We start from the raw sequence: 288,358 nt of genomic DNA, 5'->3' as shown, positions 1-288,358 counted from the left end.
ATGGATGCACATGAACACCTGACAGAGAGGTGTATGAAGGATTGGATGCACACTAATTCCGACAGAGAGCTGTAGGAGGGAATGGTTGTACTTTAACACCCAACAGCACAGTGTAGGAAGGAATGGATGCACACTAACACCCGACAGAGAGGTGTAGGAAGGGACAGATGCACACTAACACCCGACAGAGAGGTGTAGGAAGGGACGGATGCACACTAACACCCGACAGAGAGGTGTAGGAAGGAATGGATGCACACTAACACCCGACAGAGAGGTGTAGGAAGGAATGGATGTACATTAACACCCGAGACAACAGTGTAGGAAGGAATGGATGCACACTAACACCCAACAGAGAGGTGTAGTAAGGGACGGATGCACACTAACACCCAACAGAGAGGTGTAGTAAGGGACGGATGCACACTAACACGTGACAGAGAGGTGTAGGAAGCGATGGATGCACACTAACACCCGACAGAGAGGTATAGGAAGGGACGGATGCACACTAACACCTGACAGAGAGGTGCAGGAAGGGACGGATGCACCCTAACACCAAAAAGAGAGGTGTAGGAATGAATGGATGCGCACTAACACCTGACAGAGAGGTGTAGGAAGGGACGGGTGCACAGTAACACCTGACAGAGAGGTGTAGGAATGGATGGATGCACACTAACACCTGACAGAGAGGTGTAAGAAGGGACGGATGCACACTAACATCTGACAGAGAGGTGTAGGAAGGGACGGATGCACACTAACATCTGACAGAGAGGTGTAGGAAGGGACGGATGCACACTAACACCCGACAGAACAGGGTAAAAAGAAATAGATGCACATTAACACCCGACAGAACAGGGTAGAAATGAATGGATGCACACTAACACCTGACAGAGAGGTGTAGGAATGAACGGATGCACACTAACACGTGACAGAGAGGTGTAGGAAGCGATGGATGCACACTAACACCCGACAGAGAGAGGTATAGGAAAGGACGGATGCACACTAACACCTGACAGAGAGGTGCAGGAAGGGACGGATGCACCCTAACACCAAAAAGAGAGGTGTAGGAATGAATGGATGCACACTAACACCTGACAGAGAAGTGTAGGAAGCGATGGATGCACAATAACACCTGACAGAGAGGTGTAGGAAGGGACGGATGCACCCTATCACTTAAAGGAGAGGTGTAGGAATGAATTGATGCGCACCAACACGTGAAAGAGAGGTGTAGTAAGGGACGGATGCACACTAACACCTGACAGAGAGGGGTAGGAATGAACGGATGCACACTAACACCCGACAGAGAGGTGTAGGAAGGGACGGATGCACAGTAACACCGAAAAGAGAGGTGTATGAAGGAATGGATGCACACAAACACCAAAAAGAGAGATGTAGAAAGGAATCGATGCACACTAACACCCGACAGAGAGGTGTAGGAAGGGATGGATGCACACTAACACCTGACAGAGAGGTGTAGAAAGGGACCGATGCACACTAAGACTGAAAAGAAAGGTGTAGGAAGGAATGGATGCACACTAACACCTGACAGAGAGGTGTAGGAAGTGACAGATGCACACTAACACCTGACAGAGAGGTGTAGGAAGGAATGGATGCACCGTACAGAGAGGTGTATGAAGGAAGGATGCACACTAACACCTGACAGAGAGGTGTAGGAAGGAATGGATGCACCATACAGAGAGGTGTATGAAGGAAGGATGCACAGTAACACCATAAAGAGAGGTGTAGGAAGGGACGGATGCCCAGTAACACAGAAAAGAGAGATGTAGAAAGGAATGGATGCACACTAACACCCGACAGAGAGGTGTAGGAAGGAATGAATGCACACCAACACGTGACAGAGAGGTGTAGTAAGGGACGGATGCACACTAACACCTGACAGAGAGGGGTAGGAATGAACGGATGCACACTAACACGTGACAGAGAGGTGTAGGAAGCGATGGATGCACACTAACACCCGACAAAGAGGTATAGGAAGGGACGGATGCACCCTAACACCAAAAAGAGAGGTGTAGGAATGAATGGATGCGCACTAACACCTGACAGAGAGGTGTAGGAAGCGATGGATGCACACTAACACCTGACAGAGAGGTGTAGGAAGGGACGGATGCACCCTAACACCGAAAGGAGACGTGTAGGAATGAATTGATGCACACTAACACCTGACAGAAAGGTGTAGGAAGGGACGGATGCACACTAACACCTGACAGAGAGGTGTGGGAAGGGATGGATGCCCACTAACTCGTGACAGAGAGGTGTAGGAAGGAATGGATGCACCGTACAGAGAGGTGTATGAAGGAAGGATGCACAGTAACACCATAAAGAGAGGTGTAGGAAGGGACGGATGCCCAGTAACACAGAAAAGAGAGATGTAGAAAGGAATGGATGCACACAACCATGAAAAGAGAGGTGTAGGAAGGGACGGATGCACACTAACACCCGACAGAGAGGTGTAGGAAGGAATGACTGCACACCAGCACCTGACAGAGAGGTGTAGTAAGGGACGGATGCACACTAACACCTGACAGAGAGGGGTAGGAATGAACGGATGCACACTAACACGTGACAGAGAGGTGTAGGAAGCGATGGATGCACACTAACAGCCGACAAAGAGGTATAGGAAGGGACGGATGCACACTAACACCTGACAGAGAGGTGTAGGAAGTGACGGATGCACACTAACACCCGACAACGAGGTATAGGAAGGGACGGATGCACACTAACACCTGACAGAGAGTTGCAGGAAGGGACGGATGCACCCTAACACCAAAAAGAGAGGTGTAGGAATGAATGGATGCGCACTAACACCTGACAGAGAGGTGTAGGAAGCGATGGATGCGCACTAACACCTGACAGAGAGGTGTAGGAAGGGACGGATGCACACTAACACCTGACAGAGAGGTGTGGGAAGGGATGGATGCCCACTAACACGTGACAGAGAGGTGTAGGAAGGGACGGATGCCCACTAACACCTGACAGAGAGGAGTAGGAAGTGATGGATGCACACTAACACCTGACAGTGAGGTGTAGGAAGGGACGGATGCACAGTAACACCGAAAAGAGAGGTGTATGAAGGAATGGATGCACACAAACACCAAAAAGAGAGATGTAGAAAGGAATGGATGCACACTAACACCTGACAGAGAGGTGTAGGAAGGGATGGATGCACACTAAGACTGAAAAGAGAGGTGTAGGAAGGAATGGATGCACACTAACACCCGACAGAGAGGTGTAGGAAGTGACAGATGCACACTAACACCCGACAGAGAGGTGTAGGAAGGAATGGATGCACTGTACAGAGAGGTGTATGAAGGAAGGATGCACACTAACACCTGACAACACCTGACAGAGAGGTGTAGGAAGCAATGGATGCACCGTACAGAGAGGTGTAGGAAGGGACGGATGCACACTAACACCTGACAGAGAGGTGTAGGAAGGGACGGATGCACAGTAACACCATAAAGAGAGGTGTAGGAATGACGGATGCCCAGTAACACCGAAAAGAGAGGTGTATGAAGGAATGGATGCACACTAACACCAAAAAGAGAGATGTAGAAAGGAATGGATGCACACTAACACCCGACAGAGAGGTGTAGGAAGGAATGGATGCACACCAACACCTGACAGAGAGGTGTAGGAAGGGACGGATGCCCACTAACACCTGACAGAGAGGTGTAGGAAGAGACGGATGCCCACTAACACCTGACAGAGAGGTGTAGGAAGGGACGGATGCCCACTAACACCTGACAGAGAGGTGTAGGAAGGGACAGATGCCCACTAACACCTGACAGAGAGGTGTAAGAAGGGACGGATGCACACTAACACCCGACAGAGAGGTGTAGGAAGGGACGGATGCACACTAACACCCGACAGAGAGGTGTAGGAAGGAATGACTGCAAACCAGCACCTGACAGAGAGGTGTAGGAAGGGACAGATGCACACCAACACCCGACAGAGAGGTTTAGGAAGGGACGGATGCACAGTAACACTGAAAAGAGAGGTGTAGGAAGGAATTGATGCACACCAACACCTGACAGAAAGGTGTAGGAAGGGACGGATGCACACTAACACCTGACAGAGAGGTGTGGGAAGGGATGGATGCCCACTAACACCTGACAGAGAGGAGTAGGAAGGAATGGATGCACCGTACAGAGAGGTGTATGAAGGAAGGATGCACAGTAACACCATAAAGAGAGGTGTAGGAAGGGACGGATGCACACTAACACCCGACAGAGAGGTGTAGGAAGGAATGACTGCAAACCAGCACCTGACAGAGAGGTGTAGTAAGGGACGGATGCACACTAACACCTGACAGAGAGGGGTAGGAATGAACGGATGCACACTAACACGTGACAGAGAGGTGTAGGAAGCGATGGATGCACACTAACAGCCGACAAAGAGGTATAGGAAGGGACGGATGCACACTAACACCTGACAGAGAGGTGTAGGAAGTGACGGATGCACACTAACACCCGACAACGAGGTATAGGAAGGGACGGATGCACACTAACACCTGACAGAGAGTTGCAGGAAGGGACGGATGCACCCTAACACTAAAAAGAGAGGTGTAGGAATGAATGGATTCGCACTAACACCTGACAGAGAGGTGTAGGAAGTGACAGATGCACACTAACACCCGACAGAGAGGTGTAGGAAGGAATGGATGCACTGTACAGAGAGGTGTATGAAGGAAGGATGCACACTAACACCCGACAGAGAGGTGTAGAAAGGAATGGATGCACACTAACACCCGACAGCTAGGTGTAGGAAGGAATGGATGCACACCAACACCTGACAGAGAGGTGTAGGAAGGGACGGATGCACACTAACACCTGACAGAGAGGTGTAGGAAGGGACGGATGCACAGTAACACCATAAAGAGAGGTGTAGGAAGGGACGGATGCCCAGTAACACCGAAAAGAGAGGTGTATGAAGGAATGGATGCACACTAACACCAAAAAGAGAGATGTAGAAAGGAATGGATGCACACTAACACCCGACAGAGAGGTGTAGGAAGGAATGGATGCACACCAACACCTGACAGAGAGGTGTAGGAAGGGACGGATGCCCACTAACACCTGACAGAGAGGTGTAGGAAGAGACGGATGCCCACTAACACCTGACAGAGAGGTGTAGGAAGGGACGGATGCCCACTAACACCTGACAGAGAGGTGTAGGAAGGGACAGATGCCCACTAACACCTGACAGAGAGGTGTAAGAAGGGACGGATGCACACTAACACCCGACAGAGAGGTGTAGGAAGGGACAGATGCACACTAACACCCGACAGAGAGGTGTAGGAAGGAATGGATGCACACTAACACCTGACAGAGAGGTGTAGGAAGGGACAGATGCACACCAACACCCGACAGAGAGGTTTAGGAAGGGACGGATGCACAGTAACACTGAAAAGAGAGGTGTAGGAAGGAATTGATGCACACCAACACCTGACAGAAAGGTGTAGGAAGGGACGGATGCACACTAACACCTGACAGAGAGGTGTAGGAAGGAATGGATGCACCGTACAGAGAGGTGTATGAAGGAAGGATGCACAGTAACACCATAAAGAGAGGTGTAGGAAGGGACGGATGCCCAGTAACACAGAAAAGAGAGATGTAGAAAGGAATGGATGCACACTAACACCCGACAGAGAGGTGTAGGAAGGAATGACTGCACACCAGCACCTGACAGAGAGGTGTAGTAAGGGACGGATGCACACTAACACCTGACAGAGAGGGGTAGGAATGAACGGATGCACACTAACACGTGACAGAGAGGTGTAGGAAGCGATGGATGCACACTAACACCCGACAAAGAGGTATAGGAAGGGACGGATGCACACTAACACCTGGCAGAGAGGTGTAGGAAGTGACGGATGCACACTAACACCCGACAAAGAGGTATAGGAAGGGACGGATGCACACTAACACCTGACAGAGAGTTGCAGGAAGGGACGGATGCACCCTAACACCAAAAAGAGAGGTGTAGGAATGAATGGATGCGCACTAACACCTGACAGAGAGGTGTAGGAAGCGATGGATGCACACTAACACCTGACAGAGAGGTGTAGGAAGGGACGGATGCACCCTAACACCGAAAGGAGACGTGTAGGAATGAATTGATGCGCACTAACACCTGACAGAAAGGTGTAGGAAGGGACGGATGCACACTAACACCTGACAGAGAGGTGTGGGAAGGGATGGATGCCCACTAACACGTGACAGAGAGGTGTAGGAAGGGACGGATGCCCACTAACACCTGACAGAGAGGAGTAGGAAGCGATGGATGCACACTAACACCTGACAGTGAGGTGTAGGAAGGGACGGATGCCCAGTAACACCGAAAAGAGAGGTGTATGAAGGAATGGATGCACACAAACACCAAAAAGAGGGATGTAGAAAGGAATGGATGCACACTAACACCTGACAGAGAGGTGTAGGAAGTGATGGATGCACACTAAGACTGAAAAGAGAGGTGTAGGAAGGAATGGATGCACACTAACACCCGACAGAGAGGTGTAGGAAGTAATGCATGCACCGTACAGAGAGGTGTATGAAGGAAGGATGCACACTAACACCTGACAGAGAGGTGTAGGAAGGGACGGATGCACAGTAACACCATAAAGAGAGGTGTAGGAAGGGACGGATGCCCAGTAACACCGAAAAGAGAGGTGTATGAAGGAATGGATGCACACTAACACCAAAAAGAGAGATGTAGAAAGGAATGGATGCACACTAACACCCGACAGAGAGGTGTAGGAAGGAATGGATGCACACCAACACCTGACAGAGAGGTGTAGGAAGGGACGGATGCCCACTAACACCTGACAGAGAGGTGTAGGAAGGGACGGATGCCCACTAACACCTGACAGAGAGGTGTAGGAAGGGACGGATGCCCACTAACACCTGACAGAGAGGTGTAGGAAGGGACAGATGCCCACTAACACCTGACAGAGAGGTGTAAGAAGGGACGGATGCACACTAACACCCGACAGAGAGGTGTAGGAAGGGACAGATGCACACTAACACCCGACAGAGAGGTGTAGGAAGGAATGGATGCACACTAACACCTGACAGAGAGGTGTAGGAAGGGACAGATGCACACCAACACCCGACAGAGAGGTGTAGGAAGGGACGGAAGCCCACTAACACCTGACAGAGAGGTGTAGGAAGGGACGGATGCCCACTAACACCCAAAAGAGAGGAGTAGGAAGGGACGGATGCACAGTAACACTGAAAAGAGAGGTGTAGGATGGAATTGATGCACACCAATACCTGACAGAGAGGTGTAGGAAGGGACAGATGCCCACTAACACCTGACAGGTGGGTTTAGGAAGGGACGGATGCCCACTAACACCTGACAGAGAGGTGTAGGAAGGGACGGATGCCCAGTAACACCTGACAGAGAGGTGTAGGAAGGGACGGATGCACACTAACACCTGACAGAGCGGTGTAGGAAGGAATTGATGCATACCATCCATTCCTATTATACATAGGCTAGCTATTCAGTGTACTTTAGAACCCACGGAGATTGAGGATTGCGAAACAGGCTTTTTTTCCATCATAGTGCCTTCTAATTGCTGTAGAAAAGGGTGCCTGATTTATCGGCCTCCAGGGCCCATACGCGTTTTGCGTCCAGCCTGATTGAGCAAATAATACAACCCGCCTTACGTTATGGCAAATTGTTATTGTTGGGGGATTTGAATCTGCATTTTGAGGATCTGTCTAATAATGGCGCACGGGAGGTCTGCCAGGCACTGACTGACCTAAAATTGACACTCAAATGAGATCTCCCTACTCACCAACTTGACCATTTATTGGACCCGATCTTTGCCAACTGGGGTGCTTTACAAATTGAACCCCCAGTCCCTGTCCCGTGGTCTGACCATTTTGTGGTCCCCTTTAGGATCATGTTGCCCCAGTCTGATGTACTGTCACAATCGGGCTCCATGAAACCTCTGAGGAAATGGGCCAAGTTTTCTACGCCTAGTTTTAATGTGGCCCTACAAAAGGGTGGGCCACCTGGGGGTACAGATATTAATTCTGCATGTGATGCACTTGATAAACGTATCCTGGAGGCACTGGATAGCACGGCGTCTTGGTCCTCGAGAACGTCGGGTAGGCAGCTTAAAACCGCAGCTTGTTTCAGCCATGAACTCAGAATTGCTAAATCAGCCTGTAAGCGCCTCGAAAGAGCTTAGAGGAGGAACTTCGATGAGCCCAGGAAAATTGAATATAATTCTAGTCTAAAAAAATATCAGGCTCTGATCAGGAAAGCGCAGGCCACCTACTATAGTGACAGGATTGAGACAGCTGAGAACTCTTCGAAAGAACTTTTTACTATCTTCAAAGAGATCTCGTCACTAGTAAGAGTGACAGCCCCTGATATTAGCTCCGCTGAGTCTTGTAATAGGATAGCGGATTACTTCATGGAGAAGGTGGAAAAGATCTATTCCACTTTTCCTGATTCAGCACGACATGGATGTGCGGATCGCAAGGGGATATCCAGGACATCAGAGGCGGAACGCCTCTATGAATTTATAGTCCCCAGGGGGACATACTTAAAGACGTAGCCCTTAGCATTAAGTTGGGCTCACCTAGAGATCCGGCCTCCCCTAAGATCTTAAGAGAGAGTCTAGCTGTATTAGAGCCTTATGTTAGACCCCTTCTTGAGCTTTTGTTCTCCTCTGGAATGGTCCCTAAAATATGGAAAGAGGCTATCATCATCCCCCTAAAAAATAAACCGAACATTAGCATGAACCAGCTTGAAAATCTTCGCCCCATTTCTCTGCTGCCTTACTTTGCTAAATTAGCAGAGAAGGTGGTTAACATCCAATTGACGGCTCACATTAATCACCATGATCGACTTCACCCTACTCAATCAGGTTTCCGTGCCACTTATTCTACCAAATCGGCACTGCTTTTAGCTACTGAAACCATCCGTAGACATGTAGATGCGGGACAGACGGTTGCTCTAGTCCTTCTTGATCTCAGTGCCGCATTTGACACTGTTGCCCATCATACGCTACTTCAGCGCCTAAGGGAAGGAGGCATGGCTGGTAGGGCGATGGAATGGTTAGGGTCCTTTCTACATGACTGCAGCTTTCAGGTGTTGCAGAAACCCTTCCACTCCAAAAGCGTTAAGCTGGAACAAGGGGTCCCTCAGGGCTCCATACTTAGCCCCACACTCTTTAATCTCTACATTACCCCCCTGGCAAAGATTGTAGGGAAGTTCGGTGTCAGTTTGGTGTCATACGCTGACGACACAAAACTGGTGGTGACACTAACTCAAGACTCTGAGGAGGCAGCTATTAATTTCTCAACGTGTCTTCAAGAACTGGCGTCATGGATGGCTGATAATTGCCTTAAGCTTAATGGCAATAAAACAGAGGTTCTAGTAATAGGTAAAGCTCCCTCCATCTGGTCATCTGCATGGTGGCCTCAGACGTTGGGTCCAACCCCATCCCCCAATGATCAGGTAAAAAACCTGGGGATGTGGCTGGATACCAAACTATCTTTTGAAACTCATACCAAGCGGGTGACGGGAAACTGTTTTGGGGTCCTGCGTAGTCTCCGGAAGACCTTAGATGTTCTCCCTATGTCAGCAAGGAAAATGATTGTCCACGATCTCGTAACATCACGTTTCGACTACGGGAATGTTCTTTATCTAGGAGTAAATATTAAATGTGTTCAGAGACTCCAGTGCATCCAGAATGCTGCAGCGCGTCTCGTTCTAATGCTCCCGAGGAGAGCCTCATCCAATAAGGCCCTGGCTTCCCTTAATTGGCTCCCAGTGAGGGAACAAGTTCATTTTAAAGCCATGTGTATTAGCCACCGCATTTTGCAGAAGAAGGGGCCCTCCTATCTGCATGACCTTCTTACCCCTCACGTTCCCATCTGCTGTTTGAGATCTAGTGGGACGGGTCAGGTCAGCATTTCGACCATCAGGAGAGCTAGGATGGGCGGTCGTTCCTTTCGCTTTTTAGCGGCCACACACCGGAATTAACTCCCGATAGGACTCCGGCTAGAATCCTCAGAGATTATTTTCCTGAGATAGCTCAAGACGTGGCTTTTTCCATCTGGAAAGCCTCCTATTAGACCCTTTACTGCTTTACCTCTCTGCCTGGAACTGGTTCTTGTCGCAGCGCGGGACACACTAGCTAGTGTAGCCATGTGCTTTATAAGCTTGTTTATTATTATTACCAACACCTGACAGAGAGGTGTAGGAAGGGACGGATGCACACTAACACCCGACAGAGAGGTGTAGGAAGCGACGAATGCACACTAACACCCGACAGAGAGGTGTAGGAAGGGATGGATGCACACTAACACCCGACAGAGAGGTGTAGGAAGGAATGGATGCACACCAACACCTGACAGAGAGGTGTAGGAAGAGATGGATGCACACTAACACATGACAGAGAGGTGTAGGAAGGTATGGATGCACAGTAACACCTGACAGAGAGGTATGGAAGGGACGGATGCACACTAACACCTGACAGAGAGGTGTACGAAGGGACGGATGCACACTAACACCTAACAGAGAGGTGTAGGAAGGAATGGATGCACACTAACACAATACAGAGAGGTGTAGGAAGGAACGGATGCACACCAACACCTGACAGAGAGGTGTAGGAAGGAACGGATGCACATTAACACCATACAGAGAGGAGTAGGAAGGAATGGATGCACACCAACACCCGACAGAGAGGTGTAGGAAGGAAGGGATGCACACCAACACCCAACAGAGAGGTGTAGGAAGGAACGGATGCACACTAACACCTGACAGAGAGGTGTAGGAAGGGACGGTTGCACACTAACACCCGACAGAGAGGTCTAGGAAGGGACGGATGCACACTAACACCCGACAGTTAGGTGTAGGAAGGGACGGATGCACACTAACACCTGACAGAGAGGTGTAGGAAGGAATGGATGCACACAACCATGAAAAGAGAGGTGTAGGAAGGGACGGATGCACACCAACGCTGAAAAGAGAGTTGTAGGAAGGGACGGATGCATACTAACACCCGACAGAGAGGTGTAGGAAGGTACTGATGCACATTAACACTTGACAGAGAGGTGTAGTAAGGGACGGATGCACAGTAACACCTGACAGAGAGGTATGGAAGGGACGGATGCACACTAACACCTGACAGAGAGGTGTACGAAGGGACGGATGCACACTAACACCTAACAGAGAGGTGTAGGAAGGAATGGATGCACACTAACACAGTACAGAGAGGTGTAGGAAGGAACGGATGCACACCAACACCTGACAGAGAGGTGTAGGAAGGAACGGATGCACACTAACACCATACAGAGAGGTGTAGGTAGGAACGGATGCACACTAACACCTGACAGAGAGGTGTAGGAAGGGATGGATGCACACCAACACCTGACAGAGAGGTGTAGGAAGGAATGGATGCACACCAACACCTGACAGAGAGGTGTAGGAAGGGATGGATGCACACCAACACCAGACAGAGAGGTGTAGGAAGGGATGGATGCACATTAACACCATACAGAGAGGTGTAGGAAGGAATGGATGCACACCAACACCTGACAGAGAGGTGTAGGAAGGGACGGATGCACACTAACACCTGACAGAAAGGTGTAGGAAGGGACGGATGCACACTAACACTGAAAAGAGAGGTGTAGGAAGGAATGGATGAACACCAACACCTCACAGAGAGGTGTAGGAAGGGACGGATGCACACTAACACCCGACAGAGAGGTGTAGGAAGTGACGGATGCACACTAACACCTGACAGAGAGGTGTAGGAAGGGACGGATACACACTAACACCCGACAGAGAGGTGTAGGAAGTGACGGATGCACACTACCACCCGACAGAGAGGTGTAGGAAGGAATGGATGCACACCAACACCTGACAGAGAGGTGTAGGAAGGGACGGATGCACACTAACACCGTACAGAGAGGTGTAGGAAGGAATGGATGCACACCAACACCTGACAGAGAGGTGTAGGAAGGAATGGATGCACACTAACACCATACAGAGAGGAGTGGGAAGGAATGGTTGCACACCAACACCCAACAGAGAGGTGTAAGAAGGAACGGATGCACATTAACACCTGACAGAGAGGTGTAGGAAGGGACGGTTGCACACTAACACCCGACAGAGAGGTCTAGGAAGGGACGGATGCACACTAACACCCGACAGTTAGGTGTAGGAAGGGACGGATGCACACTAACACCTGACAGAGAGGTGTAGGAAGGAATGGATGCACACAACCATGAAAAGAGAGGTGTAGGAAGGGACGGATGCACACCAACGCTGAAAAGAGAGTTGTAGGAAGGGACGGATGCATACTAACACCCGACAGAGAGGTGTAGGAAGGTACTGATGCACATTAACACTTGACAGAGAGGTGTAGTAAGGGACGGGTGCACAGTAACACCTGACAGAGAGGTGTAGGAAGGGACGGATGCACACTAACACCTGACAGAGAGATGTAGAAAGGAATGGATACACACTAACACCAGACAGAGAGGTGTAGGAAGGGATGGATGCACACTAACACCCAACAGAGAGGTGTAGGAAGGTACTGATGCACATTAACACCTGACAGAGAGGTGTAGTAAGGGACGGATGCACAGTAAGACCTTACAGAGAGGTGTACGAAGGGACAGATGCACACCAACACCCGACAGAGATGTGTAGGAAGGGACGGATACACACTAACACCCGACAGAGAGGTGTAGTAAGGGACGGATGCACAGTAACACCCAACAGAGTGGTGTAAGAAGGGACGGATGCACACTAACACCCGACAAAGAGGTGTAGGAAGGGACGGATGCACACTAACACCTGACAGAGAGATATAGAAAGGAATGGATGCACATTAACACTGAAAAGAGAGGTGTAGGAAGGAATGGATGCACACTAATACCTGACAGAGAGGTGCAGGGAGGAATGGATGCACACTAACACCCGAAAGAGAGGTGTAGGAAGGGACGGATGCAACTTAACCTCCGACAGAGAGGTGTAGGAAGGGATGGATGCACACTAACACCTGACAGAGAGGTGTAGGAAGGGACCGATGCACACTAACACCTGACAGAGAGGTGTAGGAAGGGACGGATGCACACTAACACCCGACAGAGAGGTGTAGGAAGGAACGGATGCACACTAACACCTGACAGAGAGGTGAAGGAAGGGACAGATGCACACTAACACCTGACAGAGAGGTGTAGTAAGGGACGGATGCACAGTAACACCTGACAGAGAGGTGTAGGAAGGGACGGATGCACAGTAACACCCGACAGAGAGTTGTAGGAAGGGACGGATGCCCACTAACACCTGACAGAGAGGTGTAGGGAGGAATGGATGCACACTAACACCTGACAGAGAGGTGTAGGAAGGGACGGATGCACACTAACACCTGACATAGAGGTGTAGGAAGGGACGGATGCACACTAACACCCGCCAGAGAGGTGTAGGAAGGGACTGTTGCACATTAACACCTGACAGAAAGGTGTAGGAAGGAACGGATGCATACTAACTCCTGACAAAGAGGTGTAGGAAGTGACGGATGCACACTAACACCTGACAGAGAGGTGTAAGAAGGGACGGATACACACTAACACCCGACAGAGAGGTGTAGGAAGTGGCGGATGCACACTAACACCCGACAGAGAGGTGTAGGAAGGAATGGATGTACACCAACACCTGACAGAGAGGTGTAAGAAGGGACGGATGCACACTAACACCATACAGAGAGATGTAGGAAGGAATGGATGCACACTAACACCTGACAGAGAGGTGTAGGAGGGAACGGATGCACACTAACACCTGACAGAGAGGTGTAGGAAGGAACGGATGCACACTAACACCTGACAGAGAGATGTAGGAAGCGATGGATGTACACAATCAGGAAAAGAGAAGTGTAGGAAGGGACGAATGCACACTAACACCTGACAGAGAGGTGTAGGAAGGGACGGATGCACACTATCACCCGACGGAGAGGTGTAGGAAAGAATGGATGCACACTATCACCCGACAGAGAGGTGTAGGGAGGAATGGATGCACACTATCACCCGACAGAGAGGTGTTGGGAGGAATGGATGGCAGGAAATACCCCATCAGTTAAGCACAAAGCGAGCAAAGCAGTGGGAGACGGAATGAAGGGCTGGTGAAGACGGGTGGTTGGGGGTGTAGACACATTAGCGGAGGCTCGTTAAGTGGAGCCTAATTGCCAGCACTTCCCATTGGGGTAGACAGCTGGAACCACAACACTGACTGCTTCCTCCTCCACAGAATGACGAGGAGACAGAGGACTCTAATGCTCAGTGTGGAGAACTGACGACACAGGATTCAGTCCTGCGGTGGATCTTTACCTGCCTGTCTCATAAACCGCGGTGTGTCTCTTCATGCACGAGCCTCAGTACTGATGTGTTTCTTTCTGTATCTCACAGGCCTGGCTGCATCTCTTTCTATGTGTATCACCGTTCTGTGTCTTTGTGTCTCACAGTCCTGTGTCTGTCTCTATGTGTCTCACAGTCCTGTGTCTGTTTCTATGTGTCTCACAATCCTGTCTCTTTCTATGCATTTTTCAGTCCTGTGTCTCACAATCCTGACAGAGTCTCTTTCTATATGACTCACCGTCCTGTGTCTCTTTCTACATGTGTCACAGTCATGTGTCTGTTTCTATATGTCTCACAGTCCTGTCTCTTTCTATGCATCTTCCAGTCCCATGTCTCTTTTTATATGTCACACAGGCCTTTGTCTCGATGTGGATCACTGTTCTCCTTTTATGTGTCTCACAGTCCTATGTCTCTTTCAATCATTATGTGTCTCAATGTCCTGTGTCTCTTTCTGTGTCTCATAGTAGAGTGTCTCCTTCTACATTGCTCACCATCTTGTGTCTCTTTCTACATGTCTCACAGTCCTGTCTCTCTTTCTTTGTGTATCACTGCCCTCCTTCAATGTGTCTGACAGTTCAGTGTCTCCTTCCATGTGTCTCACAGTTCTTTGTCTTTTTCTTTGTGTCTCATAGTCATGTGTCTGTTTCTATGTGTCTCGTCATCCTTGTCTCTTTTCTATGTGTCTCCCAGTTCTGTGTCTCTTTCTATGTGTCTCACAGTCCTGTGCCTATTTGTATGTGTCCAGCGCATATGGATGTTACCCACCTAGGCAGTGAGGAACCCACCAAATGGGGCTTGCCCTGCCTAAGAGATCGATTTGACCCATGAAAACTCTGGGGATATTGCTGATTCTCTTGAGGGCCTCAGGGCCCTGTGCACGTCTTCACTGTCAAGTCCATGTGGAAGTGGTGTTGCCCGCCTACACTGATTTGGATGAGGCGCTGACACGCTGTTCCGGAACATGGGCTGGTCTGCCAATGAAGCTCATGGTGTGGGCACTGATCCAGATGCTGTTTCAGATACATGTCCTGTCTGAAGTGCAGGCTGGAGAATGCACCATAGTACCTATGGCATTTTGGATAGGTGCCCAGCCTGCCATTGTGGGCCGATGAACGTATACCTGCATGCCCTGTGTTCTAACCTCCGGGTTGGGTCTGCCAGTGCAGGCCTGTGTCTCCATGTTAGCATCTATGGTGCTAGCGGCAAGGTGCCCAGCCTTCCGTTGCTAATTGGGGGTGCGCTAAAGCACCCATTTCTAGAGAGTCCGAACAGGGTGGTGTGCGAGCTCCTGCACCAAAGGCGCTAGGGTGACGGGTAAGCCCTGTGGCCAGACTGTCCTTGGCACGTGAAAGTGCATGCACCCTTCCTATCAGTGTTGAGGAGTGGTGCTGATTCCATGTTCTGAAACACGGGCTGATTTGTCATTGCAGACTGATGGGTGTGCACTGATATATATTGTGAGTAAACTCATGGGCAGAGTCCCATTGTAGGCCCTGTGAGTAGGCACCCGCACTTATGGTGCCTACGATTGCGGGTGCTGCCTGCCAACGTAGGCTTGGACGTGTGCACAGACACAAGTATTAGTTAAACCTGTGTCCAGTCTGCTGTGCAGACTCGGACAGGCGCACTTACACCACTGGTGCTGGGAACTATGTGTCTCTCCTGCCATCGCAGGTCAGTGTGCGCCATAGTGCATGTGTGCCCAGGTAGTGATGAATACCTCTGTGTGTTTTCACTACCTATGAGGTCTGCTCTTCCCATAGGTTATTATGTGGAAGTGGTCGACATTACTTCGGACTGCCATAGTGGATTGCAGTAGAGCAGCCTCATGGTGTTTCAAATCAATGGAGTCGCAGTGCCAACCCCTTTCAATTGGGAAAGGGGGTTTCAGCATGACTCACTTAGAAATGCAACATATAGAATATGGAAATTTCTCTTCTCCAAGAATCTTGGGACCATGGTGTCTGGCTCCAGTGGACATCAGGGGTCAGAGGAGCGCATCTGTGCATTCCCCAGTCGACAGTCATACGCCATGGGACCTCAAGGGAACAATAGGATAGATTGAAGAAAGAGGTTGTGACACTTAATCTCTAGGGGCCAGATCATGACACCACTAACTATTAAGATCTACATTCCTTGGCCCCATGGCAGACAGGCCTTCAATTTAGGGGAGACATCTGTGGATCAAAGGGAAAACCCCTAAAGCACCCAAACTTCAAAGAGACACACAACAGAATAACTACAGGTGCGATCCTTCAGCAAAGGGTGACATATGCGTGTGGGGACATGGGACCAGATATCCCAGACTGGGTGGTGCACAGTGCCAGAGGTGTCTGTTGTGCACATCGAGGATAGCTGTCCAAATCGAGGCTGGCCTGTGCCGAGGACCTGCTGAAGTGTGGCATCCTGAGGTGTGCTCTCCAAGGGCCGACTGTGTGCCTCCTATTCTCTTGGAGATCTCAGGCACATCAAAAATCTCCCACAATGGACCCACACCATCTGCCTGTGACATCAGGAAAGCAATGCCTCCTCAAGTGCCCACCTTGGCTACTGAATCTTAACTGGTAATGTGGTGTGAGCTTTAAGTCTAGGGGATGACTCCACTCACAGAGTTTGCAGAGTTTTCCACACTCTGCGATATGCAGAGCTCGCGCTCGCGTTCATCAACATTCATCAACGTCAAGTTGGCGAGCACAAGCAAGGAAAATCCACGTTCCGGTGAGTTTTTTCCTCGTTCGCGATTGTCAACATCAAGTTGGCGAGCGCGAGTGTGCAAAATCAATCTCCAGACGAGATTTCTCAATGCGGGCTGTCAGATTTCTCATTGCGAGTGGTCGCGTATGCTCACATTGAGAAACTGTCCGTGTTGAGAAAGCTGCAGCTCGAGTAAAAAATCTACTGCAGCAGCAGAAAGGAAGCAGTGCCCACTTACGCTGTGCATGGTGCCTTTCCCGATGATTGCACAGTGCAGACAAGCACCTGGCACTGAAAATCACCACAAACAACATTTATCTATCGCAGTCCACTGCTTGCAGAGCTCTGCGTAGCGGGGCAGAATTTTTTTCACACTTCGCATAGTTCCGCATCCACGAACTCCGCCCAGGCTTAGTGAGCATGGAACTAAGACTTGTGTCTGGATACCGGATTGTCCAGTATGGATCCCCAGAAAGCGTACCAACTTCAAAGACAGCTGGTTCCTGTACTGCTAGGACCCCGGCAATCATAAGGATATAGTTGGAGGTGAGCGGATTTGCCGGTTGCGGGACCCAACGTGGCCCGTTTCATCAATTGTGCTACATCTCTCTCGTGTGACACGCCGACTGTATGCTCGTTGCATGCAGTGTCCGATTCACAGGGTGCGACCCTCAGAGGTGGGGGTGTCTCCAGAGTAGTGCCTCATTCTCCCTCATGTGTCTCTGCTGAACTTCCACCTTTGTGTGTGACCATACTGGTCGGTGACGCTGTATCATCGTGTGCTGGATGTGGTGCTCCCTTTCCAAGGATCTACGGAATTGCATCTCTTTTCTGTGTCTGACCGGAATTGTACGGTGCAGTCCATCTCAACGTGCACTGGTCATTGTGTCTCATTTCCAGAGAGGCACAGAATGTGCAACTCATCGTGTTTGAAACCTGAAATGCTTGATGCAACTCATCCCAATGTGCTCCAAGTACTCTGCTCGGATTGCCTGGGCACGACCTGGATCATCGTTTACTGATTGGGGCACCTCATCCTATTGAGAAGTGCCCCTGTGTTACTCCTCATTCATCGGTTGTTCCCTTGTTGACCCTCATCACAGCAGACCAACTGCCCTGTCCTCCCGCAGACGTCTTGGCGCCAGGTAGTAGTGAGAGAGATTGACTGGATTCAAAAAACGCTTCTGAGAAAGTTCGGAAGCGGGTAGACTGCGTGACTTGGGGGGGGGGGTGTGGCTTGACACCAAATAAGATGGCCACTCGCTAGGGAGGCTACTCAGCGGCTCGGTGGGAGTGGCAGCTTTTCCAGTGGACCTACGCTGCGTTACTGCTCCTAAATGGAATCCTCCGTGTCATGAAGGATTCTGGAAGCCTTTTATTTTATTTCTACATTGCGGGTGAGCGTCTTTACCCCTCAGAAGTGGCGGGAGTGTTTCCCTCACAGGACTCGTGCCCGCCATTTTGATTTTCTCTAGAAACGGCCCGCAACTTGTTGACAACAGAAACGGGAGCATTTATGACAGATTGCAACACTTGAGCATATTTTAAAGTCCAATACTCCTTTTTGTTAATGGGCAAAATGTATGTATATGTGGAAGACAATTGAGCTTGGAAAGGTTTATTTTTAATACCAGATGTTTTCACTCAGTCAACCTTCCATTGCCTTGAACATTCACAGAGTTGTGGTGATTGATTGATTGTAGAAGGATTTTTTACAACAGTAAATCTCTGGTTTCGTTTTAAAGAAAAGCGGAGACTAGTATTAACCATTTGGAAAGTACCAATTTGTTGCTGACAATGCACTTTTTCCTCTCATGGATTTTGACACTTGCCATTATGTTTAAATAGGGTCTCATTTCAAGCAGGAATGGACTAAAACTAAGTTGAGTTTCATAATAACTTAAGATTATTGCCTAGTTTTTTGGTCCCTAAAGGAATCCTTGCTGTTATTTCAACTACGGTTCTCTTTGGCTGCTATGACACGAGCTCTTGCCCTGAAGCTTCATTTTTACATCATATTTTGCACGTTATCTTGCTATTTTCAATGTTTCCAACACTCACTCATCATTTTATGGGGAGAACGAAATCTCGTGTTACTGGTTCTTCAATACCATTCTCATCTTTGGCAGACCATAATCCTTATTCTGCTCTTTCAACAAATATGAAGAACTCTGAGAGTAATTAATCACTATCCAAGAAGGAAACATTGGTAGATTTATCTAATATTCCGCTACCCCACAACAAGCTTACTTCTAAATTGACCACTTCAACTATATTATCCTCTGGAAAATGCAACAAAAAGGATCCTCCTTCACCTACTGCATCTCCTCCACCAAACACTCTGGAAGTGCTTCTTGAAGAAATACGAACCCTTCAACCCTACAAGGAGGAAACGAATATAAGGCTCCCAGCTTTGGAAGACAATTTGTCTACTATGGAGACTAGGGTTATGTAGATTGAACAGCAAGTAGACTCTGTTCAGGTGGTGGTGAACCAAGTTCCTTCAATGAAATCCGAAATTGCGCTGCTCAAAAAACACGTGGAAAATTTGAAAACCCACAACAGGTGTAAAAATGTGCGCATTTATGGTCTGGCAGAAGGCTTGGAAGGCTCGGACACCATTTAATTCTCCAAATCTTTCCTTCCACAAGCTTTTGGTATACCTAACTCCCCTGTTTTAAAAATTCAAAGAGCACATCATTTAGGTCGTATTCCAACCATGGCAGCCTCTTCAGCCAAACCTCGAGGAGTTATTATTTACTTCTTGGAATACACAGATTTATTGAAGATCTTGCAAGCAGCTAAACTCAAAGGCCGTATTTCATGGCAAGGCTCTAATCTCTTCTTTACACAAGATTATGCCAATGAAACAGCAGATCAAAGAAAGAAATTCCTAGATAAGAGACCAGCACTCCGTTCTCTCAATGCCAGATTTGGTCTCTTTCATCTCTGTCTTTTCAAAGTGACATACATATAGGATTAGAACTATGAATTATGAAGATCCTGCTTTATTACAACGGTTCTTGGAGCAGTGCAGAAAAGATGATATGGATGTGTCCAGACATTCTACTGTTTAATCTTATGCTGGTATTGGTCTAATATGCTCTGTTGTTCAGATTATGTTGTTTTGTTCGCGTTTAGTTAAGCTTCTCAAATTTCCCTGTTATATTTACCTGTTATGTTTTTCTCTTTTATTAGGTGCGGTATTTCCTTCATGCATATTTTTTTCTTATACCTGGTCTGCTTGGATTATGTCCTCCCTCCCCGGTCCACCCTGAGTTACCTGGTTAGTTGGGCCATTTTCCTCATATGGCTTCACTACCCTCATCTTGTTCATGTCTTTTGTAGTCGGTTATTATGTTTTGTGAATCTATGGTATATGTTTTTTGTTTGTTGTACTTGTTTCTTCTTCTCCCCACTCTACTTATGTTTTTTCAGTCACCTTTCTTCCTTCGCAAATGATTTTTCCTTTCCCTCTTCTTTCTTTACACCTTCTCCTCCTTCCCTGCCTTTACCTATTTTTCTTACTTTCTTCTTTTTTGCATAACCACACATTTCCTCCTCTATGCTATTCATCTTTGCTGGTTTGATATGGCAAATTTTGTGCTGAACATTATTACGTATATCATACTGTTAACCTCTTCCATGCTCATGACGTCTCCAGTCCGTCATGAGTCACGATGGGCGTGTGCGGACGACGGCCGCGAGACATCATGACTACGCCCGCGATTGGAATGTCAGCACTGCGGCAGCGCTCTGGCGGAATTTGCGCCGCAGCGAAGAGGTTAAGTTTTAGTTGTTTTAGTTATTATTACATGCATTGTATGTCTCATCGATTAATGTAGATGGCTTTAAAAGTTGTTTCGTGGAACGTTACGCTTTTGGGTTCTCCTATAAAACGTCAACGGCTATTTTCTAATTTATCTAATTTAAAGTGTGATATAGCTTTCTTATAAGAAATGTATGTTTTAGAAAAAGAAATCGCTAAGCTTAAATGACAATGGATTGGCCATGTTTTTGCCTCACTGGGTATGGGTAATCGTAATGGTGTAGGCATTTTATGTCATAAACGTCTTGACTTACAAATTCTTTCACAAGATACCAACGATGTGGGAAGATGGGTTTCTGTTTCACTGTTATTGAATAATATCCCTTTGACTCTTTTTAATCTGTACGAACCTACTGCCCCAGATGCTGCTTTTTGTCCTACAATATTTTCTACATTGATGATTACCTGTTAGTTGGTGGGGAGTGTAATTTGGTTATGGACCATATTATTGACCGTAATTCCCAATCTAAATTAATTTCCTCTCCTGTGCACTCTCAATTCACATCTACTATTCAACAGAGATCTGTGGTGAATGCTTGGCAATCATGCAATCCTACACTTCGAGAATACTCTTTCTTCTCTCCAGTACACTCTTCACAATCTCACCTAGATAATCTACTCACTTCAAAACCCCTCACACAACATATCACTCATTCAGATATTGGTTCAATATTGATTTACGATCATGTCCCTGTTACTTTAGATCTAGATCTTCTCCTCCTATTCAGGGTACACGCAGATGGAGATTCAGCAACTCCCTCCTCCTAGACTCCAAGTTTACTCAACAATTTGAATCTTTTATCACCACTTTTTTTCTTGAGAATGAAACTACATGCATGTCTCCCCAGATTATCTGGGATGCCTTTAAAGCAGCCCCCAGAGACTTTATTATTTCCTTTGTGTCCCAACAAAAGAAATCTCCTTTACCCACTTTGCAATCACTTATGGCAAGCATTAAACAATTAGAATATTCTTTTTTCCATACAAATTCTAAATCCTGCTTGGACGAGCTAATTCAAGCTAAATTCGATTTCAACAAAATATTTACTGAATATGCTAACTCATTTTTGCTCAGATCCTCAGCCAAATATTACTGGGGCAAAACAAAGCTGGGAAATTTTTAGCCAATTATCTTAAAGTTAAAAAGAATGCACCAAAATGAGTTCAATCCTTCCTTCTAACATTCACTTAGTTTACAGAAATGAGGATATCCCATCAGAATTCACTCAATTTTTTCAAACGTTTACACTCTTGACTCCCCTGTACCTCAGGATGATATACTTCAATACTTATCCTCTATTAATCCTCCTTCCTCTTCTGATCTAGATTTTTTAGTGTTAAAAGATGATATCCGACAATTAGATATCCTTTCTGGTATTTGATCTATTAAACGTGGTAAAGCTCCAGGACCTGATGGCTTCACGATTGAATTCTATTTTTATTTTTCTCATACTCTTATTCCTAAGTTACATCAATTAATTCACTTCTTTATTTCTTCCAAAAAGTTCAGTGACTCTTTTCAAGAAGCTTTGTTATGCCTTCTTCCTAAGGAAGGTAAAGATCATACTCTTTGTAAAAATGACGAGCCCATTTCTCTGATCAATTTGGATTATACAATTTTTGGAAAAATTCTAGCTTTACAGTTAGAGAAAATTTTACCCATGCTAATTGGACGTGTACAATGTGGTTTTATTAAAGGTAGACATCTTTCAGACCACACTAGAAGTTTCTTTAATGTCCTTACTAAAGCCAAATTGTGTAAAGATTCTTTAGCGGCTATCTCTTTGGATTCTGAGAAAGCTTTCAATAGAGTCGGTTGGCCATTTATTTTTTCCACTTTGTCCTGGTTTGGCTTTGGTCACAAGTTTATAAATTATGTTTTTTTACTTTACTCTTCTCCTGTTTCTTCCAAGTCAAGTCAAGTCAAAAAGCTTTTATTCGGTTAGTATAAATACAACCATATAAGCTGAACACACATAATAATATACAATAAAAATGTATGACATATATTTGACCTAATACAAACTAATGACAGATCACTGAACCGGGACCAGTATCTCGCACGGAGTGATAAAGTACCATACATAAATACACATCAGTAAAATAAAATAAAATCCGACAGATGTCGCTAATAAGTAAATAGATGTTGCAAGGTAAACTTAGAATCAAACGGAATTATAAACTCCACTTGCTAATAAAGTAATATGTGTGTAGTACAAAATTTAGGCATACATATTTACATTAGTATATTGTTACTCAGGAACAAGAATTCCGTAATTTAGGAATCATTCCATGCCAAAAATAAAGTGGCGTATGCCTAAGTATAAAATCCATGACATGATAGAAGACACCCCCATGCCATAGTAAAACTAATGCACTAGTTCAAACGTAACAGGATAACCTTACACTAGTTATTACAACTATGTGTAAGATAGCATGTGAAAACATAAGGCTATCTAGAGCACCACCATATAATCATAGTAACTTATACACATCTACATGATAGCCATTATAGAACGCATTTCTCATAATCATAAAATTATGGATTTCCTGGCAGCTCTACACTTCAAAATAAAAGATGCAACATAGAAGCAGACATCTGGGCTTTGAAGTGAACATAATAAGTTCATAGCGTCTGCTGTTAAACGGATATTATATTTTAAAAGGATAGGTTTCAAATAAAACTTCCTTAAGAAAACGTAAAACTTGCAGAATAGCAGGAAATGGCAACAGCTTTGTTTAGAGACGTTATCACATGGGCAGTTTGAATTGGAACCTGCCCCTATTACAGGGAAGGATACTAGATGATGTACAATGCCTAGTCTTAAACGTACTAAAACAAATCGGTGCGATTTATTAGTCACATCCACCAAGTACGACTGAAGCCCACTCTTAAGACTAAGCTGCCTATAAAATACAGAAGTTTTTTGGGTCCGAAGTTGTTGACTTCTTTCTTCCATCTTATACAATATAAAGGTGTCTTTAATTTCCTTCTTTGAAAGAGGTATTATATACTCCGAATGAATATTAATTCCAAACAAAGTATTATACCAAGAAATAATGTAATTTAACCACGGAATACGATGACATAGATCTAACTTAAGGCAGTCTTTAATTACAGACTGTGTGAACGCAGTTTCCTTTTTATGCCATATTGCACGCCATAGTAATAGGGGGCGTACTGCAGCCAAATCAGAAATATATTTGAGGCCAGTTTCCTGGTGAATCAAGTCTGTGGAAGCTGCAGCCGGGACACATAGCAGTCGTTTAAGGAAACTGTTTTCATTTATCTGGAGTTGGGCAGTAGAGGAATAACCCCATAATCCAGCTCCATATAGAGCTGAAGAGACACATCTCGCATTATATATGGTGACCATGTCCTTTATTCTATGGTCCCCTATTTTCGTTGCAAAACAAAAAATACCATTAGAATTCCTATTTACTTTATGTCCAATATTTACTTGCTCGTTAGTCCATTTGCCGTTGCCATCAAAATTAATACCTAAATAGCAGAATGTCTTAACAGCTTGGATCTTTGAACCTTCTAGGAAAAAGGAACATGGTGACTTCAATTTTTTACCGCAAGTCATTGTGAAAGTCTTAGATTTATTAATCAGCAATTTCCTGCCGTTTATAAAATGAGTAAAAGCGTCGATGAGACGTTGTAGTCCCAAAGGGGTGCGGGAAATTAGGACAGCGTCGTCCGCGTATAACAATACTGAAACGACCATATTGTCAATTTTGGGGGCATCGGCTGGGATGTTGTTTAACATAGATGCAATTTGATTAATAAAAAGAGAGAATAAAAAGGGTGCCATAACACATCCTTGCCTTATGCCTCTACGCACAGTAAAGAAGGGAGTTCGCTCGCCAGTGGGCCCGTAGCGTACACTGCAAGAAAGTTTTTCGTATAACCTTGCTAGAAAAAATACAATCTCCTCCGGTGCTCCAAGGTCGAGCAGTACTGACCAAAGGAGCGAGTGGTCCACTAAATCAAATGCGCTGCTCAAGTCAGCGAAGCATAAAAACAAATTACCTCCTTTCACTGTAGTATATTTATTGATAAGCAAATCCAAATTAAGGCATTGCTCGATAGTCCCAATGCCTTTCCTGAACCCGTATTGAACTGGGGTCAGTACATTTGAATCTGCAGCCCAATCTTCCAGTCTTTTTAAAAGTACCCTACTTAGTACTTTAATTGAAGAATCTAACAATGAAATAGGACGGTAATTACATGCTTCAGATCGTGATCCCTTCTTATGTAGAGGGACAATCAATGATTCAGCCCATGATTTTGGAAAATTCCCCTCAGATGCAGCATTAAAAATTCTTGTCAGGATTGGTGCCCAGAGATCTATTTCGTCTTTATATAAATCAATCGGGACACCATCCGGGCCTGGTGCCTTGCCCCCTTTACTGTTTACCATCCCTTCTCGCACCTCATCGACGTCAATCATTAATGGCATAAGTGGCCAAATGGAATCATTTGATAAAAACTGATCTAAGAAAACCTTATCTGGATTAAAAATATTAGAAAAATGTTCTATCCACTCCGTGCAATTAACATGGGACGTCAGCTCAGGGATATGATCATCCTTTAAAAAGGGACTGTTCATAATTTCCCAAAATAATTTTACATTTCCAGTGTCACTTGCGAAGCCTAGCTTATCCCAAGCATCTGATCTCATCGCCTTTTTATGGGCAAGGACAGCTTGTTTATAGGCATATCGCAATTTGCGGACTAAGATTTGGTCACGAGGCTTGGACCTTAGAACTGACTTTAGGTTAGTTAATATCTCCGTACATTCGGAGTTGAACCACTTCTTACCGACGTGTTTTGGACCTTTGGATTTCCGAGTTAATATATCACTTACCACCCTATTAATATTAGAGAATTCCATACATAATTTACCAGGGGTAACCTCATCCCTTAGACAGTAATTAATACTGTCTCTACAGCTACTAACCACAGCCGATTGGATCTTATATGGGTCTACACCATCCCATTTAATTCTCATACCATTCGGCCTGATAGGGAGGATATCTGTAATTGTATAATCCTTATTAATCAGTTTGTTACCCCATGCCAACAGGTCTGTGGAAATACTGTTGTGGTCACTAACCACCTGTTCGGTTATCCAAAGGTCCACATATGGACTATTCCTAGTTAGTAAGATGTGATCAATATTACTATTTACTTCTCGACCAGTGAATGATGGACATTTGATATGGCCCTTTCTCTCGGTGCAGTCCAATAGCTCAAGGTCAAGTTTGGCCATTAGAGCATTAAGGGTCATGACGTAATCACAGTGTGGGAAATGTAACATATCATCCTTGGTCCCTACGATGGTTGAGTAAGACTTCATATAACCACAAGAGTTAATAAATGTGGTGGGACAAGCTTGGATATTAAAATCACCCACACAACAACAGTCAGCTTAAGTGAAATATTTAATACCTTGTCCAACTCTTTTTCCAGTGAAACTAAACAGGCTCCCCTGTCCCTGCGAAAATTATTATTGTAAAAATTAATTAATACCAAATCCTTTCCAACAGGGAATGATAGGCGCAGAACTTGACTATGGGTGTCAATGGAAGAATAAGAAATCATTTTACATCCAATCAATTTAGTTGAGATGAGCAACAATAATCCACCCTTGGCTCTACCCATTAAGGAGGGTATCGCATTAACACAATATGAGGTGTAACCTTCCACAGCAACAATCTGTGCTCCATGTTTCTTGGAAGCAAATTATGTCACTTCCGCGGTTAATGAAATCTAGCCAAAAGGGAGTACCTAATTTATTTCCAAGACCTGCGATGTTCCAGGTTGTTAATGAATACCCTTCTTGAATCTTGGCGATTTTGTCATAATGCCTATTTGTAGGTACTTCTATATTCGTGATAGGCTCTCTGGGTATGCTAGCTGTTAAGATGTCAGGCACGCTAGAGTCATTTATAACCGGTAACCCGTTCATCATAGTAAGATCCTGACGGTTAATAATGACTTCACTTTGCCTTATGATTATGTTAGGGTTCACCGTAATCCCCTTATCAATATTTCCCGCTATATTACCTAATAAAGTTCCATGTCAATCATTATCCTCCATTTGTGTCAGACATTGAAACCTGTTATAAAGTGGTAAGGGGGAAAACACAGAGCTAGCAGCTGGCTCCATAGGCAGCCACTTGTTCCAAGCGAGGAACCCTATGACCAGAAACTGAGTTATTAAACGCAGGGAATTTGTAGAAATAGGCAAGTGGCAAGAGGGTAGTATTGTATTCCCAACTGGAAGGCGGGGGGGCTCTAGATAAAACTTTATGAACCCAAAATGGTGATCCAAAATTAATTATAACGCAGTCCCCTTCAAAACCTTTAGATGTAGGACCTATCCAACCCACTCTTTGAGTAAGCAAGATCTTGTCTGCATCTAAGATTGAAAACCCACAATTTTTACTTAACCAATAAAGGGTTTTATTTTTAAGAGAGGCATTTGTTTCAAGTTGCCCTTTCCGTAATCTGGGGACATTACACAAAACTGCGACATATGCTCCACATTCAGGTGGCAAATTCATAACAGAAGGAACATTATTGCTTGTAAAATCTTCAGGTTGACGTGTGCCCCTTAAATGATCTGTCGTTGGGCCTCCTTGCTTCTCGGTGCCTTCCATAGGGATGGCAACTTTTTCCGATGAAGCTATACCATTCCCTTCATGGCTTCCCCCAACAGTTAAATTACTACTGTTATTATTGGTGCTATGAGGTGAAGTACTTGGAGCTAAATGGTGTATAACTGGACCACTTGATTTGTCCTTAGCACCCACAGTCATATGTGAATCAGATCTAGATGCAGCTTTATTTAGAGTGGGTTCCGTTTGCGGGGCAACTAGTAAAGATTGGGTAGTCTTAATTAAGTGGGGAATTTGTGTTATATGTTGTTCAATAGAATCCATCCGTACTTCTAAGTCACAAATTTTCTCCAAAATAGGCCCTATGTGTGTCGATAATAAAATTTCCATTTTCTCCCAAAAGCCATCCTTACCAACCACATGTACGGTATCATCACACTGAGCATCAGGAACATTTGACTGAACTACAGGTAATTCCCCCTTACGACCAAAAAGGTTACCTGCCTTTTTATAATAATTCCTACAGGTTTTACCCCTATGTTTATATACAGACTGATCTTTCTCGATATGCTTTAACTTGCTTTTGGCCTTTTGCCCTCTGGTTCTGACCGGTGAAATAACAACATGAGTCGTGGCCAACTGTGGAACATTAGGCGGCAGATTAGTAATATTACCATCTAAATCAATAATGTCATTGGGTGGTTGAAATTCTGTGCTTGAGTCCTGTCCCAGAAGAACAGGTGTGGTCGAAAGTCTGCTTACCCTGGGCGACAAATCAGATTGTACAATATGAGTCACTGTTGAAGGCTCAGAGATTTTATGAGGGCCTGGTAATCCAATATAGGAGGTCAACAACATGGAATCGCAAGAATTAGCCATAGTAGTAGATGAATCAACCGGCAGTACAGGAAGGGCACAGCCAATAGGGAGTGAGAGGCGTCTTTCTGTGTTCTCTATTGCTGATGCAACAACCCCGATGGTTTTCTGAAGCATGCGGTCTATGGCTGTTAGACTTGGGAGTGGAGTATTAGTAGATGTATTCTGTCTAGTATTAGGCCGAGTGGGTCCACTAATAGGCACAGTTTTCCCCATCCTCCTAGTAAACTCGGAGGTCACAAACACAATCGCAACTAGTTAATTTCCACACAGTCTTACCTATGATGCAAGTCCATAGATTCGGAAGACCATAAGGGGTGGCCCAGCCCAGCCTCTCCCTGCCCCGGACGGCCACAGACGGTCCCGCCCTTGTCCCGGGCTTCTCCCGGCGCAACCCGCGCGCGGTCCCGCGTCGCGGGAGCGGCGGCGGTACTTTAAGCGCCTCCTGGCGCGCAGCTGTAGATCAGGTGGTGTGTGCCCACTAGACCTCCTGGGACATGTAGTCCTGTCTCCCCACTGCGGCCGTGAAAGTTGGAAATGCGCCGGCGGGAGACCAGGACCACTTCAGGGCGCAGGGCAGCAGGAACAACCAGCAGGGTCCAAGGTCCACGGGTCCTCAAAGGCAAGTGAAGACGAGTTGCCCAACAAGCAAATTACAAAAAAGAAACCCGCTCTGCCGGAGCGGCGGCGGTACTTTAAGCGCCTCCTGGCGCTCAGCTGTAGATCAGGTGGTGTGTGCCCGCTAGACCTCCTGGGACATGTAGTCCTGTCTCCCCACTGCGGCCGTGAAAGTAGGAAATGCGGCGGCGGGAGACCAGGACCACTTCAGGGCGCAGGGCAGCAGGAACAACCAGCAGGGTCCAAGGTCCACGGGTCCTCAAAGGCAAGTGAAGACGAGTTGCCCAACAAGCAAATTACAAAAAAGAAACCTGTTTCTTCCATTTTAGCTACTGGTCTTATCTCCTCTTCCTTTTCTTGATATCGTGGGGTAAGGCAGGGTTGTCCTCTTTCTCCTCTTCTCTTTATATTAGCTCTTGAACCATTCCTAATTAAGATCCGTTCAAATTCTCAGATTACTGGTTTTAAATATGGCTCCAATCAATTAAAACTCTCTGTTTATGCAGATGATATTTTGCTCTTTCTATTACAACTACAGACCTCTCTACCAGCTTTCTTATTGGAAGTACAATCTTTAGTCTCTGTGTCTGGTTATAAACTAAATGGCGACAAATTTGAAATCCTCCCATTAAACAAACTATGTTTTTCCGTGGATTACATTTTCATTGGACCTTGGATAAAATCAAGTACTTGGGTTTATGGTTCAAATCTTCCATTAAAGAATCCATGTTACCAAGTTTAACCCCTTGTGTGCCACGCCCTTTCCCCGCCCTGTGCCGGCCGTTGCATTAGCGGGCGGGGTTCATGACGAGCTGGACTCGTCATGGGCACAGCGCAACCGCGGCCCATGACGAGTCCAGCTCGTCATGGGCACACAAGGGGTTAAGGGAACTACAGACATTATTGAAAAATACCTTGTCCAGGTGGAATCCCATGTTTTTATCTTTGTGCGGCTGTCTTGAAACAATCAAAATGATGTTGGTACCTATAGTACTTTTTTATATCTTTAATCTTCCCATAAACATTCATTTTTGTATTTTTATTTATTTGTTCAGCTTGAAAATAGTACAGTAGCACATACCATATGAGTTTATCATGGAAATCGATATATATTTACATTTCATATATAACACAAAACATAATAGAATAGGAAGAAAAAAGAAAAAAAGACATACAGGTGGGACACAGCGAACCCTTATGTCTCAGTAAGGCAAATACAATATGCCTTTAGCAAAACTTATTATTACCCTTCAACTGTTCAACCATTGTGTAAATGGAGCCCATATTTGTACCCCGCTTTCCCGTCTCCTTCTACCCCACCTCATGAACACAGATGATTCCAGAATATGGAGAGCTAAAATCCTTGCTCTCCAGTTCACAAAAGTGGGAGGGGTAGGACTAATCCATTCCGATGTAATACATAATCGTATTATAGACATAGCAATAAAAATTAGGGCTGCAATATGACTCGCTCTAACTGACATAGTATCAGTCTCACAGCCCAATATTACTAATTCCGGAGAAAGAGCCACAGGGATTTTAAGACTTATGTTAATGAATGTTTGAACGTCTTGAAGGAACTGATCCAGTTTGGAACACTTAAAAAACATGTGAACATCATTAACTGCTACTAAGCCACATCTCGGGCAACTATGACCACCCCTACCTCCCCTTTTAGATATTTTGGCTGGAGTATAGTAAAGATCATATAGGGCCATGTAACTTAGCGTAGGCTCCCTGAGATAACTCTAATGCATGCGTAATATCCATACCCGCCTTGCCTAACTTAGTTTCCCATTTAGTATTGTGAAGCGATAGATCATCAGGGAGACCTGACACTAAATTTTGATAGAGCGGCCCAATTCGTGAGTTCTTCAGAATCAAATCCATGAGTGTTTTCTTAACAAACAAGGTAGGAATGTTATGCAAAAGTTTAACTAAATGACTTCGGACCTGTAAATATTGAAAAAATTCATGCATGTCCAAGGTGAACTTATTTTTTAAAAAGAGAAAAGTAGCCATACTTTCGTCATGTGCTAGATCCCCCAGGGCAGTGATGCCATGCAGCCTCCACCGAATTGTGATTTGATCTTGAAAAATGGAGGGTAGCAGTCTAGCTGCTGACAGGGGGGTGTAAAAGTTAATACTAGGAATAGACCATCTACGCCGTACCTTCCTCCAAACTGAGTGCATTGACATGATAATGTTAAATTTAGTTTTTTTATAGTAGCTAGGTTCAAGGACTGACACTAATATCCCCTTGGCATCCTCTCCTAAAGCTATCTCATAAATAGAAGGTGCACAACATGGTGGAAGTATTGCTCTGTCCCAAAAGAGTGGGACAGCAACATGTTGGAGTAAGGCTGTCCAGCTGTATAGCAGCAAATTGGGAACAGACCACCCACCCCTATCCAGTGGTAGCTGCATCCATTTCGCTGCCCTACGGGGCTGACGGTAGCCCCATAAGCACCTACTACAACATCTCTCTGCACGGGCAATACTTGATTGAGCAAATTCTGACGGAATGGTCCTAAATAAATAAAGAAATTTCGGCAATATCAAGATCTTTAACACATTCCTTCTTCCAAACAAAGATAGATGTAAATTGTCTAATCTTCGTAAGGTAGAGCTGACTGAATCTATGATGGGTAAGATATTCATATCTGGTAGCCTATCAACCGCAGCTGTAATTTGTATCCCTAGGTACAATGCACTTTGAACCACTGGTGCGTCAGAGGGGCCCATAGCAGTAGATTGAACCACCTGAGTTTTCTGAGCATTAAGTTTATAACCCGAGCAGTGGCCATACTGTTCAGCTAAGTTTTTCATTGCTGAAAATGAGGTTGACACATCACTAGTTAACACTATAATATCATCGGCATATGCCAGGACTTTAAATTCAAATGTATTGATCCTAACCGGGAGTATATTCAGGGAGAGCTCAAGGTAGCACAAAAGCAGATCTATGTACAAAGCGAATAGCAGGGGCGAGCAGGGACAACCCTGCCTGGTGCCCCTGCTAATTTCGAAAGGTCTTGAGACCAAGCCTGCTATGGTTGCACGAGGTGTAATATACAGTGACTGCAGGGCATGAACAAAATTTAAACAAAACCCCTTCAAATGCAGAACTTTCCACAGGAACCCCCAGGCAACCCTGTCAAACGCCTTTTCGGCGTCTAACAGGATTGCACCAAAGGGGGATCCCGTGACTTGAGCCCAATCCAGCAGCGCTATAACACGGCGGACATGATCCGCCATGTCCCTGCCAGGAATAAATCCATGTTGACGGATAGAAACTAATGGAGATATCACTGACGCTAACCTTGTAGCCAAAATCTTTCCAAAAATCTTATTATCGGTGTTGATCAGTGATATCGGGTGAAATGAGGCAGGGTCCAGCTCCGGCTTGTCCTGCTTCTTAAAAAGAATGATAGTTGTATAGTGCCAGGAGTCTGGAATACGGCCTGATTGCGCATCTCTAAGGATTGTTAAAAAATCCTCCCGTATCTCAGACCGAAATATAGTATAGAACTCCAAAGGAATAGAGTCCGGACCAGCCGCCTTGCCCTTGGCCAATGAATTCAGTGCCAGCTCCACCTCCTCCCATTCTATAGGAGCCGCCAAGATAGTATTCTGCTGATCTGCTACTTTTGAGGCATTAAGATCATTTACAAAGGTACCGAACTCATAGTCTATATTAAGGTCCTTAGCTTCCTCCGTGTATAGAGAGCCATCAAACTCTGAAAAGACCGTCAGGACTCCTTCAGGAGTGTCATGAATGTGACCCTGAGTGTCCAGAATCTTAACAATACGGTTGGCCAGGGCTCGCTGCTGGAGTCGTTTAGCTAGAACCCTGCCAGATTGTTCGCCAAACTCGAACATCATCAGGCGGTACTGAAGATATTTAGCTGCCAGGTCCTGTCCAAAAAACTCAAGCAGGGAAGCACTTAGACGCGCAACCTGGATTTGACTATGAGTTAAATCACGGCCCTCCCTAATTGTGTCAGTGAGCAGAACCTCTGCGCGACGTAATGCGTCAACCCGCGCCTTAGTCTGCTCTTGGATTTGCTTCTGGCGAAAAAATGAAAAGCTCTTTGTTTCGCCGCGAATTGCTGCCTTGAGTGTATCCCAAATGATGTTACTAGGAGCTGATCCTCTATTGATGTTCAAAAATTCGGATACCCAGGGCCTCATATGATCTAGATAAAGCTGTTCTGATAAAAGCTTTCTCTCGCAGGTTCATGATCTAGGAGGCTTCATATTACAATTTAAAGTGAAACCAATAACCAGCGGATTATGATCGGATATGATACGGGGTGGAATCGAGATTGATGAGGTATCTGCGAACTGGTCGGACAAAAAAACATAATCCAAGCGTACCATTTTTTTGTGGGGAACTGAAAAGTATGTATAGCCATCTAAGTGCTTAAAATGATGAAACCAAAGATCGGTCATTGAACGTTCCTGAACCAGCGCTTGTAGCGCCCTAAATACTCTGGGCTTCTTGCCCACATATGTTTGCCCTCCTATAAGATTAAAGTCAGCCGAAAGATTAATATTAAAATCGCCACAAAGGCAGATGGGATGGGGCCGTAAAGCTAATTCAACATTTAAATAGTGTAGGACTGCAGGGTCATCCACATTTGAACTATATACAGTGCAAATAGTCAATGATCTACCATTAATCAAAAGCTCGGAGATAACCCACCGCCCCCCATTATCTTGACAAGTTCTAACACAGGATCCCATCCCCCGCCTTGCCAAAATTGCCACCCCTCTTATCATTGAGGACTGTCGGGAACACCCTATTAGGGAAAATCCAGGGATTTTTAAATAATCTCGGTTGTTCCAGGGCACATGGGTTTCCTGCAAGCATAATACCTCTAAATGTAAAGCCTGAACAACACTTGAGAATAAGGCTCTCTTCTTCCCATTATTAAGACCACAAACATTCCATGATGCAATATACGAATTTTACCCAACGCCATTAAGTCTTTTAAAAATCAAATAAAAGACTGTGATAATGAAAACAATACCATGATAAAAACTTTTCAACTTTTCAATTTTTTTTTTCTGAATGCACCCTTAACCCACCCCCACCCCAACCTCCCCCCCACAAACCCACCCACCCCACAACACCCCCCTCACACCCCCACCCACCATCCTAGGCCAAAGGACCGAAGTCCCAGTGATGGAAGTGCTGGTATAAGCCAAACCACCCTCCCCCCTGAATCGCTGCTAACTTAAGGGTATGATGGAGGACATGCCCCGGGAGATAACAGAAACGAAACCTTAACACAATATACTCATAAAATATCATCCCCACAATTGAGCATTATCCCCACTAATAATCCTACAAAAAAGGGGAAGCTAGAGACTTAAATCCAAACAAGTTCGGCTTGCTAAATTGCTAAATTGAATCCAGAAAGGTCTAAGCCAGAATTTCAGACTCGAAAATGTTTGTCTGGCCTTGATAAGTAACTTTAAGTTTGGCAGGGAAGAGTAAGAAGACCTGTGCGCCTTTAGACTGGAAAGGGGCAATAAGCTGACAGAGCTGCCACCTCCGTTCAACCGTAGCTGGACAAAAGTCTGGCCTAACAAAAAACTGACAACTCTTCCCCGACCTTTGCCTATCAGGTCTGGCTAGATCATAAATCCTTTCTCTGGCTAAAAAATTATGTAGGCAGATTAAGATAGCACAGGGTCTATTAACTGTTTGGCCCGGACGATGTTTAGGCTTAAAGGGAAAGCGGTGGGAACGTTGGGTTTCCAACTGCCAGTCCCATTCCTTGACCTCTGGAAATGCTTCAGTGAATAGATCGGCCACAAACTGCCGGGTATCCGATCCCTCCATGCCCTCGGGAACCCCCAGAATTCTTAAATTATTTCTTCGGGCCCGATTTTCCATGTCCACAAGCTTCCATTGAATATCCTCCCGCTGAGATTGAATTGCATCTATAGTGGATTTTTGAGTCACTAAATCATCCTCCAAAGAAGATATCCGAGTCTCAGCTTCAGTGACCCTAGATGCAATATCTGTACAAGTCTTAATTACTCTTCGCAATTAATTTTGAACCCTACAGCATGCCCCCTGTGCACGGGCACTTTCCTGTCGGGTCTCCTCGCGGTGTGCCATTATTGTTTGATATATTATTGCCAGTGTCATTCCGCCAGTAGGGGAGCCTGTCTTAGGGTCAAGATCATTAGCAGCTGAATCTTTAAATTTGCCTTGCGGTCCAGACTGTGCAGAAAATGAATAATCCCAGGCTAGGGAGCCATTATTCGTACCAGAATCTTGGGGCACCTTACGAACTGTAGGAGGGCCATTCAGGATATCAATAGGGTTCAAAGCATCGTTAGTTCGCCAATCGCCCACCTCACTGCCATCGTCGTCAGACCAATCCTTATCTAACCCATCGTCATCCACAGAAGATCCCATGTGATCAGATAACGAATAAAAATTATCTCCATCAATGTCACCATCCGTGTTTAACAAAGCAGAAGGTAAAGGAACATGCAATAGATCTGTGGAAGGGAGATGGACTGCTGCTGATTGTGTACTGAGCGGTAAGTCTAAGGAGACTACATCTCCCAGCATTCCACTAGATTGCACACCCGGATGCAAAGAAAATTCTGTGGATTGAACAATCCCCGGCATACTCTCCACGGGCAGCCCCACCTCCGATTGTACCATTGAACTTGTGAAAGTGCCCCCATCGATACTTTTAGGCAAAGCTGCAAAAGAAGCTGTTGTAGAAGCCGCATTTGCCTTACCGGTGGTAGAGACTGTGATAGCCGTGTGAGGAGCGGGAAGAAGGCAAGAGGATCCCCCGACAGCAGGGCTCTGCAAACTTTTGTTGGTTACACTCGCCCGAGGTTTAAACATTGCAGGCACCGGAACCGAAGCTGGCTTGGATACTTTGCCAGCCGTGTTGTATGGCTGGCTCCTTTTCGGGATCTCTGCTGATGGCGGTGACCTTTGAGCTGCCGAGGACGCCGATGCCGAGGTCAGGGTTGCGGCTTTCGCTGCGGCCTGGGGCAGATTCTTTGTTTGGCTTTTCGGAGGCATCGCAGCACCACTAAGGCGGAAGCAACACTGATATCGCTGGAAGCACTGGACGCAGCGGTGTACAAACAGCAGAGTCGTGCTAAAAAGATCCGATGCAGTAAGCTACGGCGATAACAGCAAAACCTCCAGAGCATCTCCCTTCCGTGGTATTATATAGTCAGCATTGGTGCTGGCCGCCATCTTGCCAGGTCCCATAAACATTCCTAAATCACATTTTAAAACAATTTATTATATTCTATGGAAATGTTTATGGAATAATAAGAAGACCTGTATGTCTTTACACAAACTTAAAAGACCAAAACAATTAGGCAGTGTCAATTTCCCCGATTTTCAAGGCTACCACTCCGTGTTCTCTCTTAAACAAACTTCTCTACTATTTCAAGAGGACAACGAGGATTCGCCATTACCATTATGGACTACTATTAAAAAACAATTTCTTCAACCTTTCTCCTTCCAAGAATTTTTATCCTTTACTCATGATCCTTTGTCTCTTTCTCTTCCCATTTTTAATTATAGTTGCAGAATTGTTCAACTTTACTTACTAATCACCTTCCTCCTAAAGATCGTTTTTTGCAGTCTTCATTATGGTACAATAAACATCTGAAAATTAATTATAGAACTATTTTTTGGAAGGATTGGCATATTAAAGGGCTTCACTGGATATATCAACTCTACTAAGATGATGCAGGTATATCTTTTGCAGTTGCTCAAGCACACTTTTTTATACCTACCTCATGTGCGTCTAAATATACATCCTTAATTTCGCGGATTCAGTCAACGTACAACAGTTTAGCACTCAGTACTTCTTCGTCATTTTCGCCACCTACTATCCTTTCTATCTTATCTCTTTCTCCATCCGCGTCTCAAGTTTATAAACGTTTATCCTCTTCTCCAGTTACTCGAGATAAAACAGAGGTGGAAATCTTATGGGAGACTGATCTCCAATTGTCTCCCTCTATACTTACCTGGAAAAAGGTCTGGATTAAAATTAGGAAATCCTCCAGGGCAGCTTATACTACCCAAACTTTATTTTATATTTTTAACAGACTTTTACTGACTCCTGTTTCATTACATAAAATAAATCATACTCTCTCTCCCTCTTGCGGCCCTGTAATACATCCCCAGCTGACTTGCAGCACGTTATTTATTTGCCCCATGTTCATGAATTCTGGAAACTAGTTTGGAGACAAATCAATATCTTTCATACACAAATCCCCTTCACTTTTGTTAATATATTTCTAGGTAGTGTGTCTTCCGATTGGAAATCACACCCAAACAATTTTCATATTATAGACCTACTCCTTGCGGTTGCTTTTCAACAAATCACTAGGGCATGGAAGAACACCGCCAATATCTCTTATCAAGCTTGGTGGCATGGGGTTTACACAGGTTAGATAGAGCATATGTTCATCCCATCTCCCTTGCTATAAAACAAGAACACCTATGTCACCTATTACTCATTTTCTAGATATGTCCCCGAATATAACGCAAACCCATAATCCCCGAGTTGAAGAAGTTCCTAAACCTCCATGATTTCATTTTAGTTGTTTATTTATCTATCTTTTTTCATTCATAATTATATAAGTGGTTATGTTCAAATTAATATCTTGTAAATGCCATTTTCCTCCCTCCTCCCTTCCCCTTTTTCTCCTTCCCTCCCTTCCCATATTACCTAACAGATTATACAGTTATGATTGTATTACCTATTTCTGTATTTATTGAGATGTTTAATATGATATCAATAAATTTCCTTTTCAACTTAAAAAATCTTTTACATATTTCCACCTGCTTCCCAAGGACCCAAACAGTGTGATTTCAGCCACGTGAGGCCTAGTGCCCGGAAGGCGGGGTTGGTTATCTTCCACCCAGGGGTACAGGACAAATGGGGTGGACCAGAGGGCGGAGGGAGGCTTGGGCCACGGAGTCTGCAGAGGGTGAAACCTTGACCTCCCGGGGGTACCATTGGCACTGCAGTAGGGTGCTGAGTACGTATGTCTGTGTAAGAGTGTGCTGTATGGACTGGCTGATACCGATTACACCGGGTAGTGGTGTGGAGTGAGCGTGTGTGTGTGGGAGTGCTAATCTGTGGACCGCCTGTGTTTCACAACACTGTGCTGCATTACATGTTGATTATTGACAAAAGCCCAATACCATTTGACATTGAGTTTTCCCATGTGGCTTCGGCTCACTGTGTTGCTAAAAACTTTTCTTTTTTTGTGTATGTGTATAGTTTTTATATTGTGCACTGAATGAGGGTGCTCTCTCTCTCAATTGGGGGGAGGGAGGAAAGATTAGGAATTGTCCACAGTGTGCATAACAGTGATATCATGACAATACGAGTGGGCCTAGTACTGCTAGTGATATTTCCAAATGTGTTCTATACCCAAAAGTATATGATGGTTGTGTCATAATGATTGAATACATGTGTTGAATATAAATGATTTTTACAGAAATCCTCTGTGAAGTCTCTTTTGCGACGCTCAGTGTATTTATTGTCCGTGACTGCTGTGCCTTTTCTGTACACATTGCCTCTGTAGTGAGCCTGACTACCCAGTGCCAAGCCACCAGGGGTGAGCACAGGTTATACAGCGAGTAAAATTACCTGCTGTTGACAGGAGCGGTAGGCCTGCCTGGCTGGGGGCATCCCTTCAGCCAACCAGACTCTGCTGGTTCCACATCTGGACTGTCTCTGCACTCCAATGATGACCTTGTCTTTTTCTGTAAGACACTGTACATAATGGCAGTCATGCACACCTGTACTGTGCCTGCCTCCCACATACCTGGACTGTGCCTGCCTCCCACACACCTTGACTGGCTCTGAACTCCAATAATGACCTTGTCTTTACCTGTAACACACTGTACATAAAGGTAGCTGTGCACACCTGTTCTGTGCCTGCCTCCCACATACCTGTTCTGTGCCTGCCTCCCACATACCTGGGCTGTGCCTGCCTCCCACACACCTGAACTGCACCTGCCTCCCACACACCTGGACTGTCCCTGCACTCCTCTGATGACCATGGGTTTACCTGTAACACACTGTACATAAAGGTAGCCGTGCACACCTGTTCTGTGCCTGCCTCCCACATACCTGGGCTGTGCCTGCCTCCCACACACCTGAACTGCACCTGCCTCCCACACACCTGGACTGTCCCTGCACTCCTCTAACAACTATTGCTTTACCTGTAAGTTAATTACCAACAGTGTAAGGAAGTCAAACGTCCCACAATTGTATTGGTCACGTGGCACCCCCAGACCTGGACTGCATCCAGGGTTCCCAGCTCCTGAACTGTACCTGGAACCCTGCCCTCCACCTGCAAGCCTAGTACACAGACTGCTTCCACACCTGGACTGTACTTAGGGCACACACACCGGCACTTACCTGGGGCCACGTCTACATACGGGGACAACATAACCGGAGTCCAACCTCCACCCCCAGGACTGTTCCCAGAACCACCCAAAGTAGTCCTATATTGAGCGCCCTGTACCTGAAACCCTCATACCTGGTCTGTACAAAGAACATTTCCTCGCCTGATCTGTAGTTGAGCCCACTACACCGGGGCTGAACATTAAGTGCCGTTGACTAGTGCCCACGCATGGGCGATGTTTTTGAGCCCCCAGCCCATACCCGTACCCGAAGATTTCCCGCCACCTCACTGCTCCCGGAGCACCGCATCAACTAGACTCACTGTCACTGTACTCAGGCCAGACTTGCGTAACTGGACTGTACACACTACGCAGGGCAGACTTGCGTAACTGGACTGTACACACTACGCAGGGCAGTCTTGCGTAACTGGACTGTGGTTCAGTCAGCCCCACAGCAGGGCTCTCTGCCCATACAGCCCGACCAAGAATGAACTCAAAAGCCAATGCTTGGACTGTTCCTAGAGATCCCCACATGTGGAATGTATCTGGAGACATCACTGCCACCCACTGACTACATCTGAAGCCCCCAACATTTGGACTCTATTCCAAGCACCCCAACATGTGACTACATTTTTCGCGCTCTGCCATACCTCTGCTACAGTCCCAATATAGGCTGTGTCAAAAGCCCAGACCCTGGACTGCACCTGGTCCTCACAGCTGGACTGTACCTGCTCCCATACACACCTGGAACTTGTCTGCCCCCCACATATATACTGGCGGTACCTGCACCCCACACCCCTGCACTGTGCCTGTCTCCCACACACCTGGACTGTACCTGCCCCGTACCCACCCACATGGACTACACCTGCCCCACACATACACCTGAACTGAATCTGCCCCAACACACACCTGGACTGTACCTGCCCCCCAGACACAGCTGTGTTGTACCTGCCCTTAGTTCAAACACAACTAGACAGTACCTGCCCCACAAACACACCTGGATGACATCTGCCCTCATGCACAACTGGACTGTAACTACCAACACACACTTGTACTGTACCTGATCTCCCGCACTAATCTGGACTGCACCTGCCCCCACACACACCTGGACTGTCCTTGCATCTAGACCCCACACACCCAGACCTCACACACTTAAACTATACATGCCCTAATACTTACACCTAAACTGTAACTACCCCCACACATACACCTGACTGTTCCTGCCCCAGGCACACCTGGAATTTACCTGCCTCCTACACATACACCTGTACTGCACCTGCTCCCACACACCTAGACTATACATGCCCTAATACTTACACCTAAACTGTAACTACCCCCACACATACACCTGCTTGTTCCTGCCCCATGCACACCTCGACCTGACCTGCCTCCTACACATGCACCTGGACTGCACCTGTCACCCACACACATCTGGACAGTACATGTCCCACACATACACCTGGACTCCACCTGCCCCCACACACACCTGGACAGTACATGTCCTACACATACACTCAAACTGCCCCGTAAACACACCTACATGGCACCTGCCCACACACACATCTGAATGGCACCCCTCCCCCACACACACCTGAACTGTACCTGTTCCCAAACAAACCTGGATGGCATCTGCCCACACACACACACCAGGACTGCACCTGCCCCCACACATACACCAGGAGCACACCTGCCCCCACACACCTGGAGCACACCTGTCCCACACACCTGGACAGTACATTTCCCCACACATCCACCTGAACTATCCCTACCCCCACACACACGTAGACCATACCTGCCCTCCACATGTGGGTTATATCTGAGGTTCAACAGTATTGGGTCACACAGGAACCCCACAACTGGGCTGTGCTGGGAGCCCATTTTCATATCTGCACTCAAAGCGCCCACACCTGAACTGGCTCGTGTCTGGAAAAGCAGCACACATAGACTATACCTAGAACACTGTACCTGGAGACCCCTCACTTATGCGTTGCACCTAGAGCACCCCCACTCCAACACTGCACCTTGAGAACACCCACCCCTGTCTAGTACCTAGAGCACCCCCACTCCAGGGCTGTACCCAGAAAGCCCCCACTACTGGGCTGTACCCAGAAAGGCCCCACTCTTGGGCAGTAACTGCCCTCCACACTCAAGTACTATATCTAGAACACCTACCGCCCAGCACTTTACCTGGAGACCCCCAATCCTGGACTGCACCAGAGGACTCCCACTCCAGAGTTGCACCTAGAGACCACCAATCCCGGACTGCACCTGAAGAACTGCCACTCCAGAACTGCACCTAGAGACACCCAATCCTGGACAGCTCCTAGAGACCCCCAATCCTGGACTGCACCAGAGAACTCCCAGTCCAGAGCTGCACCTAGAGACCACCAATCCTGGACTGCACCTGAAGAACTCCCACTCCAGAGCTGCACCTAGAGACCACCAATCCTGGACTGCACCAGAAGAACTCTCACTCCAGAATTGCACCTAGAGACCCCCAATCCTGGACTGCACCAGAGAACTCCCACTCCAGAACTGCACCTAGAAACCCAAATCCTGGACTGTACCTGAAGAACTGCCACTCCAGAACTGCACCTAGAGACGCCTAATCCTGGGCTGCACCAGAAGAACTCCCACTCCAGACCTGCACCTAGAGACCCCCAATCCTGGACTGCACCAGAAGAACTCCCACTCCAGAACTGCACCTAGTGACCACCAATCCCGGACTGCACCTGAAGAACTGCCACTCCAGAACTGCACCTAGAGACACCCAATCCTGGACAGCTCCTAGAGACCCCCAATCCTGGACTGCACCAGAGAACTCCCAGTTCAGAGCTGCACCTAGAGACCACCAATCCTGGACTGCACCTGAAGAACTCCCACTCCAGAGCTGCACCTAGAGACCACCAATCCTGGACTGCACCAGAAGAACTCTCACTCCAGAATTGCACCTAGAGACCCCCAATCCTGGACTGCACCAGAGAACTCTCACTCCAGAACTGCACCTAGAAACCCAAATCCTGGACTGTTGGACAGGCCACACAGAGGGCTGGCTCCCCCCCCGCACGACAGGGCCCGAGCTCCGGCCCACCCAGCATACCCCCGTGACAAGCCCCTGTACTCCGTCTCCCGACGGACCCTCTGCCCTCGGACCCCTACTCATCACGGGGTCCAGCCCCACCGGCTTCCCCGGCCAGGTCAAGCCGCCATCTCGGGCCCTGCACCACGCGGCCGCGTGGCCTCACCTCGACCCTAACCCCGGGCCTGGCCGGCCCCGACATCCCGGCACCACCATCCACCCAGGAGGTGAGCGGACCACTTGGCAGGTCAATGGGAGAACGAAGCGTCAAGAGCTCTTCCCCCGCCAGGTGCCGATCGCCTCCAGCAGCCCCCAGGCGCTGGCTCCACCCCCTGCTGGGTGTCTGGACACCTTCATCCCGGACCCTCCGACCTCCAAGTGCGAGGGTCCGGACATCAAAGGGCACCAGCCCTATAACTAAGACAGCTCCGGAGCAGGAAGGCAGTTGTATCCTGGAGTCGAGAGACACCGAGTGAACTCAACCCTGACGGTCTACTGGCGCTGCCGTAGCCCGCTCTTGTGAACCATCGTCCTGCCTGCTGGCGCTGCCGCGGCCTTCTGCAACCTTCATCTTCCTGGGACCTGCTGGCGCTGCCGCGGCCCGTTGTACCGACCATCCTCACCGGGACCTGCTGGCGCTGCCGCGGCCCTCTGCAACCTTCATCTTCCTGGGACCTGCTGGCGCTGCCGCGGCCCGTTGTAACGACCATCCTCCCCGGGACCTGCTGGCGCTGCCGCGGCCCTCTGCAGCCTTCATCTTCCTGGGACCTGCTGGCGCTGCCGCGGCCCGTTGTATCGACCATCCGCACCGGGACCTGCTGGCGCTGCCGCGGCCCATACCACCTAACCACCAAGCTCGAGGATTGTGAGCTCATCACCATCTCATCCGAATTACCTGATTGGTAAATAGACTGTCCCGCTACCCCCTTCCCTACCTTACGAGACTCTAATCGAGGGGACCCCTGAGTCCAGACCTCCTTGTACCCTTTTACCGTACCTTAAATAAGTGTCGATAAAGATCACTGAACCTTATCCGTGTGTGATATCTGTCTGTGGGGGGGAAGTTACTTGTCTGTACGATCGCTGGAGACGGCTCTCCCCGGAGACCTCTCCTCCTGACCCCGGCCGACCCTCCCGGTCCGTCTACCTTTTCTAACATTGGTGGCCAGCGGCGCGATCCGAATCAACGCGTAATCGTACAGAGAGTAGCTCACCCCACGACAAAGCACGATGTCGACCAAAGATAGCAGCTCCACCGAGAAGTTCCAAATGGAGAAACTAGAGGAGTACAACCACCGCGAACTGAGACAATTTTGCATAGAACTTGGCATTGCTACCACTGGCCTGAGTACCAAGGATGACCTAAAGCACGCCCTTGAGTCGTGGACAGAAACGGGGGTCGCAAGACCCTCCGACCAAAACAGCGTCACACCAGAGGGGAACGCCACGACTCCCGAGGAACGGGGAACGGGCCGATCACCGGAGGAGATACGAGAAAGAGACAGAGTCAGACTGCACGAATTAGAGATGGCACGACTCAAGATGGATGGGGAGCTCAAGTTAGCTGAACAGAAACTCAACCTCGAGCAGATGCGGATTCGAGAGGAGCGAGAAGAAAAACAGAGACAGAGAGAGCTGGAAGAGAAAAAGATAACGCTCGAGCACGAGCGCCAATTGGCAGAGATAGAACTGCGCAAACAGCATAAGGACTTGGGGGTGCCTGAAAGACCACACACCCCGGGACCAACTGAGAAAAAAGTTCACATCCCCAAGGATGTGGTCCGCGAGTATGTCCGAGAAGACGACATACAACAATGGTTTAAGGCCTATGAGTTCGCAATGACCTCCCACCGGATCGACCGGAGTGATTGGGGAGCCGGACTTTGGGGGAGATTTATCAACGAGGGTCGCGATGCCCTGCTGCAGCTCCCCGATCACCAAATGTCGTCCTACGACCACATGAAGGCTGCCCTCCTCACCCGCTACGGCCTCACGCCCGAGATGTACCGCCAGAGGTTCAGGGATTGCACCCGGATCCCAGGTACCACTTGGGTGGAATACGTGAACTATTTCAGCCGGGCCTTCGAGGGTTGGATCAAGGGAAGTCAGGTCACCACCTACGAACAGCTCTTCAACCTCATGGTATGGGAACACCTGTCAAACAACTGCTTCGTCGAGCTCCGGCAGCATCTACTCGACAGTAAGCTGACTGACCCCCGGCAGCTCGCCGCCGAAGCTGACCGGTGGGAGAGCACCCGAGTGGGCCGGAAAGGGCCACACGACCAGAACAGAAGCAACCAAGGCCAGCACCGTCCTCGGGGAGGAGGAGGAGGCCAGGGGCGGGGGAGAGACGCCTTGCCAGCAACAACCGTGGCCAGCACCCCGCCGCCGACCGGCCGGGGCAACCCCCCGTTGCGGCCTGGGTACCGAGCCAACGTCACGTGCCACAGATGCCAGCGACTAGGCCACTACGCCAACGATCCGAACTGCCCGCTGAACCAAACGCCCAAACCCCGCCAGGTAGCTGCCGCTGCCCTGGGGGAGGAGCAGTCGTTGGAGGGTCCCGAGGAGTGTGAGCCGGACCAGCAAGGGTGGGAACCGGCCGCCATGGTCCTGGCATGCTTAGGGGGAAGAGACATGGTTCCGCGGGCTCCCCTACCCGCCAACACCAGGAAATACGGTCAGTGGGTGACCATTAATGGACAGAGAGCTGAGGCCTTGCGCGACACCGGCGCCAGCGTGACGGCCGTCCGCTGTCACCTGGTGAAGCCCGAGCAGATCTTGCCGAACATTCTCTGCCCCGTCCGCTCGGCAGATAACTCTGAAAGCATGTGCAAGATGGCCTGCGTCCCGTTTGAATGGGGAGGGGTCTCCGGCCTACTGAAAGTGACGGTCCGGGACGATGCCCCCGTGGACTGCCTCCTGGGGAATGACCTCGAGAGTTCCCCGTGGGCCACCGTCGAGAGAAGAGAGCACTTGGGGATGCTGGGCCTCCCGGACTGGGCCTGCATAACCACCCGATCCATGGCCGGCCGGGCCGCCCCCCGATCAGAAGAAACCGAATGGCCGGCACCTCCGCCCCCGGTTGCCCCCGTAGAGGACAACGGCGAGGCCGACCTCCCAGACCCGGCCCCCGAAGAAAACGCGCAACCCCAGGACCTTCCGGATCTGGCTCAGTGGCGGCAAGAAGGGGGGCCCACCCAAGAACAGTTCCGCCAGGAGCAAAAGACCTGTCCCTCCCTCGAGGGGCTTCGCCAACAAGCCAGCACCCAAGCCGCCGGGGACACCACCGGAACCCACTGGGTCTACTGGGATAACGACCTGCTCTACAGCGAGCAAAGAATCGCCGAGCTGGGGGCCAGTCGAGTTCTGGTGGTACCGCTCCGCTTCCGAGACTTTCTACTCAACCTAGCCCACGATGTCCCCCTGGCTGGGCACCTGGGCCAAGATAAAACGTACAGTCGACTGGTGACCCACTTTTTCTGGCCAAAAATGAGGAATGACGTCCTGAACCACTGCCGATCGTGCCCCACATGCCAAGCAAGCGGGAAGAGTGGCCGGAAGCTTAAGGCTCCTCTACAACCCTTCCCGGTGGTCACCACCCCGTTCGAGAGGGTGGGGATAGACATTGTGGGGCCGCTGGACCCTCGCACGGCACAAGGACACAGGTTCATCTTGGTACTAGTGGACCATGCCACCCGCTATCCCGAGGCGGTGCCCCTACGGACCGTGACCGCTCCAGTGGTTGGCCGGGCCCTGATGGGGATCTTCTCCCGGGTAGGCTTCCCCCGAGAAGTCGTCAGCGACCGAGGTACGAACTTCATATCGAAGTACATGAAGTCCCTCTGGCAACAATGCGGGGTCACATACAGATTCACGACCCCCTATCACCCCCAAGGAAACGGACTAGTGGAGCGGTTCAACCGCACTCTCAAAGGGATGATTGGGGGATTGGAAGAGCCTCTCCGTCGCCAGTGGGATGTACTGCTCCCGTGCCTCCTCTTCGCCTACCGAGAAGTACCCCAGAAGTCCCTCGGCTTTAGCCCCTTTGAACTCCTATACGGACACCCTGTGCGAGGGCCCCTCAGCCTCGTGAAGGAGGGCTGGGAGTTGGCCCCCCTAACGACCCCTCCAGACGTCTTCAAATACCTCCTGGCCCTACGAAACCAGACCCGGCGCTTCAGGGAGATGGCCAAGGCGAACCTCGAGGCCAGTCAGGAGGACATGAAAAGGTGGTATGATCACAATGCCTCCTCCGTTGAGTTCGAGCCTGGGCAGCAAGTATGGGTGATGTCCCCCACCGAACCATGTGCCCTGCAAGACAAGTGGACGGGGCCCTTCAAAGTGGTCGAGCGTAAAAGCCCCGTCACTTACCTCATCGACATGGGGTCCACCCGGAACCCCCTGCGGGTCCTCCACACCAACCGGCTCAAACCACACTTTGTGCGCTCAGAACTAAGCCTCCTGATGGCGACCGACAGTGGTACAGAAGAAGACTCCGAGCCCCTCCCGGATCTCTTAAAGACTCAGGAGAAGGACGGCTCCGTGGATGGGGTCCGGCTCTCCGACGCCCTCACTTCGGAGCAACGCCAGGACTGCCGGGACCTCCTGCTGCAGTTCGCTGCCCTGTTCTCACTCACCCCCGGGGTCACCCCTTGGTGTTTGCACGACGTAGACACCGGGGACAGTCCCCCTGTCCGGCACCGGGCCTACCGCGTACCAGATCGGGTACGGACCTGCATACAGGAGGAAGTGGCCAAGATGCTCACGATCGGGGTCATCGAGCCCTCGGACAGTCCCTGGGCCAGTCCGGTTGTATTAGTTCCCAAGGCCGCTGCCCCCGGCACCGCCCCTGAACTGAGATTCTGCGTCGACTACCGGGGCTTGAACGCTGTCACCCGGACCGACGCTCATCCCATCCCCCGAGCAGACGAGCTGATCGACCGGCTGGGGGCCGCCCGCTACCTTAGTATCTTCGACCTGACGGCGGGCTACTGGCAGATCGGCCTCACACCCAGGGCTCAGGAACGGTCAGCCTTCTCCACCCCCGATGGCCACTATCAATTTAAGGTCATGCCCTTTGGCATGAAGAATGCCCCCGCCACATTCCAACGTCTTGTGAACCAGGTCTTGGCAGGGCTCGAAGAATTCAGCGCTGCCTACCTGGACGATATCGCTGTATACAGCCGCCACTGGTCCGACCACCTCCGTCACCTCCAAGAGGTCCTCCAAGCCCTCCAGCGGGCCGGCCTCACCATTAAAGCCGGCAAGTGCCAAATTGGCCAAGGGTCTGTGACCTACCTGGGGCACCAAGTGGGAAGCGGGCTGGTGGCCCCACTACAACTTAAGATTGCTGCCATCCAGTCCTGGCAGCCCCCCGTCACCCAGACCGAGGTCCGAGCCTTCTTAGGGCTCACCGGCTACTACCGGCGGTTCGTGAAGGACTACGGCAGCATCGTGGGGCCCCTCACGGGACTCACATCCAAGAATCAACCGAAGCGGGTCCACTGGACTCCTGATTGTCAAGCGGCCTTCGAAGAGCTGAAGGCCGCCCTGTGCACCGCCCCGGTGCTCCAGGCCCCCGATTACAGTCGGGAATTTGTAGTACAGACCGACGCCTCCGACCACGGCATCGGGGCCGTCCTCTCTCAGCTGAACCCCGAAGGTCATGACCAGCCGGTGGCCTTCATCAGTCGACGTCTCCTGGCCCGAGAACAGCGTTGGAGCACAATCGAGAGGGAGGCATTTGCAGTAGTGTGGGCCCTCAAAAAGCTCCGGCCCTATCTCTTCGGTACCCACTTCCGGGTACAAACCGACCATCGACCCCTGCAATGGCTGATGCAGATGCGGGGGGAGAACCCAAAACTCTTGCGCTGGTCCATTTCCCTGCAGGGAATGGACTTCACTGTGGAGCACCGGCCAGGCCAAGACCACGCCAACGCGGACGGCCTGTCCCGCTTTTTCCGCCTCGACGAAGAGAGTCCCCAAGGAGATGGGTGACTCTCCCCGCCTTCAGCTGGGGGGGACGCATGTTGGACAGGCCACACAGAGGGCTGGCTCCCCCCCCGCACGACAGGGCCCGAGCTCCGGCCCACCCAGCATACCCCCGTGACAAGCCCCTGTACTCCGTCTCCCGACGGACCCTCTGCCCTCGGACCCCTACTCATCACGGGGTCCAGCCCCACCGGCTTCCCCGGCCAGGTCAAGCCGCCATCTCGGGCCCTGCACCACGCGGCCGCGTGGCCTCACCTCGACCCTAACCCCGGGCCTGGCCGGCCCCGACATCCCGGCACCACCATCCACCCAGGAGGTGAGCGGACCACTTGGCAGGTCAATGGGAGAACGAAGCGTCAAGAGCTCTTCCCCCGCCAGGTGCCGATCGCCTCCAGCAGCCCCCAGGCGCTGGCTCCACCCCCTGCTGGGTGTCTGGACACCTTCATCCCGGACCCTCCGACCTCCAAGTGCGAGGGTCCGGACATCAAAGGGCACCAGCCCTATAACTAAGACAGCTCCGGAGCAGGAAGGCAGTTGTATCCTGGAGTCGAGAGACACCGAGTGAACTCAACCCTGACGGTCTACTGGCGCTGCCGTAGCCCGCTCTTGTGAACCATCGTCCTGCCTGCTGGCGCTGCCGCGGCCTTCTGCAACCTTCATCTTCCTGGGACCTGCTGGCGCTGCCGCGGCCCGTTGTACCGACCATCCTCACCGGGACCTGCTGGCGCTGCCGCGGCCCTCTGCAACCTTCATCTTCCTGGGACCTGCTGGCGCTGCCGCGGCCCGTTGTAACGACCATCCTCCCCGGGACCTGCTGGCGCTGCCGCGGCCCTCTGCAGCCTTCATCTTCCTGGGACCTGCTGGCGCTGCCGCGGCCCGTTGTATCGACCATCCGCACCGGGACCTGCTGGCGCTGCCGCGGCCCATACCACCTAACCACCAAGCTCGAGGATTGTGAGCTCATCACCATCTCATCCGAATTACCTGATTGGTAAATAGACTGTCCCGCTACCCCCTTCCCTACCTTACGAGACTCTAATCGAGGGGACCCCTGAGTCCAGACCTCCTTGTACCCTTTTACCGTACCTTAAATAAGTGTCGATAAAGATCACTGAACCTTATCCGTGTGTGATATCTGTCTGTGGGGGGGAAGTTACTTGTCTGTACGATCGCTGGAGACGGCTCTCCCCGGAGACCTCTCCTCCTGACCCCGGCCGACCCTCCCGGTCCGTCTACCTTTTCTAACATGGACTGTACCTGAAGAACTGCCACTCCAGAACTGCACCTAGAGACGCCTAATCCTGGGCTGTACCAGAAGAACTCCCACTCCAGACCTGCACCTAGAGACCCCCAATCCTGGACTGCACCAGAAGAACTCCCACTCCAGAACTGCACCTAGAGACCCTCAATCCTGGACTGCACCTGACGAACTCCCACTGCAGAACCGCACCTAGAGACCCCCAATCCTGGACTGCACCGGAAGACCTCCCACTCCAGACCTGCCCCTAGAGACCCCCAATCCTGGACAGCTCCTAGAGAACCCCAATCCTGGACTGCACCAGAGAACTCCCAGTCCAGAGCTTCACCAAGAGACCACCAATCCTGGACTGCACCTGAAGAACTCCCACTCCAGAGCTGCACCTAGAGACCACCAATCCTGGACTGCAACCGAAGAACTCCCACTCCAGAATTGCACCTAGAGACCCCCAATCCTGGACTGCACCAGAGAACTCCCACTCCAGAACTGCACCTCGAAACCCCAAATCCTGGACTGTACCTGAAGAACTGCCACTCCAGAACTGCACCTAGAGACCCTTAATCCTGGTCTGCACCAGAAGAACTCCCACTCCAGACCTGCACCTAGAGACCTCCAATCCTGGACAGCACCAGACAACGCCCACTCCAGAGCTGCACCTAGAGACCCTCAATCCTGGACTGCACCTGAAAAACTCTCACTGCAGAACCGCACCTAGAGACCCCCAATCCTGGACTGCACCGGAAGAACTCCCACTCCAGACCTGCCCCTAGAGACCCCCAATCCTGGACTACACCAGAAGAACTCCCACTCCAGAACTGCACCTAGAGACTCCCCCAATCCTGGACTGCACCAGAAGAATTCCCACTCCCGAACTGAAACTAGAGACCCCCAATCCTGGACTGCATCAGAAGAACTCCCAATCCAGAAATGCACCTAGAGAGCACCAATCCCAGACCGCACCAGAGAACTCCCACTCCAGAACTGCACCGAGACCCCCCAATCCTGGTGTGCATCTGAAGAACTCCCACTCCAGAACTCCACCTAGAGACCCCCAATCCTGGACTGCACCTGAAGAACTCCCACTTCAGAAATGCACCTAGAGAGCACCAATCCCAGACCGCACCAGAGAACTCCCACTCCAGAACTGCACCGAGACCCCCAATCCTGGTGTGCATCTGGAGAACCCCCACTCCAGAACAGCACCGAGAGCCCACCCAATCCTTGACTGCACCTGAATAACTCCCACTCCAGAACTGCACCTAAAGACCCTCAATCCTGGACTGCACCAGAAGAACTCCCACTCCAGAAATGCACAGAGACCCCCCAATCCTGGTGTGCATCTGAAGAACTCCCACTCCAGAACTGCACCTAGAGACCCCCAATCCTGGACTGCACCTGAAGTACTCCCACTCCAGAATAGCACCTAGAGCCCACCCAATCCTGGACTGCACCTGAAGAACTCCCACTCCAGAACAGCACCTAGAGCCCCCCCAATCCTGGACTGCACCTGAATAACTCCCACTCCAGATCTACACCTAGACACCCAGTCCTGGACTGCACCTGAAGAACTCCCACTCCAGAACTGCAGATAGAGACCATCCAATTCTGGACTGCGCCAGAAGATCTCCCTATCAAGAATTGCACCTAGAGGGTCCCAATTCTGGACTGCACCAGAAGAACTCCCACTCCAGAATTGCACTTTGAGACCCACAATACTAGACTGCACCTGAAGAACTCTCACTCAGGACCTGCACCTAGAGACCCCAAATTCTACACTGCACCAGAAGAACATCCACTCCAGAACTGCACCTAGAGACCCCCAATCCCAGACCGCACCAGAGAACTCCCACTCCAGAACTGCACCGAGACCCCCCAATCCTGGTGTGCATCTGAAGAACTCCCACTCCAGAACTCCACCTAGAGACCCCCAATCCTGGACTGCGCCTGAAGAACTCCCATTCCAGAAATGCACCTAGAGACCCCCCAATCCTGGACTACACCAGAAGAACTCCAACTCCAGAGCTGCACCTAGAGATCCCCAAAGCTGGACTGCACCAGAAGAACTCCCAGTCCAGAAATGCACAGAGACCCCCAATCCTGGTGTGCATCTGAAGAACCCCCACTCCAGAACAGCACCGAGAGCCCACCCAATCCTTGACTGCACCTGAATAACTCCCACTCCAGAACTGCACCTAAAGACCCCCAATCCTGGACTGCACCAGAAGAACTCCCACTCCAGAAATGCACAGACACTCCCCAATCCTGGTGTGCATCTGAAGAACTCCCTCCAGAACTACACCTAAAGACCCCCAATCCTGGACTTCAAGAGAAGAACTCCCACTCCAGAAATGCACAGAGACCCCCCAATCCTGGTGTGCATCTGAAGAACTCCCACTCCAGAACTGCACCTAGAGACCCCCAATCCTGGACTGCACCTGAAGTACTCTCACTCCAGAATAGCACCTAGAGCCCACCCAATCCTGGACTGCACCTGAAGAACTCCCACTCCAGAACAGCACCTAGAGCCCCCCCAATCCTGGACTGCACCTGAATAACTCCCACTCCAGATCAACACCAAGACACCCAGTCCTGGACTGCACCTGAAAAACTCCCACTCCAGAACTGCAGATAGAGACCATCCAATTCTGGACTGCGCCAGAAGATCTCCCTCTCAAGAATTGCACCTAGAGGGTCCCAATCCTGGACTGCACCAGAAGAACTCCCACTCCAGAATTGCACTTTGAGACCCACAATCCTAGACTGCACCTGAAGAACTCCCACTCCGGACCTGCACCTAGAGACCCCAAATTCTGCACTGCACCAGAAGAACATCCACTCCAGAACTGCACCTAGAGGCCCCAATCCTGGACTGCACCAGAAGAACTCCCTCTCCGGAACTGCACCTAGAGACCCCCAAAGCTGGACTGCACCAGAAGAACTCCCACTCCAGAACTGCACCTAGAGAACATCAAACCCCGGACTGCAGCAGAAGAACTCCCACTCCAGAACTGCACCAAGAGGCCCCCAATCCTGTACTGCACCAGAAGAACTCCTACTCCAAGACTGAACCTAGGGACCGCCCAATCCTGGACTGCACCTGAAGAACTTCCACTCCAGAACTGCACCTAGAGACCCCCAATCCTGGACTACACAAGAAGAATTCCCACTCCAGAGCTGCACCCAGACACCCCCAATCCTGGACTGCACCAGAAGAACTCCCACTCCAGAACTGCACCTAGAGACTCACCAATCCTGGACGGCAGCAGAAGAACTCCCATTTCAGAGCTGCACCTGGAGACCCCCAATCCTGGAAAGCACTTAGAGACGCCCAACCCTGGACTGCACCTGAAGAACTCCCACTCCAGAACAGCACCTAGAGACCCCCAATGCTGGGCTGCACCAGAAGAACTCCCACTGCAGAACTGCACCTAAAGGCTCCCCCAATCCTGGATTGCACCTAAACAACTCCCACTCCAGAACTGCATCTTGAGTCCCCCAATCCGGGACTGTACCTGAGACACCCCCATCCAGGATTGTACATGGAGTATCCACACTCCAGCACTGTAGCTGAAGAACCCCTACTCCTGCCTTGTATCTAGAACATCCCCAGTGCTTATTTTGTCCAATAATAAGTGCCAGCGCCCTTGGCATGAGTCCACTGCAGCTTTCACCACTCATTGCCCCTGCCAATGCTGTCAATGATAGCATCAACACAACTACTAAACATCACACTCCTACAACTGTGACAGTTCAGACTGTTCCAGGCCCCCAAAGCTAGAAGAAGGGCTAGGATGGCAATTATGAATCATTTCAATGAGCATTAAATTAATAAGCATCAGTTGCTCTAGTGCAGATCTTTGAACTAGACAAACAGCACCACCCCGTGGCTCACTGTATAAGTGCCGGTGTTGAAAATTAAGTGCCAGTGCCGAGCACCGGAAACCACCGGCTCAGATTAAGCGCTGAACACCCCTCCTCCGTGACTGCACATGGAGAGGCGCCACTCCTGGTCTCAATTCTTTACTATACCTTGAACCCTTCCACTCCGACACTGTACCTGGAGAATGCCCAGCCCCGTAGTGCACCTAGAGCACCCCCACTCCAGCACTGCATGTGGAGAACCCCACCTCCTGTCTATTACCTAGACCACTGCTGAACCCCGCTCCTGGACTGTACTAGAGTACCGCCCAATCCAGGACTGTACCCCGAGAACCCCCGCTTAGGACTGTACCTTAAGGACCCTCACTCCAGGACTGTACCTCGAGAACCCCCTCTTAGGATTGTACCTGCTGGACCCCACTCCAGGACTGTAACTGCCCTCTACACCTCTGCATTATATATAGAACACTTCTCCAAATACTGCACCAGCAGTGCCCACACTCCTAAACACCCCCACTCTAGAGGTGCACCTATAGAACCCTCATTCCTGGACTGTACGTAGAGCACCCTCACTCGAGGTCTGTACCTGCTGAACCCCCACCCCTGCACTGTATATAGAACACTTCTCCAAGTACTGAACCAGCAGTACCCACACTCCTGAACACCCCCACTTTAAAGCTGCACCTATAGAACCTTCATTACTGGACTTTACCTAGAGCACCCTCACTCCAGGTCTGTACCTGCTGAACCCCTACTCCCATACCATACCTAGAACACCTCGACCCCGGTTGTGTACTTGGAGAAACCACACTGCTTGACTATAGGTAGAGCACCCCCACTCCTGGACTATGCGTACAGACAGCACTGTCCTGGCCGGTACCTACAGCACCCCAACATCTCACCATTACTCCCAAAGAAACCACTTTTCAAGTCCTTCATCTTGACTTCAGGTTTGTAAAATCTCCGGAACCCCAGTGATGTGTGTTGGGGGTGTTGGCGGTCCACAGACCGCCAGGTCAGTGGAGGTGACATGTTGAAATACTGCCTCCTACCAAACATAGGGTCTGCCCGTCAACACTAGAAGTTTAAGTGAGTACGTCATCATTTAGAACTCCCCAGCGCCAACACAACCCGCCTGACCACCACCATGTACCACCACCAATACCACTAGAACCATCTCCAGTTCCACCAACAATAACATCAAGACCACCTCCACCACATAATCAAAAGCACACTAATCACCACTATCACTCCACTGTCACCATCACTTCTACCTTCAAAATAACCTCTACACTGATTACAAAATCAACACCACCAATAACACAATTACCACAGTCACCATCTACACCTCCACCATCATTTACCAGCAACATGTCTCCCTCCAGCGCCAGTCACCACTGCTTCCACCAACACCACCACCTCTACCTCTACCACTACCAATTCAGCAACACCTCTAATTAACCACTAATCACTATTACCAAACCAACCACATTAAACACCAGCCCCACTACCAGCAATGCATAACCAATGCCATAACTTTCAGTCACCTTACCAGCACCACTGATGTCACAATCAGCAATGCCATCATCATATCATATTGCCATGCATAACAACCACCATTACCATTACCACTACCAGCACCAACACTGCCATCAATCATCATCCCACCAACACACCACCATGATCATGAGCTCTGCCATCAAATTCACCACCCTCCATACATCACCACTGACACCACCAATACCACTACTATACTACGACTGTCCATCACCAGCACTGGACAGCCCCAAAAATAGCATCAGCAAATGAACAGTCATAGAATAACTGAAGAAAGCTGCCACACATTGCTGGGCAATTTGGAGGACTTTCATAGATTCCACCACTGCAGGTCCCAAATATTGACACTCTCTAACCCCCTCTTTAGATGTCACCAAGACACTCTGATATGGGATAATAAACTGCCCGTCCCTACAGATATGTCTGCTTCTCTCTCCCTCCAACCATGCCAGCTCAGGACCACATAAATACACAAAATCTCGCATCGGACAACCCAGTGCAGCAACCAGCTACGTAGACTAGATCATGTGAAAAACCATCAAGAGACCTGCAGAGAGCTGTTCAAAGCTACCAGCATACTGAAAAATATAAAACTGTGCGTATGTCTCTCACACGTATTAATTCAATACACTGCTACACTGTGTCCCATAAGATGATAACCGCACCTCTGTGGACATCACGCATGACATGGAAACACTTTCCACATAGAATCAAAACAAAGACAACATCCTTCCAGCCACATTTCAATCAATACCACCAACACTTCACCATAATCCTGAGCCCTGCCACCAAATCCACCACCCTCCTTACATCATCATTGCCACCATCAATACCAACACCACTGGGCCAACACCACCATCAATCACCACCGTCACCTACATCACCACAAACAGTCACCAGCAGCACCACCTCCCTCACCGACCACTAATCTACTTAACATCACGGCCACTGTTCGACCCCAACACAACTTGCACCACTGTGGGGACCAACACCACCTTTGCCACCACTGTGCATGCCGCCACCCTCCCCGCTGACACCACCCGCATCACTATCATCACCAACACCACCTTCAAAGAACACCAACACCCCAGAAACCACCACCATCACCCAATACACACCCCACAAATCACTACCACCAACTAGTACATGCCCCAAACAGTACTATTCAACTATCCAAAAACTGCCTACCTGGTGGCGTCTTCACATCCTCACTCCACCGGTCCCAGGAGCTGAGTCCAGCTAGGGATACCACCGGGGCGCCACTGTGGGTGAACCTCAAGCACAGACCAGGCCTCCTGTGAACCCCGAACCTTCACCACGGACCAGACCGGCTCCAAAGACAAGTCACCTTTATGGATCAAAGCTCCTCCGCGCACCAGTCCTCGCTGCCCCGGAGCTGCTTGAGGAACAGAACCTGGGACTGAACCTGCTTCGTTGACCGGTCCCCCTCACGAAGTGACCTCCTCAAGAGACCAGACCTCCTTGCAACCGGTCCGCCTCACGAAGTGACCTCCTCAGGTGGCCGGACCTCCTCACGATCGGTCCGCCTCACAACCTGACCTCCTCAGGGAACTGTATCTTCTCTGTGGAGCGGGCCTCTTGGCACAGTGGACTCACAGACGCCCTCCACCGCCCAGCCCCACCGCACAGACTGGACTCCCTTGATGACCTGGAGCTTCTCTGTGAACCAGATCCCCCCGCAGACCAGACGTCTTCTATTCTGGGCTGAAAGGACCACCAGGAGTGCAAACAAACTCTGGAGGTCTCTGTGTGCAGCAGCCCACTTTCAAAGGCAAACGAGACCACCTCCACAGGCGGGAGGGGCCACAGAGTTGAGACCACCTCCACAGGCAGGATGGATCACAGGGGTGGGACCACCTCCACAGGCGGAATGGACCACAGAGTTGAGACCACCTCTACAGGCGGGATGGGCCACAGAGTTGAGACCACCTCCACAGGTGGGATGGATCACAGGGGTGGGACCACCTCCACAGGCGAGATGGATCACAGGGGTGGAACCACCTCCACAGGCTTGATGGGCAACAGAGTTGAGACCACCTCCACAGGCGGGATGGATCACAGAGTTGAGACCACCTCCACAGGTGGAATGGACCACAGAGTTGAGACCACCTCCACAGGCGGGATGGATCACAGGGGTGGAACCACCTCCACAGGCGGGATGGGCAACAGAGTTGAGACCACCTCCAAGTCCACAGGCGGGATGGATCACAGGGGTGGAACCACCTCCACAGGCGGGATGGATCACAGGGGTGGAACCACCTCCACAGGCGGAATGGACCACAGAGTTGAGACCACCTCCACAGGCAGGATGGACCACAGGGGTGGACACCTGCGGGGAGCCGGATCGACACCAGGGAACCAAGTCTGCTCACACTAGACTCCTCTGAACCAGACCTTCTGGTCCATTTCCGAACTGGACCTCTCCTGGACCGCTGCAGGCTACTACAGAACCGATTCTCTTGCGGACCGGACCCTCTTCCGAACTGGACCACTTCGGAACCGGGCGTCCTCCGAACTTGACAAGCCACGGATCGGACCAGACTGCTACCGCACAGGAAGTCCTCCTAACTGAACGATTCCAGACCCGTCCACGCGGAACCAGACCTTCTCCGAGAAGGACGCTACTGGAATGGACCCGGAGAGCAGCTCTGATGGAGCGCGTTCTACCCCAGCGAGTCTCTCTCGCGGTCTGTCTGTCACCCTGAAGAGTCCCTTCCGACAGTCACTCCCCTCCAGCGTCTCGGCTCCTCTGCCGCCTCTCCTCCTCCTCTGGCATCCCTCCCTCCTCTTACACGTCTCCTCCTCTCCCCCTCCCGCTCATCCCCGTCTCCTTCTCGTCTCCGTCCTAATCCGCCCACAGCAGCCTGCGCTTTTAATGCACGGCTCTCTAATCTGCTTTATTGTGAGCGCCTAATAAGTGAGAAGAGGAGGGCGGGGCGCGGGGTGAAGGCGCCCCCCCCCGGCCCCCGGACTGACGGTTCTTCTCTCCGACAGGCGGAGCCGAGCCCTCTCTGTACGAGAGGCCGTGGGCTCGGTGCTCCTCGGGGCTGCTGGGCGTTCGGGGCGGTTCTGGTTCTGTTCCCCTGTTCCGAGTCCCACCACCCTCAAGCCTTGTGTCCGATGACCTTAGCATGAAGTTGCTTCTCTCCCTGCAGTTCTGAGTCTCTCAACCCTCGTCGCTACATTGGCGCTCACTCTTCTAGTCTCCACTTTCAACTCCCTCTGTCCTGAGGCACTCAGTTACAACTCCCTCTGTCCTGAGGCACTCAGTTACACGTCCCTCTGTCCTAAGGCTCTCAGTTACACGTCCCTCTGTCCTGAGGCCCTCCGTTACAACTCCCTCTGTCCTGAGGCACTCAGTTACAACTCCCTCTGTCCTGAGGCACTCAGTTACACGTCCCTCTGTCCTGAGGCCCTCCGTTACAACTCCCTCTGTCCTGAGGCTCTCAGTTACAACTCCCTCTGTCCTGAGGCACTCAGTTACACGTCCCTCTGTCCTGAGGCCCTCAGTTACAACTCCCTCTGTCCTGAGGCACTCAGTTACACGTCCCTCTGTCCTGAGGCCCTCAGTTACAACTCCCTCTGTCCTGAGGCACTCAGTTACACGTCCCTCTGTTCTGAGGCACTCAGTTACACGTCCCTCTGTCCTGAGCCCATCAGTTACAACTCCCTCTGTCCCGAGGCACTCAGTTACACGTCCCTCTGTCCTGAGGCCCTCAGTTACCACTCCCTCTGTCCTGAGGCACTCAGTTACAAGTCCCTCTGTCCTGAGGCCCTCAGTTACAAGCCCCTCTGTCCCTAGCACACAGCACCACCGTTCTGAGTCTCTCGGTCCCATCTATGTCCCTCAGTTTTAAATCCCTCTCTTTTGAACCCCTTAGGTCCGGGTCCCTCTGTTCTAAGCCCTGAGTTCGAGGTCCCTCTGTCTGTTCTAAGTCCTCACTCCCAGCTCCCTCTCTGCGAAGCTCTCATTTCCAGGTCCATTAGTTCCAAGCCCTGAGTTCCAGGTCCCTCTCTGCGAAGCTCCTTACGTCCAGGCCCTTCCGTTCTAGGCCCTGAGTTCCAGGTCCCTCTCTGCGAAGCTCTCCCTCACAGGCCCCTCTGTTCTATGCCCTGAGTTCCAGGTCCCTCTCTGCGAAGCTCTCACTCACAGGTCTCTCAGTTTCAAGCCCTGAGTTCCAGGTCTCTCTCTGCGAAGCTCCTTACGTCCAGGCCCTTCCGTTCTAGGCCCTGAGTTCCAGGTCCCTCTCTGCGAAGCTCCTTACGTCCAGGCCCTTCCGTTCTAGGCCCTGAGTTCCAGGTCCCTCTCTGCGAAGCTCTCCCTCACAGGCCCCTCTGTTATAAGCCCTGAGTTCCAAGTCCCTATCTGCGAAGCCCCTCGCTTTTAGGTCCCACAGTTCTAAGCCCTGAGCTCCAAGTCCCTCTGTTCTAGGCCCCTAGATCCCAGACCCTTTGTTCTGATTCTATGGGTTCCATCTGTGACCCGCAGCTCCAGGTCCCTCTCTTCAGAGTCCCTGAGCTCCAAATCCCTCTCTTCAAGGTCCCTGAGCTCCAGGTCCCTCTCTTCAGAGTCCCTGAGCTCCAGGTCCCTCTCTTCAGAGTCCCTGAGCTCCAGGTCCGTCTCTTCAGGGTCCCTGAGCTCCAGGTCCCTCTCTTCAGAGTCCCTGAGCTCCAGGTCCCTCTCTTCAAAGTCCCTGAGCTCCAGGTCCCTCTCTTCAGAGTCCCTGAGCTCCAGGTCCCTCTCTTCAAAGTCCCTGAGCTCCAGGTCCCTCTCTTCAAAGTCCCTGAGCTCCAGGTCCCTCTCTTCAGAGTCCCTGAGCTCCAGGTCCCTCTCTTCAGAGTCCCTGAGCTCCAGGTCCCTGTCTTCATAGTCCCTGAGCTCCAGGTCCGTCTCTTCAAAGTCCCTGAGCTCCAGGTCCCTCTCTTCAAACTCCCTGAGCTCCAGGTCCCTCTCTTCAAAGTCCCTCTCTTTAGAGTCCCTGAGCTCCAGGTCCGTCTCTTCAGAGTCCCTGAGCTCCAGGTCACTCTCTTCAGAGTCCCTGAGCTCCAGGTCCGTCTCTTCAAAGTCCCTGAGCTCCGGGTCCCTCTCTTCAGAGTCCCTGAGCTCAAGGTCTCTCTCTTCAAAGTCCCTGAGCTCCAGGTCCCTCTCTTCAAAGTCCCTGAGCTCCAGGTCCCTCTCTTCAGAGTCCCTGAGCTCCAGGTCCCTCTCTTCAAAGTCCCTGAGCTCCAGGTCCCTCTCTTCAGAGTCCGTGAGCTCCAGGTCCCTCTCTTCAGAGTCCCTGAGCTCCAGGTCCCTCTCTTCAGAGTCCCTGAGCTCCAGGTCCATCTCTTCAAAGTCCCTGAGCTCCAGGTCCCTCTCTTCAGAGTCCCTGAGCTCCAGGTCCCACTTTTCAAAGTCCCTGAGCTCCAGGTCCCTCTCTTCAGAGTCCCTGAGCTCCAGGTCCCTCTCATCAGAGTCCCTGAGCTCCAGGTCCCTCTCTACAGAGTCCCCGAGCTCCAGGTCCATCTCTTCAGAGTCCCCGAGCTCCAGGTCCGTCTCTTCAAAGTCCCTGAGCTCCAGGTCCCTCTCTTCAGAGTCCCTGAGCTCCAGGTCCCTCTCTTCAGAGTCCCCGAGCTCCAGGTCCCTCTCTTCAGAGTCCCCGAGCTCCAGGTCCCTCTCTTCAGAGTCCCCGAGCTCCAGGTCCCTCTCTTCAGAGTCCCCGAGCTCCAGGTCCCTCTCTTCAGAGTCCCCAAGCTCCAGGTCCGTCTCTTCAGAGTCCCGAGCTCCAGGTCCCTCTCTTCAGAGTCCCTGAGCTCCAGGTCCCTCTCTTCAGAGTCCCTGAGCTCCAGGTCTCTCTCTTTAGAGTCCCTGAGCTCCAGGTCCCTCTCTTCAGAGTCGCTGAGCTCCATGTCCCTCTCTTCAGAGTCCCTGAGCTCCAGGTCCCTCTCTTCGGAGTCCCTGAGCTCCAGGTCCGTCTCTTCAGAGTCCCTGAGCTCCAGGTCCCTCTCTTCAGAGTCCCTGAGCTCCAGGTCCCTCTCTTCAAAGTCCCTGAGCTCCAGGTCCCTCTCTTCAAAGTCCCTGAGCTCCAGGTCCCTCTATTCAGAGTCCCTGAGCTCCAGGTCCGTCTCTTCAGAGTCCCTGAGCTCCAGGTCCCTCTCTTCAGAGTCCCTGAGCTCCAGGTCCCTCTCTTCAGAGTCCCTGAGCCCCAGGTCCCTCTCTTCACAGTCCCTGAGCTCCAGGTCCCTCTCTTCAGAGTCCCTGAGCTCCAGGTCCATCTCTTCAAAGTCCCTGAGCTCCAGGTCCCTCTCTTCAGTGTCTCTGAGTTCCAGGTCCCTCTCTTCAACGTCCCTGAACTCCAGGTCCCTCTCTTCAGAGTCCCTGACCTCCAGGTCCGTCTCTTCAAAGTCCCTGAGCTCCAGGTCCCTCTCTTCAAAGTCCCTGAGCTCCAGGTCCCTCTCTTCAGAGTCCCTGAGCTCCAGGTTCCTCTCTTCGGAGTCCCTGAGCTCCAGGTCCCTCTCTTCAGAGTCCCTGAGCTCCAGGTCCCTCTCTTCAGAGTCCCTGAGCTCCAGGTCCGTCTCTTCAAAGTCCCTGAGCTCCAGGTCCCTCAGCTCCAGGTCCCTCTCTTCAAAGTCCCTGAGCTCCAGGTCCCTCTCTTCGGGGTGCCCTGAGCTCCAGGTCCCTCTCTTCAGAGTCCCTGAGGTCCAGGTCCCTCTCTTCAGAGTCCCTGAGCTCCAGGTCCGTCTCTTCAAAGTCCCTGAGCTCCAGGTCCCTCAGCTCCAGGTCCCTCTCTTCAAAGTCCCTGAGCTCCAGGTCCCTCTCTTCTGAGTCCCTGAGCTCCAGGTCCATCTCTTCAGAGTCCCTGAGCTCCAGGTCCGTCTCTTCAAAGTCCATGAGCTCCAGGTCCTTCTCTTCAGAGTCCCTGAGCTCCAGGTCCCTCTCATCAGAGTCCCTGAGCTCCAGGTCCCTCTCTTCAGAGTCCCCGAGCTCCAGGTCCGTCTCTTCAGAGTCCCCGAGCTTCAGGTCCGTCTCTTCAAAGTCCCTGAGCTCCAGGTCCCTCTCTTCAGAGTCCCTGAGCTCCAGGTCCCTCTCTTCAGAGTCCCCGAGCTCCAGGTCCCTCTCTTCAGAGTCCCCGAGCTCCAGGTCCCTCTCTTCGGAGTCCCCGAGCTCCAGGTCCCTCTCTTCAGAGTCCCCAAGCTCCAGGTCCGTCTCTTCAGAGTCCCCGAGCTCCAGGTCCCTCTCTTCAGAGTCCCCGAGCTCCAGGTCCCTCTCTTCAGAGTCCCTGAGCTCCAGGTCCCTCTCTTCAGAGTCCCTGAGCTCCAGGTCCCTCTCTTCAGAGTCGCTGAGCTCCATGTCCCTCTCTTCGGAGTCCCTGAGCTCCAGGTCCCTCTCTTCGGAGTCCCTGAGCTCCAGGTCCGTCTCTTCAGAGTCCCTGAGCTCCAGGTCCCTCTCTTCAGAGTCCCTGAGCTCCAGGTCCCTCTCTTCAAAGTCCCTGAGCTCCAGGTCCCTCTCTTCAAAGTCCCTGAGCTCCAGGTCCCTCTCTTCAGAGTCCCTGAGCTCCAGGTCCCTCTCTTCAAAGTCCCTGAGCTCCAGGTCCCTCTCTTCAAAGTCCCTGAGCTCCAGGTCCCTCTCTTCAGAGTCCCTGAGCTCCAGGTCCCTCTATTCAGAGTCCCTGAGCTCCAAGTCCCTCTCTTCAGAGTCCCTGAGCTCCAGGTCCCTCTCTTCAGAGTCCCTGAGCCCCAGGTCCCTCTCTTCAGAGTCCCTGAGCTCCAGGTCCCTCTCTTCAGAGTCCCTGAGCTCCAGGTCCATCTCTTCAAAGTCCCTGAGCTCCAGGTCCCTCTCTTCAGTGTCTCTGAGTTCCAGGTCCCTCTCTTCAAAGTCCCTGAACTCCAGGTCCCTCTCTTCAGAGTCCCTGACCTCCAGGTCCCTCTCTTCAAAGTCCCTGAGCTCCAGGTCCCTCTCTTCAAAGTCCCTGAGCTCCAGGTCCCTCTCTTCAGAGTCCCTGAGCTCCAGGTTCCTCTCTTCGGAGTCCCTGAGCTCCAGGTCCCTCTCTTCAGAGTCCCTGAGCTCCAGGTCCCTCTCTTCAGAGTCCCTGAGCTCCAGGTCCGTCTCTTCAAAGTCCCTGAGCTCCAGGTCCCTCAGCTCCAGGTCTCTCTCTTCAAAGTCCCTGAGCTCCAGGTCCCTCTCTTCGGGGTGCCCTGAGCTCCAGGTCCCTCTCTTCAGAGTCCCTGAGCTCCAGGTCCCTCTCTTCAGGGTCCCTGAGCTCCAGGTCCGTCTCTTCAAAGTCCCTGAGCTCCAGGTCCCTCAGCTCCAGGTCCCTCTCTTCAAAGTCCCTGAGCTCCAGGTCCCTCTCTTCGGAGTCCCTGAGCTCCAGGTCCGTCTCTTCAGAGTCCCTGAGCTCCAGGTCCCTCTCTTCAGAGTCCCTGAGCTCCAGGTCCGTCTCTTCAAAGTCCATGAGCTCCAGGTCCTTCTCTTCAGAGTCCCTGAGCTCCAGGTCCCTCTCTTCAGAGTCCCTGAGCTCCAGGTCCGTCTCTTCTTCAAAGTCCCTGAGCTCCAGGTCCCTCTCTTCAGAGTCCCTGAGCTCCAGGTCCCTCTCTTCAGAGTCCCTGACCTCCAGGTCCCTCTCTTCAGAGTCCCTGAGCTCCAGGTCCGTCTCTTCAAAGTCCCTGAGCTCCAGGTCCGTCTCTTAAAAGTCCCTGAGCTCCAGGTCCCTCTCTTCAGAGTCCCTGAGCTCCAGGTCCCTCTCTTCAGAGTCCCTGAGCTCCAGGTCCGTCTCTTCAAAGTCCCTGAGCTCCAGGTCCCTGTCTTCATAGTCCCTGAGCTCCAGGTCCCTCTCTTCAGAGTCCCTGAGCTCCAGGTCCCTCTCCTCAGAGTCCCTGAGCTCCAGGTCCCTCTCTTCAAAGTCCCTGAGCTCCAGGTCCCTCTCTTCAGAGTCCCTGAGCTCCAGGTCCGTCTCTTCAGAGTCCCTGAGCTCCAGGTCCCTCTCTCCAGAGACCCTGAGCTTCAGGTCCCTCTCTTCAGAGTCCCTGAGCTCCAGGTCCCTCTCTTCAGAGTCCCTGAGCTCCAGGTCCGTCTCTTCAGAGTCCCTGAGCTCCAGGTCCCTCTCTTCAGAGTCCCTGAGCTCCAGGTCCTTCTCCTCAGAGTCCCTGAGCTCCAGGTCCCTCTCTTCTGAGTCCCTGAGCTCCAGGTCCCTCTCTTCAGAGTAGGTCCCTCTCTTCAGAGTCCCTGAGCTCCGGGTCCCTCTCTTCAGAGTCCCTGAGCTCCGGGTCCATCTCTTCAGAGTCCCTGAGCTCCGGGTCCCTCTCTTCAGAGTCCCTGAGATCCGGGTCCCTCTCTTCAGAGTCCCTGAGCTCCGGGTCCCTCTCTTCAGAGTCCCTGATCTCCGGGTCCTTCTCTTCAGAGTCCCTGATCTCCGGGTCCCTCTCTTCAGAGTCCCTGAGCTCCGGGTCCCTCTCTTCAGAGTCCCTGAGCTCCGGGTCCCTCTCTTCAGAGTCCCTGAGCTCCGGGTCCCTCTCTTCAGAGTCCCTGAGCTCCAGGTCCCTCTCTTCGGAGTCCCTGAGCTCCAGGTCCCTCTCTTCAAAGTCCCTGAGCTCCAGGTCCCTCTCTTCAAAGTCACTGAGCTCCAGGTCCCTCTCTTCAGAGTCCCTGAGCTCCAGGTCCCTCTCTTCGGAGTCCCTGAGCTCCAGGTCCCTCTCTTCGGAGTCCCTGAGCTCCAGGTCCCTCTCTTCAGAGTCCCTCAGCTGTAAGTCCCTCAGCTCCGAGTCTATCTGTTCTAAGCCCCTGGTTTTAAACCCCTCTGTTTCGAGTCTCTCAGTTTCATCTGGGTGCCTTTGTTCCTACCCGTTCAGTTCCATCTTTTCCTGTTCTATGCTCTGTAGTTTCAGATTCTATTGTTATAAGCCCCTCTGTGCTAAGTGCCTCTTTCTAGGTACCTAGTTTCCAGGCCCTCGATTCTGTTTCCCTTGGTTCTCTCTGTTCCCATTGGTTCCAAGCCCTCCTTCCCAAGTTCCTCTGCTCTAAGCCCCTAGCTCCCAGTCCTTCAATTTCGAGCTCCTTGTCCCCATCTGTGACCCTCAATGTCCTGTTCCGCTGTTCTACGCCCTAGCTCTCCGCCGCTCGGTTCTACTTCCATTGGTTCTTTACCCGTCCCTTATCTTCCTCTTATTTCTAATTTTCTCAGTTCTCTGTGTCCAAAGGTCTGTCCTTCTCCTTCCTGCACCTCTTAGTTCTGGGACTCTTGGTTCTGCACCGTTCATGTCTGTCTGCTGCCCAGGTTTCTGCGATTGTCCCTTATTCCTGAGCCCCTAGATTCAATGTACCCCTGTAGAGCACCAAACATCAGGGTGATGCATGGAATGCTTGATTGAATCTCAGCCACTGACCATGGTTTGTGGTCACATTCCAGGCCACCGTTTGTCACCCATTGTGCCACAGTAGCCAGAAGCCCTCCTTATGCAGATCAATACCGGCCTGGTAGAGCCCCCCTTGTTTCCACAATCTGGGTCCCTATGATCCTTGATTCAAAGGTCTGCAGCTCTGAGGCATCACTTCTGCCCTCCACAGTCAATGCCACCACAGCTCACACTCCTCTGCCCCCTCCCCTCCAGGCACTTGGCCCCCGCTTCACACCCCCTGGGCTCCCTGTCCTTGTCTCTTGGTGCTTCAATGCTCAGCTTCTACAGGGGACTGAGATATTTGCGTAATTTGCTTTCCTGCAAGTATGGAACATTTTGGGACAATGATGTGAATTTAGGCAAAATGCAAATCTGTCATTTAGCGCTACATTTTAGAGCGAAATGAGTTGTCACATTAATTTTTGATGTGAGGACACACTTTATGCTAAAAACATAATTGATGCAAACAGCTGGTTGTTTGTGTTGTTCCCACGTTATAATTTGACATGAACAGCAGCGTAGTTATGCAACATGGTGTAATAGCATAGTTTGGGAAATTTCGCATAAGAAGTATAACACAAAATTCCCACATCATGAAAGTTTGATAGCATAATTTACATTTCACCTGGGCCTACTCTACAGCGCCACAAAATTCAATCATACTGTAAACAAATGAACCAACTTAACAAGAGCCTCTAAATTATGCAGCTGTCAGTTCGACGCTCTTCAGTTCGGCATGTTGCAGTTCGATGCTCTTCAGTTCGGCATGTTGCAGTTCGATGCTCTTCAGCTTGGCATGCTGCAGTTCGATGCTCTTCAGCTTGGCATGTTGCAGTTCGACGCTCTTCAGCTCGGTATGCTGTAAGTTCGACGCTCTTCAGTTCGGCATGTTGCAGTTCGATGCTCTTCAGTTCGGCATGTTGCAGTTCGATGCTCTTCAGCTTGGCATGCTGCAGTTCGACGCTCTTCAGCTTGGCATGTTGCAGTTCGACGCTCTTCAGCTCGGTATGCTGTCAGTTCGACGCTCTTCAGTTCGGCATGCTGCAGTTCGATGCTCTTCAGCTTGGCATGTTGCAGTTCAATGCTCTTCAGCTTGACATGTTGCAGTTCGACGCTCTTCAGGTCGGCATGCTGTCAGTTCGACACTCTTCAGTTCGGCATGCTGCAGTTCGTTGCTCTTCACCTTGGCATGTTGCAATTCGATGCTCTTCAGTTCGGCATGTTGCAGTTCGATGCTCTTCAGCTTCGCATGTTGCAGTTCGATGCTCTTCCGCTTGACATGCTGCAGTTCGATGCTCTTCAGCTTGGCATGTTGCAGTTCGATGCTCTTCAGCTCAGCATGCTGCAGTTTGACGCTTTTCAGCTTGGCATGTTGCAGTTCGACGCTCTTCAGCTCGGTATGCTGTAAGTTCGACGCTCTTCAGTTCGGCATGTTGCAGTTCGATGCTCTTCAGTTCGGCATGTTGCAGTTCGATGCTCTTCAGCTTGGCATGCTGCAGTTCGACGCTCTTCAGCTTGGCATGTTGCAGTTCGACGCTCTTCAGCTCGGTATGCTGTCAGTTCGACGCTCTTCAGTTCGGCATGCTGCAGTTCGATGCTCTTCAGCTTGGCATGTTGCAGTTCAATGCTCTTCAGCTTGACATGTTGCAGTTCGACGCTCTTCAGGTCGGCATGCTGTCAGTTCGACACTCTTCAGTTCGGCATGCTGCAGTTCGTTGCTCTTCACCTTGGCATGTTGCAATTCGATGCTCTTCAGTTCGGCATGTTGCAGTTCGATGCTCTTCAGCTTCGCATGTTGCAGTTCGATGCTCTTCCGCTTGACATGCTGCAGTTCGATGCTCTTCAGCTTGGCATGTTGCAGTTCGATGCTCTTCAGCTCAGCATGCTGCAGTTTGACGCTTTTCAGCTTGGCATGTTGTAGTTCGATGCTCTTCAGCTCAGCATGCTGCAGTTTGACGCTCTTCAGCCCGGCAGGCTGCAGTTCCACGCTCTTCAGCTTGGCATGCTGCAGTTCGACGCTCTTCAGCTCAGCATGCTGCAGTTCGATGCTCTTCAGCTTGGCATTCTGCAGTTCAACGCTCTTCAGCCCGGCATGCTGCAGTTCGATGCTCTTCAGCTTGGCATGCTGCAGTTCGATGCTCTTCAGCTTGGCATGCTGCAGTTCGATGCTCTTCAGCTTTGCATTCTGCAGTTTGACGCTCTTCAGCTCAGCATGCTGCAGTTCGACGTTCTTCAGCTTGGCATGTTGCAGTTCGATGCTCTTCAGCTCAGCATGCTGCAGTTCGACGCCCTTCAGCCCGACATGCTGCAGTTTGACGCTCTTCAGCTTGGCATGCTGCAGTTCGACGCTCTTCAGCTTGGCATGTTGCAATTCGACGCTCTTCAGGTCAGTATGCTGCAGTTCGATGCTCTTCAACTTGGCATGCTGCAGTTCGATGCTCTTCAGCTTGGCATTCTGCAGTTCAACACTCTTCAGTCCGGCATGCTGCAGTTCGATGCTCTTCAGCTTGGCATGCTGCAGTTCAATGCTCTTCAGCTTGGCATGCTGCAGTTCGATGCTCTTCAGCTTTGCATTCTGCAGTTCGACGCTCTTCAGCTTGGTATGCTGCAGTTCGATGCTCTTCAGCTTGGCATGCTGCAGTTCGATGCTCTTCAGCTTGGCATGCTGGAGTTCGATGCTCTACAGCTTGGCATGTTGCAGTTCGACGCTCTTCAGCTCAGCATGCTGCAGTTCGACGCTCTTCAGCTTGGCATTCTGCAGTTCAACGCTCTTCAGCCCGGCATGCTGCAGTTCTATGCTCTTCAGCTTGGCATGCTGCAGTTCGATGCTCTTCAGCTTGGCATCCTGCAGTTCGATGCTCTTCAGCTTGGCATGCTGCAGTTCGACGCTCTTCAGCTTGGCATGCTGCAGTTCAACGCTCTTCAGCCCGGCATGCTGCAGTTCGACGCTCTTCAGCTCAGCATGCTGTAGTTAAATGCTCTTCAGCTCGGCATGCTGCAGTTGGATGCTCTTCAGCTTGGCATGCTGCAGTTCCACGCTCTTCAGATTGGCATGCTGCAGTTCGACGCTCTTCTGCCCGGCATGCTGCAGTTCAACCCTCTTCAGCTCGGCATGCTGTAGTTAAATGTTCCTCAGCTCGGCATGCTGCAGTTCGACGCTCTTCAGCTTGGCATGCTGTAGTTAAACGCTCTTCAGCTCGGCATGCTGCAGTTCGACGCTCTTCAGCTTGGCATGCTGCAGTTCGACGCTCTTCAGCCCGGCATGGTGCAGCTCAATGCTCTTCAGCCCGGCATGCTGCAGCTCAATGCTCTTCAGCTCGGCATGCTGTAGTTAAACTCTCTTCAGCTCGGCATGCTGCAGTTCAACGTTCTTCAGCTCAGCATGCTGTAGTTAATTGCTCGTCAGCTGGGCATGCTGCAGTTTGACGCTCTTCAGTTCGGCATGCTGCAGTTCAACGCACTTCAGCTCAGCATGCTGTAGTTAAATGCTCTTCAGCTCGACATGCTGCAGTTCGACACTCTTCAGCTCAGCATGCTGCAGTTCAACACGCTCCAGCTTGGCATGCTGTAGTTCGACACTCTTCAGCTCGGCATGCTGCAGTTTGACTCTCTTCAGCCCGGCATGCTGCAGTTCGACGCTCTTCAGCTCGTCATGCTGCAGTTAATCGCTCTTCAGCTCAGCATGCTGCAGTTCGACGCTCTTCAGCTCGGCAGGCTACAGTTCGTCACTCGGCATGCTTCAGGTCAACTCTCTTCAGCTCGGCACCCTCCAGTTTGGAAGTTTCCTATTGTGCATTCATTGGTTCCATTTGATAACTCTCAGTTTTACTTAGAGGAGGACGAGGCACTTACAACTCAAGCCAAGCTTGATCCAGAAGCACTGGCTCTGTCGTAGCTCAAATTCTTTGTGGGGCCCTGAGCACGAGCTGCGCTTTCAAAGGAGATATGTGGTCTAGTCTCTCCAGATGCCAACCATGCAAGATGGGGGATACAGGTTCAAAGCAGGGGGTAACTCACACAGAATTACCTCAGATTTCTGCGAGATTCTGCAGAACTTTGAGAGAAGAGTAATTCTGCAATTTGCACTATTTCTTAGCTCAAAAATGCCCCCTTTGCTTCCAAGATGGACAGGAGTGTGCACTTCGCACTATGACGTAGCGCTAAATGCAACAGAACATGAACTGTGAGCATAAGCAGCTTTTTGTGCTCTCTAGCGTGCTCTCGGAGTAGGATCTTTTCCTAACGTACTCCCGCCATAAAGCGCTATTTTCTTAGCATAAAATGCCCCCTCACGTCTAATATGGACACAAAGATGCATTTTGGCTTGTTGCGCTAAGCAATAGCACTAAATGCAGCAGAACATGAGCAGTGAGCACGCGCGGCCGCTTGTACGCGGTAAATGTACTCTCGCTGTGGTATTTCCCCCCTAATAACACGAGCAGGAGTAATTACGTAATTATCGGTAATTCAGCATCAAAGAGTAAGGCAGAATTACAGAAATTACTCTGACGTCATTGAAAATCCGCCCTAACCAAGTCTGTATCCTGGCATTGACTCAACACCCAACATGAATACCAGCAAATCTCTCTGTGCTGAAAAAACAAAGGGGTAACATAGTCTGTGTCTGCTGTGAAGTGTTTTTGTGTCCTTGGGGAAGGTTTGCATTATGTAAAAGTTCCAAAAATAAAATGTGGCTTTCTCCTGTCACCCACGCTCTAATCTCTGCCTTCAAGGGCAAAGCGTAACGTTTGATGTCAGAAAGAGACACCTCTCTAGTGGGTGAATGGTAAGGTTGAAACTGGAAAATCAGAGATCCATCCCGGCTTCTCTGCTTCAGCTAACTGTGATCCTGGGCCTCTTTTTGTTCATTATCACATATGAGAACATCTTCAAATACATGAGCTAAGGATGTGTGCGGATCAAAAACACTTCATGTGTTTCATGTAATAGCCTATAATGTTGCTCCATCTATAATGAGAATCAAGGCCACATATGGATTGCACATGACACCCGACTAGCTTCTTAGTTCACTAACTGCATTGTCATCTGTGACGGCAGGAATGTTTCTCAGTTCATGTTTAAAAACTTTCACTTTTAGCAAATTCTCAATGGAGGGATAGATTCTGATGTACTAAAATGAACTTCTTCTACCTGCTAAACAAATAAATACACATTTTGCATGATATCAGCAACATATTTTAAGGCTCGGCTCGTGCACGGGCTCTCAGAGCCAGAGCCGACCTGTGGCTAGGCTCTGGCTTGACTCTTCCTGTTTATTTAGTGGCTCACCCAGTTCTAATCCTACTCCCTTGGGGCGGATTCATCAGTATTTCACGCAGCGAGCCCCTTGCTGCCCCGCATAGCAGGGAAAGGGCAGGAAAGCACCACGTTTAACAGCATACAGCACTTTCCTGTCCTTTCCTTGTGCCGGTGCACAATGTGCTCACTAGTGCCAACGCAGCCACCCTTGCTCTGAGGTGCAAGAGTGCCAGTGTTGCAGACAGGGTTGTTTTTTGTGCAGGAAGGGGCACCTTCTGCAGAAAAAAACAATCCTCAGAGGCATTTTCCTCTCGGAGTCCTGCAGAAAGAGCAGAAATAAACAAGAAGAAATAAGGAAGGCGTAGCACTTTGACACATTCCCAGGTCTACCACTTAAGGTAAATCTGGGAATGCATCAAAATCCATTAGTGGATGCATAGGAATACCCACGCAATGCCCATGGGATGCCTCTCTGAGGCAGGGTAATGCATCGCAGTGATTTGTGCTGTGTAGAGTTACTCTAGGGGGCTTATTTACAAACCCTGTGCATCGGTGGAATGTCACTTTTTGTGACATTTCGGTGGTGCACATGGCTTTATCATATCCCCAAGGCTACGGAAAGCCACTCTGCGTGGCATTTCATGGCTTTGCAGCTGCGGAGTAAGGCAACGCAGCGCAAGTCGCTTCCTTGCCTTACTCAGAGTCGTAGAGGCGTTCCATGGGTGTTGCTGTGGGTGTTCCCACGCAGCACCCATTGACTTTGACGCTGCACCAGATTTACAATATTTTGTAAACCTGGGGCAGCACCAAAACCTTGCGACTCCTTACAACAGGCGTAACGCAGAGAAATGTACACATTTCTCCTTGTTTTTCCGCTTTCCTTGTGCGCTGCATTGTGCAGCACACATGGAATAATGGAAACGCTTCTCATGATTGTTTTTGTGCAGGAAGGAGTCCATTCCTGCCCAAGAACAATCCAGCCAACAACACAGATACCCAGGGCACAAGTCCTAAAAAAGAAGTGGGAAGACGCTCGAGTTAGGTTGTGTCAACGGAAGTGACGTCACAACAGGAATTGTCACGAAATTTGCTGGTCTCCGTCTGAAATGCGTGAATACATACAAGATACAAGTAGAAGTATAATACTTCAATAAGTGGCAGTCACTCAAAACACAAGAACACACTATACACAGGACCCATTCCTCGGATTACACGGTTATTACAGACTCGGGCCGTAGGCAGTACGGGCATCTGTCGGGGTCCCTAGAAGTGACATGCTCGGCGTGTTGATAGCGCAGCTCCTTGAAGCCTTGGCGCCTCGGCTTGGCTCTGAGAAAGGCTGGCAAGGGGAGGGCGCGAGGTGGAAGGGGAGATTATTCTGAGCCTCGGGTGCATTTGAAAGGCATTCATTCGCACGTAGGTGCAGACTCGGATACCGGCTACATCTTTTGGGCAGGGGGGACGGCGTCCACCCGGTAACAACCCAGTAAAATAAGTGGGGGGACGCCGTCCACCCGCGTGGTACCCCGACTCGAGCCCTGCAGATACCCGTGCCTTGGTGCAAGGGTGCCTGTGTTGGTGGATGACTGCCAATTGTGCGCGGTGCAGGCAGAAAGGACAGGAAAGCAGCGTATCTTGTAAATACGGAGCAGTCCTGCCTTTTTGAATTGGCGTGGGGCAGCGCAGTAAAAAGACGTGCGCACTGCTCAAACCAAATCTTTGTAAATATGGCCATAGATTGATCAAGCCAAGCAGGGAAACTGACCCTCCGTTCCAGACGCAAGGGCGACGCAACTCGTTGATGAATCTGCCTCTCGTTTGTTTTGTTTTGTTTTGTGTTCACCCCGTCGTTGTCAACTCTTCAGTACAGCGCCACTGGTCCCATACTACCCTGTTCTGCGCCCTGAATCCACGTCTTCTGCGCCCCTGGGCTCCACTTCCGGAGTCCCCTTTCCGCTATTACCCTCCATAGGTGCGGTCTGCACCCCCCAGGTCCAGCCCTTGCTTGGTCTTCCCCGGATTGTTCCGCCCCCGGATTAGTACCTTGCCTTGGGAACCCCCTTTCCCCTCCTCTCGTCGGTGTTCATTCGGGTCTCGTCCGCCTCTAGCTCCCCCAACCCCCTCTTTCCAGGTCTAAGACCACAGCCCCCCCCCCCCCCCCCATCATTTACTCCTAACTGCTTGTTCCAGTCCACAGGGTGGAGGGCGCTATAGGGGCAGGAAACCGGGGCCCCGCCCTTGTCCCCCCACATACAGCCCCACTGGCAGCACCTGTTCCTACCCCAAACTCCATAGCACCACAGGCGTCCTCACCTCGAGCACGCATTCCCACAGCCTCGCCATTCCTGCACACCCCTCCCTACACCCCTAGTCCCCCCCCCCCCTTTCTTCACGCCTCCCCCATACCAGGAATTGCTCGTCAGGCTGAAATCTCTGAGGAGAGGTGACAGGGAAAGGCTGCTCCAGATTAGCCTTCTGTGGGCAGATTCGGGATCACAACCACCCCCCCCCCCTCCCTCCAGTCCCCCCCCCCCCCAGGGACGAGCAGCTGTCACTCAATGCTTCTCGGACACCTGCTTTCTACCATCCTCAACCCACCGTCCTGAGGACGCTGCGTCACCTTCACGACCCTCTCTATTAGAAACTAAATCTCCCATACTGAACCCTCGCCTGTACTCCTGCTCACAGTCACGGAAGAGGCCAAACAACGAATGGGTGTGAAATCTGCGCTTAGCCGGTTGCAAGTGATGTAGTTAGCACCATCCAGGTAACACTGGTGGGCAGTCTGAGGAGTTGCCCTGGGGGGCAGTGTAATGACCTGCCACTGATTAGCATTATAAGGAGCCGGAACTGGTGGGTGACGTAAAGAGTTCAAAGGCAGCGCTTTAAGTCAGCGGGGTCCCTCTGGGTCTCAGACCCTGTAGTAGTTAAAAACGGACATTGAAGTCGGTCCGTATCGGGCATTGTACGCAAATCCGTAACCTAAATGGAAAAAAGCAAACAACTAATCGATTTTGAACCATGGATGTAAAACTTGTTAGGGCATCCATGCCAGCGATTCATTCCCGCTTGTACTTAGCATGCTTTGCTGAGTCTCGCAGCCCCTGGATGAGCGGTTGCTATTGTCAGGATGTTGTATTAAGCCTGGGCAGGGAGTGTGAGCGCCTTCTACTGGCGGATATTGTAATGAGGTTGAGGTAGCGCTGGTGGGCAGTGTGAGGAGCTGGCACTGGTGGGCAGTGTGACGAGCTGGCGCTAGTGGGTAGTGTTAGGACACTAGTGGACAGTGTGAGAAAGCACCGGTGGGCAGTGTGCGGACACTGGTGGGCAGTGTGAGTAGGTGGCATTGGTGGGTAGTGTGAGGAGCTAGTACTGGTGGGCAGTGTGAGGAGCTAGCACTGGTGGGCAGTGTGAGGAGCTGGCACTGGTGGGCAGTGTGAGGAGCTGGCACTGGTGGGCAGTGTGAGGAGCTGGCGCTGGTGGGCAGTGTGAGAAACTGGCACTGGTGGGCAGTGTGAGGAGCTGGCACTGGTGGGCAGCGTGAGGTGCTGGGGCTGGTGGGCAGTGTGAGGAGCTAGCACTGGTGGGCAGTGTGAGGAGCTGGCACTGGTGGGCAGTGTGGGGAGCTGGCATTGGTGGGCAGTGTGGGGAGCTGGCAGTGGGAGTGTATGAATGGGTAAAAGTCTGCGAACTCCGCCAGCGGAGTGGAATTCTTCGCACACCCCTAGAGTGTGTGAATATATGAAGCTAGCACTGTTGGCCAGCCTGTGAAGCGGGCACTGGGAGTGTATGAATCAATGAAGCTAGCACTGTTGGCCAGCCTGTGAAGCGGGCACTGGGAGTGTTGGAATCTAGGAAGTGAGCACTGGTGGGCATCCAGTGAAGCTGGCAGTGGGAATGTATGAATCTATTATGTTAGCACTGCGGGAAGCTTGTGAAGCTGGCACTGGGAGCGTCTGAATCTATGAAGCTAGCACTGGTGGCCAGCCTGTGAAACGGGCACTGGGAGTGTCTGAATCTATGAAGCTAGCACTGTTGGTCAGCCTGTGAAGCTGGCTGTGGGTGTATGGCTCTATGAACCTAGCACTGGTGGGTATCCTGTAAAGCTAGCAGTGGGAGTGCGTGAATCCATAAAGCTAGCACTGGCAGACAGCCTGTGAAGCTGGCACTGGGAGTGTATACATCTGTGAAGCTAGCACTGGCGGCCAGCCTGTAAAATGGGCACTGGGAGTGTAGGAATCTATTACGCTAGCATGGTGGGCAGCTTGCGAAGCTGGCACTGGGAGTGTATGAATCTATGGAGCTAGCACTGGTAAGCAGCCAGTGAAGCTGGCAGTGGGAGTGCTGGAATCTAGGAAGTGAGCACTGGTGGGCATCCAGGGAAGCTGGCAGTGGGAATGTATGAATCTATTACGTTAGCACTGCGGGAAGCTTGTGAAGCTGGCACTGGGAGTGTCTGAATCTATGAAGCTAGCACTGGTGGCCAGCCTGTGAAGCTGGCACTGGGAGTGTGTGAATCTATGAAGCTAGCACTGTTGGTCAGCCTGTGAAGCGGGCACTGGGAGTGTCTGAATCTATGAAGCTAGCACTGTTGGTCAGCCTGTGAAGCTGGCTGTGGGTGTATGGCTCTATGAACCCAGCACTGGTGGGTATCCTGTGAAGCTAGCAGTGGGAGTGCGTGAATCCATAAAGCTAGCACTGGCAGACAGCCTGTGAAGCTGGCACTGGGAGTGTATACATCTGTGAAGCTAGCACTGGCGGCCAGCCTGTGAAATGGGCACTGGGAGTGTCTGAATCTATGAAGCTAGGACTGGCAGACTGCCTGTGAAGCTGGCACCAGGAGTGTTGGAATCTAGGAAGTGAGCACTTGAGCAGTCAGTAAAGTTGGTACTAGGAATGTATGAATCTGTGAATCTATCACTGATGGACAGAATGGGAAGATGGCACTGGGAGTGTAGGAATCTATTACGCTAGCATGGTGGCCAGCTTGCGAAGCTGGCACTGGGAGTGTATGAATCTATGGAGCTAGCACTGGTGGGGATCCAGTGAAGCTGGCAGTGGGAGTGTATGAATCTATGCAGCTCTCACTGGTAAGCAGCCAGTGAAGCTGGCACTGGGAGTGTGTGAATCTATGAAGCTAGCACTGAGAGACAGCCTATGAAGCTGGCGCTGGGAGTGTATGACTCTATGAAGCTCTCACTGGTGAGCAGCCTGTGAAGCTGGCACTGGGAGTGTATGAATCTATGAAGCTAGCACTTGTAAGGAGCCAGTGAAGCTGGCTGTGGGAGTGTAGGTACCTGTGAAGCTAGCACTGGTGGGCATCCAGTGAAGCTGGCAGTGGGAGTGTTTGAATCTATGAAGCTAGCACTGATGGACAGCCTGTGAAGCTGGCACTGGGAGTGTTTGAATCTATGAAGCTCTCACTGGTGAGCAGCCAGTGAAGCTGGCATGGGTAGGGTAGGTACCTGTGAAGCTAGCACTGATGGACAGCATGTGAAGGTGGCACTGGAAGTGTATGAATCTATGAAGCTAGCACTGATGGACAGCCTGTGAAGCTGGCACTGGGAGTGCATGAATCTATGAAGACAGCACTGATGGACAGCCTGTGAAGCTGGCATGGGTAGGGTAGGTACCTGTGAAGCTAGCACTGATGGACAGCCTGTGAAGCTGGCACTGGGAATGTTTGAATCTATGAAGCTCTCACTGGTGAGCAGCCAGTGAAGCTGGCATGGGTAGGGTAGGTACCTGTGAAGCTAGCACTGATGGACAGCATGTGAAGCTGGCACTGGGAGTGCATGAATCTATGAAGCTAGCACTGATGGACAGCATGTGAAGCTGGCACTGGGAGTGTATGAATCTATGAAGCCAGCACTGATGGAAAGCCTGTGAAGCTGGCACTGGGAGTGTATGAATCTATGAAGCTCTCACTGGTGAGCAGCCTGTGAAGCTGGCACTGGGAATGTATGAATCTATGAAGCTAGTACTGGTAAGCAGCCAGTGAAGCTGGCAGTGGGAGTGTGTGAATCTATGAAGCTAGCACTGATAGACAGCCTATGAAGCTGGCGCTGGGAGTGTATGACTCTATGAAGCTCTCACTGGTGAGCAGCCAGTGAAGCTGGCACTGGGAATGTGTGAATCTATGAAGCTAGCACTGGTAAGCAGCCAGTGAAGCTGGCAGTGGGAGTGTAGAATCTATGAAGGTAGCACTGGTGGGCAGTGTGTAAGCTGGCGGTGGGAGTGTATGAATCTATGCAGCTCTCACTGGTAAGCAGCCAGTGAAGCTGGCACTGGGAGTGTGTGAATCTATGAAGCTAGCACTGATAGACAGCCTATGAAGCTGGCGCTGGGAGTGTATGAATCTATGAAGCTCTCACTGGTGAGAAGCCAGTGAAGCTGGCATGGGTAGGGTAGGTACCTGTGAAGCTAGCACGGATGGACAGCCTGTGAAGCTGGCACTGGGAGTGTATGAATCTATGAAGCTAGCACTGATAGACAGCCTATGAAGCTGGCACTGGGAGTGTATGACTCTATGAAGCTCTCACTGGTGAGCAGCCAGTGAAGCTGGCACTGGGAATGTATGAATCTATGAAGCTAGCACTGATGGACAGCCTGTGAAGCTGGCACTGGGAGTGTATGAATCAATGAAGCTAGCACTGTTGGCCAGCCTGTGAAGCTGGCACTGGGAGTGTATGAATCTATGAAGCTCTCGCTGGTGTGCAGCCTGTGAAGTTGGCACTGGAGTGTATGCATCTATGCAGCTCTCACTTGTAAGGAGCCAGTGAAGCTGGCTGTGGGAGTGTAGGTACCTGTGAAGCTAGCACTGGTGGGCATCCAGTGAAGCTGGCTGTGGGAGTGTAGGTACCTGTGAAGCTGGCACTGGGAGTGTATGAATCTATGCAGTTGGCACTGATGGACAGCCTGTGAAGCTGGCACTGGGAGTGTATGAATCTATGAAGCTCTCGCTGAAGAGCAGCCGGTGAAGCTGGCATGGGCAGGGTAGGTACCTGTGAAGCTAGCACTGGTGGGCATCCAGTGAAGCTGGCTGTGGGAGTGTAGGTACCTGTGAAGCTAGCACTGGTGGGCATCCAGTGAAGCTGGCAGTGGGAGTGTTTGAATCTATGAAGCTAGCACTGATGGACAGCCTGTGAAGCTGGCACTGGGAGTGTATGAATCTATGCAGTTGGCACTGATGGACAGCCTGTGAAGCTGGCACTGGGAGTGTATGAATCTATGAAGCTCTCGCTGAAGAGCAGCCGGTGAAGCTGGCATGGGTAGGGTAGGTTCCTGTGAAGCGAGCGCTCGCAGGCAGCCTGTAAACCCCGCATTACTGAGCAGTTTTAAACAGTGATGCTGAAAGGGATCATGAGGCAGTGGCATTGCAATGGAACGTCTTACAGAAGGGGTCATATGTGGCCTAGTGGCTAGAGGCGCTGACATTGAAACCATGTTAACCAGGCATTCCCGACCTCAGCTCAACTTCCTGTGATTCTAGGAAAATTACCCGGTTTCCATGAGTGTAAAAAAACAGGTGCAGCTCAGTCTGGTTCTAGTCGGGCCTGGGTGGAATTCGCAGTTTTCTCTGCAGATTCATGGAGTTCCATCCATGGGCTTCTCGCGCCCTGACTTTAGCTCCGACAGCTTGTTCCAGGCTGAGACATCCGCGCAAACGACGCCGACACCATTTTGAGTTGATTTTGCTGCCGCTTGAGTTGAAAATCAGTCCGGGAAGCTTCTAGTTCATAAACTCTCTCCGAAGTCCTCCTGGCACACGCCAGCTCGCTTCTGAAGCCCCGCCCACTTCCATCTGTCATTGCATTGCATGAACTACGAAACCATGTCAGCCACAGGGCGATGGATGGACTTTGGAGGAACTGCTCTTTACAAGAGTAACTCAGAGTCTCCACAATTCTCCAGCTCCGCCCGGGCCTAGCTCTATGAGAAGCACATGCTCTAATGCCAGGTTTGGGGTCTTGAAAGAACGCTTCGGATCGCCCGGTCATTCCCCTTTGCACTGGGATTGGGCAGAATTATCTGACTGGCATTTGCGGTTGTATTTTAGTGCCCACTGTGTACTGGAGAAAGAAGGTCATGCTAAAAAAGTGAAAAACAAAATCACTGCGACCAGCAGCTGCTCAGACTCTGTCGTTTGCTCGTTCCCATGCGTGGCTGTAAATAAGGGTAACATGACATCACCTCAATGATGCCACTAATGCCAGCAGACTGCACCAGGTCCACAGGATGACTGGCCCTGAGTGCCAGGGGCAGTCCTGATCTCTGAGCACGTGATCTCCAGTCTCCGGCCTCAAACCCTTCAGACTGTGCCAGCAAAGCTCATTTACTTATCGGATGAGAGAATAAAGGAGTTAAAAGAGGCCGCTGCAGCACTCTGTGCTGTGGAGGCGAACAGGTGAGGGATGCTGAAGCTGCACTCTGTGCTGTGGAAGTGAACAGGTGAGGGATGCTGAAGCTGCACTCTGCTGTGAAGGTGAACGGGTGAAGGATGCTGAAGCTGCACTCTCTGCTGTGGAAGTGAACAGGGGAGGGACGCTGAAGATGCACTCTCTGCTGAGGAGGCAAGCAGGTGAAGGATGCTGAAGCTGCACTCTCTCCCATAGAGATGAACAGGTGAGGGATGCTGAAGCTGCACTCTCTGCTGTGGAGGTGAACAGGTGAGGGATGCTGAAGCTGCACTGTGCTGTGGAGGTGAATGGTTGAAGGATGCTGAAGCTGCACTCTCTCCTGTAGAGACGAACAGGCGAAGGACGCTGAAGCTGCACTCTCTCCTGTGGAGATGAACAGGTGAAGGACCCGGAAGCTGCACTCTGCTGTGGAGGTGAACAAGTGAGGGATGCTGAAGCTGCACTGTATGAAGTGTAGGCAAACAGGTGAGGGATGATGATGCTGCACTCTCTGCTGTGGAGATGAACAGAATAATTAGGCTGAAGCTGCACTTTGTGCTGTGGAGCTGGACAGGTGAGGGATGCTGAAGCTGAATTCTCTGCTGTGGAGATGAACAGGTGAGGGGTGCTGAAGCTGCACTCTGTGCTGTGGAGGAGAACAGGTGAGGGATGCTGAAGCTGTACTCTGTGCTGTGGAGATGAACAGATGAAGGACGCTGAAGCTGCACTCTCTGCTGTGGAGGTGAACAGTTGAGGGACGCTGAAGCTGCAGTCTCTGCTGTGGAGGTGAACAGTTGAGGGACGCTGAAGCTGCACTTTCTGCTGTGGAGATGAACAGGTGAAGGACCCTGAAGCTGCGGTCTGTGCTGTGGAGTTGAAAGCTGAAAGACGCTGAAGCTGCACTCTGTGCAGTGGAGGCGAACAGGTGAGGGATACTGAAGCTGCACTCTGTGCACTGGAGGCAAACAGGTGAGGGATGCTGAAGCTGAAGTCTTTGCTGTGGAGGCAAACAGGTGAGGGATGCTGAAGCTGTACTCTGCTGTGGAGGTGAACGGTTGAAGGATGCTGAAGATGCACTCTCTGCTATGGAGATGAACAGGTGTCGGATGCTGAAGCTGCACTCCCTGTTGTTGAGGCGAACGGGATGAGTCTGGTGAAGCTGCACTCTGTGCTGTGGAGGTGAACAGGTGAGGGATGCTGAAGCTGCACTCTGCTGTGGAGGTGAACGGGTGAGGGATGCTGAAGTTGCCCTCTGCTGTGGAGGTGAACAGCTGAAGGACGCTGAAGCTGCACTCTGTGCAGTGGAGGCGAACAGGTGAGGGATACTGAAGCTGCACTCTGTGCACTGGAGGTGAACAGGTGAGGGATGCTGAAGCTGCAGTCTTTGCTGTGGAGGCAAACAGGTGAGGGATGCTGAAGCTGCACTCTCTGCTGTGGAAGTGAACAGGTAAGGGTTGTTGAAGCTGCACTCTCTGCTGAGGAGGCAAACAGGGGAAGGATGCTGAAACTGCACTCTCTCCAGTAGGAATGAACAGGTGAAGGACGTTGAAGCTGCACTCTGCTGTGGAGGTTAACGGGAGAAGGATACTGAAGCTGCACACTCTGCTATGGAGGTGAACAGGTGAGGGATGCTGAAGCTGCACTCTGCTGTGGAGGTGAACGGGTGAAGACTGTGGAAGCTGAACTCTCTGCTATGGAGATGAACAGGTGTCGGATGCTGAAGCTGCAATCTGTGCCGTGGAGGCTAACAGGTGAGGGATGCTGAAGCTGCGCACTCTGCTGTGGAGGTGAACAGGTGAGGGATGCTGATGCTGCACTCTGCTTTGGAGAGGAACAGGTTAAGTATGCTAAAGCTGCACTCCCTGCTTTTGAGGCGAACAGGTGAGGGATGTTGAAGCTGCATTCTCTGCTGTGGAGGCGAACAGGTGAAGGCTGGTGAAGGTGCACTCTACTGAGGTGGTGAACAGGTGAGGGATGCTAAAGCTGCACTGTATGAGGTGGAGGCGAACAGGTGAGGGATGCTGAAGCTGCACTCTGTGCTATTGAGGTGAACAGGTGAGGGATGCTGAAGTTGCACTCTCTCCTGTCGAGGCAAAGAGGTGAAGGACGCTGAAGCTGCACTTTGTGCTGTGGAAATGAACAGGCGAAGGACGCTGAAGCTCCGGTCTGTGCTGTGGAGATGAACAGCTGAAGGACGCTGAAGCTGTACTCTGCTGTGGAGGTGAATGGGTGAAGGATGCTGAAGCTGCACGCTCTGCTGTGGAAGTGAACAGGTGAGGGTTGCTGAAGCTGCACTCTCTGCTATGGAGGTGAACAGGTGAGGGATGCTGAAGCTGCACTCTTTGCTGTGGAGGTGAACAGGTGAGGGATGCTGAAGTTGCACTCTGCTGTGGAGGCGAACAGGTGAAGGATGCTGAAGCTGCACTCTGTGCAGTGGAGGCGAACAGGTGAGGGATGCTGAAGCTGCATTCTCTGCTGTGGAGGCGAACGGGTGAAAGCTGGTGAAGCTGCACTCTGTGCTGTGGAGGTGAACAGGTGGAGGACGCTGAAGCTGCACTCTCTGCTATGGAGATGAACAGGTGAGGGATGCTGAAGCTGCACTTTGCTGTGGAGATGAACGGGTGAAGGATGCTGAAGCTGCACTCTGCTGTGGAACTGAACAAGTGAGGGTTGCTGAAGCTGCACTCTCTGCTGTGGAGGCAAACAGATGAAGGATGCTGAATCTGCACTCTCTCCCGTAGAGATGAACAGTTGAAGGACGCTGAAGCTGCGCTCTCTGCTGTGGAGGTGAACGGGTGAAGGATGCTGAAGCTGCACTCTCTCCTGTGGAGATGCACAGGTGGAGGACCATGAAGCTGCACTCTGCTTTGGAGGTGAACGGGTGAAGGATGTTGAAGCTGCACCCTCTGCTGTGGAGGTGAACAGGTGAGGGATGCTGAAGCTGCACTCTCTGCTATAGAGGTGAACAGGTGAGGGATGCTGAAGCTGCACTCTGTGCTGTGGAGGTGAACAGGTGAGGGATGCCGACTCTGCACTCTCTGCTGTGGAGATGAACAGGTGAGGGGTGCTGAAGCTGCACTCTGTGCTGTGGAGGAGAACAGGTGAGGGATGCTGAAGCTGCACTCTCTGCTATGGAGGTGAACAGGTGAGGGATGCTGAAGCTGCACTCTGTGCTGTGGAGGTGAACAGGTGGAGGACTCTGAAGCTGCACTCTGCTTTGGAGGTGAACGGGTGAAGGATGTTGAAGCTGCACCCTCTGCTGTGGAGGTGAACAGGTGAGGGATGCTGAAGCTGCACTCTCTGCTATGGAAGTGACATGTGAGGGATGCCGACTCTGCTCTCTCTGCTGTGGAGATGAACAGGTGAGGGGTGCTGAAGCTGCACTCTGTGCTGTGGAGGTGAACAGGTGAGGGATGCTGAAGCTGCACTCTGCTGTGGAGGTGAACGGGTGAGGGATGCTAAATCTGAACTCTCTGCTGTGGAGGTGAACTGGTGAGGGATGTGGAAGGTGCACTCTGCTTTAGAGACGAACAGGTGAGGGATGCTGAAGCTGCACTGTATGAAGTGGAGGCGAACAGGTGAGGGATGCTGATGCTGCACTCTCTGCTGTGGAGGTGAACAGGTGAGGGATGCTGATGCTGCACTTTGTGCTGTGGAGATAAACAGGTGAAGGACGCTGAAGCTGCACCCTCTGCTGTGGAGGTGGACAGGTGAAGGGTGCTGAAGCTGCACTCTCTGCTGTGGAGGTGAACAGGTGAAGGATGCTGAAGCAGCACTCTCTGCTATGGAGATGAACAGGTGAGGGATGCTGAAGCTGCACTTTGTGCTGTGGCGATGAACAGGTGAAGGACGCTGAAGCTGTGGTCTGTGCTGTGGAGATGAACAGCTGAAGGACGCTGAAGCTGCACTCTGTGCAGGGAAGGGGAACAGGTGAGGGATGCTGAAGCTGCCACTCTCTGCTGTGGAGGTGAACAGGTGAGGGTTGCTGTAGCTGTCCTCTCTGCTGTGGAGGTGAACAGGTGAAGGATGCTGAAGCTGCACTCTGCAGTGGAGATGAACGGGTGAAGGATGCTGAAGCTGCACTCTCTGCTGTGGAACTGAACAAGTGAGGGTTGCTGAAGCTGCACTCTCTGCTGTGGAGGCAAACAGATGAAGGATGCTGAATCTGCACTCTCTCCCGTAGAGATGAACAGTTGAAGGACGCTGAAGCTGCGCTCTCTGCTGTGGAGGTGAATGGGTGAAGGATGCTGAAGCTGCACTCTCTCCTGTAGAGATGCACAGGTGGAGGACCATGAAGCTGCACTCTGCTTTAGAGGTGAACGGGTGAAGGATGTTGAAGCTGCACCCTCTGCTGTGGAGGTGAACAGGTGAGGGATGCTGAAGCTGCACTCTCTGCTATAGAGGTGAACAGGTGAGGGATGCTGAAGCTGCACTCTGTGCTGTGGAGGTGAACAGGTGAGGGATGCCGACTCTGCACTCTCTGCTGTGGAGATGAACAGGTGAGGGGTGCTGAAGCTGCACTCTGTGCTGTGGAGGAGAACAGGTGAGGGATGCTGAAGCTGCACTCTCTGCTATGGAGGTGAACAGGTGAGGGATGCTGAAGCTGCACTCTGTGCTGTGGAGGTGAGCAGGTGGAGGACTCTGAAGCTGCACTCTGCTTTGGAGGTGAACGGGTGAAGGATGTTGAAGCTGCACCCTCTGCTGTGGAGGTGAACAGGTGAGGGATGCTGAAGCTGCACTCTCTGCTATGGAAGTGACATGTGAGGGATGCCGACTCTGCTCTCTCTGCTGTGGAGATGAACAGGTGAGGGGTGCTGAAGCTGCACTCTGTGCTGTGGAGGTGAACAGGTGAGGGATGCTGAAGCTGCACTCTGCTGTGGAGGTGAACGGGTGAGGGATGCTAAATCTGAACTCTCTGCTGTGGAGGTGAACTGGTGAGGGATGTGGAAGGTGCACTCTGCTTTGGAGACGAACAGGTGAGGGATGCTGAAGCTGCACTGTATGAAGTGGAGGCGAACAGGTGAGGGATGCTGATGCTGCACTCTCTGCTGTGGAGGTGAACAGGTGAGGGATGCTGATGCTGCACTTTGTGCTGTGGAGATAAACAGGTGAAGGACGCTGAAGCTGCACCCTCTGCTGTGGAGGTGGACAGGTGAAGGGTGCTGAAGCTGCACTCTCTGCTGTGGAGGTGAACAGGTGAAGGATGCTGAAGCAGCACTCTCTGCTATGGAGATGAACAGGTGAGGGATGCTGAAGCTGCACTTTGTGCTGTGGCGATGAACAGGTGAAGGACGCTGAAGCTGTGGTCTATGCTGTGGAGATGAACAGCTGAAGGACGCTGAAGCTGCACTCTGTGCAGGGAAGGGGAACAGGTGAGGGATGCTGAAGCTGCCACTCTCTGCTGTGGAGGTGAACATGTGAGGGTTGCTGTAGCTGCCCTCTCTGCTGTGGAGGTGAACAGGTGAAGGATGCTGAAGCTGCACTCTGCAGTGGAGATGAACGGGTGAAGGATGCTGAAGCTGCACTCTCTGCTGTGGAACTGAACAAGTGAGGGTTGCTGAAGCTGCACTCTCTGCTGTGGAGGCAAACAGATGAAGGATGCTGAATCTGCACTCTCTCCCGTAGAGATGAACAGTTGAAGGACGCTGAAGCTGCGCTCTCTGCTGTGGAGGTGAACGGGTGAAGGATACTGAAGCTGCACTCTCTCCTGTAGAGATGCACAGGTGGAGGACCATGAAGCTGCACTCTGCTTTGGAGGTGAACGGGTGAAGGATGTTGAAGCTGCACCCTCTGCTGTGGAGGTGAACAGGTGAGGGATGCTGAAGCTGCACTCTCTGCTATGGAGGTGAACAGGTGAGGGATGCTGAAGCTGCACTCTGTGCTGTGGAGGTGAACAGGTGAGGGATGCCGACTCTGCACTCTCTGCTGTGGAGATGAACAGGTGAGGGATGCTGAAGCTGTACTCTGCTGTGGAGGTGAATGGGTGAAGGATGCTGATGCTGCACGCTCTGCTGTGGAAGTGAACAGGTGAGGGTTGCTGAAGCTGCACTCTCTGCTATGGAGGTGAACAGGTGAGGGATGCTGAAGCTGCACTCTTTGCTGTGGAGGTGAACAGGTGAGGGATGCTGAAGTTGCACTCTGCTGTGGAGGCGAACAGGTGAAGGATGCTGAAGCTGCACTCTGTGCAGTGGAGGCGAACAGGTGAGGGATGCTGAAGCTGCATTCTCTGCTGTGGAGGCGAACGGGTGAAAGCTGGTGAAGCTGCACTCTGTGCTGTGGAGGTGAACAGGTGGAGGACGCTGAAGCTGCACTCTCTGCTATGGAGATGAACAGGTGAGGGATGCTGAAGCTGCACTTTGCTGTGGAGATGAACGGGTGAAGGATGCTGAAGCTGCACTCTCTGCTGTGGAACTGAACAAGTGAGGGTTGCTGAAGCTGCACTCTCTGCTGTGGAGGCAAACAGATGAAGGATGCTGAATCTGCACTCTCTCCCGTAGAGATGAACAGTTGAAGGACGCTGAAGCTGCGCTCTCTGCTGTGGAGGTGAACGGGTGAAGGATGCTGAAGCTGCACTCTCTCCTGTGGAGATGCACAGGTGGAGGACCATGAAGCTGCACTCTGCTTTGGAGGTGAACGGGTGAAGGATGTTGAAGCTGCACCCTCTGCTGTGGAGGTGAACAGGTGAGGGATGCTGAAGCTGCACTCTCTGCTATAGAGGTGAACAGGTGAGGGATGCTGAAGCTGCACTCTGTGCTGTGGAGGTGAACAGGTGAGGGATGCCGACTCTGCACTCTCTGCTGTGGAGATGAACAGGTGAGGGGTGCTGAAGCTGCACTCTGTGCTGTGGAGGAGAACAGGTGAGGGATGCTGAAGCTGCACTCTCTGCTATGGAGGTGAACAGGTGAGGGATGCTGAAGCTGCACTCTGTGCTGTGGAGGTGAACAGGTGGAGGACTCTGAAGCTGCACTCTGCTTTGGAGGTGAACGGGTGAAGGATGTTGAAGCTGCACCCTCTGCTGTGGAGGTGAACAGGTGAGGGATGCTGAAGCTGCACTCTCTGCTATGGAAGTGACATGTGAGGGATGCCGACTCTGCTCTCTCTGCTGTGGAGATGAACAGGTGAGGGGTGCTGAAGCTGCACTCTGTGCTGTGGAGGTGAACAGGTGAGGGATGCTGAAGCTGCACTCTGCTGTGGAGGTGAACGGGTGAGGGATGCTAAATCTGAACTCTCTGCTGTGGAGGTGAACTGGTGAGGGATGTGGAAGGTGCACTCTGCTTTAGAGACGAACAGGTGAGGGATGCTGAAGCTGCACTGTATGAAGTGGAGGCGAACAGGTGAGGGATGCTGATGCTGCACTCTCTGCTGTGGAGGTGAACAGGTGAGGGATGCTGATGCTGCACTTTGTGCTGTGGAGATAAACAGGTGAAGGACGCTGAAGCTGCACCCTCTGCTGTGGAGGTGGACAGGTGAAGGGTGCTGAAGCTGCACTCTCTGCTGTGGAGGTGAACAGGTGAAGGATGCTGAAGCAGCACTCTCTGCTATGGAGATGAACAGGTGAGGGATGCTGAAGCTGCACTTTGTGCTGTGGCGATGAACAGGTGAAGGACGCTGAAGCTGTGGTCTGTGCTGTGGAGATGAACAGCTGAAGGACGCTGAAGCTGCACTCTGTGCAGGGAAGGGGAACAGGTGAGGGATGCTGAAGCTGCCACTCTCTGCTGTGGAGGTGAACAGGTGAGGGTTGCTGTAGCTGTCCTCTCTGCTGTGGAGGTGAACAGGTGAAGGATGCTGAAGCTGCACTCTGCAGTGGAGATGAACGGGTGAAGGATGCTGAAGCTGCACTCTCTGCTGTGGAACTGAACAAGTGAGGGTTGCTGAAGCTGCACTCTCTGCTGTGGAGGCAAACAGATGAAGGATGCTGAATCTGCACTCTCTCCCGTAGAGATGAACAGTTGAAGGACGCTGAAGCTGCGCTCTCTGCTGTGGAGGTGAATGGGTGAAGGATGCTGAAGCTGCACTCTCTCCTGTAGAGATGCACAGGTGGAGGACCATGAAGCTGCACTCTGCTTTAGAGGTGAACGGGTGAAGGATGTTGAAGCTGCACCCTCTGCTGTGGAGGTGAACAGGTGAGGGATGCTGAAGCTGCACTCTCTGCTATAGAGGTGAACAGGTGAGGGATGCTGAAGCTGCACTCTGTGCTGTGGAGGTGAACAGGTGAGGGATGCCGACTCTGCACTCTCTGCTGTGGAGATGAACAGGTGAGGGGTGCTGAAGCTGCACTCTGTGCTGTGGAGGAGAACAGGTGAGGGATGCTGAAGCTGCACTCTCTGCTATGGAGGTGAACAGGTGAGGGATGCTGAAGCTGCACTCTGTGCTGTGGAGGTGAGCAGGTGGAGGACTCTGAAGCTGCACTCTGCTTTGGAGGTGAACGGGTGAAGGATGTTGAAGCTGCACCCTCTGCTGTGGAGGTGAACAGGTGAGGGATGCTGAAGCTGCACTCTCTGCTATGGAAGTGACATGTGAGGGATGCCGACTCTGCTCTCTCTGCTGTGGAGATGAACAGGTGAGGGGTGCTGAAGCTGCACTCTGTGCTGTGGAGGTGAACAGGTGAGGGATGCTGAAGCTGCACTCTGCTGTGGAGGTGAACGGGTGAGGGATGCTAAATCTGAACTCTCTGCTGTGGAGGTGAACTGGTGAGGGATGTGGAAGGTGCACTCTGCTTTGGAGACGAACAGGTGAGGGATGCTGAAGCTGCACTGTATGAAGTGGAGGCGAACAGGTGAGGGATGCTGATGCTGCACTCTCTGCTGTGGAGGTGAACAGGTGAGGGATGCTGATGCTGCACTTTGTGCTGTGGAGATAAACAGGTGAAGGACGCTGAAGCTGCACCCTCTGCTGTGGAGGTGGACAGGTGAAGGGTGCTGAAGCTGCACTCTCTGCTGTGGAGGTGAACAGGTGAAGGATGCTGAAGCAGCACTCTCTGCTATGGAGATGAACAGGTGAGGGATGCTGAAGCTGCACTTTGTGCTGTGGCGATGAACAGGTGAAGGACGCTGAAGCTGTGGTCTATGCTGTGGAGATGAACAGCTGAAGGACGCTGAAGCTGCACTCTGTGCAGGGAAGGGGAACAGGTGAGGGATGCTGAAGCTGCCACTCTCTGCTGTGGAGGTGAACATGTGAGGGTTGCTGTAGCTGCCCTCTCTGCTGTGGAGGTGAACAGGTGAAGGATGCTGAAGCTGCACTCTGCAGTGGAGATGAACGGGTGAAGGATGCTGAAGCTGCACTCTCTGCTGTGGAACTGAACAAGTGAGGGTTGCTGAAGCTGCACTCTCTGCTGTGGAGGCAAACAGATGAAGGATGCTGAATCTGCACTCTCTCCCGTAGAGATGAACAGTTGAAGGACGCTGAAGCTGCGCTCTCTGCTGTGGAGGTGAACGGGTGAAGGATACTGAAGCTGCACTCTCTCCTGTAGAGATGCACAGGTGGAGGACCATGAAGCTGCACTCTGCTTTGGAGGTGAACGGGTGAAGGATGTTGAAGCTGCACCCTCTGCTGTGGAGGTGAACAGGTGAGGGATGCTGAAGCTGCACTCTCTGCTATGGAGGTGAACAGGTGAGGGATGCTGAAGCTGCACTCTGTGCTGTGGAGGTGAACAGGTGAGGGATGCCGACTCTGCACTCTCTGCTGTGGAGATGAACAGGTGAGGGATGCTGAAGCTGTACTCTGCTGTGGAGGTGAATGGGTGAAGGATGCTGATGCTGCACGCTCTGCTGTGGAAGTGAACAGGTGAGGGTTGCTGAAGCTGCACTCTCTGCTATGGAGGTGAACAGGTGAGGGATGCTGAAGCTGCACTCTTTGCTGTGGAGGTGAACAGGTGAGGGATGCTGAAGTTGCACTCTGCTGTGGAGGCGAACAGGTGAAGGATGCTGAAGCTGCACTCTGTGCAGTGGAGGCGAACAGGTGAGGGATGCTGAAGCTGCATTCTCTGCTGTGGAGGCGAACGGGTGAAAGCTGGTGAAGCTGCACTCTGTGCTGTGGAGGTGAACAGGTGGAGGACGCTGAAGCTGCACTCTCTGCTATGGAGATGAACAGGTGAGGGATGCTGAAGCTGCACTTTGCTGTGGAGATGAACGGGTGAAGGATGCTGAAGCTGCACTCTCTGCTGTGGAACTGAACAAGTGAGGGTTGCTGAAGCTGCACTCTCTGCTGTGGAGGCAAACAGATGAAGCATGCTGAATCTGCACTCTCTCCCGTAGAGATGAACAGTTGAAGGACGCTGAAGCTGCGCTCTCTGCTGTGGAGGTGAACGGGTGAAGGATGCTGAAGCTGCACTCTCTCCTGTAGAGATGCACAGGTGGAGGACCCTGAAGCTGCACTCTGCTTTGGAGGTGAACGGGTGAAGGATGTTGAAGCTGCACCCTCTGCTGTGGAGGTGAACAGGTGAGGGATGCTGAAGCTGCACTCTCTGCTATGGAGGTGACATGTGAGGGATGCCGACTCTGCACTCTCTGCTGTGGAGATGAACAGGTGAGGGGTGCTGAAGCTGCACTCTGTGCTGTGGAGGTGAACAGGTGAGGGATGCTGAAGCTGCACTCTCTGCTGTGGAGGTGAACAGGTGAGGGTTGCTAAATCTGAACTCTCTGCTGTGGAGGTGAACTGGTGAGGGATGCTGAACCTGCACTCTCTTCTGTGGAGATGAACAGGTGAGGGATGCTGAATCTGCACTCTGTGCTGTAGAAGAGAACAGGTGAGGGATGTGGAAGGTGCACTCTGCTTTGGAGACGAACAGGTGAAGGATGCTGAAGCTGCACTGTATGAAGTGGAGGCGAACAGGTGAGGGATGCTGATGCTGTACTCTCTGCTGTGGAGGTGAACAGGTGAGGGATGCTGACGCTGCAATCTGCTGTGGAGATGCACAGGCTAGGGGTGCTGAACCTACACTCTGTACTGTGGAGGTGAACAGGTGAGGGTTGCTGAAGCTGCACTCTCTGCTGTGGAGGTGAACAGGTGAGGGATGCTGATGCTGCACTTTGTGCTGTGGAGATAAACAGGTGAAGGACGCTGAAGCTGCACTCTCTGCTGTGGAGGTGAACAGGTGAAGGATGCTGAAGCAGCACTCTCTGCTATGGAGATGAACAGGTGAGGGATGCTGAAGCTGCACTTTGTGCTGTGGCGAAGAACAGGTGAAGGACGCTGAAGCTGTGGTCTGTGCTGTGGAGATGAACAGCTGAAGGACGCTGAAGCTGCACTCTGTGCAGGGAAGGGGAACAGGTGAGGGATGCTGAAGAAGCCACTCTCTGCTGTGGAGGTGAACAGGTGAGGGTTGCTGTAGCTGCCCTCTCTGCTGTGGAGGTGAACAGGTGAAGGATGCTGAAGCTGCACTCTGCAGTGGAGATGAACGGGTGAAGGATGCTGAAGCTGCACTCTCTGCTGTGGAACTGAACAAGTGAGGGTTGCTGAAGCTGCACTCTCTGCTGTGGAGGCAAACAGATGAAGGATGCTGAATCTGCACTCTCTCCCGTAGAGATGAACAGTTGAAGGACGCTGAAGCTGCACTCTCTGCTGTGGAGGTGAACGGGTGAAGGATACTGAAGCTGCACTCTCTCCTGTAGCGATGCACAGGTGGAGGACCATGAAGCTGCACTCTGCTTTGGAGGTGAACGGGTGAAGGATGTTGAAGCTGCACCCTCTGCTGTGGAGGTGAACAGGTGAGGGATGCTGAAGCTGCACTCTGCTTTGGAGAGGAACAGGTTAAGTATGCTAAAGCTGCACTCCCTGCTTTTGAGGCGAACAGGTGAGGGATGTTGAAGCTGCATTCTCTGCTGTGGAGGCGAACGGGTGAAGGCTGGTGAAGGTGCACTCTACTGAGGTGGTGAACAGGTGAGGGATGCTAAAGCTGCACTGTATGAGGTGGAGGCGAACAGGTGAGGGATGCTGAAGCTGCACTCTGTGCTATTGAGGTGAACAGGTGAGGGATGCTGAAGTTGCACTCTCTCCTGTCGAGGCAAAGAGGTGAAGGACGCTGAAGCTGCACTTTGTGCTGTGGACATGAACAGGCGAAGGACGCTGAAGCTCCGGTCTGTGCTGTGGAGATGAACAGCTGAAGGACGCTGAAGCTGTACTCTGCTGTGGAGGTGAATGGGTGAAGGATGCTGAAGCTGCACGCTCTGCTGTGGAAGTAAACAGGTGAGGGTTGCTGAAGCTGCACTCTCTGCTATGGAGGTGAACAGGTGAGGGATGCTGAAGCTGCACTCTTTGCTGTGGAGGTGAACAGGTGAGGGATGCTGAAGTTGCACTCTGCTGTGGAGGCGAACAGGTGAAGGATGCTGAAGCTGCACTCTGTGCAGTGGAGGCGAACAGGTGAGGGATGCTGAAGCTGCATTCTCTGCTGTGGAGGCGAACGGGTGAAAGCTGGTGAAGCTGCACTCTCTGCTGTGGAACTGAACAAGTGAGGGTTGCTGAAGCTGCACTCTCTGCTGTGGAGGCAAACAGATGAAGGATGCTGAATCTGCACTCTCTCCCGTAGAGATGAACAGTTGAAGGACGCTGAAGCTGCGCTCTCTGCTGTGGAGGTGAACGGGTGAAGGATGCTGAAGCTGCACTCTCTCCTGTGGAGATGCACAGGTGGAGGACCATGAAGCTGCACTCTGCTTTGGAGGTGAACGGGTGAAGGATGTTGAAGCTGCACCCTCTGCTGTGGAGGTGAACAGGTGAGGGATGCTGAAGCTGCACTCTCTGCTATAGAGGTGAACAGGTGAGGGATGCTGAAGCTGCACTCTGTGCTGTGGAGGTGAACAGGTGAGGGATGCCGACTCTGCACTCTCTGCTGTGGAGATGAACAGGTGAGGGGTGCTGAAGCTGCACTCTGTGCTGTGGAGGAGAACAGGTGAGGGATGCTGAAGCTGCACTCTCTGCTATGGAGGTGAACAGGTGAGGGATGCTGAAGCTGCACTCTGTGCTGTGGAGGTGAACAGGTGGAGGACTCTGAAGCTGCACTCTGCTTTGGAGGTGAACGGGTGAAGGATGTTGAAGCTGCACCCTCTGCTGTGGAGGTGAACAGGTGAGGGATGCTGAAGCTGCACTCTCTGCTATGGAAGTGACATGTGAGGGATGCCGACTCTGCTCTCTCTGCTGTGGAGATGAACAGGTGAGGGGTGCTGAAGCTGCACTCTGTGCTGTGGAGGTGAACAGGTGAGGGATGCTGAAGCTGCACTCTGCTGTGGAGGTGAACGGGTGAGGGATGCTAAATCTGAACTCTCTGCTGTGGAGGTGAACTGGTGAGGGATGTGGAAGGTGCACTCTGCTTTAGAGACGAACAGGTGAGGGATGCTGAAGCTGCACTGTATGAAGTGGAGGCGAACAGGTGAGGGATGCTGATGCTGCACTCTCTGCTGTGGAGGTGAACAGGTGAGGGATGCTGATGCTGCACTTTGTGCTGTGGAGATAAACAGGTGAAGGACGCTGAAGCTGCACCCTCTGCTGTGGAGGTGGACAGGTGAAGGGTGCTGAAGCTGCACTCTCTGCTGTGGAGGTGAACAGGTGAAGGATGCTGAAGCAGCACTCTCTGCTATGGAGATGAACAGGTGAGGGATGCTGAAGCTGCACTTTGTGCTGTGGCGATGAACAGGTGAAGGACGCTGAAGCTGTGGTCTGTGCTGTGGAGATGAACAGCTGAAGGACGCTGAAGCTGCACTCTGTGCAGGGAAGGGGAACAGGTGAGGGATGCTGAAGCTGCCACTCTCTGCTGTGGAGGTGAACAGGTGAGGGTTGCTGTAGCTGTCCTCTCTGCTGTGGAGGTGAACAGGTGAAGGATGCTGAAGCTGCACTCTGCAGTGGAGATGAACGGGTGAAGGATGCTGAAGCTGCACTCTCTGCTGTGGAACTGAACAAGTGAGGGTTGCTGAAGCTGCACTCTCTGCTGTGGAGGCAAACAGATGAAGGATGCTGAATCTGCACTCTCTCCCGTAGAGATGAACAGTTGAAGGACGCTGAAGCTGCGCTCTCTGCTGTGGAGGTGAATGGGTGAAGGATGCTGAAGCTGCACTCTCTCCTGTAGAGATGCACAGGTGGAGGACCATGAAGCTGCACTCTGCTTTGGAGGTGAACGGGTGAAGGATGTTGAAGCTGCACCCTCTGCTGTGGAGGTGAACAGGTGAGGGATGCTGAAGCTGCACTCTCTGCTATAGAGGTGAACAGGTGAGGGATGCTGAAGCTGCACTCTGTGCTGTGGAGGTGAACAGGTGAGGGATGCCGACTCTGCACTCTCTGCTGTGGAGATGAACAGGTGAGGGGTGCTGAAGCTGCACTCTGTGCTGTGGAGGAGAACAGGTGAGGGATGCTGAAGCTGCACTCTCTGCTATGGAGGTGAACAGGTGAGGGATGCTGAAGCTGCACTCTGTGCTGTGGAGGTGAGCAGGTGGAGGACTCTGAAGCTGCACTCTGCTTTGGAGGTGAACGGGTGAAGGATGTTGAAGCTGCACCCTCTGCTGTGGAGGTGAACAGGTGAGGGATGCTGAAGCTGCACTCTCTGCTATGGAAGTGACATGTGAGGGATGCCGACTCTGCTCTCTCTGCTGTGGAGATGAACAGGTGAGGGGTGCTGAAGCTGCACTCTGTGCTGTGGAGGTGAACAGGTGAGGGATGCTGAAGCTGCACTCTGCTGTGGAGGTGAACGGGTGAGGGATGCTAAATCTGAACTCTCTGCTGTGGAGGTGAACTGGTGAGGGATGTGGAAGGTGCACTCTGCTTTGGAGACGAACAGGTGAGGGATGCTGAAGCTGCACTGTATGAAGTGGAGGCGAACAGGTGAGGGATGCTGATGCTGCACTCTCTGCTGTGGAGGTGAACAGGTGAGGGATGCTGATGCTGCACTTTGTGCTGTGGAGATAAACAGGTGAAGGACGCTGAAGCTGCACCCTCTGCTGTGGAGGTGGACAGGTGAAGGGTGCTGAAGCTGCACTCTCTGCTGTGGAGGTGAACAGGTGAAGGATGCTGAAGCAGCACTCTCTGCTATGGAGATGAACAGGTGAGGGATGCTGAAGCTGCACTTTGTGCTGTGGCGATGAACAGGTGAAGGACGCTGAAGCTGTGGTCTATGCTGTGGAGATGAACAGCTGAAGGACGCTGAAGCTGCACTCTGTGCAGGGAAGGGGAACAGGTGAGGGATGCTGAAGCTGCCACTCTCTGCTGTGGAGGTGAACATGTGAGGGTTGCTGTAGCTGCCCTCTCTGCTGTGGAGGTGAACAGGTGAAGGATGCTGAAGCTGCACTCTGCAGTGGAGATGAACGGGTGAAGGATGCTGAAGCTGCACTCTCTGCTGTGGAACTGAACAAGTGAGGGTTGCTGAAGCTGCACTCTCTGCTGTGGAGGCAAACAGATGAAGGATGCTGAATCTGCACTCTCTCCCGTAGAGATGAACAGTTGAAGGACGCTGAAGCTGCGCTCTCTGCTGTGGAGGTGAACGGGTGAAGGATACTGAAGCTGCACTCTCTCCTGTAGAGATGCACAGGTGGAGGACCATGAAGCTGCACTCTGCTTTGGAGGTGAACGGGTGAAGGATGTTGAAGCTGCACCCTCTGCTGTGGAGGTGAACAGGTGAGGGATGCTGAAGCTGCACTCTCTGCTATGGAGGTGAACAGGTGAGGGATGCTGAAGCTGCACTCTGTGCTGTGGAGGTGAACAGGTGAGGGATGCCGACTCTGCACTCTCTGCTGTGGAGATGAACAGGTGAGGGATGCTGAAGCTGTACTCTGCTGTGGAGGTGAATGGGTGAAGGATGCTGATGCTGCACGCTCTGCTGTGGAAGTGAACAGGTGAGGGTTGCTGAAGCTGCACTCTCTGCTATGGAGGTGAACAGGTGAGGGATGCTGAAGCTGCACTCTTTGCTGTGGAGGTGAACAGGTGAGGGATGCTGAAGTTGCACTCTGCTGTGGAGGCGAACAGGTGAGGGATGCTGAAGCTGCATTCTCTGCTGTGGAGGCGAACGGGTGAAAGCTGGTGAAGCTGCACTCTGTGCTGTGGAGGTGAACAGGTGGAGGACGCTGAAGCTGCACTCTCTGCTATGGAGATGAACAGGTGAGGGATGCTGAAGCTGCACTTTGCTGTGGAGATGAACGGGTGAAGGATGCTGAAGCTGCACTCTCTGCTGTGGAACTGAACAAGTGAGGGTTGCTGAAGCTGCACTCTCTGCTGTGGAGGCAAACAGATGAAGCATGCTGAATCTGCACTCTCTCCCGTAGAGATGAACAGTTGAAGGACGCTGAAGCTGCGCTCTCTGCTGTGGAGGTGAACGGGTGAAGGATGCTGAAGCTGCACTCTCTCCTGTAGAGATGCACAGGTGGAGGACCCTGAAGCTGCACTCTGCTTTGGAGGTGAACGGGTGAAGGATGTTGAAGCTGCACCCTCTGCTGTGGAGGTGAACAGGTGAGGGATGCTGAAGCTGCACTCTCTGCTATGGAGGTGACATGTGAGGGATGCCGACTCTGCACTCTCTGCTGTGGAGATGAACAGGTGAGGGGTGCTGAAGCTGCACTCTGTGCTGTGGAGGTGAACAGGTGAGGGATGCTGAAGCTGCACTCTCTGCTGTGGAGGTGAACAGGTGAGGGTTGCTAAATCTGAACTCTCTGCTGTGGAGGTGAACTGGTGAGGGATGCTGAACCTGCACTCTCTTCTGTGGAGATGAACAGGTGAGGGATGCTGAAGCTGCACTCTGTGCTGTAGAAGAGAACAGGTGAGGGATGTGGAAGGTGCACTCTGCTTTGGAGACGAACAGGTGAAGGATGCTGAAGCTGCACTGTATGAAGTGGAGGCGAACAGGTGAGGGATGCTGATGCCGTACTCTCTGCTGTGGAGGTGAACAGGTGAGGGATGCTGACGCTGCAATCTGCTGTGGAGATGCACAGGCTAGGGGTGCTGAACCTACACTCTGTACTGTGGAGGTGAACAGGTGAGGGTTGCTGAAGCTGCACTCTCTGCTGTGGAGGTGAACAGGTGAGGGATGCTGATGCTGCACTTTGTGCTGTGGAGATAAACAGGTGAAGGACGCTGAAGCTGCACTCTCTGCTGTGGAGGTGAACAGGTGAAGGATGCTGAAGCAGCACTCTCTGCTATGGAGATGAACAGGTGAGGGATGCTGAAGCTGCACTTTGTGCTGTGGCGAAGAACAGGTGAAGGACGCTGAAGCTGTGGTCTGTGCTGTGGAGATGAACAGCTGAAGGACGCTGAAGCTGCACTCTGTGCAGGGAAGGGGAACAGGTGAGGGATGCTGAAGAAGCCACACTCTGCTGTGGAGGTGAACAGGTGAGGGTTGCTGTAGCTGCCCTCTCTGCTGTGGAGGTGAACAGGTGAAGGATGCTGAAGCTGCACTCTGCAGTGGAGATGAACGGGTGAAGGATGCTGAAGCTGCACTCTCTGCTGTGGAACTGAACAAGTGAGGGTTGCTGAAGCTGCACTCTCTGCTGTGGAGGCAAACAGATGAAGGATGCTGAATCTGCACTCTCTCCCGTAGAGATGAACAGTTGAAGGACGCTGAAGCTGCACTCTCTGCTGTGGAGGTGAACGGGTGAAGGATACTGAAGCTGCACTCTCTCCTGTAGCGATGCACAGGTGGAGGACCATGAAGCTGCACTCTGCTTTGGAGGTGAACGGGTGAAGGATGTTGAAGCTGCACCCTCTGCTGTGGAGGTGAACAGGTGAGGGATGCTGAAGCTGCACTCTCTGCTATGGAGGTAAACAGGTGAGGGATGCTGAAGCTGCACTCTGTGCTGTGGAGGTGAACAGGTGAGGGATGCCGACTCTGCACTCTCTGCTGTGGAGATGAACAGGTGAGGGATGCTGAAGCTGCACTCTGTGCTGTGGAGGAGAACAGGTGAGGGATGCTGAAGCTGCACTCTCTGCTATGGAGGTGAACAGGTGAGGGATGCTGAAGCTGCACTCTGTGCTGTGGAGGTGAACAAGTGAGGGATGCCGACTCTGCACTCTCTGCTGTGGAGATGAACAGGTGAGGGGTGCTGAAGCTGCGCTCTCTGCTGTGGAGGTGAACGGGTGAAGGATGCTGAAGCTGCACTCTCTCCTGTAGAGATGCACAGGTGGAGGACCCTGAAGCTGCACTCTGCTTTGGAGGTGAACGGGTGAAGGATGTTGAAGCTGCACCCTCTGCTGTGGAGGTGAACAGGTGAGGGATGCTGAAGCTTCACTCTCTGCTATGGAGGTGACATGTGAGGGATGCCGACTCTGCACTCTCTGCTGTGGAGATGAACAGGTGAGGGGTGCTGAAGCTGTACTCTGTGCTGTGGAGGTGAACAGGTGAGGGGTGCTGAAGCTGCACTCTGCTTTGGAGGTGAACGGGTGAGGGATGCTAAATCTGAACTCTCTGCTGTGGAGGTGAACTGGTGAGGGATGCTGAAGCAGCACTCTCTGCTATGGAGATGAACAGGTGAGGGATGCTGAAGCTGCACTTTGTGCTGTGGCGATGAACAGGTGAAGGACGCTGAAGCTGTGGTCTGTGCTGTGGAGATGAACAGCTGAAGGACGCTGAAGCTGCACTCTGTGCAGGGAAGGGGAACAGGTGAGGGATGCTGAAGCTGCCACTCTCTGCTGTGGAGGTGAACAGGTGAGGGTTGCTGTAGCTGCCCTCTCTGCTGTGGAGGTGAACAGGTGAAGGATGCTGAAGCTGCACTCTGCAGTGGAGATGAACGGGTGAAGGATGCTGAAGCTGCACTCTCTGCTGTGGAACTGAACAAGTGAGGGTTGCTGAAGCTGCACTCTCTGCTGTGGAGGCAAACAGATGAAGGATGCTGAATCTGCACTCTCTCCCGTAGAGATGAACAGTTGAAGGACGCAGAAGCTGCGCTCTCTGCTGTGGAGGTGAACGGGTGAAGGATACTGAAGCTGCACTCTCTCCTGTAGAGATGCACAGGTGGAGGACCATGAAGCTGCACTCTGCTTTGGAGGTGAACGGGTGAAGGATGTTGAAGCTGCACCCTCTGCTGTGGAGGTGAACAGGTGAGGGATGCTGAAGCTGCACTCTCTGCTATGGAGGTGAACAGGTGAGGGATGCTGAAGCTGCACTCTGTGCTGTGGAGGTGAACAGGTGAGGGATGCCGACTCTGCACTCTCTGCTGTGGAGATGAACAGGTGAGGGATGCTGAAGCTGCACTCGGTGCTGTGGAGGAGAACAGTTGAGGGATGCTGAAGCTGCACTCTCTGCTATGGAGGTGAACAGGTGAGGGATGCTGAAGCTGCACTCTGTGCTGTGGAGGTGAACAGGTGAGGGATGCCGACTCTGCACTCTCTGCTGTGGAGATGAACGGGTGAAGGATGCTGAAGCTGCACTCTCTCCTGTAGAGATGCACAGGTGAGGGATGCTGAAGCTGCACTCTCTGCTATGGAGGTGACATGTGAGGGATGCCGACTCTGCACTCTCTGCTGTGGAGATGAACAGGTGAGGGGTGCTGAAGCTGCACTCTGTGCTGTGGAGGTGAACATGTGAGGGGTGCTGAAGCTGCACTCTGCTGTGGAGGTGAACGGGTGCGGGATGCTAAATCTGAACTCTCTGCTGTGGAGATGAACAGGTGAGGGATGTGGAAGGTGCACTCTGCTGTGGAGACGAACAGGTGAAGGATGCTGAAGCTGCACTGTATGAAGTGGAGGCGAACAGGTGAGGGATGCTGATGCTGCACTCTCTGCTGTGGAGGCGAACAGGTGAGGGATGCTGACGGTGCACTCTGCTGTGGAGATGCACAGGCTAGGGGTGCTGAACCTCCACTCTGTACTCTGGAGGTGAACAGGTGAGGGTTGCTTAAGCTGCATTCTCTGCTATGGAGGAGAACAGATGAGGGATGCTGAAGCTGCACTTTGTGCTGTGGAGATGAACAGGTGAAGGACGCTGAAGCTGCACCCTCTGCTGTGGAGGTGAACAGGTGAAGGGTGCTGAAGCTGCACTCTCTGCTGTGGAGGTGAACAGGTGAAGGATGCTGAAGCAGCAATCTCTGCTATGGAGATGAACAGGTGAGGGATGCTGAAGCTGCACTTTGTGCTGTGGCGATGAACAGGTGAAGGACGCTGAAGCTGTGGTCTGTGCTGTAGAGATGAACAGCTGATGGACGTTGAAGCTGCACTCTGTGCAGGGAAGGGGAACAGGTGAGGGATGCTGAAGCTGCCACTCTCTGCTGTGGAGGTGAACAGGTGAAGGTTGCTGTAGCTGCCCTCTCTGCTGTGGAGGTGAACAGGTGAAGGATGCTGAAGCTGCACTCTGCAGTGGAGATGAACGGGTGAAGGATGCTGAAGCTGCACTCTCTGCTGTGGAACTGAACAAGTGAGGGTTGCTGAAGCTGCACTCTCTGCTGTGGAGGCAAACAGATGAAGGATGCTGAATCTGCGCTCTCTGCTGTGGAGGTGAACGGGTGAAGGATGCTGAAGCTGCACTCTCTCCTGTAGAGATGCACAGGTGGAGGACCATGAAGCTGCACTCTGCTTTGGAGGTGAACGGGTGAAGGATGTTGAAGCTGCACCCTCTGCTGTGGAGGTGAACAGGTGAGGGATGCTGAAGCTGCACTCTCTGCTTTGGAGGTGAACAGGTGAGGGATGCCGACTCTGCACTCTCTGCTGTGGAGATGAACAGGTGAGGGATGCTGAAGCTGCACTCTGTGCTGTAGAAGAGAACAGGTGAGGGATGCTGAAGCTGCACTCTGCTGTGGAGGTGAACAGGTGAGGGATGCTGAAGCTGCACTCTCTGCTATGGAGGTGACAGGTGAGGGATGCCGACTCTGCACTCTCTGCTGTGGAGATGAACAGGTGAGGGGTGCTGAAGCTGCACTCTGTGCTGTGGGGGCGAACAGGTGAGGGATGCTGAAGCTGCACTCTGCTGTGGAGGTGAACGGGTGAGGGATGCTAAATCTGAACTCTCTGCTGTGGAGGTGAACAGGTGAGGGATGTGGAAGGTGTACTCTGCTTTGGAGACGAACAGGTGAAGGATGCTGAAGCTGCACTGTATGAAGTGGAGGCGAACAGGTGAGGGATGCTGATGCTGCACTATCTGCTGTGGAGGCGAACAGGTGAGGGATGCTGACGCTGCACTCTGCTGTGGAGATGCACAGGCTAGGGGTGCTGAACCTCCACTCTGTACTGTGGAGGTTAACAGGTGAGGGGTGCTTAAGCTGCATTCCCTGCTATGGAGGAGAACAGATGAGGGACGCTGATGCTGCACTTTGTGCTGTGGAGATAAACAGGTGAAGGACGCTGAAGCTGCACCCTCTGCTGTGGAGGTGAACAGGTGAAGGGTGCTGAAGCTGCACTCTCTGCTGTGGAGGTGAACAGGTGATGGATGCTGAAGCAGCACTCTCTGCTATGGAGATGAACAGGTGAGGGATGCTGAAGCTGCACTTTGTGCTGTGGCGATGAACAGGTGAAGGACGCTGAAGCTGTGGTCTGTGCTGTGGAGATGAACAGCTGAAGGACGTTGAAGCTGCACTCTGTGCAGGGAAGGGGAATAGGTGAGGGATGCTGAAGCTGCCACTCTCTGCTGTGGAGGTGAACAGGTGAGGGTTGCTGAAGCTGCCCTCTCCGCTCTGGAGGAGAACAGTTGAAGGATGCTGAAGCTGCACTCTGCAGTGGAGGTGAACAGGTGAGGGTTGCTGAAGCTGCACTCTCTGCTGTGGAGGTGAACGTGTGAAGGATGCTGAAGCTGCACTCTGCAGTGGAGGTGAACAGGTGAGGGTTGCTGAAGCTGCACTCTCTGCTGTGGAGGTGAACAGGTGAGGGATGCTGAAGCTGCACTTTGTGCTGTGGAGATGAACAGGTGAAGGACGCTGAAGTTGCGGTCTGTACTGTGGAGATGAACTGCTGAAGGACTCTGAAGCTGCACTTTGTGCAGTGGAGGCTAACAGGTGAGGGATTCTGAAGCTGCACTCTGTGCTATGGAGGTGAACAGGCGAGGGATGCTGAAGCTGCACTCTGCTATGGAGGTGAACAGGTGAGGGATTCTGAAGCTGCACTCTGCTGTGGTGCTGAACGGGTGAGGGATGCTGAAGCTCCACTCTCTCCTGTAGAGACGAACAGGTGAGGGGTGCTTAAGCTGCACTCTGTGCTATTGAGGTGAACAGGTGAGGGATGCTGATGCTGCACTCTCTGCTGTGGAGGCAAACAGGTGAGGGATGCTGATGCTGCACTCTCTGCTGTGGAGGCAAACATGTGAGGGATGCTGATGCTGCACTCTGCTGTGGAGATGAACAGGTGAGGGATGCTGACGGTGCACTCTGCTGTGGAGATGCACAGGCTAGGGGTGCTGAACCTCCACTCTGTACTGTGGAGGTGAACAGGTGAGGGTTGCTTAAGCTGCATTCTCTGCTATGGAGGAGAACAGATGAGGGATGCTGAAGCTGCACTTTGTGCTGTGGAGATAAACAGGTGAAGGACGCTGAAGCTGCACCCTCTGCTGTGGAGGTGAACAGGTGAAGGGTGCTGAAGCTGCACTCTCTGCCGTGGAGGTGAACAGGTGAAGGATGCTGAAGCAGCAATCTCTGCTATGGAGATGAACAGGTGAGGGATGCTGAAGCTGCACTTTGTGCTGTGGCGATGAACAGGTGAAGGACGCTGAAGCTGTGGTCTGTGCTGTAGAGATGAACAGCTGATGGACGTTGAAGCTGCACTCTGTGCAGGGAAGGGGAACAGGTGAGGGATGCTGAAGCTGCCACTCTCTGCTGTGGAGGTGAACAGGTGAAGGTTGCTGTAGCTGCCCTCTCTGCTGTGGAGGTGAACAGGTGAAGGATGCTGAAGCTGCACTCTGCAGTGGAGATGAACGGGTGAAGGATGCTGAAGCTGCACTCTCTGCTGTGGAACTGAACAAGTGAGGGTTGCTGAAGCTGCACTCTCTGCTGTGGAGGCAAACAGATGAAGGATGCTGAATCTGCACTCTCTCCCGTAGAGATTAACAGTTGAAGGACGCTGAAGCTGCGCTCTCTGCTGTGGAGGTGAACGGGTGAAGGATGCTGAAGCTGCACTCTCTCCTGTAGAGATGCACAGGTGGAGGACCATGAAGCTGCACTCTGCTTTGGAGGTGAACGGGTGAAGGATGTTGAAGCTGCACCCTCTGCTGTGGAGGTGAACAGGTGAGGGATGCTGAAGCTGCACTCTCTGCTATGGAGGTGAACAGGTGAGGGATGCCGACTCTGCACTCTCTGCTGTGGAGATGAACAGGTGAGGGATGCTGAAGCTGCACTCTGTGCTGTAGAAGAGAACAGGTGAGGGATGCTGAAGCTGCACTCTGCTGTGGAGGTGAACAGGTGAGGGATGCTGAAGCTGCACTCTCTGCTATGGAGGTGACAGGTGAGGGATGCCGACTCTGCACTCTCTGCTGTGGAGATGAACAGGTGAGGGGTGCTGAAGCTGCACTCTGTGCTGTGGGGGCGAACAGGTGAGGGATGCTGAAGCTGCACTCTGCTGTGGAGGTGAACGGGTGAGGGATGCTAAATCTGAACTCTCTGCTGTGGAGGTGAACAGGTGAGGGATGTGGAAGGTGTACTCTGCTTTGGAGACGAACAGGTGAAGGATGCTGAAGCTGCACTGTATGAAGTGGAGGCGAACAGGTGAGGGATGCTGATGCTGCACTATCTGCTGTGGAGGCGAACAGGTGAGGGATGCTGACGCTGCACTCTGCTGTGGAGATGCACAGGCTAGGGGTGCTGAACCTCCACTCTGTACTGTGGAGGTTAACAGGTGAGGGTTGCTTAAGCTGCATTCCCTGCTATGGAGGAGAACAGATGAGGGATGCTGATGCTGCACTTTGTGCTGTGGAGATAAACAGGTGAAGGACGCTGAAGCTGCACCCTCTGCTGTGGAGGTGAACAGGTGAAGGGTGCTGAAGCTGCACTCTCTGCTGTGGAGGTGAACAGGTGATGGATGCTGAAGCAGCACTCTCTGCTATGGAGATGAACAGGTGAGGGATGCTGAAGCTGCACTTTGTGCTGTGGCGATGAACAGGTGAAGGACGCTGAAGCTGTGGTCTGTGCTGTGGAGATGAACAGCTGAAGGACGTTGAAGCTGCACTCTGTGCAGGGAAGGGGAATAGGTGAGGGATGCTGAAGCTGCCACTCTCTGCTGTGGAGGTGAACAGGTGAGGGTTGCTGAAGCTGCCCTCTCCGCTCTGGAGGTGAACAGTTGAAGGATGCTGAAGCTGCACTCTGCAGTGGAGGTGAACAGGTGAGGGTTGCTGAAGCTGCACTCTCTGCTGTGGAGGTGAACGTGTGAAGGATGCTGAAGCTGCACTCTGCAGTGGAGGTGAACAGGTGAGGGTTGCTGAAGCTGCACTCTCTGCTGTGGAGGTGAACAGGTGAGGGATGCTGAAGCTGCACTTTGTGCTGTGGAGATGAACAGGTGAAGGACGCTGAAGTTGCGGTCTGTACTGTGGAGATGAACTGCTGAAGGACTCTGAAGCTGCACTTTGTGCAGTGGAGGCTAACAGGTGAGGGATTCTGAAGCTGCACTCTGTGCTATGGAGGTGAACAGGTGAGGGATGCTGAAGCTGCACTCTGCTATGGAGGTGAACAGGTGAGGGATTCTGAAGCTGCACTCTGCTGTGGTGCTGAACGGGTGAGGGATGCTGAAGCTCCACTCTCTCCTGTAGAGACGAACAGGTGAGGGGTGCTTAAGCTGCACTCTGTGCTATTGAGGTGAACAGGTGAGGGATGCCGACTCTGCACTCTCTGCTGTGGAGATGAACAGGTGAGGGATGCTGAAGCTGCACTCTGTGCTGTGGAGGAGAACAGGTGAGGGATGCTGAAGCTGCACTCTGCTGTGGAGGTGAACAGGTGAGGGATGCTGAAGCTGCACTCTCTGCTATGGAGGTGACAGGTGAGGGATGCCGACTCTGCATTCTGCTGTGGAGATGCACAGGCTAGGGGTGCCGAACCTCCACTCTGTACTGTGGAGGTGAACAGGTGAGGGTTGCTTAAGCTGCATTCTCTGCTATGGAGGAGAACAGATGAGGGATGCTGATGCTGCACTTTGTGCTGTGGAGATAAACAGGTGAAGGACGCTGAAGCTGCACTCTCTGCTGTGGAGGTGAACAGGTGAAGGACGCTGAAGCTGCACTCTCTGCTGTGGAGGTGAACAGGTGAAGGACGCTGAAGCTGCACTCTCTGCTGTGGAGGTGAACAGGTGAGGGATGCTGAAGCTGCACTTTCTGCTGTGGAGATGAACAGGTGAAGGACGCTGAAGCTGCACCCTCTGCTGTGGAGGTGAACAGGTGAAGGGTGCTGAAGCTGCACTCTCTGCTGTGGAGGTGAACAGGTGATGGATGCTGAAGCAGCACTCTCTGCTATGGAGATGAACAGGTGAGGGATGCTGAAGCTGCACTTTGTGCTGTGGCGATGAACAGGTGAAGGACGCTGAAGCTGTGGTCTGTGCTGTGGAGATGAACAGCTGAAGGACGTTGAAGCTGCACTCTGTGCAGGGAAGGGGAATAGGTGAGGGATGCTGAAGCTGCCACTCTCGGCTGTGGAGGTGAACAGGTGAGGGTTGCTGAAGCTGCCCTCTCTGCTGTGGAGGTGAACAGGTGAAGGATGCTGAAGCTGCACTCTGCAGTGGAGGTGAACAGGTGAGGGTTGCTGAAGCTGCACTCTCTGCTGTGGAGGTGAACGGGTGAAGGATGCTGAAGCTGCACTCTGCAGTGGAGGTGAACAGGTGAGGGTTGCTGAAGCTGCACTCTCTGCTGTGGAGGTGAACAGGTGAGGGATGCTGAAGCTGCACTTTGTGCTGTGGAGATGAACAGGTGAAGGACGCTGAAGTTGCGGTCTGTACTGTGGAGATGAACTGCTGAAGGACTCTGAAGCTGCACTTTGTGCAGTGGAGGCTAACAGGTGAGGGATTCTGAAGCCACACTCTGTGCTATGGAGGTGAACAGGTGAGGGATGCTGAAGCTGCACTCTGCTATGGAGGTGAACAGGTGAGGGATGCTGAAGCTGCACTCTGTGCTGTTGAGGTGAACATGTGAGGTATGCTGAAGCTGCCACTCTCTGCTGTGGAGGTGAACAGGTGATGGATGCTGAAGCTGCCACTCTCTGCTGTGGAGGTGAACAGGTGATGGATGCTGAAGCTGCACTTTGCTGTGGAGATGAACGGGTGAAGGATGCTGAAGCTGCACTCTCTGCTGTGGAACTGAACAAGTGAGGGTTGCTGAAGCTGCACTCTCTGCTGTGGAGGCAAACAGATGAAGGATGCTGAATCTGCACTCTCTGCCGTAGAGATGAACAGTTGAAGGACACTGAAGCTGCGCTCTCTGCTGTGGAGGTGAACGGGTGAAGGATGCTGAAGCTGCACTCTCTCCTGAAGAAAAGGCACAGGTGGAGGACCATGAAGCTGCACTCTGCTTTGGAGGTGAACGGGTGAAGGATGTTGAAGCTGCACCCTCTGCTGTGGAGGTGAACAGGTGAGGGATGCTGAAGCTGCACTCTCTGATATGGAGGTGAACAGGTGAGGGATGCTGAAGCTGCACTCTGTGCTGTGGAGGAGAACAGGTGAGGGATGCTGAAGCTGCACTCTGCTGTGGAGGTGAACAGGTGAGGGATGCTGAAGCTGCACTCTCTTCTATGGAGGTGACAGGTGAGGGATGCCGACTCTGCACTCTCTGCTGTGGAGATGAACAGGTGAGGGGTGCTGAAGCTTCACTCTGTGCTGTGGAGGCGAACAGGTGAGGGATGCTGAAGCTGCACTCTGCTGTGGAGGTGAACGGGTGAGGGATGCTAAATCTGAACTCTCTGCTGTGGAGGTGAACAGGTGAGGGATGTGGAAGGTGCACTCTGCTTTGGAGACGAACAGGTGAAGGATGCTGAAGCTGCACTGTATGAAGTGGAGGCGAACAGGTGAGGGATGCTGATGCTGCACTCTCTGCTGTGGAGGCGAACAGGTGAGGGATGCTGACGCTGCACTCTGCTGTGGAGATGCACAGGCTAGGGGTGCTGAACCTCCACTCTGTACTGTGGAGGTGAACAGGTGAGGGTTGCTTAAGCTGCATTCTCTGCTATGGAGGAGAACAGATGAGGGATGCTGATGCTGCACTTTGTGCTGTGGCGATGAACAGGTGAAGGACGCTGAAGCTGCACCCTCTGCTGTGGAGGTGAACAGGTGAAGGGTGCTGAAGCTGCACCCTCTGCTGTGGAGGTGAACAAGTGAAGGGTGCTGAAGCTGCACTCTCTGCTGTGGAGGTGAACAGGTGAAGGATGCTGAAGCAGCACTCTCTGCTATGGAGATGAACAGGTGAGGGATGCTGAAGCTGCACTTTGTGCTGTGGCGATGAACAGGTGAAGGACGCTGAAGCTGTGGTCTGTGCTGTGGAGATGAACAGCTGAAGGACGTTGAAGCTGCACGCTGTGCAGGGAAGGGGAATAGGTGAGGGATGCTGAAGCTGCCACTCTCGGCTGTGGAGGTGAACAGGTGAGGGTTGCTGAAGCTGCCCTCTCTGCTGTGGAGGTGAACAGGTGAAGGATGCTGAAGCTGCACTCTGCAGTGGAGGTGAACAGGTGAGGGTTGCTGAAGCTGCACTCTCTGCTGTGGAGGTGAACAGGTGAAGGATGCTGAAGCTGCACTCTGCAGTGGAGGTGAACAGGTGAGGGTTGCTGAAGCTGCACTCTCTGCTGTGGAGGTGAACAGGTGAGGGATGCTGAAGCTGCACTTTGTGCTGTGGAGATGAACAGGTGAAGGACGCTGAAGTTGCGGTCTGTACTGTGGAGATGAACTGCTGAAGGACTCTGAAGCTGCACTTTGTGCAGTGGAGGCTAAAAGGTGAGGGATTCTGAAGCTGCACTCTGTGCTATGGAGGTGAACAGGTGAGGGATTCTGAAGCTGCACTCTGCTGTGGAGCTGAACGGGTGAGGGATGCTGAAGCTCCACTCTCTCCTGTAGAGACGAACAGGTGAGGGGTGCTTAAGCTGCACTCTGTGCTATTGAGGTGAACAGGTGAGGGATGCTGATGCTGCACTCTCTGCTATGGAGGTGAACAGGTGAGGGATGCTGAAGCTGCACTCTGTGCTGTTGAGGTGAACATGTGAGGTATGCTGAAGCTGCACTCCCTGCTGTGGAGGCAAACAGGTGATGGATGCTGAAGTTGCACTTTGTGCTGTGGAAATGAACAGGCGAAGGACGCTGAAGCTCCGGTCTGTGCTGTGGAGATGAACAGCTGAAGGACGCTGAAGCTGCACTCTCTGCTGTGGAAGTGAACAGGTGAGGGTTGCTGAAGCTGCACTCTTTGCTGTGGAGGCGAACAGGTGAGGGATGCTGAAGTTGCACTCTGCTGTGGAGGCGAAGAGGTGAAGGATGCTGAAGCTGCACTCTGTGCAGTGGAGGCGAACGGGTGAAAGCTGGTGAAGCTGCATTCTGTGCTGTGGAGGTGAACAGGTGGAGGACGCTGAAGCTGCACTCTCTGCTATGGAGATGAACAGGTGAGGGATGCTGAAGCTGCACTTTGCCGTAGAGATGAACGGGTGAAGGATGCTGAAGCTGCACTCTCTGCTGTGGAACTGAACAAGTGAGGGTTGCTGAAGCTGCACTCTCTGCTGTGGAGGCAAACAGATGAAGGATGCTGAATCTGCACTCTCTGCCGTAGAGATGAACAGTTGAAGGACGCTGAAGCTGCGCTCTCTGCTGTGGAGGTGAACGGGTGAAGGATGCTGAAGCTGCACTCTCTCCTGTAGAGATGCACAGGTGGAGGACCATGAAGCTGCACTCTGCTTTGGAGGTGAACGGGTGAAGGATGTTGAAGCTGCACCCTCTGCTGTGGAGGTGAACAGGTGAGGGATGCTGAAGCTGCACTCTCTGATATGGAGGTGAACAGGTGAGGGATGCTGAAGCTGCACTCTGTGCTGTGGAGGTGAACAGGTGAGGGATGCCGACTCTGCACTCTCTGCTGTGGAGATGAACAGGTGAGGGGTGCTGAAGCTGCACTCTGTGCTGTGGAGGAGAACAGGTGAGGGATGCTGACGCTGCACTCTCTGCTATGGAGGTGAACAGGTGAGGGATGCTGACGCTGCACTCTGCTGTGGAGGTGAACAGGTGAGGGATGCTGAAGCTGCACTCTCTTCTGTGGAGATGAACAGGTGAGGGATGTGGAAGGTGCACTCTGCTTTGGAGACGAACAGGTGAGGGATGCTGAGGCTGCACTCTCTGCTGTGGAGGCTAACAGGTGAGGGATGCTGACGCTGCACTCTGCTGTGGAGATGCACAGGCTAGGGGTGCTGAACCTCCACTCTGTACTGTGGAGGTGAACAGGTGAGGGTTGCTGAATCTGCATTCCCTGCTATGGAGGAGAACAGATGAGGGATGCTGATGCTGCACTTTGTGCTGTGGAGATAAACAGGTGAAGGACGCTGAAGCTGCACCCTCTGCTGTGGAGGTGAACAGGTGAAGGATGCTGAAGCAGCACTCTCTGCTATGGAGATGAACAGGTGAGGGATGCTGAAGCTGCACTTTGTGCTGTGGCGATGAACAGGTGAAGGACGCTGAAGCTGTGGTCTGTGCTGTGGAGATGAACAGCTGAAGGACGCTGAAGCTGCACTCTGTGCAGGGAAGGGGAACAGGTGAGGGATGCTGAAGCTGCCACTCTCTGCTGTGGAGGTGAACAGGTGAGGGTTGCTGAAGCTGCCCTCTCTGCTGTGGAGGTGAACAGGTGAAGGATGCTGAAGCTGCACTCTGCAGTGGAGGTGAACAGGTGAGGGTTGCTGAAGCTGCACTCTCTGCTGTGGAGGTGAACGGGTGAAGGATGCTGAAGCTGCACTCTGCAGTGGAGGTGAACAGGTGAGGGTTGCTGAAGCTGCACTCTCTGCTGTGGAGGTGAACGGGTAAAGGATGCTGAAGCTGCACTCTCTGCTGTGGTAGCAAACAGGTGAGGGATGCTGAAGCTGCATTCTCTGCTGTGGAGGCAAACAGGTGAGGGATGCTGACGCTGCACTCTGTGCTGTGGAGATGAACAGGTGAAGGACGCTGAAGTTGCGGTCTGTACTGTGAACTGCTGAAGGACGCTGAAGCTGCACTCTGTGCAGTGGAGGCGAACAGGTGAGGGATTCTGAAGCTGCACTCTGTGCTATGGAGGTGAACAGGTGAGGGATGCTGAAGCTGCACTCTCTGCTTTGGAGGTGAACAGGTGAGGGATGCTGAAGCTGCACTTTGTGCTGTGGAGATGAACAGGTGAAGGACGCTGAAGTTGCGGTCTGTACTGTGAACTGCTGAAGGACGCTGAAGCTGCACTCTGTGCAGTGGAGGCGAACAGGTGAGGGATTCTGAAGCTGCACTCTGTGCTATGGAGGTGAACAGGTGAGGGATGCTGAAGCTGCACTCTGCTGTGGTGCTGAACGGGTGAGGGATGCTGAAGCTCCACTCTCTCCTGTAGAGACAAACAGGTGAGGGGTGCTTAAGCTGCACTCTGTGCTATTGAGGTGAACAGGTGAGGGATGCTGATGCTGCACTCTCTGCTGTGGAGGCAAACAGGTGAGGGATGCTGATGCTGCACTCTCTGCTGTGGAGGCAAACAGGTGAGGGATGCTGATGCTGCACTCTCTGCTGTGGAGATGAACAGGTGAGGGATGCTGAAGCTGCACTCTCTGCTGTGGAGGTGAACAGGTGAGGGGTGCTGAAGCTGCACTCTCTCCTGTAGAGATGAACAGGTGAGGGGTGCTTATGCTGCACTCTGTGCTGTGGAGGTAAACAAATGAGGGATGCCGAACCTGCACTCTCTGCTATTGAGGTGAACAGTTGAGGGATGCTGAAGCTGCACTCTCTGCTGTGGAGGTGAACGTGTGAGGGATGCTGAAGCTGCACTCTCTGCTGTGGAGGTGAACGTGTGAGGGATGGTGAAGCTGCACTCTCTGCTATTGAGGTGAACAGGTGAGGGATGCTGAAGCTGCACTCTCTTCTGTGGAGGTGAACGTGTGAGGGATGGTGAAGCTGCACTCTCTTCTGTGGAGATGAACAGCACCTGGCCCCCAGCCTCAGTTTGACAGCATGGCAGGGGAGTGCCCATGAAACTGGAGACACTTTACAGTGGTTTAGTTGAGACCAGGAGTAGACAGTCCTTTTCTATGGGCTGGTTTACAGAGGCCCTAAACAACTGGCCCACAGATGACCCCGAGGCACCAGCCCATCACCCAATGCCCGACTGCCCACCTTCCCAATCCGACCCTGATACATCGTGGTAACATATTCATTAACTTATCAATTTGTGCTCATATATATTGTAACATAAAACATATTTTTTCCTAAGCAAACAAAACAAAAAAAAACACAGTAGAAAAGAGGGCACGTAGTCATCAAACTAATTTTTCCTCTAAGCAATCCTTACTCTTGGGACGCCCTTACTCTGTCTGCAGCAGTCCATGTCAGTATTAGTCCCTGGCAGATTAACTGGGAGAGGGAACAGCAACAATGCCTCTCTGTCAGGTTTGATAAGACTCTTGCTTGCTGTGCACTCTTGGGTCATCCAGCAACACATCATATTCAGTTAATTGACTGAGATTAACACATCATATTCAGTTAATTGACTGAGATTAACACATCATATTCAGTTAATTGACTGAGATTCTCACCCTCAGCGTTTGCATCTCTAATATTCTGTTGAGATACACTTGTACATTGGGAACTTTACCACTTTGATATTTGCTTAAAGCTCCAAACCTTTCCCTCCTGGGTGGGCATACTATTTTTGTTTATTTTGACCCCTTTGATGGCTTTAGTAAATTGACTCTTGACCAGCTCAACCTGCCTAGGATGCCGCATCTTGCCATAATCACTGACAGCAATAGTAGGTTTTCTCTCACTATGTCTTTGATAATTCCTTTCCTTTGATGCAGTGATATTTACATTCTCTTATTTTCACTTTTTCAAGATTTGGCTTATGCTTTGTGCTGCAAATGTCTCCGTCTTACTCTTGAGCCACCACAGACTGATAGGAGACAATGGATTCCTTCCTTTAAGGAAAAGGAAGGGTGAAACTCCTGTTACAGGGTTTAGTGTGATCCTGTACTCCCATAATCTGTCACGCACAGCTAAGGTAAAAGGTCTATTATCCATTATGGACAAATGGATGCTCTCTTTCAAATTCCTATTGAAGCGTTCCACTAGGCCATTACATTGAGGGTTATAAAGTACAATACTTTCATGTTTAATATTGTGTGTAAGTACAAAACTTTGCATTTCATTGGACGGAAACTGAACCCCATTGTCAGTAACAATAGTTTCAGAAACCATTCTCTGCTAAAAGCTTCCCTAAGCCGGGTCTGATGGCCTAGTAGAGTAATGCGTCAACTGGAGGGGCGTTTGACCTCATGGTCACAGGTTAAAATCCTGGAAGGTCCACTCAGCCTTTCATCCATCTCAGGTCAATAAAATGAGTACTGTTGGGTAATAATAAACATCTGTTATTCAGCGCCAAGATGTGTGTGGGTGAAAATGTGCTTGACAAACACTTATGTTATGTAAGAAGCTCTAACACAACTGCAGCAGTGATATTTACTGTGAACATTACTTCAGCCCATTTCGAGAGATACTCTACAGGAACAATTGCCAATCTCATGTTGTCAGGAAGATTTTTAAAGGGTTAATAAATATCCACACCTACCTCTTGCCATGCAAGCTTGGGCCTTGTTACACTTTGGGTAGGTGTATCTTTGGTTTTGCAATTCTTGTCAGATGCAGAACATATTGTGCACTGCCTTACCATTCGGTCTGTCTCTACATCCACACCCGGCCACCAACGATGCTCATGCAACAGATTATTCAATGTGGACATTTCAATATGTCCAACATTCCACAATTTCAATAACTGTTCTCTCATACCTACTGGAGGAATGCATTTGTCATTTCTAGACACTAACTCGCCACTTAATTCAGAATCCACTTGGGCAAAAGAGTGAAGGGCAGCCTCCATACTGCTAATAGGTGGCCATCCACCACATATGTATTTCTTTATTAGCTTAAGTACTGTTGTGTGTAGATTTAGATTCCGTATATAGGTTTCCCGATGTATGCCCTTATATAGGTACAATTCCTATTGCCCTTATTTAGGCATAGAAAATCCAGCCCTTATTTAGGCATTGTCAATGCTAACCAAATACAGGCATGGTCTCCTACATCCGTCCATCCACGTCACAACGAGTTCTTGGAAAACCGGACTCTTAAGCCTTTAGGAATTTCCCTCAGCTTGGATATTGATTCCTCTGAGATCTCATTTAGTATGCATGCACATCTATTCCTTAGGGGTTCATTCAGGACGTTCCGATGCCCGACTTTTATATCAATACAGGCATTCCTAAACACCTTCAAGGTATAAATATACCTGCACTTGCCCTGGCAAACGACAGTTCCGGCACGATCCAGGTCGACTGCCTACTTGCGGTTTGCCACGGCAAGTTCGGAAGGAAATCGAGTTCCAGCCTGACGCACTGACAAGACGCTGTCATCCTCCTCGCAGAGCATCCAGATCCAGTGTTTTTGACTCCCCTTGCGGGGTGTTAGATATCGAGTCCTGGAAAAGAGATTCCAACCTCGCACATTCTAAGGTATGGAGCAGACTAGAACTTGGAGAAACTTTTGGCAACTCTTGGAAAAAACTAAAACTATAGCTATAGTTAGCTTTACTTTAGAAAACAGCACCTACTTCTTACCGCGTACTACACTTAGGTTAGGTACACAGGGGTAGAACTATTTAGAAGCATCAGATGAGCATTCACCTTTTAGCCTGTGCTATTTATGTATGTATTTTAATTAATATATGTCATAGCTACAAACCATGCTATTGCAGTATTATTTCATCTTACTGCTAACTCTGTACGTATTGTACTTTGCAGCCTGTCTTACGATTGTAGCAGTTCATGTCTCTTGCATGAGAAATAAGACTGTTCAATAAACCCTTTTTATTGAAACGCCCATCTCTCTATATCTGTGCAACTCTGTAGAAACGAAGCCTGCACGATTGACTGAGTGAAACTGTTATCTATTGTTATCTATTGTTTCCACGGTTCTGAGATTGTTCCGACTCTAAGGGAAAGAAAGTTTTCATGTTTATGCGGTTGTCAGAAACTACTCCCTTCTTGTGTATTCGAGAAGTTTCTAGTGACCTCTGAGTTAGCTGGCACACTCAAGTAATTAAGTTTAATATACTCGATAGAGACATACTGACCTTAGTCCTATGTCAAATCTATTGTGTATATTATTCCAATGCGCAGAGCCTATCAGGGATACAGGAACTAAACTACAGTACATCGTCCTTGGCATTTTCTTAAATTCATGCTTCCTCCCTCAATGCATCTCCTTGACCTGCACACACATTGATAGACAGTCAGCAGTGTTTTCTTATCTACAGGTACAAAATAAACACCACAATTATATTCTTGAAGTATTAAACACATCACTGCAATATGAGCAGAAGAGTTCCTCCCAGCTTCAGGTGACAATATGTTAACTTAAGTTTTGTGATGTGTGCGATGAAAATGTGTTGCTCCACACAAAACGTCTAAAATGGGTGATGGCCCAAAAACAAGCAAGGAGCTCCCTCTCTAAAACTGAATATCTTCTCTCAGTCTCGCTCAAAGTCTTTACGGCATATGCCACTACCCATTCTGAGTTTCCAGCTTTCTGAGGTAAGGCGGCACCGAGGCCATATCCCTGGTTCCACAGAAGTTATCCAATGTTTTCCACAGCTGAATGGTGCAAAGCAGGAGCATTGATGGTTCGATCGTTTATGTATTCCAAGGCCCACCTTTGTTCATCTCTCCATTGAGAAGCCACACCTTTCGTCAGCAGCATCATATTGGTTCCTCACATCTTCCACAATATTCACATAGATCTATGAAGGACATTCATTTTTCCTTCTCATCTGGCACTGACGCATCCTTCATGGCTCTTGCCAGAGAGGTTTTTGGCACAACCCCATTGACTGATATTGTGTGACCCAAAATATCTACTTGGGACTCAAAAGGTTTACATGAGTCAGCACTAAGAACAAGCCCTCTGTCTTGCACACTTCTGACATGACTTTAACATGTTTATTTTTATCTTTCGAAAAAACTAAAATATAATTTTGAAAGCATCAAAAATGATCCTCCATGTCCTCGAATACATGGAAAATGATCTGTTGGGGCCAAAGAGCCCCATTTCTGTTCTTTGCCAGCACCACCGGTGACACCCAATCTGATGATTCTATTTCTTCAATAATATCTGCTTGCAAGTTATTCAGTAATTCCTGAAGTTCCTTTAGGACACTAAATGGAACATCACTTCCTTTCTGCCTCACAGCTTCAATATTGCTTTTTAGTTTTATTTCATGCTCAAATTCTATTCCTTTTCCCATACGACTCGTAAACACTTGAGGAAAGGCAGCAATGAAATTGTCCTTCCTTTTCTACCAAGACTGGATTATCCATATTTTGATTCAAAGTGATTTTTAATCATTTTTTTATCTCTCCATCCCAATACATTGGCCCTTTTATGTGCCACATATATCTTGATCACAGCAGACCTCCCCTTGAAATTGATTTTGGCTCTAAAATGCCCTTCAAAATAAATCTTCTGTCTATCAAAAGTAACCACTCCTCTGTCTGGAGGCAACATTTGCCTCGCTACTGATGTCGAAAGAAGATTTGGAGATTCGTGAGCGAGGACCCTGAGTCGGCCATGACAGACACTTCTATTCCATGTACTAGCATGGTACACGTATCTGGTCTTATTACCTCCTCAAAATCTTCACCTTCTTCCACTTGCACCATCTGGACCATGTTTTTTCTCGTTATACACTCAAATTCTTCCTCTTTTCGCCCATCTCAGTTTCGTTCACAATGTTGAACACTCTGTGAGAGCATCCTTTGCTTTTGCCCCAACACACCTTTGCACAGCGTCCTCTTGTCTTACATGTGCCGCAGTCTTTATTACTTACAGGACATAACTTTCATGGGGCTAAATACATGGAACTTCCACATCTATAGCAAAAAGATTTGCTCTCAAAACGTTTCTGTTTCTGTAACGTCTTCCACACCTTGTTTTCTTTTTCTATAACACACTTCTTTCTCCTTCTTTGAGGACCAATTTCCATTCACCTCTTTAACCCACCTGCTGATGTAGTGGGGTCCTCCAGAACCCACAATCTTTCTTGAATTCTTTTATTGTTTGTGTTCACCAGGAGTTAATCAGTGTCATCTCATTTGTGTTGATACCAACATTGCACGCATTTGAAAGACTTCTTAATGCAGTTAAAATTTCATCCAAAGTTTCAGTTTCGTTCTGACTTCTTGTGTAAAGATGATACCTTTCTACTGAAGTGCTTATGGTAGGTTTAAACTTTGTTTCCAATCTCAACTTCGCTTCTACAAATCCTTCATATTCTTCTTCCTCTGCAGCGGCTTCTATTATTGGTAGAGAACTAAATATATCTTGCCCTATGGAACCCAGGGAATGTCAACAAACATTAGTTCTCCTCTCTACAGGCATGCTAGTCCCTTCAATCACCACTAGGTAATTAGTGCATTCTGCTGTCCATTTTTCCATGGAAACAATATATTATATATACCTGATAGCATAGCAGATCTGTCAACCCTCAGAACCTACCTAGAGAAGCCTCAGGCAGCAGCAGTCACTGGGTCCTGAAATTACCTGTCTGAAGCAACCCCGATGGTCTAGGAGCGCCCCAACCCCGCTCTGACCAGGAACCCCCATAGCACTGAAGCGTCCTGAGCATCGCTGGCTTCTTAATTCCGTCCAGACGCAAGGTACCAGCATCTCAGGGGCTCCGCAACACTTGACTCACGCTGCTTGGTGCATAGGCATGGGGGCTCTGTGTCCACTCCGTGCCACAAGTGGGAACGTGTGGGCCAAGGGGGTTCGGAGTCAGCGATGGACACACAGAACGTGCACCCAAGCCCAGAAAACCCTGTGTATCTTTTATTTCTGTGTATAGACTCTACATTTAATCTGTTGGTGCTAACCTACGGGAACATCACCCACCGAGCTGCCTTGGAAACCCCTGACAGGCCACTTGTCTGGCACTGCCGGATTCCCTGTACGCGCATTAGTACATGTGGCCAATTGACTCTCTAAGTGTGTAGAGAGAAGCAATGACTTCCAGAAGCCCTGAAGCCGCAGGGGTTGTAGAGTTTTTGACCTGGGTCCTTCGGAGGATTGTCTGCCTATAGAGTGCAGCTGTAGCTATTACAGTGTTCATTGTGGCACTGTACAATGGGCAGTACATTTAGGATTGCATCACATATAGGGAACTGTGTGAGCCTGTGTCAGGACATCGACCACAGATGACTCAGGCAAAGGCCAGAGCAGGCCATGCAGCTATTGGCTGGCAGTGGCTACCAGCTCGCCAAGCCCCGCTGTAGGAAAGTAGGATCTACTTTCATGGCTACCACCCCTTTTTGCTGGTGTTCTACTGTTTTTCTGACTAGTTTGACCGGGATCCCTCAAATCAGGACCCTATTCACTGTGCTTCCTCCCTAAATTTGCTGTGGTGGGGACCATGGTACAATCCTAATTGGCTGCTGGTGTACCCTAGTAAGTCCTTAGTATATGGTACTAAGGTACCAGGGCATAGGAACACCAGGGGTCTCCCATGGGCTGAAGCATGTATTATGCCAACCATAAGGGACCCTCCGACCTCTGACTACAAGCCTGCCATTGCAGCCTGTGCGAGTTGGTGCATGCACTTCTCACAAAAGATATAAGTTCCCTTATATCTTACATCAGTGCACTTGAAACCTATAAGTCATTCCTCTAGCTGGCCTTTTAGTCCCAGAGGCAGGGTGCTAAGTTCCGAGTGTGAGGGTGGCCCGGCATGAGCGGACCACCCCTACAAACCCCAGAGTCCATTCTCCAGACTTTGTAAGTGAATCAGCCATTACAATATTGAGAGGCCATGAATCATTATGCGTTGACCATCTCTAGACTGGCTGGATCGTACCTGGGCATGTTTGGTATCAAATATGTTGGAATCATAACCCAACACGGTATCCGGTGTTGGAGGTATGATTCCATCATGGTAGAGCTCCTCCAGGGAGACCTCCTTGCTCCCGGAACTGAACTTACAGAGCCTGACAGCAACCTAGGGCTGCTGCTGACCGGAGACATGATTCTGCCCCCCTGCTGCTGGGCCAAGCACGAGCAAGGGAAGGTAGAACAATAGGTTTCCTGTCACAGAGAGGTGTAACCATCTCCCAGGCAGAATTTAGTGTATTAGGTTGGGTTGGGGGTACTTACCAGCGCCACATAGTCTGCTGGAAGGGCACATTTGGTGCCCTCCTTGCATACTTCAGTTCAAACTAGCTCAAGGAGCCGTTGGCTCTCGTCTGCTGTGAAACTGGACTAAGGACATGGGAATATCCTCCCCACTGTCCAGCCCCTACTCTGCGAGGGACCCCGGAATCATCCCAACCCTTTCCTAAGGGTGCTTAAGGACTTACCTGTGGGTGGGACCCTAGATTCGTCATGGGATTCGATTCAGCTTCAACTGTACTTCATCTTTGACCACCTTGACATCCTGGCCGAGTTGTGCTGACTGTTCCGGACTAATCACATCGCCTTTGCTTCGGGTCCGAGACTGCAACTGAGAAAACTCTATCCGCTCCTGATCTCATTGCCCTGCAAACCCGCTGCACCATCAGTGTCCATCCTTAATATCGGTTCCGTCCTTGGCGTGTGGACATCTAAATACATCCAAAGGAACCTCCCTTGGGGTGAAGGAGTCACTCCCCTGCATCTGCAGGCACAGAACCATGATCGAGCAGTCTGACGAATCTGGGCTCCAACTGACTCCGAAAGGCTCAGCAACTCAGGTTGTGTTTCTGCCTTTCCTTCGAGGCCTGAGTTGTCCTCACATCTAGTTGAGGCCAGCATCCCTCATCGCATGCCCTGTAACCCCTGTGCACCTCGTTGCTGCATAGCCTCATCACATGGTAACCGCATTGGTTAACATGACCGACTCATGTCAACAGAGTTGGATGCATTGAAAGGTTATGTCGATGAGTCGGTCTCATCTTTAACTGACCCATGCCGATGAAGTTGGTTGGACGGACAGATTCTGTTGTCTTCAGCATCACAGTGGCTCGGGCAGAGCTACCGATTGTGTGCAACTGTTAAATGGTAGCGGCAGTTGCAGTCGATAACCTTTCAAGTATTGCCCGGCGGTAATCGCCTCTTATACCATTCGATGATAAATCAACAGAGAGGCAGGCGCCGGAGACTGGAAGGCAGGAAACAAAGTTTTATTCTCTCCGGAGGAGAACACATCAGGTCAGACAGCAAGGTATCGTCACGAGGTGCTCTAACCACATCTCTGAGGCCTGGCCTCTTATACACAGGTTTATGACTTTATTGCAGGTTTATCATACATGGCACATTCTTGAGATCGCTTTGATACATGAAAGAACATCCTCAGAATCCCCACTTCAAGCTCGTTCCCACACATATCTACAGTGGAAGTCCCCACCCCACCCACAGTAGGAGATGGCTATCACACAGCTGGACATTCCGCCAATTCCCGGGGGTGTGTGCGACTGGTCGGGTCTCAGGGGGTGGGGGGGCCTTGATTTACTGTAATCCCTTTGATGTGGGGTGTTTCCCTTACAGCAGGGGCAATAAACTGCATCCGCAGGGCTAGGTGATGGCCTGGGATCGGTTCGGACAATTTGGGCGCAGAGGAAGGGGGTTATCAAAGAGATGTATGACCATGTATGGGATGTCGGTCAGGAGTGGGATGTGGTTCCATGGCAGGGTCGCGCAGAAGGAGAGGGTTTATGGCCCATGTATGAGAGAGCGGGGGTGGCTGGCGCGCGGGGGAGGTTCGCAGCGTCAGGGGGACGCGCTGGCGATCGGCCAATGAGCAGGGAGAGAGACCAGGGTGCCTAAAATGGCTGCCGTGCGCTTTCCTGTGTGTCGCGCTGGGGAGAGACAAGATGGCGCAGATAATGTTCAGTTACGAGCTACTTTTCCACACAACTGTACTTGAAACCTCTTCATCAACTGACCTGTTTCATTGAACTCAAGTGGCCTTCGCCTTCGGTGCCTCCTGGATGCTCCAAAGTGGCACAGACTTTGTCCCCTCTGCTTTCAGGTACTTTTTGACATGAACCCACCCTCGGGTTCCAAGAGACTCTTTCATCATTCTGCAACAGTGGCCTCATCCTGAAGTCCTCGATTGTGCTTGTCATTAGTTGTAGGTATCCTGATTCCGAGGGCATCCATGGGTGGGGTGGCTCCTCAACCTCCTGTCCTCCTCAGGGTGACTTCAGGGTCCACTGGGAAAGGTCCTCTCTCTCTCAGAGACTCCAACCACGGCATACCCATTGAATATTATTGAGTATGTGGTCATATTTCCTCTTTGCCTACGACTGTCGTGGGGCCCCTAGATTCGCACCTGGGGTGGTATTGTGGGTATCCAACTCTGCTACGTCTTTTGGGTTCAGTCTCATCTACTGTCGTGGTTGGCATTCCACTAAATTAGTATATGGTATGGTCTCCCCCTGGGGCCCCCTGTCTATTGGTGTTGCTTAGTGTTCTATTTTGAAGTTTTGTGCACATTGACAGTATATCTCTGGGTAGGAGATATTGTATAGTGTCAGTGAGTGCTTGTAATAAATATCTATCTTTATAAGTACACTGTGAGGTTCTTTTCACTTAGACTATGTTAAAGATTTGATACTGGCAAACCCGAGCTGCTTCACACTCCCCTTAGACTAAGCTTGACGTCCGCTCTCCACGGTTACCACTTAGAGAGCTTTCTATGGTTGTCCAAACCACTAAAATCGCCAGAAGGGTCGTCTGGATTACTGCAGGTTGCTACACTTACATAGGTGTGCATCATATACTAAGCCATCCTCATACACCCGCCCTCCATCAGAATGGGACTCATGCTACAGAAGTTACTGGTGAGCGGTGAGGGACAAACACAACAGCACAGGGGGATTCTCAGGGCCATTAGAAGCAAGCAAGGGTACGCCACCCCTTCTTCAAATCCTCTAGCAACATCTCCACGTGATTAGCTGTGCTGTAATGCTGCAGACAAAGTCCACCCACCTCTTGATGGTGGATTCATAGCTAGGCCCGGGGAAATATAAATTACCCCTGGGTTATTTACATAAAACCCTAAATTACGTCAATCGCCCTGATGTTCGCAGGGAAAATAAATATAGGACTTAACCACAGGATAATTGCGCAGAAGTAAATGACACACATGCTGCACACTCTGATTCACAGCACAGGGTAAGAGGAACAGTAAAGCCAGAGCAGCGTGGGACAGGGAGCAGAGCGGCACCTGGGGGCATATGTGCATGGAAGTGGTGGAGTGAGGCGTTACCCGTCATGGCTTATCTCCTCACTCCGCCACTTCAGAAAAGCAATGCTGCACCATATTTACAAGGATATGGTGCAGGCTTGCGTTTCCCCCTGCGCTGGCGCTACACTTAGCAGTGTAGCGCCAATGCAGGCATCCTTGCACCATAGTGCAAGGATGTCTGCGTGGAGGGGAGGATTGTTTATGTGTAGGAAGGTCCCCCTTCCTGCACATAAACAATCCTGAAATTACATTTTGTCACTTCTATGTTTGCTGCTTCATGCAGCCCACATGGAAGTTGCAACGTCTTTTTTTTAAAAGGATTGTCTATGTGCAGGAAGGGACTCCTGCCGACACATAAACAATCCAAAGCATTTTGCTTTTTCCATGTCTTCTGCACAAGGCAGCCCACGTGGAAAAAGGAAAAACGAGGAGAAATAAAGCATTTCTCCTAGTGTCGCCATATTAAGACCAGATTTTCCCTGGCTTGAATTTTGGCGCTGCCTCCTATTTACGCTGCCCTTGTAAATAGGGGGCAGTGTAAAAAACAATAGGTGTTGCAGGGGAACGCCCATTACAACACCCACTGCCCTCCCCTTTCACACTAAGCAGAGCGTGAAAGGGTGCCTTATTTACAATGCAGCGTTAAGCCACGTTAAGTGGTTTAAGACTGCATTGTAAATAAGACAAGGCCCTATTGCCACCACAACGTCACTGAAAGCGACGTTGTGATGGCGATAGGGGCTTGTAAATATGCCACCTGGAGTGAAAGTCAAAGCGAGCTCTGAAAGACCGTCTAAAGGGAGAGAGTGAGCTCAAGGAAGAGGGACCCCAGCACATTCTTTCTGCGAGGACCCTAGGAACTATACGGCTGGAGGGACTGTCCACACTGAAGGACGTCAGAGAATCTCAAGCGGGGGAACAGACACCCCGTGGACCGGGATCTTACGTAGCGGAGAGGAACAATGTCCTGCTCCATCCCCTTCCTGTCCATCCTCGGCTGGGGGACCCTAGTGTGCGGCGGTTCTAATGAAGTGGGGTCGCCAGGTTCAGAGTTTTAGGAAGGTCTGATACGTGAAGTCAGAGTCTAGGCACTATCTCTGTTGTTTGTCCGGGTCTGAAAACACCTTCCTGTGTGTCTTCTGCGCTGGGCCTGCCTTGCTGCTGCCCGTGCTCTGCACGCCTGGGCCTTTGGGATGCTCCCTCTCTTTCTAACCTGGGCCTGCATGCTGCTCCCTCTCTTTCTAACCTGGGCCTGCATGCTGCTCCCTCTCTTTCTAACCTGGGCCTGCATGCTGCTCCCTCTCTTTCTAACCTGGGCCTGCATGCTGCTCCCTCTCTTTCTTCTGGGCTGGGCCTGCATGCTGCTCCCTTTCTTTCTTCTGGGCTGGGCCTGCATGCTGCTCTATGTGTTTCTGCATGGCTGGGTCTGCGTGCAGCTCTATGCGTTAGTGCAGGGCTGGGCCTGCATGCGGCTCCCTGTGTTTCTGCAGGGCTGAGTCTGCATGCAGCTCCATGCGTTTGTGCAGGGCTGGGCCTGCATGCTGCACTGTGTGTTTCTGCATGGCTGGGTCTGCGTGCAGCTCTATGCGTTTGTGCAGGGCTGGGCCTGCATGCGGCTCCCTGTGTTTCTGCTGGTCTGGGCCTGCATGCTGCTCCCTGCGTTTCTGCAGGGCTGGGTCTGCGTGCAGCTTTATGCGTTTGTGCAGGGCTGGGCCTGCATGCTGCACTGTGTGTTTCTTCTGGTCTGGGCCTGCATGCTGCTCTATGTGTTTCTGCATGGCTGGGTCTGCGTACAGCTCTATGCGTTTGTGCAGGACTGGGCCTGCATGCTGCACTGTGTGTTTCTTCTGGTCTGGGCCTGCATGCTGCTCTATGTGTTTCTGCATGGCTGGGTCTGCGTGCAGCTCTATGCGTTTGTGCAGGACTGGGCCTGCATGCTGCACTGTGTGTTTCTTCTGGTCTGGGCCTGCATGCTGCTCTATGTGTTTCTGCATGGCTGGGTCTGCGTGCAGCTCTATGCGTTAGTGCAGGGCTGGGCCTGCATGCGGCTCCCTGTGTTTCTGCAGGGCTGAGTCTGCATGCAGCTCTATGCGTTTGTGCAGGGCTGGGCCTGCATGCTGCACTGTGTGTTTCTGCATGGCTGGGTCTGCGTGCAGCTCTATGCGTTTGTGCAGGGCTGGGCCTGCATGCGGCTCACTGTGTTTCTGCTGGTCTGTGCCTGCATGCTGCCCTATGTGTTTCTGCAGGGCTGGGCCTGCATGCTGCTCCCTGTGTTTCTGCAGGGCAGGGCCTGCATGCTGCTCTGTGTGTTTCTGCTCGTCTGGGTCTGCATGCCACTATGTGTTTCTTCTGATCTGGACCTGCATGCTGCTGTTGTGTTTTTGCTGGTCTGGGCCTGCATGCTGCTATGTGTGTTTCTGCTGGTCAGTGCCTGCATGCTGATCTGTGTGATACTGCTAGACCTGGCCTGTGTGCTGCTCCCTGTGTTTCCACAGGGCTGGACCTGTATGCTGCTCCCTGTGTTTCAGCAGGGCTGCGTCTACATGCCAATCTGTGTGTTTCTGCTGGTCTGGGCCTGCATGCTGCTCCCTGTGGTTCTGCAGGGCTGGGCCTACATGCTGCTCCCTGTGTTTCAGCAGGGCTGGGCCTGCATGCTGCTCCCTGTGTTTCAGCAGGGCTGGACCTGCATGCTGCTCCCTGTGTTTCTGCAGGGCTGGGCCTGCATGCTGCTCCCTGTGTTTTTGCAGGACTGGGTCTGCATGCTGCTCTATGTGGTTCTGCTGGTCTGGGTCTGCATGCCACTATGTGTTTCTTCTGAGCTGGACCTGCATGCTGCTCTGTGTGTTTCTGTAGGGCTGGGCCTGCATGCTGCTCCCTGTGTTTCTGTTGGTCTGGGTCTGCAAGCCAATCTGCGTGTTTCTGCTGGTCTGGGCCTGCATGCGGCTCCCTGTGTTTCTGCCGGTCTGAGCCTGCATGCTGCTCCCTGTGTTTTTGCAGACCTGGGCCTGCATGCTGCTCTGTGTGTTTCTGCAGGGCTGGGCCTGCATGCTGCTCCCTGTGTTTTGCAGGGCTTGGCCTGCATGCTGCTCTGTGTGTTTCTTCTGATCTGGACCTGCATGCTGCTGTTGTGTTTCTGCAGGGCTGGGCCTGCAAACTGCTCTGTGTGTTTTGCTGGTCTGGGTCTGCAAGCCAGTCTGTGCGTTTCTGCAGGGCTGGGCCTGCATGCTGCTCTCTGTGATCTGCTGGTCTGCGTCTGCTTGCCAAACTCTGTGTTTCTGTCGGTCTAGGCCTTCATGCTGCTTCATGTGTTTCTACAGGGCTGGACCTGTATGCTGCTCCTTGTGTTTTAGCTGGGCTGGGCCTGCATGCTGCTCTGTGTGTTTCTGCAGGGCTGGGCCTGCATGCTGCTCTGTGTGTTTCTGCTGGTCATTGCCTGCATGCTGATCTGTGTGATACTGCTAGACCTGGCCTGCGTGCTGCTCCCTGTGTTTCTACGGGGCTGGACCTGTATGCTGCTCCCTGTGTTTCTGCAGGGCTGGGCCTGCATGCTGCTCTGTGTGTTTCTGCAGGGCTGGGCCTGCATGCTGCTCTGTGTGTTTCTGTAGGGCTGGGCCTGCATGCTGCTCTGTGTGTTTCTGCTGGTCATTGCCTGCATGCTGATCTGTGTGATACTGCTAGACCTGGCCTGCGTGCTGCTCCCTGTGTTTCTACGGGGCTGGACCTGTATGCTGCTCCCTGTGTTTCTGCAGGGCTGGGCCTGCATGCTGCTCTGTGTGTTTCTGCAGGGCTGGACCTGCATGCTGCTCTGTGTGTTTCTGCTGGTCATTGCCTGCATGCTGATCTGTGTGATACTGCTAGACCTGGCCTGCGTGCTGCTCCCTGTGTTTCTACGGGGCTGGACCTGTATGCTGCTCCCTGTGTTTCTGCAGGGCTGGGCCTGCATGCTGCTCTGTGTGTTTCTGCAGGGCTGGGCCTGCATGCTGCTCTGTGTGTTTCTGTAGGGCTGGGCCTGCATGCTGCTCTGTGTGTTTCTGCTGGTCATTGCCTGCATGCTGATCTGTGTGATACTGCTAGACCTGGCCTGCGTGCTGCTCCCTGTGTTTCTACGGGGCTGGACCTGTATGCTGCTCCCTGTGTTTCTGCAGGGCTGGGCCTGCATGCTGCTCTGTGTGTTTCTGCAGGGCTGGGCCTGCATGCTGCTCTGTGTGTTTCTGCTGGTCAGTGCCTGCATGCTGATCTGTGTGATACTGCTAGACCTGTCCTGCGTGCTGCTCCCTGTGTTTCTACAGGGCTGGACCTGTATGCTGCTCCCTGTGTTTCTGCAGGGCTGGGCCTGCATGCTGCTCCCTGTGTTTCTGCTGGGCTGTGCCTGTATGCTGCTCCCTGTGTTTCTGCTGGTCTGGACCTGCATGCTGCTCTCTGTGTTTCTTCTGGTCAGCACCTGCATGCTGCTCTGCGTGTTTCTGCTAGACTGGGCCTGCATGCTGCTGCCTATGTTTTTGCAGGTCTGGGCCTGCATGCTGCTCCCTGTGTTTCTGCAGGTCTGGGCCTGCATGCTGCTCTCTGTGTTTCTGCTGGTCTGGGCCTGCATGCTGATCTGCGTGTTTCTGCTAGACTGGGCCTGCATGCTGCTCCCTGTGTTTCTGCAGGGCTGGGCCTGCATGCTGCTCCCTGTGTTTCTGCAGGGCTGGGCCTGCATGCTGCTCCCTGTGTTTCTGCTGGTCTGGGCCTGCATGCTGCTCCCTGTGTTTCTGCTGGTCTGGGCCTGCATGCTGCTCCCTGTGTTTCTGCTGGTCTGGGCCTGCATGCTGCTCCCTGTGTTTCTGCAGGTCTGGGCCTGCATGCTGCTCCCTGTGTTTCTGCAGGTCTGGGCCTGCATGCTGCTCTGCGTGTTTCTGCTAGACTGGGCCTGCATGCTGCTCCCTGTGTTTCTGCTGGTCTGGGCCTGCATGCTGCTCCCTGTGTTTCTGCAGGGCTGGGCCTGCATGCTGCTCCCTGTGTTTCTGCTGGTCTGGGCCTGCATGCTGCTCTGTGTGTTTCTGCTGGTCAGTGCCTGCATGCTGATCTGTGTGATACTGCTAGACCTGTCCTGCGTGCTGCTCCCTGTGTTTCTACAGGGCTGGACCTGTATGCTGATCCCTGTGTTTCTGCAGGGCTGGGCCTGCATGCTGCTCCCTGTGTTTCTGCAGGGCTGGGCCTGCATGCTGCTCCCTGTGTTTCTGCTGGGCTGGGCCTATATGCTGCTCCCTGTGTTTCTGCTGGTCTGGGCCTGCATGCTGCTCTCTGTGTTTCTTCTGGTCAGCACCTGCATGCTGCTCTGCGTATTTCTGCTAGACTGGGCCTGCATGCTGCTCCCTGTGTTTCTGCAGGTCTGGGCCTGCATGCTGCTCTCTGTGTTTCTGCTGGTCTGGGCCTGCATGCTGCTCTGCGTGTTTCTGCTAGACTGGGCCTGCATGCTCCTCCCTGTGTTTCTGCAGGGCTGGGCCTGCATGCTGCTCCCTGTGTTTCTGCAGGGCTGGGCCTGCATGCTGCTCCCTGTGTTTCTGCTGGTCTGGGCCTGCATGCTGCTCCCTGTGTTTCTGCTGGTCTGGGCCTGCATGCTGCTCCCTGTGTTTCTGCAGGTCTGGGCCTGCATGCTGCTCCCTGTGTTTCTGCAGGTCTGGGCCTGCATGCTGCTCCCTGTGTTTCTGCTGGTCTGGGCCTGCATGCTGCTCCCTGTGTTTCTGCAGGTCTGGGCCTGCATGATGCTCATTGTGTTTCTGCAGGTCTGGGCCTGCATGCTGCTCTCTGTGTTTCTTCTGGTCAGCACCTGCATGCTGCTCTGTGTGTTTCTGCTAGACTGGGCCTGCATGCTGCTGCCTATGTTTTTGCTGCTCTGAGTCTGAATGCTGCACACTGACTGGGCCTGTATACTGCTGCCTGTTTTTCTGGCCCTGCATGCTGCTGCCTGTGTTTCTGCTGGTCTGCCCTGGCATGATTCTCCCTAATGTTCAGTGGTGTGGGCCTTCATGCTGCTCGTTGTTTTTCTGCTGATCTAGGCTTGCATGCATGCTGCTGGCTTCCTTGTTTGTGACCATCAAGGGTGTGTGTGTCTGTCTGACACTTACAAGCCCCTTGACCCTGCTTGCCTCCCAGGAAGGTGTAAGATGCACCACAGTCTTCCTGCATTGTGCGTTCCTGCCACTGATGGTCACCCATGTGTTATTAGTGGTAAGTGGGAGTTGCTCACCAGCATCCTCGCATTGATAGCTCTTGCCAGTAGCTGGGCACATATTCTCTTTCGGTCTCTCCTGAGACAGCACATGTGCGGTCGCTTGCAACCATCTGCCGTTTCTTTAAAACACACTCTAAAAAGGGGTTTTTAGCGGACACATTACTTACCATTGGTTGGCTTCACTGTCACCCTTTTCATTGGTGAGTGCATTGCAGCACGTGTTGGCTTTTCACTTTGGCTTCGCTTTGTCTCTGTGTGCTGTTTCCCTCCTAGGAGCATGGACCACATCCCGCGTGACTCCTTGATTACTGTTCTTCCACGCCGCCGCTCGCTCTTCACGGTGGTGCTTCTGGTTTTTATGCTTTTGCTTGAAAGACAATTGAAACCATCAAAGTTGAAGCTTATGCTTCCTGGTGATTCTAAGAGCCTAACAGAAAACAGCCAGCAATGGCCACACGGGCTCATTTGATCTGCTTGTGAGACTTGCATGTCGGCTACCTGTCACTTTTAATAATGACGAAGCCGATAACATACTTTCTTTGTTTAAGACATTTGCCGTTGCGGAAGAATAACTTCTTTGTAGGTTACCTCTTATATCATTTAGAGGGTGCTTTATTCATCATCAAACATGCAGAGTTTTCAATGGGTTTGTGTTTCATTCTTACCTCCTGTTACCTCAACTTACGGAACCCTAAAATCACTCTTGCCTCTTGTTACCTCTACACACCCTCCAACCCTAAAATCAGCATTAGCTCCTTTACCTCTATATACCCCAAGCCCTAAAATCACCCTTACCTCCCTTTATATATACCCACCCCTAAACCCTAAAATCACCCATCCCTCCCTTTACCTCTACCCAACCCTAATCTCTAAAATCACCCATCCCTCCCTTTACCTCTACCCACCCCTAAACCCTAAAATCACCCTTACCTCCCTTTATCTATACCCACCCCTAAACCCTAAAATCACCCATCCCTCCCTTTACCTCTACCCACCCCAATCTCTAAAATCACCCATCCCTCCCTTTACCTCTACCCACCCCTAATCTCTAAAATCACCCTTCTCTCCCTTTACCTCTACCCACCCTAATCTCTAAAATCACCCTTCTCTCCCTTTACCTCTACCCACCCTAATCTCTAAAATCACCCTTCTGTCCCTTTACCTCTACCCACCCCTAATCTCTAAAATCACCCATCCCTCCCTTTACCACTACCCACCCCTAAACCCTAAAATCACACATCCCCCCTTTACCTCTACCCACCCCTAATCTCTAAAATCACCCATCCCTCCATTTATCTCTACCCACCCCTAATCTCTAAAATCAGCCATCCCTCCCTTTACCTCTACCCACCCCTAAACCCTAAAATCACCCATCCCTCCCTTAACCTCTACCCACCCCTAAACCCTAAAATCACCCATTCCTCCCTTTACCTCTACCCACCCCTAAACCCTAAAATTACCCATCCCTCCACTTATCTCTACCCACCCCTAATCTCTAAAATCACCCATCCCTCCCTTTACCTCTACCCACCCCTAAACCCTAAAATCACCCATCCCTCCCTTTACCTCTACCGACCCCTAAACCCTAAAAAAACCCATCCCTCCCTTTACCTCTACCCACCCCTAAACCCTAAAATCACCCATCCCTCCCTTTACCTCTACCCACCCCTAAACCATAAAATCACCCATCCCTCCCTTTACCTCTACCCACCCCTAAACCCTAAAATCACCCATCCCTCCATTTACCTCTACCCACCCCTAATCTCTAAATCCACCCATCCCTCCCTTTACCTCTACCCACCCCTAATCTCTAAAATCACCCACCCTCCCTTTACCTCTACCCACCCCTAAACCCTAAAATCACCAGTCGCTCCCTTTACCTCTACAAAGGGCCTTAAATGGTCTCCATAGATATAATCAAAAGAAGAAACAAAACTAGAGTTGGCGAAAACAAGTGTCGCCATTCTGCACCTGCAAGGTGAAGTCTACCTGGAGCATTGACGACCCTATCAATCACAGAGGGTTATCGATACCTGGGAGATTGGTTTGACAGAAAATTAAAGATGAAACCGCAGTTTAGAGAAGTGCCATCCACTGCACTTACCTCCAAAACCAACTGAGGAAACCCCTAATCTACCAAGGTGCCCGAAAGGTGCTGAGATCCTCGATGTATTCAGAGTTAATGTGGCCCCGGCGATCTTACACGGGCCTCTGATTTGGGGCCCCATCCTACAAGAGCCGTGAGAGATCATATTCAGGGGCACTTAGGGCTTTGTTCACCTTACCGAAGTGCACACCTGGATGCCAGCGTAGGGTCGGTTCTGGGTCGTGGGTACCATGCGTGCCAATCTATGTGTTATGATGTGTTGTCTGAGATTGGGAATGCCGCCGTGAGACTCCAAAAAGCTGGACATGAAGAGAGCGGGTAGACTTCCTTAAAGCCCATTCAAACGGGTCCACGGTGCTTGGATTAAATGGGGAAAGGCCAACAGCTGAGAGGCCACTGGGAGAGAAGGGGAGCTTATACCCACCTCAAGGTGGCGGCTGAGTCATCAGCTGAGCGCTTTCTCTCAGGCCCATCAAGAGGCTCTTACAACACTCTCAAGAACGCGTCTATCACTGACACCCTCACCGCGCCGTCTCCACAGCCCTCTCTGTCTGTGTCTCAAGTAATGCGCATGACTCAGAGTCATAAGATGCGGATCTCTGTAAGTGCCAGTAAAGTCCTTCCAGCCGCGCACGGATCCGGGTGACTGCGCCTGCGCAGAGGCTGTGGGCGGGGCTCGGAACCATTATGCCTTATGATCAGTTCAGCTCCGGAGCACAAAGAATCGTTGACTCATCTTGGTTGAGTTTTTTTTTAGCACAAAGCACTTTACAGTGGACGTGCAGTAATTTCCAAAGGGTCGTTTCCCAGCAGACCAGGACAAGCTTCCACGGAATATGCATGGGCCTTTTAAAAGGTTCACCTACAACAACTGCCCCAAACTGCATTTTAAAATGATAGAGCCGTCGCAGAACCAGACACCTTAGGCCTCTTTGGATGAGCGGGCGCACTTTGCACACCTGCACAATGTGAGCGGAATGTTCGTTTTTGTTGGGGAGGGCAAACATATAGCACTGTATTTTATGCATTACTTTTGTATGCTTTTACTAACCTATCAATAAATCTCAGCCATTGATTCCATAAGTTCTGTAAAAAAGCCCCTGCTCTTTAAGTACCGTGTGGCAAAGGTACACATACTCACCTGGGTGGTAATTCTGCGTGATAAAATCTCAGGGGCGGCTGGTATTAACGGGCGAGTGGATGTTGCCTCACCAACTATGCACGGCAAGAAAAACCCACCGAGCTGCTTTAAAAGGCTCAGTGGTGCCAAGTGTCAAGCAGTAACTTGAAACTCATTTTTTAGGTCTCGCCTGGCTATTGCATAAGCGATCGCACAGCGAGACTCTAGTAAGGGGCTCCCAAAAGTGCTCTCAAAAGCGGATTGCATGGCGAGCACGCGCACAATGACGTGCATCGTGCCGCCATGCAATCCACTTTTGGGGAAGCGCTTCAGGCCACTGGCGCGTGCACTGGCGACGGGCGTGCGGTTACGCGCACAAAGACGAGCAGAGGCGCCATATGGCTTTCCTCTCTCATCATGGTTAGCGCACATCGCACACCACTCGCCAGCCAGCCTGCTTTCACTTTTGTGCCTCAATGCTCCTCCCCCACCACAGAGTGCGGCTCACCGCTTGCTCCGATCTCTCGCTCTCTTACTCCCCATCCCATTCACGCAGCTTCTCCCCCCTTCCCTCCCCTTCCCTCCCCTTCCTCTCTCACTTGGCCTGTCAACCTCTCTCTCTTGCTTTCGTTCTCCCTTTCTGTTCACCATTACAGGCCTGCACTTATAAAATTCAAGATACTGAAATATGTTTAGCCCTATCACATTATTAGTTTTGGCGCATGCATTTCTTTCCTGTAGATAAATATTTTTTTTAAAGCATTTTTAAAAAAAAAGACCTCTGTGCAGAGCATTTGATCCGCCAGACATGTGAATTGCACGTCATAGCAACTTCTGTCAGCGTTGGCACGCTTCCAAAACAGCTCATCTGACAGCTTACATTGGTTTGCTCAAGATCACAATGTCAATTGGCAGAGCCGATGCAGACTCCTAACTAAAACGTAAAAAGCTGGTGGATTTCCATACTGACGGTGTAAACTAGGGAGACTAACTTGCCAGTACACATACCTACATTTAATTTCTTTTGGCAACCTTTGAAATGACTTGGAATCTCAAACGCGTTTTTCTTTTTCTTTCAATGGCAAATAAACTTGACATTATGTTTCCTTTTCGTAATAACGCTGTGTCCGGAAAAGTATCAAACTACGGCATGCGTCATCCTGCAAGGCAATAGATTTTTCGCTACAACCAAAACAAGCATTTGCAATGCAATAGGTCGCGCAGTTACGCGAGTTTAAGCTATTGGCATTGTAAATGACAATGCCTTTTATTTATGTTTTAATAAGCAAAACAAAAAAGGCATTGTCGTTTAGAATGCCAATAGCTCAAACTTGCGTAATTGCGAGACCTATTGCATTGCAAATGCTTGTTTAAAGTGGAAAAGTGCATGCGACTACGCGTGTGCCTGGTAACTGGGCGAAGGCACCGGCACAAGGAAGGGTTAACTTGTGATGACAGGCTGCGGCATTTTGTATTGCCACGGATCATGCTTGTTTTGGGGCATTGAGTTCTGTGGCCGGGACGGCGCCATGGTCAGGGAAGGCAGGACTGTTCAGGTGTAAACAGAAGTGCGGCCCTCCCCTGCCGATGCTGGTATGGGTTGTTTGGAAGAGGGCGGTCTGGGGGAGGAGCCCGCAGTGCACTTGGTGCACGTGAGGGGAGGAGCCAACGCAGCACTTCAAGTTGTTCTCCAAGGGCGACTTTAACTTAGAGCAGCACGGTCCAGTGCTGCCCACCCGGTCACAGCTGCCCAGTGCCTTTGTGGATCGGACCCGGACGCCATCCCCAGACCACCCGTCTTCATGGCTCTGCTTTGCTGACTGCGTGTAGGAGATCTTGGCGTCTCAGGTAAAATGCCAGCCATTTACTCATATTTTAAGACACACTTCCACGTGCTCTCTTCATACGTTTGCCACTTCAGTTTTTTTTTCTCTTGTGTGAGTTTGTAATTTTATTTTCATGGGTCTCCTTGTTTCCCTCAGCTGAATGGGTTCCGATGCTCGCTTCAGGTCCTTGGTATTTCTTGGTTTCTATACCTTCCTGTTTTTCATTGGCTTTGTTTTTTTCAGGCTTAGGCGGAGTTCGCGGAAGTGACAAAAAAACTCTGCGGAGTTCTGCAAGTGGGGGAGTGCAGTGCGAACTACAGTTCACGCTGATCTGCCTGCCGCTCGAGTAGAATTTCTACCCCAGCGGCAGCTTGCGGTCGCCAACCATGAGCGTGGAAAAAACTCCACTGCAGTACGCGGAGCAGAGTTTTCTCCACCCCTGCAAGCTCTGCAGAGCGCGGACTACTCCGCAAACTCCGCGAACGGAGGGGAGTTCACCGCTAGGCCTGGTTTCTTTCTCCTTGACATTTTTTAGATGCCAAGTCCTTATCTCCACGCTAGTTTCCAGTGCTTCCTGCCCCCTCCCTCAGCGTTCTCTCTGCCGTTCGCAGGTGTTCTCTTCTTGTCAGTGTCAGTCTTTTTTTCATCCTCGGTGTAACACTGTGCCTGAGTCATGAAACAAGTTGCTAAGTGACGAGCTTTGCTGGTCTTGGTCTGTGATGGAAAGCATGTCCTGTGACTGGAGCTCACAGGGAACATTAGCACCGGCCATCTCAGGTGGATTCGCACTTTTAAAGCTGGCAGTTTAGGAAGGAATGTTGAGTCCCTATATCCTGATAAGGGGGAAACACTGGTTTTCTGTGATGATCCTCATTTTTCTACCGACTGGGGCATTCAAATACCCAGCATGTCCGTAGAAAACTAGCCAGTGGTAAGCCTAGAGAAGGAGATAGACCCTGGGTGACTAAAAGCCTGACTTTCACAGGCCCCCCCATTATCTTTAAAAGGGCTCTGGTTCCTGCAGTGTCCGAAGGGGAGGGAGGCTGCCAGACGACAGAGCATGCCTGCTCTGCCCCCTACTGGCACTTCCCAGAGTGTCACCACAGTTTCCCAAACTCCTGCAGCCTCCAGTGCTGTCCCTCTGCTTGGCCTCGTCAACTCCCACCACACACACTGCAGGAGGCGAAGTCACACTGGACTCACTGGGTGAGGGTAGGTGTAATGCCGCTCCAGCCTCCGGTCTCAGTGTGCGTGCAGGGTGGATGGCGAGTGTTGTGACTGTGTGAGTGCAGCATGTGTCTGTAAGTGTTGTGTCTATATGAGCACTGAGGGAGTTGTGTGCATAGTGTGAGTACACTGTATGGGTAGTATGTCTTTATGAGTTTAGGGTGAATGGAGGGAATGCACTGGATGAGGGGTGTCCCCTCGTAAGTGCAGGGTGAGTGATATTCTTGTGTGAGTCTAGGGTGAACAAAGCAGTGTGTGCCTGTGAGCGCAGGGTGCGTGATGTGTCTGTGTTAGTGCAGGGTGAATGGTGTGTCTGTGAGTGCAGGGTGAGTGATGTGTCTGTGTTAGTGCAGGGTGAATGATGTGTCTGTGAGTGCAGGGTGAGTGATGTGTCTGTGTTAGTGCAGGGTGAATGATGTGTTTGTGAGTGAAGGGTGAGTGACGTGTCTGTGAGTGAAGGGTGAGTGACGTGTCTGTGTTAGTGCAGGGTGAATGATGTGTCTGTGAGTGAAGGGTGAGTGACGTGTCTGTGAGTGAAGGGTGAATGATGTGTCTGTCTTAGTGCAGGGTGAATTGTGTGTCTGTGAGCGCAGGGTGCGTGATGTGTCTGTCTTAGTGCATGGTGAATGGTGTGTCTGTGAGTGCAGGGTGAGTGATGTGTCTGTGAGTGCAGGGTGAGTGACGTGTCTGTGTTAGGGCAGGGAGAGTGATGTGTCTGTGAGTGAAGGGTGAGTGATGTGTCTGTGTTAGTGCAGGGTGAGTGACGTGTCTGTGTTAGTGCAGGGTGAGTGACGTGTCTGTGTTAGTGCAGGGTGAGTGACGTGTCTGTGTTAGTGCAGGGTGAGTGACGTGTCTGTGTTAGTGCAGGGTGAGTGATGTGTCTGTGTTAGTGCAGGGTGAATGATGTGTCTGTGAGTGAAGGGTGAGTTACGTGTCTGTGAGTGAAGGGTGATTGACGTGTCTGTGTTAGTGCAGGGTGAGTGACGTGTCTGTGTTAGTGCAGGGTGAGTGACGTGTCTGTGTTAGTGCAGGGTGAATGGTGTGTCTGTGAGTGCAGGGTGAGTGATGTGTCTGTCTTAGTGCAGGGTGAATGGTGTGTCTGTGAGTGCAGGGTGAGTGACGTGTCTGTGTTAGTGCAGGGTGAGTGATGTGTCTGTGTTAGTGCAGGGTGAATGATGTGTCTGTGAGTGAAGGGTGAGTTACGTGTCTGTGAGTGAAGGGTGATTGACGTGTCTGTGTTAGTGCAGGGTGAGTGACGTGTCTGTGTTAGTGCAGGGTGACTGACGTGTCTGTGTTAGTGCAGGGTGAATGGTGTGTCTGTGAGTGCAGGGTGAGTGATGTGTCTGTGTTAGTGCAGGGTGAATGATGTGTCTGTGAGTGAAGGGTGAGTGACGTGTCTGTGAGTGAAGGGTGAGTGACGTGTCTGTGTTAGTGCAGGGTGAGTGACGTGTCTGTGTTAGGGCAGGGTGAGTGATGTGTCTGTGTTAGTTCAGGGTGAATGATGTGTCTGTGTGAGTGAAGGGTGAGTGACGTGTCTGTGTTAGGGCAGGGTGAGTGACGTGTCTGTGTTAGTGCAGGGTGAATGATGTGTCTGTGTGAGTGAAGGGTGAGTGACGTGTCTGTGAGTGAAGGGTGAGTGACGTGTCTGTGTTAGTGCAGGGTGAGTGACGTGTCTGTGTTAGGGCAGGTTGAGTGACGTGTCTGTGTTAGGGCAGGGTGAGTGACGTGTCTGTGTTAGGGCAGGGAGAGTGATGTGTCTGTGAGTGAAGGGTGAGTGATGTGTCTGTGAGTGAAGGGTGAGTGATGTGTCTGTGTGAGTGAAGGGTGAGTGACATGTCTGTGAGTGACGTGTCTGTGTTAGTGCAGGGTGAGTGACGTGTGTCTGTGTTAGGGCAGGGTGAGTGACGTGTCTGTGTTAGGGCAGGGTAAGTGACGTGTCTGTGTTAGGGCAGGGAGAGTGATGTGTCTGTGTTAGTGCAGGGTGAATGGTGTGTCTGTGAGTACAGGGTGAGTGATGTGTCTGTGTTAGTGCAGGGTGAATGATGTGTCTGTGTTAGTGCAGGGTGAATGATGTGTCTGTGAGTGAAGGGTGAGTTACGTGTCTGTGAGTGAAGGGTGATTGACGTGTCTGTGTTAGTGCAGGGTGAGTGACGTGTCTGTGTTAGTGCAGGGTGAGTGACGTGTCTGTGTTAGTGCAGGGTGAATGGTGTGTCTGTGAGTGCAGGGTGAGTGATGTGTCTGTCTTAGTGCAGGGTGAATGGTGTGTCTGTTAGTGCAGGGTGAGTGATGTGTCTGTGTTAGTGCAGGGTGAATGATGTGTCTGTGTTAGTGCAGGGTGAATGATGTGTCTGTGAGTGAAGGGTGAGTGACGTGTCTGTGAGTGAAGGGTGAGTGACGTGTCTGTGTTAGTGCAGGGTGAGTGACGTGTCTGTGTTAGTGCAGGGTGAGTGACGTGTCTGTGTTAGGGCAGGGTGAGTGACGTGTCTGTGTTAGTGCAGGGTGAATGATGTGTCTGTGTGAGTGAAGGGTGAGTGACGTGTCTGTGAGTGAAGGGTGAGTGACGTGTCTGTGTTAGTGCAGGGTGAGTGACGTGTCTGTGTTAGTGCAGGGTGAGTGACGTGTCTGTGTTAGTGCAGGGTGAGTGACGTGTCTGTGTTAGTGCAGGGTGAGTGATGTGTCTGTGTTAGTGCAGGGTGAATGATGTGTCTGTGAGTGAAGGGTGAGTTACGTGTCTGTGAGTGAAGGGTGATTGACGTGTCTGTGTTAGTGCAGGGTGAGTGACGTGTCTGTGTTAGTGCAGGGTGAGTGACGTGTCTGTGTTAGTGCAGGGTGAATGGTGTGTCTGTGAGTGCAGGGTGAGTGATGTGTCTGTCTTAGTGCAGGGTGAATGGTGTGTCTGTGAGTGCAGGGTGAGTGACGTGTCTGTGTTAGTGCAGGGTGAGTGATGTGTCTGTGTTAGTGCAGGGTGAATGATGTGTCTGTGAGTGAAGGGTGAGTTACGTGTCTGTGAGTGAAGGGTGATTGACGTGTCTGTGTTAGTGCAGGGTGAGTGACGTGTCTGTGTTAGTGCAGGGTGACTGACGTGTCTGTGTTAGTGCAGGGTGAATGGTGTGTCTGTGAGTGCAGGGTGAGTGATGTGTCTGTGTTAGTGCAGGGTGAATGATGTGTCTGTGAGTGAAGGGTGAGTGACGTGTCTGTGAGTGAAGGGTGAGTGACGTGTCTGTGTTAGTGCAGGGTGAGTGACGTGTCTGTGTTAGGGCAGGGTGAGTGATGTGTCTGTGTTAGTTCAGGGTGAATGATGTGTCTGTGTGAGTGAAGGGTGAGTGACGTGTCTGTGTTAGGGCAGGGTGAGTGACGTGTCTGTGTTAGTGCAGGGTGAATGATGTGTCTGTGTGAGTGAAGGGTGAGTGACGTGTCTGTGAGTGAAGGGTGAGTGACGTGTCTGTGTTAGTGCAGGGTGAGTGACGTGTCTGTGTTGGGGCAGGGTGAGTGACGTGTCTGTGTTAGGGCAGGGAGAGTGATGTGTCTGTGTTAGTGCAGGGTGAATGATGTGTCTGTGTGAGTGAAGGGTGAGTGACGTGTCTGTGAGTGAAGGGTGAGTGACGTGTCTGTGTTAGGGCAGGGTGAGTGACGTGTCTGTGTTAGGGCAGGGTGAGTGACGTGTCTGTGTTAGGGCAGGGAGAGTGATGTGTCTGTGAGTGAAGGGTGAGTGATGTGTCTGTGAGTGAAGGGTGAGTGATGTGTCTGTGTGAGTGAAGGGTGAGTGACATGTCTGTGAGTGACGTGTCTGTGTTAGTGCAGGGTGAGTGACGTGTCTGTGTTAGGGCAGGGTGAGTGACGTGTCTGTGTTAGGGCAGGGTAAGTGACGTGTCTGTGTTAGGGCAGGGAGAGTGATGTGTCTGTGTTAGTGCAGGGTGAATGGTGTGTCTGTGAGTACAGGGTGAGTGATGTGTCTGTGTTAGTGCAGGGTGAATGATGTGTCTGTGTTAGTGCAGGGTGAATGATGTGTCTGTGAGTGAAGGGTGAGTTACGTGTCTGTGAGTGAAGGGTGATTGACGTGTCTGTGTTAGTGCAGGGTGAGTGACGTGTCTGTGTTAGTGCAGGGTGAGTGACGTGTCTGTGTTAGTGCAGGGTGAATGGTGTGTCTGTGAGTGCAGGGTGAGTGATGTGTCTGTCTTAGTGCAGGGTGAATGGTGTGTCTGTTAGTGCAGGGTGAGTGATGTGTCTGTGTTAGTGCAGGGTGAATGATGTGTCTGTGTTAGTGCAGGGTGAATGATGTGTCTGTGAGTGAAGGGTGAGTGACGTGTCTGTGAGTGAAGGGTGAGTGACTTGTCTGTGTTAGTGCAGGGTGAGTGACGTGTCTGTGTTAGTGCAGGGTGAGTGACGTGTCTGTGTTAGGGCAGGGTGAGTGACGTGTCTGTGTTAGTGCAGGGTGAATGATGTGTCTGTGTGAGTGAAGGGTGAGTGACGTGTCTGTGAGTGAAGGGTGAGTGACGTGTCTGTGTTAGTGCAGGGTGAGTGACGTGTCTGTGTTAGGGCAGGGTGAGTGGCGTGTCTGTGTTAGGGCAGGGTGAGTGACGTGTCTGTGTTAGGGCAGGGAGAGTGATGTGTCTGTGAGTGAAGGGTGAGTGATGTGTCTGTGAGTGAAGGGTGAGTGATGTGTCTGTGAGTGCAGGGTGAGTGATGTGTCTGTGAGTGCAGGGTGATCTTAACTGATCATCAGGCATAATGGAGTCTGCGGGTTGCATCGATATTCCCAAATTATGCGACTGCGAGATATAAAACTTTCAGGAATCTCATCTTCTCGTGGGCTGCACCTGCCCCCCCCCCCCCCCCACGCAGACATTCACTGGGTGCGGCCTCGACTGCTCTTACCCCAGTCGAATGAAGCTTGGGTGCAGCCCCCTTCCAATGGCCCACGCACTGCTCCTTCTGCCCAGTATCCTTCCACTGATCACCGTCTTCACAAGTACTTCTTTTTCCTTTTAGCTGCACCCCTTCCTCCTTTATTCCTCCCGCAGTGCTGGTTGTCTACTCTGCCAACCCATTCTGCTGTTGTTGCTTGTCTACCCTGCCCACCCATTCTGCTGTTGTTGCTTGTCTACCCTGCCCACCCATTCTGCTGTTGTTGCTTGCCCTGCCTGCTGCTGCCTCCTCTCCCACCTTTATCGCTTGCCCCTCCTGTCAGAAAAAATGTCGCCAAAAGTCACATCAACTGATTCAAGATGCTACACATTTGCAGACGCCGCTGACCTCCCTGCTCCGCATGGTCCTTTCGGCGATGGCGTCATGTGGGGCGAACATGGGGACATTCAACTTGGAGATAAGATAATAGAACAAGTTCGTTTTTTCCAATTAATGTCTTTTATTTATTTCTAAGTTTCAGACTTCACAATCATGCCATGATCCTCCTAACTTTTGACAACTTCAGAACGCTATAAGTAGATTGTAGCCCTCAGGCCCGTCTATTGATGGCAGATACCATTTTTTTAATTTTGTGTTATTGCTTCATTTGGATTTTGCCCGGCATCCTCAGCCTTTGGCTCACATTTATTGCCCCAATATTAAAAGCTTGATGCATCAATGTGTATTTTAATTTCTTGTTGGTTTACATTTCCTGACAGTGTTATTGTCATTCATTTCTGAATTTGTTTTGGGAGAAGGCAGAGAATAACTCCAAACTGATCATTGCCCCCTGTGGTTAGTGTTGGCCATGTTGTATCACTTTTTTTCTAACTTTCATCCGTGCTGCACATCAGCTACGTTTCTGTACAACATGGTTAAAAGACACTGACGAAGGCAATAGTTCTTGCAAATGCAAAACCTATTGAATTTGCCAATGCTTGTTAGGTTTAACGTTAGCTGCAACCTTATAATTCTACAAAATTGTAAGTATAATGTGCTTACTGATAGTGGCTTACAGCCACCTTTCGTCATCCTTCGGCCTGTTATTGTGCCATCCACATAGATTCCTTGCCCGCTAACACCCACAACGTGGGGCAGAAGGTGATCCCATTTCAGTCATTGGCTAACTTTACTGTGAGTGACATCATCATTGTGACCTTTCTTGAGAAGCACATCCACACAGAAAAAAGTTTCCTTAAGTGCCGGATACTACAAGGACAATTTGTGCTTTTTGAGACAAAGGGGCCAATTATGATGAGTGTCGGAAAGCCTCCGACCCAATGGAAAGCCTCTCGGAAAGCACGTTTGGAGGCCCCTAGCATGGCCCCCTTCTCCTTGCAGGCTCCTATTGTGCCCCCCTGTTGATCACTGCACCATGTGGCAGGCCCCTTAAGGTGCCTGCCACGCAGTGCTGGGATGAACACAATTTCCCATTTCTCAATGGGCGCTTGTGCTATGGACGGTTTACGGCCGTACCACAGGCTCCCACTGAGAAATGGGACTATGCAACTGCACCATGTGTGGTTGCATTGTAATCGCGGCGTTGAGATCGCTGACCGGAGGTCAGTCGGTTGGTCCTGAGACTGCGACGGTGTCATTCGGAGGCAACTCCGACCTATATCGTAATAAGGCCCAAAATGTTTGATTGCGTAAACAGAGTCTCTGGCTCAGTTCTACACGCTTTGTTTTCACACCCACGGGTGAAGCAAGTGAACTTAGTCCAGCGCACCAGCACTGAATGTGAAAGGCAGGTTATTGAAGCCCCGCAGAACCCCACCCAATATATTAATGAGGTGATGTCAACATTTTTGGGTTACAAACAGGGAGCAGTGGTAATCCAAACAATCTTTCATCAACAATTTAGACACTCAAGATCACTAGAAAAGGACTATGTATTTTAACATATTTATTTTGAAATAGTTATTTAAAAATGCTGGCATCTAGTGCACATAATATTGGTAACATCACAGAAGACAAAAAGCAGCTAAGCTTCTCAATAGCAGTGAAAACAGAGAAAAACTGTAACACCCTAAATGTGCTACCTCTAAGCGCTATGCTAGTTCCAGCAGGTGGATAAATAAGAAACCTGAGTTTCCTAGGTGCTGCGCATGCCTGCTCAAAATGGTTTGCAGTCTGTTTGGAATAGCTTCTCAGCTATATAGAGCACATTGTGTCTCTGAGAGAACACAATCCTGGCACCAGTTGATGGAGCCAGGATGTAATGCTTTGCGAGCCTCGGGGAGTCTTGCCGAAGGCTTAATCTGTCGAGTTGGAATCTGGTGATGTTTTCATGCGATTTGGGCGAAGTTTCTCATCTAACTAAGCGGTCAAGAGACAGTCTAAATATACTGAATCTCATCAGAGATTGATATTTCTGACCTAAATTGAAGAAAGTCTGACATAGATTATGTGCGTAAAGGTGCGAGTCCCAGATGTTTCCTTTTGGACATATTAGGTGAGAGGATGTCATTTCAGACTACACTATTTTGGCTATGGATTTTATGTGACCTTGAAAAAGGCACCTGCACCAGACTGATGTGGCACTTGGGTTTTTCTTGATGTCTATATCTGAATGACTTGACAGTTTCACAGTTCTTGGAAAGATAGGCAGCGATAACATCTGTGTTAAAGGTAGACATGTTGATGATTCCGCATAATTTGACGGAAAATGGCAGCCTCCATTGTCAAAAATGGCAGCCTCCAGGGTCTTAGAAGGCACCGTCTATTACCTAGGATGGATTTGGGGCCAAAGGTAAACAAGCTGGACGGTCTAACTAAAATGGAGGCTGTAGCTAAAATGCAACCTGCCCTGTTTATGTTTAATACACTAAAACTAAAAGAATGAATCCTAAAAGCAAGTGATTAAAATAGATAAAATAATAGAATTATCAAGGAAAACAGTCATAAGATTTATGACATTCCTGGAATAATTTCTGAACTAAATAGTCACTAAATTATCACTGAACGTGTTATGATGGATCTTGCTTATCAGACATCTGCATTATACATTTACAGAATAAAAGGATACATCAGAAATGTGCATTTGAGGAGATAGCAGTTCATCACTTGTTACATGTTCAATAACCTCTTCAAACTGAAATGAAATAGGGGCCTCTGCCCTGCAAGACATGGTCCATGCAACAGTTTCTTTTTAGGTGTAACATGAGCCAAGACATTTTTATCTTTGAAGCTGATATACATTATAGTTATTGCAGGGCTTTTTGCCAGCCCTCTTCATCCATTGGTCAGTTATGATGCCATTAATAATTATTTTCACCGACAACAGCATACAGCAGTGGATCAGCCCACTTCAGCCTTTGGCTAACTTTATTGTGAGTGACCGCAGTCTGCTCTTTCACAAAGAGCCCATCCACACACAAAGTTGTTCTCTTAAGTTCCAGCGACTACCATAGAGGGCAATGTCTGATTTTTGAGAGTCAAAAATAGCTTTGCCTTTCGCCAATGTATTTTTTAGATTGATGAGGGCCCAGGAACTTCCCCATCAATAATGTTTTGCAAAACCAATGAAAAAGCAAAACAGGCATTGGCAAAGTAAAAAGGCTGCTATACAATATCAGACCTATTGGCATTTCCAATTGTTGTTACTATTGAGATAGAACTTAAAGCAGACCCAAGCGAAACATTATAGATAAAAAAAAAGATCAGTTTCAGTAGATTTCACAAAGTTTTTACCTCCATCGTTGGGGCTTTGCCCCCCTTGTCTCACAAGAAACCATAAAATCCCTAGACCAAAAGAAGACCCCAAGGGGTTCAACCCTGCACGATCAAATAAGAAATGGCTGGGCAGAAAACTGGCTAGACATTAGAAGAAACCCCCCCAAAAACAGCTGGCAGAGAACTGTGTGAAGCTCACATAGGAGACTGCCAAAGAACAATCCAAAAAGTAAAGAAATGCTGCCTTACAAACACTATTGTGTGCCAAACCACACTAGAGAAATATTTAAAATATAGAGAGAAGTTACAAACCTAGAGGTGGGTGAGAACATCCCTTCCGCTTACAGCCAACACTGTGAAAACCAGATGTCCTTTTCCGGTCTCACTTGAGAGTTCTTAAAATCTGCAAATTGTTTGCCATTGGTTGGCTGAATTGTCACTTATTGGCTTGCTTTTCACACTTTGGCATGTGCTGCATTCACTTCCTGCTTCTTGTGGTTGTCTCTCCCCTGGAGCATGGTCCAAGTACTTGTGTCCTTCCACTGTCCCCTTAATCAGGCTCTACTTTTTTCTTTTTGTCTAGTCACTCAATGGGAGTGCGTGTCTTTTCCAGCAGTCTCCCTTGTGTACTGTTTATCTGTGTTGCATCAGACCCTCAAGCTCTCGCCCTCCCTGTTGCTTGGCTCTCATGTTACTGAGGAGATTTATAATTAATTGTTGAGTAGCATTAACATAATAAACGAAAATTAACGTGGAGTTAAAATGAAGATGTTATGTCAAGAAAAATGTACTTTTACTAGCCATAGTCAATGTAGGCCTTGAATTTAATATGGCAACTCTGCTGGCCGTCATCTTTCAGCACACAGTGATTTTTCTATTCTTGTCTTTATGTGTACACAGAAAATACATATGCAAGAAACTTTGTGAACATTGTTCTTAGATGTAATTTCACTTTCCCTGGTACAGAATGATGATACTTTTTATTTAGGACTCTGTAACACAATATTCCACTGAGAGTGAATCGTTTCAAGGCCCCACCTCTTAGGACCACGGTGGCTTCTCATGAGCACTGCCCTTCTATAAAAGTAGCGATATTTGTATTCACCGTTGAGCTGTCTGAAGAGCACCAGGGGTGGGAACTGAATGATGTGAATCTGTGGGATAGTGCTGAATAATGTGAATCTGTGTATAGTGCTGAATAATGTGAATCTGTGTATAGTGCTGAATAATGTGAATCTGTGGGATAGTGCTGAATAGTGTGAATCTGTGTATAGTGCTGAATAATGTGAATCTGTGTATAGTGCTGAATAATGTGAATCTGCGGGATAGTGCTGAATACTGTGAATCTGTGTATAGCGCTGAATAATGTGAATCTGCTGGATAGTGCTGAATAATGTGAATCTGTGTATAGTGCTGAATAATGTGAATCTGTGCGCTAGTGCTGAACAATGTGAACCTGTGTATAGTGCTCAATACTGTGAATCTGTGGATAGTGCTGAATAATGTGGATCTGTGTATAGCGCTGAATAATGTGAATCTGTGGGATAGTGCTGAATAATATAAATCTATGTATAGTGCTGAATACTGTGAATCTGTGTATAGTGCTGAATAATGTGAATCTGTGTATAGTGCTGAATAATGTGAATCTGTGGGATAGTGCTGAATAATGTGAATCTGTGTATAGTGCTGAATAATATGAATCTGTGGGATAGTGCTGAATACTGTGAATCTGTGTATAGCGCTGAATAATGTGAATCTGCTGGATAGTGCTGAATAATGTGAATCTGTGTATAGTGCTGAATAATGTGAATCTGTGTATAGCGCTGAATAATGTGAATCTGCTTCATAGTGCTGAAAAATGTGAATCTGTGTATTGTGCTGAATAATGTGAATCTGTGGGATAGTGCTGAATACTGTGAATCTGTGTATAGCGCTGAATAATGTGAATCTGCTGGATAGTGCTGAATAATGTGAATCTGTGTATAGTGCTGAATAATGTGAATCTGTGCGCTAGTGCTGAACAATGTGAATCTGTGTATAGTGCTGAATACTGTGAATCTGTGGATAGTGCTGAATAATGTGAATCTGTGTATAGCGCTGAATAATGTGAATCTGTGGGATAGTGCTGAATAATATAAATCTGTGTATAGTGCTGAATACTGTGAATCTGTGTATAGTGCTGAATAATGTGAATCTGTGTATAGTGCTGAATAATGTGAATCTGTGGGATAGTGCTGAATAATGTGAATCTGTGGGATAGTGCTGAATAATGTGAATCTGAGTATAGTGCTGAATATTGTGAATCTGTGGGATAGTGCTGAATAATGTGAATCTGTGGGATAGTGCTGAATAATGTGAATCTGTGGGATATTGCTGAATAATGTGAATCTGTGTAAAGTGCTGAATACTGTGAATCTGTGTATAGTGCTGAATAATGTGAATCTGTGTATAGCGCTGAATAATGTGAATCTGCTTCATAGTGCTGAATAATGTGAATCTGTGTATAGTGCTGAATAATGTGAATCTGTGGGATAGTGCTGAATACTGTGAATTTGTGTATAGCACTGAATAATGTGAATCTGCTGGATAGTGCTGAATAATGTGAATCTGTGTATAGTGCTGAATAATGTGAATCTGTGGGCTAGTGCTGAACAATGTGAATCTGTGTATAGTGCTGAATAATGTGAATCTGTGTATAGCGCTGAATAAGGTGAATCTGTGGGATAGTGCTGAATAATGTGAATCTGTGGGATAGTGCTGAATAATGTGAATCTGTGGATCGTGCTGAATAATATAAATATGTGTATAGTGCTGAATAATGTGAATCTGTGTATAGTGCTGAATAATGTGAATCTGTGTATAGTGCTGAATAATGTGAATCTGCGGGATAGTGCTGAATAATGTGAATCTGTGTATAGTGCTGAATAATGTGAATCTGTGGGATAGTGCTGAATAATGTGAATCTTTGTATAGTGCTGAATAATGTGAATCTGTGTATAGTGCTGAATAATGTGAATCTGTGGGATAGTGCTGAATAGTGTGAATCTGTGTATAGTGCTGAATAATGTGAATCTGTGTATAGTGCTGAATAATGTGAATCTGTGGGATAGTGCTGAATACTGTGAATCTGTGTATAGTGCTGAATAATGTGAATCTGCTGGATAGTGCTGAATAATGTGATTCTGTGTATAGTGCTGAATAATGTGAATCTGTGCTGAATAATATAAATCTGTGTATAGTGCTGAATAATGTGAATCTGTGTATAGTGCTGAATTATGTGAATCTGTGTATAGTGCTGAATAATGTGAATCTGTGGGATAGTGCTGAATAATGTGAATCTGAGTATAGTGCTGAATAATGTGAATCTGTGGGATAGTGGTGAATAATGTGAATCTGTGTATAGTGCTGAATACTGTGAATCTGTGTATAGTGCTGAATAATGTGAATCTGTGTATAGCGCTGAATAATGTGAATCTGCTGGATAGCGCTGAATAATGTGAATCTGTGTATAGTGCTGAATAATGTGAATCTGTGGGCTAGTGCTGAACAATGTGAATCTGTGTATAGTGCTGAATACTGGGAATCTGTGGATAGTGCTGAATAATGTGAATCTGTGTATAGTGCTGAATAATGTGAATCTGTGGGATAGTGCTGAATAATGTAAATCTGTGGATCGTGCTGAATAATATAAATATGTGTATAGTGCTGAATAATGTGAATCTGTGTATAGTACTGAATAATGTGAATCTGCGGGATAGTGTTGAATAATGTGAATCTGTGTATAGTGCTGAATAATGTGAATCTGTGGGATAGTGGTGAATCTGTGTATAGTGCTGAATACTGTGAATCTGTGGGATAGTGCTGAATAATGTGAATCCGCGGGATAGCGCAGAATAATGTGAATATGTGGGATAGTGCTGAATGCTGTGAATCTGTGGGATAGTGCACAATAATGTGAATCTGTGTATAGCGCTGAATAATGTGAATATGTGGGATAGTGCTGAATACTGTGAATCTGTGTATAGTGCACAATAATGTGAATCTGTGTATAGCGCTGAATAATGTGAATCTGTGTAAAGTGCTGAATACTGTGAGTCTGTGTATAGTGCTGAATAATGTGAATCTGTGTATAGCGCTGAATAATGTGAATCTGCTTCATAGTGCTGAATAATGTGAATCTGTGTATAGTGCTGAATAATGTGAATCTGTGGGATAGTGCTGAATACTGTGAATTTGTGTATAGCGCTGAATATTGTGAATCTGCTGGATAGTGCTGAATAATGTGAATCTGTGTATAGTGCTGAATAATGTGAATCTGTGGGCTAGTGCTGAACAATGTGAATCTGTGTATAGTGCTGAATAATGTGAATCTGTGTATAGCGCTGAATAAGGTGAATCTGTGGGATAGTGCTGAATAATGTGAATCTGTGGGATAGTGCTGAATAATGTGAATCTGTGGATCATGCTGAATAATATAAATATGTGTATAGTGCTGAATAATGTGAATCTGTGTATAGTGCTGAATAATGTGAATCTGTGTATGGTGCTGAATAATGTGAATCTGCGGGATAGTGCTGAATAATGTGAATCTGTGTATAGTGCTGAATAATGTGAATCTGTGGGATAGTGCTGAATAATGTGAATCTGTGTATAGTGCTGAATAATGTGAATCTGTGTATAGTGCTGAATAATGTGAATCTGTGGGATAGTGCTGAATAGTGTGAATCTGTGTATAGTGCTGAATAATGTGAATCTGTGTATAGTGCTGAATAATGTGAATCTGTGGGATAGTGCTGAATACTGTGAATCTGTGTATAGCGCTGAATAATGTGAATCTGCTGGATAGTGCTGAATAATGTGATTCTGTGTATAGTGCTGAATAATGTGAATCTGTGCTGAATAATATAAATCTGTGTATAGTGCTGAATAATGTGAATCTGTGTATAGTGCTGAATTATGTGAATCTGTGTATAGTGCTGAATAACGTGAATCTGTGGGATAGTGCTGAATAATGTGAATCTGTGGGATAGTGCTGAATAATGTGAATCTGAGTATAGTGCTGAACAATGTGAATCTGTGGGATAGTGCTGAATAATGTGAATCTGTGTATAGTGCTGAATACTGTGAATCTGTGTATAGTGCTGAATAATGTGAATCTGTGTATAGCGCTGAATAATGTGAATCTGCTGGATAGCGCTGAATAATGTGAATCTGTGTATAGTGCTGAATACTGTGAATCTGTGGATAGTGCTGAATAATGTGAATCTGTGTATAGTGCTGAATAATGTGAATCTGTGTATAGTGCTGAATAATGTGAATCTGTGGGATAGTGCTGAATAATGTGAATCTGTGTATAGTGCTGAATAATGTGAATCTGTGGGATAGTGCTGAATACTGTGAATCTGTGTATAGCGCTGAATAATGTGAATCTGCTGGATAGTGCTGAATAATGTGAATCTGTGTATAGTGCTGAATAATGTGAATCTGTGTATAGCGCTGAATAATGTGAATCTGCTTCATAGTGCTGAAAAATGTGAATCTGTGTATAGTGCTGAATAATGTGAATCTGTGGGATAGTGCTGAATACTGTGAATCTGTGTATAGCGCTGAATAATGTGAATCTGCTGGATAGTGCTGAATAATGTGAATCTGTGTATAGTGCTGAATAATGTGAATCTGTGCGCTAGTGCTGAATAATGTGAATCTGTGGGATAGTGCTGAATAATGTGAATCTGTGTATAGTGCTGAATAATGTGAATCTGCGGGATAGTGCTGAATAATGTGAATCTGTGTATAGTGCTGAATAATGTGAATCTGTGGGATAGTGCTGAATAATGTGAATCTTTGTATAGTGCTGAATAATGTGAATCTGTGTATAGTGCTGAATAATGTGAATCTGTGGGATAGTGCTGAATAGTGTGAATCTGTGTATAGTGCTGAATAATGTGAATCTGTGTATAGTGCTGAATAATGTGAATCTGTGGGATAGTGCTGAATACTGTGAATCTGTGTATAGTGCTGAATAATGTGAATCTGCTGGATAGTGCTGAATAATGTGATTCTGTGTATAGTGCTGAATAATGTGAATCTGTGCTGAATAATATAAATCTGTGTATAGTGCTGAATAATGTGAATCTGTGTATAGTGCTGAATTATGTGAATCTGTGTATAGTGCTGAATAATGTGAATCTGTGGGATAGTGCTGAATAATGTGAATCTGAGTATAGTGCTGAATAATGTGAATCTGTGGGATAGTGGTGAATAATGTGAATCTGTGTATAGTGCTGAATACTGTGAATCTGTGTATAGTGCTGAATAATGTGAATCTGTGTATAGCGCTGAATAATGTGAATCTGCTGGATAGCGCTGAATAATGTGAATCTGTGTATAGTGCTGAATAATGTGAATCTGTGGGCTAGTGCTGAACAATGTGAATCTGTGTATAGTGCTGAATACTGTGAATCTGTGGATAGTGCTGAATAATGTGAATCTGTGTATAGTGCTGAATAATGTGAATCTGTGGGATAGTGCTGAATAATGTAAATCTGTGGATCGTGCTGAATAATATAAATATGTGTATAGTGCTGAATAATGTGAATCTGTGTATAGTACTGAATAATGTGAATCTGCGGGATAGTGTTGAATAATGTGAATCTGTGTATAGTGCTGAATAATGTGAATCTGTGGGATAGTGGTGAATCTGTGTATAGTGCTGAATACTGTGAATCTGTGGGATAGTGCTGAATAATGTGAATCCGCGGGATAGCGCAGAATAATGTGAATATGTGGGATAGTGCTGAATGCTGTGAATCTGTGGGATAGTGCACAATAATGTGAATCTGTGTATAGCGCTGAATAATGTGAATATGTGGGATAGTGCTGAATACTGTGAATCTGTGTATAGTGCACAATAATGTGAATCTGTGTATAGCGCTGAATAATGTGAATCTGTGTAAAGTGCTGAATACTGTGAGTCTGTGTATAGTGCTGAATAATGTGAATCTGTGTACAGCGCTGAATAATGTGAATCTGCTTCATAGTGCTGAATAATGTGAATCTGTGTATAGTGCTGAATAATGTGAATCTGTGGGATAGTGCTGAATACTGTGAATTTGTGTATAGCGCTGAATAATGTGAATCTGCTGGATAGTGCTGAATAATGTGAATCTGTGTATAGTGCTGAATAATGTGAATCTGTGGGCTAGTGCTGAACAATGTGAATCTGTGGGATAGTGCTGAATAATGTGAATCTGTGGGATAGTGCTGAATAATGTGAATCTGTGGATCATGCTGAATAATATAAATATGTGTATAGTGCTGAATAATGTGAATCTGTGTATAGTGCTGAATAATGTGAATCTGTGTATGGTGCTGAATAATGTGAATCTGCGGGATAGTGCTGAATAATGTGAATCTGTGTATAGTGCTGAATAATGTGAATCTGTGGGATAGTGCTGAATAATGTGAATCTGTGTATAGTGCTGAATAATGTGAATCTGTGTATAGTGCTGAATAATGTGAATCTGTGGGATAGTGCTGAATAGTGTGAATCTGTGTATAGTGCTGAATAATGTGAATCTGTGTATAGTGCTGAATAATGTGAATCTGTGGGATAGTGCTGAATACTGTGAATCTGTGTATAGCGCTGAATAATGTGAATCTGCTGGATAGTGCTGAATAATGTGATTCTATGTATAGTGCTGAATAATGTGAATCTGTGCTGAATAATATAAATCTGTGTATAGTGCTGAATAATGTGAATCTGTGTATAGTGCTGAATTATGTGAATCTGTGTATAGTGCTGAATAAAGTGAATCTGTGGGATAGTGCTGAATAATGTGAATCTGTGGGATAGTGCTGAATAATGTGAATCTGAGTATAGTGCTGAACAATGTGAATCTGTGGGATAGTGCTGAATAATGTGAATCTGTGTATAGAGCTGAATACTGTGAATCTGTGTATAGTGCTGAATAATGTGAATCTGTGTATAGCGCTGAATAATGTGAATCTGCTGGATAGCGCTGAATAATGTGAATCTGTGTATAGTGCTGAATACTGTGAATCTGTGGATAGTGCTGAATAATGTGAATCTGTGTATAGTGCTGAATAATGTGAATCTGTGTATAGTGCTGAATAATGTGAATCTGTGGGATAGTGCTGAATAATGTGAATCTGTGTATAGTGCTGAATAATGTGAATCTGTGGGATAGTGCTGAATACTGTGAATCTGTGTATAGCGCTGAATAATGTGAATCTGCTGGATAGTGCTGAATAATGTGAATCTGTGTATAGTGCTGAATAATGTGAATCTGTGTATAGCGCTGAATAATGTGAATCTGCTTCATAGTGCTGAAAAATGTGAATCTGTGTATAGTGCTGAATAATGTGAATCTGTGGGATAGTGCTGAATACTGTGAATCTGTGTATAGCGCTGAATAATGTGAATCTGCTGGATAGTGCTGAATAATGTGAATCTGTGTATAGTGCTGAATAATGTGAATCTGTGCGCTAGTGCTGAACAATGTGAATCTGTGTATAGTGCTGAATACTGTGAATCTGTGGATAGTGCTGAATAATGTGAATCTGTGTATAGCGCTGAATAATGTGAATCTGTGGGATAGTGCTGAATAATATAAATCTGTGTATAGTGCTGAATACTGTGAATCTGTGTATAGTGCTGAATAATGTGAATCTGTGTATAGTGCTGAATAATGTGAATCTGTGGGATAGTGCTGAATAATGTGAATCTGTGGGATAGTGCTGAATAATGTGAATCTGAGTATAGTGCTGAATATTGTGAATCTGTGGGATAGTGCTGAATAATGTGAATCTGTGGGATAGTGCTGAATAATGTGAATCTGTGGGATATTGCTGAATAATGTGAATCTGTGTAAAGTGCTGAATACTGTGAATCTGTGTATAGTGCTCAATAATGTGAATCTGTGTATAGCGCTGAATAATGTGAATCTGCTTCATAGTGCTGAATAATGTGAATCTGTGTATAGTGCTGAATAATGTGAATCTGTGGGATAGTGCTGAATACTGTGAATTTGTGTATAGCACTGAATAATGTGAATCTGCTGGATAGTGCTGAATAATGTGAATCTGTGTATAGTGCTGAATAATGTGAATCTGTGGGCTAGTGCTGAACAATGTGAATCTGTGTATAGTGCTGAATAATGTGAATCTGCGTATAGCGCTGAATAAGGTGAATCTGTGGGATAGTGCTGAATAATGTGAATCTGTGGGATAGTGCTGAATAATGTGAATCTGTGGATCGTGCTGAATAATATAAATATGTGTATAGTGCTGAATAATGTGAATCTGTGTATAGTGCTGAATAATGTGAATCTGTGTATAGTGGTGAACAATGTGAATCTGCGGGATAGTGCTGAATAATGTGAATCTGTGTATAGTGCTGAATAATGTGAATCTGTGGGATAGTGCTGAATAATGTGAATCTTTGTATAGTGCTGAATAATGTGAATCTGTGTATAGTGCTGAATAATGTGAATCTGTGGGATAGTGCTGAATAGTGTGAATCTGTGTATAGTGCTGAATAATGTGAATCTGTGTATAGTGCTGAATAATGTGAATCTGTGGGATAGTGCTGAATACTGTGAATCTGTGTATAGCACTGAATAATGTGAATCTGCTGGATAGTGCTGAATAATGTGATTCTGTGTATAGTGCTGAATAATGTGAATCTGTGCTGAATAATATAAATCTGTGTATAGTGCTGAATAATGTGAATCTGTGTATAGTGCTGAATTATGTGAATCTGTGTATAGTGCTGAATAATGTGGATCTGTGGGATAGTGCTGAATAATGTGAATCTGTGGGATAGTGCTGAATAATGTGAATCTGAGTATAGTGCTGAATAATGTGAATCTGTGGGATAGTGCTGAATAATGTGAATCTGTGTATAGTGCTGAATACTGTGAATCTGTGTATAGTGCTGAATAATGTGAATCTGTGTATAGCGCTGTATAATGTGAATCTGCTGGATAGCGCTGAATAATGTGAATCTGTGTATAGTGCTGAATAATGTGAATCTGTGGGCTAGTGCTGAACAATGTGAATCTGTGTATAGTGTTGAATACTGTGAATCTGTGGATAGTGCTGAATAATGTGTATCTGTGTATAGTGCTGAATAATGTGAATCTGTGGGATAGTGCTGAATAATGTAAATCTGTGGATCGTGCTGAATAATATAAATATGTGTATAGTGCTGAATAATGTGAATCTGTGTATAGTGCTGAATAATGTGAATCTGCGGGATAGTGTTGAATAATGTGAATCTGTGTATAGTGCTGAATAATGTGAATCTGTGGGATAGTGGTGAATCTGTGTATAGTGCTGAATACTGTGAATCTGTGGGATAGTGCTGAATAATGTGAATCCGCGGGATAGCGCAGAATAATGTGAATATGTGGGATAGTGCTGAATGCTGTGAATCTGTGGGATAGTGCACAATAATGTGAATCTGTGTATAGCGCTGAATAATGTGAATATGTGGGATAGTGCTGAATACTGTGAATCTGTGTATAGTGCACAATAATGTGAATCTGTGTATAGCGCTGAATAATGTGAATCTGTGTAAAGTGCTGAATACTGTGAGTCTGTGTATAGTGCTGAATAATGTGAATCTGTGTATAGCGCTGAATAATGTGAATCTGCTTCATAGTGCTGAATAATGTGAATCTGTGTATAGTGCTGAATAATGTGAATCTGTGGGATAGTGCTGAATACTGTGAATTTGTGTATAGCGCTGAATAATGTGAATCTGCTGGATAGTGCTGAATAATGTGAATCTGTGTATAGTGCTGAATAATGTGAATCTGTGGGCTAGTGCTAAACAATGTGAATCTGTGTATAGTGCTGAATAATGTGAATCTGTGTATAGCGCTGAATAAGGTGAATCTGTGGGATAGTGCTGAATAATGTGAATCTGTGGGATAGTGCTGAATAATGTGAATCTGTGGATCATGCTGAATAATATAAATATGTGTATAGTGCTGAATAATGTGAATCTGTGTATAGTGCTGAATAATGTGACTCTGTGTATAGTGCTGAATAATGTGAATCTGCGGGATAGTGCTGAATAATGTGAATCTGTGTATAGTGCTGAATAATGTGAATCTGTGGGATAGTGCTGAATAATGTGAATCTGTGTATAGTGCTGAATAATGTGAATCTGTGTATAGTGCTGAATAATGTGAATCTGTGGGATAGTGCTGAATAGTGTGAATCTGTGTATAGTGCTGAATAATGTGAATCTGTGTATAGTGCTGAATAATGTGAATCTGTGGGATAGTGCCGAATACTGTGAATCTGTGTATAGCGCTGAATAATGTGAATCTGCTGGATAGTGCTGAATAATGTGATTCTGTGTATAGTGCTGAATAATGTGAATCTGTGCTGAATAATATAAATCTGTGTATAGTGCTGAATAATGTGAATCTGTGTATAGTGCTGAATTATGTGAATCTGTGTATAGTGCTGAATAACGTGAATCTGTGGGATAGTGCTGAATAATGTCAATCTGTGGGATAGTGCTGAATAATGTGAATCTGAGTATAGTGCTGAATAATGTGAATCTGTGGGATAGTGCTGAATAATGTGAATCTGTGTATAGTGCTGAATACTGTGAATCTGTGTATAGTGCTGAATAATGTGAATCTGTGTATAGCGCTGAATAATGTGAATCTGCTGGATAGCGCTGAATAATGTGAATCTGTGTATAGTGCTGAATAATGTGAATCTGTGGGCTAGTGCTGAACAATGTGAATCTGTGTATAGTGCTGAATACTGTGAATCTGTGGATAGTGCTGAATAATGTGAATCTGTGTATAGTGCTGAATAATGTGAATCTGTGGGATAGTGCTGAATAATGTAAATCTGTGGATCGTGCTGAATAATATAAATATGTGTATAGTGCTGAATAATGTGAATCTGTGTATAGTGCTGAATAATGTGAATCTGCGGGATAGTGTTGAATAATGTGAATCTGTGTATAGTGCTGAATAATGTGAATCTGTGGGATAGTGGTGAATCTGTGTATAGTGCTGAATACTGTGAATCTGTGGATAGTGCTGAATAATGTGAATCCGCGGGATAGTGCTGAATAATGTGAATCTGTGTATAGTGCTGAATAATGTGAATCTGTGGGATAGTGCTGAATAATGTGAATCTGTGTATAGCGCAGAATAATGTGAATATGTGGGATAGTGCTGAATACTGTGAATCTGTGTATAGTGCACAATAATGTGAATCTGTGTATAGCGCTGAATAATGTGAATCTGCTGGATAGTGCTGAATACTGTGAATCTGTGTATAGCGCTGAATAATGAGAATTATCTGGATAGCACTGAATAATGTGAATCTGTGTATAGTGCTGAATAATGTGAATCTGTGGGCTAGTGCTGAATACTGTGAATCTGTGGATAGTGCTGAATAATATGAATCTGTGTATAGCGCTGAATAATGTGAATCTGTGGGATAGTGCTGAATAATGTGAATCTGTGGGATAGTGCTGAATAATGTGAATCTGTGGATAGTGCTGAATAATATAAATCTGTGTATAGTGCTGAATACTGTGAATCTATGTATAGTGCTGAATAATGTGAATCTGTGGGATAGTGCTGAATAATGTGAATCTGTGTATAGTGCTGAATACTGTGAATCTGTGGATAGTGCTGAATAATGTGAATCTTTGTATAGCGCTGAATAACGTGAATCTGTGGGATAGTGCGGAATAATATAAATCTGTGTATAGTGCTGAATAATGTGAATATGTGTATAGTGCTGAATTATGTGAATCTGTGTATAGTGCTGAATAATGTGAATCTGTGGGATAGTGCTGAATAATGTGAATCTGTGTATAGCGCTGAATAAGGTGAATCTGTGGGATAGTGCTGAATAATGTGAATCTGTGGGATAGTGCTGAATAATGTGAATCTGTGGATCATGCTGAATAATATAAATATGTGTATAGTGCTGAATAATGTGAATCTGTGTATAGTGCTGAATAATGTGAATCTGTGTATAGTGCTGAATAATGTGAATCTGCGGGATAGTGCTGAATAATGTGAATCTGTGTATAGTGCTGAATAATGTGAATCTGTGGGATAGTGCTGAATAATGTGAATCTGTGTATAGTGCTGAATAATGTGAATCTGTGTATAGTGCTGAATAATGTGAATCTGTGTATAGTGCTGAATAATGTGAATCTGTGGGATAGTGCTGAATAATGTGATTCTGTGTATAGTGCTGAATAATGTGAATCTGTGCTGAATAATATAAATCTGTGTATAGTGCTGAATAATGTGAATCTGTGTATAGTGCTGAATTATGTGAATCTGTGTATAGTGCTGAATAACGTGAATCTGTGGGATAGTGCTGAATAATGTCAATCTGTGGGATAGTGCTGAATAATGTGAATCTGAGTATAGTGCTGAATAATGTGAATCTGTGGGATAGTGCTGAATAATGTGAATCTGTGTATAGTGCTGAATACTGTGAATCTGTGTATAGTGCTGAATAATGTGAATCTGTGTATAGCGCTGAATACTGTGAATCTGTGTATAGTGCTGAATAATGTGAATCTGTGTATAGTGCTGAATACTGTGAATCTGTGGATAGTGCTGAATAATGTGAATCTGTGTATAGTGCTGAATAATGTGAATCTGTGGGATAGTGCTGAATAATGTAAATCTGTGGATCGTGCTGAATAATATAAATATGTGTATAGTGCTGAATAATGTGAATCTGTGTATAGTGCTGAATAATGTGAATCTGCGGGATAGTGTTGAATAATGTGAATCTGTGTATAGTGCTGAATAATGTGAATCTGTGGGATAGTGGTGAATCTGTGTATAGTGCTGAATACTGTGAATCTGTGGATAGTGCTGAATAATGTGAATCCGCGGGATAGTGCTGAATAATGTGAATCTGTGTATAGTGCTGAATAATGTGAATCTGTGGGATAGTGCTGAATAATGTGAATCTGTGTATAGCGCAGAATAATGTGAATATGTGGGATAGTGCTGAATACTGTGAATCTGTGTATAGTGCACAATAATGTGAATCTGTGTATAGCGCTGAATAATGTGAATCTGCTGGATAGTGCTGAATACTGTGAATCTGTGTATAGCGCTGAATAATGAGAATTATCTGGATAGCACTGAATAATGTGAATCTGTGTATAGTGCTGAATAATGTGAATCTGTGGGCTAGTGCTGAATACTGTGAATCTGTGGATAGTGCTGAATAATATGAATCTGTGTATAGCGCTGAATAATGTGAATCTGTGGGATAGTGCTGAATAATGTGAATCTGTGGGATAGTGCTGAATAATGTGAATCTGTGGATAGTGCTGAATAATATAAATCTGTGTATAGTGCTGAATACTGTGAATCTATGTATAGTGCTGAATAATGTGAATCTGTGGGATAGTGCTGAATAATGTGAATCTGTGTATAGTGCTGAATAATGTGAGTCTGTGTATAGTGCTGAATACTGTGAATCTGTGGATAGTGCTGAATAATGTGAATCTTTGTATAGCGCTGAATAACGTGAATCTGTGGGATAGTGCGGAATAATATAAATCTGTGTATAGTGCTGAATAATGTGAATATGTGTATAGTGCTGAATTATGTGAATCTGTGTATAGTGCTGAATAATGTGAATCTGTGGGATAGTGCTGAATAATGTGAATCTGTGGGATAGTGCTGAATAATGTGAATCTTAGTATAGTGCTGAATAATGTGAATCTCTCCCCGATAGTGCTGAATAATGTGAATCTGTGGATAGTACTGAATAATATAAATCTGTGTATAGTGCTGAATAATGTGAATCTGTGGATAGTGCAGAATGATGTAAATCTGTGGGATAGTGCTGAATAATGTGAATCTGTGGATAGTGCTGAATAATATAAATCTGTGTGTAGTGCTGAATAATGTGAATCTGTGGGATAGTGCTGAATAATGTAAATCTGTGTATAGTGAATAATGTAAATCTGTGGATAGTGCTGAATACTGTGAATTTGTGTATAGTGCTGAATAATGTCAATCTGTGTATAGTGCTGAACAATGTGAATCTGTGTATAGCACTGATTAATGTGAATCTGTGAATAGTGCTTGTCGGAGGGAGGGTCGGAAATGAAAGCTAGGAGGCCGTATGGGATGTGCAATTGTGATAAGGTATTTATTGTAGTTCACAGTTTAGACAGATTGGTGAATGAAAAGCATTTGATTTGCTGTTGGGGTCTTGAGTTTGGGGTACAGATCTTCCAGATGAGGATATGGTTGGTTCGCCGTGAGTAGAGGACCTTCGTCTTCAGATATAAGATTCCTCCTCGTCCATTGGTGATTCCCCAGAATACTCAAAGGAAAGACAAGAAATAAGTGGCCGTAAGTTTTCTGCTCTGCAGCGCTCCTCCTGATACCCTTCACCATTCTAGGTGCTCAGAGTGCTATACATTATAGATGACAGTGGGAATGTGAGGGAGGGGAGTGCAGGGATAGAACGAGTCTACGAAACGAGAAAAATTATTAAAGACACAAGCATTTCAGTAATCCCAAGAAGAATAGTGGTAGGCATGGGGTCGAGGGTCTGTGCCGCTTCAATATTTATTAAAACGCAAGGCATAAATGAGGGAAAAAGATAATCAGCCCGTAAAGCTCACAAGACAACAAAAACAAACAACAAAATGAAAATACAGACATAGGCAGGAATTGTTCCCTCACAGCTCTCAAAATACCCCTCCCTGGATTGTAGTGTCGCGCTCTAGTCCTCGCACGCTACGTAGTGCGCGAGGACAATAGAATGTGGGGGATTGCGCATGCGCGAGTCGCGGAAAACACCGCGAAGGCGCGTTTAGCCCGGCGCTCTCTCATTGAGACAGAATAAAGTATATTTGTGGCATACATATTTCTTGGTGTGGCAACAGTTATTCTGGTGGGACCTGGAACTTTACAGTGGCGACGAGGACGGGATTGTTTGGAAAATAAAACAGGGGGTGAGGAAGACTAACAGAACTTAGCCACCATACCTGAAAGCACTGACCAGCCTAGAAGCCACCACTGAGGTCCACAGGAAGGAAGACTACCACCACAGTGTACAACACAGCGAGAGAGCGTGGCAGAGGCGGCAAGAAGGAACAGACGCCAACAACAAGGTGAAGTACCAGAAGCTGGGGGCGGAGAGCAAGATAAAGACGGAGTACAACTCCTATGCAAAGGGGCCCTGGCGGAAGCAGCAGTACGCAGAGACAGGGGGGCAGGAGAAGCCCAACAGATACAGGCGCAAAATGAGAGCGCGGACGCGCCAGGCAGTCCGAGAGGCCCAGGGACGGAACCAGAAAGACGCGCCACGATGAGCACACAGGCATCTTCACTAACGGCACCAATCCCGTTTTTGCAGAGGCCTGGAGAACCTCAAATGAAGTGGGAGGATTGGAGAGAGTACTTCAAGAACTACATTGCAGCCCTAGAAGATGAAAATGGGGAGGCCTTTCCCAGCGCGAGGAAGAAAAGGATCCTCCTGCACAACTTAGGGCCGGAAGCCATAAGGGTCTTTCAGAACCTGGTACCCACACTCAGACAGAACGCAGATGACGACGTATTCAGGCATGCCATAGAAGATCTCGACAACCACTACCGTCGGGCGGTGTGTGTTTCCATTGACCGGTACAACTTCCAGCAGAGGAAACAAGAAACCGGCGAATCCATTGATGATTATGTTGCAGCGTTGAGAAAGTTGGCGGTGACATGCAAGTATGGAGCCCTGCATGACGAATTCATAAAAGATCAAATAGTCATGCACACCACCAACTAAACAGTGCAGGACAAGTTGTGGACAAACAGTGAAGCATCGTTGAAAGAAGTAATTGCCATGGTAAAAAAGGCGGAATTGTCGAAAAGATGTGCTGACGCAGCGAAAAGGGAGACCCTCCAGAAGACAATGGTTAACAAGGTGGACGACGCTGAACCACAGGGGAGGAGTAAAGCCATGCCGTATGAAGGGAAAGGACAAAATAAGTGGAAAGGGAGACCGGGACAAACATGGAAGCAGAATAGAGACAACAATACGACGTGCTACAGGTGCGGAAGTCAAGTCGCATGCAGTCCAGGACAAGCGTTGCCCAGCGTTCCGAGCGAAATGTATGTTCTGTGGCAATACGGGCCACTATGAAAAGGTTTGTCGCCGGAAAATGAAGAGACCCATGGTGAAGTGCGGTATGCAGGATCAACAGGAGGAAGAAGAAGAACAAGACGAGGAAGATGGTGTACTATGCGTGGAGGAGCAAGTGCTAGGCATCGAGGGCAAGCGCTCCCGCAAACCGCAATGTGACATGGTGATAGGAGGAGTGAGAATCAAGATAGTAGACTCGGGATCCCCATACACTATCGTCCAAAGATCAGTGTGGAAGGAAGATTTCGAGCCCAGCTTAGGATCAAGGTTAGAACCACCGAATATACGACCAGTATCGTACACAGGCGAACCTATTCCCATGGTGGGATACAGGAAGTTAACCTTCAAATTTAGAGGAAGAAGCGCGGAGTGCAAATTATACGTAGCAGAGAAGGGCCCATCCGTTCTAGGTAACCCTGGGCGAGACACTACGCTTCGCCCACGTAGTGTACGTAGCGCTGCCTGCTTCGCAGTTTTCGAAGTAGGCGAAGCAGGCTAGCGCTACGCACACCCAGGGCGAAGCGTAGCTGCCTGCCGCTGCCACCCGCCTCCCGCCCGCCCTCCTTTTAAATCAAACCCCCGCATTTACAATAAATACAAAATTAAAGAAACTTACCTGAAACGCGGCGTCTCCGGGGCACCCTCTTCCATTTCAAACTTCTTCTGACAAATGCGCATGCGCGGACGCCCGCGCATGCGCATTTCTCGCAAGAAATGCTCATGCGCGGGCTTCCGCGCATGCGCATTTGTCAGAAGAAGTTGGGAATGGAAGAGGGAGCCCCGGAGATGCCGCGTTTCAGGTAAGTTTCTTTAATTTTGCATTTATTGTAAATGCGGGGGTTTGATTTAAAAGGAGGGCGGGCGGGAGGCGGGTGGCGCGTAGTGGGGCTACGCGAAGCACGTAGTGTGCGTAGATTTGGGCACACTACGTGCTGCTTCACGTAGCCCCACTACGCCCACTACGCCCACCCTTAGTTCTAGGATGGATGGATCAAGGTGACCTAGGGATCAAGTTAGACCCAGGAGGGGACACACAAGTGCTTATGACAGCTCCAGAGATGAAAAGCAAATTCCCGAAGGTATTTGGTGGGAAAGTGGGCAAGCTGGAGAAATTCACACACAAGATTGTACTCAAACAAAACTCCAAGCCAGTATCCCACAAGGTGCGCAACGTACCCATAGCCATAACAGAAGCAGTACAACTGGAACTACGCAGATTAGAGGAGAATGGAATTATAGAACCTATAGACAGCTCGGAATGGCTAGCCCCCTTGGTCGTGGCAATGAAACCAAATGGCAAGGTCCGTCTATGTGTAGACCTTCGAGAACTGAACAAGTGCCTAATAGTGGAAAAATTCCCATTGCCGCGCATTAAAGAAATGATGTCCAAGACAAAGGGGGTAAAGTGGTTCTCCACCATTGACCTTACCTCTGCTTATCACCAGATAGATCTACATCCGACAAGCCGGAAACTGACATCCTTTATAACACACTTTGGATGCTCTTAATTCCGCAGAATACCTTTTGGTCTCGCTTCAGCAGCGGCGGTTTTCCAGAAATTGATGTATCGTCTCTTTAAGGACATCAAGGGTATTCAGTACTTCCAGGATGACATACTGGTGATGGGGACAGACAGGAAAGATCACGATAAGAAGCTAGATAAAGTACTTCATGTGCTAGAAAACAACGGCCTGACCGCAGAATGGGAAAAGTGCCGATTAGGAATGACGTCCATCACCTACTTGGGACATGAAATAGGAGGACAGGGCATCACGCCTAAACGTGCAAATGTGAAAGCGATTTGCGATGCTATGGCTCCATCCAACAAAGAAGAGGTGAGATCCTTCCTAGGGATGGCAGAATATTATAGCAAATTTGTGCAACACTTTGCTACCAAGACACACCACCTGCGACAGTTGATAAGGGACAAAACAGCGTTCAAGTGGACAGAGGACACAAAAAGAATTTGAGGCCTTGAAGAAAGACATTAGCCAAGCCGTACCACTGCAGGGATATGACCCGCTTGGACAGTCGATATTGACGACGGAGGCCAGTGAGAAAGGATTGGGAGCAGTCCTCATGCAGGAGAGGAGAGAAGAAACAACAGAGACCATCAGCTTCGCATCAAGATCTTTATCACCTACAGAACAGAAATATAGCGTAATCGAGAAAGAGATGCTTGCGGTGGTGTGGGCCATGGGAAAGTTCCGCCAATTCCTATGGGGAACGAGGTTCAAACTCAAAACAGATCACAAGCCGCTAGTCAAAGTGCTCACCTCAAGTGGGCATGTGAGTGCTACGCCACGCATCGCTAAGATGACACTAAAATTACTAGAGTACAGGTATGATATAGAATACATACCGGGGACACGAAACAAAGTAGCAGACTAACTCAGTAGAGCGGCAGCTATGGAAGGAGCTCCCAACCCAGAAACAGAAGATGAAGAGATGGTAGCAGTGATGGAAGATCCAGAAAGAGTGATAAGTAATCAAGAGTGGTCTCAAGCGTACGAAGAAGACAGATTAGTGAGGTCAAAGAGCACATAATACATGGATGGCCCGAGAAAAGACGGTTGCGGGAAGTGCTCAGGAAATTCTACAAAGTCAGAGAGGAGCTGTCAGTGGGGGACAAGGGAATATTCCTGTACAGAGGTGACAAAGTTATTCCCCCGGCGGCGTTAGTTCCTCGTCTGGTTGTACTATTGCACGAAGGACATCTAGGAATAGTGAAAACCAAGATGAGAGCGAAGCACATGTACTGGTGGCCAGGAATGGACGTCCAGGTGGAAAGACACGTAAGAGAATGCGATCAATGCCAAAGAGCGGACAAAACGCTGAATCCCTTAAGACCGGCATTGGGGAAATTCACACTTCCGAGTGACCCATGGGAAGAAGTGTCAGTGGACATTCTGGGACCTGTGCTGGACACCCAAGGAATGCCCAAATATCTGTGTGTCCTGGTCGACAAGTACTCAAAATGGCCGGAGATACACATCCAGGAAGTGATGGATGCGGAGACAGTGATTAAGTTCCTAACTTCAGTTTTCCTCAGGGAAGGTATCCCTAGAACCATCCTGAGTGACAATGGACCGCAATTTACCTCTGAAAAGTGGTACAAGTATGCAGAGAGGAATGGAATCAAAGTACAACACACCTCCGTGTATCATCCGCCGAGCAATGGACAGGTGGAGCGATTCAATAGAGTCATAATGGGGTCCATCCAAGCAGCCATCATGATGGGCAAAGATTGGGAGAAAGAGATACAGAATATGATATGGGCATACCGTATCACCCCCACCGGCACGGGGTATAGCCCTTTCCAAATCTTGAGGGGAAGACATCCCTTCACCAAAGACAACATAACATGGAGAGAGAAGACGATCACTAGCAAATGGTCTCCTGCGGTGGTACAGCACAATCTAGAGAAGGCCCAGAGAATATATACAGAGTACTACAATCAGAGGAGAAAAGTGAAGGCAACTACCCTGGAGAGAGGGGAATGGGTGAGAGTCAGATTAGCTATACGGAAAAGGAAAGGAGACAGCAAATACAGCCCACCTCTACAAGTGAAAGATGTGTACGATAGAGCAGCTTTGCTCAGTGATGGGAATGTGTGGTCCCAAGACCGCATGTCCAAATGCAACAAGATCCTACGATGGCCACCTAAGGAGAACGAGAGGATACAACAAGACCTAAAGCCAAGAGAGAATGAAGGAAGTATCCCTGTCGAAGAAAGGGACGTGAGGGCAGAAGGGAACTGTGAGGAGCATGGAGATCAAGTAAAGCCTGAGATGGAGGAACAACTTGGAGAGGACAGTGTGACCCAGAGGAGAGAAGAACCGGGGACACCGAGAGACAAGATGGGGAGCCCCGCAGAGGAAAGTACCAAGGAAGTGTTCTCTACTCCGGTAAGGCGCACGAGAGCAGGCAGAGTGGTGGTAAGAACTAACCACTTCCGAGACTTTGAACTAGAGGGAAGCTAAACAACCAGAGGGACTGCGTGGACTACTTATTCTTTGTTTCATAAAAAGGGGGAGATATGTAGTGTTGCGCTCTAGTCCTCGCACGCTACGTAGTGACCTAGCGCGCGAGGACAATAGAATGTGGGGGATTGCGCACGCGCGAGTCGCGGAAAAGACCGCGAATGCGCGTTTAGCCCGGCGCTCTCTCGTTGAGACAGAATAAAGTATATTTGTGGCATACATAATTCTTGGTGTGGCAACAGTTATTCTGGTGGGACCTGGAACTTTACATGGATCTGTCTGGTTTCTACCCGACTCTCCACCCCCCCCCCCCTTTCCTCCCACTTAATGTCCCCGGTTACTGTCTACTCACCGCCATGGCCGTAATTCTTCGGAGTTACGGTGGAAAGCTCGTGTCTCCAGGGGGTATCCACCAGTCCTCGCTCCACGTCTCCAAATCTTCGGCAGCGTTGGTGATGTGGTCAGTCCTTGGGGTTTCCTCGTCCAGCTCGACAGGGTGTCTTGGCGTCCCGGAATCTTCCTGCTTTTCCTCCTTGGCGTCCTCGGATACTCCGTCCTCTCTGACTTCTGTGTTCCCGCAGTCCTCTTGTGAAGAGTCCGTTTTCCACGTCTCCCTCATCCGTGATTGGTCGCCGGCGTCGATGCTTTTTGCGTCATCCTGCAGAGGAGAGGGCGTGAGGAATTCATTAACCCTAAGGATGCCGGCCCCTTTCTCCTCAACAGGCGAGGGTCGAGCCCCCGGTTGTGCGGCACGCAGTCCCCATCCGGGTTCTTCCTGACATTGCTGAATAATGTGAATCTGTGGATAGCGCTGAATAATGTGAATCTGTGGATAGCGCTGAATAATGTGAATTTGTGGATAGCGTTGAATAATGTGAATCTGTGGAATAGTGCTGAATAATGTAAAACTGTGTATAGCGCTGAATAATGTAAATCTGTGGATAGCGCTGAATAATGTGAATCTGTGGGATAGGTTTGAATAATATGCATCTGTGGATAGTGCTGAATAATGCGAATATGTGGGATAGTGCTGAATAATGTAAATCTGTGTATAGTGCTGAATAATGTGAATCTGTGGATAGTGCTGAATACTGGGAATCTGTGTATAGCGCTGAATAATGTGAATCTGTGGGATAGTGCTTGATAATGTGAATCTGTGGGATAGTTTTGAAGAATGTGAATCTGTATATAGTGCTGAATAATGTGAATCTGTGGGAGAGTGCTGAATAATGTGAATCTGTGTGTAGTGCTTAATATTGTGAATCTGAGGAATAGTGCTGAATAATGTGAATCTGTAGGATTATGCTTAGTAACGAGAATCTATGGGATTGTGCTGAATAATGTGAATGCATGTGATGCTGCTAATAGTGCTGAATAATGTGAATCTGTGGGATAATTGCTGACTAATGTGAATCTGTGGGATACTGCTGACTAATGTGAATCGGTGGAGTATTTCTGACTAATGTGAATCTGTGGGATAGTGCTAAATAATGTGAATCTGTGAAAAGTGCTGACTAATGCAAATCTGTGGAATAGTGCTGAATAATGTGAATCTGTGGATAGTGCTGAATAATGCGAATCTGTGGGATAGTGCCGAATAATTTGAATCTGTGGGACAGTGCAAAATAATGTGAATCTGTGGGATAGCGCTGAATAATGTGAATCTGTGGATAGCTCTGAATAATGTGAATCTGTGGGATAGTGCTGAATAATGTGAATCTGTGTCTAGCGCTGAATAATGTAAATCTGCGGGATAGTGCTGAATAATGTGAATCTGTGGATCGTGCTGAATAATGTGAATCTGTGGGATAGTGCTGAATAATGTGAATCTGTGGGATAGTGCTGAATAATGTGAATATGTGTATAGTGCTGAATAATGTGTATCTGTGTATAGTGCTGAATAATGTGAATCTGTGGGATAGCGCTGAATAATGTGAATCTGTGGATAGCTCTGAATAATGTGAATCTGTGGGATAGTGCTGAATAATGTGAATCTGTGTCTAGCGCTGAATAATGTGAATGTGCGGGATAGTGCTGAATAATGTGAATCTGTGGATCATGCTAAATAATGTTAATCTGTGGGATAGCGCTGAATAATGTGAATCTGTGTATAGTGCTGAATAATGCAAATCTGTGGGATAGTTTTGAATACTGCAAATCTGTGGGATAGTGCTGAATAATGTGAATCTGAGGATAGTGCTGAATTATATGAATCTGTGGGATAGCACTGAATAATGTGAATCTGAGGATAGTGCTGAATAATGTGAATCTATGGGATACTGCTGACTAATGTGATTGCAGAAACTGTACTGCTCTTTCTTTTTTTTTTTATTTCTTTTTTTTTTATAAAACCTTTATTCATCAAAAATAAGGACACAGCTATTCAGCCGACAACCCGGAGGTTCGGCAGCTTCAAGAGAGCAATACAAAGAAGCGTCCACAGTGCATAGAAAGGAGAAACAAAAAGGTTCTATTTTAAATAAACACAAACACAAACCAAACCCAAGCAAGGCGAAGTACACTGAATACACCTGGTGATTGCCCCTCAGGGGAGACCGGACCCCCCTCGTCTATCAGTCACAGTGCTGTGATAAGAGGAAAAAGGGGAAAAGCAGAGGCCCAAGAAGTCGATTAACAATCAGATATATATGTACAGAGCTGGAAAGAATGCTAAGGAGAGAGCTGCTCCTCGGGGGGATCCAGATCAGGGGCAAGGCATATGCCCCCCCTATATTGGTTCCACCGCCCCCAAATGGCATGCCACTTCCGAGGGCGCCCTCTAGCGCAATATACCGTCTTTTCCCTGAACATATTCCAGTCCATGTTTTCCTTCCACGCAGCCAATGTGGGGGGTCCCGCGGAGCCCCACAGGCGCGCGATGTCTCGCTTAGCCACCATGTTACCCAGAGTCACCCACTGGGTCTGTGCCTCATCGTGATCAGCAGGCCCCCAAACGTTCAGGAGACAACACCGCGCCTCCGGCTGCATAACAATGCCCGTCACCTCCCCCATTACCGCATGGACTCTCCTCCAAAATTCCATGATGACGCCACATTCCCAAATGATATGCAGGAAGGTACCCACCATACCACAGCCCCTCCTACATAAGCCCTCCTCAGAAAATCCCATATGAACCAGCCTTGGCCCCGTAACATAGCCTCTGTGGAGTATTTTGAGCTGCACCAGCCGCAGACGCGACGGGATCGCAACCTCCTTAGGAGAGGAAACCGCAGACTGCCAGTCCTCGTCATCCAGCTCAAGTCCATCCCCAATCCATTGATCCCACAGCCCCAATAGCAGGTCAGCCCGAACATTAATCAATTTCTTATAGATAAGAGAGATCGTACTCTCCGGCATATGGCCATCGAGGATCCGGTCCTCCAATGGAGAGGATTCAGGCACCTTCTCACCTTCTACGAGAACTGACCGCAGGGCACGACGCACCTGAACATAGCGGAAAAACTCAGATTTCCCCAACTCATACTCCTTCTGCAGCTCTTCAAAGGACTTCACCCTCCCCTTGATCAGCAAATCTCCAACCCTGGAGATACCGATCAAGTCCCATTTCTCAAAACCTTTTGTATGCCAAAGCTTCCCCAATTTGTCAGACTCAAACAACGGGGTAGCAAGGGTGAGCCTATCCTTCCAGCCCAGCGAGTCAGTCGCCAACTTCCACACCCGCACCGCCACCCCCGTGGGCCCTGTGAGGGACGAGTCCAGCGATCTCGAGTACAACGCTCGGTGATAATTACCGCCGCGCAACAACCATCGGTCCATGGCGTAGCCGGGGCTTAGAGCCGGACCATAGAAACCATGATTAATCGCGCTCAACTGGGTGGCCCAGTAATAGCGATACTGCTCTTTCTTTAACATAATTGGTTTTATTTTTCCAGTTTCATGTAAGTGTGTTCTTGTATTGCATTTTCCATTATATAATAATCCTATTCTTGAGGATTCCCTCTCCCTTGACTTCAAGAGGCGACTCCCCATGGGTCTGACCTCTGATGTATAACATTGATTTATTTCTTAGAGCTGAACTGTATTCCCTTCTGCTTGTTCATTTCCTGTATTTTATTCTCAGCAGGATAATATTCATTTTCTTAAATGACTGATTCTAACCATTTATTATTGCTTTCCGTAATGCCTTTGTATCCTTAATAAGCTGTCGTGGTTTCACTTTAAATTTCTTGCCAGTCTCCATTGTAAAGCCTAACGCGCGTCACATTAATCTCTGAATTGTTATTGAATATAGAATTTAATTGCTGGACAGCTCCCGTTGAGGAGCAAGAAAATCCTTATTGTATTAACATCACTCCCAGTCCCTCGGAAGTACTTTTAAAATTGACATTAGAAGAAGAAAAAGTGCGAACATTCCTTTGCACCCCCCACACGCAGTCCATGTTGCTTCACCCTCTCACCTTCTGTTGCATGTGTGTTGCTCTCAGCCCATCCCTACAACTCTGTCTTGTCCTTGTTGCCCCGATTTGCCATCCCTTCCTTCCTCTGTATCGCCTCCCACCTGCCCCGCCCTTCATGATGCCTCCCGCGTACCACCCTGCAATTAACAAAACAATAACTTGTTGGTCAGGGCACAAGTCCTAAACAAGCATTGGCATAGCCAATAGGTCTCGCCTTTGGGACCTTATAAGTGTTTAGCCATGCAACAGTTGCATAACTAAATACTTATATGGTCCCAAAAGCGAGACCTATTGGTTATGCAAAGCGACCGTGCAGCCGCGAAAGTGAAAGTGATCGCGATCAAACATCAAAGCGGCCGTGCGGCTTCGAAAGTGAAAGTAATCGCGATCAAGCGCGGCACGCGCACCTCCGCACATGCACTGTAGCTCTAGGCTGGCCTGGAAGCACTTTTTGGAGCCCTCTCAATAAGTCTCGCCAGACCAGCGCATACGCTGTGTCAGGCGAGACCTAAAAAGAAGTGGGAGAATAACCAAATTAATCAGTATGCAAGTGGCATCACGGCGCGTGACATCGCGGCGCGTGAGGCGCTTGACATCACACCGCGTGACATCACAGGAAGTGGCATCACAAGAAGTGACATCAGATCTTAAGCCCTCACGTATATGTTTAACAGGTTTATCAACAGTACATTGGAGCACATTTTGAGTAAACTTGCAAACCCTCCTGATTGGCGCAGAAGAGTCACACTTTTGTACGCTACACATAAACCAGTGATGCCTTTTGTGGGCGTAACGCTCCCTCTACCCATAGTGCTTTAAAAGAAAAAATAGTGCTATTTACATTTTTACAACGCCACCTCAGGTTTAGTAAGCGATATATAAATGTCGTTTATTTTGTGCAAATACTGGGAAAGATCAACACATCTGACGGTCTAACAGTGCATGCAGATCTCCTAAACAGAGCTCGAACAAAGTGAAAAGCTGCCTCTCCTAAGTGTGTGCGAAGTGCTCCCAAGGTGTGAGCCTTTGTTTCCCCTCCACTTCATCTGAATGAGGTGTGAGGCTCCTGACTGCTCCCAGCCAGGAGACTCCAACAAAAGGAGGCCTGATGACCCCTCAAATTTGGCCCTTGTTAGGGGCCCAGCAGGAGTCAGAAATAAGAGAGCCCCCCCCCCCCCCTCCTGGACCTTGTTGTTGCGGATCGAAAGCAGACAACAAGTGCAGGCGCTGCCCACAGTGTCCCCGAGTTTGGAAATTACACCAGGACGAATTCAGCATCTTTTTTAGTGGGGCCCGACTTCTTGGCAGGGTGCAGCGTCCACCCGCGTGTACCCCGACTCGTGCCCTGTTGTTGGTGTCATCAAGCATTTGATGGTTTGCAGGGGTTTTAGGTAATCTTTCCCCCCTGTGAGATCGTGGACAGATTTGGGATCAGTGGTTCATTCCTAAAACAATAACTGCGAAGAATCTCGTGGGCGGGATCTTCTCAATACCACCACAAGCCTCTTTTCTCCACCCTTGCCTCGCTCTTGCAGGTTCTTTTTCATCTCTGCTTTCTTCCTTTGTCACAGTTTTCATCTTTCTCATCTTTCTTCTTACCCCCTTTTGTGTTTTTCTCTCTCTTGCTCTGGGTGAAAGTCAGATGTGGAAAAATAAGTGTTGGTCCCAAAAGACGAGTGCCAATGGGCCCCACCTGCAACCACCAGCTCAAATTAAGCACTGTTTGGGAAGACAGTTTCATGGGCGCATCAATGTTTCCAAAGGTTTTCTCTGACGTCTTTTAAATGAACCTGTGTGGACAGGATGAGCCCACTACGAAGCTGTGTTCACATTTAACTATGCAAAAACCAAAGGAAATGATAGACGGAGTGGTGAACATTGCAAACACTCACACCCAGTCAACTGATCTGGGTTTAATCCATCACAGTTCTTTAGCCCACTATGCCACCCCAGTTCAGACATGGCCATATGCAAATCAGTCTGACCCTGTGCCTCATGGGAACAGTCCAGCCCGAACTGCCAAGCCATGTCTTCCCTGGACCGGAAACAAGCTTCCTAGGACCGGTTTCTGGCATTTCAGCCGTCTTCAGCCAGGCTTGCTTGAATCCAGTGGCAAAGTGAGCAAGGGACTCACGTCTGAGCATACCCTGCCAACTTATGGCAAACAAAGCAAAACCAAAGGGAATGATGGACGGAGTGTTGAACATTGCAAGCACTCACCCCCAGTCAACTGATATGGGTTTAATCCATCACCGTTCTTTAGCCCACTCTGCCACCCCAGTTCAGACATGGCCATATGCAAATCAGTCTGACCCTGTGCCTCATGGGAACAGTCCAGCCCGAACTGCCAAGCCATGTCTTCCCTGGACCGGAAACAAGCTTCCTAGGACCGGTTTCTGGCATTTCAGCCGTCTTCAGCCAGGCTTGCTTGATTTCCAGTGGCATGGAGAGCAAGGGACCCACGTCTGGGCATACCCTTCCCACTCGGGGTGACAAATGCAAAAACAACAATTGATGGACAGAATGCAGAACAATGTCTTACATTCACCCCAGTACAGAGATCTGGGCCTAAATCCATCGTTTTTTTGCTCACCATGCCGTTCCAGTTTGAACCCAGCCATATGCAAATCAGTCTTGACCCTGTGCCTCATGGGAACAGTTCAGCCCGAACTGCCAAGCCATGCCTTCCCTGAACCGGAACTATGAACATAAATCATTGCAGTTATAGCCACAATGCTTTTTCAGTTCAGTCGCATGCGCTCAGCTGTGACGTAAGGCTTACAACAGAAGGCTAACCATATACTCATCTCAACAAACAACGTGCGCACTGGACACAAAGAACACCTGTACCGAGGAACAGCAGCATAAGGAGTGAATGTAAACATTATGTTCAAGCTGATCATATCAGAACTAATTCTGATCCATCTGAGACCCTAATTAAATATTAAAAAGCTTACTGTCAGGCCCCTCAGGCCCCACTAACAGGTTAATTTCAAAGCTGTCACTCGTCACATGCACCAAGCAGACATCACGTGTACACATTTGTGCATACTTCAACATGTGGTGAACATGTTATCACCCCGCCGTCCATGATTACCGGACTGCAAGTGGTAACAGCTCTAGCGAAAAGCGGAGCCTGGTTCTAAACGCCTCCAGGAAAACTGATGTGCGCTATATACATACTGCCTACAATCCCATGAAGTATAACAAGGTACACAGATTTACTAACCAGTATCAAAAATAATAAAATACAAATAAAATATTCAAATTAATTGTAAAAACAATTCTGAGGTAAGAACGAAATCATGGGGGGAAAGGACAAAATCACAACACAAGTCTCATTATTTCTTAAAATCCATTATAAACATGAGTTGAACATATTAAAACGGCAACCCACAAGATTTGCAAATAACATCAAGTCAATTCCTTAAATAAATGTTCATAAAACATCAATGAAAAATGATTCAAAACCCATCATAAATACATTTCAGACAGAACATTAAGTGTGCAAAGATATGCTTCCAAGAGCGTTCAGCCTAATGTGCCATAGTGCCAACAGTGTCTCTCGATCGAGGGCACCGCACAGTCTCTGGTATCGGCTTTACACACCCTAAGGGTTGTGTGGCGCTCCCTTAGGCCAGGAAGTTTACAGAGAGGAATAATCCAGCGTCATCGCTTTTCAGTATAGGCCTCACAGAAAAATAAAAATACTGATACTTGCCAACCCATCAATCAATCACAGAACTTGTAAAGCGCACCACTCACCCGCAAGGGTCTCAGGGCGCTGAGGAGGGAGGGAGGGGGGGGGGTTGCCGCTACCGGTCGAACAGCCAGGTCTTGAGCCGCCTCCTGAAGGTCAGCAGGTCTTGGGTCTGTCGTAGGTTCAGAGGAAGGGTCTTCCAGGTCTTGGCGGCGCGGTGGGAGAAGGATCTGCCACGAAAAGGATCTGCCCATCGGGCACATATTTGATCTTTCTCACTTTTTGGTCCAGAAATTGGTAAACATGGCCAACGGTAAGATGCCCAACCTAAATTTGACACAAAGTGCGGGTGCAGCAGGGTTAATAACCATATTCAGGTATTGCTCATACCCACTAACACGTAAACATCAAGAAGGAATCTACCAGGGAACCAGGGGATGCAGCAGAAAGTTTTGCTCCTAAAACAAAATTCCAAGAGGACGTTTTCAGCTTCTCCCGAGCATTTTGGCGGACTACAGACGGCTGCAGCCAAAAACCTTCCTGAGCCAACTTGAGTAGCCAACATTAAATATGGACTATCCAGGAAATCTTCCCACCATGGTGATCATCTAATACGACTCTGATGCAATACCTATAGGGGACTAAATCCTCATTAGTCCAGACCCTTATCCAATGGAGGATAAATTACTAAAGTCACTTAGGGCCAGATTACGACCCTAAATTGCGGCCGCAATCGGACCACTTGCGACCGCAATTAAGGGCATGGCCATGTACAGACCTCATTTAATAAATTGGTAAATTTTACTGATTGGCAAATTGAGGTTTGCGACTCGCTATTAGGAAGGGGCGTGTCAAGGGTGTCCCTTACTAATAGCGACTCGCATTTGTATGTATGAATGTTTTGCGACCGCAAGTGCGCTTGCAAAACACTGAGGGCCCGATTCACAGAACTAACTTAAGGCAAAATCCTAAACTTGCTACCATTTTCGTATTCACAGAAGGCACTTACTCATTTTGGTATTCACAGAAGACACTTACTCACTTCGGTATTCACAGAAGTTAGGAGTCCTAACTTTAGGACACCTAAATGCCTTCTGTGAATACCAAAAGTCTTAACCCCTTGCATGCCCGCCCCTTTCCCCGCCCAGTGCCGCGCTTTGTATTAGCGGGCGGAGTTCATGACGAGCTGGACTCGTCATGGGCACAGCGCCACCGCAGCCCATGACGAGTCCAGCTCGTCATGGGCACTGAAGGGGTTAAAGTTAGGATTTTTCTCAGTTTAGAAGTCCTAACTTTACTACTCCTAAACTGAGAAAAATCTTAACTTTAAGACTTTCGGTATTCACAGAAGGCATTTAGGAGTCCTAAAGTTAGGACTCCTAACTTTACTACTCCTAAACTGAGAAAAATCCTAATTTTAAGACTTTCGGTATTCACGGAAGGCATTTAGGAGTCCTAAAGTTAGGAGTCCTAACTTTACTACTCCTAAACTGCGAGAAAATCCTAACTTTAAGACTTTGGGTATTCACAGAAGGCATTTAGCACTCCTAAAGTTAGGACTCCTAACTTCTGTGAATACCAAAATGAGTAAGTGCCTTCTGTGAATACCAAAATGGTAGTAAGTTTAGGATTTTGTCTTAAGTTAGTTCTGTGAATCGGGCCCTCGCAATTTACTACCGTTTGTGAATGGGTCAAAAAACATTTTTTACTGAAAAGTTTATTTTTCCTTTTCTTTAAATGCATCTAATTACTCTTTAAGGAAAATGGGCTGATTTTTTTTTTTTAAACTGCTTATTTTAAAAGCAGCCAAAGACATGGTGGTCTGCTGATCCCAGCAGGCCACCATCCCTGTGAATGCTAGCCAATCCTATTGGGGTCGCAACCCCATTAGGAATCACAAACAGTGTCTGGGACACTGTTGTACATCCCAGTTTGCGAGACGCAAACTGTGAGTCGCAAATGCGATGCAATTTACGAGTCACAAATTGGTGGATCCTACATTTTGCCCTTAATTACCAGTGCTCAACCACTTGGCAGCCATGGCAGACATCAGGCAGGCTTAACTTAAAGGCAAGATATAAAACATTTTCAGTACTAAAATAGCAATAAAATCGAAATGCAAAACAAGGGAAATCCCCATATAAATCAGAAAAATAAAGTAAAAATTGGTGAACAAAATGATACCAAAATGAGAAAAATTAAATAGGGGAAACATAAGATATGAATTTTAAAACCTTTTAAAAAGGAATAGCGCCAAGAAGTTGAGTGGCTATAATACTGAGGCGGCACAGTAAAACAGGATCTAGGTGCAGTTTGATGCTGACTGCGATGAAGTGCAGGTCAGATACACCCTGGTGAGAGATTCTACCTTCTAATGTTCATCCTATAAGTCCAAACCGGCACATAAGTGCACTTCTAAAGCCCCGGTCCCTCCGTGGAGGCACTTAGAGACTCACAGGGTATCGGGCAGAGGCCAACAGGGGGGCCCAGTCCAGGTCTAGATGCCACTGATTAACTGCGCCATTGCAGGAAAAAGCCTCTTGTAGTTTGTTGTATCCCTGTAGCTCTAACAGAAGGGCAGCCTTATGGCCTTTGGAGTCCTATTCTTTGCCCTGGGAACAAGAGGGAGTGCCGGTCCAGTCCTCGAAGGCTCCTATCAGGTCCAGACAGTAGGTTCAGCCATCTTTTGAACTTCCACTGGTCCAGGAGTGTTGAAGTGGGTGTTTGAAGAAGTCACATTTATGTCTGTCACTAGCTAATGGCTGGGAATGATCTACGTGTCTAAACCTTTTTTTTGCTAACGCTACCCATTTTGGGGATTTTCAGGATGGCTAAAGTCTTGAGACGCACTGAACACACGTTCTGAGGGCTGTAGGGTTGAGTAAGGACTATGCTATGGTGATCCTTGTTTCTCACTACATCTAACTCCAAAATCCAGTTTGAAGCTGGCCCTGTACTCGCGACAACCTCTGAGACAGATGTCTGGTAGAACAAAAGCTGAGTTTTCAACAACCAGACAGTAGGGCTACAAGAATTGTTTTGCAGTGTGAGATGTACATCAGCAGCAGACCTGTCAAGCAAGTTTTGGTATCCAGTAGGATTTGACACTATGGTGTCAACAATAGGCTCTCTGTGATTGGGGGAGTCTTAAATTAAGAACTGTATTATTGATCAATGTACACATACACCCAAGTTCCAATAAGAGAAAAGGGCTAAACTTACTACTGCTAACAATAGTCTCAGAAGTAAGAACGGAGCGTCCTCTCTGGGACATAATTCTAACAGGCAATTTCAGTGCCAATCTTATCCATACACCGGAAGAGGAAGAAAAACTGATGTCAGACAATATATACTGGGACATGCCATCATCGCAATGCCAACTTCCAACATCCCGCCCAGACCGTATAGGCCAGAAACTCATGAGAAAAGTAGAGTACCTGGGAATGCGAGTAGTTAATGGGAGCACAACAGAGGATACCCCCCCCCCCCCCAAATTCTCATTTCATGGAGCTAGTGTCTAATCAATACTGGTCTACACAATCCTCTCACTTTCACTAATGCCGCACTTAGTTCAATGTATCCTCAACGTCTCCACTCAAAGTGATCATAGCGACCAGCACATACGTATACCCGGTACTCGAAGGGACTGTAAACACAACACACCTGAAACGTCTGAAGTGAACCAATGCATCCCTACAAGATCTTAACTGTGCAATAAAGGCCTTAGCAAGGACCGGCTGCAACAAAAACACCAACCCTCTAAGCTCCTGGATAGAACGTACATTTAATCTGACATCACTAATGACAGGCTGCCCAGGAGGAAAACAGGGATGGTGAACAAAGCCACCTCAAGTAAAATATTAAAACGAGAATTAAGAAAAGCAGTCAGAATCATCAAAATCACAGACACAGACCAACTGTGGCGGGAAAAAGTACAACAATTGTGAAAGGAGTACAAAAAAATGACACTGGGAAGAAAAAAGAACAAAGTGCGAGGCAAACGGGGCTCCATTAGTTAATGCCAAACAAACCAACACAAGTTCCTTCTGGGACTCAGTAAACAATCTGAGTGGGCCAATGAAAATCCGAAATAATTCAAATGTTCATGAGGAAGTCTGGGCAGACTCTCTGGCCAAAAGGTTCGAAAGGAGAATTCTGCATGTGGAACAACTAACCATCAAAGCAAAACACACAGGAGTAACAATAACAGCAACATCTGATGCAGCAATAAAAATGTTTCCTTGTGCAGAAAAAGTCCCAGATCATAAATACTTAATTGAAGACACCAGAAAGAGAGGAAGAAGAGACAGGGCACTGAGACCAAATGGCATCCGCCAAGCTATCTTTAATGGGGGCACAACATTTTGGGGGACTCACCTCTCCATATTATTTAAGTGAATCTTTGAGGCAGCACTTCACCAAGCTGGCTAGGTTCAATAATAAACCCAATTTACAAAGGGGACGAACAAACAATCCCAGTAAATTATAGACGCATCGCACTGCTAGAAGTTGACGCAAAATACTATGCCTCGATGATTCTGGCAGACCTCATCGAGTGGTCAGATAAGCTAACCCTTATCCCAGTAAATGAAACAGGATTTTGGAAAGGGGCCGGAACAACGGCAAACATACTAGCAGTGTCTCAAATTGCTGACAAATGCAAAAGGGGACAAAAAAGATTACACCTTTGCTTTATAGATCTAAAGGCAGACTTCGATTGCATAGACTGAAAGGCTGTGGAAAAAGTTAAACGATTGGAAAATCCCATAAAAAATACTGCGAGGAAAAATGCAACTCTGTACGATACTTGGGTAAGAGTTAAATTGGGTGATGGTACGATGGTCTTGAGAAAATCTTAACAAACAGGGGTTTGAAACAAAGATGCAAGCTGGCCCCCATTTATTTAACCTCCTCATGTCTGACTTAGCACAAAGGCTAGGCTCGTTAGCTCTATCATACCTCTCAAATGCCGATGATGTGGTGTTAATGAGCCTAACACAAGTTGGCCTCCAAAGGACGCTAACGGAAATATAGGATTATGTCTCAATCACCCAACTGCAGATTAACACCAGTAAATGTAAAGCCATGCTGATCCAAAACCCATCAGGCTGCAAACATAAGATCTGGCTGAACGGAAAGACGCTGTAGGAAATTACAAGCTACAAATTCTTAGGAGTCTACGTACATAACAGATTCAACCAATAAGAACAAAGTAACTACATGAAAAAAGGGCCGGCGCACTAAGATACATCTTCAGCAAACTAGCAAAAAAATGAGGCGGCCTGTCTTTTAAACCACTGCTATCTGTGATCGCCGCAAGGCTCTTGCCGACATTATCCTATGGTAGCATCTCCCGACATGGAAAAGATTTAACATGTTTAGACAAACTGCTAATCACCATTCTGGACAAAGTAAAAAAAGAAAAAAACATCCTCATACCATAAATGCCTACATAAAGCTTTCTAAACTACCAAAACAGGAGATCTGTGGAGCAAGAACTTGTCTTTCCCAGCTTTCAGAGAAATCAACAAAATGGCAGGACCTCAAATGTTTGTTGAAGACAAAAACACATTTAGGCAAGCCAGGTCTTCCCTGGACCGGAAACAAGCATCCTGGCTTGGCAGTTCACCTGGACGGTTCCCAGGACGCACAGGGTGAACACTGATTTGCACATGGTTGGGTCTGAACTGAGGTGGCGAAGTGAGCTAAAGAACGATGATGGATACAACCTAGATCTGTGACTGGGGGTGAGTGTCTGAATACTTTTAGCGCTCCGTCCATCATACCCTTTTGTTTGCTTTGTTTGCCCTAAGTTGGCAGGGTATGCCCAGACGTGGGACCCTTGCTCACTTTGCCATTGGATTCAAGCTAGCCTTGCTGATGAGGGGTGTTACCCCGAGACCGGTCCCAGGATGCTTCTTTCCGTTCCAGGGAAGACCTGGCTTGGCAGTTCTGTCTGGACTGTTCCCATGATGCACAGGGTCTAGGCTGATTTGCATATGGCTTGTTCTGAACTGGGATGGAGAAGTGAGCTAAAGAACGATGATGGATTCAACCCAGATCTGTGACTGGGGGTGAGTGTCTGAAAAGTTTCAGAGCTCCTTCCATCATATCCTTGTATTTGCTTTGTTCGCCCTAAGTTGGCAGGGTATGCCCAGACACGGGTCTCTTCCTCACTTTACCACCAGATTCAAGCTAGCCTGGCTGATGAGAGCTGTTACTCCCGAAACTGGTCCTAGGATGCTTGTTTCCATTCCAGGGAACACCTGGCTTGGCAGTTCTGTCTGGACTGTTGCCATGAGGCACAGGGTCAAGACTGATTTGCATTGGGCTGGTTCTGAACTGGGGGGGGCCAAGTGAGCTAAAGAACGATGATGGATTCAACCCAGGTCTGTGACTGGGGGTGAGTGTTTCAGTGGTCCGTCCATCATCTCCTTGTGTTTGCTTTTTTTACTGAATACCATCAAGGATAAGCGCACTGTATGTTTTTTATTTTTTATATTAATACATATCAAAAGTTTATATGGAACATTGTTAGGGTTCTTGTTAACCAAACAATAAAGTTTACTTACCTTAAAGTTTGGGGAAGTCTGGCTGGGGACTAAAGAAGGAAGAACGACTGGGTGTTAACTACCTACATCTGTTAGTGACAGTGTCGGCCTCTTCGAAGTTAACCCAGCTCTTGGCCCAGTCCACAGGCCATCCTGTGAAGAGCACAACAGCAACTCCACACACCTAAAGCCTTTTGTTCCTGTCCTGTCCCTGGAGTATGTTCACACCTCCTTCACACTTATTCAAATACTAACTACTAGCTGGCAGAAGTGGGAGAGCAAAATGAAAATTAAAGTAAGGGGACTTCAGTCAGGGAAAGAAACAAATCTTAAAGTACCTTTTCCTTACTAGTTACAAAAATATGTGATCTTACCATTACATTGGATTTTGAATAACTATTAAGAAGAGTCCGTTAAAATACTTTCCTGGCGGCTTCCAAACCGAAATTAGCATTTTTAGATGTAACATTGCAACCCAGCCTTGCTACTGTGAAAACAGTTTTGGGGCCTTTTTTTTAACTGTACGGACACGTGGAACAGTTAACTTGTACATGTCCCACTTTACATGTAACACGCCCTGCCTAATGGGCAATAAGCAGGCCTGGGCGTAGTGGGCGTAGTGGGGCTACGTGAAGCAGCACGTAGTGTGCCCAAATCTACGCACACTCGCGCGCTCCGCGTAGCCCAACTACGCGCCACCCGCCTCCTGCCCGCCCACCTTTTAAAATAATATCAAGTATAATAAAAACATTAAATAGAATCACTTACCTGCAGCGCGGCGTCTCCGGGGCTCCCTCTTCCTCGTTCCCAACTTCTTTACACAAATGCGCATGCGCGGACGCCTGCGCATGCCCATTTCTCGCAAGAAATGCGCATGCGCGGGTGTCCGCGCATGCGCATTTGTGTAAAGAAGTTGGGAACGAGGAAGAGGGAGCCCCGGAGACGCCGCGCTGCAGGTAAGTGATTCTATTTAATGTTTTTATTATACTTGATATTATTTTAAAAGGTGGGCGGGCAGGAGGCGGGTGGCGTGTGGCGGGCGGCAGGCAGCTCTACTTCGCCCTGGCGTGTGCGAAGCGCTGCCTGCTACGCCTACTTCGAAAACTGCGAAGCAGGCAGCGCTACGTACACTCCGTGGGCGAAGCGGAGTGCTACGCCTGGGGTTAGCAATAAGGCCTACTCAGGGGTAACTTATGAATATTTAAAAGGAGGGTGTTGACCTGTCAAAAAGGCCTTATTAAGAGAGGGTGAATTTGCAGTTTAAAGCAGCACAGCCGGGCTACAATGGTAGGCATTGTGACACATGTGGTGGGTCACTGAAGTATGTGGGACAATGGGTGCTGCAACCCGCTGGTGACATATAACTTACAGGCTGGGGTACACTTAGAAAGACCCCACCCAATGTCTGTTTATAGCCCGTTGTTCAAAGCTAACATCTCCTTTAAGCCCTAATGTCCCTTGAGGCTTAGAGAGGCAGCTGATGGACCTAACAACAAGCCCACACATGGCCTCAGGAAAGGAGGAACCGTGTGATCCTGGCCCTCCAAGCAGCATGCCTAGGATAACTCAGGCACGCGCATCTTTCCTTTGAGAAGGGTGGCAGAGGAGCGGAAACAAGCATTGAAACTGCAAATATGGAGGATTGGAGAAGGCGAGTGTGTTTGATCGTTGGTCGGAGTAACTTCTTCAGCCAGGAGGAGCGGGTGCGGGTCTGAGAGAGAAATGGCCTGTAGAGAAGCAGGTGCCAGGCTCTTTTCCTCATCCGGAAGGGAACTGGCCTGACTCTTGCCAGACAGCACGACCCTTCGACGGGAGCTGAGACACTGCAGAAAATCATGGCTGAGAAAGCGTGTGATATAAAGATTGCTTCACTCAGTGGCCATTGGCAATCATGGACTAACTGTGCCCTTTAATGTGCCTGTTTCACTCAGTCCAAGCAGGAACCATAGAAGAAAGAAACTTTCTGCTGCTGCACTGGAGGATTCCCAGACATCCTCCAGACACCAGTGAGGTATGTATTGGTCCTTTCAATGGGCCGCTACTGAGTACCAGCACTTTTTGTATTTTGGGAGGGAGAGACTAGTACCTGCACTTCTCAGGAGAAACGGAATACTTTTAGTCGGAGAGTACCGGCACTTAACAGAAACGAGCAGGTTCAGAGCGCCTGCACTTCTATTCTTGCATTTCAAGCACCGATTGTATCCATTCCTTTCTTGACTCTGGGACTCAAAGAGTCTAGGAGCGAGGCTTGCTTGCCCCTGTGGAATCTATCTTCAACTGATGGACGGTGCAGGAGCTCAAACAACAGAACGGTCAGAGGTCACCAGAAGGAAAACCAGTGGACCAGTTGGGTTTGGATAGTTCCCCTCCTCTCCCTGTGGCACTTCTCTCTTCTGCCAGGAAGCGCAGAGATTACTGCAGACAAAGACAGGTGATGCTGCTGCAGAGCCATCAGAGGACCAGTTCCAACCAGGCATCGTGCTGTTGACTGGAGCTAGAGATGTGAGAGCCTGTGATGCAAACCGTATAACGAGATGTGAGGAACCAGTCCAGAAGGGCACTTTCCATGAATGCACTTCTTAACTACGTTGACTTGTTAATTTAGAACAACATTTAGGGCCTGTCTTAAGGATCGGAAGCTGACCCGCCATCGCTCATGGTAGCAGGGGGCATTACCTCCCCCACCCTGATGGACTCCCGCCCTCCATAGTATGACATCACCACTGGCTCTGCAGGGATCTCTGTACCTACAGAGGAGCCCTCCCCGCAGCGGCTCCTGTGCAGTAATGGAAACTTTGAGGAGCAGCCGCCATGTTTCACATGCTCAATACTTAAAGCTGTTTTTTTAAACACTAGCTGCCAAAGAAGGAATTTATTTTTGAAAAATAGAATTCTAATGGCCCTGACACTCTGGGAGTTTTCTCCCAGGGTGAGAAGGTCAATTTATTTATTTCTTTGTTTTCAGTCGGCATCCCAAGGTTTGCCCAGGTGGTCCCAAAAAGGAGCCACGCCTTCGGATTGTTCGCTCTGGATAGGATAGTCCAACATTGATGCCCCTACTGTGTCAGGCCATAAGTGTTTCAGCAGCTGAACCAGCGCTGACGGTTCGCCTGATCCAGAATGGCATAGACGAGCCAGCGGACAGACGGACAGGGTATGCCGTCTTACAATCAAGCCCATTGGTTTTAAAAGCATCTTTCCCAAAATCTTCTCCTCTCTCCTAAACTACTATAAAGGGGCGTAGAATTCTTTCACTCTTCAAAACGATTGCATTTCTGCCCCAAATGGCCCTTTCAGAAGACATTTGGCCAACCCAAAGTAAACCCTTTGTTTTTTATGAGACCTTTGATTCCTGCATCCGAATCCCTACATTTATGCAGAATTATTCACGGCGGCGACTGGTGTTCGTGGGCAAAAAGGAGCTTTGCCCTGTCACCCTCAGGAAAGAGGCAAGAACAGGGGAAATAACTACAGAGCAGCTGAAAAGAAATCACTTCTCTGAGGCGGTGTGCTGAACCTCCTGGGTGAACTCTAGAGAACTTTGCAGATGTCCTGCTGAATCTCCTGGGTGAACTCTAGAGAACTTTGCAGATGTCCTGCTGAATCTCCTGGGTGAACTCTAGAGAACTTTGCAGATGTCCTGCTGAATCTCCTGGGTGAACTCTAGAAAACTTTGCAGATGTCCTGCTGAATCTCCTGGGTGAACTCTAGAGAACTTTGCAGATGTCCTGCTGAATCTCCTGGGTGAACTCTAGAGAACTTTGCAGATGTCCTGCTGAATCTCCTGGGTGAACTCTAGAGAACTTTGCAGATGTCCTGCTGAATCTCCTGGGTGAACTCTAGAGAACTTTGCAGATGTCCTGCTGAATCTCCTGGGTGAACTCTAGAAAACTTTGCAGATGTCCTGCTGAATCTCCTGGGTGAACTCTAGAGAACTTTGCAGATGTCCTGCTGAATCTCCTGGGTGAACTCTAGAGAACTTTGCAGATGTCCTGCTGAATCTCCTGGGTGAACTCTAGAGAACTTTGCAGATGTCCTGCTGAATTTCCTGGGTGAACTCTAGAGAACTTTGCAGATGTCCTGGCAAGCGCCAGGGTACGGTTTGCTTCGACCTGCAGGCACAAGCTACAGCAGTGACATCACAAGATAGAGTGCGGGGTTAGAAAGCCACGGATCTGGGGCGCATAAACCGTGGCCCTGCGAGAAGTTTCAAAACTCCATGCACTTCAATGGTTGAGGGTTGGGCAGGCCGATGAGGACAAGGAGGGAGTGGGTGGCAACAATTTATTGGTCATCACAGAGTGGCCTGCTGTAGGAGGGTTGCAGGGGGCTGCTCCCCTGGCAGTAACATGTGTTTAGTGCTGCATTTGGTTTCATTTTGAAAAAAAGGACATTGTGGAGCTGAGCGCACAGAGGCTCCTTATCTCCACTGTGGAGGCCCAAGAGAAGGAAGAAACCAGCTGTGGACAATAACTGCACCAGTGGACTAAGAGGTAAGTGTGCAGTTAATCCTCTCCACCAGGGGCATCCCCACCCCCTCCCTGAGAGGGGTGGGGAGTGGGGTTCTTGATGACCCTCTTCTGTTTACAGCTTGGGAGATAGAAGCTCACAATGAACTTGAGAGGGTGAGTGAGTGAAAGGAAGGATCGATGGAAGGGTGAATGAATGGAGCAGTCAAAGGATGGAACGATGGATGATGAGAGAAAAGATGGATGGATGGGAGAATGAGTGAAGGGATGGATGGATGAGTGAAAGTGTAAAAGGATGGATGAGGGGATGAAAGGATGGAGTTAAAATATTGATGGACAAACAAAAGGATGGATGAGTGAAAGGATGTATGTAAAGATGGATGAGTAGAACAATAGATGGATGTGTGAAAGGCAAGGTAGATGGATTTTTTGGATAAAAGAATGAAGGATGGATGAGTGAAAGGGTGAATTGATGAATGATGAATAGACAGGTAGTTGGATGAGTGAGTGAAAGGATGGATGGCCGAGTGACAGGATGAATGTATGAGTGGATGGATGATGGATGGATGGGCCAAAGATGGATGGATGGGTTTAAGGCTGAATGGCCGAGTGAAAGGGTAGATAGATGGGTGAGCCAAAGGGAGCATGATGGATGGAGTTAAAGGATGGATAGATGGAGTGAAAGGGTGGATGGATGGATGATTGGAAGGATGGATGGATGAAAGTGCAGATGGCTAAGAAAAAAGGTTGAGTGGATGATTGAAAGGATGGATGAAAGGGGTGGATAAGTGAAAGGATGGATGATTGAGTATTGGATTGGCTTGATGGATGGGTGTCCCTGGACCAGTGGTGGCTCTTCTTTATGGGCTCCATAGCTACACTACACCCTTCTTGTTCTGTGGTCCATTGTTATTGCATCAAGAGTGTGTAATTATTCACTCTTGGTACAATAGAAATAAAATGCAGACCCGCCTCGGGTCCAGCAACAAACTGAGGCAGCGAGTGACATTGTTTGTTTGCTGACAAAGGTGCATGAAGGTGCCTGCGCCATTCCAGCACTGTGAGCATGTCAGAGTGACTATGCGTGTGAGTTAAAGTGAGAGAGCGTCAGTGAAGGAGTCAGTCATAGTGAGTGAGAATGAGTGACAGTGAAGTCGAGTATGTGTGAAAATGAATGTGAGTGAGGAAGGGAGAATGGCAGTGAGTTTAACTGAGCAATTGAGAATGAGTAGGACTGAGCGAGATAGAGTGAATCAGAGTGAGACTGTGTGAGTTAGTGAGACAGAGTGAGACTAAGGGAGTCCAAGTGAGACAGCAAACATGAAGGGTTATTAACAAGAGGGCACCGCCACTGGAGCGTCCCTTTTTCAGATGCTCCAGTGGCGCTGGCCTTTCATATCTATGAGGTGATGCGAAGCCGCCCTGCGTGGCTCTGCATGGTCTCATAGATACGGAGAAGACACGGCAGCGCAAAGCGCTGCATGCCTTACTCTGTGTCAGGGAGGCGTTCAAGGAGCCGTTCAATGGGCATTGCTGTGGGTGTTCCCATACCAAACCCAGGGATTTTGACACTGCCCCAGATTTACAAAGTCACGTAAACCTGGGGCAGCAGCAAAAACTTACTCCTCCCCAGAGCAGGCGTAACAAGGAGAAATGTTTTAATTTCTCCTTGTTTTTTTCTCTTTCCATGTGTGCTGCAGAATGAGGATAACGCCAGCCCTGGGCGTAGTGGGCGTAGTGAGGCTACGTGAAGCAATACGGAGTGGGGGCAAATCTACGCCCACCCACACACTTCGCGTAGCCGCACTACGCGCCACCCGCCTCCCTCCCGCCCTCATTTTACAATTATTACAAACATTACATAAAGAAAAATTACTTACCTGAGCTGCCGCGTCCCGGGGCTCCATCTTGCTGTTTCCTGGATTCGTGAGGGAGAAGCTATCCAGGAAGCAGCAAGATGGAGCCCCGGGACGCGGCAGCTCAGGTAAGTAATTTTTCTTTATCTAATGTTTGTAATAATTGTAAAATGAGGGCGGGAGGGAGGCGGGTGGCGGGCAACTCTGCTTCGCCGCGGGGTGTGCATAGTCTGCCCCTGCTACGCCTACTTTGCGCAGCGCGAAGTGGGCAGTACTACGCACACTCCGTGGACGGAGCGGAGCACTGCGCCCACCCTTAGATAACGCCTCCATGGATTGTTTTTGTGCAGGAAGGTGTACCTTCTTGCACAAAAACAATCCTGTCAACAACGCAGGACAAGGGAACCTGTGTTGGCAGCAGGCACCAAACTGCGCGCTACCTGAAAGGACAGGAATGCACTGTATCTTGGTCCTACCTTTTCGATTTAGCATATCACAGCACAGCAGAAAAGACTTGCGGTGAGGCCCTGCTCCCAGTCTTTGTAAATGTGATCCTTAGTTTAAGAAAGTGTGAGAAAACCCTTCAAGAAGAAGCTCATTAGAATTTGAACCAAAGATTATGTCTCACCACTTTTAAAGGTCACCAGCCGCCTCTGATTAATTATATGAAATGAAATCTTACCTTTTGAAATGAAGTGGCGTACCTTTCCCATTCTCTGTTTGCTTGAGTGTGCTCTTGTTTTGATCATGTATGCCTCTTAGAGAAGTGCTGTTGTTTGACCCCCACCGATGACGAGCTCAGCCAGGACAACTTTTAGGAGTCAGATTGTTGTGGTCTTGTGGGGGATGAAGCATTGAAGTGCATCAAGACGGGCCCTTTACCACTACCTGAAAGGATGAGACTAGAGAAACCCCCTCCCTGCAGCACTTTGCATAATGTGCATCGCTTTATGTGCCATTCTTAGAGCATTTTATATACGTTTGTGCGCTAATCACGGTTTAGGTTTTAGCAAGCTGCTTTGCATTAAGTGCTCAACATATCATTTCTTTACTGTCTTGCAAGTTTTACATGTTTTCTCTAAGCCACCATTGTTGTTAAAAGCTTTATTCCTAAGTATTGAAATGTCATTTTTTGTGATATGTAAGACATTAGCTGAGAGTGCGTACAAAAAAACCTCTGAAAGTGGTCTTAAAATAGCGCGAACACAGACACTCCAACATGTGACTCAGTTACTTACCGTTAATCTTCATTACTCAGGCTCAGTGTCTTCCTCCTCACAGTCACCTCTGAGCACTATGTGTTCTGGACACAGCATTCACCCCATAGAAAAAATCCCCAACCGACATGGTCATCTGACAGGAAGTACCTGTCACATGACCTATAAGGGTGGGGCAAAGCCATATCACATCCTGTAAAAGACCAACAAGCAAAAAACCTAAATGAGAAAAACAAAGAAGACCCTTCAACTGAGTAGAATGGACCGTTTACGGTTCTGTTCATCCCCCATCTCACAAGGGCGGGAGGGAACGGGACTGTGACGAAGAAGGCTATGACTCGGAGTAAAGAAGATCACTGGGTCCATCACGGATTCACACGGGGGCACACTAAGCACCGCGATTTATCAGGCCCATTAGATGGGGTACCTCTACCCTGACTCATTAATTTTCTTCCTGGGACCGACTCCCGTTATATAAAATTGAGACTGTAATTTTTCAGTTCGGTTGTGGCTAGCCAATCACGGCTTTGCTGTTGGTGCGCGGATCCGCATCCCTAGCTATCTATAAATGTTTTTTCTTTAATAGTGCTAACACTACAAAACAGGGAGGAGGAGCCTAGCGCGCAACCAAGATGGCCGCGTAGGTGCGAGGCTCCCGAGGACCTCCGCGACCTCCTGAATTAATCCTGGCGATATCCTGTCCTTGTTGAGGGGACTGTGTTGGGGAACCGGAGCTGAGGCGCCACCCGTTTTTTGGGCTCGAATCGGACCCCGGACGCCGGTGGGAGCATCGTTCGAAGGTTGTGGCCTTCTCCTCGCCGGCCCCCCGGATTGGAGTAGTGGGGCGATCCGGGGACAAAGTGAATAACAGCGGCGAACGGGGCTGGGCGACTGGCGTACCCCGCACTTTCGCTTTCGCTTTTGCGCCCTCCTAGCTCTCAAGCGGGGTCGGATTGCGGAGCGGGGTGTGGTGGTGTGGCCTTGTCCAGGAGCCCGGCTGACCCACCGGCGGTGGGTTGACCCGCGGTTCGGTGGTCGCCCCTGCCCCCCCCCTGGCACCCGTGACTTGGTATAGCGGCCCGTTTGGGGTGCTTGGCACGACGGTGGAAGAGCCAGCATGTCCACCAAACAAGATGGCGACCGGGCGAAGGTGAAGACGACCCGCCGTGGCGCGGCGCACCAGGCCAACAGTATGGACCGCTACACGCTCCAGAAGGGTTCTCCGGAGACATCGCGTGCATCCCCGGTGGGCCCGACGGAGGCATCCGCTCATCCGGTGGATCTGACCCTCCGGGACGTCATGGGCGCCATCGCAGAGATGAAGGCCTCGGTGGACCAGCGTTTCGACACCTTAGCGCAAAAAATAGACTCGGTCCTGGTGGATGTGAGCCTTGTGAGGGCAGACTTGTCCAAAACAAACGACCGAGTCGACTCCCTGGCCCACACCACGACGAGCCTCACGACAGACGTGGTGGCCCTCCAGAAGGAGGTGCGCCGGCTTGGCCAGGCGAGCGCCCTGATGGACTGGCGACTGGAGGACTCCGAGGGTCGGGCCCGGAGGAATAATGTCCGTATTGTGGGGGTGCCGGAGGGACGAGAGGCGGAGGCGGCGGATCTTTTCGTGGAAGAGTTGATCCTGACCCATCTCCAGCCCCGGGGGCTGAGTAAGCTTTTTGCGGTGGAGCGTGCTCACCGGGTCCCCGGGGGCAGACCTAAGACTGGTGCCCCGCCGCGGCCTCTCATTGCCCGGATTTTTAATTTCCGGGACAGAGATGCTATCCTCCAGGCCTCCAGACAACAGGGACCGGTCAAGCTTGACAACATGGAGGTACATTTCTACCCAGACTTTACCCCGGCGGTCCAGAAGCAGCGGCAGAGCTTTCTTGGTGTTAAACGTCGCCTGAGGGACCTGAACCTCAAGTACTCAATGCTCTTTCCAGCTAAGCTGAGGGTAGAGGTGGATGGTCGCACGCACTTCTTCGACCGGCCCGAGGCGGCTGGGGACTGGCTGGACACTCTGCCTGGAGATCGGGGCCGGGGGGGCGGGGGGGGCGCGGCTGGCGAGGAGGGCCCGCCGGAGCAGAATTGAGGGGTGACTGCATAGGCCTTGCTCTGGACGTTGTTCCTTCACCATTTATTGATTGCGTATTTTCCCCTCCTATGGAGGTCGTGCGGGGTCTGTTGGGGGCTTCCCTCCTCCTCTGGGGGACTAGTTAGTATTTTAGCTATGGGGCGACAGGCACACTGCACTTTGGGGGGGCTGTTTGGGCTCATGCAGGGGTGCAGGGAGGGGGGAGTTTTGTTGGGACCGGGGGGTGGGGGGGGTGTGTTGTTTGTTAGCACCGCAGGGCAAACCCGCTACTATGTTGTTGTTTTTAGGATGCTCGATGGGGGACGACCGATTGTTTCGACGTATGATGGGGGGTAGGGATTTGGCTGTGTTGTCATGGAATGTTAACGGCCTGGGGGATAGGATTAAGCGTGGTGTGGTCCTGCAGTACTTAAAACGTATTTCACCAGATGTTGTCTTCCTGCAGGAGACGCACCTTATAGGTAACTCCTTTCATGCAATGAACCGGCGGGGATATCGTTTGGCGGCCCATTCTGGCTTCACCTCGGGCTCGCGGGGGGTGGGTATTATGATCAAGAACTCGCTCCCGTTGGAGATTGATGAGGTGCGCCATGATGAGAGGGGACGCTACACGGTTCTGGTGGGAAGAATGGAGGGTAGAGTGTTTATCTTTATATCAGTGTACGTCCCGCCTGGGTTACAAGCCACCACATTTGCGGACCTGGGGCGCCTCCTTCTGGACCTTCCGAGTGGCCTGCTGGTGGTTGGAGGGGATTTTATTGCGGTAGCCTCTGGGTCTATGGATCGCCATCCCCCTAGGGACCTCCCCCGGGCACAGGCGTGGCTGCCCGGCCTTCTGGACACGCTGGGCCTGGTGGATTGCTGGCGATTAAAGCATCCTGCATTGCGACAGTACACCTTCCACTCGGGTGCCCATGGTAGCCTCTCGCGGCTTGATTACATCCTTGTCCCGGCGGCCCACGCAGGGAGGGTGGGGGAGGTGCGCCATCTGGCGCGGGGTATCTCAGACCACTCCCCATTGTTGTTGCATCTCGATGTCTTCCCGAGGGGGGATGGCAGGGTGGCCCCAATCAATGCATGGTATTTGCGCGACCCCACCATTCGTGCCGATTTGATCAAATCCCTACAGCGATATTTCGATGAGAATGTGGGGTCGGTCTCTTCGGCCATCTCCCTGTGGGAGGCTTTCAAGGTAGTCCTTAGAGGGGAGGCCCTCTCCTTTATCTCCCATGCCCGGCGGCGCGAGCGGGAGGAGGTGACCCGGGTAGAGGCCGAGATTGCAGAACTGGAGGGTGACCTGGGAAGCGGGGTAACAGACGACAAGTTGCATGTTCTACACCTAAAGCAGGCGGCCTATCGGGCCCTCGTCACGGAGGCGGCCAGGGGCCTCAGTAGAGAGCAGCAGGGGCGATTGTATGATGTGGGTGATAAGGCTGGCAAATTGATTGCGTGGTTGGATAAGAGGGAGAGAGCGAGCCGTGTGGTGCCTTTGATTGAGAGTGTTGATGGTGCGTGTGTCACTGAGCCAGAAGCCATTGTCTCCTGCTTCGCGGATTATTTCCGCGAAGTCTACTCCCCGGTTTCCCCCTGCTCGGAGGCAGACTCCCATGCCCTGCTTCGGGACATCGCACTGCCCTCCCTAACGGTGGAGGACAGGGATTCGCTGGACGCCCCTCCCACCTCGGACGAAATTGCCTTGGCTATTCGCTCGGTTGCATCCGGCAAGGCCATGGGCCCCAATGGTATTCCCATCGAGCTCTACAAGCTACGCCCGGATGTGTTGGCGCCCCACCTGCGCGGGATGTTCCTGGCGGCCCACTCGCGGGGTTCCCTCCCACCGGACCAGCGTCTAGCCACAATTGTGGTGATCCACAAGGAGGGGAGGCCCCGTGAACGGGTCACATCCTATAGGCCGATTTCGCTTTTGAACGCGGAGCCCAAAATCCTCGCCAAGGTGTTGGCCAACAGGTTGGTTGGCGTGGTGGGCGATTTGGTCCACCAAGACCAATCTGGCTTTATACCGCACCGCAACACGGCGCTCAATCTGCGGCGCTTGCACGGGGTGCTCGCGCGTGTCCCATTTGTGCGGGAGCCGGCCATCTTGGCGTCCTTGGACGCCACCATGGCGTTTGATACGCTTGAATGGCCATACATCTGGGCGATGCTGGCAAAATTCGGGTTTGGCCCGGGTTTCATTAGCTGGGTCAAATTGCTATATTCGGGCCCATTGGCGCAGGTGGTAGTGAATGGGCGAGTCTCGGCCCCATTCGCGCTGGGGAGGGGTACGCGACAGGGCTGCCCCCTGTCGCCTCTCCTGTTTGCTCTGGCCCTGGAGCCCCTGGCGGAGTGGCTGCGGTGGCACCCTTCTATCCGTGGTCTCCGCTGGACCCCCGAGCATGAGGACCGTGTGTCCCTCTATGCTGACGATATCCTTCTGTATCTCGCCTCCCCGCGTAAATCACTGATCGTCCTGGTTGATGTTTTGCGTTCATTCGGTCGCAACTCAGGCCTGGTCATCAACTGGGCGAAATCCTGTGTATATGTGCTTTCCGGGGAGGCTCCGGCCCTACCACGGGACTGTCCGATCCAGATTGCCTCCCAAGGTTTTCGGTACCTGGGTATCTATATCACTCTTGATCCGGAGGCCCGCTATGAGCGGAATTTGTTGCCCCCCCTCCGGCGTTTGAGGGAGGACGTGGTGCGCTGGCGGCGTCTGCCGCTTTCGCCGCTCGGCCGAGCGGCCTTGTTTAAAATGATGTCCCTGCCACGCTTCCTCTATGCCCTCCAGAATACTATGGACTTGGTCCCGGCACGCTATTTCCGTGAGGTGGAGGGCCTCCAGCGGCGCCTGTTCTGGGACGGGAGGCCGCGCATTGCTCTGGCTAAATTGACGCTCCCGTGGTACGATGGGGGGGTCGCCCTCCCTGACATTAAACGGTATTACTGGGCCTCCCAACTAGCTGCAATTAATCATGGCCTTTACGGGCCCGCCTTGAACCCGGCATTTGAGATGGATAAGATGCTCCTGCCCGGTGGCGATTACAATCGAGCGCTCTACGCTGGCGCGCCCGACTCCCGTTTGACGGGACCGACGCGTGTCATGGTGCGTGTCTGGCACGCGGCTAATGCAGCTATGGGGTGGAAGGACCGTTTGACCCGGGCGTCACCGCTGTATGCGTCTGAGAGGTTGGGCTCCCTGTGGACGTCGAAGGGCTTCGAGAAGTGGGACACGATCGGAATCAGCACGGTGGGAGATCTCTGGACGAGGGGGGGATTCAAAACTTTTGAGACGCTGCAGGCGGAGTTCCAGCTGCAGGGCAGTGAGTACTTTCGGTACCTACAGGTCCGCCATGCGCTGGGCTCCGTCTTCCCGGATGTCGCATCCATTCCGGAGTCTTCCCCCCTGGAGGACAGGGTCCTAGATGGCCATGTCCCGGACAGCACGATCTCCCTCATATACAAAAAACTGATCAACGATAGATCGTGCTTGCTGACTAGTCTCCGCGAGGCTTGGGTTGCCGACGGGCTGGAGCTGGACGATGAGGATTGGATTTCCGCGGTGGCCTCTCCGAAAGAGGTGGCCATCCCGGCTCGCCTTCGTTTCGTCCAGCTCAAGATCCTTCACCGGGTTTACGTGACAGGGCCAAGGCTTCTGCGTATGGGTTTTGCTGATGACGGAATGTGTAAGCGTGGCTGTGGTGCGTTGGCGACTTTCATGCATATACTGTGGGAGTGCCCGAAGGTGGAGCGATTCTGGCGTGGTGTGCATGAGGTCCTGCGTGTGGTGACGCGTGTTGCGCTGCTGCCTGAAGCGAGGAGATGCTTGCTGAATGTATGGGAACCGAATGACTATTCGGTCCCGCAGACGCGGTGGGTGACTCTGGGATACATGATAGCCAAGCGCGACATTGCTCAATTGTGGGGATCCCAGAGGCCCCCTGCGGTGTCGGCCTGGAAAGAGCATATGGATTGGTGTATGTTTCGTGAAAAGGTGGTGTATGTGGCGAGAGGTAAGCCTGGGGCGTGGGTGAAACTCTGGGGCCCCTGGAACGCATACCGCGGGGGTATTTGTGAGCCACCACTGCTACCGGCTGCCTCGCCTGCTCCGTCTCCCTAGACGGCCCCCCTCCCTCAGCCGCGGGCGCGCGGTCCCCCAGTCCCTGATCTATTCCCATTCCCCTCTCCAGAGTTCTGCTGCTGGTTTGGATCCCCCACTTATGGAGCACGTGCTGTTAGTTTGGATCGCGGGTTGCCTTGCGGGTGTGGTTTTTTGGTGTTGTTTTCTTTCAAGAAAAGGGAACCGTACTGTGGGCTTGGAGCTGTGTGGCCTGCACCATTGATTACTCCTGTTTCACTGCTCTGCACGGCCTAGAGACTTTTACTGTATGTGTGAAATATGTTTTTGTCATTCTAGCGGCCGGCCGGATGGTTGTAGGCCCATACCTGTAACTTTTACGAACTGCAATAGACGGTTTCAAAAAAAAAAAAAAAAAAAAAAAAAAAAACACTACAAAACAGGTTTACTCCAAATTATAAAAAGCAATTTTTCGGGACTAAGAGCTAGATTTATACCAAATTTTCTTGTAATTTCGTTCAGTGGTATGGGCTCCTGTTGTGTCTAAAATCCCAATGGGAAATTGCATGGGGAAAACGTGTGTTGAGAACCCCTTTTTCTCAGCCCACACTTGACGAATCACTCCAAAACGTTCAAGACAGCAACTGAAGTGAGTGGTAAGCTAGGTTTGAAAATTTCCTGGAGATTCATTGAACGGCCCCAAAAGTATTAGCAAAACAAAAAAACGCTTCATTTACATACACCAGGTCCTAACTATAACTACCAATTGGCGGCCTGCAGTAGGTAATACATATATATGTATTTTCACAATTGGTAGCTGACTCGGGGTAGCTGACTTGCCAGGGTTGCAGTCGCTACCCCTAGCTTGCACTCTGGGACCCCTGGCACTACATTTCCAAGAGAAAAAAACGGGCCATTTGTTCATAATTTTAGATTCGCCAAAGGCCCAGACATGATACTCAAACAGAAATTTCTCAGACCCAATTATTTAATTTATTTAAAGAGCAGGACCTTAGTGGTGCAGGTTCCCCAGCAGAGAATGTTAATAATTGGGTGAGGTCAGCTATTGATTAGGCTGCCCCTCTGGGTGGTGCTAGGCCTAAGGACAGGAGGAAGCTTTCTGCCCGGTGGTTCTCAGAAGAACTTAAGGACCCCCAAAGGCCATGCAGGAGGCAGCATGGAGCTGGAGATGGCTGAGAATCGGTAAGAGAAATACTAACATATGGAGCTAATTTGTAAATTGAAAAGCGAGATCAAGGAGGCAACATCATTGTATTTTTCCCAGAGGATTAGATCAGCTATTAACATTCATAAAGCATTCTTTAAGAGAGTTTGCACTCTCTTGGTACCGCTTACATATCAGGAGGCCAAAAACTCTCAAGTTTTCTGCAATAAGGTTTCAGAGTTCTTTAGAGAAAAGGTTATGAAAATCTGAACTTACTGTCCGCCTTAGTGATTTCGGGGTGGCAGATTGGAAAAATAGGTCAATTTCCTCCGTTGGGGAAGGTGGCATCTCTGTGTTGCCGCCTAGTTGCAGCTTAGCCATGTTCTCCCCACTGCCAGCAACTAAAATGAAGACTCTCTTAGAAGGAACTTTCTCTGGCTCACCGAAGGATCCTTGTCCACCCAGGGTTCTGCAGCTAGTCACTGATCTTATGACGGAGGCCTTAGAGAAGGTTTACTATCGCATCTTGGAGTCTGCTGTTTTTCTTCAGGGTTGGAAGGAGGCAGTTGTTGTTCCTCTGAAGAAAAAGGCATATGGAGAGCCGTCTGACCTAAAACATCTGCACCCAATTTAATTGTTCCCCGCTTCAGCCAAAGTCCTGGAGAAGCGCCTCAAACAGGAATTGGCCCAGTATCTCACTGACCATCCCTCTCAAAATGGGCAGAAGGAGACACAGCACAGAATCTATGCTTTTAGCAACTGCCATTCGCAGGCAAGTCGGCCAGGGGGGTGCCGCCATTTTGGTGCTGCTAGACCTATCTGCCGCCTTTGACACCATATCTCCATCTCTGCTGGCGCCTAGGCTGCGTCAGGCTGGGCTGAAAGATATGGCACTCAAATTGTCTGAATACTTCCTGATGGACAGGACTCTTACAGTCAGTTGCAGGGACTTCAAAGCCAAACTTTTCAGCTCCCCTCTGGGGTTCCACAGGATTATTCCCTCAGCCCCCCCCCTATTTAACGTATATATCGTTCCCTGTCAAAGCTGGTGTCTTCTTTTTGCTCCAGGTATCGTCCTATGCGAATGGAACAGCGATCATCGTGTCCATCTCTGATGACTGCGAAGGGGTCGCTGATAAGTTTAGGGCTTGCATGTCAGAGATTGGCAGGTCGAGGAGGTAAAACTGGCTCAAAACGAACTGAGAGAAAATGGAGATTGTGGCTTTTGGGACTGATAACTCAATCTGGACAAACCGATGGCGACCGGAAACTTGTGGCACTCAACCTGTTCCAGTAGCTGCGGTCAAAAATCTGGGGGTGCTTTTCGATAACACCTTGACCGTTGACACCCAGGTTAACAGAGAACGGAGAGGCCCTATTTTTGGGTCACTGAGATTATGAAGGAACATCCTGCAGTTTTTTCTACAGGAGATTAGGGTGTCAGCAGTCATTGTGCTTATCACCTCTCGCTTGGACTACGGCAATGCCCTTCATCCTTATGCCCATCAGGGCTCACTAAATAAGCTCCAAACCATTCCAAATGCTGCAGCGTAATTGGTCCTGGGGCTGCCCAGACACTTCTCGGTTAGGAAAGGTCTGAGATCCCTTCAGTGGCTCGCAGTGCAGAAGTGAGTGTCTTGCAAAGCCCGTTGCTTGGTGCATAAGGCTCTCCATTGGCAGGGATCGACTTACCTCAGGACGGCTCTTAGTCGGCAGCCGCCAGTAGACCTCTTAGATCTGCCGGCCAAGAGATGTTGTCAGGACCTAGATGCAGGAAAGCCAGGTGAGGGAAGGAGCTTTCACATTGGTGGACGCGAGATTGTGGAGCTCCCTCCTGACAGTGGTGGATGCGAGATTGTGGAGCTCCCTCCTGACAGTGGGGGATGCGGGATTGTGGAGCTCCCTCCTGACAGTGGTGGATGCGAGATTGTGGAGCTCCCTCCTGACAGTGGGGGATGCGGGATTGTGGAGCTCCCTCCTGACAGTGGTGGATGCGAGATTGTGGAGCTCCCTCCTGACAGTGGTGGATGCTAGATTGTGGAGCTCCCTCCTGACAGTGGTGGATGCGAGATTGTGGAGCTCCCTCCTGACAGTGGTGGATGCTAGATTGTGGTGCTCCCTCCTGACGAGATTGTGGAGCTCCCTCCTGACAGTGGTGGATGCTAGATTGTGGAGCTCCCTCCTGACAGTGGTGGATGCTAGATTGTGGAGCTCCCTCCTGACAGTGGTGGATGCTAGATTGTGGTGCTCCCTCCTGACGAGATTGTGGAGCTCCCTCCTGACAGTGGTGGATGCTAGATTGTGGAGCTCCCTCCTGACAGTGGTGGATGCTAGATTGTGGAGCTCCCTCCTGACAGTGGTGGATGCTAGATTGTGGAGCTCCCTCCTGACAGTGGTGGATGCTAGATTATGGAGCTCCCTCCTGACAGTGGTGGATGCGAGATTGTGGAGCTCCCTCCTGACAGTGGTGGATGCGAGATTGTGGAGCTCCCTCCTGACAGTGGTGGATGCTAGATTGTGGAGCTCCCTCCTGACAGTGGTGGATGCTAGATTATGGAGCTCCCTCCTGACAGTGGTGGATGCGAGATTGTGGAGCTCCCTCCTGACAGTGGTGGATGCTAGATTGTGGAGCTCCCTCCTGACAGTGGTGGATGCGAGATTGTGGAGCTCCCTCCTGACAGTGGTGGATGCGAGATTGTGGAGCTCCCTCCTGACAGTGGTGGATGCTAGATTGTGGAGCTCCCTCCTGACAGTGGTGGATGCTAGATTGTGGAGCTCCCTCCTGACAGTGGTGGATGCTAGATTGTGGAGCTCCCTCCTGACAGTGGTGGATGCTAGATTGTGGAGCTCCCTCCTGGCAGTGGTGGATGCGAGATTGTGGAGCTCCCTCCTGACAGTGGTGGATGCGAGATTGTGGAGCTCCCTCCTGACAGTGGTGGATGCGAGATTGTGGAGCTCCCTCCTGACAGTGGTGGATGCGAGATTGTGGAGCTCCCTCCTGACAGTGGTGGATGCGAGATTGTGGAGCTCCCTCCTGACAGTGGTGGATGCGAGATTGTGGAGCTCCCTCCTGACAGTGGTGGATGCGAGATTGTGGAGCTCCCAGCTCCCTCCTGACAGTGGTGGATGCTAGATTGTGGAGCTCCCTCCTGACAGTGGTGGATGCGAGATTGTGGAGCTCCCTCCTGACAGTGGTGGATGCGAGATTGTGGAGCTCCCAGCTCCCTCCTGACAGTGGTGGATGCTAGATTGTGGAGCTCCCTCCTGACAGTGGTGGATGCGAGATTGTGGAGCTCCCTCCTGACAGTGGTGGATGCGAGATTGTGGAGCTCCCTCCTGACAGTGGTGGATGCGAGATTGTGGAGCTCCCAGCTCCCTCCTGACAGTGGTGGATGCGAGATTGTGGAGCTCCCTCCGGGAACATATCAGGGGCGTCAGCTCATACCTGTATTTTTGCAGGTCGGTTAAGACATGATTATTTTCCAACTAGTCCTTGGTGGGAGTAGTTTAGCTACCTAGATATGTTCTTGGTGTTGGTCCCTCCTCTCCGACAGCTCTTCCCTTGCTCAACGCTTTGCCGCCTCTTTGAAATAATGCGGTCTATAAATACCACACATATAAATACAAATGATTTATATAAATGTGTCTGCATTGACTGTGACGTGCCCTTTCTGTCTTCTTCACTTTAATGATCAGTCAGGGAACATCAAGGTAGCTCTAGGACACAATTTAAAGTGGTTTCTCCTTATGCTTGCTGTTTAAAGTATGCATGAATGGGGGGGGAGGTATTCTGGCTTTAGGTGATTCTCCTAATTGTTGTACCAGCCACAACATAAAAATATTGATCATGCCATAAAAGCGTCCAGGGGGCAACTCTACTGCCCATGCGCCCCCTGGGCTCAGATGGCAAAGCTTAGCACCAGGAGCAGAGGACTCGGGGCATTTGGACAGAAACAAGAAACGCTTTTCAGCTGCTCCAGGCTGCACTTGCTGGGGGACAGGCCTCAGTTGGAGTTTGCAGTGTTTCCATTTTTCAATTTGTCACACTAGATAAAGAGTTGCTATCTTGTTGCCTAGCAACATATTCATCAAAGCCTTCCAGACCCCTGATTCATTGATCAGGGCATTAGGGAGTTTAAAAGGTTAATTCCAGTCGTCGCTGCTGCTGGACAGCCACAGTGAGTGCTTCGCCATTTATCCTTTTCACATGAGGCGCTAAGGTTTTAAATGGGCCATGTGTGAGTGTGCGTGTTTGCAGTGTACTTAGCGGTGCCATTTACTTGTCTTATATGTGACACTTTAAGAGCCATTTTATTGCAAATAAAACTAGGCAGTTATGCCTTGATAATAATATAAAATTCACAAATGGACCAGACACAACATGGGGCCACCAGTATAATAGGATTTTGCAACTGAAATCCCTGCAATTCACAGAATCGCTGTAATCAGGATCACTTAAACCCTATTTCATATGTACAAACCCAATTTGAAGAGTTGGAAAAGTTTCTCCATCTTATAAAATGGATTTTGCGACCCACACCAGATCACAATTTGAACGTGGAGTGAAAGGAGCATTCCTTCCAAATTGAAATTCTGTATTGTATGTCAATGGTGTGTGCTACTCTGCTGCCCTGATGCCTGAGTAAAAATGACTTGACCTGTATCTTGAACCCTGGACCACCACAGAGACCCCAAGGGCCAGCTGGCTGGCCTCCTGATCAGAGTCTCACAGGCAGAAAAGGTTCTAACCACCTTGATCCCAGCACCTGGACTCTGTGTGCTGTGAGCCTTACTCCCCAAGTGGTGCCACCCCAGTCCTGCGTCCTTGGAAGAATGCCTGAAGGTGCTCTTCCAGGCCAGCAATGGCCACTTGGGCAGAACTGATACAGTGCAACACATCTCCTCACAGCTCCGCATCAAAAGAGCCAGTGCACGATGCATCTCTGACGAAGGACCTCTCATCCCAGCTCCTCAGAGCTGCTGTTGTGTGACACTTGTCCAATATAGGAGCTTGCATTACAAGCCTGGTTATGGCTTCATTGGAACCCACGTTGCATGAAGCATTGCCGATGCAGGACCTCTCATCGAGGCACGCAGCTTATTTGGAACCTCCGCTTTGCGATGCATCCTCAACTTGGGGTTTCGCAATGCTCCGCAACCCGGAATTAAGGTACTTTGTTCAGTGGGACTAAATTGGTCCCTGCTTCTGGCTCCCCCTCCAACACTCCACAATCTGGATTTAAGGTACTTTGTTCAGTGGGACTAAATTGGTCCCTGCTTCTGGCTCCCCCTCCAACACTCCACAACCTGGATTTTAGGTACTTTGTTCAGTGGGACTAAATTGGTCCCTGCTTCTGGCTCCCCCTCCAACACTCCACAATCTGGATTTAAGGTACTTTGTTCAGTGGGACTAAATTGGTCCCTGCTTCTGGCTCCCCCTCCAACACTCCACGACCAGGATTTTAGGTACTTTGTTTAGGAGACCTACCCGAAGTGTCTGAGGGGAGAGAAAAGTTCACATACCTGCAGATCTTGTGCCCAGCTATGTGGTTAGGGATGATATTGACAAGTAGTTTTCTACCTATGATGTGGCCTTCAAGATGCACAGTGTCTCAGAAGATTATTGGGGGCATCTTTCTGGAAACACATGCCTACAGTGAGGAGGGATACCATGCTTACACTGGAGGTGGGGTGACCAGATGAATGTGCACTTCCATGAAAACCATCCTTGTTACAAAAGTTGGGCTCACCCCTGAGAAGTACCGCATTAGATTCAAGGCTAGCCAAAAGTTGCAGAACACGTCTTGTTTTAGAATTTCTTGATTACGTCAGCAAGGCCCTGAATGGTTGGGTGCAGGGCAGCAAAGATGATGATTTTTTCTGGGTTGTTTAATCTGATACTGACATAGCACATGCTCAGTAAATGTTTTGGGGAGCTCTGCCAACATCTACCTGATAGTCAGCCCACTGACCCACAGGGAGCTTGCTAAGGAGGCAGACCTTGGGAGTAGTACCAGAGTGTTAATAAAGGTACCTGGGAGTAACCCCAAGAAGGGTAGTTTGGGTTCCCCCAAGCAGAGTGAGGGAGAGGTCAAAGGTGAGTCCCAGAATAAGATGGGTTAAAGGGTTCCCAAGTCCACTCTGAGAAACAGGAAGGAGGTTTTGGTGGGTGGTGGCCCAGGGCATCCCATTTCAAGCCCCAATGGGTTGTTTGTTCTGAGTTAGGACACAAGCGGTGGGGACTCTGTCTGTCCAAAGAAACCACCCACTGGTGGGAGCTCTACTGAGGTGACAGTGTAGTCTTAGGGTGCAGAAGTTTTCAGTGGCAGGTGATAGACCATGGCGTAATCTCCCTAAGCTGATAGATAGACTCTGTGGGTGAGCTGGTGATCCCTGATGGTGGGAGTCATCACTTTCACCAGATTGAAGTGAATGGAATCCCTGTCACAGCTCTGAGGTACACGGGGCTAGCCAGAACAAGGTAGCAGAAAGGCTGTGTAGGAGAGTAGGATCTGCATTTATGTTGCCCCCACTTTTTTTCTGATGTATACACTGGTTTCTGGCTATAGTCTGGCTGTGTCCCTGCTAATCAGGGCCCCAGTCTCTCTGTTCTCTCTAAACGACTTGGTGTGCATATTAGATGCACTAGTGATTGGATACTGTGGTACCTTATGAGCCCCTAGTATATGGTACCGTAGGTACCTAGGGCATAGGTACTTCACAGGCCTACCAGGGGCTGATGCATGTATTATGCCACCCCTGGGAAGCAGACTCAATCTGACACCACAGGCCTGCTACTGCAGCCTGGGTGAGGTAGTGTTAGCACTCCTCACTGAGGTATAGGTTCCTATATCTCACCATACACACACATATAAACCTATCAGCCACCCCTATGGCAGGCCCTATCAATCCTGAGGGCAGGGTGCTTGGTTTACAATGTGAGGGGGTGCCTCTGCATGAGCAGGACCCCTCTGAAGCTGGCAGAGTCTATTCTCTGTGGCTGTTTGTGGATGCGGTTAAACCATATACTCTTAAGTGCATTATAACCTACCCGTAAATGCTAACTTTGGAATGACTGCATCAAAACATGTCGTGTTTGGTGTCAAACAACTTGGAATCATACCCCCACACCAGTAACTGGTGTGGCAGTATGATCCCACCCTTCTAGAGGGGACGACATGTACCTGTTGTGGTAACACGGTAAAAATCTGAAAGAGCCCTGGCATCACAAAATGGATGCCACCAGCACAGACACTGGGCTGCCCTCCTGCTGCTGACTGAAACTCACAGTGGAGGAGGCCCAACAATAGGCATCCTGTCACAGGGAGGTGTCACTACCTTCCAGACAGGATTTAGTGTATTGGAGCTGGGTGGGTGCACTTCTAGAGTGCTTTGAAGTCCTGCACTGGGGGAGCAGTAGGCTCCTCTGTGCATATGCCAGCTCAAACCGGTTCAGGGGCTACCTGTCCCTGCTCTGGCGTGAAACTGGACAAAGGGAAGTGGGTGTGACCACCCCCTACCCTGACCCTCCCAGAGGGGTGGTCCTAGAGCTAGTTCCTCCCCTATCTTCAGTATAAGATAGGAAACCTTGCCATTGCAAAGTAGATAACCCTGGACGGCGCTCTACAAAGAAGAATCCTGGCCCTTCGATGTTCCACTACCTTTGTGTTAGAATCCGGGTTCTCTGGTTGGCACAGGTAGGTACTTGTGACAAGCAGGGAACCTTTCCTCTAGTCAGGGTAAGGGGTTACACTCCTAAAATAACCCCTGCTCACCCTCTAGGTAGCTTGGCGCGAGCAGACAAGGCTTATCTCAGAGCGTTATAGGTTAAGCATTTGTGAACACATACAGTAACCAAGTGACAACACTACAAATGGACACCACACAGGTTTTTATATTAAAAATAAGGATTCTTTATATAGAGTTACCACAAGACCATTAAACGACAAAAATATACAATACTGTTACTTTAGATGGTAGAAGGTTGCTTAGTTCTCTTAAGTTCTTATATGCGACACTTTAAGTCAATGTACCTTAGACGCGACACGCAGGGCAACGAAAGTGTTGCAACGATGCTGATGCGATGAAGTTCTTGGTGCAAAAGAAATAAAGACGGGATCTTCCAGATGCGTTACGCTTCTCCGATGTTGCGAGAAGACTCGACTCGATGCGTCAGCTACAGCGGCGTCACCCCTTACGCGATGCGACGACAGCGGCCTTGGCAGCGGCACTCTTCTCCGACGTTTGCGAGACGCTTCCGCTCGATGCGATGCTGCAGCGGCGTCACCCCTTTACGCGATGCAACGACAGCAGCTCCGACGGCGGCACGCTTCTCCGTGGATGCGAGGCGCTTTTCTTGATGCGGTGCAATGCGACAACTACGATGGCTGCGATGGCGACACGCTTCTTCCTCGATGCAAGACTCTTCTCTTGATGCGGTGCAATGCGTCAGCTACGATGGCTGCGATGGCGACACGCTTCTTCGGCGTTGCGGGACACTTCCGGATTGATGCGAGACGCTTCCGCTCGATGCGATGCTGCAGCGGCGACACTCTCTGCGAGATGCGACGGCAACAGCTCCGTCGGCGGCACGCTTCTCCTCCTTGCGTCACGCTCCCAGCTCCTTGCGACACGCAGTCCCTCAGAAGGTCCAACAACAGCAGCAGGCACTTCCAAAAGACTGGGGAGCTGGGGGTGAAGTCCACTGGTCCTGGGACTTCGTTCAGGGGGCAAGCTCAGTACAAGCCCTTGGAGATCTTTTAAGCACAAGTTGAAATAAAGTCTTTGTAGTCTTTTCTCCTCTCCTTTCAGCAGCAAGGCAACCACTGCAGGCCAATCCCCCAGGTCAGGGACAGTACTCCTCCTTACAGCTTTCCCAGTTCCTTCTCCTCAGGCAGAGGTTCTTCTTGTCAAGCAGGATATAATTTCTTGGGAGCAGGGTCCCAATACTTATTCCCCTAATTCCTTTGTTCCTCTGGGGTAGAGGGGCCTTTGCCCAGTCCAAACCAGTTCTTGGGCACTTTGTTGACATGGCTCTGCCTTTCTATTCAGGGTGCAGGGCAGAGACATCAGCCGCTCCACAGGAGGTGGAGCCAGCATTGTGGTGGCAGAGCACAGCCCTATTCAGAGTCCAGGTGCACTCCTCCCACCCATCTGGATGTCAATCTCTCAATTCACCACCAGGCTACCTAGCCCTGCCCCTCTGGGTTTCCCCAGCCCTGTCACTCACACAAACCAGACAGGCAGATACACATCATAGCAGAGGCGGGCTGAAATGGTCAGGCACGCAAATACCAACTTTCTAAAAGTGGTATTTGCAAACACAGAATATTAAAATAAACTTTACTAAAAGATGTATTTTATTATTCTATGTTCAGGCATACTAAACTTTAATTTCTACCATGTTCCCTGGGTCTGTTAGGATCATGGGATGTAACAATTCTAACAGCCCATCCTGGCCTATGGGAGCAGGTAGCCTTACAATAGTGAAAAACGAAAATGGCTGTAATTCACTATTAGGACATGCCACACACATCAGGGCTTGTCCTACCTTATGCTTACAATGCACCCTGCCCTTGGGCCTACCATAGGGGTGACTGATATGAAGTTAAGGGAAGGTTTAGGGACTGGGAAGTGGGTGCACTTGCCCAGTCAGCATGACAGTACCAGACTGCACGCAGGTTCTGCAATGGCAGACCTTAGACACATTTTACTAGGCCGCTTCTGTGGGTGGCACAACCAGTGCTTCAAGCCCACCAGCAGCATTTGTATTTACAAGCCCTGGGCACTCCTGGTGCACTTTACTGGGGTCTGAAAGTAAACCAAATAAGCCAATCATGGAATCCAACCAACATATACATTTTAAATAGGGAGCACTTGCACTGTGGCACTGGTTGGCAGTGGCACAGTGCTCTGAGCAGCCAACACCAGCAAAACACATGAGGCACAGCGACAAAAAGTGGAAGGGAGACTCACGCCAAGGTGCCAGGTCTAACACGTGTCCCCTCCAGCTGAAAAGTGGGGAGAACTACCCTACCCCAGGGAGTTCCTCATCACTAAGGCGGAAAAATCTGGACAGACCGTCAGCATTGGCGTGATCTGTACCAGGGCGATGTTTCACCGTGAAATCCATACCCTGTAGGGAAATGGACCACCTCAACAGCTTTGGATTCTCACCCCTCATATGCATCAACCATCTGAGGGGCCTGTGGTCTGTCTGAACCCGGAAGTGAGACCCAAACAGGTAGGGTCTTAGCTTCTTCAGCGCCCAGACCACAGCAAATGCCTCACGCTTAATAGCTCTCCATCTCTGTTCCCGTGGAAGTAACCTCCTGCTAATAAAGGCTACAGGTTGATCTAGGCCCTCTTCATTAATCTGTGAAAGAACAGCCCCCACACCATGCTCTGAAGCGTCTGTCTGAACGATAAACTCTTTGGAGAAGTTGGGAGCCTAAAGCACGGGCGCCGTGCACATAGCAGCTTTCAGGGCCTCAAAAGATTTCTGACAGGTGTCAGTCCAAATCACATTCCTGGGCTGCTTCCTTGAAGTCAGCGCTGTCAAGGGGGCAACAATGTTGCCATACCCCTTGACAAACCTCCTGTAGTACCTGGTGAGACCTAGGAAGGGTCTCACCTCAGTCTGGGTTTTGGGCGACTCCCAATTCAGGATGGTTTCTATCTTGGGTTGAAGGGGTGTCACCTGGCCACTCCCAACTTGGTGCCCCAAGTACACCACTGAATCCTGCCCGATCTGGCACTTACTCTCCTTGATCGTGAGGCCTGCCCTCCGCAGCGCCATCAATACTTCCCAGAGGTGGTGCAGGTGTTTCTCCCACGTGGAGCTGAACACTGCGATGTCATCCAGGTAGGCTGCACCGAACGAATCCAGCCCAACCAACACCTGGTTGACCAACCTCTGGAAGGTGGCAGGGGCATTTTTCATCCCAAAGGGCATAACCCGGAACTGGTAATGCCCATCAGGGGTGGAAAATGCTGACCTCTCTTTGGCCCATCGGTCAAGGCGATCTGCCAATACCCAGATGTTAAATCAAACGTGCTGAGGTAGTTGGCAGCCCCTAGCCGATCTATGAGCTCATCAGCTCTGGGGATGGGGTGTGCGTCAGTCCTGGTGACCGAATTGAGTCCTCTGTAGTCCACACAGAACCGGAGTTCGGGTGTGGCTCCCGGCGCTGCAGCCTTTGGGACCAAGACCACTGGGCTGGCCCAAGGACTGCTTGAGGACTCAATTACCCCAAGGGCAAACATCTTGGAGACCTCCTTGATGCAGGCCCTTACCCTGTCAGTCACCCTGTAGGCCTTGTGCCGCACAGGTGTACTATCCCCAGTGTCCACATCATGGACACACCAGTCAGTGACAGCGGGAATCAGGGAAAACAGGTCAGAGAATTGTCCCAGTAACTGGCGACAATCGTTCTGTTGCTCAGGGGTCAGGGTGGAAAAGAGGATGACACCATCCACTGACCCATCTTCCTCCTTGGCTGACAGGAGGTCAGGAAGAGGCTCGGTCTCCTCCTCCATCCCAGCATCTGTCGCTAAGAGCATGCCCACTTGGGACCTCTCCAAGTGGGGCTTGAGGCGGTTGACATGAAGGACCCTCAAGGGGTTCCTTGGAGACCGCTAGTTCACCAAATAGGTGACAGGGCTCTTGCGCTCCACAACCTCAAAGGGACCGGTCCACTTATCCTGGAGCGCACAGGGCTCCACGGGGGCCAAGACCCATACCTTCTGTCCAGGCTGAAGCTCTACCAGAGTGGCATTCTGGTCGTACCACCGCTTCATCTCCTCCTGGCTGGCTTCCAGGTTTGCCTCAGCAAGTTCCCTGAAATGCCTAGTCTGGTTTCTGAAGGCCAGCATGTAGCTATATACATTCTGGGGAGGTTTCCTGGGAGATTGCTCCCAGCCTTCCTTGACCAGACTTAGAGGTCTTCTCACTGGGTGTCCATACAGCAGCTCAAAGGGACTGAACCCCAGAGACTTCTGTGGCACCTCTCTGTAAGCAAAGAGTAGGCATGGTAAGAGGACATCCCACTTACACCTCATGGGTTCCTCAAGACCCATTATCATGCCCTTTAGGGTTCGATTGAATCTCTCAACCAACCCGTTTCCTTGGGGGTGGTAAGGTGTGGTGAACTTGTAGGTTACACCACACTCTTGTCAAAGAGATTTCATATATTTAGATATGAAATTGGTACCTCGGTCAGACACCACCTCTAGAGGGAATCCCACTCGGGAGAAAATTCCCATCAGCGCACGTCCCACCACGTGGGCCGTCACTGTCCTCAGAGGGATGGCTTCCGGGTACCGGGTGGCATGGTCCACCAGGACTAGGATGAACCTATTGCCCATCACTGTCCTGGGGTCCAGTGGCCCTACAATGTCAATCCCCACTCGCTGGAATGGGGTACCGACCACAGGGAATGGATGGAGTGGAGCCTTCTGCTTCCTTCCACTCTTCCCACTTGCCTGGCAAGTCTGGCAGGTCCTGCAGTGAGTGTCTGAACTACTGAGCATTTGGGGCCAAAAGAAGTGGGTGACAAGCCTTTCAAAGGTCTTGTCCTGCCCCAAATGTCCTGCTAATGGCACATCGTGAGCCAGCCCCAGTAGGAAGCCTCTGAAGCGCTGGGGTACCACCAGCACACGGGCTGACCCAGGCTCAGCAACCTTAGGCTCAGAATACAGGAGGTCGTTCTCCCAGTAAATGAAATGTGACCCAGACTGATCACCTGCGGCCTGGTCTGCAGCCTGCTGCTGCATACCCACGAGAGAAGGGCATTCTTTCTGCTCCCTGCAGAATTCCTCCCTGGAGGGTCCTACTTCTTGCTGCCAATGGGTCAGCTCAGGCAGGTCCCCCAGTTCAGCTATCTGTTTCCCTGTAGGTTCCAGGGCATCCCCCTCAAGGTCTGCTTCCTCCTGGACCGTGGGAACTTCGGGGGCCGATTTACCGCACCCCCTGCCTCTTCTCACTAAGGCCGGTTCCTGGGCCTCCCTCTCAGGCTCCAGGTCCTCTTGAGCACCTCTACTCGCTGTCATGGACCGTGTGGTGGCACACGCCCAATCTGGCATACCCAACATCTCCAGGTGAGCACTCTGCTCCACCTTAGCCCAAGGTGAGCTCTCCAGATCGTTCCCTAACAGACAATCTACAGGCATGGCTGGCCTCACAGCTACCTGAAGAGTACCAGAGACCCCCCCCCCCCACTCAAAGGGAACCTGAGCCACTGGGCAGTGACTCTCGGTGTTGTCGGCGGCAACAACCGGAAAGAATGCTCCTGGGACAACCCGCTCCTGAAACACCAGGTGGCGCTTGACAGCCGTCACACTGGCTCCTGTGTCTCTGAGAGCTTCCACCCTATGGCAATTTATGGTCACCCACTGCCTGTATTTTTTAGTGTTCTCAGGTAGCTGGGTTTTGGGGACCACTTCACGGTCTCCTAATGAGACCAGGGACATTTCTACTGAACCCCACCCACCTTGGACACCCATCTCTCCACCCAGGGCTACACTAGCCGTCTGCCGGGGGGTTGTACCAGGGGGTGCTGGTTTACTAAACTGGCGACACTTGGGATCATTGGCAAAATGACCCAGCTCACCATATCTGTAACAGGTTGGGGGCCCTCTTTGAACAGGGGTACCTGTCGGGGCCCCAGTCGGTTTCTGGGGTGGGGGAGGCTGAGAACCTTTTCCTTGGTTCCCTTGGGGATTACTTTGGGGCCTCTTCTGGAACTCCCTCTGTTTACCCTTGTCCCCCCGCTCTTCTGCTGGGGATGTTAAAAATCTGGTTTGCGATGTCAACGTAATCGGCGCCATCTTGTCCCCTCCCAGGCTTGCACGCTCCCTCAAGCAGTAGCCATTTTCGAAAGCGCCATGGCCTCTCTGCCCCTCCCCTCCCCCGCCAACCACCAACGCGTCCCCTAGGCGCTGCAAAACATCCCCCACGCGCCGGTCGCCCCCGCTCCCTCATACATAGGCCATGAACCCTCTCCTTCTGCGCGACCCTGCCATGAAACCACATCCCGCACCTGGCCAACGCCTCCTTTTATCCATTACATGGTCATACATCCTTTCGGTAACCCCTTCCTCCACGCCTGATCGTCCGAACTGATCCCAGGCCATCACCTAGCCCTGCGGACGCAGTTTTATTGCCCCTACTGTAAAGGAAGCACCTCACATCTAGGGGATTGCAGTAGATCAAGGCCCCCAACCCCTGTGACCCGATCAGTCGCACTCACCCCCGGGAATTGGCGGAATGTCCAGCTGTGTGATAGCCATCTCCTACTGTGGGTGGGGTGGGGACTTTCACTGTAGTTATGTGTGGGAGCGGATCTAAGCTGGGGATTCCGAGGATGTTCTTTCATGTATCATAACAACCTCAAGAATGTGCCATGTACAATAAACCGATAATAAAACAATAAACCTGTGTATAAGAGGCCAGGCCTCAGAGATGTGGTTAGAGCATCTCGAGAAGATTCCGTGTGGGTCTGATCTGATGTGTTCTCCTCCGGAGAGAATAAAACTTTGTTTCCTGCCTTCCAGTCTCCAGCGCCTGCCTCTTTTATTGGTAAATCATTGAATGGTATAAGAGGCGATTACCGCCGGGCAATACTTGAAAGGTTACCGACTGAAACTGCCGCTACCATATTTAACAATTGGCGTCCCAAGCGTGGGGCCCATCAGGGACACGTGGATCCAGTGGGAGAGGTCCCGACGACAGAGTGAACGACTGCAGCGATCGGGAGAGCTCCTGCCTGATAGACCCTCGTCTGGCAGCCGATCATCCGAACTTCACTGGTTCCGAGCAGACCTCTCTCGAGTGATCTACGGTCCTGACTGGGAACCATCAGGAGTGCCGCGGCAAACACGGAGAGTAGAGGACGATCGGGGCGCTGGAGGTGGAAGACGGGAAACTGTCCATGCGGTCCGGGTAAGGTCGTGTAACACGACGAATTGCGAAACGATTGATTGATTGATGGAAAATACTAGTATTGCTTATTGATTGTTCTTTTTGAGGTATTCGCTGCCTGCAAACGGGGAAGAGTAGAAATACTCTCTCTTCCTTTGCAGATAGTGAAGGGTAGGTAGCGCGGACTTTTGTCCCCCATTGTAATCTGTCGCGCCTATTTTCCTCCCCACTGATTGATTGACCGAATATTGATTGTTTTGAAGAATAGTACTTCTTGAGATATTCTCTGTTTGCAAATAACGTAGAATAGAAATATTCTGTCTAGTCTTTGCAGATAGTGAAGGGTAGGTAACGCGGACTTTTGTCCCCCGTTGTAACCCGTCGTGCCTATCTCTTTGTCACCATTGATTGATTGATTGTCCGAACACTGGTTGTTCGATATTGGTTCTTTGGAGGTATTCTCTGCTTACAAATAACGTGGAATAGAGATATTCTGTCTAGTCTTTGCAAGCAGTGAAAAGATAGGTAGTGCAGACTTTTGTCCCCGTTGTAACCCGTCATGCCTGTCTTCTCCCCACTGATTGGTAGTTGGTTCTGCCCGGACCGCTTATTAGAGGTGAACCATCCGGCTCCACTGGAAGGCACCCCTAATAAGGACATATTTACTAAATATGGATCAGGCGCTGTAGCCTACAACAAACTAGGGCATAAAAATCGCTATAGAGAAACAAAAATAATCGAGCGAGACCAGTAGACCACTGATGGGATCCTTTTGACCCTACAAAAATAAGAAACACTAGGAAATAGCCCTTTGCGAAAAATATGAAACTAGGGGAAGGAGCGAAGCTCACGTTCGAGATGGCCACGAGGTAGTTCGGCTCCATCGCTCTCGCTGCCTAAACATGTCTGCCCTACCACCCACCCCGCCCAGTAAACACGACAAAATCCTGCACAAATGGAAGTCTGCTGATACCCACCATCGACGTTACCGAACTGGGCTAGATCGCATACAATTGGGCTATGTCATTTTCCGGTTACACAGTAACACCCTTGTGCTCGTTGCCAGATTACAAATATATACAACACTCCAACAAAGTAGTATAATTAAGACGTTTTTAATAACTTTTAGATATATGCAACACTCCAACAGGGTAAGCACGTTAAAACACGTTTTTAACAACTATTTACATGACAGCCTGCTGCAACACCCATCCCAGAGCATTCACATCCGCGTGACACAGTCCTCGCCCCTCCTTCCTCGAAGTAGTAACATTGGCCTGTTTTGGGTGGTCTTTTTAGTCGGCTTTGGGCTATAAAAGGCCCGCAAAAATCCAGCGGCCTGTGAGGCGGCATAAGTGGCGGAAGGCTGTGCGAATAGGCCGGAGGCAACACGACGCGCCGAGACCCGGTCGGCATAAGAAGTGGTGTCCAACAAGTTGTTGTACTGGTCTTGCCAATCTACTATGCTGCACAGATCGACAACGAAGGGTGCCCTGGCGGGGGGGAAGAGACGCGAACGGGCCTCCCCCGCCTCCCCAGGTGGAGGCTCACCAGCTGAGAAGGCACCCCTGCCGTTTCACTCGCCGTCCAGCTGAGTAGGCGCCCCTGTACTCGCCGACCAGCTGAGAAGGCACCCCTGCTGTTTCACTCGCCGTCCAGATGAGTAGGCGCCCCTGCACTCACCGGCCAGCTGCAGCAGGGGAGCCATTTACGTCTCGCCTGCCGGACGACCACGCGGGCACGGGTTCCTTTCTGCACCAAGATTGCCATTAGCGTTCGACGCAAGAAGTGGGCCCCCGCAGCCAAATGGTCGGGGGGACCCACCCCAGTGGCTGTAACAAAGAGCTGCTGCTGCCACTGGACTCTCAAAATGGCGGTCGGCTCTTCAGATTCAGGCCTGGTCCACTAAAAGATGGCTCTGGGCTACCTTGGAACTCGGAAGCTTGCCTGCTCGGGCGTGGGCCACACCCTTGAAAACGTCCTCCCAGCTTTGCAGATTCTGCGGGAGTCATTGGCCTTCGACTCCCGTGGACTTCCGGTGGGGGCAACCGCCGCTATTGCTCGATCATTCCACATTAACTAGTCTTTGCCCCGGGCGGCAGCCATCTTGCCTCCGTCTGGTGCCGTGAGAGACTGATTCAAGGCGTCGGCAGAGAGACCCGCCTGCTGTCCCGCCCTAAGAACGGACCACGGCATTGCTGCGAGACCGTGGTGACGCCATGCTGACGCAAGCTTCTGTTTGAATTACCAGGAGACACTGTAGTCTACCAACCCGAAGCAGTTCTGGTGGAACCCCAGCATGATCCGGTAGTAAACAACTTTGCTTTCCCCACCTTCGAGTCACGATTCATGCTGTCTGTTCTTTCTGTTGGCATTAATGGAAATTTTTGGACTGCCGAAAGGGATTCTGGTCCGACCGTTAGCTAGTGGAAACATCTAGACTGTACACTAGACCCACCCGACCTCGCCCCAAAATGGCGCCGATGTAGGAGGGGCCTACAACTCCTTATGGCGTTCCAGGTTACTTGGCATTGATGTTTAGGGATATGTATACGGCCTTCTTGCACATGGCGGGCGGGGGACAGGGAGGGTACTGAATGGACATGCGGACAGCCTTATTGATGCTGGTCTTCTCATTATTGATTATTTTTATTTTCGCATTAAGGTAGTATTGCTCATGATTCTTGACGCCTCTTGCACCGTGGCCGGCCTATACGGTTGTAGGCCCGTATTTGTATACTGACATTTTCACAATAAAGGGTTTTCGAAAGAATTATGGAATCAGCGTCATAACAATCGTCTAGGTTGGTAAGGTTTTAAATAACGGCCTTCATTCCCAAACAATAGAAGACAGATAATGCATACCCTTTGCCTGAATTTTGGATTGATGAAAATTTGTATCCATGTAAGGTATGGTATTTTGTCCAATAATATACGGCTAATTGAGAAACAAATGCACGAAGAGGGAACTCGAATTTAGGGAAAAATAATAAAAAAAATGAAGAAATTTTGGTATATTAGAAAAAAAGGATATAGTACACAGAAAGTAAAATGCGAAAAGGAATAGTCAAGATCTGTGGTATTGTACGTTCCTGCAGCTAGTCTGGTACGTGGTAAGTAGAACTTTTTCGTGTCTACGCGCGCTAACGTACTTTGAATGCTGCACACCCCTCCCCCCCCTTTTCTTTTTTCTCTATAGGTCACATCGGAGTTCCGACTGAAGAATGGAGTGGACATGGACCGCACCGTGCTCAATGTAGGGAAAAACATAGACAAACGTTGTGGGATGGTGCGTGAAGTGCAGACCACCACTGAGAACGTGAAAAACTGTATGGTATGACTGTGCGTATGTGCCCTGACTGTACGGTATGCATTACATATGCTTGGGTCGCTGGAAGAGAACGTCATCGTATGACTGAAGTGCTTGTCTATCGATCAAAGGGAGGGGAGTAAAAGGTCCGACACCCCCCCAAAATGAATTACGGAAAACACTGAAAATACTCAGCATGCATAGGAAAGAGGACAGGAAAGGAGAGGTCCCCATACTCAACGAAGCTCTGTGTCTTCGTCTTAAGTTTCTGCGCTTGATGTATGTACTGTTACGCCCTATCCGGTATTTGTGTGTACGTGAACGCCAAATTTATGTTTCTCCCCCGCTTGTGTTTTCCTACGTAGAACTGACCCGTGCTACTCCATGTTGTGTGTACACCAAGTAGCCTATTATCGTACATATGTCTCTCTCTCTCTCTCTCTTTTTATGTCGTACGTATACGAAATAGCCTACTTGATGCGCACGTCTCTCTCTCTCTCTCTCTCTCTCTCTCTCTCACTCTCTCTCTCTCTCTCTCTCTCTCTCTCTCTCTCTCTCTCTCCCTCGCTGAAGGCTCTCTTGCCCTCTTTTCTTTTTGAATAAATTAACGACACTATACCTCCTCAGTATGTGTATAATTGGCCTAAAACACGACAGTGTTCGAACAAATTGACAGAAGCAAAATGACCATATTTTACCACATTACTACCTCTCCTTTCTGTAAAATGTTGAACTTAACTGGCTGAGAAAGAAGGACAGGTAAGACGACTGATGTCTCCCAATCTGGCCCTCATCACGGGGACTATATGTCAGTGGTTTTCGTTTTAGAGCTCTAACGACACCACCTCCACCGCTCAGAATCGCCCCGCCCATTTGCTCAGAACTGGAACGTCTAAGCACCCCGTCCTCCCAGAATAGCCCCAGTTCTTTACTAGCCGTCCCAGGGTATTTTGAACAATACAGCTGATGACTTTATTTTCTGAAGATACATCGCCTAAACTGATGAGGGTTACCTATTGTCTCCAGCAAGAAAAATGTTTAGCTTGTGTCCCTCCCCGAAATAGATATTTGTGAACCCATAACAGTAGCACCTCGCACTTTTTCATAAACTTAGCAGTCCTCGGAGAAAAATATGAATTAACAGAGCTTGTGTTAGAAGAACGAGTCTCTACCGGAGAAGCCGGTTCGAATTTTGATAGACCAGAAAGTTGACAGATGTCAGGCCTCCTGCCACGATTATAAGGTACAGGAATCGACACCTAGCAGGCCAGACGATGGAAATTTGCAGGAACACCCACAAAACCTTCACCACAGCAAATGATTAATAAGTTAGTAACATACACCGACATAAGAGTTAATAGACATCCATCATAGAGCGACCGATAAAACCTTTTCCCCGACTACTCGGCGGTTGGGAGAGAGAATGAAGTGTGTAAATGTCTTCCCTGCCAGCTCTCTAAGATTTTGTTTCTTGTACTCATTCAAAGATAACATGCGGTCATCGGAAGAGAGGGGTCGGACGTGACGCACAGCCTGGCTGCGGATCATGGAACACCTATGGCATCGACCAAGGGGGAGCCACGAAGCAAAAGGATACGGGACGAGGCACCATTCTCAGCATGAAGAGCGATAGAACGAAGGGCTATCCCGAAGCCCCCTGCTCGCTGATCAGCTCGTGCCTGAAGTCCCAACCCGTCGAGCCCGATTGATGGGCCCAGTGCTGAAAGATTCTGCTCCCCTTGGCCCACTTTTTGATCCGATCCCACTCCACCCCCTCTTCCCTCGGCCTCCCAAAGCACCCCCATTTTTAAACTTGACTTGACAAAAGAAGAATGAGAAGCGGGTACTCCGTCTCAAGGTACCAATGATAAGACCAGTCAAGGGACAGGACAGAACAGGACTGTGATCCAAGAGCAAAGAGTGGTCACACCTTACAACGCGAAAGCCTGGATTTGAGCTGGACCTTAGCTCCACCGCCGGTGCTCAACAGTGCCAACGAAAGAAGAAGAACAATGAGAGCTTACCAGTGATGGCTCGATGCAATAAGACACTGGAAAGAAGAAACCCCCCCCCTCCCTGACTGTAACTCATGTTGAGTTGTATTCCTCTCCCAACCACTTTTGAATTGACTATCTTCCAATCAAGTTTCCAAGGCCCTTTATCGGTCACTTCCAACTACACACTAATATCTAAGAAACATTAGCTTGGTATAAAATGACAATTGTATAGCATCAGCCGTACACATGACTATGCTGATTAGTTTGATCCACACAAAATTCTAGGCCTTGAGTAATGTGCGTAATATTCCTTGTCTTGCCGGACCACCTCTTAGGGTATCGAATTTGTGTTCAAGCGAGCTTCCCTCCACCTATCTCCGGGTCTGACATATGACGCAGCTGATGTAATTTTGTATACGCTACCTCCTTGCCTGTCACATCAACCACATGTAACTATGTACAATTGTGTCAGATTGTTCCTGTCTGTCCTAAAACTCTGTACTTTTAAAAACAGGAACGCATGAAAGCATTTACGATATTATGGCTAAGAGGTTAACGAAGGTGAATGTCGGCTAGACAAGCTGGCTAGATATGTTGAAAAGGGAGGACTGTTAAAAATCTGTTTTGCGATGTCAACATAATCGGCGCCATCTTGTCCCCTCCCAGGCTCGCACGCTCCCTCAAGCAGTAGCCATTTTCGAAAGCGCCATGGCCCCTCTGCCCCTCCCCTCCCCCGCCGACCACCAACGCGTCCCCTAGGCGCTGCAAAACATCCCCCACGCGCCGGTCGCCCCCGCTCCCTCATACATAGGCCATGAACCCTCTCCTTCTGCGTGACCCTGCCATGAAACCACATCCTGCACCTGGCCAACGCCTCCTTTTATCCCTTACATGGTCATACATCCTTTCGGTAACCCCTTCCTCCACGCCTGATCGTCCGAACTGATCCCAGGCCATCACCTAGCCCTGCGGACGCAGTTTTATTGCCCCTACTGTAAAGGAAGCACCTCACATCTAAGGGATTGCAGTAGATCAAGGCCCCCAACCCCTGTGACCCGATCAGTCGCACTCACCCCCGGGAATTGGCGGAATGTCCAGCTGTGTGATAGCCATCTCCTACTGTGGGTGGGGTGGGGGCTTTCACTGTAGTTATGTGTGGGAGCGGATCTAAGCCGGGGATTCCGAGGATGTTCTTTCATGTATCATAACAACCTCAAGAATGTGCCATGTACAATAAACCGATAATAAAACAATAAACCTGTGTATAAGAGGCCAGGCCTCAGAGATGTGGTTAGAGCATCTCGAGAAGATTCCGTGTGGGTCTGATCTGATGTGTTCTCCTCCGGAGAGAATAAAACTTTGTTTCCTGCCTTCCAGTCTCCAGCGCCTGCCTCTTTTATTGGTAAATCATTGAATGGTATAAGAGGCGATTACCGCCGGGCAATACTTGAAAGGTTACCGACTGAAACTGCCGCTACCATATTTAACAATTGGCGTCCCAAGCGTGGGGCCCATCAGCGACACGTGGATCCAGTGGGAGAGGTCCCGACGACAGAGTGAACGACTGCAGCGATCGGGAGAGCTCCTGCCTGATAGACCCTCGTCTGGCAGCCGATCATCCGAACTTCACTGGTTCCGAGCAGACCTCTCTCGAGTGATCTACGGTCCTGACTGGGAACCATCAGGAGTGCCGCGGCAAACACGGAGAGTAGAGGACGATCGGGGCGCTGGAGGTGGAAGACGGGAAACTGTCCATGCGGTCCGGGTAAGGTCGTGTAACACGACGAATTGCGAAACGATTGATTGAGTGATGGAAAATACTAGTATTGCTTATTGATTGTTCTTTTTGAGGCATTCGCTGCCTGCAAACGGGGAAGAGTAGAAATACTCTCTCTTCCTTTGCAGATAGTGAAGGGTAGGTAGCGCGGACTTTTGTCCCCCATTGTAATCTGTCGCGCCTATTTTCCTCCCCACTGATTGATTGACCGAATATTGATTGTTTTGAAGAATAGTACTTCTTGAGATATTCTCTGTTTGCAAATAACTTAGAATAGAAATATTCTGTCTAGTCTTTGCAGATAGTGAAGGGTAGGTAACGCGGACTTTTGTCCCCCGTTGTAACCCGTCGTGCCTATCTCTTTCTCACCATTGATTGATTGATTGTCCGAACACTGGTTGTTCGATATTGGTTCTTTGGAGGTATTCTCTGCTTACAAATAACGTGGAATAGAGATATTCTGTCTAGTCTTTGCAAGCAGTGAAAAGATAGGTAGTGCAGACTTTTGTCCCCGTTGTAACCCGTCATGCCTGTCTTCTCCCCACTGATTGGTAGTTGGTTCTGCCCGGACCGCTTATTAGAGGTGAACCATCCGGCTCCACTGGAAGGCACCCCTAATAAGGACATATTTACTAAATATGGATCAGGCGCTGTAGCCTACAACAAACTAGGGCATAAAAATCGCTATAGAGAAACAAAAATATTCGAGCGAGACCAGTAGACCACTGATGGGATCCTTTTGACCCTACAAAAATAAGAAACACTAGGAAATAGCCCTTTGCGAAAAATTTGAAACTAGGGGAAGGAGCGAAGCTCACGGTCGAGATGGCCACGAGGTAGTTCGGCTCCATCGCTCTCGCTGCCTAAACATGTCGGCCCTACCACCCACCCCGCCCAGTAAACACGACAAAATCCTGCACAAATGGAAGTCTGCTGATACCCACCATCGACGTTACCGAACTGGGCTAGATCGCATACAATTGGGCTATGTCATTTTACGGTTACGCAGTAACACCCTTGTGCTCGTTGCCAGATTACAAATATATACAACACTCCAACAAAGTAGTATAATTAAGACGTTTTTAATAACTTTTAGATATATGCAACACTCCAACAAGGTAAGCACGTTAAAACACGTTTTTAACAACTATTTACATGACAGCCTGCTGCAACACCCATCCCAGAGCATTCACATCCGCGTGACACAGTCCTCGCCCCTCCTTCCTCGAAGTAGTAACATTGGCCTGTTTTGGGTGGTCTTTTTAGTCGGCTTTGGGCTATAAAAGGCCCACAAAAATCCAGCGGCCTGTGAGGCGGCATCAGTGGCGGAAGGCTGTGCGAATAGGCCGGAGGCAACACGACGCGCCAAGACCAGGACGGCATAAGAAGTGGTGTCCAACAAGTTGTTGTACTGGTCTTGCCAATCTACTATGCTGCACAGATCGACAACGAAGGGTGCCCTGGCGGGGGGGAAGCGATGCGAACGGGCCTCCCCCGCCTCCCCAGGTGGAGGCTCACCAGCTGAGAAGGCACCCCTGCCGTTTCACTCGCCGTCCAGCTGAGTAGGCGCCCCTGTACTCGCCGACCAGCTGAGAAGGCACCCCTGCTGTTTCACTCGCCGTCCAGATGAGTAGGCGCCCCTGCACTCACCGGCCAGCTGCAGCAGGGGAGCCATTTACGTCTCGCCTGCCAGACGACCACGCAGGCACAGGTTCCTTTCTGCACCAAGATTGCCATTAGCGTTCGACGCCAAAATTGGGCCCCCGCAGCCAAATGGTCGGGGGGACCCACCCCAGTGGCTGTAACGAAGAGCTGCTGCTGCCACTGGACTCTCAAAATGGCGGTCGGCTCTTCAGATTCAGGCCTGGTCCACTAAAAGATGGCTCTGGGCTACCTTGGAACTCGGAAGCTTGCCTGCTCGGGCGTGGGCCACACCCTTGAAAACGTCCTCCCAGCTTTGCAGATTCTGCGGGAGTCATTGGCCCTCGACTCCCGTGGACTTCCGGTGGGGGCAACCGCCGCTATTGCTCGATCATTCCACATTAACTAGTCTTTGCCCCGGGCGGCAGCCATCTTGCCTCCGTCTGGTGCCGTGAGAGACTGATTCAAGGCGTCGGCAGAGAGACCCGCCTGCTGTCCCGCCCTAAGAACGGACCACGGCATTGCTGCGAGACCGTGGTGACGCCATGCTGACGCAAGCTTCTGTTTGAATTACCAGGAGACACTGTAGTCTACCAACCCGAAGCAGTTCTGGTGGAACCCCAGCATGATCCGGTAGGAAACAACTTTGCTTTCCCCACCTTCGAGTCACGATTCATGCTGTCTGTTCTTTCTGTTGGCATTAATGGAAATTTTTGGACTGCCGAAAGGGATTCTGGTCCGACCGTTAGCTAGTGGAAACATCTAGACTGTACACTAGACCCACCCGACCTCGCCCCAAAATGGCGCCGATGTAGGAGGGGCCTACAACTCCTTATGGCGTTCCAGGTTACTTGGCATTGATGTTTAGGGATATGTATACGGCCTTCTTGCACATGGCGGGCGGGGGACAGGGAGGGTACTGAATGGACATGCGGACAGCCTTATTGATGCTGGTCTTCTCATTATTGATTATTTTTATTTTCGCATTAAGGTAGTATTGCTCATGATTCTTGACGCCTCTTGCACCGTGGCCGGCCTATACGGTTGTAGGCCCGTATTTGTATACTGACATTTTCACAATAAAGGGTTTTCGAAAGAATTATGGAATCAGCGTTGTTGGACCCGGCCTCGTAGAATGGCCCTCCGTGCCCCCGCACCACCGAAACCTGGTACCTGCAGCCCAAGCACACGGCCCAGCCGACCCTTCCCACCCGGACACCAGCACCAACCCCGGACATCCCCGTCCATGGCCTCCCGCCTTTCGGCCAACCCGGGCCCGCGTGCCCACTCCATGCAACAAGATGGCCGGCCGGCCCCAGCGCGACCCGGGCCTCGAGGCGCCACTCCGGCTGGAGGACATCACGCTTCCAGGGGATGCGAGAGGGAAGAGCAGTTTCTATCGCACCTCTGAACTCCCCTGGGATGATGGGTTTCGATCGGCCCTCCGGCCTCCCTGCGGGCTGGCTCCGTGCCTGCTGGGTGTCTGGGACTCCTCCCGACCCGGCCCTGAAAGGATCAAAAGACAATGGCAGGAAACCCCGACGAGCGGCCCCCAGGTGACAAGACCCCTGCCTGCACAGACTCCGGACATCAAAGAGGGGTCGACCTATAACAAGGGGTGCTCTGAGACTGTCCGGCAGAATCGACGCTGGAACAACGAGAGCCTGCCGACGTGGTCGCGGCTCCTGGAACCTGAACCCATCTGAGCCCTGCTGAGTGACTCGCGGCTCCCTGAAGATCGTAAGACCTCCGAACTTGTACCTGAGCCCTGCTGAGTAACTCGCGGCTCCCTGAAGATCGTAAGACCTCCGAACTTGTACCTGAGCCCTGCTGAGTGACTCGCGGCTCCCTGAAGATCGTAAGACCTCCGAACTTGTACCTGAGCCCTGCTGAGTGACTCGCGGCTCCTTGAAGATCGTAAGACCTCCGAACTTGTACCTGAGCCCGCTGAGTGACTCGCGGCTCCCCCAGCCTCTCACGGTCCCGCCGGACCCCGACTCCGTCCACATATCCCCCAGCTCGAGGATTGTGAGCTGTGCGCCGGATACGTCCCCGCTTTGAACCGTTACCAGAGACTGTCCCGCTACCCCCTACCTTCCTGAGACTCTCGAGCCCGTGCTCACTTTGTACATATTTGCAGTGATAACTATTTGATAAAGCTTGTTTTCTGAGAATACCCAGTGTGGTCACTCTGTGTCGTGTGGTGCCAGGAGTACGATCCTAGTTGCGAGATTCCTCCCCCTGGGGAATCTCCCGCCAGTGCCCGGCTACGATACTTTGAGGGTGGGTCTCAGGGTAGTCAGGACCCCTTTCCGGGCTCCTCTGAGGTCGCCGTCTAACATTGGTGGCAAGCGACGGGATTCGGGCCCATCACCTAGAGATCGTACAGTGAACAACGGACGCACGACCAACAAAGATGGCAGAAGGAAGCGCCACGAGCTCCGCAGAAACCAACGCCAACAGAGTGTTCCAGGTGGAGCATCTGGAAGAATACACACACAAAGAGCTAAAGCAATTTTGCAAAGAACTTAAAATCGCTACCACTGGCCTCAACACTAAGGAAGACTTGCAGAAAGCACTGAAAACTTGGGTGGAGACCGGGGCCTCCCGCCCGGAAGGCACGGGAGAGCGCCCCGACGAAGCCGAACCCCCTCCAAGTGAAAGCAACGACAATCAGGTGCGAGGCATAGTACCAGACGGGGGCCTATCCCCGGAAGAACTCGTGGACAGAGAGAGAAGCCGCAGTCATGAACTCGAGTTAGCCAAACTCAAAATCGAGGGCGAATTGAAGCTAGCGGAGAAAAAGCTAGCGGTAGAGCAAATGCGCGTACAAGGCGAACTGGAAGAAAAGAAGCTCCAACGGGAGCACGAAGGAAGGAAGCTCCAACTGGAGCACGAACGCAGCTTAAAGGAACTCGAGCTCAAGGCCCGAAATGAGGACGGGAGGCCCTCGGGAAACCGAGAGACGGCCCCCCCAGCGGAACAGAAGGTCCACATCCCCAAGGATGTGGTCAAGGAATATTATAAAAACGATGACATTCAGCAATGGTTTCGGGCCTACGAGGTCGCCATGACCTCCCATCGGATCCCACAGAAGGACTGGGGGGCGGGGTTGTGGGGGCGGTTTCTGAGCGAAGGAAGGGACACCCTGCTCGACCTACCCCTCTCCCTCCAGACCTCCTACAGCCACATGAAAGAGGCTCTCCTCACAAGATACGGCCTCACCCCAGAAATGTACCGCCAACGGTTCCGGGACTGCAGGAAGATCCCGTGCACCACCTGGGTGGAGTATGTAAACTTTTTTAGTCGGGCCTTCGATGGGTGGGTCAAGGGCAGCAAAGTCACCACCCTTGCCGAACTCACTGATCTCATGTTATGGGAACATCTGGCTGCGAACTGCTTCATAGAGCTACGTCAACATCTGCTGGATATCAAGCTCACAGATCCCCGGAAGCTGGCTGTGGAGGCCGACCGCTGGACCAACACCCGGGTCTCCCGGGGCATGGTAGGAGAGTACCCCCGAGCCAGTCAGGGACCACCCCGCCAGAGAGGAGGAGGGAACCAGGGAGGGCCGAGAGAGTCCCAGCCTAGCCCCCCGAAGACACCACCTCCACCTTTCCCGGCACCCCCTCCACCAGTGACCGGGCCCCCTGGGAGACGGGGACACCGGGTGACCGTCACATGCTTCCGTTGCCAGAAACCCGGGCACTACGCCAATGACCCAGAGTGTCCCATGGCCACCCAAGTCCCCCCTGCAAGACAGATAGCAAACGTAGCCCTGGGGGAGGAGGTGGGGGAAGCCGAGGAGTGGGAACCCGCCGCGATGGCCCTAGTATCCCTGGGAGATAGGGAAATGATCCCTGGTAGCCTCCTACCCTCCAACACACAGAAATATGGGCAGCTCGTCAAGATCAATGGCCACCAGGTAGAGGCCCTGCGGGACACCGGGGCCAGTATCACCGGTGTCCTCAGGCACCTAGTCCCCGAGGAGCAGATCCTCCCCAATGTCTTTTGCCCCGTAATATCCGCAGACAATAGGGAAAGTATGTGTCAGGTAGCCCTGGTGCCATTTGAGTGGGGAGGGGTGATAGGTAAACTCAAGGTGGCCGTAAGAACCTCCCAGCCGGTCGACTGCCTCCTAGGGAACGACCTGGAGAGTTCTCCCTGGAAGCACGTAGAGCGCAAGGCCCACCTAGGAATGATGGGACTCCCCGAGTGGGTGTGTGCCACCACCCGATCTATGACAGCCCGACTCACTCCCCGGAGAGAAGTCGAGAACCCCCCGGTCGAAGAAACCAGTACCGTCCCCGCCGAGGGTCCTCCCGTTCCCCCATCGGAAGGGTCCGTCGCCAGCGACGAACCCGCACCATCCGACCCCGCCCCGGTCCCCGAGTTGGGGGATCTACCCGAGTTGGCCCATTGGCGCCACGAGGGCGGGCCCACCCGGGAAGAATTTTGCCAGGAGCAAGCCACCTGTCCTTCCCTGGTCGGGCTGCAGCGCCAGGCCGAGGGCCAAGCCGCAGGTGACCAGACCGGAACGCACCGAATCTATTGGGAGAATAACATCCTGTATAGTGAGCAGAAGTCGGTGGAGCTGGGGTCCGGACGGGTACTGGTGGTACCCCTCCGCTTCCGAGATTTCCTCCTGGGCTTAGCCCACGACGTCCCCCTCGCCGGCCACCTGGGTCAGGACAAGACCTACAGCCGTCTCGTGACCCATTTTTATTGGCCTAAGATGAAAGCAGCGGTAGAGGCACACTGCAAGTCCTGCCCCACGTGCCAGGCCAGTGGGAAGAGTGGGGGCAAGCGCAAGGCTCCCCTCCAACCCTTCCCGGTCGTCAGTACCCCCTTCGAACGAGTCAGAATCGACATCGTGGGGCCACTGGACCCCCCCACCTCCCAAGGTCACCGTTTCATCTTGGTCCTAGTAGACCACGCCACCCGCTATCCGGAGGCTATTCCCCTACGCACCATTACGGCCCCCGTGGTGGGCCGGGCCCTGATGGGGATCTTTTCCAGGGTGGGTTTCCCCCGCGAGGTCGTGAGCGATCGCGGCACTAATTTTATATCAAGGTATATGACGTCCCTGTGGCAACAATGTGGGGTGTCCTATAAGTTCACCACCCCGTACCATCCCCAAGGGAACGGCCTAGTAGAAAGGTTTAATAGGACTTTGAAAGGGATGATCACTGGCCTAGAAGAGCCCCTCCGGCGTAAGTGGGACGTCCTGCTCCCCTGCCTCTTGTTCGCTTACCGGGAGGTCCCCCAGAAGTCCTTAGGGTTCAGCCCCTTTGAATTACTCTATGGGCACCCCGTCCGAGGTCCCCTCAGTTTGGTTAAGGAAGGGTGGGAGGCAGCGCCCCAGACCACCCCCCGAGATGTGTTCCAATATGTCCTGGCCCTCCGGAACCAGACCAGGAGGTTCCGAGAACTGGCCGAGGCCAACCTGGAGGCGAGTCAAGAAGAAATGAAGCGCTGGTACGACCAGAATGCTACTCTGGTCGAGTTCCAGCCGGGCCAGCAGGTGTGGGTCATGGCCCCCGTGAAGCCTGGCGCCCTCCAGGACCGATGGACTGGGCCCTACAAAGTGGTTGAGAGGAAGAGTCAAGTCACCTACTTGGTGGACGTCCAGTCGCCTCGGGATCCCCTCCGGGTCCTGCACGTGAACCGCCTCAAGCCTCACTTCGTGCGGACAGAACTGAGCCTCCTGCTGGCCACCGATGACGGGGCCGAAGATGAGTCGGATCCTGCACGGACCTCCTGTGTGTCAAGGAGCAGGATGGCTCCGTGGAGGGGGTGAACCTCTCCCCAGCCCTCACTACCCAGCAACAAGCGGACTGCCGCCAGCTCCTCAGACAATTTTCCGACCTCTCCTCCCTGACCCCCCGGGTCACCAACTGGTGTGTTCACGATGTGGACACCGGGGACAGCCCGCCGGTGAGACACCGAGCCTACCGGGTTCCTGACCGGGTCCGGTCCTGCATTCAAGCTGAAGTCTCGAAGATGTTAACCCTGGGGGTGATCGAGCCCTCTGACAGTCCCTGGGCCAGCCCCGTGGTCCTAGTTCCGAAGGCAGCGGCCCCCGGTGTCGCCCCCGAGCTCCGGTTCTGCGTGGATTACCGGGGGCTCAATGACATTACCCGAGCCGATGCCCACCCCATTCCACGGGCCGACGAACTCATTGACCGCCTAGGGGCCGCCCGGTTCCTCAGCACTTTCGACCTCACCTGCGGATACTGGCAGATTGCGCTCACCGAAGGGGCCAAGGAGCGGTCTGCTTTCTCCACCCCCGATGGGCACTACCGCTTCCGCGTGATGCCCTTCGGGATGAAAAATGCCCCGGCCACTTTCCAGAGACTGGTGAATAGGGTCCTGGCCGGCCTAGAACAGTTCAGCGCGGCCTATCTGGACGACATCGCTGTCTTCAGTTCAGAGTGGAGTGAGCACCTCCAGCACCTCCGGAGGGTGCTAACAGCCCTGCGCCAGGCAGGCCTCACCGTAAAAGCCAGCAAGTGCCAGATCGGGCAAGGATCCGTAGTCTACCTGGGGCATCAAGTCGGGAGTGGCCAGGTCGCCCCTCTACAGCCAAAGATCGACGCCATCCTGGCATGGGAACCACCCATCACCCAAACGGAGGTCCGAGCGTTTCTGGGGCTCACGGGCTACTACCGTCGATTCGTTCGGGGGTATGGCAGCCTGGTCAGCCCTCTCACTGAACTCACGTCTAAAAAGCAGCCAAAGAAGGTGCAGTGGACGGCTGCCTGCCAGGAAGCTTTCGATGCTCTGAAAAAGGCCATGTGCACTGCCCCCGTCCTCCAGGCTCCCGACTACACCAAGGAGTTCATAGTCCAGACCGATGCCTCCGAGCATGGTATTGGGGCCGTCTTGTCCCAAGTGAATGATCAAGGCCTAGACCAGCCCGTCGCCTTCCTCAGTCGGCGGCTGCTGCCCCGAGAACAGAGGTGGAGCACCATAGAGCGCGAAGCCTTTGCCGTGGTCTGGGCACTCAAAAAACTACGACCCTACCTGTTCGGCACTCATTTCAGAGTCCAAACTGACCATCGGCCCTTGCGATGGCTCATGCAGATGCGAGGAGAAAACCCCAAGCTACTGCGGTGGTCAATCTCCCTCCAGGGAATGGACTTCACCGTAGAACACCGCCCTGGTACGGACCACGCCAACGCGGACGGCCTCTCCCGGTTCTTCCGCCTCAGCGAAGAGAACCCCCCAAGGTGATGGGCAGTTCTCTCCGGCTTTCAGCTGGGGGGGACGTGTGTTGGACCCGGCCTCGTAGAATGGCCCTCCGTGCCCCCGCACCACCGAAACCTGGTACCTGCAGCCCAAGCACACGGCCCAGCCGACCCTTCCCACCCGGACACCAGCACCAACCCCGGACATCCCCGTCCATGGCCTCCCTCCTTTCGGCCACCCCGGGCCCGCGTGCCCACTCCATGCAACAAGATGGCCGGCCGGCCCCAGCGCGACCCGGGCCTCGAGGCGCCACTCCGGCTGGAGGACATCACGCTTCCAGGGGATGTGAGAGGGAAGAGCAGTTTCTATCGCACCTCTGAACTCCCCTGGGACGATGGGTTTCGATCGGCCCTCCGGCCTCCCTGCGGGCTGGCTCCGTGCCTGCTGGGTGTCTGGAACTCCTCCCGACCCGGCCCTGAAAGGATCAAAAGACAATGGCAGGAAACCCCGACGAGCGGCCCCCAGGTGACAAGACCCCTGCCTGCACAGACTCCGGACATCAAAGAGGGGTCGACCTATAACAAGGGGTGCTCTGAGACTGTCCGGCAGAATCGACGCTGGAACAACGAGAGCCTGCCGACGTGGTCGCGGCTCCTGGAACCTGAACCCATCTGAGCCCTGCTGAGTGACTCGCGGCTCCCTGAAGATCGTAAGACCTCCGAACTTGTACCTGAGCCCTGCTGAGTGACTCGCGGCTCCCTGAAGATCGTAAGACCTCCGAACTTGTACCTGAGCCCTGCTGAGTGACTCGCGGCTCCCTGAAGATCGTAAGACCTCCGAACTTGTACCTGAGCCCTGCTGAGTGACTCGCGGCTCCCTGAAGATCGTAAGACCTCCGAACTTGTACCTGAGCCCTGCTGAGTGACTCGCGGCTCCTTGAAGATCGTAAGACCTCCGAACTTGTACCTGAGCCCGCTGAGTGACTCGTGGCTCCCCCAGCCTCTCACGGTCCCGCCGGACCCCGACTCCGTCCACGTATCCCCCAGCTCGAGGATTGTGAGCTGTGCGCCGGATACGTCCCCGCTTTGAACCGTTACCAGAGACTGTCCCGCTACCCCCTACCTTTCCGAGACTCTCGAGCCCGTGCTCACTTTGTACATATTTGCAGTGATAACTATTTGATAAAGCTTGTTTTCTGAGAATACCCAGTGTGGTCACTCTGTGTCGTGTGGTGCCAGGAGTACGATCCTAGTTGCGAGATTCCTCCCCCTGGGGAATCTCCGGCCAGTGCCCGGCTACGATACTTTGAGGGTGGGTCTCAGGGTAGTCAGGACCCCTTTCCGGGCTCCTCTGAGGTCGCCGTCTAACAAGCGTCATAACAATCGTCTAGGTTGGTAAGGTTTTAAATAACGGCCTTCATTCCCAAACAATAGAAGACAGATAATGCATACCCTTTGCCTGAATTTTGGATTGATGAAAATTTGTATCCATGTAAGGTATGGTATTTTGTCCAATAATATATGGCTAATTGAGAAACAAATGCACGAAGAGGGAACTCGAATTTAGGGAAAAATAATAAAAAAAATGAAGAAATTTTGGTATATTAGAAAAAAAGGATATAGTACACAGAAAGTAAAATGCGAAAAGGAATAGTCAAGATCTGTGGTATTGTATGTTCCTGCAGCTAGTCTGGTACGTGGTAAGTAGAACTTTTTCGTGTCTACGCGCGCTAACGTACTTTGAATGCTGCACACCCCTCCCCCCCCCTTTCTTTTTTCTCTATAGGTCACATCGGAGTTCCGACTGAAGAATGGAGTGGACATGGACCGCACCGTGCTCAATGTAGGGAAAAACATAGACAAACGTTGTGGGATGGTGCGTGAAGTGCAGACCACCACTGAGAACGTGAAAAACTGTATCGTATGACTGTGCGTATGTGCCCTGACTGTACGGTATGCATTACATATGCTTGGGTCGCTGGAAGAGAACGTCATCGTATGACTGAAGTGCTTGTCTATCGATCAAAGGGAGGGGAGTAAAAGGTCCGACACCCCCCCAAAATGAATTACGGAAAACACTGAAAATAATCAGCATGCATAGGAAAGAGGACAGGAAAGGAGAGGTCCCCATACTCAACGAAGCTCTGTGTCTTCGTCTTAAGTTTCTGCGCTTGATGTATGTACTGTTACGCCCTATCCGGTATTTGTGTGTACGTGAACGCCGAATTTATGTTTCTCCCCCGCTTGTGTTTTCCTACGTAGAACTGACCCGTGCTACTCCATGTTGTGTGTACACCAAGTAGCCTATTATCGTACATATGTCTCTCTCTCTCTCTCTCTTTTTATGTCGTACGTATACGAAATAGCCTACTTGATGCGCACGTCTCTCTCTCTCTCTCTCTCTCTCTCTCTCTCTCTCTCTCACTCTCTCTCTCTCTCTCTCTCTCTCTCTCTCTCTCTCTCTCTCTCTCTCCCTCGCTGAAGGCTCTCTTGCCCTCTTTTCTTTTTGAATAAATTAACGACACTATACCTCCTCAGTATGTGTATAATTGGCCTAAAACACGACAGTGTTCGAACAAATTGACAGAAGCAAAATGACCATATTTTACCACATTACTACCTCTCCTTTCTGTAAAATGTTGAACTTAACTGGCTGAGAAAGAAAGGACAGGTAAGACGACTGATGTCTCCCAATCTGGCCCTCATCACGGGGACTATATGTCAGTGGTTTTCGTTTTAGAGCTCTAACGACACCACCTCCACCGCTCAGAATCGCCCCGCCCATTTGCTCAGAACTGGAACGTCTAAGCACCCCGTCCTCCCAGAATAGCCCCAGTTCTTTACTAGCCGTCCCAGGGTATTTTGAACAATACAGCTGATGACTTTATTTTCTGAAGATACATCGCCTAAACTGATGAGGGTTACCTATTGTCTCCAGCAAGAAAAATGTTTAGCTTGTGTCCCTCCCCGAAATAGATATTTGTGAACCCATAACAGTAGCACCTCGCACTTTTTCATAAACTTAGCAGTCCTCGGAGAAAAATATGAATTAACAGAGCTTGTGTTAGAAGAACGAGTCTCTCCCGGAGAAGCCGGTTCGAATTTTGATAGACCAGAAAGTTGACAGATGTCAGGCCTCCTGCCACGATTATAAGGTACAGGAATCGACACCTAGCAGGCCAGACGATGGAAATTTGCAGGAACACCCACAAAACCTTCACCACAGCAAATGATTAATAAGTTAGTAACATACACCGACATAAGAGTTAATAGACATCCATCATAGAGCGACCGATAAAACCTTTTCCCCGACTACTCGGCGGTTGGGAGAGAGAATGAAGTGTGTAAATGTCTTCCCTGCCAGCTCTCTAAGATTTTGTTTCTTGTACTCATTCACGAGGCGCCATTCTCAGCATGAAGAGCGATAGAACGAAGGGCTATCCCGAAGCCCCCTGCTCGCTGATCAGCTCGTGCCTGAAGTCCCAACCCGTCGAGCCCGATTGATGGGCCCAGTGCTGAAAGATTCTGCTCCCCTTGGCCCACTTTTTGATCCGATCCCACTCCACCCCCTCTTCCCTCGGCCTCCCAAAGCACCCCCATTTTTAAACTTGACTTGACAAAAGAAGAATGAGAAGCGGGTACTCCGTCTCAAGGTACCAATGATAAGACCAGTCAAGGGACAGGACAGAACAGGACTGTGATCCAAGAGCAAAGAGTGGTCACACCCTACAACGCGAAAGCCTGGATTTGAGCTGGACCTTAGCTCCACCGCCGGTGCTCAACAGTGCCAACGAAAGAAGAAGAACAATGAGAGCTTACCAGTGATGGCTCGTTGCAATAAGACACTGGAAAGAAGAAACCCCCCCCCTCCCTGACTGTAACTCATGTTGAGTTGTATTCCTCTCCCAACCACTTTTGAATTGACTATCTTCCAATCAAGTTTCCAAGGCCCTTTATCGGTCACTTCCAACTACACACTAATATCTAAGAAACATTAGCTTGGTATAAAATGACAATTGTATAGCATCAGCCGTACACATGACTATGCTGATTAGTTTGATCCACACAAAATTCTAGGCCTTGAGTAATGTGCGTAATATTCCTTGTCTTGCCGGACCACCTCTTAGGGTATCGAATTTGTGTTCAAGCGAGCTTCCCTCCACCTATCTCCGGGTCTGACATATGACGCAGCTGATGTAATTTTGTATACGCTACCTCCTTGCCTGTCACATCAACCACATGTAACTATGTACAATTGTGTCAGATTGTTCCTGTCTGTCCTAAAACTCTGTACTTTTAAAAACAGGAACGCATGAAAGCATTTACGATATTATGGCTAAGAGGTTAACGAAGGTGAATGTCGGCTAGACAAGCTGGCTAGATATGTTGAAAAGGGAGGACTGTTAAAAATCTGTTTTGCAATGTCAACATAATCGGCGCCATCTTGTCCCCTCCCAGGCTCGCACGCTCCCTCAAGCAGTAGCCATTTTCGAAAGCGCCATGGCCCCTCTGCCCCTCCCCTCCCCCGCCGACCACCAACGCGTCCCCTAGGCGCTGCAAAACATCCCCCACGCGCCGGTCGCCCCCGCTCCCTCATACATAGGCCATGAACCCTCTCCTTCTGCGTGACCCTGCCATGAAACCACATCCCGCACCTGGCCAAGGCCTCCTTTTATCCCTTACATGGTCATACATCCTTTCGGTAACCCCTTCCTCCACGCCTGATCGTCCGAACTGACCCCAGGCCATCACCTAGCCCTGCGGACGCAGTTTTATTGCCCCTACTGTAAAGGAAGCACCTCACATCTAAGGGATTGCAGTAGATCAAGGCCCCCAACCCCTGTGACCCGATCATTCGCACTCACCCCCGGGAATTGGCGGAATGTCCAGCTGTGTGATAGCCATCTCCTACTGTGGGTGGGGTGGGGACTTTCACTGTAGTTATGTGTGGGAGCGGATCTAAGCCGGGGATTCCGAGGATGTTCTTTCATGTATCATAACAACCTCAAGAATGTGCCATGTACAATAAACCGATAATAAAACAATAAACCTGTGTATAAGAGGCCAGGCCTCAGAGATGTGGTTAGAGCATCTTGAGAAGATTCCGTGTGGGTCTGATCTGATGTGTTCTCCTCCGGAGAGAATAAAACTTTGTTTCCTGCCTTCCAGTCTCCAGCGCCTGCCTCTTTTATTGGTAAATCATTGAATGGTATAAGAGGCGATTACCGCCGGGCAATACTTGAAAGGTTACCGACTGAAACTGGCGCTACCATATTTAACAATTGGCGTCCCAAGCGTGGGGCCCATCAGCGACACGTGGATCCAGTGGGAGAGGTCCCGACGACAGAGTGAACGACTGCAGCGATCGGGAGAGCTCCTGCCTGATAGACCCTCGTCTGGCAGCCGATCATCCGAACTTCACTGGTTCCGAGCAGACCTCTCTCGAGTGATCTACGGTCCTGACTGGGAACCATCAGGAGTGCCGCGGCAAACACGGAGAGTAGAGGACGATCGGGGCGCTGGAGGTGGAAGACGGGAAACTGTCCATGCGGTCCGGGTAAGGTCGTGTAACACGACGAATTGCGAAACGATTGATTGATTGATGGAAAATACTAGTATTGCTTATTGATTGTTCTTTTTGAGGTATTCGCTGCCTGCAAACGGGGAAGAGTAGAAATACTCTCTCTTCCTTTGCAGATAGTGAAGGGTAGGTAGCGCTGACTTTTGTCCCCCATTGTAATCTGTCGCGCCTATTTTCCTCCCCACTGATTGATTGACCGAATATTGATTGTTTTGAAGAATAGTACTTCTTGAGATATTCTCTGTTTGCAAATAACGTAGAATAGAAATATTCTGTCTAGTCTTTGCAGATAGTGAAGGGTAGGTAACGCGGACTTTTGTCCCCCGTTGTAACCCGTCGTGCCTATCTCTTTCTCACCATTGATTGATTGATTGTCCGAACACTGGTTGTTCGATATTGGTTCTTTGGAGGTATTCTCTGCTTACAAATAACGTGGAATAGAGATATTCTGTCTAGTCTTTGCAAGCAGTGAAAAGATAGGTAGTGCAGACTTTTGTCCCCGTTGTAACCCGTCATGCCTGTCTTCTCCCCACTGATTGGTAGTTGGTTCTGCCCGGACCGCTTATTAGAGGTGAACCATCCGGCTCCACTGGAAGGCACCCCTAATAAGGACATATTTACTAAATATGGATCAGGCGCTGTAGCCTACAACAAACTAGGGCATAAAAATCGCTATAGAGAAACAAAAATAATCGAGCGAGACCAGTAGACCACTGATGGGATCCTTTTGACCCTACAAAAATAAGAAACACTAGGAAATAGCCCTTTGGGAAAAATATGAAACTAGGGGAAGGAGAGAAGCTCACGGTCGAGATGGCCACGAGGTAGTTCGGCTCCATCGCTCTCGCTGCCTAAACATGTCTGCCCTACCACCCACCCCGCCCAGTAAACACGACAAAATCCTGCACAAATGGAAGTCTGCTGATACCCACCATCGACGTTACCGAACTGGGCTAGATCGCATACAATTGGGCTATGTCATTTTCCGGTTACGCAGTAACACCCTTGTGCTCGTTGCCAGATTACAAATATATACAACACTCCAACAAAGTAGTATAATTAAGACGTTTTTAATAACTTTTAGATATATGCAACACTCCAACAGGGTAAGCACGTTAAAACACGTTTTTAACAACTATTTACATGACAGCCTGCTGCAACACCCATCCCAGAGCATTCACATCCGCGTGACACAGTCCTCGCCCCTCCTTCCTCGAAGTAGTAACATTGGCCTGTTTTGGGTGGTCTTTTTAGTCGGCTTTGGGCTATAAAAGGCCCGCAAAAATCCAGCGGCCTGTGAGGCGGCATCAGTGGCGGAAGGCTGTGCGAATAGGCCGGAGGCAACACGACGCGCCAAGACCAGGACGGCATAAGAAGTGGTGTCCAACAAGTTGTTGTACTGGTCTTGCCAATCTACTATGCTGCACAGATCGACAACGAAGGGTGCCCTGGCGGGGGGGAAGAGACGCGAACGGGCCTCCCCCGCCTCCCCAGGTGGAGACTCACCAGCTGAGAAGGCACCCCTGCCGTTTCACTCGCCGTCCAGCTGAGTAGGCGCCCCTGTACTCGCCGACCAGCTGAGAAGGCACCCCTGCTGTTTCACTCGCCGTCCAGATGAGTAGGCGCCCCTGCACTCACCGGCCAGCTGCAGCAGGGGAGCCATTTACGTCTCGCCTGCCGGACGACCACGCGGGCACGGGTTCCTTTCTGCACCAAGATTGCCATTAGCGTTCGACGCAAGAAGTGGGCCCCCGCAGCCAAATGGTCGGGGGGACCCACCCCAGTGGCTGTAACGAAGAGCTGCTGCTGCCACTGGACTCTCAAAATGGCGGTCGGCTCTTCAGATTCAGGCCTGGTCCACTAAAAGATGGCTCTGGGCTACCTTGGAACTCGGAAGCTTGCCTGCTCGGGCGTGGGCCACACCCTTGAAAACGTCCTCCCAGCTTTGCAGATTCTGCGGGAGTCATTGGCCCTCGACTCCTGTGGACTTCCGGTGGGGGCAACCGCCGCTATTGCTCGATCATTCCACATTAACTAGTCTTTGCCCCGGGCGGCAGCCATCTTGCCTCCGTCTGGTGCCGTGAGAGACTGATTCAAGGCGTCGGCAGAGAGACCCGCCTGCTGTCCCGCCCTAAGAACGGACCACGGCATTGCTGCGAGACCGTGGTGACGCCATGCTGACGCAAGCTTCTGTTTGAATTACCAGGAGACACTGTAGTCTACCAACCCGAAGCAGTTCTGGTGGAACCCCAGCATGATCCGGTAGGAAACAACTTTGCTTTCCCCACCTTCGAGTCACGATTCATGCTGTCTGTTCTTTTTGTTGACATTAATGGAAATTTTTGGACTGCCGAAAGGGATTCTGGTCCGAGCGTTAGCTAGTGGAAACATCTAGACTGTACACTAGACCCACCCGACCTCGCCCCAAAATGGCGCTGATGTAGGAGGGGCCTACAACTCCTTATGGCGTTCCAGGCTACTTGGCATTGATGTTTAGGGATATGTATACGGCATTCTTGCACATGGCGGGCGGGGGACAGGGAGGGTACTGAATGGACATGCGGACAGCCTTATTGATGCTGGTCTTCTCATTATTGATTATTTTTATTTTCGCATTAAGGTAGTATTGCTCATGATTCTTGACGCCTCTTGCACCGTGGCCGGCCTATACGGTTGTAGGCCCGTATTTGTATACTGACATTTTCACAATAAAGGGTTTTCGAAAGAATTATGGAATCAGCGTCATAACAATCGTCTAGGTTGGTAAGGTTTTAAATAACGGCCTTCATTCCCAAACAATAGAAGACAGATAATGCATACCCTTTGCCTGAATTTTGGATTGATGAAAATTTGTATCCATGTAAGGTATGGTATTTTGTCCAATAATATACGGCTAATTGAGAAACAAATGCACGAAGAGGGAACTCGAATTTAGGGAAAAATAATAAAAAAAATGAAGAAATTTTGGTATATTAGATAAAAAGGATATAGTACACAGAAAGTAAAATGCGAAAAGGAATAGTCAAGATCTGTGGTATTGTACGTTCCTGCAGCTAGTCTGGTACGTGGTAAGTAGAACTTTTTTGTGTCTACGCGCGCTAACGTACTTTGAATGCTGCACACCCCTCCCCCCCCCTTTTCTTTTTTCTCTATAGGTCACATCGGAGTTCCGACTGAAGAATGGAGTGGACATGGACCGCACCGTGCTCAATGTAGGGAAAAACATAGACAAACGTTGTGGGATGGTGCGTGAAGTGCAGACCACCACTGAGAACGTGAAAAACTGTATGGTATGACTGTGCGTATGTGCCCTGACTGTACGGTATGCATTACATATGCTTGGGTCGCTGGAAGAGAACGTCATCGTATGACTGAGGTGCTTGTCTATCGATCAAAGGGAGGGGAGTAAAAGGTCCGACACCCCCCCAAAATGAATTACGGAAAACACTGAAAATACTCAGCATGCATAGGAAAGAGGACAGGAAAGGAGAGGTCCCCATACTCAACGAAGCTCTGTGTCTTCGTCTTAAGTTTCTGCGCTTGATGTATGTACTGTTACGCCCTATCCGGTATTTGTGTGTACGTGAACGCCGAATTTATGTTTCTCCCCCGCTTGTGTTTTCCTACGTAGAACTGACCCGTGCTACTCCATGTTGTGTGTACACCAAGCAGCCTATTATCGTACATATGTCTCTCTCTCTCTCTCTCTTTTTATGTCGTACGTATACGAAATAGCCTACTTGATGCGCACGTCTCTCTCTCTCTCTCTCTCTCTCTCTCTCTCTCTCACTCTCTCTCTCTCTCTCTCTCTCTCTCTCTCTCTCTCTCTCTCTCCCTCGCTGAAGGCTCTCTTGCCCTCTTTTCTTTTTGAATAAATTAACGACACTATACCTCCTCAGTATGTGTATAATTGGCCTAAAACACGACAGTGTTCGAACAAATTGACAGAAGCAAAATGACCATATTTTACCACATTACTACCTCTCCTTTCTGTAAAATGTTGAACTTAACTGGCTGAGAAAGAAAGGACAGGTAAGACGACTGATGTCTCCCAATCTGGCCCTCACCACGGGGACTATATGTCAGTGGTTTTCGTTTTAGAGCTCTAACGACACCACCTCCACCGCTCAGAATCGCCCCGCCCAATTGCTCAGAACTGGAACGTCTAAGCACCCCGTCCTCCCAGAATAGCCCCAGTTCTTTACTAGCCGTCCTAGGGTATTTTGAACAATACAGCTGATGACTTTATTTTCTGAAGATACATCGCCTAAACTGATGAGGGTTACCTATTGTCTCCAGCAAGAAAAATGTTTAGCTTGTGTCCCTCCCCGAAATAGATATTTGTGAACCCATAACAGTAGCACCTCGCACTTTTTCATAAACTTAGCAGTCCTCGGAGAAAAATATGAATTAACAGAGCTTGTGTTAGAAGAACGAGTCTCTACCGGAGAAGCCGGTTCGAATTTTGATAGACCAGAAAGTTGACAGATGTCAGGCCTCCTGCCACGATTATAAGGTACAGGAATCGACACCTAGCAGGCCAGACGATGGAAATTTGCAGGAACACCCACAAAACCCTCACCACAGCAAATGATTAATAAGTTAGTAACATACACCGACATAAGAGTTAATAGACATCCATCATAGAGCGACCGATAAAACCTTTTCCCCGACTACTCGGCGGTTGGGAGAGAGAATGAAGTGTGTAAATGTCTTCCCTGCCAGCTCTCTAAGATTTTGTTTCTTGTACTCATTCAAAGATAACATGCGGTCATCGGAAGAGAGGGGTCGGACGTGACGCACAGCCTGGCTGCGGATCATGGAACACCTATGGCATCGACCAAGGGGGAGCCACGAAGCAAAAGGATACGGGACGAGGCACCATTCTCAGCATGAAGAGCGATAGAACGAAGGGCTATCCCGAAGCCCCCTGCTCGCTGATCAGCTCGTGCCTGAAGTCCCAACCCGTCGAGCCCGATTGATGGGCCCAGTGCTGAAAGATTCTGCTCCCCTTGGCCCACTTTTTGATCCGATCCAACTCCACCCCCTCTTCCCTCGGCCTCCCAAAGCACCCCCATTTTTAAACTTGACTTGACAAAAGAAGAATGAGAAGCGGGTACTCCGTCTCAAGGTACCAATGATAAGACCAGTCAAGGGACAGGACAGAACAGGACTGTGATCCAAGAGCAAAGAGTGGTCACACCCTACAACGCGAAAGCCTGGATTTGAGCTGGACCTTAGCTCCACCGCCGGTGCTCAACAGTGCCAACGAAAGAAGAAGAACAATGAGAGCTTACCAGTGATGGCTCGATGCAATAAGACACTGGAAAGAAGAAACCCCCCCCCTCCCTGACTGTAACTCATGTTGAGTTGTATTCCTCTCCCAACCACTTTTGAATTGACTATCTTCCAATCAAGTTTCCAAGGCCCTTTATCGGTCACTTCCAACTACACACTAATATCTAAGAAACATTAGCTTGGTATAAAATGACAATTGTATAGCATCAGCCGTACACATGACTATGCTGATTAGTTTGATCCACACAAAATTCTAGGCCTTGAGTAATGTGCGTAATATTCCTTGTCTTGCCGGACCACCTCTTAGGGTATCGAATTTGTGTTCAAGCGAGCTTCCCTCCACCTATCTCCGGGTCTGACATATGACGCAGCTGATGTAATTTTGTATACGCTACCTCCTTGCCTGTCACATCAACCACATGTAACTATGTACAATTGTGTCAGATTGTTCCTGTCTGTCCTAAAACTCTGTACTTTTAAAAACAGGAACGCATGAAAGCATTTACGATATTATGGCTAAGAGGTTAACGAAGGTGAATGTCGGCTAGACAAGCTGGCTAGATATGTTGAAAAGGGAGGACTGTTAAAAATCTGTTTTGCGATGTCAACATAATCGGCGCCATCTTGTCCCCTCCCAGGCTTGCACGCTCCCTCAAGCAGTAGCCATTTTCGAAAGCGCCATGGCCCCTCTGCCCCTCCTCTCCCCCGCCGACCACCAACGCGTCCCCTAGGCGCTGCAAAACATCCCCCACGCGCCGGTCGCCCCCGCTCCCTCATACATAGGCCATGAACCCTCTCCTTCTGCGTGACCCTGCCATGAAACCACATCCCGCACCTGGCCAACGCCTCCTTTTATCCCTTACATGGTCATACATCCTTTCGGTAACCCCTTCCTCCACGCCTGATCGTCCAAACTGATCCCAGGCCATCACCTAGCCCTGCGGACGCAGTTTTATTGCCCCTACTGTAAAGGAAGCACCTCACATCTAAGGGATTGCAGTAGATCAAGGCCCCCAACCCCTGTGACCCGATCAGTCGCACTCACCCCCGGGAATTGGCGGAATGTCCAGCTGTGTGATAGCCATCTCCTACTGTGGGTGGGGTGGGGACTTTCACTGTAGTTATGTGTGGGAGCGGATCTAAGCCGGGGATTCCGAGGATGTTCTTTCATGTATCATAACAACCTCAAGAATGTGCCATGTACAATAAACCGATAATAAAACAATAAACCTGTGTATAAGAGGCCAGGCCTCAGAGATGTGGTTAGAGCATCTCGAGAAGATTCCGTGTGGGTCTGATCTGATGTGTTCTCCTCCGGAGAGAATAAAACTTTGTTTCCTGCCTTCCAGTCTCCAGCGCCTGCCTCTTTTATTGGTAAATCATTGAATGGTATAAGAGGCGATTACCGCCGGGCAATACTTGAAAGGTTACCGACTGAAACTGCCGCTACCATATTTAACAATGACCCAGCCCACCTTTGGCGGAGTCTCCCACGGGACCCTCGTGGACCCTGGTACTGACCCAGCGGTCCGCCTCCTCAGCAAGCTTCCTAGGGTTAGTCAGCCTACTATCAATCAGGTGCTGGCGTAGCTCAGGAAAACAATTACTGGAAAATTGCTCCCATGCCATTAAATCAAGAAGCCCTTGAAAATTATCAACTTTGTTACCCTTCACCCAACCATCCAGTGCTCTGCAAAAAAAAGTCACATACTCCACATACGTACTATTGGGAATCTTAGTGCAACCCCTGAACCTCTGTCTATACATTTCAGGAGTTAACCCATACTTAGCCATTAAAGCTTCCTTCATATGGGGGTAAGAGTTATACACATCTGAGGGCAAATCTAGCAGTGTGTCCCGCCCTTCACTCAAGAACCGCCCCCACAACCCCGCTCCCAAATCCTTCTCAGGGACACAGTGGGAGGACATGGCTACTTCGTAGGCTTTGAACGACTGCCCTATGGCATCATTTTTAAAAAATTCTTTCACTACATCTTAGGGTATGTACACTCTGGACTCTACGTGCACTGGGGGTGTGCTGCCACCAGAGGGAGTGCTTCCCAAGCCCTGGACTTTCAACTCCAGCTCCCTCATTTTTACGTCATGCTCCATTTGGATTTTTTTCTCTTCCATTTCTAGCCTTTTTTGTTCCATTGCCAGTTGTCCATTTAGTTTGGCCATCTATATTTCATGAGCTCTGGTTTCCTTCCTGTCTGCCAACTCCTCTGGAGATAAACTTTTACTAGAAACACTGCTACCTGCAGGGGAAGGGGATCTCCTTCCTCTTGAACCCACTGGCCCATCCAGCTGCTCATCTACATTCTCATCATCAGTGGCATTCCTTGCTTCTACCCAGGCCCTCAGCGCCTTGTAGAACTCCGCCTTGTTTTTACATCCAGTTGTAGAAACATTAAATCTCCTGCAGAAGGATTTCAGCTGCTTGGCAGTGTAGCTATCCAATTTCTCTTCTTCCCATTCCAATTCAGTATTCACAGAGACTATGGATGCTGCTTTCTCCACCATGGTTAAGCTTGGCAGTGCTCAAAAATAGACAGTCCCAAAAAGAAATCTACCAACAAGTATTGGTTGCGTTTAAGGTCTGCACTCACTAAGTAGTGTTCACCAATTACTGTACATGAATCACAAATGCAAATACAGGATCCCACCGCTGCCACCAATGTTAGAATCCGGGTTCTCTGGTTGGCACAGGTAGGTACTTGTGACAAGCAGGGAACCTTTCCTCTAGTCAGGGTAAGGGGTTACACTCCTAAAATAACCCCTGCTCACCCTCTAGGTAGCTTGGCGCGAGTAGACAAGGCTTATCTCAGAGCGTTATAGGTTAAGCATTTGTGAACACGTACAGTAACCAAGTGACAACACTACAAATGGACACCACACAGGTTTTTATATTAAAAATAAGGATTCTTTATATAGAGTTACCACAAGACCATTAAATGACAAAAATACACACTACTGTTACTTTAGATGGTAGAGTTGCTTAGTTCTCTTAAGTTCTTAAATGCGACACTTTAAGTCAATGTACCTTAGATACGACACTCAGGGCAACGAAAGTGTTGCAACGATGCTGATGCGATGAAGTTCTTGGTGCAAAAGAAATAAAGACGGGATCTTCCAGATGCGTTACGCTTCTCCGATGTTGCGAGAAGACTCGACACGATGCGTCAGCTACAGCGGCGTCACCCCTTTACGCGATGCGACAACAGCGGCCTTGGCAGCGGCACTCTTCTCCTACGTTTGTGAGACGCTTCCGCTCGATGCGATGCTGCAGCGGCATCACCCCTTTACGCGATGCGACGACAGCAGCTCCGACGGCGGCACGCTTCTCCATGGATGCGAGGCGCTTTTCTTGATGCGGTGCAATGCGACAACTACGATGGCTTTCTAAAAGTGGTATTTGCAAACACAGAATATTAAAATAAACTTTACTAAAAGATGTATTTTATTATTCTGAGTTCAGGCATACTAAACTCGAATTTCTACCATGTTCCCTGGGTCTGTTAGGATCATAGGATGGAACAATTCTAACAGCCCATCCTGGCCTATGGGAGCAGGTAGCCTTACAATAGTGAAAAACGAAAATGGCTGTAATTCACTATTAGGACATGCCACACACATCAGGGCTTGTCCTACCTCATGCTTACAATTCACCCTGCCCTTGGGCCTACCATAGGGGTGACTAATATGAAGTTAAGGGAAGGTTTAGGGACTGGGAAGTGGGTGCACTTGCCCAGTCTGCATGACAGTACTGAGGTTCTGAAATTTGTCGTTTCTCGATCGCACCCAAACTCCATCTTGTGTTTTCCGCCATCTTAGGTTGCCCTCACTCAGGCAGCTGGTAAACGAGATGTTTTTGTCATTTCTGCCCTTGCGTGCCAGGTAACCTTTCGTCCCGTGTTTATTAACTAGTGTCAGGGTCTGGCCGAATACACTAATTCATGTCTGAGCTGGATAACCCCCGCCCGAACTATCTGTTAGCTCACACCATTCTTTCCTCTCGCTTATCTTATCTACTGCCCTTCGCTACACATCTCATGCATTCTCCGGCTTCACGACTGTCCTTCTAGAACATACAACTATGTTTTCGCTCCTTGTAAACTGTATCATGTGGATTCTCTTTGCAATTTGCTTAAAGGGGCTAGCAACAAACATCACTTGGACCCCGAGTCAGTTTTTAGCTTAAACCATTGTTGGTGACATTTGTTGATGTCTCAAATTCTATATGTTTTTGGTTATCCATTGTATCCATTGTATTTCACTGTATAAAAGCTTGTGCGCCACGGAGGTCAAGGAGCAGTCTCTTGTGAACCCATCCCTGTGTGACTTCACGGACAACTGTCCTAGCTGCAGCTAATAAAACTCGATCTTTTACGCCAGACGGAGTGTCCAGTGTCTCTGTATTGCAAGGCAGGAGAACTAGAGGATTTCAGGCGTACTCTGCGCCGCTTGGCCCTTAATGGTCAAGTTCCTCAAATGGCGACCACAAAGGGACGGCTTCAGTGGTAGCGGTGCAGCCAGAGGATCGTGAGGGGCCCGCAAGGAAAATCCGGAGGAGGCGCCCCACGTGATTGACCCCTGTATGTCGGAAGTGGACCGAAGGATTTTGAGGCGTGGCTTCTCCTTTCAGACGGCTGCTGCGACTGCTGCCCTGACTGCCGTCCTGCCTTGGCCCCGGTTTTTGTGACGATTTGGTAGAGCGAGACGATAGACGGACCTCTGGTTGGCGTAAGAAGATACTTAGTTAAGTATTTGATTGGTGGGTCGCTCCCACAAAATTTTGTTTTTGGGTCTTTGAGTTTCCTTTTTGTATTTCAATTGTTTCAATAATTGAAGCCAAGGGTTGAGTACGTTTGTGCTGTTTTTGTTAAGAATTGACACACCCCCCTTATTTTTTAAGTTTGTAGAATAGTCTAGAGAAATAACGATGCCTGGTTTAAGTAAGTTTCGTCGATTTTGTTGCTTAGGTTGTACTAGGGACTCCCAGCTTGAGGACTCTTGTCCGATTCCTCCGGTTGGAACTCCCACTTATGAGCTCTATTCAAAACATGGTATTGGCCCCATTACTTTTAACAAGACATGGGTCCGATATACCAGAAAAGACGGTGTTTTACAGTGGCCACAAAATGGCAGTTTTGAGCCCAATTTAGAAACCACTTTGTTTAGAAGAAAAGCCCGTCCGGCAATGTTTGACTCGTTCCGCCTTTGGTGAAAGGAAGCCAAACAGAAAGAAATGAAACAAGCAAGAAGAGATCAAAAGGATAAAAATATGTCAATGTTACAGGCTGCCCAGCAGTTCAGAAATAATGAAGTAGACTCTGCTACGGAGGTATCAGAAAGACAACATCGCATGGCAGTAGATAGATGCTATCCGGTGTTGCCTACTTCCCCTTCAGAGAAGAGTAAAGATATAGAGGAAGACCCTTTAATGTCTTGTTTGTTGAATTCACCTCCACCCTATGTGCAAACTCCTACTGCACCTCCTATGGCTCAACCAGCAGCTGCTCAGCGACCTGCTCAGCCAAATAATACTTCACTTCTTTCACAGCCTTTGTTTTCTCCTCCTCCTGTTATTCCATCTCCTTTAAATTCCTCTCTATCCCCTGCTCTGGTGAGAAACTCTCCAGGTACACCGAGGAGACTCACAAATGCTGTCACAAGTTTCTTTTCTCCCTTAATTGGAGCCCTGAATCTGTCTCCGTCTTTTTCTAGACGGCAATCTCGTTGTCAGCTTCCTCTTACGGAAGAAAAAGCAGTATTAGGTTCCCTCGCCCGTAAATGGATTGAGAAAGGTTCAATATATAGTGCACGGGATATTTTGAGCACCTTCTGTCAATGGACAGAGCCCATTCAAAGATATGTATTTTTTTATCTTTTTTAAAAAAAAATTATAAAATTTTTATTGTGCAGAGAAAAAGGGTACAAGCACGGGCCTACAACCTCCTGGGCCGGCCGCTAGTATGCAGAAATGATCGAGCAGTTCAAAAACAATGACTGGCCCGCAGGGGCTCCGCTAAATGACAGGAGATCAAGCTGCACATAAAGGAAGTCAGGATACACCCTTTTTACATAACTATCAACCAAAGTAAAGAAAAACAAAAAGCAAGGCGAAAAACATTGAAAGGGCGTCTAACCATAGCAGAGGAACTCCACATAGGACCACCCTAGGGTGGTCAATAAAAGGGGGGTCTGAGAGCTAGGGGGGGGCCGCGGGAAAACCAAATCTATACTCAGATGAACAGAGTAAGCAAGGAACCCTCAAGGATCAGGGGGACAGGGCAACCTCAGACATATCCACCAGGGGGGGAGAACAGATAGTCCCTCGATACACATTCCACTGACCCCAGATTCTACCCCACGCCCCCGGTTTACCACGAGCCACATACACCGTCTTCTCCCTGAACATGCACCAGTCCATGTTCTCCTTCCATACGGACACGGTGGGAGGCCGTTGGGAACCCCAAAGCTGCGCAATATCTCTCTTTGCGATCATGTTCCCAAGGGCCGCCCACCGAGCCTGAGCCGCATTATAGTCATTGGGCTCCCACACATTCAGAACACATCGGCGCACCTCCGGCAGCAGAGCGACCCCAGTGACTCGTTTCATAACATCATGCACCTGGCGCCAATAATCCGCCACCTCGCGGCACTCCCAGAGGATGTGGAGAAAGGTGGCACTGAGCCCGCAGCCACGCTTACAGAGCCCGTCATCAGAAAACCCCATCGAGACCAAACGGGGACCCGTCACATAGACACGATGGAGAATCTTAAGCTGGACCAGACGGAGACGAGCCGGGATGGCAACCTCCTTAGGGGATGACAGCGCAGACTGCCAGTCCTCGTCGTCCAACTCCACCCCATCTCCCGTCCATGCCTCCCGAAGACGCACCAAGAGATCAGCCCGATTATTTATTAGTTTTTTATAAATCAGGGAGATAGTACTGTCGGGGACGTGTCCGTCGAGTATACGGTCCTCGAGAGGCGAAGAGACAGGGACCGTGGTCCCCTCCCCAAAGACCGAGAGTAGGGCGTGCCGAACCTGGGCATAGCGGAAGAACTCCCTTTCACTAAGCTCGTACTCGCTCTGAAGCGCCGCGAAGGATTTAACCGCGCCTTTAACCCATAGGTCCCCCACTCTGCTAATGCCGATCGTATCCCAGTGCTCAAAGCCTTTCGTTGTCCAGAGGCTTCCCAAGCGCTCAGAGGCGAATAGAGGAGTAGCACACGTTAACCGCCCACTCCAGCCCACAGCTACATTCGCCGCCTTCCACACACGTACCGCAATCCTAGTAGGGCCCGTGAGGGTCCTTCCGGCAGATCGAGAGTAAAGCGCTCTGTTATAGTTACCGCCGGGAAGCAGGAATTTATCCATCTCATATGCCGGGTTCGAGCCAGGAGCGTACGTAGCATGGTTAATGGCAGACAGCTGGGAGGCCCAATAGTACCTTCTAATGTCAGGAAGCGCGATGCCCCCGTCATACCAGGGAAGAGTCAGCTTTGCCAAAGCGATACGCGCACGACCGTCCCAAACCAGTTTCCTCTGCAAACTCTCCACTTCCCTAAAGTAGGCCGCCGGAATGATATCAAAGGAGTTCTGGAGAGCGTAAAGAAATCTGGGAAGGGACATCATTTTAAACAGTGCTGCGCGACCAAGTGGAGACAAGGGCAACTTACACCACCGAGCCGTGTCCGCCCTCAAACGCCGGAGGGGAGACAGGAGATTCTGCTCATAGCGGACCGCCGGATCCAACGAAACGTATACCCCCAAGTATTTAAAGCCGGATTGAGACGTTTGGATCGGAAGCCGAGGCGGCAAGAGAGGAAGGCCACCGGAGATAGGATACACGCAAGATTTGGACCAGTTAATTATCAAACCCGAATTTCTCCCGAAGGAAGTAAGGACATCAAAAAGCACATTGAGCGACTTCCGCGGCGAGGTGAGGTACAGAAGAATATCATCCGCGTACAACGAGACCCGATCCTCGAAGCCCGGGGCCCACCGGATCCCTCTGATCGAGGGATCCCAGCGGAGCCAGGCAGCGAGCGGTTCCAAGGCGAGAGCAAAGAGCAGAGGGGACAACGGGCACCCCTGCCTAGTACCCCTCCCGAGCGCGAAGGGCCGAGAAACCCGCCCATTGACAACCACCTGAGCCATTGGACCAGCATAGAGGAGCTTCACCCAACCAATAAATCCCTCCCCAAAGCCAAACTTCGCCAATACGGCCCAAAGGAATGGCCACTCGATGGTATCAAAGGCCATCGTGGCGTCTAAGGAAACCAATATGGCCGGTTCAGAGAAGTACTCCGCCCTAGCGAGGACGCCATGTAGACGCCGCAAGTTGAGAGCGGTATTACGATGAGGGATAAAGCCGCATTGATCCGGATGTATCAAATCACAGATAACTCCCAGCAAGCGATTAGCGAGAATCTTGGCAAGGATTTTCGGTTAGGCATTTAGTAGGGAGATAGGCCTATATGAGGCACAGCGGTCTCGTGGCTTACCGTCCTTGGGAATAACAACTATAGTAGCCAGACGCTGGTCGTCGGGAAGGGAACCCCGCTCGAGCGACTCCAGAAACATACGACGGAGGAAGGGCGCGATTTTATCCGGGCGTAGTTTATACAGTTCAATCGGCAGTCCGTTGGGGCCCATAGCCTTGCCCGAGCGAAGGGAACGAATCGCGGTAGCAATCTCGGCGACAGACAGGGAGGCATCCATCTGCTCACGGTCCTCGACGGATAGGCCGGGCAAGGCAATATCCCGCAGCAAGAGACGAGAGTCATCCTCATCTCTATCAGACACCGGGGAGTACACCGCCCGGAGGTGGTCAGCAAAACACTCCACAATCTCACCAGGGTCAGTCACACACACTCCATCCGAAACCCGAAGCTCCGGGACCACACGATTCACTCTCTCCTTCTTATCCAACCAAGCAATCAGTTTACCCGCCTTGTCCCCGGCATCATACAACCTACCCTGTTGCTCCCTATACATGCTCTTGGCAGCGTCAGTGACAAGAGACTTATATTCAAACTGCTTCAAGCTGAGGGCATGAAGCCCATCCTGAGTGACACCCGTCTCCAAAGCCGCCTCCAGCCCCGATATTTCAGTCTCCAGCTTCACCACCTCCTCATCCTTAACCCTCTTGGCCTCCACTATCTGGGATAGGGCATGCCCGCGGAGCACTGTTTTGAAGGCTTCCCACAGGGACACTGAGGACAACACCGACCCCTCATTCTCGAGAAAATACTGATCAATCGACTTAACAAGGCTATCACGAATCTTGGGGTCGCGCAAGTACCAAGGGTTAATAGGGGCGATCCGCCCAGCGGACCGCATCCCGGTGTCGAAAAGCAACCACAGTGGGGAATGATCAGAGATACCCCGGGCCAAGTGCTTGACCTCTCGAATCCGGGTAGTCTGGGCCGCGGGCATAAGAAAATAATCCAATCTGGAGAGACTCCCATGGGCCCCAGAGTGAAATGTGTACTGACACTGTGTCGGATGCATTAACCTCCAACAATCCACCAGACCGAAGGTATCCAAGAGTCCGCCGAGCCACGCCTGGGCAGCAGGGAGGGCCCTGGGCGGGTGGCGATCCAAATCACCCGAAACAACCGAATTAAAATCCCCACCCATAAGCAAAAGACTGTCAGGAAGCTCAAGCAGCATACGACCCAAGTCTGAGAAAGTGGAGTTCTGGAGGCCCGGGGGAACATAAACCGAAACCAAGGAAAGGGACTGTCCCTCCCACCTCCCAATCAGAGCCACATAGCGCCCTCTATCGTCTAGGACAACCCTGGTGATCTCTAGCGGAAGTGAAGATCGTAGGAGAATGCCCACCCCTCTAGAGCCAGTGGTGAAACCGGAATGGGCCACGAGTCGGTATCCCCCCCTGTTCATGGCATGACAAACATTACCAACCAGATGCGTCTCCTGTAAGAATACCACATCAGGAGTCAAACGACGCAAATACTGCAGCACAACACCCCGTTTGATACGATCCCCCAATCCGTTGACGTTCCAAGACATCAGTCTCAACCCGTCCCCCCCCATCCCCTCCAATAGATCAAAGGTCCCCCAGCAAATAGCGCGACACCTGAAACTGAAACAGAGCCAATACCTCGCCTTGAAAACAAAAAACACAAATCCAAACAACCCCTCCCACCCACCAACCCCCCCCCCAAATTCAACTCCCCCCACCCTGCACCCCTGCGGTCCAGAAAACCACCCCAACTTGCAGTGTGCCTGTCGCCCTACAAACCCCATTCTACGAAAAGACCCCGGAGGAGGAAAGGGACCCGTCCCTGCCCGCCCCCAACATAGACCATAATTAAACAAAATGTACAAAAGAAGTAGAACCCAGCCGAACAAAACAAAATGTCAAAGTCAAGGACCAAAAGTCACTCCGAAGGAGGCCCGCCACCCTCGGTACCACCAGAAGGCCCAGGCCGGTCACCCCGGTCCGGCAGAGAATCCAGCCAGTCACTCACAGTCGCAGGACAGTCAAAAAAGGTAGCCCGGTCTTCGTATTCCACTCGGAGCTTAGCAGGAAAAAGCATCGAGTACTTAAGACCCAGGTCCCGGAGACGGCGCTTCACCCCCTGGAAACCCATCCGCTGTTTCTGGACCAGTTGGGTGAAGTCCGGGAAAAAGTTAACGGATGAGTTCCCATATCGGACCGGGCCATGTACCCGTGAGGCCTGCAGAATCGCATCTCGGTCTCTGTAGTGAAAAAGTTTTGCGACAATAGGCCTCGGGGGAGCTCCCGGTCGCGGCCGACCGCCTGGGACTCGATGGGCCCGCTCCACGGCAAAGAACTTACTCAGGCCAGCGGGGGCAAGCTGTTTGAGGATGAGTTCCTCAACCATAAGATCCACCGGGCGATTGTCGGAGGTCTCCGGAACACCTATGAGGCGGATGTTATTGCGTCGAGCCCGTCCCTCGAAGTCCTCCAGCCGCCGGGCCATCAGGTCGTTGGTCGACTTGAGGTCGCCGAGAGCAGTCTGCAGGTCCGACACATCTGTACCAAGGGTGGACGTCCGCAAATCCAGCGATTGGACCCTCTCATTGGTCTTAGAGAGATCCGCCCGAATTAGCGTAACATCAATGGCCACCGTGTCGATTTTACGGGCCAAGGCCTCGTACTGCTGAGCGATGGTCTCCTTGATGCCATTAATGACGCCCATGATGTCCTGCAGGGACAAATCCGGAGGGGCGGACGGAACACCCCCAGCTTCATCCGGGAGAACACTGGCCGTCCCAGGGGACCCTTTACCCTGAGTGTAGCGGTCCATGTTGTTGGTCTGGACCGGTCCCCCACGTAGGGATGTCTTGGTCTTACGCCTCTCGGGATCCCCTCTGCCTCCCATGTGGAACCACGCTCGCCGAAGGGGACCACCGAGCAAGCGTCAAAGTGGCACGGGCGAAGCCGACACGAGCCGTACCAGGGACCGCAATGTGGCGGTGCGAGAGGATCAAAGTCAATGGGCACACTGGGTTCAGGCGGAGGCAAAGGCACGAAGCGAAGGCCGAGTAAAAACCCAGCCGCACAAAGCAACTCCACTGTCCAGCCACTCAGAGATCCAAAAGTGAAACCGAAAGTGATGAGACGGCCGCCGGCACAGCCCCGATGCCGTTGTTGTTCAACTATGCCCCGGCTCCACAGTTCACCTTCGCACCGGGCACAGCCATCAGTTGGGCCTCAAAAGTTCAAACCACCATAGATCAGGTCTCCCAGGTCCGATTTGGTTTCTGAAAAGAGTTTAGGGTTCAGCCAACGTTCATCTTCCAGAATCCGTCAACCAAGTCAGGATAGAGTCAGGATAAGTTCCGAGGAGCAGCGAGGGTCCGGGGAGCCCTGTGCTCACGCGACCATCTTGGATGCGTGCTAGGCTCCTCCCCCATATGTTTTTGACGTAATGTGCGACACTCTCATTAAGGGTTGGGACGATATGGAATTAGACACGGCTCCTATGGAACTGATGAAGCTCCAAGCCGATTTTGATAAAGGTTTTATAGTAGGAGCAGGCGTTGAGAAAGCGGTGATTATGCTGATTGAATTTAGGACTTCATTTCTCTCTCTAAAACTCCCCGAAACTGATCTTATTGACAAAACTAAACACTATCCAATGCGTGAAGTTCCCCCAGTATGGAGAGAGGCGGTAGGTGGTGCTCAGCCGGTGGCTGCTCATTTCCAGCGTATATGGGTACATGAACCTTGGAAAAGAGCCAAAGTTTTAGCCCTTAAACAAACATTTCCAGACCCACGTAAAAATCCTGCTGGCTATTATAAGGAGCTATCCCAGACAGTTCAGGCTTGCGTTATGAACTTAGCTGGCATTGATATGTTATTTGGGAATGTTGTTCCACAAGCAATATGGGCGAAAATTCGTATGCTGCCGAACTAGGTGGTGTTTGGGCAGCTATTAGAGCTGCTGACACAGCACAAGTTGGCGGCGCAAAGCCTGATGATCTGATTACAGCACTTCCTGGTAGAATCATTGATTTAATGAAGACTCTTATGCCTGCGGTATGAGTAAATTGGGATAAGTTAACCGCCTGTAAGCAAAAGAAAGACGAGAGCGTCTCTGATTTCTTCACTCGTTTTGAAGAGACCTTTCTGGATCATAGTGGCCAGGATATGAGCACGGAAGGTGGACAATGCTTATTTGTGGACAAGTTCGTATTTAACTTGCTTCCCGAATTATCTAATAAATTAAAAAGTTCCAAAAGTGCATGGGCTGTTTCTTCTCTGCTAAAATATTGGCTACAGCACAATATTATGAAAACAGGGACAAGGAAGAGAAAGATAAGCAGGAGAAGAAAAATAAAGATTTAAAAACAAAGGTTCTTTTACAGCAGGCTTATCCTCCACGTCCTGCTCAGCACCAGTCTTCTCAGCCCCCACAGTTTCAGAAAGTGTTTCAGAAGCCCGAACATTATGTACCCCGATCTATGCTAGGTCCAAACCAATGCGCTTACTGTAAGGAAGAGGGACACTTTAAGAGTAATTGTCCAGTTTTTCTCCAACGTAATAATGGAGCGTTTGCCCCACGAGGCCGTGGTAATTTCCAGTCATTCTCCAGGGGTAGAGGTAGAGGTACGTCCCTCCAAGAGAAGCGTTCCTTTCCCTCCCCTAACGCTGTGAATTCTTTTGACCAACAGAGAGTCCAGTCTACACAATATTATAGTGACTATTATGTTGAAGGTGGCGACGAAAGTTTCCAAAATTAATAGGCCAGCCATGGACAAAGTAAGGGAGTAGTACCAATTCCAGTAGATCAGAATGGTCCTTATGTCACTGTCAATGCAATGGGTATTTCAGAGCCATTTCTTTTAGATACTGGTGCAATGAGAAGTTCTATTATTCATTCTAAACTCCCTGGGGCACCTTTGTCTGGCTTAATAAACACGTCTGTAGGATTTTCCGGCGCCCCAGTTCGTAACCCAGTCTCTTGCCCTTTACCTGTTTCGATTGGTCCATATGACCTGGAAGCATCACTTATCCTTACAACTGGTTGTGGTGAGAATCTATTGGGTTTGTATCTGTTGAAAAAGTTACATGCCACGTTACACTGCTCCCCTTCTGGTGTGTATCTTACACTAGGTAAGAAACTAACATCGTCAATGCATCTGTCTAGAGATAAGTTTCCACCTGAATTACTATCTCTTCCTGAAAGTCTTTGGGCTACGGGTCCGAATGATGTGGGTCGTCTTGCAATTCCACCATATGTTGTCACTCTCAAGCCTGATGTTAAACTGCCACGTATAGCTCAATATAAGATTCCCAATGAAGGTGAAAAAGCATTATTGGCTATTGTTCAAGATTTGGTCCAGAAGGGTGTGGTGGAAGAAACGAGAGGAAATGTGTGTAACAGCCCTATTCTTCCGATTCTTAAGCGAACTGATCCTTCTCAACCACCAGTCTATAGATTTGTGATTGATCTTCGAGAGGTGAACAAAATTGTTTCACCACAGTTCCCTGTTGTCCCATACATTACAGCCTTACTGACGATGATACCAGCTTCAGCAGCTTGGTTCACCGTGATTGACTTAAAGAACGCTTTCTTCAGCATTCCTATTGCTGAAGAGAGCAGAGATATTTTGGGATTTTGTTTAGGAGGCCGAAGCTTCCGATTCAAGAGAGCACCACAAGGCTATGGTGAAAGTCCATCCATTTATAGTCAAGCTCTTAAATCACAGCTTGATACATTCCCTTTGCCTCCAGGAGCCACTCTTATTCAGTATGTGGATGATTGATTCAAAGGATGTGTGTAGAGATGTGACTGTGGCATTGTTGCGGCATTTGTCTGATCTCAATCATAAGGTATCACCTTCTAAATTACAGTACGTGTGCCAAGAAGTTACATACTTAGGTCATCTCTTATCGAAGGAGGGAAGGCGACTAACCCCCGAACGCATTGAAGCAATTGCGCACATGTCGGTACCATCGACGCAGAGAGAAGTACGAGCTTTCTTGGGCATTACTTCCTACTGCAGACAATGGATACCTAATTTCTCTTTATTGGCCAAACCTTTATTAGCACTTACACAGAAAGACACGCCCCATCCACTCCCATGGACTGATGAATGTCAGAAGAGTTTTTCTGACTTACGATCAGCCCTGTGTTCTGCTCCTGTGTTAGGTACCCCTGATTACAGTAAATGTTTCACGCTCTATGTCCATGAGAGAGAAGGTTGTGCATTATCAGTTTTGACACAACAATTTGGAGACAAACAGAGGCCATGTGCCTACTTTTCTGCTACGTTAGACCCGGTAGCTAAAGCGTTACCTAGCTGCCTCAGAGCTACGGCGGCGACAGCAATACTGTACACTCTCGTATGGGACTTAGTTCATATGAAGTGATATTCGGATGCCCCGCCAATATTTGGGGAGTTCCTCGCCCTAGGAAGTACTCAGACATACCGTACCCTATGCTTATTGATTACCTTCATGACTTGACTGCTAAATTAAGTGTTCTTCGCCAACAGGTTCAAAGTGCTCTGCCAGAGGCCTCAACAGACCCAGGTCACTCTATCAAACCGGGAGATTGGGTCTGCACCAAGAACTTTCATCGAAAGAAGAATCTTGATCCTCGCTGGTCGCCTCCTCACCAGGTTCTACTGGCTACGCGGACAGCAGTAAGGATAGAAGGCAAGAAAAACTGGATCCACGCCGTGCATTGCAAAAAGGTACCCTTGCCCTTGCCTTTTTACCAGTGGGTCCACGGGGGCATAGGTGAATCTGAACGAGACAAGATTCCCCGGTTCGTACCATTTAGTAACGCACGGCTGGAAGACACCCAGACTGAGGAAGAAAGTAATGACACTCTTCGAAGAACCATTCCATTACATCTACAATTGAACACTACTAATCCGGAAATAATCTTTCAGGACCAAACGACTCCAACAAAGAAACGATACAACCTGAGGACCAGACCTGAAGCAAAGACTTGAACATTTGTTACTTTTGCCACCAATGAACTATTTTTCCTTTTCAGATAGTATTTGTGCCACCTGTCCCCGTCGCAGGGTCTCGGTAGGAGTCTTGGACTGAACCTGGTTTATGGTCAAGATCCGCTAGGTTTAGGATTATCAAATAGCCAAGTGATTGAGGAAGATTGCCGCGAGCGACAAATTTTTCTAGCCAGGATGGATGGTACATCACGTCAGGTAGATAGGAGACAGGATATGCAAACCAAATATTGTAAATCATTACGTAGTCGTTTTGGCGTAACCTTGTGTGTGTTGCTAATTCTATGTGTTTTGCTAGCATGTATAGGTTGGATTGTCCATGTGTTACAACTAAAAACTGTTCCTTTATCTACTTCTGTACCTTCTCGTCCCACTAAAATTCAACACAAGATAAGTGCCCTTACCCCACATGAACAAATAAGAAGGATGGAGTATAAAAATAATTCGTTTATCCAGCTGTTACACCAACTCCAGTTAATTGTCAACATATCTGACTGTTGGGTATGTGGACTCATGCCTCACACTGCCCATAAAGGGATGCCCTATTTAGTATTGCCTTTCTCATATGAAGGTTCAGCATGGGCTTACCTGGCCATGTTTTCGGCTGCCTACCACAACAGACTTCGATATCCGATAGGTACATTTGAGAAAGGAATGGATTTTAGCCACAGTACTTTGATAAAGGGTATAGTGGCCATGGCTAAAATTCTAGGGAAGAGTAAGATTCCTTTGGATGAAAAGAAAGCCTACGAAGGTTGGAATGTAACTCATTACATTTCCAGTCTTAATAATAAGACCAAACAAGAGAAGTCTTCCCCAGCATGGACTGTACCCCACCAAGGCAACTTTTGCCTCAGAATCAATAGCAAGGAGAATGACACTCAACAAAACTGTTCCCAGATATATGTATTCACGTCTCAAAATAACCCTCCGTTGATCCCATCACAAGGAACCTATTTTGTCTGCTATGACACAGCATATACATGGCTCCCCTCTGACTTTTCGGGAACATGTTACATAGCATTCTTGCTTCCCCCAACGTATACTGCACCCTCAGACCATCACAGACACAGATATGGTAGAGGCGTATTTGAAGCCAAAGACACAGCTGGCCAGGAGGGAGGAGATTTCTTCAAAGGCTTCATTCTCTTCTGGGGACCAATGATTAACAGCGGAAACATTAGGCTATTAGTTTGCGTGGTTGAGACTAGGCCTGGGCGGCAAATTCCGTTCCGCTCGCGGAATTTGCGTAATTTGCGTAATTTCGCGTTCCGCGGATAACGCGAAATTGCTCAAAAGTCTGCTTTCCGCGATTTCGTGAAATTTTTGCTTGTTCGCGTTCTCAAAATGCATGTTCGCGAGATATTTCTCCTCGAGCACGCAAACAGCAATTGCGAACAGGAAAAAAGCATCGCGAACAAGCAATCCACGTGTTCGCGGAATTTCTGCGTGTTCGTGGAGATTTTTTACCGTTTTGCGGAGATTTGCGTAACGCAATTCCGCAAATTCCGCCCACCCCTAGTTGAGACAATCATCGATGTTACTGCAGGTGCCTTAAGTAACATCACTGCAGAACTCCGAGCGGACCGTCTCATGACGTTACAAAACAGAATTGCGCTAGATGTGATCCTAGCAGACTGAGGAGGAGTCTGTAAATTAATTGGATCGAGCTGCTGTATATACATTCCTGATTACGCCCCGACTGTATATCAGACCATCTCAATATTACATACCATCTCCGCATCGATCCATCAGGACGAAGGAGATTGGTCCCTCATGGGATGGTTATGGGGATTGTTATCTACCTGGGGATGGAAAATACTAACATTCCTTGGAGCAATTCTGGCCATCATATTCTCTTGTTGCTTGTGCATACACTGTGGTCCTGCTATCTGTGGTCTGTTCGCTACCTTATGTGTATCAAAGCCTGTAACCCAATAAATGGAGAATAGTAAGATGATGGTCCAGCAACAGTTAAACGACCTTATAGCAATTGATATCGACTCCGACTCAGACTAACATGAGCCCAGTCATTGTGTTATTGCCTGAGTAATGGCAAAAGGAGGGTCTGAGGTTCTGAAATTTGTTGTTTCTCGATCGTACCCAGACTCCATCTTGTGTTTTCCGCCATCTTAGGTTGCCCTCACTGTGGCAGGTGGTAAACGAGATGTTTTTGTCATTTCTGCCCTTGCGTGCCAGGTAACTTTTCGTCCCGTGTTTATTAACTAGTGTCAGGGTCTGGCCGAATACACTAATTCATGTCTGAGCTGGATAACCCCCGCCCGAACTATCTGTTAGCTCACACCATTCTTTCCTCTCGCTTATCTTATCTACTGCCCTTCGCTACACATCTCATGCATTCACTGGCTTCACGACTGTCCTTCTAGAACATACAACTATGTTTTCTCTCCTTGTAAACTGTATCATGTGGATTCTCTTTGCAATTTGCTTAAAGGGGCCAGCAACAAACATCATGTGGAACCCGAGTCAGTTTTTAGCTTAAACCATTGTTGGTGACATTTGTCGATGTCTCAAATTCTATATGTTTTTGGTTATCCATTGTATCCATTGTATTTCACTGTATAAAAGCTTGTGCGCCACGGAGGTCAGGAGCAGTCTCTTGTGAACCCATCCCTGTGTGACTTCACGGACAACTGTCCTAGCTGCAGCTAATAAAACTCGATCTTTTACGCCAGACCGAGTGTCCAGTGTCTCTGTATTGCAAGGCAGGAGAACTAGAGGATTTCAGGCGTACTCTGCGCCGCTTGGCCCTTAATGGTCAGGTTCCTCAGTACCAGACTGCACGCAGGTTCTGCAATGGCAGACCTTAGACACATTTTACTAGGCCGCTTCTGTGGGTGGCACAACCAGTGCTGCAAGCCCACCAGCAGCATTTGTATTTACAAGCCCTGGGCACTCCTGGTGCACTTTACTGGGGTCTGACAGTAAACCAAATAAGCCAATCATGGAATCCAACCAACATATACATTTTAAATAGGGAGCACTTGCACTGTGGCACTGGTTGGCAGTGGCACAGTGCTCTGAGCAGCCAACACCAGCAAAACACATGAGGCACAGTGAAAAAAAGTGGAAGAGAGACTCACACCAAGGTGCCAGGTCTAACACTTTGGAAGACAGAAGAATCTCCCTTGGAGTCAAGGAGTGACTCCCCTGCTTGGCAGGCACCAGAAACTCTAATCAACGGTCGCAAACTTTCCCGCTCCTGCCGGAGTTCGAAGTCCCTGGAGCCTCAGAAGTAGTTTCCTGACTTCTTGATGGCCATTGTGAGTCCCCAGCAGAGCTGAGGCGAGTGGACCCCACGAGTGATGAGAAACAGCAATACCCGGGCACAGTGCACTATTGTCAAGTGCCAACCCTTCACAACGGTCTACGAACTTGTGCATTGGATCATTTGTGGCCCTAGCATCCAGCAGGTTTTGCAGTGAAAATCAGAGGCCTACCCCATTCCGAATGACCGTGGGCTCCTGTGAAGCATTTCCTCAAGAGGTGTCTTCGCGATCCCTTGCCCTTTGGCTTGTGGGTCTCCCGAAGACTTTCTTATCAACTCAAAGGGCTCCCCTGGTTGCTCCAGGCCTGCCCTCACTCACCCTTGCTGGGTGTGTCCCTCAGACCTTGCTGGTTTGCAACGCTGACCTTCTTTGATTTCCACCAGACTTGCTGTTGCCAAGGCTTGTTGGCCCCAATCCGGTTGCCGACACCTCAGTAAGCTGCAGACATTGTGGGACACTCCAAATCCAGCTGCTGGTCATCGTCGATCCTTCCTGGACGTCGTGAGCGAAGAGTCAAAACACCCTTGATCACCTGAAATCACACGACTTCCGTGGGTATCCATCTTCCTGGCCACGGTTCACTGACAAGTGACTGTGAACACTGTCCCTTCAATTTTCAGGTCATATGCATCTCGAATCCACCCTTGGATTCCACCGGACACTTCTCCAGTCTTCGCAAGCAGCAAGTCTTCTTTGGTCTCCATAGAAAACAGCGACACAACCCGACACCAAAAGACACCTATGCACCCGGCTTCCCTGGGTGAGGTAACTCGTGCACTCTGGTGCCCTAGTGTGTGTTGGCCCTCGAATTACTTACCTTGTAAGTGGCTTGCTTGTAGACTTCCTCGAAGTACCCTAAAACTTTAAAAATCAAACCGCGACTTGCTCCATTGTAATCAATAGGGAACCCATGGCTGTGTTCACACACTGCATGCGTCTCCCGTGGGTCTGTTACTTACCTGCTTTTGCTGCATTAGTGAAGCCCCAGCGATTCTACAGGCCCTAGGCCTTGTCATTCTGCAAGTCGACTTTCCTAAACCTCTTTTTCAGTATATGGTCTGGTACGCCCCTAGGGCCCCAGCCATATTTGTGCTTAAGTTATTGTGAAATGTTGATATTTGAATGTGTTCCTGGCTTCTAATCTCATAAAGAGATTAGTAGAGTGTGTCTAGAAATAAATACATATATATTTGATATATATACCTGTGTGGTGTCCTTTCATTTGGTAATTCAGGAGATTATAAGGTAAAACAAACTGCTCTACATTCCTCTGAGACTTAGCCTGAAGGCTGCTCTCCACAGCTACCACTAGGATAACTTTCTTTAAAAGGTTGTCTTAAACCCATCTACCAAAAGAGTCGAATTGGACTGGTGCAAGGTGGCCACTATAACTAGTGACCAGCATATGCCAGGCCAACTTCTCACAGGTTGGCTTCTCCAAAGCAGTACACCAAGCCATGTGTTTTGAGTAGCCCAGGTCCAGGAGCAGGATGTTTTCTGCCCCATGGCCCTAGTATCCCTGGAATGGGGTGGGGTGATGACCCAGAGGAGGGTCATAGTTAGTACCCAGATATCGATAGACTGCATTCTGTGGAATGAGTTGCCCCTGTTAGCAGGAACGCTGGGAAGGGTGACCACCTAGGGCACACTGAAAGCTCAGATTTCTGGGGTTACCACTCCCAAACTGATAGAACAGAGGCAAATATGGAGGGGCATGGAAGGAATAACTCAATCTTGACCCCTGTTCAGCCTCACGGTACAGACCCTGGACTGAAAAGCCAGTAAGATACCACCAAGGACTGGTGGGAGGTAAAGTGGAAGTAGGGTGCCTAACACATGAGGCTGGTGCACCCCACTCTAAGAAATCTCAGAAGTCCGAGAACTCTCAGTAGTCAATAGTGAACTCCTTGCCAGCCCCTCATGGCTGGAAGAGAGGCCTAGCCAATGTCCACGCTTGGGACTTCCACCTGGGAGTGGATGGTCCGGGCCTGGCTCTTGACACTGACATCTGTCAGTGGCCTCTGTTGGTTGCTGCCTTTACAAGTAGAATTTTCATTGGGTTGGGGAAAGATGTCTGATCCAAGGGGTGGAATGTACCACATCACTTTGTTGGCCATGGTGGTACCGTCTGCCAAATAGGATGCATCTGTGAGCAAGTTAAGGTTAGAAGCTGCACAGGTGTGGTCCACAGGTGAGGAGGAGTGTTCCCCATGGGTCAGTTCAGTGACTCAGAAGAGTGTAAACAGAGGGATCAAACTGAGTACAGAATGGCATAGAACTGACAAGTGTCAATACATAACGAGGCCTTAGTCAATGTTCTATCGCTTAAACAGAGAAGCCCAACAAGGTATTGATTAGACTACCCTGGCTTTTGGCTGGAGGGGGGTCATTTTTTTGGGGTTTTTTTTGCATCTTTTATATAGCGCGAACTTGACACGAAGGTATTGGAGCGCTTTACATAGCACCGTATTTACATTACACATTCACGCACAGGGAGATTTGCCCAGAACCACAGGATGTGGATGCGACCCCGAGGCTCGAACCCTGGTTTCCAGCACCAAAGTCGGCCGTCTAGCCGACGGACCACATCCTCTCCCAAGTCATGTTGGACTTGGCCTTCTGTAGGGTCATCCCCAAATGTTTTGCCTTTACCCTCCTGATTTCTGAACCTGTTTTGTTGGTTTTTAGGACTCTACACACTTCCACTGCTAACTAGTCATAAAGTGCTTGTGCTTTCTCTTTTAAGCATGGTGAAATTGGCTTACACCGAAGAGGCGCAATTAACTTACTTGAAAGTCCCTAATAAAGTGGTACTAACATAAGAAGCCCCTTAACCAAGTCTCATGTCTGTCATCGCAGCCCATGTGCAGTTTTAAACTGCCATTTCGACCCGAAAAAATAAACATTTTACCAGGCCCAACCCTTCCTTTTTAATACATATAATGCACCACTAAGTTAGGCCCTAAACAGTCAGTAGGGCAGGGTGCTGAGTATCTAAAAGTTTCAACATGTATTTTTAAGTTTTACATGTCCAGGTAGTGAAACACACTTAGATTTGTTTTTCACTACTTCAAGGCCTTCCTCTTCCAAGGGAATGTTGAGTTTGGTGTGCACAGAATTGTAATTTAACACATTCTTTAATGATAAAGTTGGATTTTATGATACATTTAGCAAAATCACACTTTTAGAAAGCTGGCATTTTGTGTCCCAGCAATTTGGTGCCTGCAGCCTGTTTCAGGGTCACATGACTAGATGTAGCTGGACTGTTGGTCGTTGTGCATTGCTTCCAGAAAGTGAGACAAAGACAGAATAAGTGCTTATTTATAAAGCGCATCAATCATCCCAAGGGATATCACGGCGCTAACGTAACAAGAGGGTGGTGAGTTGGACTGTTCTGTTGTGAGCGGTGGTAGCGATCCTAGGGGAATAAATGAGTTTTGAGGTTCTTCCTGAACGCCATGTAATCCTCGATCAGCCATAGTTCCATTGGAAGCTCATTCCAGTGCAAAGCTGCAAGGTACGAGAAAGTATGTCCGCCTGCCCCTGTCTTACTGATCCTTCTAGTTTCGGCTAGCGCCTGAAAGCGAGACCTTAGGTATCTGGACGGGGTATAGAATTTAATTCTATTCCACAAATTCCTGGGGCCAGTGTGAAGGAATGCTCTGTGTGCATGTCCTAAGAGCTCGAATTTTGCTCTTTGACGCATGGGCAGCCAATGAAGTTATCTTAGACAGTCTGTCGCTAAATTATATCTGCCCTTGTTGCACACCAGTTTAGCCGCTGCATTTTGTATTACCTGTAGACGTTTAAAGAAGTAATCTGGCATGCCAACAAAAAGTGCATTTCCATAGTCCAGCCTACTAACAAGCAGGGCCTGTGTTACTGTTCTCCTGCTTTCCAGTGGGATCCAGGGGAAGAGTCTTTTTAAGAGCTTCAGTGTGGCAAAACTTCTACCACACAGGGTCCGCACGTGGTCCTGCATTGATAGGGTGTTATCAATGATGACACCCAGGTTTTTTACGCACTGCTTGGGTGCTGGGGCCGCGCCCAGCAAGTGGGGCCACCAGGACGCATCCCAGATGTGATTGGCCCCGCCGAGAAGCAAGATTTCGGATTTCTCAGCATTGAGCTTCAGGCAGTGTTCTGACATCCAGGTTGCCATATCGGTGAGGCTGTAGTTTAGTTTGGCCCTAGTGTTCTCAAGCCTCTCTCCGACAGCTATTGTCAGTTGCGTGTCATCCGCATAGGAGCAAATCCCAAAGCCCCATTTTGTACCAATTTGAGTCAAGGATGATACTTAGGCATTAAATAGGGTGGGACTCAGGGATGCTCCCTGCGGGACACAAACAGCTGAGATTTTTGGGAGTTGATGAAAAGGCACCCCCTTTGCATAGTTTGAGTCCTGTTGCTCAGAAATGAGCTGAGCCATTGAAGGGCTTTTGTGTGTCTCCATTTCTCGTATAGGTTTCCCAGTAAAAGCTGGTGGGAGACCGTGTCGAAGGCTGCCGACAGGTCTAACAGGATCAAGGCTAATGCCTTTCCCTGATCCAACAGTTATCTTACATTATCTATTACAGTCAGAAGAGTGGCCTCTGTACTGTTGGTGGCCCTGCAACCTGTTTGAGAGGGATCTAGTAATTCATTCGACTCTGGATAATTGGACAGTTGTCTGTTGACTAACTTTTCCAATACTTTGGAGAAATAAGGGAGTCGAGAAATTGGCCTATAATTGGCTGGATTATTTATATCTGAGCCTGCCTTTTTTAGCAAGGGCGTCACTATGGCCTGTTTCCAAGTCAGTGGCAAGACTGCTGTTTCCAGAGATTGGTTAAAAAGCTGTGTGATGTACGGGCCTAGGATAGGTATAATCTGTGCAAAGATAAAATGTGGGCAGGACGGACCATCTTGCTAGGAGGAAGACCTGTCACCTACCACACTTTCACACCACAAAGGCTTTGTCTCAGCACACTCACAAAGGGTTTTACAACAGTGTTTTGTGTCCCACGTCTTTCACACTAGCCTTGTGTGCCCCCAGACAAGCTGGGTCATGGCATTGAGGCAGAAAATTACAAACACCTTGGGGATGGAAACCTTTTCCTTTAAAGCTGGAAACAAGAATAAATATTGGACTGTCAGACTCAACTCTTCAGGACACCTCTGGACGTGTGGAAGACTCAGAAGGATTGTGTGCTACTCTGCTGCCCTGATACTTTGCTGCTCGACTGCCTGAGTGAAAAGGACCTATATTTTGAACCCAGGACAACCAGAATAACTCCAAGGGCTAGCTGGCTTGCCTCCTGATCAGAGGCTCATGGACAGACAAGACTCAAACTGCCTTGAACGCAGCACCTGGACTCTGTCTGCTGTGAGCCTAGCCCCTAAGTGGTGCCACCCCAATCCTGATCCCTTGGGAGTGGACCCAAAGCTGCCATGCCAGCCCGGATGTATTCTCTTGGGCAGAGCCGATGGAGTACAATGCATCTCCTCGCAGCTCCGCATCGGAACTGCCACTGCACAAGGCATCTCTGATGCATGACCTCACATCGCAGCCCCTCAGAACAGCTGTTGTGCGACACATTCCCAATGCAGAACTTCACATCACAAGCCTTCATCAACGGCATCCTCAACGTCAATGTATGACCTCAAAATGCAAGACTCATTGACAGCTCCATTGGAACCGTTGCTGAGCAGCACATCTCCAATGCAGAACTTCACATCACAAGCCTTCATCAACGGCATCCTCAACGTCAATGTATGACCTCAAAATGCAAGACTCATCGACAGCTCCATTGGAACCGTTGCTGAGCAGCACATCTCCAATGCAAGACTTCACATCACAAGCCTTCATCAACGGCATCCTCAATGACGATGCAGGACCTGGCAATGCGAGCCTCGTTGACGGCTCCATTGGAACCGCTGCCGAGTGACGCATCTCCAATGCAGTACCTTGAATCACAGCCCGCAGCTTATTTAGAACCGCCACTGCACAATGCATCCTCAACGCGGGATCTCACAACACTCCGCAACCTGGATTTAAGGTACTTTGTTCAGTGGGCCTAACTTAGTCCCTGTATCCAGCCCATGCTCCATCACGGTCTGCCTGAACTTGTGACTTTGTTCTGGTACAGCACGAACAGATAACCACAGTTGGCCCTTTGTGGTTTTAAGAATTTCTTTTACCTTAATGTTTAAAAATGCAGATCTCTGGTTCTACTGATTGGATTTTTGTTGATTTGGTATCAAATTATTTGTTAAATGTTACTCTATTTTTCTAAATTGGTATCAGATTTTTCTTCTGTTGTGTTTTTACTTTATTGCTGTTTCTGTGCTGCATAAACTCTCTATGTATAGCCTCTAAGTTAAGCCTGACTGCTTGTATGCCAAGCTACCAGAGGGTTAAGCACAGGTTAATTTGGGGTTTGCTTGGGACTCGCCCTAACTGGAATTGTGGTTGCTTCTTGAGTAGACTTTCACCCTCCCTCAACGAGTAACCCAATTTCCTACAATAACCAGGACTGCATGTCCCCAGGAGCCATGATGCATCACTACCGTGTTGGGAAAAAAGCGCAGCTCCATCGCCAGGCAGGGTGAGAGGAATAGATGTGATATTCTCAGCTCTGTTTACTCAGTGTGACTGTGTGAAACTCATCAATCCTTGCAGTGATGCGGGAACATGATTAGCATTTGTCAGCCAATGCAGAGATCTGTAGCATTACTTGGACACTAAAGGCTGTAATAGAACATTGGGGTCTCTAACTGGACAGATCTAGCACATGATGGCGGCCTCTGCTTATGTACTGGCTGCTTTACTAACATGGTCTGAGCATGGTTGGTACTTGTAAATTAGCTGAAGTAGACTTGTACCTCTCTTTTTATTCTTTTGTTAACCCTCTACTTATTGTGTAATTTTGCAAGGGTCACGTGACATCACTTCCTGGTATGCAGCTAGGAGGTGTGGTTATGTGATAACACTTCCTGTGATGTAAGCAACAGGTCCCAGAGCACGTGATGTCACTTTTGCTATTCCTTGCATTTTGGAGAATCAACGTTAATGGTTTGCACCAGTGCAGAATTACTGTACCGTGGCATTCATATCCAGGTGGACAACATGGCTACCTAGACTGCTAGTCTCCCCCAGAGGGTTGCTTGTGACTTCACCCTGACAGGAATTGTGGCAACCTACAACTACAGAACACTATTGGAAGCTAATGGCAGACAATCTAGAGGAAGATATAACATATATGTGATTAGAGGTAAATCCAATGAGCCAATACAAGGAAGCAAGTCACTTTCTGGCTCATAATGCAGTGGTGGAAGGATGGACAACAGACCGAATAAGGATCTTCCTGATACAAGGCGGCCGAAGAGTCCAATACATAAGAGGATTTCCAAAGTTCGTGAAAAGGGGGTGGACGCAATATTTTGACTCATCATAGGTGGAACAGATAAGATTTTCCAGTCATAGTGAAGTACATAGACTTCAGCCAAAAACTACTAGTAAATACAATTCATCCATTTATACAAGACAACTCTGATACCTTTTTTGTGCTACATTTTTATTGCGGTTTCCACAAATTATCATAGAAAAATAAGAAGGTGCTTGTATATTTTCCACTTAACATATAAAGGCCATATCGATATAAAAGGAAAAACATCAATGATCACTGATTAATGCAATTTTGATCAGAATTACATCTATATTTCTACATATGGACCTCCCAGTAGCGATTAGCCCGGCACTAGGTTTAGCTACAGTCCCGCTCGTCGCAACATTAACATTGCTTGGAATAACCTTTTGTATTAAAGTAACCGGTAGAACATATACACTGCGTTAAGTGAAGTAAAAGGATGTAAGCTGTTGGTTGGATATTTCCATAATGTGCTTTGTGATATAGATGTAGATAGACAGCAAGGGAACAGGCTCAATCTCCAATAGATGCTTGAGCGCGCAGGCGGGTTCCCAACCCGTCATCGATGCACAACCATTCCCAAGTTTGGAAAAAGGAAGCCTGTACTCCAGGAGTAAAATGCTGGTGTAGATTTAATGCCGTAATGTGTTTGGGAGAAAAAACACCCCCTCGGCAAGCATTCCAAAGCGCTGGAGCAGTAAACATACATAAAGAATGCACCATAACCAGTGAAAAAAGACTTCTCACGTGACTATCATGGCATACTTCCAAATCAAAATGAAGTCATCTGGTAATTTCATATCAGTGGTAGATTGCTGTAAAAATTGGCATTCTTTGGGGAAAAGCTATTAATCCCATATAGAAGTCTAATCACGTGTCAGATACTTATTCAGAACTATCTTTAGTAACACAAACAAAAATATATATAGATATCGAGAGAGGACTGTGTCCATAGTCTAGTGACCAGGAGCTGTGGCGGCCATCTTGAGAACTGCGTAGAGTGTATTGAATTCATTTGCTCTACATTGCAGCCTCAAATCAACCCATAGGTGTCAAATTGAGGACCTCGCCATTTTTAATCATGGTCTAGTATCCTCCTTGTGCAATCTTCCTGCGATAGATAACATGGCAATGCCATTATCCCATTTGTGCAGTAAGACAAACATCTGTGGGTAAATTATAGGTTGCCTCTTTTTACATTAATTCAATCGCAAAAAATTATTACTCATGTTACACAATACATTCCACGGTTCACGGCGGCCCTTATGCAGTGGTGGCTACCACCGCTCAAGTCATCTTGTCCCAGTGGGTAGACTTTCTAATTTTTTAGTTGATATAATCTGTGCTCAGATTTAAGAAAACCTTTAGTCTCCAACCCTAAATAAATGGTCCCCAACTTATCCAGACATCCTGGAGTTGACACCAAGCTAATAGAAAACAAAACAGTACTCAATACATTTATAAGGGAGTCAGGGTAATCCTAACCAATTTGCAATTAGAAGCATTGATAAAAACCGAAATGAAAATAAAAATAATTTGATAATACATGAATTTAGCCGAGATGCACAGATAATTCCTCTTCCATGTTCAAGACATCAGGATGTTTTGTGCCCAGGTTAATTGTGTAGCACTATTACAGTCTCCTTAAAACCTTTACCCTATCAACTCCCTCTTCAGGGTGGCAGTGCCCTGAGTACCTAAAATAAATCTTAATTGGTCATAGTCAGACTGGTGTTTGAGTGAAAACAATCATGCCACAGGGTAGTAACATGTCCCTTTCTAATATCTTGCATTCTGCTCCAAAATACGTTTTCTCATTATAAAGATTGCGCTCCCTGTATCTTGGATCCCACACGGGCACTCCAGCTTGTAAATGCTATATTTTGACGTGCGTGTGATGAACTTATCCATGAGCTTAGTTTCTCCGAGTGCATTCCTTTATTTTTGTGTGTCTGAATTATTTTTTCATGCCTCACAGTGACCGTACTCCATCAACCCTTGAGTTTTGAAACGCACCCTTCACCGGTTGCAGGTTCTAGGTCACGAGACGCTCGGTGGTCTCGAAGGGATTTTGACTTGCAGGTTGCAACGGATACTGGATTGTTTGAAGCCTGGCGTTGTCCCCTTTGAGGATATTCCAATGCTTATTGATGACTCCGCATGAGCAGCTAGATGCTGAGTTATAGGTTATTAAAACGCACATCTTGGCCATTGTTCTTCTTCTTGGATGGGCGAAGATTTGTTTGTCTTTCTTGAGCTTGTCGGCTGTTTTTGCAGCCTGCAGTAATATCTTCTGCGGGGAGCCTCTTTGCCAGATTATGCCCAGAAGAGCCTGTTTCTCACCTTGGTATTTATTCTCAGGGCTGCTCTTTCATTTGGCTCTGATGAGCTCTCCATAGGGGATACTCCATTTCAATGCCACTTGTTGTGGCTGGCTGTGTGAGGTACACTGTTTCCAACTGTTTCTTTATGTTAGTTTGTTTCTTCCACCTCAACTCATATCTCATTGTTTAGTCCGTCAGTGTGAAGGGGGTAAATGCAGCTGGTGAGAGGAGATTAGTGTTGTTGGGATTTAAGTCTTTTTTCACTGGTTATGGTTTATCCTTTACTTATGTTTACTGCTCCAGCACTTCAAAATGTTTCTTGAAGGCATGTTTTTTTTCGCCAAGTCGCGTTACTGCAGTTGTCATTTTTCAGCTCGGCATGGATGGCGCTTGCTGATCGTATGCTTGAAAACTTTGCTGCAAAAAAAGCAAAGTACTTTGTGACTTTCTAGCTTGGCGTGGACAGCACTGTGTTCATCAAATGCGTGAGGTGACCTGATTTGGTGGCTCGGTGGTGAGTAAAGAGTTTCAGAGTGTTGGAGAGTGTTCCATAAAAAGGAACTGTTCTCGGCCAAAAACTTGGGAAATGCTCTTTTGCAATTTTTTTTTTTACTGTAAGAACTAGAGGTTAAAGGGACGTTATAGTTTGGTGAAAATGCACGCTAAGATGTAACATTTTAAACTTAAAAAAACAAACAAAATTGAAATTCCTCAATTACAGTTAACGAAGATAATTGTGACTCACATCCTCATTAGGCACAGACTTGTCATCAATGATGTCACTTGAAATGTTATTAGTGATGTTCTTACCGATGTCATTGAACGTGTCCTGAGTCATGAACTGTGTGAGGTCATCATAAGTATGGCGAGGGTGCGAGTTAGAGTACTACGTTAACTATAACTGGTGAATTTAATTTTAATTTTATTTTGAAATGTTACTTTTAACAGACGTTTTCACCTAACTTTAACAACACTTTACCTCTTGTTTTCTTTTCTGTGAGTTTCTCAGTTTTTTAAAATGTAAAGTTGAATATTATTACACTACCAAATTATAACGTCACTTTAACCTTTGTTTTTTTCAGTGAATTTTTTAAACATAAAATTACTATTTTAAGGGGGTGTAACTTTTAATGTGACAAGCCTACTGGCTTTGTAAAAGGGCCAGAACATCAATATATAAAACAGGCCTATTCGCTTTATTAAGGGGTCAGCACATTAACATATATACAGCAGACCTATTGGCTTTGTCAAAGCACAATAATTTAACAATAACCACAATAAAATACATGCTTTATTAATACACACATGGCACCGCTCGGAGGTAAGTGTCATACCTGGGCACCCACGATACGTTTTATGTAGGGGGCCCCTGTGGCCCTGCCAGCTCCCCATGCAACACCCATGCTGGTTGCTGGCGGGAGCTGGCCATGTTTTTTTAATTGGTGGGTGCCACGGTCCCACCTGGGGCATCCACAACATTGCGTGTATGTGGGGCTGCGGGGGCGGGCCGGGGCCTCCACAGCCCTGCCTCCTCCCCGGGCAGCACCCATCCTGGGCGCTGCCAGGAGCCCGCTTCCGTTGCTTGCTCCCTCCGAGCAAGCCGTAGCAATACTGTGGTCCCCGCCGGCGAGAGTGCAGCCAGGAGATGCAGCTCTGTTTACTTCCTGCAGAAACCTTTCTGCTCCCACTGGGAGGGAGTAATTAAATGTTTCCTGCCCATGCTTTCACAGACAGGGAACAATTCACAGTATCTGGGAGGATGGGCCCCCGGAACACTGTCTAGTGTTGGGCCCTGAGGGATGGGCTCCCCAGATCCAATTAGTGGCTCGGGGAGGGGGGTCCTCTGCAACCCTCCCCAAATAAATAAAGAAGATACAGGACCCTGGGGGAAATGGTTGTCTGGTAATTAAGTGCCCCCACCTAAAAATAAATTGACAATGCATGGGCGCTCGGGGATGGGTCCCTGGGTCAATTTTTCACTATCCATCTAGGCCCTGGCCCAACCAGGGACATTATATTTACAAATGACGTGCCCATGCTGTTTTTTTCCCATTATTTAGCCACACTCTGGCACTACCACTGCACTGTTATAAAGCTAAAAAAAAAAGATTTAGGCCACAGAGGAGTTCCTTTTGTCCCCAACGCAATCCCTCTGGAACTCCCCGCAAGGCCTGGGGGTCAGGGGGTCCCTAACCTGCCCCCCATATGCTCTTTTTTTATCATGAAACAGGGACTCAGTCCCTGAGGCCTAAAATGGCTGCCAAACATCTTTGATGATGTGAGACAGTTAATAAGATCTTAACTTTTGCTCTGCCCTTTTCTACAGAGCACTTGCGTCTCGAGATATCCATACATTTTTAATCTTAACTTCTCAAAAACTACTAAATGAATTACATCAAATCGCTAAAATCACACTTTCTGGAAAAAGATGTTGATTTTTGCCAAATTAGGTATAATTCTTTTCAGTCAATTTGACTGTAGCTTTGCCTAAAGTTCATATGGGAAATTGCATGGGGAAAACAGGTTCTGGACCCTCCCTTTTCTGAGCCCTCGCTTGATGGATCACTCCGAAACCTTCCAAGAAGGAGCTGAAGTGGATGAACCTGTTTTTGGAAAGTTTTATGAAGATTCATCAAACTGAGCCAAAGTTTGCTCTTGCTTGGTGGGAGCATTTCTGAATCTCCAAAGCAAAGACCAAGACACCTTCCAGTGGTAGAAACTTTAAAAATGCTCCCACCCACTGGAAGCACACTTGTGATCTGTTTCCCTGCCCGCACTGGAGTTGACATGGAAGCAGATCAAAAAATTGCTCCCGCCTGGAGGAAGCAGTATTAGGTGCTGTTCTATGCTGGTGGAAGCAATTTCGCCTTCCGCTTAATTCAGGGAGCTGGCTGGGGCCACAGGGGTTGTAGGGAATCCCCCAACCCCCAAAGGAGTATAGTCGGTGGCCTGGGTGGACACCAGGAACCCAACTTTAAGTGTTAGGGCTCCGGCCCCCTTCTCCCTCAAAAAAATGCAGTTCCCTGTGGGATGGCATCTTTCGAGACTGAGGGCCAGATGTACGACTCGCCAATTAGCGAGTCACAAAGTGCATCGCATTTACGACTCGCAATTTGGGACTCGCTAATTGGAATGCACAACAGTGTCTCAGACACTGTTTGCAATTCCTAATGGGGTGGCAAATTGCATGCCTCATTAATATTAATGAGCCAGGCACAATTTGCGACCCCATTAGGAATGGCTAGAACTCACAGGGATGGTGGCCTGCAGGGGTCAGCAGACCACCATGTCTGTGACTGCTTTTTTAATAAAGCAGTTTTTTTTTAAATGCAGCCCGTTTTCATTAAAGGAAAACGGGATGCATTTAAAAAACAAAAAATGAAACTTTTCAGTTTCATTTTTTAAGGGCAGGCAGTGGTCCCTGGAACCACTGCCTGCTCTTAAAAATATTTTCTCACATACTCACAAAGGGGAAGGGGTCCCTTGGGTATCCCTTCCCCTTTGCGAGTGGTTTTCCACCTACTTGAAGTAGGCGGTAAACTGCGAGTGTTTTGCGGCCGCAAAACATTAGTACATAGCATGTTGACTTGCTATTAGGAAGGGATGCCCTTCCTAATAGCTTGAGTCACAAATGCTATTTTGCGAGTCAGTGACTCGTAAAATAGCATTTGTACATGCTATTACCCTTTTTTGCGGTCACAAACAGGAGGATCTACCATTTGCGGCCGTGAAAAAAAAGGGTCGGACATCTGGCCCTATATCATTGCGGGGAGGGAGAGGCAAGCCCCCCTCAAAAGAATTCCAGGCCCTGGCAATGGGTCTCTGGAGCTAAAATGTGCTTTGCACGATGGGCCATGTGCTCCCCACTACCCCTCAAAAGAACGCCTTGCCCCGGAGATAGGGTTCCTGGGGCCTAAATTGACCCAAGTTGGAGGTTCGGCTGCCCCCTCTCCTATATTTAAAAGAGTAGTCCTGGGGATGGGGTCCCAAAGGCCTAACAGGGCTTTGGAGGGCGGGACATGCTACCCCCTCCCCTTTATTTAAATAAGTGGTCCCAGGAGATGGAGACCCTAGGGCCGATAACAACCTGGGAAGGTGGGCTGCGTGGCCCCCTCACTCTCTAGGGGTACCTGGGGGGAAAATCGGTCCAGCAAACAGTGACCATGTGCACCCCTTCCCCTTCAAAAGAACACTGAGCAATAGCACCAGGGGATAGGGTCCCCTGGGCCAAAATGGGCCCAGGGAGAGGGGTTGGTGTTCCCTCCACCTCAAAAAGAATGTCAGGCATCAGATGATGGTGTTCCATCCTCTAGAAACCTTTATATAAAAGAGTAGTCCTGGGGAATGGGGTCCCCAGGGTCTTACATGGTTTGGGAATGGGGGCCATGTGCCCCCTCTCCCCTTTATTTAAATAAGTGGACCCAGGAGATGGGGACCCTCGTGCTGAAAACGGCTCAGGTTAGAGGGCTGTTCTCCCCTTAATAAAAATACACAGCTATGTGGGACAGGGTCTGGGGTCCTGAGGGCCTAAAGAGAATAAAGGAGGGGCGTTGCATGGCTCCTCCCCTTTTTTAGATATATGTACGGCCCTTGGGGATGGGGTACCCAGGGCCTAAAGAGGCTCAGGGAGGGGGGCTGGGCACCACCCCCTTTCATTTGTAAAAAAGGCCCTGGGGGATGGGGTCCCCAGGGCCTTACAAGGTTCGGAAAGGGTGCAGCCCGACCCCTCTTCCCTTTTAAAATATATGTATGACCCTGGAGCATGGGCTCCCCGGGGCCTAACGAGGCTTTGGAAGGTGTGCCACGCAGCCCAAACTACTTGGAAAAAAAAGGTCCTAGGTGATGGGGACTCCAGGGCCAGCCTGAGGTTGGATGCAAGCATGTGGTTGTCAGCGGCCAGGCCCTGTAGCCAAACCCCCTCCGTACATGACTGAAGGCCCTTCACAGTGTGGGGTTGGCCGCTTTTATGGGGGTTGGCCACAGGAGAGGCCTTGTGGACAACCTCCCACTGTGCATGGGCAAAGGGCAGGTGCAGTGTGGAGTTGGCTCCATATGAGGTGTTGGCTGCAGGCCCTGCAGCCAACCCTCTGCCGCACACAGCCGGAGGCCATGCACGGCGGAGGGCTGCATTTACGTATGTGAATTAAATATTTTAAAAAAAATTGAAAACAGCAATTCACAGAAAATACCAAAGATTAAAGTAACACTATAACTAGGTGTCATAGAAAGATCTGTTTTTTATTTTTGAAAAACTTAAGAAATTCACAGAAAAAAACCAAAGGTTAATGTAACGTTAAAGTTAGGTGAATTTGTCCGTGACACCATTAAGGTTTTGAACTAAAAAACACAGAAATTACCCAGTTATGGCTATCAGAGCTACTATACCTTACGCCCCTGCCATGCACTACTTATTACCTCACATATGACATTCCTCATGACATGTTCTTTGACATCATTTAGGAAATCTTAAATGACCACTATGTCCCAGGGGTGTGTTTCCCTGGACATGTAAGCCAGGTCGAGTGGATGGGGGTTCTGGGGACATTAATGGCTCAGGAAGGCAGGCCACACGCCCCCCCCCCCTCCCTTAAAGTGGTCCACCCCAGGGGTGGCCTCTCCAAGGCCATTAATGTCTCCAAGAGGGGGGTCGCACAGCCAGTCTCCCTATTGTATATATTTTTGGCCCTGGGAGTGGGCTCCACTGGGCCTTTTGAGGCTTGAGGAGGGGAACTTTGAAAACCCCCTTCTCATTTTTTTAACTTTTGGCCCTGGAGGTGAGCTTCCAAGAGCCTTTGGCGGCTCGGGTGGGGGGGGGGGCTGTGTGGCCATTCTCCACATACAAACTCATTTTGGCCCTAGGGGTGGGCTCCCCGGGGTCTTAGGAGGCCCCCGCAATGCACTGCTTATGATCTCATTTATGACATCACTCATGACATGTTCTGTGACATCATGTATGGCATCACTCATGATAACCTCTCAAATGGGGGGTCACAAGTTATACTTACCTTAGGGCACAGGTTGTGGTTACTTGAGATAACTATATAACTGCTGAATTTCGATGGTTTTGTGAGTTTAAAATCTGAACCTAACTATGTTTGCTTTTTTATTAAAATAAAATCCACATACACACATATCGGACGACTCCGTTTTGTAGGCATAGATTAACTGAGTTTCAGGTTGTCTCCCCGAAGTGCTAGTATTTAAGACCCCTTCTGTAGAAAGCAGGTGCCTGGCTATGTGTTGCGTTGTTGTCAGGTTCTCAACTTTTATTTGAGTTTGCACCGGTTTCTTTCCCTCAACTGTGCTGTCTTCTTTTCTTCATGTTCCCCCTTGTTCATAGTCCTTTCATCCTCTCAGCATTTGGTTCTTATCTTTCTCTGCCTTAGTTGTGCCTCTAATTGTGCTTCCTTCTCAGTAGTTGTCTTTGTTTACTCGTTCAGGGGTCTTTGACTGGTTCTTGGCCTGTCAAAGACTCATCATCCGCCAGAGAGCGGCGTCTCAGCCTTCCCTCCACTACTCATAGCTTTATTTAACCTGTTTCCTGATTGATTCTATCTGTTGCTTTCCCCTTAATTGTAGTTGCTTTCTGTATTCCTCTTACCACACAAGGAATCCTGAGAAAGAGAGTACCTTGATGGGCTCAAATGTAGCTCCATCAGAAGTAAATCTTTTCATGAATAAATATAACAAGCATTGGCATAGCCAATAGGTCTCGCTTTTGGAACCTTATAAGTATTTAGTTATGCAACTGTTGCATGGCTAAACACTTATAAGGTCCCAAAGGCGAGATCTATTGGCTATGCCAATGCTTGTTTTCTTTCTAATCGCGGCACCGGTGCTTTACTTTTAACATTAAAAGTAAAGCACGGGTGCCGCGATTATAGCAAAAGTAAAGAAATAGATGTTTGTTTCTATTGCTTTACTTTTGCTATAATTGTGGCACCCGCGCTTTACGTTAAATGTTAAAAGTAAAGCACCGGTGCCGCGATTAGCAAGCTAAAAATGCTACCGCCGGCCACAGCCTGCAGTGCATGTGCGCGAGTGGTGCGCGCGCAGCATTAATCATGCCATATGGCGCCTCTGCTGAAGCACGCGCCCGTGCACATGCACTGCAAGCTGTAGCCGGTGGTAGCATTTTTTAAAGTCCTTACTAAAGTCTCTCCGAGCAGCTCAAGCGTGCTGACTCAGCGAGACCTAAAAAAGGAACACACCTTTAGTTATATGAAGATGAGGTACTTGAAGTTCAGTAGTATTTTAATATGGTATGAAGTGAAAGAAAAGCTGGAGAATAATATCTGAAAATGTAATTCAGAATTCACTTCATCAGCAGTTTTCAAACAAATGAAATACTGTTTCTATGTGCAACAATTTCAAAACAACAATGTAGGAGGCATGCATATGTTTACTAAGTCTACAGAGAGGTATAATGAACTGCTAGCATCAAGTTTCCCCCCCAAACCACCCAACGGACATCTCCTTTAAAGTCAGATGATAAGACTGAAACTAATTCTTTCATATATATAAGAATTAGACATTGAATTAGATAATGGAATTGATATTCTAATTCTAAATTGCCACAATAAATATAGGTATATAGAAGAAACATTATTAAATGGTAAAATAACATTAAACAACTAAACAGGCAGGACGGAACAATTGAAATATAGAGAAAAAAGACTCGGTGAGAAATTGGTTTATGTAAGAAAAATATGTGAAACAAGCAAATGATTGTAAAATTAATGTTTTAAAAAATAGGGACGCGCCCATATTTGAATTGTGAAAATTGCAGTTAGACACTGAAAGAGACAACGACCATCGTCCACAAAGTGTTAAGAAAATCACATTTTAGAACTCTGAAATGTAATCCGTATAGTGCCCTGGTTGCTTATTTATTAGAGGCCCAGCAGAACATCAAATGCTGATGGGTTTGAATGTGAGCAGTTCACACATTGGATTGCACAATGATCAATCCACAGGAACCAGAATTTTGTGGAAAAGGGCTTTATCTTGTGTTTTAAAGTTCTGGAAGTGATATTTGAACAGCAAGCAACAAGAGAGACAGATTTAAAAAAGAAAATCATTTGGGATTGAAATTTTACACGAGGGTTAAAACATTTGTGGGGATTGCATATTTGCTATGCGGTAAAGAAAGATGGACCTTGCTAGAAACATAAGGAAGACTTTCTTGTGATGAAGTAGGAGATGACATATAGTTGTGAAAGCGGAAGAGAAAAGCTCCTCGTTATTTTTAAAGACTCTGAAGCAATTAGAATAACATCACAGAAAGTGGGGAGGCAGAATCTTAAAATTGCACGATTGATCGACAGTGGGTATGGAGAACATGCTCACCTTATATTTTGTATTGATTGTAATGTGTGAAGTTTAAATATAAACCCTTGAATAATGGGTCCCGCCCTGCTATGTGCAGAGGCCAGAATATGTAAAATCCCATCATGGATTATGCAAAACAAATGTGGATTAAAAAGAAAAGCAAAATGCTGCATTGCTGAAAATCAATATTTGACACTTGCGGTTGTTACGTGAGAGGACATCTCTGAACCCGCACTTTGACCATTGTTGCTTCATCCGCTCTCAAGAGTGATGGTGCCCACGAGCAGACTCCGATGCCGCCCTCCCATGGGTGCCAGAGTGAGGGTCCCCCAAAGCACGTGGCCCCCACCATGACACCCATCTCGTAAATGGGGTGGGAGGGAATTTCCTTCCATTTGCAAGCCCACCAGCAATCGGGTTGTCCTGTGACCCTTGGAGTTGGCATCTCAAGAGCTCTGATCCGAGCAGAGCCCTGATACGTTGGCACTGCCAACCACTTCTGAGGGGGTGGAGCAGCTGTGGTTGCACTTCAGTTGACGTCTGCTTGACATTTCACCCTGGAAAGGGGGAAGTGAATCCTCCGTGCTCGAGATACATCTGGCGGGTACTGTACAAACACACACTGGATGGGCAGGAGTCTGCAATGTCACTGTTTGCTGGCACCAACAAGCTTTCTTCATTTTCCAACATCTCCTCTCCTGCATGCGGGCCCACTGAGGGAACCCTGCATAAGCAGCACCAGGGGCATTACCCCATAGAAAGCTCAGTTCCCTGGACAGCACCTATAGAACTTAGAGAGAGAAGTGCTCAGTTGTGGGGAAGAACACCCCGTAGAAGCTAAAGAGAGAAGTGATCAGCTCTGAGGAAGAAAGCTCCATAGAAGCTACAGAGACAACTGTTCAGCTCCTGGGACAGCCCACATAGAAAGCTATAGACAGAAGTGCTAAGCATTAAGGAGAGCTCCCCATAGACTCCTATAGAGAGAAGTGCTCACACTGAGCATCGCACCCTAGGCTTGGGCGATGAACTTCACTGTGTTCGCAGAGTTTTCTGCACTCCGCACTCCATGCAGCTCGCGGAGTGCAGAAAACTCTGCTTTGCGATGTGCAGCAGGGTTTCATCCCCGCTCGCGAACGGTAGGTTCGCGATCGCGAACGGTAAGTTCACGAGCGCCAGATACCGCTCGAGTAGAGTTTCTATCCGAGCAGCAGGAATACCAGCACAAACTGCAGTTCTCGCGGCACTCCGCTACTCGCTGAACTTAGCAGAATATTTTTGTAACTTTGCGAAGTTCCGCGTAGCAAAACTCTGCAAACTACACCCAGGGTTATAGCACCCTATAGACTGCTGTACAGTGAAGTGCTCAGCACCATGAACAGCTGTAGAGACTGCTGTAGAGAGAACTGCTCAGTACTGAGGACAGCTCCCCATAGACTCCTATAGAGAGAAGTGCTCACTCTGCGGATAGTTCCCTATAGACTGCTGTAGAGTGAAGTGCTCAGCACCATGAACAGAAGTAGAGACTGCTGTAGAGAGAACTGCTCAGCACTGAGGACAGCTCCCCATAGCCTCCTATAGAGAGAAGTACTCTAACTGCGGACTGCTCCATAAAGACTGCTGTAGAGTGAAGTGCTCAGCCCCATGAACAGCTCCACATAGACAGCTATAAAGAGAAGTGCTTAGCACCACGGACAGCTCCCTGTAGACTGCTATAAAGTGCACAACACCGCGGACAGCTCCCAGTAGACTGCTCTAGAGTAAAGTGCTCAACACCACAGGCATCTCCCTATTGACTGCTATAGACAGAAGTGCTCAGCACTGAGGGCAGCTCCCCATTGACTGCTATAGAGTCAAGTGCCCAGTTCCGGGCAAAGCTCCCTATTGACTGCTACAGAGAGAAGTTTTCAGCACTGAGGACAGCTCCTCCCTATTTACTGCTATGGAGAGACATGCTCAGCAGAGCAGAAAGGTCCCTATAGACTATTGTAGAGTGAAGTGTTCAGCACCATGAACAGCTCCCCATAGACTGCTTTAGCGTGAAGTGCTCAGCAAAGCAGACACTTCCCCATAGACTGCAATAGAGTAAAGAAATGCAAATCCTCATTTGTAAAGCGCGAGCTACTCACCCTTACGGGTCCCAAGGCCCTGGGGGCCGTTGTGGAAATTAAGTGAGCTATTGCCCAGAGTCACATGGTGCTGAGATGACCTGCCACCGGAGCCGGGGATCAAAACCGTGAACCCAGTGCTCCGAAGTCAACTGCCCTGGCCGCTGCACCACACCTCTCCACTCCACAGAGTAAAGTGCTCAGCACCGTGGACAGCTCCCCATTAACTGCCATAGAGTTAAGTGACCAGCACAGCGGACAGCTCCCCACTGACTGCTATGAGCGAAGTGCTCAGGACCACAGACAGCTCCCTATAGATTGCTATAGAGTGGAGTGCTCAGCACTGTGAACAGCTCCCCAAGACTGATATAGAGATGAGTGCTCAGCATCGTGAGAGCTCCCCAAAGACTGCAATGGAGGGAAGTGCTCAGCACCATGGAAACAGCTCCATTGACTGCTATAGAGTGAAGCTCTCAGTACCGTGGCCTGCTCCTCATAGACTGCTATACTGAGAAGTGTTCAGAACCGCGGACAGCTCCTTATAGACTGCTATGGAGAGAAGTGCTCAGCACTGCGGACAGTCCCCCTATAGACTGCTGTGGAGGGAAGTGCTCAGCTACTGGCACGGCCCCTGTAGGCTGTTATAGGGAATGTGGCAAGCATCCCAATGACAGCTATAGAGAGAAGTGCTGAGCACCGCGGACAGCGCCCCATAGACTGCTCTAGAGTGAAGTGCTCAGCAGCATGACTACCTATTGAATGCTATACAGTAAAGTGCTCAGTACCGTGGACAGCCCCTCCATAGACTGCTGTGGAGGGAAGTGCTCAGCTCATAACACGGCCCCTTCAGGCTGCCATAGAGAGACGTGCTCCCCATTGTGGACAGCTTCCCATAGACAGCTATAGAGAGAAGTACTTAGAATTCCGTTGAGCTCCCTATACACTGCTATAGTGTGAAGTGCTCACACTGCAGACAGTCCCCGATAGACTGCTATGGGTATAAGTGCTTGGCGCCTGACACTAGAGTGCTATTAAGAGCTGTACTCAGCTCTTGGGACGGCCCCTCTCCTCTGCTTTACATAGAACGGGCTCAGCTCCTGGAACAGCCCCTCATAGACTGCTAGAAAGAGATGTTGAGCACAGCAAACAGCCCCCATAAACAGCTGTAGAGAGACGTTCTCAGTAGCCTGGGAGAAATCTTAATTACTCCAGAGTAATTGGAGTAACTTTAGTTATTTTACTTTATTATTTTCATGGGAAATTGCCAAAATGAAGCGATGACATCCGTTTGCATGTTTATGAGCCCCATGACAGCGCCCTATAGACTCCTATAGAGAGATGTACTCAGGCCCAGGACAGCCCCCTATAGACTGCTATACAGAGATGTACTCAGCCACAGGACAGCCCCCTATAGACTGCTATAAAGAGACGTACTCAGCCCCAGGACAACCCCCTATAGAGTGCTATAGAGAGACTTACTCAGCCCCAGCATAGCCCCTTATAGACTGCTATAGAGAGACGTACTCAGCCCCAAGACCACCCGCTAGAGAGAGCAATAGAGAGACTTGCTCAGACCCAGCATAGCCCCTCATAGACTGCTATAGAGAGACATACTCAGCCACAGGACCGCCCCCTTTAGACTGCTATAGAGAGACATGCTCAGCCCCAGGAACACCCCCTACAGAGTGCTATAGAGAGACTTACTCAGCCCCAGCATAGCCCCTTATAGACTGCTATAGAGAGACGTACTCAGCCCCAAGACCACCCGCTAGAGAGAGCAATAGAGAGACTTGCTCAGACCCAGCATAGCCCCTCATAGACTGCTATAGAGAGACATACTCAGCCACAGGACCGCCCCCTTTAGACTGCTATAGAGAGACATGCTCAGCCCCAGGACCACCCCCTAGAGAGTGCTATAGAGAGACTTACTCAGACCCAGCATAGCCCCTCATAGACTGCTTTTGAGAGACATACTCGGCCCCAGGCGATCCCTACTTAAAATGCTATTAAGAGAAGCAATCCGCTCCTGCAACAACCGCTGCGGAGCGCAGTGCTCAACCCCTGGGACAGCCCCCATAGAATGCTGCATAGAGAAGGGCTCCAGACCACGGACAGCTACGCCACTCATAACTGCTCTAGCGAGAAATGCTCAGCTCTCGGGACAGTCCCGATAGACTGCTATAGAGAGAAGTGCTCAGCACCACGGACAGCTCCCCATAGACTGCTATAGAGTGAAGTGCTGAACTCCTGAGGCAGTGCCACATAGACTGCTATAGAGAGAAGTGCTGAACTCATGAGGCATCTCCACATAGACTGCTATAGAGAGAAGTGCTAAGTACCGTGGACAGTCCCCACAGACAGATATACGGAGAGGTGCTCAGTACCATGGACAGACCCATGGACAGTCCCATAGACTGCTATATAGAGAGGTGTTCAGCAGCACGGACAGCCCCATAGACTGCTATAGAGTGAAGTGCTGAACTCCTGTGACAGCTCTGAATAGCCTGCTAGAGAGAGAGTTTCTCAGCTCGAGGGAGTCCCCCCTCCCCCCGTCAATCAGGCGCAAACGCTCATTGGGCTCAGAGGGCTTAGGCCCCCTCGCCATGGCCCGTGGACTGGGCTGACAGGTCAGGACCCGAGACACCTTCAAAATAATCTAGAAGTCCTCGTAAGGACGTCTACAGACTTCATAAACGCCCTGTGTTTTTTTCTGCTTAGCTCTGTAAAGCTAACCTTTTCATCTGTGAGTTTAGGAACAGTGAAGTGCGATGTTTAAACTGAGCGTGGGACAGGTGTGAATTCACAACAGGGACAACCTTCTGATATCATATGACAAGCAAACAAAAGGGGCACCCAGCAGCACTCCAACAAAAACAAAGGACAGAATAAAGCTTCATCAAATGGCAATTAAAATACAGAGATGCAATTTGACAGGAAGATGTTAGGTAAATATATACTTTTCAGTAGAGGCCTTCGAACATATATTTGAATAGTGGTTTTATTTTTTTGACTCGTGAGACCAATCAAACTGTTCAGAGCAAATAAAAAAAATAACTGACCCAAATAAAAAGTGCATTCTTGTATCTGGTTAGAACCGTAGCCCATATATCACTCTATCCATGCATGCACTGTGCAGCTTTCAGCAGGTGGGCAACGTCTGAGCTCCCTGCAGGCATCTACATGTGACCGCAGCAGCTTTCACCTCAAGCAGGGCTGGCGCGTCAGTTTCACGAGTCAGCCTGATAAGAATCCTGACAACAACTACAATCCACAGAGCGCACTCTTTGATCAGTTTTCCATTCTTTCTTTTGCCTTCTCTATTGCCTTCGCCCTTTTCTGTCCCTTTCCGTTTCTTTTTTCCCTTGTTTCTCTGTTCCTGTTTCTCTTTCTTTTCTCTCCTTTGTTAGTTTTTGCTTCCTTTGCTTCAGTCTTACTTTCTCGTTTTTCGTTGTTTCTTTCTTTTTTCTTTTCGTTTCTTCCATACCTTTTTTCCTTTCCTTCTCACCTTTGTACCTTTGTTCTCTACTCTTTGCATCTTTGCTTCTTTAATTACTTTCTACCCTTCCTTCTTTCCATTCCTTTCTTTCTCATTACTACCTCTCTTTGCATCCTATCCTTGCTCTCCATTCATCCTTGTTTCCATCCTCACTCTCGATATTTCCTTCATCTCCTTCCTCCTTCCTTCCCTTTTTTCCTTCTTCTGTTCTTCATTCCTTCTGTTTTTTTCTGCACTTTTCTTTTATGATATTCTCTGTTTTTTCTTTCCTCTCGTCTTCTCATTTCCTCATCCTTTATTTCTTTACTTCTCTTCTCGTTTCTTTCTCGTTTCTTTCTTCCTCCTTCATTCTCTCCTTCGCATGTCTCTCTCTCGCTCTCTCCTGTTCTTTTTTGAAAAGTACTAGCTTCCTAAATTTAACATTCATTAATTTATCCTTCATTATTGGCTCGTAAATTTTCCCCTGGGCATGAGGATGGAGGCTGATGTATGTTCTTGTAGAACACTATGAAATTTGCATGCACATTTCAGAATCCCCTAGGGCCTAATAAACCCTTGCCTATAAAACCTATACTGTTCCTGCCACCAATAATTCTCCATCTTGAGTCATTAAGGCTGAGCCTGTTTCTAGTAAACAACCAATGGACTCCCGTGCAATTAGCTAGATGAGTGGTGTATTATGGGTCCTGGCTTATATAGCAAGAACACTGTCATACAATGTACTGCTTGAGAGAAATCACAAATCTCATTGAAATACTCACCTCTTACATCTGAGAGGCAGTTCACAAGTAGGGGTGGGTGGAACTCGCTGAGTTTCACTCCACAAAATTGTGCAGAGTTACATGAAGTTCCATGAGATCTTGCAGAATTTCATGAACGGGGATAATTGTAAGGGTGGGCGACAATTTCCTTTCCACTCGTGGAAATTGCGAAATTTTGACATTTTCGCGTTCTGCGCGGAACGCGAAAATGTCAAAACTTCCGCGGCGGGACGGAAATATGCAGGGCAGGATTCATTCTGGCACGATGCTCCTGTCATTTTAAACCTCAGGAAGCACTTACAGATTTAAATAAAGCAGGTGCCAGAGTTGATGGTCAAATTAATTAACGCATTAATCAGCACAAAAGATTCATGAGCACGGTGGAGGCTAGGCAGGTGTGCTTTCTCCCCATATCTACCGTTAACAATTTGCTGTAATCCTTGATGTAGGTCTGTGCATCCATGAGTTTCTCAAGCGCAATCCCTGTGTAGTTCCTGACACCAGGAGGTTCTGTCTGCGCTGGTTGGTCTCTGACCCTTTATAAACAAGAGGCATGTGAACCGCATAGAAGCCCCGCCGTTTGGCCCCAGCCCACACACCAGTGGTGTGCAACGTCTTCCCCCCCTTTCCCCACTATGATGGACAGCTCACTCGAGGGACCCCGGCGCCCATCGGCGCGGTGGCAAAAGTTACAGACACACATGGTCTCTGGTCAACTCTTGTGGCCCTTTACGCAGCTGTAGTGTAGGAAAAGCACTATACATTTACCCACCGAGGTAGCACTTACTGATTAGCCAGTAGAAAGTACTCCAGTTGAGTAGAGGTATTGCACAAAACGGTGGCATCTTCTTGGCTAAATATGCAGGGCACGATGCTCCTGTCACAAAAATTAAACCTCAACAGGAAGCACTTACAGATATAAATAAAGTAGGTGCCCGAGTTGAAGGTCAAATTGAGTAACGCATTAATCAGCACAAAATCTCCACGAGCACGCGAAATTTCGTGTGTTCGCGGAGATTTTTTGCCGTTTCGCGACATTTTGCGAATGGCACTTTTGCAAATTCCGCCCACCCGTAGCAAGTTGGCACATTGCGCTGCTCATGCTGTCTTTTACAGTTGATGGGCTTGTTTCACGCTGAAAAATCAGAGTAAACAACACCGTGCGGCACTGCAGAGGGCGCTGCATCTTGTGATGTTTTGCTGTTGCTGAAGTACATTTTCTATTCGAGCTGCAGCTTTCTTACAGCAAACAGTCGCGACCACCGTGTTGGGAAAATCTTGCCGGGTCCCTTTCTAGCACCTCAAAATAGTGCTAGGGGACACCATATTTGCCCTTGCTCCTGCCAACTTACCATTGGGGAGGCATGCATGAGAAAAAACTTCACCACACAAGCGGTTGGTGGAATTTGGCAGGAACTCAGCATTACATGAATAACACAGATCACCAGAACTCCTCCAATTCCACTGCTGGTGCGGAATTTATCACAGATCCCTATTCACAAGAAAGAAGAAAGGGATAAAACTGTTCTTTTGCGGACCCCACAAGTACACTTTCCATATATGGCTCTTGTGGCATTGGTGCTCTGTGCATGAAGACTTAGGGGCATATTCACAAGAACGTCTGATAACTACTGCAAGAGTAGCTTAACGCAACTCTCAATATCGCAACTCATCATGGGAAAATAACCCCGTGTCAATGTGGAATTCACAACAAGGCGGCACCATGCGATAGTCTGCCGAAACCACCGACAATGTCCGCGATACAACCACCTCGATGGAGATAAAAACACAAACCACAACACCAAACAACCTGTGATGGGCCAAAGCGTGATAAGGAAATCAGCGATAAGCAGCGCCAGGCCTGCAACACACACCTGGCCGGCAATTAAAATCTCCATAAAAGTAGAAAAAAACACTCAAACACAAACTGACCAACACCCCAGCACCATGGAGGCAGCCGGAGCAGGCGCAGCGGATGAGCGCAACCCCACAAGCACCCCGGACAACCAGCCCGGGACCACGGGGACAGGGAAGGGCAAGGACAAGAAGAAGAGGAAGACACAGTTCAGTCTGCAGTCGAACTGGATCATAGTCAAGGAGATGATGGAACCCCATCAACAACTGTTCGTCACCTTCAACGTGTCATTAGCACCCAAACTTGAATATGGCGGTACATCGTGGACAAGGTGAATGCTGTTGGAGAGCACAAGAGGACAATGGACAAGGTCAAGAGGCGATGGAATGACATCAAGCGGAAGACCAAGGAGAAACTCGCAGCCAACCAGAAGGCAGCAATGCAGACTGGAGGTGGGGGCCCAGTTCCACAGTTCGAGCTGGATGATGTGGAGGAGCTGGTGTCGACAGTCATCAGTGTGGATACTGTGGCCGGAGTCGGGGGACCGGACACTCCTAGACAGGACACAACACAACCGCAACAGGGTCAGTGACCACCAGGTACTGGGAGGACGGGTGGAGATAGCCACGATGGCACACATGCACAATCAAGCAGAGCACAGTGCACACCCTCAATGACTCTGGGTCATCACCCAGATCCACAGACTGTTACAATGTACAATGCCATGCTGTCTGAATGTCAACATTTACCATGCGGCTACATACATGTGGACACACTGCAATACACCATCTCCCCTTCACATTGCAGGGCCACCGTCAACACCCCCTGCAGAGCAGTCCCAGCCACTCTTCACTGATGTCGATGAGGACAACCCCAGCATGGACACCCAAGCCCTCCTAGACATCATTGACATCATCCGCGACTCACCTTCAGGATCAGGGATGACCAGCTGCATCGAGGAGACCCCACCCACCACCCAAACCACCCAGCAGAAGGCACCCACAGCTCCGGAAGTCTCCCAAGACCCCCAGGAACAACACATGGCCTTCCAACGCTGTGTGCTGGAGGCGCAGAGGGAGATGGCTGAGCAGGTGTGGGTGGGGTTCGACCCCATGGCTACTAAACTGAATGCCATCCATGGGTGTCTAGGCCCACTCCATGGCCTCCAACGAGCCCTGACTAACATCACTAGAGTCTTGACGTAGAGAGAAGAACACCTGTCTGCTCAGAGGGGCTCCAGCGATAGCAGCCGTGAGCTGGCACACATGCGGAGGCTCATGGAGAACATGGTGCTGATGGACGCAGAAAGGATGGCAGCCACCGCTGTACATCAGCGAAATGTAGCTGGGATCTACCATGCCCTGCAAACCATCATCATAGCATTGCTGCCACAAGGCGTGGTGCTGATGAAAGCTGCTGCCCCCACACCATCCACATCTCTGCCCCTGGTGTGTCAGTGCCCCACAGTGCGTCCGATAACCCTCCTCCGGCCCCTGCTGTGTCAGTGGCACACAGTGCCCCAGCCGGTACTGCAACATCCACAGATGGGGCAGAGCACACATCCGGGGATGAGGACGTGGATGGGTTTGTGAACAGGAGGCACTAGCATTCATTTCCACCACCTGACCTGTTCCCGCTTGGTGACGCACATGGCCCCATGACCTACCACTGACCCCCGATACACTCCGCTGCACTCACCTTGGACAGCGACATGGACTGCCATATCCTGTTTGATGACCAATGACACGGCGACTAGCCTGCGGACTGTACCCTTCCTCTTCCGCAGTACTTGTCATCCCCGGATGCAGTGGCGGCTGGTGGAACTTGAAAGTGGGAGGGCGTAAGAGCAATGAATGAAGTATAGTGCATTTGAGAGAAGCAAGCAAGCCTGACATTTTGAGAAGGTGGTTTGCGTGGGGGTGGGGGGGGTGAGGGGCGCAGGGAGTATGTCTTCCTGAATAAATTATTTTGTATTTTGAAGCCATTTTCAGCACTTTTTTAATTTAGACTAAACTTTTTTGCTATATTAATCTGGGCAAGTACAGAGGTTGCATGACTTCAAATATGGTTCATGTTTAAAAAGTAAAACCTTTAAAGAGTACTTCTCAGTGCTGTCCTATAATGTGACATGTTAATGTCAAAGCGTCCATAGGTTAAAGAAATCCACTTTTCTGAAGTTTGAAGAAACATCATAATTTATGCTACTTTTTATATGATTTACACAGCAAACACTTTAAGGACTTGGCTTGTGCATGGGCTCCAACAGCCAAGCTAAGCGATTGGCTCGGCACTCCCTAATGTGTTGGGTCGCCCGTCTCTGCTTTCAAATGAGTCCCTTCCACTGTGTATAGGGGGTCACGATTGAGAGTTCTGGAGCACAGGCTGCAGGCAGTGCACCTTTCTCGCAGGGCCTGTAAGTTGGAGTATGTGACTCCGCCAACATAAGGGGACAACGACGTCACATTCCCCTCTGCCGGTGGTGACTGGATGATGGACGCTTCACGGTTCTCAATCATAAAGGGCCCATGAGTTGTTGCGCACAGGGTTAGTGGCACCCGAGGTCTTGCGGCCATCATGGGCCTGCCACCACGTGGCGCTGAATGGGCTTGCACAGGGATAGTGGCACCCAAGGCCTTGCGGCCGTCACAGGCCTGTCACCACATGGTGCTGACTGGGGTTGCACAGGGTTATTGGCACCTGAAGCATTGCGGCCGGCACAGGCGCCCCGCCACAGGACAGTGACTTTGGGTGCACTGAGTCAGTGGCACTTTAAGCTGCTGAGCGGGTGTGCAGCCTGCGATGATGCCCCGTCCTGGCGGTCGGGACAGCTCAGGTTTTGCGTGCCCTGCTGGACAACAGTGAAGGCCAGAGCCAGCGGGAAGCGCGGGCCTACCGCCACGTGGCGTTGCTTCCAGGATCAGAGTTGGTGGCACCTATTGGGCTGAGTGGGTGTGCAGCCTGCAATGAGGCCGGGTGCCCTGGTATGTCCTCTGCCATGGAGTAATCAAGACCCAGCACCAAACGTGAGACCTGGTGGCCTGCGGGGCGGCATTGTTTGGAGTGTGCCATGTCCGCGGGCCCCGGGCTTGTGGCCTGCAGCGGCACGTGGTGGGACCTCCTGTCTGCACGCCGGTGGCTGAAGGTGAGCAGTGCGGACTGGTTGTGCGTGGGCAGGCATGCTCAGATGAGTGGCGGGAGGGGCTTGTGTGCCTCTGTCTGTGTGTGCATGGGCGGGCAGGCGATGTTGTCTTGTGCGATTGTGTGTACTGTGCTAAACATGTATCTGGACTCTGTTTTAGATGACGGGTCTGTCTCAGATGTGTGACCTAATGGACTGCACTATATACCGGCAAGTGGTTGGAAACACACCGGTGGCAGCAGGTGAGCAGTGTGGCCTGGGTGCGTAGGGGCAGCTCCCTCTCTCTCTCTCTCTCTCTCTCTACCCCTCTCTTCTTCTTCTCTGTCTCTCTCTCCCCCTCTTCCTCTCTCTCTCTCTCTCCCACTCTCTTCTTCTCTCTCTCCCTCTCTCTCGCTCTCTCTCTGCCCCTCTCTTCCTCTCTCTCTCCCCCTCTCTTCTTCTCTCTCTCTCTCTCTCTCTCTCTCCCTCTCTCTCCTTCGCTCTCTCTCTGTCCTTTGATGTGCGCAGGACACACCTTCTTATCATGATTTTTGTCTTTCAGGCTGTGACCTACGGATTGGCCGAGGGGAGCCGCAATGTGTCTTCATTTCATTTCTGTGTTCATTTTAATAAAGTTTGATTTGTTGGTTCAGAAATTAATGTGTGATGCTCATTTTTGTGACGACACATGCCACCAGTGATTCTGCGACATCATGTGGATAGTTTTGTACGTGATTGGGTGTAGCATGTCTTTGGTCCTGGTGTCCTGGGGGTGGTTGCGGCGGGTGTTGTTCCCCTTTCGGCCCTCCGGGCTGCATGTTCAGTTGCCCGGGTGCATCTGTTGTTCTTCAGGTGTGGCTGTGGGCTGGTCTCCCTTTTGTGGTGCAGGCTGTGGTCTGACTTAGCACCAGGTCAGAGCAGGTGTTATTTTCCTGCTGCTAACGCGCCTTATCACCTGTTTTGTGTTCTTATCGCAGTTCTGTCTGGTCATTGTGAATGTTGTGGAGTGGTGTTGTGGCTTTGGGCACAGGAACGCCTACTCTGTATCTCATTAGCGGTAGTTGCGGGGGGCTTCTGTGGCGATGTATTTTGTGGCTGCTATCACAGGTAAACTGGTGCTGTGGGCTGTTAACACCAGCTTGTGAATGGGGCGATAGATTTATCGCAACTTTGGGTGCGATAAAGTGCCGTTAAATCAGCGATAGTTCCTTGTGAATATGCCCCTCAGTGCCCTAAATATACCCTTATCTAATCCATGCTAGGGTATAGCTCAGTGTACTGTTCATTAATCAGACGTAGGTCTGACTAAACAAAAGGTTGGAGACCTCTTTATAGACTATCCCCATGTAGTTGCAGAAACCCTGTTAAAGGCATATTTTTGCTTCACATCTGGGCTTGGTGGAGGTGTCATGTGATGTAAAGGTGAGGCCTTAACCCACACCTGCCTCATGAGGTGAAGTCTCAGCTGTATTGAGGTGCCATGCATCTTCAACATCTATGCCAGTGGCACCTGCTTTTCCATCTGCTGCAGTTAATTCTTCAGTGCCTATTTTGGGATCCAAGGGCAGCGTTGTAGAAAGACTGTGCACCATCTTTTGTGGGGTGCCTTGGTCACCCTGATTGCCAACAACTCATTTCCATCATGTTGACTGCACTGAATTCCTGCTGCAGTTTGCTTCCAGTGCTTCTTTATTAATTCAGTGTGATGGAGTGGCCCTGTGTGGCTGCTTCCTGCTGGACTTTGATGGAGTGTGTTCCATTGGGCACTGTATAAATCTGGGACTGAAGTGACCATATTTTTCATTTTCTGGCATCTCGGTCCACACCTTGTGCAGAGTTTAGAGTACTTACTGTCTGCTGTCACCAGGATGTTTCTGCTCCTGTCTTGTTCATCACTCTGAGCCCTGATATCTTTGGTCCGGGACTGTCTTTAAAACCTTTAATGTGTACCATGTAGCAGGGGTGTAACACAGGCCCCCGCAGCCCCTGCGGCGTGGGTGGGCCCCGAGCTGCAGCTGCAGGGGGGGCCCCCCCAGCACAGTACTCAGGCCTGAGAGGTCCAGGTTGAATCCGGAGCAGGGGCCCCACCGCGTATCTTGCAGGGGGGCCCCTCAATTTTCGTTACACCACTGCCATGTAGTTTGCCAATAGACGTTCAGTGTTTTAATCTGGCAGGATTAGTCACGCCGTCAGTGCACAAATGAGATGAACAGCAGAGTTTTGGACAGGCTGGATATATTGTATTCGAGAAGCTTTGAAACCTCAATAAATGTTGTTGCTATAATCTACACTAGTTTCTATCAGATGTCCACAGCTTGCCTCTTGCATGTCTCACACTGAAAGTGAAGTGTTGTGTGCAGTTGACGCAAGTTCAAGTTCCAACTCAAACATACCTTTTTAACAATGTCCTTCAGTTCTGTGTGGCTTGCAGGATAGTTGGCATGTGTGGACAGAGTGCAAAGGAAAGTACATGTTTAGAAGCCAAAAAACCCTCCATTCTATCACTTGATGTGACATCATTACATTTTTCCTTGGACCATTGGCTCAATATTAAATTTGAGGTTATCAAGATCTAATGAAGCGCGTTGGTACTAATTTGTCCTATTAACGGCTTCCATAGACATCAAAGAGAAGGAGTAACGACACCGAGCCCTGAGGGCCCTCGCGTGACGGGCAGGGCAGCAGCGATAAAAGGACAAAGTCTGGCGCGTGCTCTCCCTGGGTTTCTCTTTTATCAGAGTGATGTGTGTTGAAAGTAGCATCACGTGATCATGTTAAATGTAGTGGTATACAATGCTAGGCGAGGCTTATTCCTTGGTTCAAATCTGACTTTTAGAATGGACAATGTAATTTCACCAAATTAAGAGCAAAATAATGGTATGACCCATCTAATGACTGCATTTCCTTCCTACTGCATCCCTGGACACACCAGCATGTTGGCAATTCAGTCTTCTTCTCACACTATGATTAGTCAGTTTTATACAAAGCTTTTATCATTGTTTCTGTTTTTATACCCAAGTACTCTGTTAAACATCAGTTTGATATATTTGTACCCATATTTCTGGATGTTCTTTGCAATACCACCTCTGAGCAGTGCTCACAGAGTCTTAATTGATGATTCCTGTGTCTCATAGAAGATGTCTACTCCATATGTAAATGATCCACAGTGTTTCCGTTGTGCCACTCATTTCTCAAGCACAATTGTCAAATACAGTAAGAAAGTTTATTACTATTTAATATTCTTCTGTTACTACTGTTCACGAATATCATGCAATGTGGGTATTGGTCTGTGCTGTACTTCAATAGAATGCCAATGGGAGCTCAAGTGACTACACGCTATTTGACCGGAAATGACATCACACACCATTTGACCACCAATTTCATCATAACGTTGACCCATTGATCTACCCTTAACCACTCAAGACCTTCCTATGCACTACCCAGAGGCTAGCTGGAAGTAACAAAGTGTAAAGAAAGAAATAAAACTGGACTTTTAGAGCTCTGTCTACTTTCCTATCCTGACAAAGCCTTGTGAATTCTGAGACCAGAGGTACCAATGGCAGTGCCAGGTGTATGAAATGGCAGTGCCAGGTGTATGAAATGGCAGTGCCAGGTGTATGAAATGGCAGTGCCAGGGGTAGCAGTTTCTTCTACTGGCTACCTCTGACCGATGTCAATGCGTACTGTGAGGGCACCATGGACAGTCACACCTGGCCAGTTTCTGTGATTCGTTTGTCTCTAGCACCCACATTTTTCCAAATTTGAGTTGCATTTTAAGCTGTGATAGTGACCAATCCAACCCACGGATATCTGATGGGAGATTGAACTAAGGCTTGCCGTGCGGTTCCATAGGGTACAGCTTCAACAGTCTGTGGTATAGAACATGGACATGAAGCATCCTTCCTTCTGACAGCAAGAGAGCTGCCTCCTGTTCTAACTTCCTCTCCTAAAATCAATGTAAAGGGAAAAGGTATCCTCTGCTGTGAAATGCAATACTTAAAGATGCCGTTTTTCCATGCAAGACGTGTCGGATGCGAGACGCAATGGTATGTAGGCCAAGCATAATGTGCAGAGAGGCTCTTGAATTAAAACAGCCCCATACAGTAAACAAGGCTACAGCCTTGGCACAGGGTTTCCTGTGGAATACTTATTGACGAATAAACCTATTTTGTCTACATTTTTTTTCCCGCAGGGAATTACAATGCGGTCGTTACAAACGACCGCGTTGTAACAATGCATACCATTACCCCGCAAGTCATAACAATGAATTGTGGAGGGGGGGTGCTGGATGTTGGAATAGTATAATTTACTAATCCAACTCCAGTATGTGCAACAGTAGGGAAGGTGTTGGATTTCAAATCCAACACCTTCTGCCCCCTCCGCAAGTCGTTGTTCCGACTTGCGGAGTAATAGTATGCATTGTTACAACGCAGTCGTTGTAACGACCGCGTTGTAATTCCCTGTGGGGTAAAGTATTTGTGGTAAACGATGTTTACTCTTATTGACTGTAAGAATACCACTGGCAAGATCAAAGCTCTCACCTAGTCTGTATTTTTGGACACCTCTGCTGCTCATTGCATGAACTTGATGAAGAAATCAAACCCTTGCCCCAGGCTGGATGTCTTGGCCTCATCTTTGAATCTCTGTGAGCCTTTAGGGCACTTCAAAGAAAGGAGCAAGGAATGTAAAGCTGCCCCCTCCCACTCACCCATAAACAGATAATTGGGTGGTCCTGACGAAGGTGGAAGCAAATTAGAAATTCCACTGCGACGTGCTTTGACCTGTTTTATTTTAAATACCAAACTTTTGAAATGCCAAACCACAACACAATTACTGATATTTTTTTAAGTGTTCTCTCCGTGATTATCATCGCTGTATGTGATTGTGGTTGGGAAGGTCATGTATGAGATTGGAGTGTGATAGTGTGTTGTTGTGTATGAGGTTAGAATGGTTATGTGTGGTTGTCTATAGGGGGCATATAATATGTTTGAACACACATGTATATGTTTTTCAAATGTGTTTCACTATGATAGGACAAACATCCAATGTATTACAATGTGGAAGAAATGTATATCTGTATTAAATGAATCATATGTGGTCTCACAAACATGTTTTAACTTTGTATAACCAGAAAATGTAATTGCAAAAATATGAACAAGTTAAAAAATGTAATAAAATGATAAATATTAGCATGTCTATGTTTATGACTTAATATATTTAGTGATGGTCATTGCACACTGCACTCCACCACTTGCGGAACGCCGCAGAGTTTTTTTGTCACTTCGCGGAGTTCAGCGTAGCGAAACTCAGCGAACTACGCCCAGGCCCGATTCTAAGCCAATGCATTTTCAACTTTACTTTACGCGCACAGACGGAGCGCATGTCAGGGTAGCACGCTGTAACAGCAAACAAGCCTTCGAGCATCAACTAAACTTGATTACCGTGGTGTGGATTCTACCACTCTTGTTGAACATATACCCCTCTCCGTCCGTGGGTTAGTTCCACCCTCTGAAAAAGTCACATTGCATAGGTTTAATTACCAAGTCATGGAGACTACAACGCTGGAGGTTCACCTTTCTGACGCAGTTCGATGCATCGAAGATACCAGCGGGCTCTGTTCTGGGGCCTCCACAAACTTGATATCGTTAGGAGAAAAGACGCACATTCAGTGATTGGACAATGTGCAAAGACAGTGTTATATTTGCACACCCATCTCATTATTCCATCATGTGGTTTGCTTTCATGAATTCACATTTTTGCATGTACATATAATATGTTGGGGTCTATTTATTGGAAAAATGTTCTTTTGGGGGTTTATATTTGTGTATAAACAGAACATTTCATGGTTTATTTATCAAATTAATGTTGTTTGGGGGTTGAGAAGCAATTGATTTTTCGTGGTCTTAGGGAATACGGTGTTTACATGGTATTTCTTTTAGTTTTATGGCGTTCGCAGTCATGTGTTTTGGTCTAATGTTGTATAATTGAAATACGCTTGAGAGTTGCACATTTGTTTAGTCAGCATATTCTCTTCGGTGTTCGGGAAGTTTAGGTGCGTCTTGATTCAAAGGTAAAATG

General features: G+C 49.6%; 1 protein-coding gene and 1 long non-coding RNA gene across 2 annotated transcripts in view; one reads left to right on the top strand and one right to left on the bottom strand.

The window, feature by feature from the left end:
- Positions 1–58,012, bottom strand: part of FIBCD1 (fibrinogen C domain containing 1) — an 820,840-nt gene extending 762,828 nt beyond the window's left edge. The window contains exon 1 of the mRNA XM_085613959.1: positions 56,431–58,012. The gene's annotated coding sequence lies outside the window, so the exon portion shown is untranslated. The remainder of the gene's footprint in view (positions 1–56,430) is intronic.
- A 73,732-nt stretch (positions 58,013–131,744) lies between these two features.
- LOC146868915 (uncharacterized) lies at positions 131,745–282,926 on the top strand. The gene is made up of 3 exons (XR_014966457.1): positions 131,745–131,877; positions 282,462–282,543; positions 282,843–282,926. It is a non-coding gene; the product is annotated as an uncharacterized LOC146868915 (long non-coding RNA).
- Positions 282,927–288,358: the final 5,432 nt, after the last annotated feature.

This window comes from Triturus cristatus, chromosome 1_2 (genome assembly GCF_964204655.1).
Source record: "Triturus cristatus chromosome 1_2, aTriCri1.1, whole genome shotgun sequence".
NCBI lineage: Eukaryota > Metazoa > Chordata > Amphibia > Caudata > Salamandridae > Triturus > Triturus cristatus.
The sequence above is the reverse complement of the archived record's forward strand: the minus strand, read 5'-3'. Positions and strand labels throughout refer to the sequence as shown.